The sequence below is a fragment of the Larus michahellis genome, chromosome 6, assembly GCF_964199755.1.
Source record: "Larus michahellis chromosome 6, bLarMic1.1, whole genome shotgun sequence".
In the NCBI taxonomy this organism is placed as follows: Eukaryota; Metazoa; Chordata; class Aves; order Charadriiformes; family Laridae; genus Larus; species Larus michahellis.
This window is the reverse complement of record NC_133901.1, coordinates 69,546,766-69,827,018: the sequence shown is the minus strand read 5'-3', so window position 1 is coordinate 69,827,018 and position 280,253 is coordinate 69,546,766. Positions and strand designations below refer to the sequence as shown.

Sequence of the window (280,253 nt, the reverse complement as noted above, 5' to 3'; positions counted from 1 at the left end):
AAGCTCCCTGTGGAAATAATCCCTCATAAACCCCCTCTTGCACATGGCCAGACAGCAGCCGTCGAAAGTACCGCTTCTGTGGCAACTGATCCTCCCAGTGTCCTGATGGGAAATGTCTCCTGCATATAATAAATAAAGAGAAAATGGCAGTGGAGGATCTTGTGCCCAGGCTGTACAGCCCCAGCCTGTGGTGGATCCCCAGTTATTCCTTCAGTTCTCCCATAGCAAAATATTTCCCTGAGCACTGCTAAGAAATAAACTATGACGATTTCCTCCACGTGTCGCTTCCGGACATTCCTGACTCAGCGGGAAGAGTGTGTGTGGGGTTGGAGTTGAGGGTGTTCATAGAATCATAGAATGGCTTAGGTCGGAAGGGATCTTAAAGACCATCTGGTTCCACCCCCCTGCCCTGGGCAGGGACACCTCTCACCAGACCAGGCTGCTCAAAGCCCCGTCCAACCTGGCCTTGAACCCCTCCAGGGATGGGGCAGCCACAGCTTCTCTAGGCAGCCATTTCCAGTGTGTCACCACCCTCAGAGTAAAGAATTTCTTCCTAATATCTAATCTACATCTCCCCTCTTTCAGTTTAAAACCATTCCCCCCAGTCCTACGGCTCCCCTCCCTGATCCAGAGTCCCTCCCCAGCTTTCCTGGAGCCCGTTTAGGGATTGGAAGGGGCTGGAAGGTCTCTCTGGAGCCTTCTCTTCTCCAGGCTGAACCCCCCCGGCTCTCTCAGCCTGTCCTCACAGCTGGGGGACTCCAGCCCTCTCAGCATCTCCGTGGCCTCCTCTGGACCCGCTCCAACAGGTCTATGTTAACCCTGGCCTGAAGGTCTCCAGCCAAGTAGTGGTCGTGTGGTGCAAAGCCCGTTCCTCTTCTGGGGGGAAAAGGCCAGCAACAACTGCTCCACCAGCCCTTGGGTTCAGTCCTTGTGCTGGCTATGCAATCAGTTCTTTTGCTTTCTACTCCAAAATTACCAGTCTGCATCTTCCTTATGCTGCTCCTGTAGGTTCACTGACAGAAAAAAAGCATATTTTCCCACATCCTCGCTCTTGCCTCATAGGCTTTACGTCACTTGATCACTGGCTTCTTTTTTTCCACCTCAGTTCCTTTTTATTTCAGGCTTTCTCAGACGTTCTATCACTTTTTATTTATGGGGTTTCATTCCCCATTCCTTGCCGAGGCAATAGAGGGGGCTCGGTTAGCTAATGCCTCGGGCTGGGTCTTGCATTGGGAAACTCTTCCATCCCTTCTTGTTCAATCAGCATAAAAGAAAAGCACCTGAGATGTTTGAGCAGTGATGCCTTGTGCTAGAGAAAACCCCTTTGTCCAGCAGACAAACAACTAGAACTGGAGCCAGGACAAGTAAAATGTAATTACCTGTGGAGACTGAAAGAGAAATTTGTCTCCATTTGCAATTAAATTAGTTCCCTATAAGCATCAAAAACTGTCGGGTGGGAGCGTAACGTGATTTGTCTCTCCCAAATTTATTTACTAAATTCTCTTTCTGACTCCACTGAACAAGTTGGGCCCCAGTCTGTGTTTTGGGAAAGATACCAACAATTCCATATATTTAGCTATAGAAAAAATGGGGACAACTGTATTTTCTTTCACACACCCACATGTAAGACCCAGATGAACTCGGTTAAGTCATGTAAAAGAAATATTCCTTATCTTAAGGAATCGTGCCACCTCTGTGCTTAGAAATAATTCAGGAAATGTATCCCTTGCTCATGGCATCTAGGCGAGATGATGGAAGAGCTGTCATGTAGGCCAACAACAAGCAGCGGGGTAAATCCTAGATGCTGCCACAGCTGTACAATAATGGGAAATTTCCAGAAATAACTGTTATAGATTAGGCTGCATGAAAAGATATGAAAATAAAAGGAATATGTCATTTTGGGGGGAAAAAATAACTTCAAATTTTTCCAGAATATTTCCTAAACCTGTCAGAAAAGCATTTGGTGATCATGGAAGCATATTTTAAACAAAATACAGTGTACTGCAGCACATTGGGAGCCTGTAGTGTACTTTCACAACACAGCAAAGAGCTTTAAGGAAGCTAGACTCCTATCATTTCAAAGACTTCTGTTGCACAGGTCAGAAAAAAATATGACCAACTGAAAAAAAAAAGATTTTCGAAGAATTTTAGAGGCAAGTTTAGGTTTTCATATCTGCATAGTTGTTCTGCACAACAGAAGCGCTTCCAAGTAATGAAAGAGGTACCTGTACAAGTAGATGAAGGCGAACGCATGTGTTAACATTGAATTTGCCAGAGCTGTTAGTTTCAAGAGCGAATCCTGGCTGCATCTCTGAATTACCGTATGTTTTTGATGTTGGCGACATCATTCCGAAGGCCATGGCTTTGGCTTCATCTCAAAAAACGGCTGGCATCTCCCTCCAGGTTTACCTTGCAGGAGTTTGCCGTTTGTTCTAGACTTAAACAATAAAATACAATAGGAATGACCTTTCAAGTGGCTTAGAACATTGATATTTACACGTGTATTTTATCCAGTAATAGCTTTCAGACTTCCAATTTGGAGAGAAATCAAAATCTACATGACTTGATAACCCAGTTCTCCATAGATTTGGTATTTGATCATTTTCTTTTCTAAATGTCAGAAAGATAATTCTATTTTTGTGAGAGGCAGCAGAAGTTGTATGCAAGTACTAATTTCCTATATTCCACCACAAATTTTAATTTTATTCCACCAGTTTAAGGACAAATTTTAACTCGCTAGTAAGGAATTTGGAACAGTCATACTCGTTTGACAGCTTAATATGTTATTTTGGGAACTTTGCATTGCGGAGCTGAATTCACTCCTGCCTGGGAGATGAAGTGCCTCCACTAACTGGGTGTGCAACTGCCCTCTGTAACTCAGAATAAACCCATAGCAAAACTGGGTACCTTCATCCACATCTAAAAATGTAATTTGCACATACATGTCTTCCAGCTTTCTTTTTTTCCCCACTTCTCAAAACTTCATCTTAATTCCCTGTTCCTCTAACACCCACTGCTTTCTCCCTGCCTTCCTCAGCCATGGGTCTCTCCAATCTCCTTTCTTTCCTTCCAGTTCCTCTAGAACAAGAAAGAGCTGCTCAGGAAAGAACCGATAGTAAATTTTGTGAGAGCTCGCAGATTTGATGAAATCTGAACGGCGCACACAAGTTTCGGAATTTTCACAGAAATATCGGTGGAACCCAGCTAAGAAACCCACCTGGTTCCTGCCCCTTCGCAGCCTAAAGCTGCACCCCCGGCACTCTGGAGGCAGGAAGCCTTTGTGCCTCCAAGGTGCCAGCCTTGCTGGCAGCCAGCAAGGCAGATGGCTGGGAAGTTCCCTTCCTTTCCTGCAACGAATTTATAAATTTAGGATGTTTTTCAGAATCACCCAGAATTGCAAATTGCCGCTCTCTCCTATTAAAGAAGAGCGCTTTGCACCACCCTGCCTTACAAGCCACCCTGGCTCTGTTGTCCTGGTACTCACTGTTAGGAAAGTAATTTTTTAGTAAATTACTAAATTTACTAAATTTAGTTAGTAAAAGATTTCTTCCCTCAGCCCTCCCTGACGTTTCTGTTCTGATTCACCCTGCTTAGAACTGAGCGAATGATACCAAAAGCTATAATTAGAAAGAAAGCATCGAAACATTTCACAGTAGCGCATTTCTAGATGTTGCGTAGAGTAGCTGGGGGACTCAGGGAAGCAAAACTGTGCTTCAGGTGAGCAAAAAGACAAATACCACATTATTTTACGCTGGCGTGGAGTGTTTTTGTGCTGCAGCAGAATTGCCTCAGCCCGAATGCAAAGATTACATCTCGTTAGTGATGTGTAAGTGCAGATCTTGCTCTTAGGTAATTCTCTTTACCCTGGTAACTACTCGCTCTCAGGCAGAGCGCTGGCTCCCATTAGGCGATTCATCCTCGGCTTACCCAGGAGCAGAGACGTACGTGCTCACCAGATGGTTATTTCTCACCAGCTGAACTTTGAATACTCAGAACTCCCTGCTCACACCGGCTCCTCGAATCCTGCTCTTGCCGTTGCTTTATTCACTATTTTCAGGCTTTTTGTGACCAAGGAAAATGTGCAGCTTAACTGAAACACTTCGATAAAGGGTGAGGAATAGAAATGCCCAATAATCCAAAGGAAGCCGAGTTTTTGAAGCTATCGAGAACACGATATTTTAAATGGTTGACTGATTCGTTACCATCCTCTCTCTGAGTCAGCCTCAGCCTTCACACCCAGTACATCTCATACTTGTGGCTCTTTTTCCCATTTTAGTTTGAAATATAAAAATACTCAACTATAGCTAGATCTCTATTCCACCTATCCAGACGGGGATGAAGTCAGAGAAGGCACAATGTCCTGACCGAATCCATTCTTCCCTGCCGCAGCTGCTGGAGGTTGTTCCAGGCTGCCACCCTGAGACATGTAAATGAGCTTCAATTATTTGCAGCTGAGCTCTGGGCAGGGAAGGAAGGCAGGGTCATAGAATCATAGAATGGTTTAGGTTGGAAGGGACCTGAAAGACCATCTCATTCCAACCCCCTGCCCTGGGCAGGGACACCTCTCACCAGACCAGGCTGCTCAAAGCCCCGTCCAACCTGGCCTTGAACCCCTCCAGGGATGGGGCAGCCACAGCTTCTCTGGGCAACCTGGGCCAGTGTCGCACCACCCTCACAGTAAAGAATATCTTCCTAATATCTAATCTAAATCTCCCCTCTTTCAGTTCAAAACCGTTCCCCCTCGTCCTATCGCTCCACTCCCTCATAAAGAGTCTCTCCCCATCCATCCTGTAGGCCCCCATCATGTTCTGGAAGGCCATTATAAGGTCTCCCCAGAGCCTCCTCTTCTCCAGACTCCTGTTTTGTCTTTTTTACTACAAGAAAAGTGAGAGTTTATCCCACACCCTGAGCCACCCAACACATTGGCACAAGTGACAGGGAAAGAAGAGGAAAGTGGTCCTTTCTGCCTAGCTGTCTGTACCCTGGGAAGAGGGAGCCACCTTCTCCCAGAGGGCAGTCAGAGGTAGAAGCAGCTTATGTCGCACGGCACAACATTCACCCACACCTTCCTCCTCTCCTTCAGCTGTGGGGCTGCCCGTCATGGTTTGAGAAACCCACAGCAATTTATTGTCGTTTAGACAATTATTCTCTCACCCGATGACCCCTCCCCACCCAGGAAGGGGAATTGGGAAAAAACAAGGAAACTGGAGGGCTGAAATAGAAACAGATTTAATATATAAGACAAAATAATTAACATAATAATACTAAAGAACCAGTATTGATCCCGATACCAATATAGAATACACAAGGACTATACTCAGCCCATTCTATCACAGAAAGCCGTGCACTCCCAGCAGGGGACAGCCAATGTGGGACACTGCGAGCGCTGCGGCTTCGGGAGGAAGGGAAGAGCTCAGGGCTCCGGCACCGGGGCAAGGAGTGCTCAGGATGGCAGCCATCATAGAAGAGACAAGACTCCTCAGTAAACTTTCTAATGTATATTGAATGTGACATTCATGGTATGAAATAATCCTGTTGGCAGCTTGGGTCAAGTGCCCGGGTCTCGCTGCTTCTCATCCCTGCATCTGGCAAGGCTCAAAAACACCGGGACCTTGAAACCCCCATCCCATAGCTGGCTATGAAGTAAATATTTTCACAAATTCAGACACTAGAATCTTCTAAAAGTGCAGTTTTCCCAAGCATTAGAAGAGAAATTAGTCCTGTGTCGCTCAAACCAGCACAAGCACCGTCGCTCGCTGTGGGGCCAGCGATGGGCACCTCGCACCACAGAGGTGCCCAGCAGAGGTGGTGGAGGTGTGTGTGATTGTTTTAGGGACAAAACAGCTAGGAAAGAGAGAGAATAAACTAGTAGAGCTAGGAAAAACTAGCTCTATGTCAAATGTCTATGACAAAAGTACGTACTGTTATCTCCTCAATCACTTAGAAATGTATTTCAATAGCAAAAAGGTTAAAAGTAGAGAGCACCTGGATTGGAAGCTTCAATGTGCACCATATTTTTCTTGCTTTCTCTCTGGTTCCACAGGGAGCAGAGAAAGAGGGTAAAGAAGTAAATCCATCGTGGTGGGTCTTTCCATCTGAAGGGTTTGAGCCACACGATCGGGGGGGAATCTTAGGAACTTTCCTCGGTTAGGCAAATGCTCAGTCGGTGAAGGAGTCTGTACTGGATGGCCAGCAGAAAAACAGCACACACGGAGGAGAATGGGAAACTGGGAGGCGGTGGGATGGCTGTGGTCCAGTGTGCTCGTGGTCCTGGAGCCTCCAGGAGGCTGCAGGATCTGCCCGTCCCAGATGGTGAGCACAGCGTGGCTGCTGCTGCTGCTCTAAGCATGCATCAGCAGGTTTGTCACAGCGAAAGAATGCAGGGGGAGGACAAAGAGGAGAGGAGAGGAAAAAACAAGGGAGAGAATGAAGGGGAATGTGAAACAGCATATTAAAAACAAAGGGAAAAGAAAAATAAAACATGAAAACGCAAAGAGCTCTTTAAATGCACTCTTAAAGAAAGTCGTGAGGGAGGGCAATGACAAGTAACAATGCAACTATAAAAGGAAGCAGCAGCCCGGGTCCCTTTAGGGGAATGTAAGACATTTGTGAGGACTTGAGACAAAAATCCATGAGAAAAATGGACTAAAATCCATAAACTAATTGCTGTATAGAAATGTCAGGCCACAAGAGGAGGGATTCCTCTGTGCAATGGCCAGCATCTCTCTAATCCTCAACAATGGCACATTTAACCACTACCAAACGCCGCGACCCCCACAAAATGCTTCTACCAGCAGAAAAAGAATTGTGGGGTGAATCGTGAATTCTCCGACACTGCTAACTGAGGCTAGATAAAAATACCACCTTATACGATCCCTGGGTTTGATGCCTATGTTGGGTACCTCCCTCCTCCGAGGACAGGCCTTTGCGAGCCCCACCAGCAGCATCACCCCTCCCCAAGCACCGTACAAAAGTCATAGGTGCTAAACTCAGTGGCCGTAGGTTTGGCTGTGAAGCTGAGAAACAAGAACTCATGCATTTTTCTGCTTTATGTGAGCACACCGATTTTCCCATGCGGCAAGCCAAAGGTGGCATTAATATGCCCCCAATCCAAGCCACAGTTTGCAGCCATTAGCGGTTGGGGAAAGGGAATTTATTGTAAAAGGCTATCCAGGAGCATGCGAGGCAACAGAGAAGGGACGTTCTGTGTTCAGTTTGCAGAACAGAGTACATCATGCTGAGCATAATCAGTGCCAGCTAATCAGATTATTTGATGAGCCAGAGGAAGCAAAATCTGTCTTTGAGTTGACATAATCCACCTGCTTAAGGATTCTGGATATGTTCATTGCGTGTCTGAGAAGCCTTCCCCTTACCTATTCATTGAGACAGCCTTTTTTTATGAGCAAATCTAGGATTAAACATATACGGTTCACATAAAAACCAGAAAACAAAACAGGTAAGAGTGGGGCTTCACGGGAGCGGAGCTAACGGAGCGGTGCCCGTTGCCACACTACCAGTTTGGCAAGATAGTGAAAAAATATCAGTGACACCAGGGATAGTTTAATGCTATTAGTGGAGACCTTATAAGGATGGTAACTGATGAAGCTAAGGAACACACAAGTCTGGAATTAAAATGTGGAAAGGATGATTTTCTGGAAAGTCTTGAATTTGGACAGATTTTTATTTTAATTCAGGCCTAGCCTGAATTAGTAATAAGTAAATTCTTATTACTTTAATACCGTTGCCTTATTTTAGAGATATGTTCTGCAAAAAACCCTGTACCTTCTCCCAGCATTTCTCATCCCAAATAGGCAGCTTCAACAATGGGATAAAAAGTAGCTTTCAGTCTTATTCCTGCTTTTAATCTTACAGAAAGCCATTTAGCAGATACCTCATAATGCTGTGCCTTATTTACAGATACAACCAGGGGAAAACAAATCAGAGAAACAGAAAAATAAATCATTTTCTAACCAGATCACTTTCCTGGAAGGACAGTTCTTTGATTGCTTTTATTCCTAACTTTAAAATAAAAGAATTTAGTAATTATACATTGAGCAACTATTGTTTACTTGTATCAGGCATCGCAGAAGCTGCTGTGCCTCCCCTCCTTGTATGTTACGCTGAAATGATAGGTAGAAACAGAATGAAATAATTGCACTAGAACATTGTCTAGGATCACTGTCTGCCTCCCACTGCACAAAGAAATGCTGAAGCAAAGCTGAGACATTTAACGAGCAGCAGGAGCTCATTAGCTTGTTGTCAGTACTCTCTCCCATTGATAGCTCTTACGTGGATATCTAGGAGGTAAGCAGCGTTATAAATAGTCTTGTTGTAGCACACGTTTCTGCTTTTATATAAAAAATATGTTTGTCGTCTCCCAAATAATCCTTCCCACCCTGAGAAATACAGATTTTGTGGATGTGTTGCTTCAGTATTCCAACCACAAGTCACAACTGTAGGCGAATTTGCCTTGCCTAAGCTCTTTCAAAAAAGTTTAAGCTTCAACAGCCTCCACTTCCATAAGATAAACAGCTCTGGAACTGCCCATGTCCAGGGACAGTTTTAAATTTACAGAGCTTTAACACAAAAGGACAATTTAGAGTATATATTGGGATTGTATACAGCTGAAATTGCTTAATTATTACAGGAAGTTAGACCTTCCGTGGAGGTCAGAGTAAGGACTGAGCATTAGAGAATTCAGAAGTATATTTAACTAAGGAGCAAACTCCTGTCTTGACTATTGATGTCATAAGCCAGCCAGATCCATGTATAATTATTTGTCTGTACACCTCATTACTGGCCAAGCAAAACAGAAGCAGAGAGGACGAGCCATTGACTTACATTTGCCCAATGCAATTCAGGTTAATCAATAAAACCAATTTTACAAAATTATGCAAAATGTTGAGCTCCCGCTGAAATAATTGGAAATTGGTGAAGCTGCTCAGTCTCACAAATCTCTGCTGGAGATTGAACCTTTACAAACATTGAAATCCTTGACCGGGGGGATTTACACGCTTCTCTTCTTGGCCATTGCACTGCGCTTCTCGCAACACCAGGGTTTTCAGGCAGCCCCCTTTCCCAAGACTTCCCACCATGCATCTCTCTGTCAAGTCAACTGCTACAGTCAAGGGGCCTGGGCACGCACCCAAGGCCCAGTGAGAAGGTTCAGATTTGGACCTTTGCCCACACGCCATATTTGATCAGTATAGAAAAAAATCACATTAAATTGAGTACATTAGCAATACTCATTACACAACTGATATAGATAGAATCCAGGCTCCCCATGTCAGAAGCAGAAGGCGGCTGTTCAGATGGGCTGATTACTTGCATCAAATTGGAAGCCTGTTTCTCAAAATGGAGCAAAAATCTGTTTGGATTGGTGTTTTCCTACCACTCCGCGGAAGAAACAGAAATTCTGGCATTTCATTTTGGTGCTGTTTCCATTATCATGCCATCCTGGCCTTAAATTTGCCACTCTCTTATTCCGAGTATACTTCTTGCCTGGAGAGCTTAGTCTTCAAGAGGTTTTACGTTGTTCTCAGGCACTGAGTGAAGGGGTCAAGTGGGGCTGCTCTTCCCTCAGAGCACACATCTCTGAAGCTGAACGGTATTCATTTCTTGCCTGCCTTCCTCTCACATCAGAGAATATTCCAAATAAGGTCTCACTGGCTTGTTGCTCAAAATCAAAATAGCTTCATCTTATTTAAGTTTGATAACCCCTTGAGAAAACTCCCTTGGACTTTGACTTCCCTTTAGAGCTGTTGACTGCCCCGGCGTATGATCCTCTTAGATCTTCTCGGTTAAACACTGTTAAATCACAGTTCTGTCAGCTCTCAGTATTTTAATGTTTTTCTTGGAATATTTGCTTTCTGCCCTAGACCTCCTGCCTCTAGAGTCAAGTGATTAAGTTAGACTCTGAGGTTTTATTTTCAAAGTAGATTTCTAATCCTCAAGGCAGTGAAGAAAAGCATAAAATATGGACTAAATATAACCCCAGTGCAATCTGAAGGTTCGGAAACTAGAAGTGAAGAAAAAAAAGAACCACAAATATTAGTTCTTAAAACTCTTTATTTAAAAATAAAGTTCAGATTTTTTTTGCAAATGACAAATTGGGTTTTTCCCCAATGTTTTTGACTGCCGGTTCCACAATGCAGAAGACATTTATTTTTGTGCCAGAGCTGGGCCGATATCCCAGCTTAGTACAGAAGAAGGAGTAGATTTGCTCTCACCAAGACATCATTCTGGCTGAGGTCCTTACATCTAGTAGCAAGCACGGTCTTCCTAAAACATGCCAGGAGAAATAAGAGATATTACCGTCTACATTCTAGGTTACATTTTGGGTAGACACACTATGTTTAGCTAATTTTCTCATATCGCAGAATACCTCCATATTCCTTTTCTTTCAGTACCATCAGTCATTGGATTTGGACTGCATGGCTGCAGGAGTCCATCCCAGAGATGACTGTGCCGTAGCTCTGGCTACAAGAATTTCTTTGTACTTGCAGGTATCATCTACAGTTTTACACAGCTTTGGTGTTAAACGTGTACCAGATAATGTCATGGAATCATAGAATGATTTGGTAGAAAGGGACTTCCAGAGGTTTTCTGCTTCATCCTCTGCTCAAAGCATGGACAACTTTAAAATTTGATCCAGCTTGAAAGTCAGGTCATGTTGCTCAGGGCCTTGTACAGATGAGTCTGAATCCCTCCAAGGATGGAGATCCCAAACCTTCTCTGAGCCCTGTTCCAGGATCTGTCTGACACTGAGTATTTTTTTTTCTAATATGTAGTCTAAATTTGCACTAGTTGTCTCCAAAACATATACACTCCGTCTCTTTTCAGTGTTGTACGCCTATATGAAGTTTGATTTAGCTTTCTTCATTGAGAGATAATGTGACTAGAGATCATGAAGCCCCAAGTTTGCTGAGGCTGCATGAAATAGAAGAGACTCTAAGGTTAGAAACACAAGCCATTAACTTAGAGCACCAAGAAAAGCTTTGGCTTCTTTTCCTTCTAGTCTAATACTGGAGGGGCCATGACAAAAATAATAATTTATATTTATCATACAAGTTTATAACTAGAACTGGTTAAAGGCCATTATTTCTTTTCTGCTTGAATTTTCAAAGTTCTCAAATCATAGAATCATAGAATCATAGAATCATAGGGTTGGAAGGGACCTCTGGAGATCATCTAGTCCAACCCCCCTGCCAGAGCAGGGTCACCTAGAGCAGGTTACACAGGAACATGTCCAGGCGGGTTTTGAATGTCTCCAGAGTTGGAGACTCCACCACCTCTCTGGGCAGCCTGTTCCAGTGCTCTGTCACCCTCAGGGTAAAGAAGTTCCTCCTCATGTTTAGGTGGAACTTCCTATGTTCAAGTTTGTGCCCATTGCCTCTTGTCCTGTCCCCGGGCACCACTGAAAAGAGCCTGTCCCCATCCTCCTGACACCCACCCTTTAAGTATTTATAAGCGTTGATAAGGTCACCCCTCAGCCGTCTTTTTTCCAGACTGAAGAGACCCAAATCCCTCAGCCTTTCCTCATAAGAGAGGTGTTCCAGTCCCCCAATCATCTTTGTAGCCCTCTGCTGCACCCTTTCCAGCAGTTCCCTGTCCCTCTTGAACCGGGGAGCCCAGAACTGGACACAGTACTCCAGGTGCGGCCTCACCAAGGCAGAGTAGAGGGGGAGGATGACCTCCCTCGACCTGCTGGCCACACTCTTCTTGATGCACCCCAGGATGCCATTGGCCTTCTTGGCCACAAGGGCACATTGCTGACTCATGGTCATCCTGTTGTCCACCAGGACTCCCAGGTCTCTTTCAGCTGAGCTGCTCTCCAGCAGGTCTGCCCCCAACCTGTACTGGTGCATGGGGTTGTTCCTTCCCAGGTGCAGCACCCTACACTTGCCCTTGTTGAACTTCATAAGGTTCCTCTCTGCCCAACTCTCCAACCTGTCCAGGTCTCTCTGTATGGCGGCACAGCCTTCCGGTGTGTCAGCCACCCCACCCAGGTTGGTGTCATCAGCAAACTTGCTGAGGGCGCACTCTATCCCCTCATCCAGGTCATTGATGAATATGTTGAAGAGGACTGGACCCAGTACTGACCCCTGGGGAACACCACTCGTCACTGGTCTCCAACTAGACTCTGTGCCCCTAATCACAACCCTCTGAGCTCTATCTTTCAACCAGTTTTCTATCCACCCCACTGTCCATTCATCTAACCCACACTTCCTAAGCTTCCCTATGAGGATGCTGTGGGAGACCGTGTCAAACGCCTTGCTTAAGTCAAGGTAGGCCACATCTACCGCCCTCCCCTCATCTATCCATCCAGTCACGCCATCATAGAAGGCTATCAGATTAGTCAGACATGATTTCCCCTTGGTGAATCCATGCTGAGTACTTCTGATAGCTTTCCTTTCCTCCACGTGCCTTGAGATGACACCCAGAACGAGCTGTTCCATCATCTTTCCAGGGATGGAGGTGAGGCTGACCGGCCTGTAGTTCCCCGGCTCCTCCTTCTTGCCTTTCTTGAAGACTGGAGTGACATTGGCTTTCCTCCAGTCCCCAGGCACCTCGCCTGTTCTCCAGGACTTTTCAAAGATACTTAATACTATGTAAGAAAAAATATCAAAAACTTGCCAACAAAAAGAGAACAAAGTTATTTAAAGCAAAAAAAAGAAACGATCACAGCTTTTTGTAATTTATCCAGGAATTCTGGGACTTGCTCTCCAAAGCTCTCTGTGATCTCTTAAGGTCTCCAGTGCCCAAGCCCAGGAGCTCAGCGTGGCCGGTCCAGAGATGGACTCTGAAGTGATGGGGACACCTCGTCACAACACGGGGTTCCTCAGAGATGGACTCCGTCAGGTCCAGGCTGCCTCCTGGTCCTCCTGGCACACTGGCAGGGAGTTGACTGGAGCGCTCATTAGTGTAGCTCAGAAATGTGCTGAAACTCATCAGCTCGTGCAAAACAGTCTGGTTTCAACAAACTGCCATTTACCACAACATCTGCATTTTTTGGAAACTGTCTAGCAAGCAATATTTCCCATCTAAAAGGAAGTATTTTGCTTATCATCTAGCGGCCGTCTCTTCAACAGCCGCTTACCCACGAGCTGTTCTGAGATGTCCTATCTTCTAGATGCAAGGGGAAAGCAACATACACGGCTCACCGTGCTTGCAAATGTCTCTGTGCATGTCACCGCATCTAAACTAGGCTAAACAAGTTATGTCCTGGGCACACTGACCCCTCAGGGGAATACGAACAGTCTAGTTCAGACTACAGTCACATTACGAAGACCTAATTTAGTCCTGATGTTTTGAGAGACACATGCAAGCTGGTTTTTAGAAGGTCACCCCCAGCAGAGACAAGAAATTTTTTTACTATTAGCGTAGAGACTTTGAGTTTTGAAAAATGCCTTTCATCATCATCATCTGCATGCTATTTTTTTCCATCTAACTTACATTAAGTGGTCGGTAGGAGAGGCTGTAATTTATGCAGCTCTCCAGCCAGCCATCTCGGGGGTTACATGTAACGCAACCACCTTCACTTTAAATGCTGTTTTGAAATAAAGGGTCTCAAAAACACCATATAGTTTTAAAACCGAAAAGGCGATGGAGGCTACCTGGTATGGATGAAAAACTGAACTGCATTTGGTGGCAAATTAAAGCATTCAGCCACAAAAATGGTGACTAAGAGGAGATGAAGAAAAAAAATGGTAAACGAATGTTAAAGACAGACATTTTGATATTTAGGCATATTTTCTCCCTCTCCTTACATAGAATATTTTTAAAAGGTGAGTCCTGTTCATATGCAATTGTCCTTAAGAGTTAGTACCAAACACACAGGAAAATGATTTGGCTCCGCCAGTCACTAATTACCCTGCCTCATGGTACCCATTTCCTTGGGTGCTCTGTTTTTCTCCATTGCCGTGACAACGCTTCCCACACCAGAGGAAATATTTAGCTCCATCTTCCTGTGGAGTAGCAATTTCCCCATTTTCATAACTCAGGCCTTCCTCACCCGCCAGCTGCAGTATCTGCTTGAATTGTTGAGTATTTATTTTGTGGTTTGGTTTGTTTTTTTTTTTTTCCTAAGTCCTGATCAAATTAGTTTGAGGGAAAGATACCTACATCATCTCAAAGAACAGCTGTTCTTTACAAATCAACCCCAGGAAATATTTCGCCTGTTTATAGTATGAATTGGCAGAACATAGGCTTCTGTATCCTGAAATGTTCTATCATCTCCCATTAAACAAATAGGGAACTGAACCTCCGTTCCGAGCTACAGATCACAAACATAAGCAGGAGGAAAATAAATACCCAGTTTAGCTTTCACCTCACTCTGTTTGCCGAGATCCATATCGCATTATCTGGGTCTTGTTCATCTGAAGTTTCTCAGCGATATCCTTAGTAAAATAAACGAGTACCTTGTGGGGTTTTTTTTCTTTTATGGGGCATCAGTTTCTCCGCAGTGCTCACATCGTTCTTGGCTAAACTGATACATGCTAGGTGGATAAAGATGTCTATAAAAAAGGAATTATTTTCTAACCTTTGCCTGGCCGGGAGCCAAGGAAAGCTGCGCGATGTTTAATCTCACATTTGCACAGCGTAGCGTGAAAAAGAAATGTATGGTAGAACACTGAGGGGCTCGGTCAGCCACTCCTCAGCCTGCTTTTCAGTGCAAGTTACATGGAAATCTTCCCCTTCAGCTAAAAAAAAAATTAAAAATTTATATATATATATATATATATATGTATGTTTTATTTTGGCCCAGTGACATTGGTGGTTGTGGGGTTTGGGTTTGGAGTATTTTTTCCTACAGGATTTCTAATGGCAGCAAGGGTTCCCGAATCCTGCATTCATCACGCTCCTGCTAGCTGCAGGCAGAGCTGTAAGGACGAGCCCTGCCGTCCTGTCTCAATCCGGTAATATGTGGTAATAACAGACTCCGAGCTGTCCTAAGAGGATATGACCAAGCCTTGTCTGGGCGATGGAGAATTCAGCCACGTCTGATGACTGGCAGCTGAGGTGATCTCAGAGCGAAGAGAATCTGCCCACAATAAATAGCTTGTTGCCCACCCACAAATACGATTTACCCCTCCATGGGATGGTCCTGGATTCTCCGCTCCAGCATCCTTTCTCCGCTCTACTCCTTGCAGGGGCAAACCCGGCTCTCTCCTGTGCCGGACCAGGTGGTCAGAACCGGATGAATTTTATTTTACCCTAAACGTGATGTAAGCTCTGTGTTCTTGCTCTACCACAGTTTGTGGGTGGGGGGTGCATTTTACCCCCTGCGAGATTTCCCACCCGTAGGGATGCCCCGCACCCCCGAGCAGACCGCAGCCTTCGTACAAGCGATGGACCTTCTGCAAGACTGCATTTTGGGGGAGCAGTGGTGTCCTCGGACCAGGCGGAGCTCTTTCCCTGAGTAGCAGGGCACGCAGCTTCCCTGTTTTTGTTTAGGAAGTCACACTAATTACGGAGCTATTGTCTTCTTCATTTAAGCAGACAGAATTAATCCCAGTGCTATTAAAATCTCAGCGTTTCCGGCTTTCCTCAGGAGCAGTGAGTGAAGGATGGCTATGCGTGGAGCCAGCTCACACCCATGCTGCTCTTCTGTGGTGACACTGGCCAAGTGGCAAACACTGCGCGGTCACTGCAAATTCCTATTTTGCCGGCCTCCTTACCTAGGAGCCAGGCCGGAGCAGCCTGGAACAGGATCTGTGCTCCTGCTTCCTACTGTGACAAAGAAGATGCCACAGGAGGGCACAAGGAAAGTGAGTCATTCCTGTGATCATTAATTAATTAGTGCCCTGCTGCTCCTCCAGGCGGGCCAAGCAGATTACACATGGCAAAATTGACATAAACAAGTAGAAAATTCTGCTCGTAAAGGAACTTGGGAAGGCGTTCAGTCCCCAGTCTGCCAGAGCCCCAAACAACGATCCATTCTGCTCCCTTTTCAGGATGCTCTTAGGTGCTTGGATCAATTAGGCTTCTCCCTAACTAAGGTGGGTTTCCCAGATGAGGTGGTGCTCAGAAATTACTCTCCCTGGTGAGACAAACACCTCTCTCTCCAGCCTGGACGGGTGAAGCCTTAGGGTCTGACTATACCACAGCCAGGGCCACCACTTCCCAGCTCTGTGCTGGTGTGGGTGCTCCGTGTCTCCTGGCAAAAGGCCGACACCTCCACCCCCAGCACTGACATGAGCAATTAATGCCAATCACTTCATTGCCACCTCCAGGTTTCTGAGGTGCCGACCCCCACGTCCCGTGCCAGCAGAGAACTGGGTGAATCGGGAGGACGGCATCACCGCCATCGTGGTCGGGAGCCTTCAAGTTTGCTGAGACCACCCTGAATGGGGCAACCAGGAGCCCCCGCTCCATCTCACCTCCCTGCACTCAGAGAGCTGTGTATCTTTAAAACTATTCGCAGGTGCACTTTGGAAGAAAGCCAGTAGTAAAAGCCAAATCTCATCTAGATTTGTGCTTTCCCTTATCTCTTAGCGTTCCTTGCCTTGGACAGCAAAAGCAGCTGCCTGCCAGAATACAGCCTTCCCTGGTGTCCCCTCTGCTCCAGAGCCACCCCTGAGGAAAAAGCTCACCAGAAAAGGCAGTATTACTACAAAAAAAGGGATCTTCCAGCCCCCAGCTGCTCAGAGAAGACCAGCGTGGGTGCAGTGGGCTCAGCAGGAGGGTCCCTGCTGCCCTCGCAGTCCCTCTCAGCTTCTGTCCCACTCCCCGAAGCTGCTGGCCGAGGGGAGGCAGGGGCTGGGCAGTAAATGGGAATGATGCTCCCAAGAGCGTGGACTGCCTGCCAAAGAGCACTGCCAGGTGCTCGCTGTTTAAATTGCTTAATATATTATATTAAACAAAGATCAATACCAGATACACGGTCTCCATCCCCATCTTAGAGCATGAGCTTGTCCAGAGCACGCAGCATCCCACCGTGGCTGCGCCAAGGTGCGTGGACGCATCTCCTGAAGGCAGAGCTCGCTGTACCACATCGATCCTACTCTGCCTTACCCCAACCAAAGGAATGGGGATGTTGGGAGAGTGCCCCTCTGCAAATTCTGGGTGCTGAAGTGCAAAAACAACCTTGGCAGGGAAACTACGGTAGGGTAACCCTCTGACGTCCATCTGCAAACATCTGCCTGATGATAGAAAAGACCTCAAACATCAGAGGAGGGTGCATAGCCCCCAGCTCACCTTTACCAAGGCTGTAGGAGGGTAAGTCATTTTGAGACCGGTGGATAAAACTGCAAAAGAACAAAAACAGAACCAAACCTTGCTGTTAGTCCCCATAAAGGCAAAGTCCATCATGGCCCAAACTCTAATTGCTTTATTGTTGTTGAGTTACAATGGTCTGTGATAAAATCTCCACCTCCACGGTGCATTTCCCTGGCACGGATTCAGAGCAGCAGATGCACCTCGATGCCTGAACCGTAGCAGAGCTCTCCATGGCCATCCACTGCCTTGGCATGCAGGCAGCAGCCACCAAATCCCTGCAGCATCCCTGGAGCCCCTGCTCCAGCAGGTAGCATCCTGCTTGGCAGTAGCCACATAGCACCGAGGATGGCAGAATGTATTCATTAACAACTTTTTCTGGACCTCTGTGTTAAGGATGATGTACTGTACCTTGGTAAGTAAAGTGTATGAGGTCTCACGGCTACAATAGTTTATTAATTTGCCTCGTTAATCTAATTCCCTAGACTCTTCTGGGAAATATTAAATGAATCATATGTAGATATGAAAAGTCAGCACAAGGGGAAGAAACATGGCAGTCTGGCACAGAAAAGTCAAAATTTGTTTTAAAATATTGGCTAAGTGTTTGTGGTGACCCAGAAGCTAAAATGATGAATATTTGTTACTAGGAGGAAAATTCCCCTCTCTTCTGTATAGAGGTGGGGAACCTTGTGGAAACCCCACGTAAGACTATAAATGAGCACAGTTTATAAAGACTTCTGCTCTGCGTGAAGCTGGGAACCATGGCTTGCTGAGGGGGTTTCCACGATACGTTTGCGTTTGTGGATGGCTGCCTCTGTGCTTCTCTTTTCTTAAGTGCAGTTACGGCTTTGCAAGAATTGCAGCATGTGAAAAGCCAGATGCTAAAACAAACCTCGTGGTAGGTCACCGCAACCCCTGGTAAGTCAGATGAGAGATAATCTTCTCTTGCTTGCCCCGTCGGTTACACGTGTAGTCAAGGCCACAATTAATGCTTTGATACTTTCTGTAGATCAACCTGGGGAAAAGATTTTCTTTCAGATTTTCAGTAATAGTTTCCCAAGCCATGTACTTTAGCAGAAATTCTCAGAAATGGGCTGGAAGCTGTCCTCTGCTGAGGAGCTTAAAGGCAGGTTCCCAAATCCAATCTACCTGATTTTAAGGGCAGTGGAGACACTTGACTAAGAGATGGGTTTCAGGGTTTAACCCTTAACCTCACAGAGGCACTGGGGAGACCTGGAGCGGAGTAGGGCTTTAGGGATTCTTCCAACCAGGGGGTTAACCTTTGCTTTCTGTACATAGGTATTTCCAAAAACCTCATGCAGAATGTGCAGAGAACAACTTTATAGGGCCAGCCTCCCTATTTTCTTCCACAAAACAGTCTCTCTTTTAGCAGCTGTTATGTTTAGCTGTTTTGCATGACTGAATTTCCATTCCCCAACGGCACGTGATGTCCCAGCTTGGAACCACAATCACTTTGATACTTTAAAAGGATGGCTCTCCCCTAGACTTCAGCGATTCCAGATTCTAGCTTGTCAGACAACTCCCACCCCTGGTCCAAACTGCAGCTCAGTAGTTTTTCTCCCTTTGCTCTAGTAAAATAACATTCGAACAACTCTGAAAAGCACTGTGTCCTGTGTACTGTCTCCACAGGAGACAATTAACCCAAGAGAAGGGTCAAGACTTGGACCCATCTCTTCATGATTTATTAATCCTTTCAACATTATTACACTTTAAAAGCCATCAGCTGTTTAGCTCACCTCATTTTCAGAAGGTTTCCACCCAGCTGCCAATATCTGCCGTGTCTAAATTGAACATCCCTGTCGTTTCTTACTCAGATGTCTTGGAGGGTATTGATCATGGACCATCCCAACTTCTGCTGCAAGGTATGTAGTACCTGAAAACAATTCAAAGGGACCTTTTTGAGATAGATCCTTCTTTCATTGGGAAGCCTGTGGATGGGATGAAGCATTCATCAGCCCCATATTCAAAATGATCCCAGGGTGGCGAGGGGGACCAGTAAATTTAAAGCAGATTATCCCAGCATTAAATGGCTCAGGCCACCAACAGCAGGAACAGAGTGGGGAGGATGGAGGACAATAGAATAGAATCATTATGGTTGGAACAGACTTTTATGATCATCAAATTCAACCTAACACTGCCAGGTTACCACTAAACCGTGTCCCTCAGCACTACATCTACCCGTCTTCTAAATACCTTCAGGGATGGTGACTCAACCACTTCCCCAGGCAGCCTGTTCCAATGCTTGGTAACCCTTTCAGGGAAGAAATTTCCCTGCCCATCATCCACCTGAAGTGGGCAGCCTGTCCAGAAGCCTCCTGAGGCAAGCAGTGAGCCCAACAACCAGCAGGCAGTGGGATTTCCTTGGGAAACCAGGCTAGAAAATAACCTGGCTCTCAAATAAACTCCCTACGAGCAGATGAAGGCTGTAGCTCCATGTTCTCCCGTCCGGCAGCCTGAATGACTGTCAGCATCACCCGTGCTACCTGCTAGACTCATCAGCAAAGCCTTCCTACCACCCCAGCATCCTTCTGCTCTGCTCTCCATCAGCTGTCCCGCTGAGAAACTCCTACAAATGAAACACAGGTATTTCCTGGAACATTTTTAAGGCTTATGCTCTGCAGAGATCAACTTTTTCCCTGCATGAAGCCAGCCACGTTTTAAGAGGTTGGCCATTCCGTGCAGGAGTATTTATTTCCACACAGAACTGATGGGATCCACCATCACCTGCCTCGTGCTCGGTGTTTCCCTGCAGCTGCAGTTCGAAACCGTGCATCTACTTGATTCTCCCGTCCTTCTGGGAGGGATTTTAGTATTTTTCTTCCCTGTTTCTGTGCTGAAGCAGCAGTGGGCTGGATGGATGTCTGATCGACCCAGTGAAGGGCAGGCAAGGTGCAAGGACTGTTTGGGTGGCTGCCCGTGGCATTGGGGAGACTCAGCCCATAGGGAGAGGGTCAGGGCAGGGTCTCAGAGAGGCGCCATGCCGTGTCTATCAGACACCTGGGGACATTTAATACTGCCAAGACCCCCAAAAAGGAGCACTTGGCGGGGGAGAGGTGCGCATCGGCTGCCAAATAGTAATCCCTGACATGGCAGCAACTCAGTGATGAGTTTTAGGGTAATTTATTTCTCTCTCTGTTCTTACCCACATCAAGGGGAGATGAGGTTCACCATCAGAGGTCCCAAACTGGAGTTTAATGGCTTCAGCAGAAAAATCAGCCTGAAGTTTGTGTCTATCACATACACAGCAGTGGTCAGAAACGTCATTTAATTGCATGTCCCAACGTGCATGGGGAGCCACGCGTCCCGCTGCATCCATGTCTCCCTCACTCAGCTCCCTGCTCCCTCCCGCTGCATTAATCAGACCTTTTCCAGAGACATTTACTAGCTCTTTCCCTGTTCAAAATCCCCAAAATAATTGTCAGTAGTTATTTAAAGCCCTTCACAGCCTGGCGCACCACGGGTACAAACAAAACCCTTCTGGGTCAGCCCAGCCTGGCTGTTTATAAACAGGACACAAAAAAGGACGGTCACATTGCCCAGATAAGCAGAGACTCCTGCTCGTCAAGAACATCCCCGGAGGTTTGCGTGGCCAAGCCCCTGGGTCACGCAACTGCACTTTATTGACCTGCCGAGGTCATAGCCCGAACAGGCGTCGCAGGTTTGGGTAATGCTTGGTGTCCAAGGAGGTGTTTGCAGTTTACTTAGTGAAAATACTTCTTCAAACACACCTGGGGAGCAGAACAAAGGAAGAGGACCTCTATGTTTTTCTGGGGGTTGTGGGATGCTGTGGAGCTGCTGCAGGGATGCAGGAAAACACAGCGATCCTGCTTGGTGCAGTGGCTCAGCAGAGCTGGGCTTCATATGCGGAGAGGGAACGTGAAAACATGGGCATGGAAAACAAACAAGCCCTCTGAGTGAGGCACAGAGGCATGCGAGCTGTAACTCTGGCCAACAGTTTACTCCAGAGTTTAACAAGCCATAAAACAGATTGCAAAAAAAACTTTTTGTGCAAATTGAAAGGGGAATTAGAAATGCAGAGAATTTCTTGCCGCAAATACTGTGCAGCACACAAATGTCAGCAGAAAAATCTTCAAAGTGGCAGTAAGGTCATTCCTATAAATAAATCATCCTGGCTCCAAGGAGCCCTACGGAGCTTCCCGGGAAATATGCATCCTGGCAAATTGGATCTACCCTGAAGGAGGAGACAGGTAATGACCGCTCCTTTCAATGCCGCAGGAACTGAGAGTTTAAATGGGACCAACAATAGCTACTCCATTTTTTTTAATCTCTCTGATGAATAATGCAGTGCTTTCAATAAGATGATGGGCAACGTGTTCCGACACACTGATATCGAACACCAGCAGCGCTCGCTGTCCCAGCACTGCCTCTTCATCCAGAGGGTAGAAAGCAGAGATGGAGCCACGCAAGAGGAGTGGGATTTGCAACACTCGGGGCACATTTACCTCGGTAGGCATCTCGTGCCCACGTGGAACTGCGTGACTTGGCCTGGATACTGAACTTTACGGTCATGCAAATACCTGCTATACAGCAAGACGCAGAAGAAAGTGCATTAAATTACTTCCACCCAACCTTCTGGCACAGCGTACAGGCGTCAGCCCCTCAAAGAGGCAGTCTCTCTGCACGGTTTAAGGACCAACAAAGAGGCAGCTGCTTTGGTGGGTCTGCGTCAGAGAACTTACCTGAAAACAAAACTAATCAGCTGTCAGAGCGGGTACCACGCAGGGGGTGATGCCCACAGAGGCACGTTAGATGGGTTAACGTGGGACAAATCGCCCAGGTCTACGTGGTGTGGGTTTGGCTGCCTGGCATGCTGTGCCCTGCTGCGAGTGAAAATCAACCGTGGGCGAAAGGAAAAAGGAATGTGCGGGGAATCACCTGATGATACGTTTTAATATTTATGCATTGCAGAGCTTGCTGTAAACTATTTTGCAAGCAGAAATTTAAACGCTGAAGAGAGAAAGCATCAGGGCTAGTGCAAGCGTTGTGAGTCACGCAGGGTCTGCTTGTCTTGTGATCGACTTCCACGGCCATTACGCTAAAACGACTTGCTGTTCTTCCGGAAAATAATTGGATTTGTAAAGAATAAACCATAATTATTTTTTAAAGTATTACTACTCCATCCTCATCCTACAGCTTCTGCTGACCTTCAACAGCACAGATCAGATCCATGCAAGGCCTTTTAACTTTAACCCGTTTTAAAATATTAATGTTTATGTACGGCACAGCGTTATTATCCCCTTTCTGGGGCTGGGAAAGCGTGGTAGGGAGATGGGCTGAGCTGCTGGAGCTGCAGCAAGCAGGGGGTGATGCACTAAAACCCCCCTTACCTCCAACCGAGCGCCTGTTCTTACTCATGCTGAGCAGAGAAATCAGGGTGGAGGCAACGATGTGCTGGGCAGAGCAAGCTCAGTGCTCGGCTCCGGAGGCAAATTATCCATCCCAGTGCACAGAAAGCTGACCAAATCCGTTACGGGGGAAAAGCAGCTTTTACTGCAATGTCTATCATGTTTGGGGGCGGGTGAAGTGTGTTACAATATTCTCGTGGTAAAATTATCTGTGCCATTTTTTCAGTTTACATTAAAAAAAAAAAATCTGCATTGGGATGCAAAATGAACCTCTGATCTTCATTTTTTTTAAAAAATATATATTTTAATCATTTTGCTTTGGAAAAGAGAAGGAATGGGGAAGGTTTGCCAGTGAGAGAGAACTGCACTAAAAGAGGGAATGTGTGCTTTATGATTATTTTTCGTAAAGGATGAGAATTGTTGATTAACCTGAAAATACGGCAGGAAAGGTTCACTTTGGGCTGAAAAGGCTTTTCTCTCAAAAATGGTTTAAATAGAAAATTTATGATCAATAGCTAGTTTAGTTCTATAATGAGCTCAGCTGAAAATGGGTGGTAGACACGTTCATATCCTACGGCAGCGTCAGATGGATGAAGCAACCTCCTCCTCAACTTCCCACGTCTTATCAAACGCTGTGCAATCAAGAGATGTTGCTAGTAGCAACGATGAGCGTTTCACCTGTTTGAAGGTCTCTCTCTGTCTCTCTCTCCTTTGCTTTAGCTGCTTCCTGGGCCCTGATCCTGCTACACGTGGCATATCCCCAAAGGCTCCACACTCCACAGTCTGTCCTCCCTGTTCCACCGGGCATAGAACTGGAGCCCATGGGGCTGATACAGACCTTTACAAGACGCCTGGGCTCTCCATTTCATGCTGTGCTCATTTGGCAGCTCAGTAAAGCCAGGTCATAGAATCACAAAATGGTTTGGGTTGGAAGGGACCTTTAAAGATCACCTAGTCCAAACCTTCTGCCATGAGCAGGGACATCTTCAACTAGATGAGCCCCTAACTTTGGAATGGAATAGAATGGAATATTTCATTTGGAAGGGACAGTGTGGTACGGGGCAGGACATTAAAGATAAGGAGCTCCACGAAGAGACCGAGTGAAGCTGCCCAAGGTCTCCATAGCTCATGGAGAGCATAGTGCCCTTCTAGTTATGAAATTAGAAATGGCCAGGTCACATTCTAGAAACAAATGTAATGAGGGAGTGAATATATTTTTCATCAGACATAAGCAAAGTGACACGGGGACCTTACCTTCTCCCAGCTGTGGCCAGCAGCTGACCTTCCATCTTCCTGTCTTCAAATTGATCCCATACCCCGGTGTTCAAAATACTCATCTACTCACCCCAGTCGATTTCACCCAGTGAAATGTTTTATGAACATTTTATTAAAAATGTAGAAAACCAAATGAAAACATCAGCTGGGATTTTTAGTGAATAAACGATGTTAATAGTATTAAAAAAATTTGAAAACTTAAGCTGTTCTATTTTTAAAAAAATCCCTCCTCCACTTTTACCAATGAGTCTTCTCCACGAATGCTCTTCGCGCTCCTCCAGCCTCCCCCCAAGGGAAGAGAGCCAAAGCCCCGCTGCAGACAGCAGTTGTCGAGACAGTCTCCGATTTCCATAGGGGCTGGGTCATTTCATGCTTTACAGACGGCAAACAGCACCTTACGTTTCACCGGGAGAGAAGCTGGCAGATGCTGCCGGCGGCTGCCACGTCACCCCACGGCCACGCTCGGCTCTGTGCTCCCTCCGGAGTCACCACCCGGCGAGGACCCAACCTGCTTCTCCTTGGGGACCTCTCCCGCCCATCCCAGCTCTCCGTCTTTGCAGTCATTCCAATATGGATCAACTGCTCCGTTCGTCTGGCCAGACTGCGATACAGGCTGTCAGCACCAGCTCCTCCCAAACACTTCCGTTTTCCTCAAAGATCTTATCTACGAATAAAACATCCTGAGAAACGGAGACCAAAGGGATGATGAAAGTACTGATCTGCTCTTCTGGTATCTGCTCAAAAGTTGCTCTCAACTTTATTCAATTTAGTACTTTTTTGGGTTCTCTCGTCTTCCCCTGAAAACATTTTTTTTTTGGTTGTTCTTCTGAATCCATTTCTGAAATGACAACTCTGAAAGACTTCAGTCAGTGCCTTTTGTAACTGTAACTAAAAAAAGAGTAGATGAAATATCTGCAGAGAAGCTTGATGGAGCAAAAAGAGCATCAGCACAATAGCAGGTGTCAGTCTGCGAAAGTATTTCTGGAAAAGGGAAAAATCACAGAGTGTTCGTATTAGAGACCTTTTGATTATAATTCCCCCCCACAATGACTGTGCAGTTACAGCTAAGAGTTATTCAAAGGTATTAAAAATGATTGTTGCCAAAAAAAATAGAAGTAGAGAAAATGTAAGGTAGGCCAGCACCTTCTCTCAGATGAGGTACTGGGCCACCAGTTGTCCACCTGCGTAAGATAATCACATCATATTCATGAAATGGTGTATCTAAGGAGCATACAAATGTGGCTGGAGTTTGCCGCTGTTGGACGTTCTTTTTAAAGCTTTTATGTGCTTTTTTTCCAGACGACGTGCAAGGGTTCTCTGTCTTTGGGCTCCTCCCTCAGACACTAAATCCCCTTTTTTCACTTGGCAGCGCCCTACCAAAACGCAGTCCTCTGATTGCTGCTGGTCAGCGTGTCACGGGAAAGCTCCCCCTTTCTTTGCACAGGATTTCTTTTAAAGATGCTATTTTAAAGGAAAAAAGGCACAATTACAAACAGAAGCCGGTGGAACAAAAGCAGGGTTACATATGCAGAGGATATCCTTGAAGATCTGCTCGGTCCGTCCCTCCTGAGGCATCTGTGATGATGAACCTTCCCTGGGTGCTCTTCAAGTTTGGGAGCACTTCAGAGGAATGGTTCACGAGGAGCAGGTCGCACAGGGTTTTCCCAGGGGTGAGCAAAGCCCAGCTGGCCCAGAGGGGTGAGCAGAGCCCATTTTTGGCTGCTTCCCCGCACTGGAATTGAATCATCGGTGGAGAAAATTAGAAAAGAGCCAGCTGCATCCTGCTCTCTGCCTGGCTCGCAAGATGTGGCTAACTTAATTTCGCCCAGCCACGCTCGGAGCTGCAGGTCAGCTTCCCACGTCCAGATCTGCGCCTTCGCCCCCAGCCCACACCGGTGTAACCCATCGCTGCCATGTGGGAGATGGGGCTTCTCAGCAGACTCCAAAGGGTGCTACTGCATCTCTGCGTCCCACACAAGGACCTAAACCCGCAAGCGTAAGAGGCTGCATGGTCTGTGTTGCTCTGAAAAACTGAAAAGTTTATCTTTTTTTTGCCCATTGGATAGGCTTCGAGGCCTCCAAGTGAAGCCATTTTGTTTCTCCCCAGCTCTTTTATGAGTTTTCCATCCAACACAGTCCCAAGCTGTGATCCAGGCAGTGGAAAAGAAACCTGGGCACAGATCAAAACCAAAAACCAACTGACCAAAAACAACAAATAAAAAAATCCCACCACCCCCCCAAAAAACTGTAGCCATTTTAGGCTTTCTAGTAAATGAAGACAAATAAGTATAAAGAGGATGACTACAAACCCTTGTGGAGAGAAGCTCTTTAACAGATGGGTGAAATCTCTCTGAGGTACCTTTGCTTCCCCAGAGAGCTTCAAGTGAGCACCCTCACTGTCCGATGGGTCCAGTGAAGTGGTGTCCAACACAGTCTCTTCTATTGCCTCCAAACCCATAAATGACTTTCTCCTGAACGCTCCCAGTCCACCACCGATAATCCTGAAACCTGCTGGAAACTTTGGGCAAATTATTAAACAGCAGAACAAACCTGTCACCTCATGCTTTGCAGCTGGCAAATGCAACTTCAAAATGGTATTCGTAAAGAAAATCAATTTTTCAGCATTTCTGTTCTCAGCTAGAGCTAAAAGCTGGCACTTCGGACCGGAGCAGAGGATTTTAACACTTGAGTCTTTCACTCACATCACATTAAAATTGCAACACCCTGCAGCCACAACGTATGCTGTAACCTGTTCTGGAGATAGATAAAAACCTAAACGATATTCTCAGAGATCAGGTCCATCTACAAAAGCTATCCATCGAAGTAATTACATGGACCCAAAGTCCTATAAACTCATTGCATCATCAGCTGGTGACATACAAAATTCCACCTCCTTGATAGAAACTGGCTTGAAAGCAGTTTGGCAGCTCTGAGCCCCCTCTAGATCACTCCTTAGTCCAAAAAAACCCCAAAGTTAAAATAAATCAACTTTCCTCTCATGGATTCCTGAGGGTCATCCAATTTGGTGGATTTAAAACTTCACCAAAAAGCAGTTTGAGAACTGCCAGTGAGTCCTGAGTTGGCTTTAAAGCTTATTTGCTCCCACAATCTCATACCCCAGAGCCCTGTTGACACCATCAGAGTGATCCATAAATAGAAATAAATGACAAATCCTCAAGCTCAAAAATTCAGAAACAAAATTTGTGACACTACTTTCAATGGGATGCTGGGAAAAAAAAAAGTACAGTCCCATCCATTTGGAGAAAATTCAGGTTTTGAATCACAGAATCATGGGGTTAGAAGGGACCTCTGGAGATCATCCAGTCCAACCCCCTGCCAGAGCAGGGTCACCCAGAGCAGGTGGCACAGGAACACGTCCAGGCGGGTTTGGAATGTCTCCAGAGACGGAGACTCCACCACCTCTCTGGGCAGCCTGTGCCAGGGCTCTGCCACCCTCAAAGTCAAGAAGTTCCTCCTCATGTTTAGGTGGAACTTCCTATGTTCAAGTTTGTGCCCGTTACCTCTTGTCCTGTTACTGGGCACCACTGAAAAGAGCCTGGCCCCATCCTCCTGACACCCCCCCTTTCAGTATTTATAAGTGTTGATAAGATCCCCCCTCAGTCATCTTTTTTCCAGACTGGAGAGACCCAAGTCCCTCAGCCTTTCTTCATCAGAGAGGTGTTCCAGTCTGCTCATCATCTTGGTAGCCCTTTGGTGTCCCCTCTCCAGCAGTTCCCTGTCGTTCTTGAACCGGGGAGCCCAAAACTGGACACATCACTCCAGGTGTGGCCTCACCAGGGCAGAGCAGCGGGGGAGGATGACCTCCCTCCACCTGCTGGCCACACTCTTCTTGATGCACCCCAGGGTGCCATTGGCCTTCTTGGCTACAAGGGCACATTGCTGGCTCATGGTCATCCTGTTGTCCACCAGCGGGAGAATGCCACTTGTCACTGACCTCCAATTAGACTCTGTGCCCCTGAATGCATTGTTTGACTGGATTATGGTGGTTACCAAACCCAACTGGAGCCTGCAGCTGAAAGGCATGACCAGGGTAGGCTGCTCTTTATGAATTAACTCACTTTCTCTCTCAAAAACATGCTGGCAACCAACATCCACTGCCCTGCAAGATTTCTTCCTGCTCCTTGAGCACGTCGGTCTGCTGTCGTAGCAGAGGTTGGCACAGACTTTGTTTTGGAAAAAGAGATCTTCCTTGAACATCTACCAGCAGACAGGAGTTGCGAGACAGATCAGCGCCGGAGTCACCCGAGGCGAGGAGCGCCTGATCCCAAGCCCATGTTCAAAGCATGCGAACTATTTGCAGCCTCCTGCCATTGATCTCCAAATATAGGCCCCGATTCCATGAGACTCTCCGGCACATGCCTCCCCTCAAGTACACAAACTGTCCCATGGCAGCGCGCGGGGCGAGGTGAAGCTCGTGATTCAGTGTTGGACCGGAGATGCCAGCCCTGCTTCTGCTCTCCTTTCGGCCAGGAAAATCCCTCGGAAGCGGGATGGAACTGACCTGGGATTTTTTGCAAGCATCCCTGGCTCAGGCAGCCTCAGTGGGAGGATAAAGCTCCGCTTGCTGCAGTTTTCCAGGTGGGAAGGTCACATTTGCCAGGACGATTATTCTCCTCCCATCCCGGACGTACGCACTGTTCAATTTGCTTCGGAAGCACATACCAGCCCGATGAGGAACTGGGATAGCACAGCTGATGCTGGGAAGGCAAAACTAAATACAGCCCCATCGGTAAGAATACACTGTAGGGATGGCCGGAGGCCACCTCTCAGACTCGGAAGCGGAGAGCTTCCTTACTTTTAGAGCGTTTTACACAAATGGGACCCTGGCTGGGAGAGAGGGGCGGATGGAGGAACCGGGCTCCATCACGGCAGCAGCCCTGACCCCGCCTCGCTGGTTTAACAGATGAGCATGTGGCGAGAGACTTTTCTTACTTTATACCTCAACTACCTCTTCCCCTTCTCCAGGGGCATTTCCTCAGGGACGTGGCTGAGTCAGTGCCAGGACGGCCCTGGAAAACCAGGGGCCATCCCGGCAGAAGTGCCTGGGGGCCTCCGAACGCCCTCTAAGAGCTCTTTCAGGGGCCAACTAAGTATGAGCACATTTTTAAAAATTTATTTAATGAAGGCGAGTATTGCTGTGTGCACTTAAAAAGGATTTTTTTTAAAAAAATCACCTTCTGTCAAACGCACTGATCGCCCATCATCAGGAGCTGGCCATTTGGAGAACAGGTTTCTTGGAAAAATCAGGGTCTGCTCTACTTCCATACAGCTGCTCTCACAAATCCCGCAGGAGGAATTTTAAAGGAAATAATCTTTTTTCCTTGTTTTTTTTTCTTCTTCTCTTAAATGACTGAGTTCTGGTGTTTTAGGATGACTCCATGCCATCAGCAACATCCTATTCCCCCCTGAGGTATTTTGACAATCCTACTTAAGTCTCCTGCTTCAGTAAAAGGAAGATACCGATATTTGCAAAGCATTAAAGCATTGTAGAAACAAAACAAAATAAAAAAACACCCCCAAACTACAAACCAACCCAACTCAGGATCCTCACAGCATCCCTGTAAGCAGGTCAGAACTGTTAGCAGATAAACAGAAAAAAAAATGAGATTCGGCCACGGCCTGAGACTGCCGGGGGTGAGATGGAAATGCAAACTCCCGGCTGTGATTCCTGCGCTTGCGGAAAAAGCAGCGGAGCACACGCTGGGCTGGAGCCCGGCTTCGGTCTGCTCCATGATTGATCTCATCTGGAAAACACGCACAGGGCTGTCCTGCAAGGAGAAACATGCCTAGAAACACCCAGCCATCACGCAGAGGACAGCAAGGCATCTTTTGAACCAACAGCAGAGCACTTGCGCTGCTGCCCGCCCGCCTGTGAGGGGGCTCAGGCACCCAGGGCCGGGCAGACAAGAGCGTGGGCAGAGGATGGTGTCACGGTACCAACGGCGGGATGTTCCCTCAGTGCTCGGCATCCCCGTGCCACCACGGGGAATCACCCTTTCGTGGCTTCGCTCCCCAAACCTGCCTCTTGCCGCTGCGGCAGGAATATAAGATTGTGGCGAGGCTGCGTGTGGCCAGGAGAGACCCAGGTGGGACGACCGTGCTTGGAAGCAGGAGGTGAGACACGATTAGCAGGACAACGTGCACGGGAGACGCTAATCCCACCACAGGAATCCTTGCAGCCCAGCCAGGGGGCTGCTCCTGCCCAGCACTTGCAGCATGACCAAAGACAGTGTTGATGTCCAAGTCCTCAGCAGACCTGGTGCGACCCCTCCACAGGGATGGAGGTAGAAGGCTAAATTGCTGTGGTCAACACTGGAAAAGGGGACACTTTTTGCCTTTGAGCCTCTTACGCTGAATATCACACACGCATTGGGGTTAAGAGCTCGGGAAGGAGTAGCCTGATGCACTGCTGCTGCAAGCAGTGCTGCCTCCCCTCCTCGCGGCGTGGGACCAGTGAGGTTGTTGATGGGTTTTTTTGTGCAGAAAACTGGCTTGAGAACATCTTTTGGTGGCCTCAGCCAGCCTCGCCATGGGAGAAGGCTCCAAAAACCTCGGTCACCCGGAACGCATCCCACCGCATCCCCTTGGGCATCTCCCTGGCACCTCCCAGGATTAGGAAGCAATTAGCTAACACTGAAGTTGGAGACACACCGGACAAGGACGCTGGATTCTCAGAGCTTGGCTCAGGGCACAGGACCAGGGCTCCCAGGTTAAAGAGGAAACCTCTGTCTTTCCAGCTCCTGCACACCAAGTAGATGTTGGCACCGTGAGGCTCTTGCCCAACAGGTCCCCACTGTCACCTGTGCTGCAAGCAGGAGAAAATCTGCGTGTGCATCCCGGTGCTGGTGGGCTCAGCCTCGAGGAGCAGCAGGGTTGGGGAGTGAAGGTTGCTCTGGGGAGATCTGGAGGACGCCATTACTCATAGAGCAGCGTCTGCCTCCTGCAAAAATAGCGGGCACCCTCCCATTCCCTGCAAGTGTGACATAAAAAAAAATTAAAACAGTAAAAATAAATAAATCAAGTTTTGGAGCAGATACAAGTCAGACTATGTGAGGCTAGAAAACATGGCACGTGTGACAGTTTTCAGAAGAAAACTAAAAGGAAAGCCCTTCTTACTGCCACCATAATCTCAGGCTGTTGCCATCAGATGGCAGGCGTTTCAGTTCATGAGCGAGTTGCTACGGCACCAGCATCCTCCTGAGCTCCTGCTTGGTCCACCTGGTTGGGAGCATCTTTATATCCCTGAAGGCTCAGCTGCCGCTCCAACAGCCGCTTCATAAAAGTGCGTCTATCTGCAAATAAAGCACAGTCTCCGTGCTGTGAAAGCCATCTGGTAGAGGTGCACCTGGTAGAAGAAAAACCACCACTTTGTGAGCAGGAATCCCTCTCTGAATTCCACACAGTGTATTTCTTTCCATCTGGAAATGCTATTGGGTTTTGCTACCCAAAATTTAAAGTGAAATTGTGAAAGCATTTTAAATGAAAAAGGGAATGAAAAATCATGGGTTTGCAGGTGATTCAAAACACTAGATTTGCTCCTTTCTAAAAGGGAACCAAGGTATCAGCAAGTCCAAAAAGACTCACTCGTTCTCTCAAACAAATAAGGAATAAAGCCTAAGAGGAAGTAAAAATAAACAGACAGGCTTGAATTTAACTTGGCATTACTAAAGCTTTAGAAAGGATTAGGTTAAGCTTGAAAAACACATAAAATCTTCCCCATTTCCATGGCCTCACGTTACAGCCATGAGCTGCCCTTATTCTTGCTGCTGCCACCCCATTACAAACTGGAAGAGGGGATGTTTAGATGAGATAGTAGGAAGAAATTTTTCACTCTGAGGGCGGTGAGCCCCTGGCCCAGGTTGCCCAGAGAAGCTGTGGCTGCCCCATCCCTGGAGGGGTTCAAGGCCAGGCTGGACGGGGCTTGGAGCAACCTGGGCTGGTGGGAGGTGTCCCTGCCCAGGGCAGGGGGTGGCACTGGGTGGGCTTTAAGGTCCCTTCCAACCCAAACCATTCTGTGATTCTACGATTACAGTTTGCATTATCATTGAAAATGAAACCTAACGCTTATTATATGCATTACAATAGAGATGCCCAATTCAAAGTCTCATAAAGACAGATTTTAAGCTCTTCAAAGCAAGGACCAGGCAAACAAAGCAGGGATGAAGGGACAGCAGAGAAAGCCTCTTGCACATAGAGCGGGGCAGGGGTGGAGGGAAGAACAACACTTGTCCTGCAGATACTCAGCATCTCCTCCCTCTAACTTTGTAGTGTCCTCAAATCAAATCCAACCCTGAAATGGTAAAATAAAATCAAAACAGTTGTACTTAATGACAAAGACATGAACAATAAAGCAGAGAAAATAACATTTGAGCCATGCAGAGAAGCCACGTGCTGTGAAATCATGGTTATGAGGGACTATACCGACCCATTTCTCTTGCTGAGGAGGGACTTCTCAGATGCGATTCCCAAGAGCAAAGGATGAACCAAGCTACGGTGGAGTTTCTAGGACAACCAGACAAGGGGAACCACTTGGCTTTCCATGCAATGCTGGGTTTACAAACCTGGATTTCTGATGATACAGGCAATAACCTGCACCAGCTTAAGCTGAAGATCAAAGCAATCCTACTGCTCTGCCTCCTCCGCCGTGGCTGCTCCGGTGTTACAAAGGGACCTACCGCAGGATTGGGTCTGGCACCGGGAGCTCCCGGTGTCTGCAAATCATTGATTTGAAGGGGGCAAGCCCGTCGAAAACCTGGGGGTTAATTCAACACCAGGTGTTTCTCAAATGACCCTTCTCACAACGCTGAAGGCCGAGGCCATTTTTTAAACCTCGCCAAATCAATTGCCTTCCTCGGGAACGTCAGCACAGAAGTAATGCCCGAGATAAGCCCCGTCCCCTGTCCCCATCGATTGTATGCGAAGCATCCACATGCACCGTAGAAATGATCTCTCACTGCTCGACTTTTTTTTTTTTTTTTTTTTGGTGCTTCACCTGCTTTGAATCACAAGCGCTTTGATAAATGAACTGAGAAGTTCCCTGGCTCCTCCGCTGCGTGGGTAAGTAGCTCGGTAGGAACAACCAAAATCACGGACTGATTTTTCACAGCAAAGCTCACTGAAGCGTCTATGCCTTTTCCCGCACCACAGCACAGAACCCGCTCATTTATTCTTGCAGGCTTACTAACTCTCCAGCACTGAGGCACGGGCACATCCCAGGGGATGGGCTCAAGAGGCAGAGTTTGAATTTGGGTACAAAAGCTTGATTTAAGGATTTTAGTCCAAAATCCTCAGCTCAGCAGGATGCAAGCAAACATTTCCCTCCTAGCAACCTGTGGGAGAAGGGTTGAAAATGGGGATAGCAGTTCTAGGCTTCATGCATCCATCATAACGTGCCCGTTTTTCTTTCCTCGGGAAAGGCACCGTGCTTGGTCTTGTGGGGTGAAGATCCCTTAAATGTACCAAAGCCAACAACTCATTTGGACAATTAGCAACCACATGTAAATGGCAGAGTGAGAACCACCCCGCTCCTCAGGCACCTTCGCCAAGCAGCCAAGAGACCAGGAACTGGAGTCGGTGACAAACCTGCTCCTAAAATAACAGCCTTAATCCCACCAAAGTGCCTGGTTTAGGCATTTATGAGGATAACCAGCACATCCCTCGTCCCACTCTACCGGTGCTTCTCCAATGGGATAAGGTGTGTGAGTGCTGCACAGGTCCAGGAGGTGGGCACCCCACGCAAGCTCAGTCCCCGAATCCCTCTGGTCTCCTCGTTTTCTGTTCAGGGATTTATTGCATGGCACTCTGAAATTTGAATCATGGAATACCAGGTTGGAAGGGACCTCAAGGATCATCTGGTCCAACATTTCTTAGCAAAAGCACAGTCTAAACAAGATGCCCAGCACTTTTTCCAGCTGAATCTTAAGAGTGACCAATGTTGGGGAATCCACCACTTCCCCTGGGGAGATTATTCCAAGGGCTAATTGTTCTTGTTGTGAAACATTTTCCTCTTGTGTCCAATCGGAATCTCACCAGGAGTAACTTGTACCCATTACCCCTCATCTTTTCCATGTGATCCTCATAAAAAGGGAGCCTCCGTCTCCTTTGTTGCCCCCTTTTGAGGCAGGATCTAGGATTAAAAAAGCTAGAGGTCTTCCTTGCTGCAGTGAGTTGGAGTGGTGTTCTCCATCCTTTCTTTAAATCCTGATAATCCTGCACAGGGGACACAGTTCCCGTTTTGCAGCTGTGACACGGTATTGGTGCAACTCTCTTCTACGTCTACACCGTGGTCTTTGTTAAAATAACTCCCCGTGGTTTCCCTGGGCTCCTTGCATTACCCAGCCATCCTTGGCAGCAGGGATATTGCATTTCTCATGCTTTCTGAGAGTGTACGAGGTCCATCACGGGTGCAACGTGCAACCAAGCATTTCCAATATTAGAGGAAAATGAGCGACCTGCACAAGCAGCGCTTACGGAAACAAAAGCCTGAGAAGTCCAGACTTATAAAGAAAAACAAGGAAAATTTCTTAAATTCAGGCAACGATTATAGTCCTTACGCAAAGGAGAGGTACAGGTGGTTAAGTTGGGAGGCATGGGCAGGTTCATCGCCATCCTGCTGCGTAGGACAAGAGACAGCCACCACCTCTGGCACCGCAGCAATAATGCACCACGGGCGGACGTCAAAGCTTTCTCTGAATTCTTATATGGCATTTGAGACTTTTCGGCAGAAGGGCAACATTGGAAACGATGTCCCCAGCACGTTGGGGAGTGCAATGCAAGAGACAGACTAAGGAGAGACCGTGGGAGGACTCATCCCGCGTTCAATTAGCGGCTCGGGAATCAAAACTCCCACCTTCAGCTCCGCGGCTGATGCAAACCGGTACTCGTCAAAAGCTCATCTTTCCGTTCTTTCAAGTGTTCAGGGTGTATTAAATTTACCATCACTACATTAAGAGTTATTATTAGCAAGTGCCAGCTAGTTTAATATACTCAAAGTCAGCAAAGCATTAATCTTTCTGCACACCAAAGCCTTGTGTTATTTCTCCAGCGTGACAGCCAGCAAATGAATGGTCCAGATCTCCAAGGGCTCGGAGAAACAGAGGGGGGAGAGGTTTGATTGCCAGCTGGAATCTGGTCCAAAAGAAAAGCTTATCGTGTCAGTTTACTGCTGGTCAAAGCTAGGGGGGTCATGGTCCTGCTCACGCTCCCCTTTCTGGGTGCTCAACAAGCAGTTGGGCTTGGGTTCCCATCTCACATTCCCACTTCTCTGAGGTCTCCCCAAGACTGGGCTGCCTTCTCTCTAACTGCACATCTCCCACTGGGTTCTTAGATGACTCTTGACACTTCTAGGTTTCCAAACAGCAAAACCTTAACAGCGTTCAGTAAATCAGTGTATACAATTTATTTATCCCCTTCTCTATCTTCACTGACTCCTGTGAACTTTTTGGGTCCAACTGGTGCCCTAAGCTCCTTTCTCCTCCCCGCCTGCATAGTCTCACCTTTGCGCTTTGGCAGGCTCTTCAAACTGATAGTGAGGGGGAAAAAAAAAATATTATTATTTCCTAATCTAGCCTTCCAGCCTACTCTAGACAGATCTCCCTGGTAGGTGAGGAAAGATCTAAGTTAGCCACTGCTGGCTTAATCCACAGCATGATTAGGGAAACACGTTTGGGTTGGAAGCTTTCTGTCAAAAATAGTCAGTTAGATCATCAAAATTGAATAACTTTATATTCTGTGCAGGAATCTTGACTTTCAACCGAGCAGCTACATAGCATCCAAGGGCCATGACAACCACACGAGCAGGTTCACGGCAACGCTGGTTGCTTGGAGACTCCAGGACGAAGACACCGGTAATAACTAACCTGCCAAAATCCTACGGTAAATGAGAAAATGGTGCCCACGGAAGACAAATCCACAACAGATACCTGTTTCCTAATTCGTGGGCAGCTCCAGGGCAAAGCTGCGCTTGGCAAGTTACCTGTGGTCATACCTCGAGGTGTCACCGCTGGAAGACGCTGGTTTTGCCTTTCCCAGGTAGTAGAGCAGAGTCTGGGAAGAGTCACTCTGTGTTCGTTTGCTCAGCACCGGGAGATAATCCAGAACTGCCCAGGAGCAACTCCAACATCACCAGTCCTGATGCTTTCACCAGCCATTTATATGGATTTTAACGAAATTAAAGTCCGAAAACACTCAAAGCCAACTATAGCTAACACCAAACGTCAGAGTTATCCTCAGTTCTGACAGATTTATGAAACAATTGCTTCAGAGGTAAATGTATGTTTTCTCTAAGGTTTGTGCTTAAGGTCTAAGGTTTGTGCTTCACAATAACAGAGTACGAGGTGTCCAGAGAACCTGACAGACAACCTGACAGTGCCTCACCACCCGTCACAGGGGTAAATTCAAACCTCTCTACAGGCTTATTTCAGACAAAAACTAGCAAAACTAGCAAAAAATAGCCAGCAGTGCCTTCGGTGCCGCCTTTCAACCAGGAACTCTTGCTGCTCAGGCTAGAAAGTTACAGCCACGGCATTTTAGCGATATAATTCTGCTTAATTAACTTTTTCCATGAGTCTTGAATAAGGCTCCATTTATGATTAAAATCAGCTATTCCATACGCGTACTACAGACCACCAACGATCCCTGCTCACAGCTTCGAGACGGCAGCTAGAGCAGCCTCTTGCTCTTGAAAACGTGTTAGAAATCAATCACGAACTGGCCCACAAGATTTGCTGGAACAATCCCCATAGCAGAAATAGGCCTTCTAATGGGAAAAACCTTAGCAGGATTATTTTCCCTCCTTTGGAAAAAAAAAAAAACATTTGCCCAAAGAAAAATGCTGAGCAGGAAAATAACCCTGGTAAAAGTTTAAAAAAAAATAAATTGCTTATAATGGAAGAATTTCAAAACACCTGTTTATTCTATTACTGACTTGCCTCTTGAGGATTTTCAGATTTTTCTCTCCTAACGCCTTCTCCAATAAAGTCAGAGGGAATAGGTATCTGGTACACAAAGCCATATGAGGGAAATGGCCAACTATTCTCTTTGTCATCCCGGGAATAGCAAGAGTTGCAGTGGGGGCAGAGCCTCCCAGCACACCTCGTACACTGTGGGGCCTCAGGAGAGCCGGAGACCAAAAAAAAACCCCACAAAAAGACACAAAACCCCACAGCAACCTGCAAGTGCTGCAGAAGCAGCAGCCTTCCCGACCTCCGTGGCCTTCAGCTCCTCCTGCAGAGCTCGGTGGGCATCCTTTCCCTAATAAACCTGGAAAAGGCAATGAGGTATTTTCTTTTTCATCGAATCATAGAATGTGTTGGGTTGGAAGGGACCTTTAAAGGCCATCTAGTCCAACCCCCTGCAGTCAGCAGGGACATCTTCAACTAGATCAGGTTGCTCAGAGCCTCATCCAACCTGGCCTTGAATGTCTCCAGGGATGGGGCCTCCACCGCCTCTCTGGGCAACCTGGGCCAGTGTCTCACCACCCTCGGTGTAAAGAACTTCCTAACGTCTAATCTAAACCTGCCCTGCTCTAGTTTAAATCATTGCCCCTCGTCCTGTCGCTACATGCCCTTGCAAACAGCCCCTCCCCGGCTTTCCTGGAGCCCCTTCAGGTACTGGAAGGGGCTCTAAGGTCTCCCCGGAGCCTTCTCTTCTCCAGGCTGAACAACGCCTAGGGAAGAGACAAGGAGCTGCAAGTTAAGGGGAAAACCCAACCTTCCTGGGTTTCCACTGGTACACAGCTACTGCAGGATTTAATCCTAACCCACCTGTGTCTAGTTGTAGGCACCAAGGGATGCTGATGCAGTTGAGATCCCAGTCCCCTCTTCCATGAAACTGTTCCACTGCTCCATTGTCATCTGCAGGACTTGCCCCGCGAAGCTGAACCTGCCAAGTCTCGTAAAACACGGAGAAGGTTGAGCCCCTAATGCTCGCTTTCCCGAGGCTGAAGCAGCAGGAGCTGCTGCTCCCTTCCCTCTGCCTCGCCAGCCTGCGGAGCGCAGGATTTGCTCCCTCTGGCATCGTGTTGGGAGCAGCAGGTTTACCCCCGCCAACCTGCCTCCAGGGTATTTTTCTTTCCAAGGGGAATGTAGTCCTCCTGCTCATTCCAGGCAATCTGGAAGGATACAGAGCCTTTGGATGTCATGAAGGTAAAATCACCATCAGATTTATGGGAAAGGGGAGAAGCGCATCTTTAAAAAAAAAAAAAAAAAGCTCGGAAAGCGATTTCATCTGTAACCAATCGTACAAGAAGGACAGCAGGAAAGGGCTTGCAAATTTAGCAAGACAACTCTGTCCCCCCTGCTGTGACAGGGCTGAAGCATGATGATTAGCAGCCACTCCCAGTGGGAAGATACAATGACCTGCAGGAACGGGGACCTAAGAGGTTAAAAACGCTGGTGTCCGCTTATCTCTTGTGAGAACCTTGTGGCTGGAGATCCTCGAGGTCTTCAGGACAAGCAGCCGAAGGAGAGCGTCTTGCGGCGGCAGGACAGGCCTGTTTTGGCTAAAGATTGCAGGAATGAGCAGATAAATGCTTTCAGCACAGACTCTGAAGGCCGTGGTGCCTGGAGCGAGACCTTTCACTTGATTATCCGTGAAATGGATATTTAAAGTTGACATCCCTGAATATGACAATGCGCTGAAAGAAGGACATGCTAAACATGTATGACCATAGCACTCGACTCTCCACCGAAATCATGTTCAAACGTCATCCCGGGAGGGGCGCAGATAAGGTTAGGATATAAAGGACATTGAGAAAGTATCTCTCGGGGAGAGAAGAGACTGGAGACCTAGAAGAGACGGTCGACGGGCTGTGCTCCTCTTCCCCCACTAAGACAGGGACACCTTCTTGGTAAGGATTGCACCTTCACCTTTTGGTGAAGAACACCCAGGATGGCATTTATTCATTTATTTCGCTAGCACTCCTATAATATATTAGCACTAGAGTATTTATCAACGGCAGTTCCAAATCTGTTGTACCTGTCGCTTCAGTATATCGTTTATCCTTTCAACTTAGTGAAACTGTCTCAGTGAAAGTCCCTCGGAGGGGCTCTGAAACAGGCTAAAGTCAAAACTATACTCACATCGTGACTGGACCATCCTTAGGTTGCTCTAGATCCAGGTAGGAAGCAAAGGTCTGTGAAAACGCACGGTCACCTTCAAGCACTGCCCTTGACCGGCCGGACCTTGGGCAGGAGCTGCTCGCCAAGCCCAGCTGCGGGGCCAGGCAGGACACACGTCCCGGTTGCTCGTTTATTATAGGGAAAGGAGTAAAACCAACGTGGCCGAGCCTCCGGGGCTCCATCATTCCCCCCCTCCCACCCCCCCGACTCCCGGCTGCCACTCTCAACTCAGGAAAACCCGAGCGTCGCAGCCTGGTTTCCCAATCAGTCAAAATAACACTTTTTTTTCTTCACCTGTTCTAGCCCCTCTGTCCCCCATGAACAGCGATCAGCCCCCCGCTTCCCCAATTTGGTTCAAAGCTGGTAAGTACAAGAGACAGCCCTCTCCACTTCCACCAGCGGGAATAACACAAGCCATTCCCGGGGAGGAATCTGCAGGTATTTTTGTTCACAGCAAGGGAATCTCTCCTTTTTTCTGCTATTAGCTGAGATGCTGCTATGCCAGGAGAGGCGCTGAGATGCCGCTGTGCAGCAGAAGGTTATTTACAGGTAAGTGAGAGCGAAGGGTAAGAAAACCCAGGAGCGAATGATTTGAAGCAACGTCCTTACCCCTTGTTAGAGGCGGCGTGGAACGTGCAGCGGGTGGGAGCTTTGCAGGAGTCCTTCGGAGGGGGGAAATGCAAGTTTGAGCAATGCAATATCAGGGACACTGTTCTGACCATGGGCTAGGACAGGCGTCCAGCTATTCACCAATTGACTAATGGAAACTCTAATTAAGCTTCCGTTTTCCTCCTAAATCTACAAGCTATAGAAGCGAGGGGCGTAAAGGGCTATGTACATGCAAATACACACACTCGACCGCACGTGACAAAGAAACGTGAATGTGAAACCACCACAATTTCACACGGCAAGAGAAAGGAAAGAAAAATTGCAGGACTATGCAGAGCATTTAATCCCACGACCGTGCACCCCCTGCGCCCAGAGGATTTCTCCTCCGCAGTCATTACACACGGGGGACGGTGGATACGGCAGAAGATGCTGCCATCAGTTTGATCTGGAATAATATTGATTTCTTTAAATGCTGTCTGCTGCTACAATCAAAGCAATTAAGTCCAAATAAAAGGGGCCAAACAACAGAATACAAAGCGCACTGATCCGATCCTAGTTACCTTAAGTATGATCTGAAGCATCTTTCCATTTAACAGGGAACCGAATCAACCTTCACTTGTTTATCCTATTTTGCTGCTACACGAAGCGGTAACAACTTCCCTTTAAATTTTAATTTGGGACAGGTCAGAGTGAGCGAAATTAGTTAGGAGATGCTAGACAAGAACTCCAAACCTGCCCGGTCACCAATATGCCACAAAATTAACGACGCTCACGCTTTTTTCTGCCAACACACGCCATTCCATGAGCAAATCGAGGATTTGGAGACTCCCATGGTGTCAATCCCAGCTAATCTCAGAAATATTTGGTGATGCTTTCCTTTGTAAGCATATGTGATAGCTCCAGCTTACTGAGACTTGCCATATGGTACGTTCCTGTTCTAGCTATAAACAATCGGGGGGTGGGCAGAATCAAAGTAAATTTGGAAATAAAGGAAACGGCAATTCAAGGTTCCTCACAACAGAGTAAAATACTTCATTGTACCACAGAAACTACAAGATTGTGAACTACAAGGCACAGAGACCAGTTTTTAGTAGCTTTTTTCAATGCCGCCTACCTGTTGGCGAGTGGTTTTGTACATTGCTACCAGGCTTGGTGCTCCCGAGAATCGCCAAAGGAACTCTTCACGAGTCAGACGCGGAAACCTGGTACTTCGTGGGTACAAAGCTCCGGTTTTCTTTATGATTAAAGCTGCTCCCTAATACCTTCAGGAAGATCACAAACCAACACCATCATTTCTAACAGGACTGTGATGAAAACTGCCAAGTCTGTTCATGAGTATTTTTACCAGAATATTATCTGAATTTTAAAAAAAACTTAAATAAAAGCACATCCTTTGTTCTTATGAATAAGCAATTAGAGTAAAAGGAAGTACCTGCAGACAGGCACTGGCTAGAGCACAATTACATACTGGTTCCGCCTCCAATCCCCTACATGTTGTATGTAAAACCATGTCGAACGTAACACATTTTTTGTTATTAAAAGATTCCAGTACTCAAGGTTGCATCACCCTGACATCGTGGCACGTATGCAACACGCGCGGGACAGCGCCACCCTCTCTCCCTTCCATCAAACCCCCTCTTACTCCATCAGACAGACTGGCTTTAACAAATCCCCGATTTTGAGCTGCACTTCTGTGTTCTGGCGAGTTATTTCACCGACGTGGAACCTGAGAGATATTAAAAATGTAACTTACAGGATTAAATAAGATTTTATTGTCACATTTAACTGCTTTGTCAGAGATGTACATTTTGCAGGTTTCTGTGCGGAAGGAAAAAAAAAAAAACCAAAAAAAACCCCAGAAGACGGTAGTTGCCATCTCGTCAATTCTGATTTTGACACACACACGTCTCGAGCACCTGGACCGCCGGCACCTGGCGACAGCCAGCGGTGACACCAGGGCAAGTCCTCGCTTGAATGGGTTGCGACGCTCGAAGACAAAATGCATCAAGTTAAGGCTAATGAGAAGAATGTAAAATAGTTAAAACAGACCGCTAGATGTTGAAAGGTGGAAATGCTCGATAGGAGAGTGGCGATTTTAACACCTCGGTTTTTTTCCAAAGTAATTTTGCTTAATTTAGTACAGGTAAGGAGAGGCTAACGAACAGACTTTTGCCTACATATACGACACAGACCGAAACGGTAGTCTTTTCTAAATCCGATGTATTTAAACTTTTAAGCGACTGCTTTGTTCTTCTGGGTGTAAACCAAAGAATTGGTTATTCACACCTCAAAGTGATAAATGCTTAAGATTACCTCATCTTAAAATGTGGATTTTTCTCATTCACAGATCAGGGATTAAGTCCAATAATACAAACTTCTTAGTGGCACAATTTCACATATTTTGGGCAACGTTAGCATACAAGCAGTATTTAAATAAAAGTAAGTGCATCCAAACATGAAATTCTCTAAATATACCACACTTCATTTATCCCAAACAGCAATTTTCTGACAAGAGCTGTAATTCAAATTAAAATAATCATTTACACATTTCACCCAGAGGAAAAGAGGTAATAAACCCAGGGGACTCTCCAAACAATCTTCTCCTACCCTATCCCCTATTTATTACATAAAATAACTCATCTAGAAGCGTAAATCCAATATTCAGATGCAAATAAAATGCAAGAAGCAGTCTCTGATGTTTGTAATTTGCAGACTCCGAAGTCCAATCATGATGGAATTTACTACTTCTGTCAGTCATTTACTCCTGTACGTGCACTTCGTACGTACGCTAAAATAACAAATGAGACAATAAATGAGGCTAGTGTGGCATAAAGTCATTGTAAACCCAGCGAAACCAGAATAATTATATTTATGACATTCATTTGGATGATTTACCAGTCGTCCCACCCCCCCCCCACCCTTTACAGAAAAAAAGGCAACCATCATTGTAAGTGATACACACATTCTGCTAGTAAAAAAATCGAAACAAACCCCTTCTCTGTTAAAAGAGCATGCCGATAGAAGGTGGTGGACCACATCGGTTCCAATCAGGCTTCTCAGAATTATCAAAATTTCTTTGCTTGCAAAGGCCAATCTGGCTTACCATAGAAAGCTATTTTGAAGGCGGCTGATATATCTATTCCCTTTCAAAAATTAAAATTCAAGGCATGATAGTGCAAGAGGTAAGTTTTTGATTTGAGAACATTATTTGTAGACTAACTGTGCTTAGTTACTACATCCCAATTTATTGTCTTAAAGAAAATACGGCAACAAAAGCTATAAGATCTCTATAAATTTTGTTCTGCCTAAATTCACCAGTACATCCATGAACCTCATCAGTATTAGTACAACTTGATTATCCTAATGATTCCATTATAAAACTTGCAAAATGTATCACAACGTGAATAAACCATCTAGTGCAAGTCTTCTACATTTTGTGTGCACAGTAATCCTGTGTAGTTCATTTCCTCCAGGTTCAATCCCCAAAATCTCTCTGTAACAATGATGAAAAAACAGTGTCACGTGGATTTCTTTTTCCCCTCCCTATCAAATCTGAGAAGTTTGAGCGTTCCTGGAATCGCCATCAGGATGTGCTGAAGGTCGTGAATCCCTTGTCTGTGAGTATTCACTGTCAGAGGACTCTGTAGGTTCAAGCAAATTTTCATAATCACTGTCTTCTGATTCGTCAACATTGTCACCAACCGCTCTTTGGGAAGATGGCATGGATGCTCCATTACCAGAATATTTCAATCCTGCATTTGTGGAAACATAACTGGAAGAACCTACTGCTTGAGGTCGAGGCATAAAAACATTGCCTTCTAGGAGAGCGTGACCAACAGTACTTTCTTGATTGGTCGCATTGAAATCGGAATACGGAGGGGGAGGATCGGAGACATCGGAATCTTCAAGTGTGCAGCCTTCCACAGCAAATCCAGTGTAGGACATTCGTGGAACAAACATAGGTTCCAAGTTATCTGTTGGCATTTGCCTGCTTAAAATTGCCTGCTGCATTCCTACAAAAGCAAAGAACGTTACGGTACTTAATGCTTGCTTTGCAATAGACTTTCCACCACCCAGCCGTTGTGCACCACACCCATCCGGCCCCCAGCTCTTCTCTCTTCTTTCCTTCTGCTTGTTATTATTAAATGGTCAGCCCTGGCCTTGCTTTCAAACTCCAGCACTGGCTCTTTTCCTCTCCGTCTCCCCTACTCATCTTTGGCAATTCTGATTTTTGTATTGCTGACTACGTGAGACACTATCCCTAACCATCATCCTGTCAGATCTTGCTTACTACCCCCATCCCACTCTCTGAGCTCCGATTTGAGAACATTATTTATAGACTAACTGTGCTTAGTTACTACAACCCAATTTATTGTCTTAAAGAAAACACGGCAACAAAAGCTAAAAGATCTCTATAAATTTCATTTTGCCTCAATTTAGCATTACATCCCTGAAACTCATCAGTATTAGCACAACTTGCTTATCCTAATGATCCCATTTCAAAAACAAAACGTGTCAGAAAGCAAATAAACTATCGAAGTGCAAGTGTGCTCCATTTTTATGTGCACGGTCATCCTGTACAGTTCATCTCCTCCAGTTTAAGTCCCCTAAAAACCAAAGCTACAGGAAGTTTCCATTCCATAACCTGTTGCTCTTTCCACCTCATCTTCTCTCTGTATTTCTCTGCTCCTTCTCACATCAAAAAGCAGCTCTGAAAGGGCTCATCGTGCCTGCTCCTCTCCACCTATGTCAAGTACAAAGCTTGACTCAGTTTTGATCAGACCATAATCAGCTCTTACTGTTGATAATACATTTTAAAAAAAATCACACTTCTGTACTTCCTCTTACAATGCCCCTTGTGCTAGGGAAAAATTTCATGAACGCCAGCAAAGAAGTTACCTTGTCTTCTTCTCTCAAATTATTGTTTTAAAAACTTTCCGTCCCTATGCCTGTGATTAGCCTAGTGGGCCGCTGAGACCACCGTGCATCATACTCACATTCTGCTAGCCAAAACGTCTGTCCTCACAGGGTATCTCATATTCAGACTGCTAACTAGCTAGCTGAGCAAGAACCATCCTTTGAACCCGTGTTCCCAGATCCCCAGCCCAGTGACCCACAAACAAGGCTCTCGCACTGGTACACCACTGGTAAGGTATGTCATTCGCTGTGCCTGGAAAAGTCGGACACAATCACGGAAATCTGTTCCCTACAAGAAGCCACACTAACGGGTAAACCCACCACTTCCATGTCCTGACGTTTATTCAGGTAATTGTACAGTTAGAGAGTCGCTATAAATAAATCTGTCCGCTAAGGACAGGCTCTCTTTCCAGTCCACATGGTTTTAAAAATCAAAGCAAGACCAACAGCCACAGACGTGTCTCGCCTTTAAGGATTTCACAGACTCTCCATGTTTCATAATGAGCGGACAGTAATTTAAGCACTATGAGGACTGAAAAAAACCCCAACAGCTGAAGAACTGGTTAAAGAACTATTGCAATGGTTAAGAGTCACATTGGAAAGACGCATCAAGATGAAGCTCCCACAGCTCTGCACCGGAACCATGCTCGCATTAACAACCTAAATGATGGAATTTAATCAGCACATCCTTATTAAAATTACAGATAGTGCTATGCTAGTAATAATTCAAAAGTGATCTTAAATGAGATGATTTGAAAAATAATTTAAGAATAAATAAGACAGGCACAGGAATAACGAACTGCAAAATGAGGAACAGTTACATCCTTCTGCAGAAAAGAAACACAGGTTTACTGTTGATTTATGTAGATATAAATATCCTCATGCATTAAGTGTGCTCAGCTGTTGAGAAACAGATAAGTATTATTTTAGTACGTGCTGTAGTGGTTAAGACTACAACTGGAATACTCTCTCCAATTTTGAACACCACAGTTTAAGAAAGAGGGGAAAAACTGGCGAAACTCTACAAAAGAAAAGGACTCATTAGAGGTCTAGATATGACTTAAGAGCAAAGATTGCAATAACAGGGATAATTAGGGAAGACTGAGGAAATAGTTTAAGTCTTCAAATGTACATAAGAGGCTGCTGTGGAAAGGTAAGCAGAAGGCAGCTTAAATTAGAGTATGATACATTAGACACAAGGAAAAACTTCCTTGCAGAAAGGTTTGTTAAGCACTGGGATAGACTTAAGTTTTTAACTGGTTTCTAACCAATTATTAACCTCCAAAAATCTGTCAGAATTGACACCCGGTGTACGTAAAGCTGCCTTGCAGCTAAGCGACAGACAAAATGGTATCAGCTCTACTTACTGTAACACCACACTTCTGGAAAAAGCAAAAATCAAGGCTGAAGGGTTGCTTTAATCAAGTCAATGGAGGTATCTCTTCAGCAATAAAAAGAGCGTATTCCCTCAAGTGGCTACGTAACAGCACTCCAGTTTCGGTCCACAACACGAGAACTGCCATGGGAGATTTCCTGGCACCCAGGAAGCGCACCGCACTCGCTATACCCTAGGACGTGCTACTACGCGTACAAAATTAATCCAGTGATCTGGCAAGTAAAGTCTCAACAGACTTTTATGCTAGAGTGTTAAAGTCTTAACCTGTTAACCAAAAATTTGTAAGAATAACAAACTTTCATACAACGCTACCGCAGGAATTTGAATCAAATGCGCCCTTTTCCTCCAGCTCAGAGAGTGATTAACTGGAACATTTAACTCACTAAAACCAAGGAAATTCTCTCAATATTGAGTAAGCGAGAGAACAGAAGGCCAGCTTCAGTATTTAGCTACTCACGCCTAAAAATATTGCAGAGATACAAGCTGCGTGTTTTCTTGTTTCAGCCCTCTCACACGACTATCTGCTCTGGCATAAATTTTCAGTCCGGCATTCGCATCCCACTGGTAGTATCTAGGGGCTAGCACCGACTGCTCTTCCTCTTCCTCCTCCTCCTCCCCTGTCTTCTGCCATATGGGCTGGGATCAGCTCCAGCCACGCTAAACACCCATCTCCGCTTCTCACTAGCTCGCGTAGTAGCAGTTCCCCGGCTGTTTCATCCGCAGCCAAGCAGGAAACAGCAGCGACTCACACCGCTTCCACCCTCCAAACGCTCTGTGGCTGATGCTGCTCTTTACCTTAGCTTTGAGGTTCAGGGAAGGAAGGACCTTAGAGAAGTGGGCTGACAGATCAGACTTTCGCTCTAAAAATGGGATAACAGGATCTTGCTGCCAGGAGAAAGTAAAAGTATCCGGTCGTAACAGCAGAGGGGCCTATTGCACGCTTTAGGGAGTGAACTCATCTAAACCACCTGTTAGCCTCAGACACAGCTTTAGATAACAAGATACACAAATACTAAAAAACATCTTGTAGCTAAAAGTACAAAATTTGGTTATTTTCTTATCATTTCAAAACATGGAAAAAGAGAGGCAGTGTTTGCTGAAATATATCATTTTTTTATGATTTTTTTTTTTTTTTTAAATATTACTTCCTGTTTGCCTATTCTCTGCTCTTACTCTCTACCTTCAGTCTTCCCTTACACTCACAAATTAAATTAGATCAGCAATGTCTCCTTGGTAATGTCCAGGCTCTTCACAAAACCTATCTACCACTAAGCAAAAGCCTCCTGAAGCCATATTCAATTTTTAGGAAGGAGGGAAAATGTGGCAACCAGCCAAGCATGCTCGCACAACAGGTCTCACTGATTCAGAAAATTATGGAGCAGCAAAAGGGGGAAAAAAAAAAAAAATAAAAAAATGAATACAATATGAATATCCCTACCAGTCCGAAATGCATACTATGAGAACTCGTATTATTAATACAGAATGCAGAACGAACTCTAATAAAACCATGGATTTTTAATGGCACCTATTTGCAACATGCAAACTTAAACCAAATCAACTCGATACTAATATAGGCCTTCAAAACCCAGAAGTATAATTTCTGCATTTAGAGCTTCGCTAGAAAGAGAAGACCATGATGCCCCTATTGCCTTGAATAAACCAAAGAACTACCTGATTTGGCTTCCCCCCAAATTAATCCCCCCAACACACTGCAAGAAGGACAATATTTCTGTAGCTTCAAGGAATTAAAAGTAATACAGATTGAAATCCCTATCAGTGATGATATGGTACTTAAAACAGGTAAGCGAATTCCAACAATATTCTGCATTTAAATAGTTTCTTCCACTTCCTAGCAGGTACTCCTGAATATAGGAGTGACTTCAAAATGGACTTTTTGGAAGATTTAGTTCAACATTGAAAAGTGATATTTCAACGCTAATCATGTTCACCACAAAGTCAGCAAATAATGAAAAAATGCTGACAAAAATAGAATTCAGTAACTATGAAGTGGGAGCGGAGCATAAAAACGTAGATGGTCTCCACTAAATCAGTGGTGAAAAAACTGATTCATCCACTAAAAGCTGCAAGGTCAAAAATCACCTAGACAACACTTCAGATGATCTACACCAATATTCATCACTTACGCACTCGTCTTCATTCACCCGGTTTGTCTGGTGTCCAGTAACAGAACTGAACTCTCACTTAATTAGCACTGGGCTTGTATTTGGGGATAGGGTCGGGGAGTGGGGAAGGGAATAAAGATTTCAAAAAAACATTGACAACTACTGGTCTGTAAACACAGTACCCTCTTTCTACGTAGTACTGCAAAAAGGAATCTCTCCAGTGTTTAGATTTGCTTTTTCCATTCCTGGCTTTGCTCCACTTTTCCTACCCTACAACTGGTCTTTTCCTGTGTTATTTCCAAAACTGACTTTCTCGTTCTTTAGCTTTGTCTCTCTCCTATGTTTTAAGTTTGCTAACATCGCATGACTCCTATAAAAATATCCGCAGTACGTATACTTTCACAGTTCAGGTATCATTAAACATAAAGCCACCATATGCCCTTCCCAGTGTGGTTTTTTTTTCTTTTGCTATGAGCTATCAGGAAAATAACTCAAAATAATTCTACGAAGTGTTCTGTCCTCACAGCGTCTGCTTCTGAAAAAAAATAAATTAAAAGGAAACTTACTTATTTCTTGTTCTTTTTCATTTTTCTTTTGTGCGATTTGCCTTTTTAACTTGTTTACATCAGCTTGAAAGGATTCAACAACACGTTCGCTTTTTTCTACATCTATACATACTGCCTAGGAGGAAAACATAAGATATGCTAAAATTTTGCAAAAATACAGGAAAGACTTCCATGACAACATTAATAAAGCTACGACCAAACACGAAGCCATTAAAAGCACAAAACGAAGAGCAGGAGTTAACTGTATCAGAGCACAATATCCAACCTGAGGATTGTTTTCTTCACTGGCTGCTGCCAATTTCCAACTGCTGCATGATAGGAAAAGCATTTCCAAATAGTTTATCAGCACAGGAAGATTTGTAATAAGATCCAAAGTTAGTTACTCCTACTTGGTGGAAAAGACTTGACCTTTTTGGCTGTGGGTTGTTTTGTTTTGTTTTTTAATTTTAACTGCACTGTTGTTAGCACACCAATGATACTATAGCAGCATGGTTTTAAAACGTAGCATGAAGGTGCATGCTTTTTGTACTAGGCCAAATTTGACTCGGGGTATGAAACACTCGACTCGAGAGACAACTGTCCCAAGCTGATCGCCTAACTGATACCTCTATTAAATAAACAAGACTTTTTCAACACGATTTTCCTATACCGGTTAGGAAATGAAGATTAAATTTTCACAGAAGTATCCAAGTTTAAAAACAGTTCTGGATAATATTGATTTCTTTTTTAATCTAACCATGTTATACTGGATATCGTTTACTTCTTCAGAAATTAAGTATTGGTCATTATCATTAAACACGAGTGACTCTAAAAAGCACCGATGAGTCTTACACAGTAAGTCACCAGCCATTTACTGCTTCTTCTCCAAAAGGTTACTGTTTGTGATCTTACCTACAGAGCTGAAAAACATTAACTATGCTTTCAGTTCTATATCTAATTTTTAGGAGCTTATAAAGTTTAAATCCTCCCCTCCCAACTAACTGGTGAATACTGCAAATACATGTGTCTCAGCTGCTTTACCAGAAAACTTATTTCCAGTCCTGTAATATTCTCTGTGAAACATTCACTTTAAAGATAGAAGTTTCTCAAGTTAGCTAACACCTAAGTTACTCTTAAGCTCTGTAAACAACATACAACAGCATGATTTACATGGTGAAATACAACAAAGTCATACTTTTAACAGGTAGGAAGACAACTCCCTGATGATGTTATATTTTCCATTTAACCAGACACTAATTCAAACAACAGCAAGAGCATGAAAGGATATAAGCACTCTCAGCAAAAACAGCATTACAGGAGTAATACCATTAGCTAATGGGATAGACCTCTGAAAACAAATTTTCATATCTCCTGAAGCTGGCATGAAAGCTGTCTGCGTTCTCGATGTAAGTTATCCATCTTACAAGGCAGGTTAGAAAGTTGTTCTAACAGAGAAATAGTCGTTCTCCCATGGAAGCAGGGTCAGGGGATGGTTGGAGCGATGACTGCCTTGTTCTCTCTCTGCTGTACGTGCCAACCAGCAAAACTGAGCTGGAGCAGAGACACAAATCCCTCCAGGGCAGATGTAAGGGGAAAGCCTAGAAATAATCTGTGACTACAGCACAATTAGCAGATGTGTGTGTGCTCCCGAGGCAGCACGGCGCCGCGGCTCTTCACATAGGACAAGCTGTGAATTGACAAGCTTACATTTAGTAGATTTGACACTCAAGGCGCTTTCAGATGCTTTGCCACATTTGGAGCAGAATTCACTCATGCTCCACACAAAACATTCACAAGTTTTAACTAACAGATGGAGCTCTTTGCTGCATGCTACATACCAAGAGCCAGGAGTCATTTTTAGACTCACGCAGGCAAGCCTTTAAACCTGTGCAAATTCCTACAGCCTTCAGCAAGGCTTTTCTTTAATGCGTACTCTTAAAAATAGCTAGCATTTCCCAGCAATCACTAAGCATTAAGTCATTCTTACTTGCAAAAGAGAAAGAATTGAGATCAGTTTCAACCACTTTTACAGCAGCCACTGCAAATGCACACATTAAATAGAAACTGACACATTTCATTATTCAAGTCAAACTTATTTTCCTACAGTTCCTAATAAATTGTTTACGAGCTCTAAAAATCTCCATCTCCCCCACTCCTGGTTTAACCCACGGACAAACAAAAGATGCCACACACATACAAACCAATATTAAGTAAAGGAAATTACCTGTACTTTTTCCTGAAGTGCATTATAAACCTGATATATAGCCCTGATGTCCTTCATCACTCCATCTTTGTCAAAAAAATCAGTACTAAAAAAAAAAAAAAAAAAGCAGAAATCATTAGTTAGAAAAGACAAAAGAAGTTGCTAAGTTGCTAGCTCATGCTGTCTTTGAATTGCTGTTAAGCAGTCTAGCACTATATTTCTAAAATGTATTTTATTTTATATTGCTAAAAATGTACCATACTCCCAAGAACCAAAATTTGAACAGCAGCATATTCAATATCAAAATTCCTTTTGGAACAGTAAAGTCCCATTTGAACGAGACTAAACGTGCAGAAATCTTTAAGCTTGTATCATTTCACTGTTAATAGTCAGAAGAGCTACTTTGCATTTACAGCCTTTAATTTAAATTACTTACGAAAAACAACAGGACTTCAACACTTTCAAGTCAGAGTTCAAGTTTTAAATCAAGCTTGCACACAGAATTCTTTGAGGGGTGGGTGGAAATCAAGTAAGAAACTTCCAGCCAAAGGGCCCACAGCACGACTGGCCATACCAACTCTGCTTTTCTGATTAGCGAGTCCCCTTTGTTCTTCTAAAAGATTCAATTCTAAGCAGGACAAAAGCCACCAGGAACTGACCATTCTCCTTCACAACTATTTTTTTCCTGCTTGAAATGCATATTTGTAGTATTCTTTGGAAGGTACAGAAGGTAGAGCTTGATGACTGTACTGCATTTGCAAATGAAAAATCCTTACCCGTGTTCCTTAATAACTTTGGCATAATTCTGAGAAGTATTTGGCACTGAAGAAACTTTGTATTCCTGTTGACTAGTGTTGCCTAGATTAGGAATAGTAAGTGACACCCTTTGATTATACCTGTAGAGAAAGTTCAGAAAGACTTCTTAATTCATATTCAGAAGATTCTTTACAATAGCCTTGCTATCATCCCACCTCCCTGATGATCACAACTCATCTAATTTCAAAGCTTCTGCATTAGGTTTGTTATAAAAGCTGCAAAATATTAGAAGTTGTGTTCAAAATGAATGCATGATCAAAAACTGCCTTGAGATGGACCTACCTCTGTACCTCTTCGAAGCTTCTAACTGTGCATTCAAACTACCGCAGATACAAGAAGGGGGAAGCTACATGCATGTCTATTATAAGAAACATGGTACTGACATCTGATTTCTCTTAAAATATTTAAAAAATATTAAAGAAGCTGTCAGCACTAACAATCGTACACCAAGACATCACTTCACAGTCACAAAGCTTTCTTTATGTGCAATTGTACAAATTTCAAAATAGTTTAAAGAAAAGCAATAGGAAGCAGAACAAAAAAGGAGGATTGGTTCAGACACAGAGATTGCTTACCTTCGGTTTGGTCTAAAAAGCACGTATTCTAAAGCATGTGTGGAGTTATTTGCAGTGGAAATGAAGCTGAAGAGAAGGAAGACAAGATCAGGCACTCCAAGAATGTGTGTCAGCTGTTTGTGAATGATGTGCTCTCTATATGACATTTGCTGCTGAGTGTTTCTCCTAAATCTGTACCATCCAATAACGTTCTGTAATCAAAGTACATCAGAAAAAAAACCCAACAAAGTATTAGCTGAAAAATACAGCTTTACCTTCCAAGAATAAAGTTGCTAAAACCATGGTATCACGTGAATTAGCCAATAGCTTTATTGCAACAAAATCAGACTGAATTACTAGAGGCTTGCACCTATTAAATAACCCGAAACAAGTGACAACCTGTTACAACACGATTATTAATTGCTCCACCTTATTACGCTACAAACACCTGTGCAACCTCAGTGGCATTCAGGATCCCACTTCCGATATACTTCAATTGCTTAATTTTAGCAACAAACCTTGGAGCATCTTCCAATTATTAGACTTGAGCTGTTTTCAAACACAGTAAATGTGGGTTTTCTTTAGCCTAAATATTCCAACTGCCTATTCGCTTCTATCGCTTTGTAAGACACTTTCAGCGCTTCACAAACATATTTGCAAATTCATGTCTCTTCATGAGACACACGGGACTAATCTGCTGTGTACAACAACAAAACTATCTCGTTGTGTATCAAATTGTGAAAGAGTCGTACGCACATCAGATAAGAGCCATTCCAATTCAATGATTATTTTGAACACAATAAGCATTTAACTCCTTTACTTCATGTAAACTAACATTTAATTTAAGAGATTAATGAAAAAGGACACATCATGAACAATTTGGTTTAGGAAGAGTCCCAGGAATAGACACTATCATGTAGTGATGCATTAAGACTGCATGTATATATTCAGTGGAATAAAGCAGATTCTATATATTAAACAACATAACTCCTATGTTAAATAAAAAAGTTAGAAGCATTGATTTTAACTTTTTATAGTAAATCTGTACAATTACTTAGTCTGAACACAATAAAATGTGTTTAGTTTGCTAACAAAAGAGAATACAAGACTGCCTGGGTTCCCAGACAGCAATATTTCTTTCTTTTTTGACATTATAACAATTAATGTCATTAAATCTGTGGTGCTTGAGTCACATGACACTTGCAAGTTTAAATTTCCTCAGTTTTGCTTGCTTTCTCAGCAGATAACACATCTTGGTAGAGTCTCCCTGCAAGGCAGGTCCCTAACAAAACAAAATTCAACTGAAAACTAGTGGGAGGCAAACATTTTTTAATTATGTTTTTTGTCTCCTGAAGAGGAACTTAATATGCTCTGTAGAGTTACAGGGTAACAGAATTCAGGATCTGAGACTGGAAACTCACTCCTTTATCAGCATAAAGGTGTACCTGTCTATACGCATGAATATACAGACAAAGCACCTACGTATTAAGCGTAAATACATTAGTATACAAAGAGGAGTTTATTCTGAGAGCATTTGCTGGAAGAAACAGATAAGAAAAAAACATCACAATGATCAGTGTTGCAGAAGTTGCACAGATTTAGGACTTGCTTCCCTAAAGATCCTTCCTCAGCTTAAGACTTGTCTGTAAGCCAAAGTCCACAATTCAGGTGGGCAAGATGAACAGAAAGTCAAGACTGCAAATTCAATTAGCAACCGAGCCACTGCCATCACATGCTTTGCATAATGAAGATCAATTCACACAGCAGGCATCCTTACTCAGAGCAGTGAAAGTTACACTTGAGTCACCTGTAGAGGAAGAAATCCCAAAAGCCCAACAGCTCTTGCCTCGACAGTTAGCTCTGCTACTACTGAAATGCAATCGGCAGCTCTACAAGCAGCTGTAATGACATTGGTTTGCTTTGTAAAATAAATAAAACAAGAAAAAGGTTCTTGTTTTAACCACCCCTACTTGGTACTAGCTCTGGCACTAACCAGAGCTCAAGAGCCAAATTCATATACTAGTGATGCTTTCCTGCTAGGTCTAAAAACATCCACAGCTGCCACAAATTGCACCATGCAAGTCAGTCATCCGTCCTTTCGCCAGAGCAAGCTGACTGGTGGATTCTCTTCACTACATAAGGAACCACACCTGCAGCTCTGCTCTTTGACGAGTCACTTCATGAGAACTTCAGAATCAGTTATTCAATAATTAGAAAGACCATGCACAAGTATGGAATGAGATGAAACACTGAAAAAAGGTTTGACTCTTCTCCAAACAACTCCTAAAACTTCACCTTCTTAATACTAGTTGTGCTACTAACAACATATGCATGACATAAAGCTACAACATCTGACATAACTGAGTGAACAGTTTTTCCAGTTGAAAACTGACAGTGCAAAAATTGCAATTACAAGCCTGTAATACATCCTTACAACTCTTTTAAATGAACTCTTTAGAACAGATTTTCAGATGAGCTACATTTTTGTTAGTTTCAGCAGCAGAGTACACAATCATAACGCTACATGTTTAGCTCAGAAATTTGAGTGAGTTAATACCAGTCCTTCACTTTTGGAGATCTAAACTTAAATCCTTTGCATTTCTTCAGGGAATTTAGACATTGCCCCCAATTTAACCTAAGTACCACAAATCCACCAACTTCCGTACAGGAGAAAGACAAACCTTGGGTCAAAACCAAACTATCAGATTAATGAACAAAAATATTTCTTCCAGTTAACTACCTTTTTTTTGTTTGTTTTCCAAAACTGCTCATTCTATTTATAGGCTGTAATGACTAGAACAGGAGGGAAAAGATAGAAAACTTACTTTTCTTCGGTCTTTAAGAATCCTGTCCAAACTCTCCTCATTAACTTTGCCTGCATAGTCATAAAAGCTTGAACAAAAAAGGAAGAGAGAACGGTAGGTACACAGTTTACACACACAGTATACATAAAGTAAATAATTTATACTTTGAGTGTTCTTTGAATAGATGGCATTCGATACATTACAAAGCAACTTCTAGAGTATTACCTTTATCAACAGAGGCCAGTATTTACACCACCTACTTGAGATATCCCATTCGGGTGCTATACGGAGAGCAGTTAGAAGCCCAGGTTGGCTGCACAGCGAATAGATAGATGCAGTTGCTCACAGAGGAAGGTGCAGAGCATTTAGATCAGATGCCTAAGACTAGCTGGTGTGAAACCCCCCCTTTTAAACCACTAGTAATAAATACAAGAAGTCTGTAATGATTAGTTTTAGAATGCCTTCATTGCACACATTAGTTTGATGCCTAGCCAGCCCCTACAAGGCGGCGTACCTACATAAATGGACTGTGTAATTTTATTTTGACCAGTGTTCTGTAAAACCCTGCTTTGATAATAAGAGGCCTACCTGCCAAAGAAGAAAGGAAAGCAGGGCCCTTTTACATGCAACTACAAACCAATTTCTTGAGCTTCAGCCCCGCAATTAGACTCACATGACTGGACCCTTGAAGCCAAAACAGTTATATCGAGGTCAGCAAGAATCCAAAGTATCACAGTCTTTCCATACAGCTCTGCTTACAGAACTGAGGCCCAAACCCTGGCATGTTGTTATTTTGTGGACACGACAGGTTCAAGAATTTACAAACCTATTACACGGACAGGTTTATAAATTCAAGTAGATCACACTCCATGATAAAAGGAAAAACATTTGAAAATAGATTCCTCCTTGACTTACCTGCCAAGTCCTTAGTCTCTTTCAAGAGCTGATATCACTAACACCTAACGTTGCGCAGGAAAACACTCTCTTTTAGAGGTCTATGATCGCAACTCTTGTGTGTGGGGGTAAAAAACACACAACAGAAAATCCTGAGCTCAGTACTTGGCTGGTAAATAAGGGTGGAAATAAAATTTGTTTCAAGATGCAAGTTACTGCGAATATTAAGAGTGCAAGTAATTACTAATTTGAGATACTACATAATATTTGCATAATCTTTTCAATTCATGTTCACAGTATTTGTACGTTCTTGTAAGTAGCAGATATCCAATTATTTCTCTTTCTGTGCTTCATGCAAATAATTTTCCTATGGGATGAGCAACTAGTACGTAACGAAACACATTCATTTGAAAACTGCAGAGAGAGAAATCAGTCTTTTTAAAATCCTTGCTTCTTATTCAGCTCCCACGTGTTGGTAAAAGCACTGGAACCAAGCCTGTTACACTCAACAGCGGCAGTGCCAGCTTACAAGAATACAGAGTGGATGAGTGACAGGGCTCCTCTGACTGGCTACATTTAAGGCAAAAGGATAAGGCAGAATGCCCCAAAATCAGCATCCGCTACAACTAACGGAACAGAGAAACCAGCATCACGCTCCGGTATTGATAAAGGCTGTATGAGCAGTGAGAGTTTCCCCTGTGCTCTGATGTAAATAAATTCATCCGTTTTCTTGTGCAGAAAGCTCGCGGTGAAATACAGACTTCCTCCCCTTCCTCCATCAGCTCAGTTACTAACAACCAATTTCTTGACTGGGGAGAAGCAGTAAACGTGATCGGTTTTGATATGCGCTGCACAAAGCATCACTAGGAATCAGACGGAGTCTACTAGACACTGAGATATTATCTTGATGTGTGGAGTCTCTAGCATTTAAATCACTGGGTTAAGAGTACCCTCTCTGTAATTATCAGATAGCAAATGATAGACTGCAGCTTTTCTCTCTAATGTAACTAATGTCAATCATTACATCTAAGGTACTGTCTCTTCTTAATTGGCTGGAAATCTCTAAATAAAGACAAGAGGAGATTAATTGGGAATTCCTTCTAAAAAGAATTTCTAGACAGCAATTTAGAAGCCGTCACAGTGTAACAAACGAAGACTATAGAGAAAAGCCACATATAAATAGATGGAAGCTGTTAAGCAGAATACATTAGACCTATATTTAATTTATGTTCTGGAGTACCGGAGATCAGAAGGCAAAAATAAATAGTAAGCTGGAAGTTTCAGAATAATTAGTTGCTGCAAGTCAAAGTCAGTACAGCTAACTACAACACAACTTGTTAACCCAGCAAGTTACAAAGATTAGTGCACACAAAGTGTTCAGGCTCAAGCAGAGCTAACTTAAGACCAAAATAATTTAAATTGGTTTTGACATTCATTCTAATTACCAGAGTGATATGATCTGACCTGACTGCTATCCTACCTCCACTACCTACGTGTGAATTTCTACATAAGGTGGAAATTCAAGGAGATAGAGAAATAAGCCTGGACTAGTCACCTCAGCACCCTTTCGAACCTAAGCTAAGTGCTCAGGTAAACTCATTACTAAAACCGTAAACTCATACTTTCATTATCACGGTTGGTGCCATTTACATGTATTTCGGTAAATATCATCAGATAACAATGCAAACATTGGTAGGTACATTTGAAATGCTAATATATTTCAGTGAGCTGCCTATTTTTATATTCTGCAGCCAACACAGGAAGATAAGAGAAAGTGCTTACCTAAAGAGTTTTGAACAAGGCTCATGGTTATGAATTTCTGCAACAACAAACAGAAAGAGAGAGACATATGTCCAACTGCTCAAGGTAAAGAGAAATTACAGTGGCATATCTTGCATGAACTTTCCACATCACAGCTACTGAACAAATAAACATTTGTGTCAGACCACACGCTGCCCTTAATGTCTCAACAACACTTGATGACACAGCACCATACCCAGAAAAGTAGCTGCTCTTCCTAACCCGCCATTTCACAGAGGAAAATATTTTAACAATAAGCAAGACATACACTTGCTCAGATACACCTCGATATACCTGAGCCTCAAATACACACTTCTGATACCATTTTATAGCTGTAATCTCCTCACAAAGGTATTGATGATTTCTTTTTTCTTTTTGATGCACCTTTCCACAACAGTTTACTTGCATTTATATACACTGTTTATTACAGCAGCAATGAATAAAAAAAGGGATGAAGGGAATCACTGAAACACTAAACACTGGAGTATTTAACCAGGCAAGGAAAACAGAACCTATGACGAGAATGTCCGTGGCACGGGGCTTGGAACTAGATGATCTTTAAGGTTCCTTCCAACCCAAACCATTCTATGATTCTATAAAAGCCCATCCGAAATGGTTAATTACAATACATAATTCTGCTATAGAAAGTAGTAAAAGGTCTCAGCAGTATTTTTTTTTTGCTGAAGAGGTTCTAATAAATGCTAAGATGCTTATTTAAGCAGCAAAGGTTGTAACACGTCAGTAACCATGGAGAAGAGCGAGAAAAGAGCAAAAATCCAATTCACATTATCTCTGTAACACCAAGCGTGACTTACAGTTTTGTGGCATTTAGTACTTCTTTAAAGTTCTCCTCTACCCCAACTTTTTACCAAATACGGCTTAACAATTATTCATATTATTATCCCTTGACCACATAACTTTTCTCTGAAGCTGTATTTGCTCAGACTGAACAGCACTTACGTAGCAATAATATTTCAAGCTCCTACTGGAGTTGTTTAGCAACAACTTTGTTTAGACTCTTCCTTCCTGGAGAGTGACTCATCACCTGCTGTTCCGAAAGTCACAGGCTGCTCATGACTGCAATCTCAGCAGAGTCAGATCACAATCCCCAAGAACAACAGACTACACACATTAGCATCTCAGCATATTTAGCCACTATCAAAACACAGCCCTGATCCATGGCAGGCGGACTGCCTGAGAGACCATACATTTTCACTGGCAAGAACTCCTCGTGATGCTGCTGCTACAGCTCATTTATTTGGAATATATTTGGACTTGTTTATAAGTGTATCAACACCATATTTTTACACTGGCACACAGGAATTTGTGGCTACGATTTGCTAAACAAAGCCAGTTAGGTTTAATTATTCCAGTTCAGACCAACTCCCTCCAGCAAATATACTGACTGCAACTCCTGAGAATACACACTTAATTCGTGGGTTATGACGTTGCTACACAGGCCTTGTCTTTTGAAAAACAGGAAGCAACACGCCTACTGCTCAGAATGCACGGACAGCCATCACTCTAAATTTGAGTTTTACACATTGACTTATTTTATATAGAGATATATATAGCACATATATATCCAAACGACGCCACTAAGCTTTGAGACAGCAGACACCTAAGAATTTTAAGACTCATCTGTGGCAACAATGCCACAAAATTGTCAATATCAGTTCATGAGCTGAACTGGGAGTTCAAGAGTTATTGTTGATGAATAAAATACTGAAGTAAAAGTATGGCAAATAAAAAATACCCAGATCATTTGGGGAGGACTGGGGGTATGTGTTTGTGTGCATGTGTAATTTCTCAGAAAATAACTGTAACCAGGAATGTGACAGAAGAGTTATCTAAAAATGGAATAATTTTTAACGCCACAAACACTTGGTTTATGAAACCACACCGAGGCTGCAGTTGTTGACATTACCGTGTTACACTGTCAACAATAACCAAGATCAGTTACCACTGAATAGTCATGTCTAGTTTTGTCCGAACAGATGCAGCTATCAGTTGCCTTCCTTTATACCATACTTTGATGCTGATTATATACGCACACACAAAATCCTATCTTGAGATGTAACATAATATAGAATGTACTTTCAGAGACCTTTAGTTCTCTGTTGGAAATAACATTTGAGAGTCAATCGCAAGATGTTTGTGTATTAGCTAAGTTTTATTCAGATGCTGCTATGTTATCTAGTATCAGATCCATAAAGCCAGGCACATATGCATTTGGGTTTTTTAAGAAGGTTTATATGCATTTTAACATTGGGGTTATATATATGTATACCAAAAAAAGGCATTTACTTTCAGGGGTTTTCTACTTTCTATAAACCATAGAGCTAAAACCATGCAACAGCATCTCACTCATGTAAAAAATATCTACTTCAACCAACAGCAGTTAACAGCAAGATCTTAGATCTTCTTTCACTTTTCACAACAGCAAATCAGCTGTACAGTAAGTACGTGTGCTTATCAATAAAGTAAATTGATAAATATTCCCTGGTCAATCTTGCTGTGACACCTTACAATGTCATCAACTACCAGCCATTCATCCAAACTCCCCACTGGAATTTGCCCCCTTTTCAGTATTAGTAAATCAAGCAATGCATTTATTTGAACACGTGCCTGTATTTAGACAGCCACATCAAGCAGGAAACTCCCTGCAGGACCACAACCCAAATTAATAATTTCTCCCTCATGAAATGCATTTAACTGCCTTCAATGAACAATCTTTTCTCCACAAAAGGAGATGCATAAAGCCCCCGTATCTAGCAAAGGGCTGTTTCCTTTCCTCACACCTCAACCACAAACACACAAATATTGTAACAAATGTGGTTTTGAGAGACTGGAACATTTTGTGCTGGTGTCACAAGTGAAGTAATTCTTACTGAATTATTGAAAATTGAAAAACTGAGCAGTGCTTCTTTCAGAATTTGTCAAAGTTCTACTACTTACCAATCACTTGTAGAAATTCAGTGTTGCTGATCTGTGAATCGCTAATGCTAAAAGTTTCTTCTTGTCTCACCTCTCCTAGCAGAAATCCTTCCTACAGTTTCAAGGGGGGGAAAGAAAAGAAACACTAAAAATGGATAAAAACCCCCCAACCATTATATACAGTAATTTACTGTAACTTTCTTAGCATTAAATGGAAGAATTAAAACAAAGATTTAATCTGAAATACATATCTGAGTTACAGTAGGTATAACCTGTCCTTAGGTTTACGAGCATTGATTTCGTGATTTACCAACATCCTGTCACAACACTATAGGAACAGGTCATCCAAAAATAACATGCCACTGAAAGCTTCTGTAGGTAATACACAACTTATACACGGCAAACCCAGATTACATAAAGATGCAGCCCCAGCTACACAGGATGCGGTGGGCGGAGAGGCCTGAGCACAGTGCAGCGCACCACTGCTGCTCTGTTCCTCCAAAGCTAAGGGGAAGGAGAGTTTACACCTGCAGAGACTTACTCAAATTTAAAAATGGAGATTGGGCTGGAACCCGAACAAAACCAGAGATCATAAAACTCAGGAGGTAACTTTAAGTCATCGTTTATTCTCCATCCCTGCCCAAAACGAGGAAGGAAAATAAGCGGGAATCAGGTGCTTTTGGCATAAGCACTGAAACAGCAGTGCAGCGCTTACTGGTGAACGGATAAGGGAACAGGCTCAGACTAGAAGTTTGTCAACAGAACAGCAGGATTTGGAAACACCCCGGTTCTGCATTGTAACCGGGGTTAGTTACCGGGGCGGAAAAGCGAAATCTACTGCAAGGTGCAGGCAAACCCCCGCAACTTTATCACCGGCGTTTGCCGCCTGCAGCCGATTCCCCGCACGCCGGGGCAGCCCCGCGTCCAGACCCGCCGTGCCCCGGAGGCGCAGGGCGGCCGGCGGCCCCGCCAGCGGCGGGACCGGGCGGGTCTGCAAGCCACCCCCGCACCGGTGACCGGCACCGAGCGACACCACGCAGCCACCTCCGCCTGCGAGGGCCACCTCCGCGTCACCGGCAGGAGCCCAGCAGGGGGGCTGCCCCCGGCCGGGGCCCGACCGGCGTTGGCCGGGCCCAGTGGCTGCTCGGGGAGGGAGGGGAGCCCCGCAGGCCGAGGGAGGCCCCCCCCCGGGCCGCGTCGGGAGGCAGCGGCGGCCGCGGGCACCTACGTGGTCGGCGCTGCTGTTGGCGCTGTAGTAGCAGACGGAACTGAACGTGTAGCCCGAGATGGAAGCCGCCATGATGGAGACCACCGCCGCCGCCGCCGATCCCACAAGCCCCCGCGCGAGCTCGCGGCCCGCCGACTTCCGGCGGCGGCGCGGGGACTGATGGGAAGTGTAGTCCGGTCCCACGGGGAGCCGCGCTCTCGTTCCCCGCCGGGCAGCGAGTGAGAGTCCTCCAAGCTGCCAGAGCGGCGGCCGCGGGTCCTCTCGCTGCTGCTCTCTATGGTGCCGAGGTGCTTCCGGGCATGGCGGTGGCGGGGGAGCGGGCCGGGCGCCCCGCGGGGCCGGGGTGCCGGGAGGAGCCCTTCAGCCCCTCGGTGCTGGGCACCAGAGAGCAGTGAGTGGTGGCGGCGGGAGGAGGGGACATTGGGGGCGATGAGCCGCGGCGTGGCGGGCATGGGGCGGCCCGGGGAGCGGCCCGGGGAGCAGGAGGCCCGTGCTGTGCCCCTCGTCTGGTCATCCGCGGCCTTCCCGCTCCGGGCATCGCCAGCTCGGTGTCTGACAGACAACGTGCGCCCGAGAAATGTATCTGTCTAGGTAATACTTGATCCTTCCAGTTGTCTGAAGGGGGCCTACAAGAAGGCTGGAGAGGGACTTTTTGCAAGGGCATGTAGTGATAGGACAAGGGGTAACGGCTTCAAACTGGAAGAGGGGAGATTTAGATTAGATATTAGGAAGAAATTCTTTACTCTGAGGGTGGTGAGCCCCTGGCCCAGGTTGCCCAGAGAAGCTGTGGCTGCCCCATCCCTGGAGGGGTTCAAGGCCAGGCTGGACGGGGCTTGGAGCAACCTGGGCTGGTGGGAGGTGTCCCTGCCCAAGGCAGGGGGGTGGAACTGGATGATCTTTAAGATCCCTTCCAACTCTTAACCATTCTATGGACATAAAGTGGCACTGCTACATAGATACAGCCTTCCCACCCTTTCTTCCCCTCACCCTTAAATCTTGATCTTTTCCAGTATTAATTGCAATATCCTGTCCTTTCCCCCCAACTCTAGCTGGGATGCTGCATATGAAAGAGAACTGCAGACTTTTGAAGACATTGGAGATGCAGGGGAAATTTGGTAAATAAAATACTTCTACCGGAGTGATTCTCTTATTTCGTTTTTAAAACAGGCATTGCAGAAACACAGCCAGCAATTTGGTGGGACACTGAATAGTTCTGGATGTTGGCAAAATGGTGGGGAATTTTAATCTTGAAGCCACTGGTTCTTCTCTTGCCCAGTTTTGCGATGCCGATTTCTAAGTTGCACTTGGGAAACTGTCATTACACAGAAAGTGTGCTGGTTGTTGGGGTGGATGTTATTAACAAAGGTGCTTTTTAACCCTGAGCCCCGGTTTATTTATGCAAGTTGCGGGTACTGCTGCCTTTTTCAATATATGGAGGGCTTAATCTTCCAGAGTTGGTGTTTCAGTGAATTTTAAGGCCATGTGATTAATTTTAATTCAAACAAAGTGAAAATGGAATATGAACTGTGTCAGTTGTTACTGATGTGCTTCAGTAAGAGACACTTTGCAAAAGCTGGAGGGAGGGCCAGGTGAAATAAATTTGCTGTGCCTTTTGTACATTTTTGCTCTCTGGATTACTTGAGCCCTTGTTTTTCATAGGTTTGGAGAAGAAAGCATGGTTCGCATAATCAGATGGTTGGAAAAACAAAAGATTCCCCTTGACAGCTCTGTGCTTGACATTGGAACTGGAAACGGTGTTTTGCTGATTGAATTGGTTGGTATATTGTGAAGTTTGTGCTTTTGGTATAGAGTCAGTGCTCCAAACACAGTAGCTTAAATACAGTTCTCACAAGCAACAATAGTAACCATGGCAAGCTATAACTTACATGAAAGACAAAAAGCCAGCAACCTAAATTAAGACTGATTTTGTGGGTTTTTTTCCCATCAACAGAACACTGGTTACTGTGCGTCAGGTTTTGTATTTTCATTGGGTTTAAGAGTATAAGTGAAATGAACTCGGTGCTGTTGATATGCCTTAAAGAACATCCTGTCACAAAGACAAGGTATCATTGCAAGTGGCCGCCAGGCAGCCCGTGGGACTTGGGTATGTCACTCCTTGCACCAGCAATGCTGGTAGGGGTTTTAAAAAGTGCAGACCTAGCAACAGAATGTGTGTTGTTCTACCAGATGGAAATACCTATGTTTTTGCTAGACACGCTCAAACTTCTAGTTTCTTGGTACTTCCCAGATAGTCAGTACTTCAGATTTTGGAATTTATGGTATTTCTTTAAATCAGTCAGCCTGAATATCCCTTATTTTAACTTTACCTTTCTGTTTTCCTATATTTGAAAATGCTTTTCTTCCCATTGTTGTGTAAAACGCTCACAGGTAAGGAAATTAAGTTGAGTAATACACAAAGTACTCTCTTATGCAAAACCAGACCCTTTCTCCATACTCAGTTGTGATAATAATACTCATTATCAATGTAAAAAGTGGTTAAACCCAGTTTCTTTTGTAAACAACTGAAGAAGTTTTAACATTTCTTTTCAAGAAGTACACATTTCTGCCAGTGTGGAAACCCCTTACCAGATGTGTTCTGAACTGCTACAGTTGTTGCTACGCAGTGATACAAGATGTTTAGGAGCTGTGGTGTTTTTTTCCTGGTTTTGATTGAATATAGGAGAGTTGGTAAAGAAAGGAGCTATCATACTCGAGCGGTTTCTATTGTTCTACATTCTCTGTTGGCTCCATTAATTGCTGGAGAAACTGAAAGGGGTGAAAGTTGAAGTCGGGCTGATAATGGGATTTTTTTTTAATATGGACTTTGATTTTAGCAGAGTTTAAAGCCTTTATGGTGATTGGCTGCTATGCTGCAGAACAGGAGAAATCATATCAAAAGTAGAAATTGCTCATGTCATTAAGATAAATTAATTTTGAAGCTTAATAATGATGATTGTTAAATGCAATGCTAGCTAAATGCAATGCTAGCTAGCTTTCTCATTGTTGAAACATGCAACAGAAAAACCTTATTTATAAAACTTCAATTTTATCCTGGCACCACTTACAAATCTGAAATTACTTTTCATTCTGTAATGGGAAAATGACAGCCTGTTAGCTTTTAAAAACTATTAAACTACCATAAGAGCACCCTCCCCCCTTACATTAAGCACCTCAAAGTACTGTGGTTGCTTTAAAAGGAAATTTTCAGTCCGGCTCCCGTTTGAAAAGTGACTTCAAAATACACTGTGTTTGTTGTTTCTAAATAATTCAGGATCTCACTTGCTTAGTTGATGTGAAAGAAATTTTTTTGTGTTAGCTGCTAGGCTTTGAAAATCAAGTTAGGATTCTTTTGTCAAGCACGTGGGCTGCCGTAGAACAGTTCTGCTGCTGGAGTTGGGCTCGATAACGTGATAGGAATGGCAATACTGAAAAAGGCAGTCAGGCTTTGGTCATGTGGGACGTTAGTAGCTACTTGAGGGTATGTATCAGACCGTCATCAGGACAGGAAGAGGTGCCGTAGAGTACAGTTCTTTGGGGAATACGGGACCTTAGTACGTTGTTAACAGTAAGGAATAGTAAATGGGAGTATAGTAAGAAAATTACTCTTAAATGCAGCTGGGTCTAGGTGAGACATTGTCAGTTCCAGCAGGGAATATTGCACAAAAAGGAGGCAGACTAGCCATCTGGCAAAGAGGTAATAAATGAAGTGAAACCAAGAGAGACTGCTGTATCCTGTGTGAACTGGCCCCACTACCCAGCTAGAGGCAAAACATCCAGCCAGATGTCTTCTACATGCACACTGCAGGGATCTGCCCATCTGTAAGCTCCAAGAGAAATGCTGCTTGGAGGCTTCTTCTCTTCTTTCTGCCTCCTTTGAGGATCTCGGAGACGTAAGTGGGACCCCATGCTGGTTTTATATGTGCAGTAGACCATGGTCCTACCGCTGCTAACTTGAGGAAGCTGGTAGGCTGCAGTGATGACCTAATTCTTCTGCCTTCCAAAAATTCCTGCTCTTCTAAGGAAACGTTGTTACCACATGGAGCTCTGTCCTTGTCTTTTTTTTTTTTGATTCTTATGAGTATTGTGGGACTCAACAGTATTGAAAAACTTCTCTGAAGTGAAGGGTATTCACTACCCAAGTGTGGGTGTCTGCTTGGCAGTACCAGAAGCCCAAACATGGGGCCATGCTGATTATGTTGCAAACTCCCCTCTGCTATTTAATCTGCTTTTTCAAGAAGCAGCAGAAGAGTGCTTACAAATACCACCCATAGGACATGAGTCCAGTTGCAGGATGCAGCGTGGTCATGTTTGGCACTTGAGTGAATGATCCTTTCCTGTCCATAGGGAGTCAGGCCATACAGGTTTAGCAGCATTTAATGTTGTTTATCCTTAAACTTTCCTCCTCTGCTCGGGAGACTATAGGAGTGAATGGGAACTCCCTCAAGTGACTCAAGCTCTTCCTTTCCAAACAGAGGAGCTGTTGTGGGAATTGCTCTTCCACCCCCAAGTCTTCAGCACAGGCATCTCAGGAAGCTTGGTTTGCTCTGGGGAGGAACGTGGGCAGAAGCCTGAGCAATACGCTGTTCTTCATCAAAAGCAAACAACATGGTCTTTGTGTTTAGCTGAAATTAGTCCTCAATTAAGAACAGCTGGCTAGTGCTGAGCTCACACGGGCTGAAGAGCTGCTGGAAGGACTGTTTTAAAAAATTCTCATAGTTTTCCTCACTGTTGAGGTATTGGCCTTTGGAACAAGTAGATATGCAGCTGATTGCTTAATGCTAATTAAAGTCCATGTATTGTTCAAAACCAAAACAAACCTAAGCCTCCTCTCCCTGTCTGCTTGCAGCTGGCCTTAAGGTCGTAGCTCTTCCTGTTAGGTTTGGATGTGGCCAGACCAACTGAGGCAGGCGATACCCAGATCTGGTCACCACAGCTTCTGCCTCGGATTGAAAATGTCACTGCCACCTCCTACGTGCCCAGCTCCCGGTGTTGCAAAGCCCACCTGCTTTGGAAAAGGCTCGCTAGGATCTCACTGCCTGAGTTCCCTAAAATGGGTTATCGTTATCTGCCCCAAAGTTAGATTAGCGGAAAGTCTTCTGTATGCTCTTTTACGTGGTGCATAACCTGCCTGAAAATTGGTGATACAAAGACCTCGTAGCGTGCAAATAATTGCATTCAACTAGACACTGGCATGAATAATTGGAAAAATGTAAGGTTTTGCAGTGGATTTCTGTACTAATAAAATGCATTACGTATTTTGGCTCTTACCATTTGGGTTACAAACCAAATAATTGCTCAATCTCAAATGTTATATAAGTGTCAGAGAGGTTTTCTTCTTATTTTGAAGCATCTGGCATTGGCCCATGTTTTCATCACTGAAAATTTTCGTCACTGAAAATTCCTGGTTTCTAGGTTACTTTTGGTGCAGATAAGAGAGCCTGTTCCCCTCCAGGGTATTACTTTTCACAGTTCTGCTCAGTTTTCCACTTGTTGACATAAACCAGCTTTTAGTAAACAGTTCTTTTGATGAGCTATTACACGAAAGGGAATTATTTCAGCTCATTCCCCCAGCTGTTTAGCTCTTGTAATGGTAACAGGAATAAAAACGAGTAAAAGGTTGGGGTTTTTTTTCTGTCATTAAGAGGAGGAGAGATGAGATGGATTATAGATAAGGAATACATTTGCTGGATAAAAAAATTGCTAGCACACTGATTAAGATTCTCTGCTTCTGTCTAGGCAAAGTCTGGCTACACCGATCTCACTGGGATTGATTACTCTCCTTCTGCAATACAACTTTCAGAAAAAGTAAGAGAGAAAGAAGGGATGTCTAACATTAAATTCAAGGTAAGTTTGGAGAGAAAGTTTACTGAGGAGATAAAAGCAGTTGAACCAAGATGAAGTGACCTAATTGATGTTCAGATGTGCTCTGTGTACTATATGAACGATGCCTTTTGACATTTGTGAGAGAATTCTAACCAAATAAATCTGTATTTACAAGAAGATTTTTGTCTTCTTTTTTTTTTTTTTTTTTTCCCCCCCCTCTTTGTAACAGTCATTAGGGCTGAAAAGATTTCCCTGCTTCTAGCAGGGAGCAGGGTAGTGGTTCGCCATTTGGCAGGTTCTGTATTTTAGCCGCTACATTCTGAATTTCAGATTTGACATAGGGGATGAGATCCTTAAGTGATCGAATCCCTACCAGTAGCTGTGCAGCAGGAGGTTTTTGAGAGGCCCTGCTGGAGCAGGGGGCAGGACCAGATGACCTCCAGAGGTCCCTTCCAGCCTCAGCCATGCTGTGATTCTGTGGCTGCCTTTCATTCTGAGCGCTCTCTCTGGTCTGCTGTTGTCTCCTCCAGCTCTGTACCTCTATGATGTCTCTGCTCTTGTACGTCGATTGTAATCTCTTTGTGGCAGGCACTGTCTATTCTGTATTTGTACAGCGCCTAGCACGCAGCACCTAGGAAACCAGGGATCAAAGTACAAATAATGATTTAAAGAATGAACTTCAAGTGTGTTTGAGCTTTAGACGGATGGGTATATACACGGGCTTTACAGCAAATAGATCATCACATAATACGCAGAGAAGAAAGAAGCTGACATGGCACTGTAAGCGTGAAAAGCCTGTGAGTTACCTTTTCCTAAGCATGCCCATTGTCAGGTTTGAGGCTTCTTATTTTAAAGTATTGGTTTGCATTAAAGATTCAGGAGCTCCTGAGTAGAAGAATGTTTTCACATTTGTAGACTTCTGGTTTAGGTAGAAGACTTCCTGGCTCCATCAGCTGAGCTGTCAGGATTTGAGATTTGTATTGACAAGGGGACTTTTGATGCCATAAGCCTTAATCCTGATAACGCGGTGGGAAAGAGGAAGCAGTACGCGAGATCTCTCTCCAGCGTATTGAAACCAGAGGGCTTTTTCCTCATAACATCTTGCAACTGGACTAAGGAAGAGCTGTTGAACGAGTTCAGAGAAGGTAAGCAGAACCATCTAACTGCAAGGATGCAATGAATAAATTTTAATATCTGTGTTATCACATTGACTTTCTCAAAGCAGGATTAGACAAGGTAAAGCGATTAGTAAGTGCTTCCCTCTCTTTTCGTCAGGAGTTACAGCTTCTGTGTTTGCCAGTGCCAACGAGCCAAGGGAGGAAAGGTTTTGTTATAGTTCGGGGGACAAGGATTTTGGTCTAGTTACACTGGAAAAGGAGGGGGTTCTATACCAGGGTGATGCATTTTCTCTTTTCATCCTTCATTATCAGATCCAGTTCACCCATCTGATTGCTTTGAAATTGGGGTAACGTTGTTACCTGTATTTAGGGGAACTGGCAGGTCTGTGACCTTCAATGTCACCTCCTCAACAACCTCTCTGATCCACGGGAAAGGGTGTTTTTTACATGCCGGTTAGTTCTTGAATCTCATGCCTGAGGCTTGAAACTCAGTGTGGATCTGAAACAACCATCCCTTCTGGAGAACTAAACTTACTGGCAGGTTATTATCTTTTCTGCCATTAATTTGTGTGAGTCGGCCAGCTAAGATTTTTATTATCCGTGGAAGGGTTTCAGCTGTATAAAGCCGCGGTGCAGCGTAACAATACAGTCCTATAAACTCACAGAGTAACTGACTTGCAAGTTTTCCAGACAAATAAAGAATGGTTTGCAAAGGGTTATCCAAGAGGAGAATAAAATGACTTCCTTCTAATAAAAGCGTTTTAATTTCTGTCTGGCAGGATTTGAAATTCTGGAGGAGCTGCCAACACCCAAGTTTTGCTTTGGAGGAAGAATTGGAAACAGTGTAACGGCATTGGTTTTCCAAAGGAAAAAATTGAGGCCATCCATCTCGGACAAATTAGATTAGTTGAGAAAAGTCTGAACTTTAAACCTGACAGAAAACCCCAGACACGTGTGTAAATAAATGCTCTTTGAGTGCACAGTAAAATACTATGTATGGAACTCTAAGGGACTATAAAACATTGCCCTAGAAACATTTTGGCGTTGCATAACTTGCCCGTAAATTTTGTCCTTGCTGCAACCTCACTTGTTCTAGCAAAGCTGCAAGTTTGTGAGAGAGAGAGAGAAATAAGGCGTTCTGAATGCGGAGACTGGTGTTTGTGTTTGGAACGTGAGGATTATCTGGTATTTAATTTCTGTATTGATAATGAGTGAGCAACAGAGGTGAAGGTATTCTACAAAGCAAAAATCTCATTTCTCTGTGGGGTGGTATAATGGGGAACAAGCTTTTGCGACGTAGGTGCTGGAGCTTTTATTTTTTTCTTAGGTGATCATGAGTGTAGCTGTTAAGGAGGGAAACGGATAAAAAAGTTGTAGCACTTGCAAAAAAAGGACCGGTTAGTGCTTTAAATTCAGGCTTTCAGAGGTTCTCAGACAACGGAGTTCTGTCTCCGCTGCAATAGCTCAACTCTTTTCCCACAGAGGGAGGCTACCGAGTGTTTTTGAAAATCTCACTTGCCTGACTGCGTGCGTGCTCCGTCAGTTATTTCCACTGATCCCATAAATCTATAAAGGTGTGATGTTACAATCTCACTAGCGTGTCACATATGCCTCTTTCATTATTGATTTCCTATACAGTAATGTCTTAAGAGCCAACAATGACTGTATGTTTTCCGGTGAATTTCTCAGGACAGGTTTTTAGCTGCATAAATCCATAAGAATTTAAACCATAAATATAAATTTTATTTTTTTTTTAATTAAACTTCTGTGTGGGATCCATTTTCTTAATTTCTTTGCCTTTATTTCTTCTGTTGTTTTGTGTTTTCAGAATGCAACTATTGCTTGAAAGGTAGGAAAGTAAGATTTCTTTATGCCTTGACAATAAAATGCAGGTGACAATAAACTTGTTCTTTCAAACATCAAGCAGGCCCTATTAGGCAGTTGGGTTTTGTTTCACAGGCAAGGTCATGTTTGCTTATCAGAGAATTGCTTCTCCTAGTTTCCAGACTTCTCCTAGTTCCCAGGGTTCAGGAGATCTTTAAGGGTCAAGAAATACTTCTAGTCCTTTCCCAGGATAGGAAATAAGGCATTATTTGCACAGTGGTGGGTGTGATCCATCTGGTGACGTCTTCGAGGCAGGAATCCCGAAGTCTTCGATTTTCTTTATAAAATGGGATATACTGGTTCCATTGGAAGAATGGTCTGTCAGCGGTGGTGAGAAAGCTTAGTTCCAGTGAATAGCTCTTTGCATATTTGGCTAGGCTTGGGTTCCAAAGTGCCAAAACCTGAATGTCTTGTTACCGCTTGGGTCACTATTGTAGTACGATGTACTGCATCCGCCCAGCAGGCTCCCCGCAGCCAAGAGGAGTGCTACGAAATGTAAGTGGTAGTTCAGACAGAGGATTTTTTTTGATGGAGTAATACAAAGGAGTCAAAGTACACTACTGATAACAGCCTCAATAAAAAGACTATGACGTTTTTGTTGCCAATTTGGCATCAGGTAGAGTTAATGCAAGCAAATTTTAATTGGCAAGTACTCTGGCAGGATGTGTTTAGGGCATCTGCCTTATTCCCATCTGTAAGTTTTGCTAATGAAGGCATGATACATATTTAATCATGGAATGAAAATCAAGTCATGGCTGTCGTGGATTTTCTTTTAATCAATTAGGAGGAATTTAACTATAGATTCACATTCCATAAGATATGTAAGGCTCAGAGCAAGTGTTGTTTTCTCCTCTTCATAGGATTGATTATTATGAGATTTTGTTCTCTAGGTAATATTTTAATATAATTTGTAAAGCTAAAAATAAGCTTCCTAAAATGGTTACACAGAAATTTTACCATCAGAAATCATGTGTGTCATGCAAGTTGTATGATCAACCGCTTTCAATTAGTATTTTTAGCAAGGCATTTGGAAGCAATGATAGTAATTCACTGTTTTCTCTTACAATCATGTTGCTGTTTTTCAAACGTTCTGGACAACTATTGTATTTCTTTTTGGAATTATTTCCTCCCGTATGAATAAATTTTTGATGGGGGAGGCTTCTTAGTGGTGGGGAAAGGCTGAGAACCAGTATCCTCTTCCAGCCTACCTCATTATTTGCCCAAGGTCATGGATTATTGAGGGCTTCAAGCATTTCCCTACCACTTCTGGGAAGTCCATAGGCAGCGAGCCTTCAGAGGTAGCAGGTGGTTCTTCTGCTTTACCTTTGGCATTACAGGATCCAGTCATAAGGTGGTGACACACAAACTAACATCGACACTAAAATGTCATCCTGCTGCCTGAAGGTGTCACGGGCCTGTTGTTAGGAGCCTTAAATGCTGGTGGTCTGAAGGAGTTTGGGACAGGAGTGCGTTTTTCCCATGGACAAGGGTCTGGCCTTTATCCATAGGCATTCATCTTCATATCTCTGTGTTGTTCTGGGGCAGAGTTCACGTGCCTGTCTGCTTCTCAGGTCTATATAAAAGTTTTCTGGTAACATGCTCAAGAAAGGTGAAAAGAAAGAGCCTGCAGATAGGTGTCTTTACAGGGAGGAAGGTTGGGGAGTGGAAAAACGGAGGGGCCCTCACAAGTGGAGGGGTTTTGATTCCTAAATTTGTAGTGGCCCCATTTTAGTCTCAAACGAGCACACAAGCTGTTGCTTGGAAGCTAATTTCTGCATCTGATCTGGAGTTCGCATATTCTTCGACAGGCCCAAGCACTTTCAAGTATCACTGGAGAGTAGAAAAATGCTTGTAAAACATGCTTTAGGAGATTTATTTTATGGCAATAATAACCAAAGGCTTACTATTTAAAATCTGCTCTGTTGGAAACCTGGTGTTTTTTGAATAATGGGGTCTAGGTAGCAGCTCTAACACTGACTGAAACAATGCCTTTTTACTGCTGAGTAGGATTTGGAAATGACATGTCAAAGAAATGTCCTTGATTTGGGGCAGTTCATCTTGCTAGATGATTCTTCCTGAAGGTATGATCTCTAAAGGTTGATGCTTTTCAGTGAAAAACTTCTTAAAAAAAGAAGAGGCAGGGCAATAAGCGGTGAGTTAGGAGGAGCGCGTCTTTGCTTGGTAGTTTGGGGAGTGTTTCCTGGCAGTTCATGAAGGCTGGTGTCTTCCTGACTACGTGGTTGTGTGACTCTTGGTGTCAGCTGTAACGCCAGACTATAGGAGAATAAATGCAGCGCTTTAAATACATTCTACTCTTACTGTTTTGCTATCCGAGCACCGTATACATGATTTTACTGTCAAATTTGAGGTTTGTGGGTAGTAAAACTAACATCTTCCACGGATCTCAGCAGCAGTTGAGCCCACAGACCTTTCCTGCAGTGCCAGAGATTAGGCTGGATGATGCTGCAGAGCTGGCATAACTTTCCGGATCTGGGTATAGTTTTGCATAAAATGTAAGCAAGCGTTTTATGTTCCCTTGTTGATCAACAACGTGCCAAAGGATGAAATTCTCTCAGTGACAGTGGGTTTTGTGTCTGGCTTCGTGAGCCAGGTGCCAAACTCAATGAGATGCCTGGAAAGACTGGAAAGGGAATGGAGGGGATAGCCAGTGTCCTCCAGAGGGATCCAGAGCCTTGAAATGAAGTCTGTCCATTTCTCCCTAAGCCATTAAAACTCAAGACCAGGATGCAAGCTAGACCTCATTTTTTAAGTCAGGTGTTTTCAGTGGTCGTATGTGGAACTCCAGTGATACATGAGCTACTTGGAACTGGTAGTTGGGAGCTGGGCGGTGTGGATCGTGGTGGGCTCTCTCGCTGTCCTGACCTCTTCTTCCAGGAAGACGGGGGATGACTTTTAGTACGTAAGCCCTGACAAGCAGCACCTCCACCAGCATCTGTGTTTGGCGCAGCTCAGACATCCGATACCTGACTCCTGATACCTGCTATTGCCAAGCAAACTGCATTTAGGGATTCTCTTTTGATTTACTGGGAGAGGCCGTTGTATTTGTTGTGGGGCTTGTACTACGGAAAGAGCTGGGAGCGTTTTACCCTGGGGTTTTTGGGGTGTATCGGGGAAGTGAACTGTCAGGATGAAACATCTGAAAGAGGAGAACAAGAATTGATTAAATAAAAAGTGATTTGAGATGTCAAATCTAAGGGAGTTTCTACAGATGGGACTCAGCTAGAGTGTAGGGTAAGTAGGTTCTCAAGACAAAAAACCAAAAAGCTGACTCTTCCAGCATCACAGTACTTTCTTGAAGTAAATACTTCTATATTCATGTTTATATAAATGAAAAAGTGAGAAATACCAGACGTGAAAATCATGACACAACTGAATGAACACACAGAAAATTCAGAGGGAAGGATCATGTTCCCTTTTGGTGACCAACTTGTTATTTATAAGAAAGGATATTCATTTAATGGTCCTTAAGGAACAGAAAGAGTCAACTGCATTGCTGTCTGTAGGCTGTTTTTTAAATGTTGAAATTTTTTTGAAGGCTTAGACGATATGGAATTAATATTCTGTTCTTGAACTTCAGTATAATTCTGCGGTCTAAAACAAAGAATTTCTGGGAGCTACAATTTTTTTGAAGAGCTGTTGGGTTATATCAGAAACACTAAGAGAATTATGGCAGCTACTTTTCCAGACAGGGCCAGCAACGATGAAGCACGTAATTACAGGCTTTCTATCCTGTCAGGAGAATTATTTCTTCAAGTCATTATTGAGAGCATCAGGTTGAAATAACTGTTTGCGTTATGGGCTCACCCTCTTGGTTTCAAAACCAATGTTGCAGCACCATTTCTGAAAACCAGGAACGGCCAGCTGCCTTGACCGTATCATAGGATTTGGGGTACTTGACACCTGTAGCGATGGGAGACTCTCAGCTTTTTTTACTTTTTATTTTTCAAACAGTTTTAAAAAGGAGCTTTCAGATGTTTGGGTTTTTAATCCTGCCATCGCTGCCTACAGGACAGCTGGTCATACCCGAGTTCAGAAGCGCGTGTCCCACCACACAGGTCTCAGGTGCGAGTCTCAGGAGAGCGAATAAAATGTGCGATAAATAGTGGCGTGAGCAGACTGCCCCACAGCTTCAGTGTAATAATAACGTGTTTCAAAGACTGACCACAGGGTGCCGATATGGAAGCTGTGCCTGCGGTTTGGGATTTGCTGTACAGATCCAGAGTGCTCTCAGAGGCTGGGCTGACGTCTTCAGAGGGTTTGTGTTACTCTTGTCTTTAAGCAATGAAAAAGATTCTTGTCTGAGGGAAGGTGTCTGTGTCTAGAAATGGAGATGTTGTCTCGTGTAATTATTTCGGTTCTGCATGGGGTTCTGGTGCAGGCCGTGACGTCTGCGGGGCCGAAGGGTCAAAGGCCCGAATGGGCAAGTGAGGCGATGAGCTGAAACCGCTCACTTAGAACAACCGGGCTCTGCGTCCAGGGGTACGAGGTGAACCCACGTGTGGCTTAGACAGAGAACTGGGAAACTACGAAGCCGAGCTGACGCTGATCTTGGCAGCTTTTTTGGAGTTATTTTTATGTAAGGATGAGTTCTTGAATAGCTTTTCTGGTACATTAGGCACAGCAAGCTCTTCTTCGTCGTTGACACTGGCTTCCATATATTTCCACGTTCCAGGAATGCACTGGCAGCACTGTAGCCATTGTAAGGAAAATCTGCGTACATATACTCTGCTATGTCCGTTCTACTGTGTTCCAGGGTGCCTGGTAAAAGACTGCCAAAATTTATGTTATTTCATACCAGACAAAATCTTTAAGTATGGTATTTAGCAACATACAGCAGAATTTTCAGTGTTTTGGCACTCGGGTTTCTTTCCCAATCTTGGCATGCCGAAAAGTAAAGAACACGACTTGCTACAACAATAACTGCTTTATTTTATAGGCCCTCTAAGCACTTTAACATATCAAATCGTCTCCTGTAAAATATGTGGAGAGCGCAGAATAAATAATCGGGCCAGGGCTTTGCGTTGCCGTAAGGAGACCTGCCTTTATGTTCCAGTTGCTCGCTGCCTTTTTTGGGGGGTAAAAGCCTTTCTGGGGAAGGCTGCGATGCAGAGCGTTACCTGTCCCTTGGCTGAGTGGGGGGCACGGGCACCTGCGGAGGGGACGGATCCACCCTACGCCTTGGCTGGAAGTACGTTGAGCATGACCTAACCCTTGCAGGGAGCAGCTAAATTGAGGAACAATTAATGGATACCCAGGGCTTTCAGTGAAAGGGGATGAGGTGTTATAGCCTGAAGACAAAGGCGGAAAAGGAACGCTGGCGCGTTTCGTTTGACACAAATAAGGGAAAAGCCAACCTGTGGCGTAATTTCCATTTGTTAAGTAGCAGTATAGCTTGAAATGAGCCCATTTCTAGGTTACTGGCAATTAAACGGAGTGCTGTCAGGCAAACAAATGATGTAGCCGCCAGGTAGCATATAAATTCTGGATAATCGCAAGCGCATAAGCCCACGCTGGAAAGGCAGAGCTAATAGACACTAGTGAGGGAACAGAAACGAACCTCAGCACAGTCACTCCAGCGGCCAAGTCTTCATGGGCAGTGTCACATGTCAAGCAGAGGTGGGAAGAATGTGCATTTATTGAGTAATTTGAAATGTTGATAGGGTCGTGAACTGAAACCCCTCATTAGCAGCACAGAAGACATGCAGGCACGGGGTGATAAGCCTGAGTCCAGCCGGAAACAAGAAAAGGCAGGCTGAACGTTCGTCAGTTAGATTTGCTCTAATGCTTCCCCTAAAAAACGAGTTGGTGTTTCAAGCAGAAGGATGTAGGCTCTTTCACTCCAATTTGCGGTAGAAATTAGCCTCGCTGACTGCTGCCCTACCCTAGGGCACCAGGGGTGCTGCATTTCTGCTTATCCAGCGTGGCGTGGGGCTGTGGGGCATGTCCACAGCCACCTCGGGTTTTGGGAATGATGGACAACTAACTCTTGGCTTGTCTTAAGCCGATTCGGACGCAAACGTGACTGACAAAGTGATTAGCGCGTTCAAGTGAGAGGAGACTTTGCGTATGTACTTCATGGTCTATTTATTTTATCCGTCAACTGTTTCCATTGCACCTAGTCTGGGGCAGCCCGTAGCTCCGCGGTCGTGCCCTCTGCCAAGGCAGGGAGGGAGGCAGCCAGCGAAGCAGGGAGCCGAAACACAAAGCTGTTGCATGTGTGCAGCAAATAACCTGTGAAATAAAAGAAGGATTTTTAGGTTTGGTGCAAATCCTGTAAGCCAAATGTACTAAGAACTGCGCTCCTCGTTACAACCCTCTTGCACAGCAGCGCTTCACTGGTTCAGGGTATCAGGTCTCCTTGACTCAGATGCTTTCTGACCTAGAACACACCGATTGTATGACAGAGACGTGCTTGTTCCCTGGGCATGAAAAACGTGTTAAATATATTCTGCTCGCTGTTATTTAGAATTCTGTGAATTTCAGGATTTCCCCTGAAACTGGAGTGTGGCTTCTGAAACTGGTCTTCGATGGAGCCAGGATGTCCCGGTGTGTACGTAGTACCCAGCACAGCTGGGTGGCTGGGACGTCAGCCCGCCACTGGGACACTCTGCTTGGCCTTGAGAGAGTGCCTTACCTGTGTCGCTTGCCCGGCAGGAGACGCAGAAGGATAAAACCACAAATACCTGGGAACGCTCAGGTGCTCAGAACAGCGCAGAGTTGTAGGTCATCATGAAAAGGACGCTTCTGAAATTATTAGCCACCCTGGTGCGTATGACTTGAATAACAACACACCGGAGTAGGCAGCGAAGCGTTGGAAAGGCTCCACAGAAAGCAGATTGTAACTGAGCAGCCCACTCCTGTGCACTGGAAGTGAAGGACATTGTGTCTATCCACAGGGCTTAGCACTGGTACATTTAAATGTTTTAATGACTTGGACCCCAGTATCGTTTCAGAAGGATGATGGGGATCGTTAGTTTTTTTCCTACCCACAGTTTCCATCTCCGTAAGGAAGGCTCCTAGTCAGTGGGTAGCAAAGGCGCTGACATCCGAGACAAAAACACAAATTAAATCAGCTCAGAATTCAACTAAATGAATTTTCTGTCCATGATGACCGAACTCGCATGCCCAGTTCTTTAAAGCTTGAAAGTGATTTCCATGTTTCCCCCTTCTGCACCGTCACCAGAGCAGGGACCTATGGCCAACCTTTACATTTAAACAACATTACTGAAAATACTATCTGTGGAAAACAGGTTTATGGTTTGGCAACAGGCTTTCGCGCACGCTGGTACCTCTCCACAGCCAGCTCATCCGTCGGAAAGCACAGAGGGTGAGAAGCAGAAAATGCTGGGTTTGGACCGAGATGCAGCAGCAGACAAAAAGGAACCTTCTGCTTGGTGCTCAGAGACCGAGCCTGCACGGCGCGAGGCCGCCACGGGAATGGATTCAATTACGCTGCAAGCTTTATTACTGAAATATTCAGCTGGGAAACCATAAGAAAACATTTTCAAACTTGATTCCCAAAGTTCTGGAAAAGGAGTTTGCAAGTGGTTTATCGCTACCCGTCTCAATACACGGATAAGAAAAGCAAACGCGGAATGCAATGGTGGGGCGCGATGCGAAAACCCCTTCGCATCATCGACTCATTCATCCTGTTCATAGCCCACTCACACCGGCCGCTCCTGCCTAATTTAATATGTACCTAATTTTATATATGCCATTCCATGCACACATGCCCGTACTCGTTCCTACTTGCCATCCCCAGCAGCGTGCCCGGCCATCCAGCCGGGTGGAGGAAATTCAGCCCCAGATTCATTCCTGATGACATCTGTGTTGTCTGCTCGCATATGCTCCAGATTAATGTTTAGGCTCTATTTTGTAATGGGTTCTAAATCTTCCTTTTAGCTGTCATGTAGTTTCCTTGTTCACTAATTACGCTCGCTCTCGGAAGAAGCCTACGTGCTGTGCGTGGTTCGGCTTGGATGGATGGAAAATGTTATTGTTAGAGCAGATTGCTCTGAAGGCCCTCTCCCAAGTGAAGCCAAGCAGACGGGGACCCGTGGCCACCTTCGGTCGGGCAGTATTTTGCGGAGAGTCCCAGCCTCGTCCCGAAAGAAACGCTGGAAAAAATGGAGGAACACGAAGGAATGGGATTTTTTGCCGGATCCCACCCGCGGCCGCAGTGATGTATTAAAACTTCAGGGCTGCTTTTTGCCGGGGGGACCCCGCAGGACTGCGCTGGAGCCGTCTCTCCCGGCCCCGGCCGTGCCACCAGGAGTCACTCTCGGCCTCGGGACGGGTGGCGGAGCCCCAGGCGTGTCGCGGGGCTGCCAGCCCGCCCGGGGGCTGCTGTCACAGCGGTGCCGGCCACCAGCCGCGGGCTCCCCATCAGCGAACACCGGGGCGCTGCCCGGACTCGCTTCTTTTTATTATTTTTTTGGGGTTTTTTTTTCCTTCCCCCCCGCCCCACGACGCTCTTTCAGGGCGATGTCAACCCCGGGGATGCCCGTTCAGGCCGGCGGCCGGGGGGCTCTTTCCTCCCCCCTTACCTCGCCCCCGACCCCTCCGGTGCGGGGCTCCGGGCCCCGCTGCGGGATGGGGGGCTGTCCGCAGGTGCGGGCCGGGCCCTGCCTCCGCCCGGGCCCCGCTCAGGAAGTGACAAGCGCATTTCCTCCTCCTTTCCTCCCTCCCTTCCCTCCCTCCCTTCCCTTCCCTCCCTCGCTCCCTCCCTCCGCCCCGCCCGCAGCACGGCGGCGGCGGCGGCAGAGGCAGCGCGGCTCGGAGCGGTGCCCGCAGCCGGCCCGGCCGGGCCGCCCCGCCGCCACCACGGTAAGAGCCCGGGTCGCGCTGTCACTCGCGGCGTGGGGGTCCCGCCGTGTCGTCCCGGGGATGGCTGGCGGCGGGGGGAAGGAGGGGAGGGCGGACAAAGGGCGGCGGTGCGCCCGCCTGCCCTGCCCGGGGTACGGCGGGGATGGGGGGGCGGAGGGGAACGGTGCCTCCCCTCCCTTACCCACCCCCCCCCCTCCCCCAAAGGGCATCCTCGCCCCGGGGAGCGGCGGGGATGCTCCGCTGCGGGGGTGGCCGCCGGGTCGGCGCTCCCCCGGCTCTCGGCACCCCGGTCCTGCGCCGTTCGGCCGCCGAGGAGCCGCTAGGAGCGGCCGGAGGGAGCGAGGTGCGGGCGGAGGGCGGCGGGGGCTGGGTGCGGGGATGCTGGGCGGGGGATGCTGAGCCCTCGTCGCAGGAGAAAACCGGGTCCCCTGGCCGGCCAGCCGGGGGGAAGGTCGCCTCTCCAAAGTTTAACGTGCGGGGGGAGCAAGCGTTCCTCCCCTCCAGTTACTCTGCCTTTCCCTCTGTAATTTCTTCCTCCGAATGGATCAACACGTGCTTTCCTCTCTCCGGGCCGCGAATGATGTTTAACGGGGCTGAAACTTGGATGTCGGTAGGAAACTCCCCAGGCTGGGGGTCTAACGGGGGGCTGCAGGCCGGGGGAGCGGTGGACGTGGTTGAGCATCACCGCAGAGATGCTCTCCAACCCGTGCGGGGCCGTCGCCACGCTTCCCACGGTGCCCTGCCATGGTTTTCACGCCTGGCACATGCGAGGTAGCTCCCGGTGGCTCCCAGGGGGTCTCCAGCGGCGAAGGCCAGCAGCGAGCGATGGTGGCTCCTTGCTCTGCAAAGTGCCCTGGCAGCAGAGCGGTCCCGGAAAGTCTGAGTCTTGTTTCTCCATCCAGTGTGTCAGGTTGTTCAGATTATACGGCACGTGAGGATTTCACATATGGATGTACATGAAGATTTCATGAATAAGGGTTTTCTTTCTCCTCAATAATTTTAAGATTTAGTTTACTTGACAGGGAGAGTGAGTTTGTGACAGCACGGTGCCTGTCACCGGGTAGTGCCGCCGGCTCACTCCGGGCCGTGCGGTCTGCACAGATGCTGGTGTACCTTGGCAGCACACCCCCTCCTTAGGAAATCCTCCGGAGTAAAAAGTAAGCATAATTTGTTATGAAATAGGCTGATAGACCAAACTTCAGTTTGCGATTGAAACCAGATGTGCATATTTTCCTTTTGAATCCTCGAACAATAATAAAAGTCTATTTTGACAGATTAAAAACTACTTGCAAATTGCCGAGGTAGCAGCGTCTTGCGATAATACTGGAAGACCGCGGAGGGCCGTGAGCGTCTCTGCCCGTCTCCCACCAATATCGGGGCTCTCCGAGCGTGGGGGGGGGGGGGCTGCTGCTGTGTTCCCTCCGATGGCAAGGCTCACGCGAGGCACACATTCCCTCAGCCCGCCTCCGACGCGGGCAGAAATATTTACCAGGGCTTGGCTGAGGGCTGGAAAAAAGAAATAAAGAAACACCAAAACAATGCCGATAATGTTTCTAGAGAAAATATTTGGGGTGGGTCACAAAACAGATTAATTAGAGTGATAGTAAAAAAACCTGAATTTCAGAGCGGTTTGCTCTGTCCCTCCCTGTCGTGGCTCAGTGTAGGTTTGAAAAGAGTTTCTGATTCATTTCTTCATTTTTCAAAGTCCTGAGGATGCTGCTGGGACGGGTGTTAGACCCGGCTTCGTCGCGGCCGGGCTCAGGGGGGCAGGATTAGGGCTGCTCGCCCCATGGCAATTCTCTTGGAGAAGGACGCAGCCTCTTTGCTTTCAAAAGCTGGGGAGAAAAACCCAAGTGAAACAACCTGCCGAGGAATTGTTTCCTTCTCTCCACTTCAAAGGAGAGAAGGACGCCCTGGACCGTGGAGCACGGCCACGCGTGCCGGCGGTTTTGCAGCCGAATCCCTGGATCCGGACTTTCTCATTTCCAGGTTAAACCCAGAGGAGGGAGGGGAAACTTTTGCGACTTCCAGCTCTGCTCGGGGCCAAGGTCTCCAAGAACCGCTTCGGTTATAGAAAGCAGATGGCCTTTGGGAGGAAGATCAGTGAGAGCTCAGGCTGTCGAATGCAAAACTTTGCCTGTAAAATCAGGGCAAATCAATTCAGTAGGTAATTGATTTCTGTGAGTGAGATCCAAATTTTTACCTAAGGAGATCAAGCAGACTGTGGGACAGAGCCAGCACTGATGTAGGCTAATTTTCGGGTATGGATACTTGCATAAATAAATACATGGGCATAAATATGCACACAGGCAAATAAGTAAACATGTACCAATATAAATCCCCAAATCCACTTTTGTTAATTATATGTAATTAATTTTTTTCGGTATCAAAGGCTTGCTTCACTTTCAGCAAAGGTATAGGTAGAACAAGATACACAACTTCTTGCCGAAACACCTGCATTTCTGCGCCGAACAGGCACGATGGACTGGGTTCTGAAGGGGGTGAAGGGGGACGAGGTTTATCCTATTTGTCCGGTTTATTATTACTGATCGGCTTCTGATTTCTTGAGTGACAGCTGCGTGGTTTGAGGCTGTTTTTCCTTTTTCTTTATTTCTTGGAATGTTGTAGAGAGTTTCTTTTCTTGATCTTCATGGGGATGGAGGTAGTTTGTGCTTTCCTTGGAAAATCTCGGGTAGAAAAGAGGACACCCCGGACAAAAAGGCTGGTTTTGTTCCCTTCCCCCTCCCGTATCACATGGTTTGTAGAATGATTTTGCTGGGAATAGTCCTAATGAACATTAATCTGGGGCAGCGCAGACTTTGGACCCACGGGCTGGGGCAGGGCGAGGTGCCAGAGATGCTCAGAGCTCTTTGGAGAGCTCAGCCCCGAGGGGTCGGGTCTCCTTCCCACGGCCCAGGGGAGGGAGAGGAGATGCAGAGCCTTTGCATCAGGTCTGCCCTCGCCAAAACTGGGGTTGAAACAGTTGAAAATACCTCCAGAAAGGCAACCCCACCTTTTATTCCCGTGGCCATGGGGGACCAGGCCAGCAGAGGAGCTGGGGAAGTTGCTCCTCTGTAGCTCCTCGAGCAAGCTCTCTTCGTGGCTGACTTTTTTTTGCTCCTTTTTCTCCCAAAATGGGGAGGAGGAGGAAGAGGAAGCCAGCCTGCTGACTTGGGGAAACAGAACAGAAAGAAAAAAAAAAAAAAAAAAAAAAGCCTGATGGGTAGCAGAGGGCTGTGACTGTCGGAGGTCTCACGTGCCTGGTCCGACGCGGCGGTGGAGCCTCCCCCGGCACGCCACGCTTCGCTTTGCAGGGTTCCCCACGGGGCCCTGCAAAAATACCACCAAAACAACAGCTCCTCCGGCGCGTCTGCTCCCTGGAGGGCTAAATATAAACTAATCGGGCGAAGAGAGGGGAATTTTCCACCATGCTACTCATCTGCGCCTGCGAGCCTCCTGGGCTGAGCCCTCCCTGCCCCAACCCGCTGCCCGCCGACCCCGGCACGGCACCAGTGCCGCCGCTCTCTTCAGAGATGAGACTTTCCACAAATTCCTCGAAAGCGGTCGGGGCAGCGGCAGACCTGAGCCCTGGAGCTCTGGTTTTGCACTGGAGTTTCCCTATGAGCGGTGGCCGGGTTGTCATTACGAAAAAGGACTTTTCCAAGGTCACACCACGCGGCCGCAGTGGCAGCACAGCTGCCCATGAAACAGCAATGCAGAACGTGGCTCCGGTACAGTGAACCGGAGAGCAGATCCTTGGGCTCTTTTGTTTTTCCAAACTTTTACGAGTTGGCCACCTTTAGAGAGAGGAAAATTGCCAAACGAGAGCTTATTTCTGAAGCCCCGCCAGGCTGGTGCGAGCTCCGATAGCGCAGGCTGGGGGTGCATGAGCCTTCAGTCATCAACAGGTGAAGGGGGGGGTATCGAAAATGAAAGAAGTGTCATCACGCAGCTCATTTACACCTGGGATTTCTCCTGGCTTCAGGTGGTTGATCCGTGAGTTATGGAGCCTGTGTGTTAGTTATGTCGGATAGCACATCTTGTGCGTCTCACGGACGCTGTGGAAGATAAATCAGATTTGACATGTCAGAAGTTTCTGTTGAAACGCGCGGAAGGAGGAAACTGCGTTCGACTGACCGGGAGGAACAGGGACGCCTGTGCGAAGTGGGGGTCCCTGCGCCTGTACGGAGTTTGGCTCCATAATCGCTGTATTTAAGTAATAGTTTAAGGACTGGTTGAGTGAGCGCAAAAAATCTGTTCTGGTGCACTGAGTTTCTATACCCCCCCCTAAAAAACCTACTCGTGGGAGACTTGGTCATGGTTTTTGCTTTTAGAGGATTAAATATAGCAGCATCATCAGCGTCGCTTCTCTGTAGTCCATTCAAAGCATCCCTTGGGCTGTATTATTCCCTGTATTTGTGGATCCTGGCTGTAGATTTTGCTTTCGGCAGCCAAAGTCCAGGGCTTGCGCTGTGCGGTAGGTACGGGACCGGAGTGAAAGAAGAGTTTTACTTTGTGGCCGCTTTGTGCTTATATATCATTACGTCTCCTAAGGTTTTAAAAAAAAAAAAAAAAAAAAAATAGAAACCTGGCAAACTTTGATCCGGCAGCTGGAAAACCTGCTCTCCCTCTCTCTGCTCACAACCAGCCCTGGGAAGGAAGGACCAAAACTCCTTTCGATGGCAGAGGCGAAGCGGGGGCTGGCGGTGCAGGACGATGCTGCTGCTGAGGCGCACCAGCAGCTCGCTCTGGGCTCGGGTTAGGACAGCCTGCTACAAAATTACTCCACGTATATATATTATTAACCCCGTTATCACATGCTTTTTTCGTCACAACCGCTACAAATGAATATTGTGTAGTATTTTTGAAAAGACAAGTTTTAATACTATTAAATAGATGCCAAAAGCTACAATAGTGTGCCGAAGCTGAAGATCTGTTACAATTACGAAGATGCAGCAAGCATTAAAAATACCCACGTTTGCTTTTGTAGCCTCTCTGTTAATTCAGCAAAAAGATTATCTCTTTCTTGGGCTATCAGTTGTCGTCTACCTGAAATACAGCGCGATGGATGGTACCGCTCAGAGCGCAAGCATCGTGGTTAATGAAGATTTACAGTTACCGGTAGCTTCATTTAGGAACTTATCACTCGCATTTTCGGTTATGCGTGGTTATTGTTGTTGGTAGAAGATTACTTTTCCCATGGAGGTTTCGGGTGAATTGTTAAATTTTGTTTTAAAAAAAAAAAAATTCAACTCTTCAGTGTGATGGGTCACGCTGTCGATGCCCTCCCTGCGCCTGTCCCCTGCTTGTCCCCCCGATACGCTGTGAGGGTGGCAGGGTGAAAAGGAGCCGTGTCAGAGTTGGGACAGGAGCCCGCTCAGCCTGCGGAGGGGCTGGTTTGTCACCCCTCCCTTCCTGGTCCGTCACCCCCTGCTCCTGGTCCTTGCACCAGCCACCCTGGGGACCGCGCTGGGACACGGGGGCTGCTGGTCAGGGGGTGCAGCGAGCCAGGAGAGCGACTGCTCCATGTATCACCCCTTTTGGTAATTTTCCCAATTAATTCTTGCTGGAGCATGTCTTTTGGAAAAGCCATCCACCGCAGGGAGAAAAACGTAGGGAGGGCTGAGGACCCGCCGCAGTCGCGTTATCACGCTGGTAATTTATGGCACTGATTGTTGGCTGTGCTGTTCAGGAAAAAATTGCACTTTGCCTTTCCTCTGAACCTGTGTGGTTTGGAGTTCCCGCAGTGCTGGGTGGTGTGACACAGCCGGTCCGGTCCCTCTGACGGACCGGCTCAGTGTCTCCTTCCCTCTCTGAAGGTGCCCAGGTTTCTCCTGAGCAGTTACCGCTCCACATTCCCCCCGTCTTACACCGTACTCGTGTCTTCAAGTCCCTCAGTTACTCCTGGCGTCTTCTCCTGACCTTACTTAGATGTGGCAGACGGCTCCAGATCCCTGTGGGGCTCATGGAGTGCAGAGCACAGAGGCGACACTGTCTCTTCTCCTCCCGGAGATCCCCAATTTATCCAGCCCAGGTGCCCTGATAACCCCCTGCGCCATGGAGGAGCCGGGGGATGTGCCCCTGATGTCGAGGTGAGTGTCTTTTAAGCAATTTTTAAGGCGTATCTTAACATCTCAGTTAAAAACAGGGCTGGTTGCTTCTCTCCATTCTCCATCGTCAAGTTGTTCTCCTCCATTTTTAGCGCTCTGCCTGTTTTGAGTCACTTACGCAGCGCTGATTTTCCCGTTTCCTTCCCAATTACTGCCAGAAATATTACACGGCGTAAGGTGAGAGCCTGGTTTCTGCTGAGGCCAGTGTTGCCCATGGATTTGCAGGTCTGCCCGAGACGGGTCAGTTAAATAGTTACCCATTTCCCTGCGCTTCCGTCAAGTGTGCGTGACCAGCGCTCCCTTTTACCGGCACAAAGACATCGAGGGAGGCGAGAGAGCTCTTTTCTCCCTGGAGTTAATTGTGGTTCCTGACTCTCCATCCTCGGACTGAAACCTGCTCGTTTTGTCGGGGCCATCACATTTACGGCTTCTGCCTGTCCTCCGGGAGCGTCGGCGGTGATGGCATGGAAGACTTTTTTGGCACGACCTTACAAAATTTGAAGGTGTAAATTATTTGGAGCTGTTGTTTAAGAAAGATCTATATTTAGCGCCAGCTGCTTAATATCATCCCAGATTACTCTTGACAACAAACTTGACCGTATCATTTTACTTTCTCCTTAGGGCAGCGTTAAAGTATGTATTGACCATTTCTGCCTTTTCTGCATCATTACTGCCGTTCTCTCCCACTGCAGTGTTGTCAGGGGGACTTTTTGTTGTCCTTAATGTCTATAAAACCCCCCTGTATCCTGTTTTCTAACAGAGCCTGGTGTTTAAGTTGCGGTCTCATGCATTTTTAAGGTGGTGCTGTGATTTTTGGGGACTTCACCATGGTTTACAAATTCGAGGATTCGTTAATTCCTTCACTCATTAGTGTAGCAAGTTGATACGCGTTTTTCCACATGACGAAGGTGGACGTTTTTGGTGCCCTGTTTGTTCTGGGAAATCGTTCAGCTTTGGGCACTGACAGAATACCTGGCGCGACAGCCTTCCCCATAGCCTGCTGGCAGCTGCGGAGCCGGGATGGGATGCGGCATTTTGGTCAGTTCTCCTTGGGATGCCATTTTGGGAGGGGGCTCCATGGTTCATCGGTGCCAGGCCTGACCCCCCTGTCCTTTGGGCTTCCCATTGCCACAGCACTGAGGAATCCGTTTCTCCTCCTGATTTTCACCTGTGGGGCAGGAGGGATATATGGAGGGTATCCAGAGATGGAGACTCTTGGGGTGGAAAAAGCAGATTTTTAAAAATTTATTTATTTTTTCCCCTTTACTGCATGTTCACACTGTCATAAATGAGCTCGAGGAAGGCTGGGCAGGACGGTGTTTCTGCCAGCCCAAATAAACGCGGGGACTGTTTTCATTTCCACTTACTGCTGGATGGTTTTTTTTTTTTTCCTCTCATCTCTGAGACGGGCTGCAAAATCCGGGCTTTTATGGGTGCCAAGCCATAGTGGGACTCATCTCGCTGCGTGGGAATTGGGCACCTCCAAGGGAGCGAAGCATCCCAACGTTGAGAAAATTGTCCTCTGTGGGCATTACATCTCCGGGTGGGTGATCGCCTGGGGGGGGTACCTTGCTTTGGTTCAGCCAGAGCCAGCTCGCTGGAGCTGTACCCCAGGCTCGCAGCAGCGCGGGGGGAAAATGTTTCACTTCCCCCCCCTCCCCCCCGCCGCCCCAAAGGAGCCAAACCTGCAGAAGTTTTTGGCTTTACGTGCTGCTGACACCTCGCAGGAGCAGAGAGTGTGTTATAGCAACAGATTCTGTATTATTCCAGCCTTGCAAGCGTCTCCCTGTGATATTAAAAACACCGGGTGAAACTCAAATCCAAACTCTGAATGAATGACTCCGTGGAAATGCTGTCGGGCGCCTTTCGGTGGTGCTTTGGCTTTGATTTAAATGGGTAAACACGGTGAGTGGGTGTTTGCTTTGACTCCTTCCTCTTAGCGAGAGACTTCCTTTGAGGGAAGGTGAAGCCTCCAGTACTGTTCCCCATCGCAGCGTTGGATCGTTCTGCCCGTGGCTTGGTGTTGGCGATGCCTCCCCTGCCTGCCCGGGCCCCGTGCCGCCAGGTTTGCCCAGCACCAGTGGGAAACCCCCGATTTCCCCAAATATCGGGGTTGCCTTTTGCCCAGGGCTCTGCTCGCGGGTACGAATATCCCTCGCAGAGCCTGGTTTCTCCATCTGGATGTGGCGTGGTCATCCCACCCTGCTGGGATGATGCTGCAGGACACCCTTGGCTTTTGGAGGCATCTCCCCCTGCTTGCCCCAAACTCTTACGTTCTGTTCCCCTCAAAGCTTCCCAAAATCACCTCCAGCTTTGACTGCACCAGGTTTATGTGTTGGAAAGAGCCTTGCCGTGTGGCGGATGGTTGCTGGAGGAGGCAGGGTGGTTGCACCCCATCCTCTCCTTGCCCTGCTGCGTTAGGAAGAGCCTCCTTATCCTCCCCACACATTCCCCCATCTCCACCGGAGCTATCAACACCAGCTCCTTGGCAGCCCGTGCACGTAGGAGCCGTCTTCTGGTAACAGATTGTTATGTATTTAATGAACCCGAGGAAAACAAGAAATTTGAAGGCTGCGGGGCGATACAAGTTTGCTGTTCAGTCTGCCAAATTCACGCTAATTCAGACAACTCGCAGATGTTTGGCTCCTCGTTCTTTAAAGAGATTTATGTGAGATGCAGGACTCGGAAATTTGTTCCCGGTGTGTGTGGGAGACGGAGGTGGCAGCGTGAGCAAAGGTTTCCCGGCCCCAGAGGACTCCGTCCCTGTCTCCGTGGATGTGCCACTGCTGTCCCTTCCTCTTGCCAGTGCAATGTTGATGGCAACGAATGGACAAACAGCAGGGAAACATGCCTTTCAGTCGCTAGGAGGATTAATAAAGGCTCTGGGTTCATCTTTCAGGAGCCAAGGAGCTCTTTGAAAGCTATTTCTCAGCTGAGGAATGAAACCCCAGAGATTGCCCAAGAGCAGAAGTACTTTGGTCTAATGCAAACAGTGGTCTCGTAGGGTTTGCAGGTGACAGCGGGCACGTGTGGTCCCCTGTGTGGGCACAGAGAGTGCCCGCTGGAAGCATTTGAAATTCTTAAATTGTTGCCTGCCTAGTTCGGGTAGATGATTTCAAACTTTGGAAGGTCCTAAGTGATCATTTTGCTGGACTTCACCTGAGGTTCTGCGGTTTCGGGGTATTTATCCGTCAAGGGGAAGCGGTAGGAGATGATGTGAAGCCTGACAGTCGATGCACACATCCAGTCTTTCCCTCCTTTAAATTCCGGTATTTCTTTAGGGGCTCTCAGCCTCTACCCATTCTCCAGCTCAGCCTTGAAAAAGGGAGAAATGTGACTTGCAAACAGTATCCAGATCCGTTCTGAGAACGGCGATGGTGCTCTCCTGGCGCTTGGCAAGCTTCCCTCAATTACGCTCCGAGACGTCCCAGCTCTTGCTCCTGCTTGGTCCCTGTGGTGGTTTTTTGGTAGTCACCGATGAGTAGAAGGCGTTCCGGTCAGCTTTTGCAGCTGCAAGACGTGCTTCTCGCAGAGACCTCAAGAGCTCTGGAGCAAGGAAGCCCGGGCTGGCCAAGAAGCCCCCCCATAACCCTCAGAGCTTTAGTATCCGGCTGTAAGTAGGTGGACGTTGTGTTACAGAGGTAGGTATTAAGATGGGTTTATTGTGCTGTTTGAAATTGTTTATGGCTCGAGAAGCGAGTCTGTAAAAATGGCACGGTGGGGCTGTGTTTACTCTCTCCGCCTCAGACGTTTCAGGCTGTTATATGGGAAAAGAATATAAGGAAGAAACAAGAATTGGGTTTTGTGTCTGTTTACTAGAGCAGCACGCTCCAAGCGGTAATTAAAAGTAAACCTGGACTCTGCTGGCTTGTTCAGCATCCCTCGTTGTTGAGATTAAGCAGCCAGAGCAATTCTCAATTCAGCAATTCCTCAGCTTTTGGGAGCGTGGCCAACACTCACAGTGTCTCACAGACCATTGCAAATTCTTGTAATAAATCTCACAATTGGGGAAAAAGAAAAAAAAAAAAGGCAGAAAGGTGAGATGGCTCGTTGGAGCAGCAGGCTGGAGTGCTGCGGCTGCTTCAGCGGCCCTTCTCCAGAGACATCCCTTGGTCCAGCATTTCCAATATTCCTTGGAAATATTGCTCAAAATTAGAAGCAGTCCCCTAATGAGTGGATTAGGCAATGATCTGAGGTTTGCTCAAAGAGAACGTGCCATTTCTGCAGTTGTTGGGACTAAGAGTGTCCCGTAGGATAAGCCGATATGGCCGACACAGGGCCGTGCATCGGCAGCATCTCTCCCCGAGGGCAGCATTCCTGTGGGAATCCCCCCAGGACCGGTCCTACTGGGAGAGGAGGATGCTGGGCTCACTGGGGCTGAGCTTTGCTGCGGCGGGTCTGGGCTAAACTGGTCCTGGCATTGCTCCGTGGCAGAGCGATGTGCTGGGGATGCCCCTTCAGACTGGAGCAGCTCCTCAGCCTGTGCAGGTGGCCAGCCAAGGGGTGACCCCTTTGAAGGTCTGATGCTGGCCCTCCACGGAAGTTTACGTGTAGGCTGAAAGTGCAATCGAGAGATACTGAAGACCCCACATTAGTGCTCTAAATATATACGCTCTTTAACTACTGGGCATGAGTTTTCGTGGGGCGAGTTGGGCCCCGTGTGGTCACTTTGCACGTCTAATGGGAGACCAGCAGTCTCCTCGTTCGCGCCTCTCGCCAGTTGCTCTTTTGCGATGACTAATTTTGCTCTCTTCTTTTCCTTTTCAGTTGCCAGGGAGGAAAAGGCAAAGTCACTGCCAGCACCGTTTTCTTCATGCTAAGATGTTGAGACAAAGCCCCTCTGCCCCGTCCCTTCACTCCCTTTCTGCCGCTGGCGTGTAAGGGAGTCTGTCCCCTGCCACTCCTCTTCCCTGAGAGCACAGGGCCAATGAACCTGATGTTTTACTCAACTAGATGGTGTGTAATTTTCCTTAATTGCTCTTATTTCTTTACAGTGAGAGCTTGCAAGCAGATGAGGTCCAACCCGAGCACGCAGGTCTGTGCGTGAGCTTGGACTTTGGGCTCTCCCCAGAGGCTGGGGTGGTTGGACATGTGCTTTGGGGCTCAGGGTGCTGGGCACCCGCTGCCTTGTGTGACTTTGTTGGGTTGAGGCGGCAACCAGGCACTTGGAGTCAGGCTTTGGACTGAAATAATAGATTTTTATTTGCTTAGTAAGTAATTTATGGTTGTGGGCAGGACCCCAGTACGTCTGTTGTTGTGAGGGTTAACCTCAGACCTCCCGAAGCCACGTTGCACGTGGCCATCCGCAGTGGCTGCACATCATATTTTCCATTCCTAATGTGGCCCCTCGAGATGGGTGCTGTTGCAGTAAACCTCGGGCTCCTTCTGGCTGTGGATTTCATTAGCGTGTCTGTAGAGGTCGGCTCCATCTGGGCTGTCCTGCGCGGGCAGCTCTGTGGCACACACGAGTGCTGGGCTGCGTCGGTGAGAACCTCCGTTCCTGCGTGAAGCTGTTGGTCGTAAGCAACGAGGTGATGCGGTTCACAGAATCACAGACTGGCAGGGGTGGGAAGGGACCTCTGGAGATCATCTAGTCCAACCCCCTGCCAAAGCAGGGTCACCCAGAGCAGGTGGCACAGGAACCGTGCAGACCTATGGAGCGATGCTCACCATAAACACAACCCGTTACCGCTTTCCCCTTTGCTGTGCCGGCCGTTAAAAATGTTAAGCGTCGGCAAGTCTTTTACTTATTAATTAATGCTGAAAGTGTGTCTTTAACTTGTTAGCCCTGGAAAAGTCTAGCCTAGCTGCAAGCAGGAGGCGGGGGAGGACGTTTCTTTATTCCTTATCTTTGGCTGGTAATTTCTGAGTACCTGGAGCACGTGGTGAGCCCAAGTTGTTGGACAGGAGGGGTGTGCCTTGCAGGATGCGTGGTCTCCTGGCCCGGAGCCCTTCTCCTGCTGCTCGGCAGGGCCATACTTGGCCCTCCAGGAGCTGGGGAAGCCCCTGTGGAGCAGGAGGACGTGACTGCAGGCTCCGGGCGAGACGGGACAGTGCTGCAGCCTTTCTGCTCCGAAGGCTGGGCCAGCTCTTTCCTCTAGACAGAGTCCCAGGGGATGATGCCGACGCGGCTGCATCCGTGGAAATTTTGTCCTTTGAAGTCACGTGCGCTGACTCATGATCCTGTTTACTCAGGACTAGTCCACGGGGCGTTTTCACAGCGTAAAGACTTCTTCTCAGGCTCTGAATGGCATCTTTCACATTTATTGTGGTAAATCGCTACTCGCTGATGACGTGGAAGGGTGAGATGCTGAGCAAGGCTTCTTGAGAAAGGGGTGCAGGAGGCAAATGATTGCCTGAGTGAGGAAATGAGCTTACACGGAGCTACATGCAAATGATAGGCTTCAAAGATTCTCCCAAATTAGTCACGCAATAAATCAACACATTGATGATGTACCTCTTGGCATTGTCCAAAGCACTGATGCTGAGACAGGCTGTGCAATGGGGAGAGTCAATGTAGCCCCAAAACCCTCCTAAGAAGCAGAAGGATGGGGGGGGCACGATTTTTAGTTCGGATAACAATTGCAACGTGATGCTCTGTAAGAAGCCTTACACCCCACAATTTGCGATTGCTGTAACCAGTTTGGGCTATTTCCCCAAATTCCTTGGAAGCCACCTGTAGCTTGGTTTGGAGGGTTTGGAGGGAGGCTGGCTGGCCACAGTGTGCCCGGGCTCTGCAGTGATCTGTCTGTCTGCATGGAGAAATTGGGATCTGCGTGGCGGGGGGTGGAATTTCTGTTTCATTGGTGAGAGGCGGAGGATGATTAAGTCTTAGAAATGTGCTCAGAGTTTGGCCTGGAGGGATTAGGTTTGGTTCTTCAGATGTGTGGGTCTAAACTGTGTTAAATAAACTCCATGGTCTCTTCGCTCAGTCCGTTGTTTTCTGCTCAGAGAAGGCCAAGTTGGCATTTTCCATGCCCAAGCTGTATTTATTGCTTTTTTTTTTCTCGGAGACGCATTTATATCAAGCTGCTGCCTCTGTCCTTGCTCGTGTTTGTTGCTCGTTTGGTGGCGTTTGCAACTTCTGAACCCTCCTGCCCTGGGATCAGCCTCGGGGCAGCGGCTGCCAGAAAATGCGCTGAGCCAGGAGCCTTGGCTTGCTCCAGCCTTGCCTCCCGAGGCACCCTCGTGCCTTCCTGTACCATTGGCCTTGGCTCTCCGGAACGACACGGATGGAGTTTGTGGTGTGGCGATGACAGGAATATTTTTCGCTGAGCCAAAGCGTGCTCTGGGTTGTACCATAGTGTTTTGGAATGATGCTGCTGGTGGCCATGGAGCCAAGTCCGCAGCTATGGCGAGGACGGAGCCTGCGCTTGGGTGTTTGTCCTTCCTCTGCTTTCAGAGCTTGGGAGGGATTTGGAAGTGTCTGGAAATCCTCCGCCTGTAGAGGGACGGGCAGCTCTCGCTTTCATTCCGAAAGTAAAGGTCAGGAATGCTTCCCTTTTCCTCCTGCAGGGATTTAAACAAACTTTCTGGGCAGTCTAAAGGGCGCCTGAGCACTTCTCCGGGCAGAGCGGAGGGAGCGGTGCTGGGGCACGGGGTAGGAAGCAGGGTCCTGCGCGGCTCCTTGTTTTTTCACTGAAGGCTTCGGGCAGCAGAGTTTAAAAATTCAGCAAGGGCAGGTGATTTGTATTCCGAGAGCGATCCCGCCGTGCTGCTTGCAAGGTGTATCGGTGTGCAAAAAACAGCTCCGGCTTCTCGTTCCGGTGTGCCCTTTCTGCCTGTAAAGAGGTTTTACGCCAGCGCGTGTGTCTGGAGATGGAGTATTGGAGCTGGACGGGGGTTGAATGTGTTCTGTACGGGGGGCAATGGTCCCACAGCAAGTGTGATGCTGGTCCTCCGTCGTCTTCACGAAGAGCACTGCTGGGGTTGGGTATATGGGTGTGCGATACTGGTTGCTGTTCAGGCTCCCTTCAGCTGTGGCAGAGCATCCAACAGCTTGCTAAATTCCGAGGTCTTTTCCATACATTTCAGCGTGGGAAGTGAGCGGGGAACAGCTGTGACTCGGCCTCTGGACGGTGCCTGCATGGAGCCTGCAGTGGTAGCACCAGTCGTAGTGGGGAGTGGGACCTCCCTCGGGGAAGGGCTGTTTGCCCGCGGTGAGCAGCTCTAGGTCCCTTGCTGGGACCTTCCAAGGAGCTCATTTTTTCACAAGCGATGCCTTTCAAGCCCGTGGGTGAAAGCTGGATCATCTGACTTACCCTTTGTGCAGTGTAATTTTTTTCCAAGCCCAAGAGGGGCTTGGATCTCAGGAGATCGTGTCCATCCCCGTGGCCATGGCCCAAGGCTGAGCTTAACCTTGATGGTGGGATGGAGATAGTTCCTTTATCTGATTGCAGATGAGGAAATACCTTTCTTCAAATAATTAATGGTCCCCGAAAAGTATCTTTTTATTAGCACGCGTGTGTGTGTGAAAGCCTCCAGTCTATAAATACACCATAGTTTCCTCCTCAAAGTCAATAGGGAGGACATCCCAGCTCTGCAGAAGCCTTTCTGTCCCACAGCACTCGTTTGCAGGGAGAGGACGTGACGGGGCAGGACCGCGCCAGGTCACGCCGTGCGTCAGGAGCCCGCTGGAGCAGGATGGGGAGACAAAGATCACATTTCACCGGAAGGTTTTTCCTTTTTATTGCAGTTTCTCGGTGGGGATGGTTTCAAAACCTAACCAAGAGGTAGATAAAAAAGCCCGGAGGACGTAAAAATACGCCTCGGACCTGACGTTAGGTGGTGTTAACTGCCAGTTTGATGGTGTTTTGTGGCGTTATCGTTAGGGTTGTGTTGATGGCAGGGGATGCAGTGGAGCAGGGAGAGGGGAGGCGTGAAGCGGTGTGTGCTGCAGCGTGTCCAGCTTAGGCAAGGAGCCTCTGCCTGTACTTGCCACCGGTCCTGCCTGCTGGCTGCCGCACGCCTGGGTGTGGGTAGGCGCCTGCTGCAGCAGCGTTAATCATTACCTTAGGGAAAGATAATTATTCGTGGAGAAATCGTACCCTGTTAACAAGGAACCGTGCTTAACCGCTTTCATGCTGCTCTGAACACTTGTTTGATCTCCGCTCTCGGTGCTGCTGCCGCGCCAGCGATGGCCCCAGAGTCCAGCCCCATGGCAAGCGTTGCGCTTTCAGTGTTGGGAGCAGGGACAACTGAGGCTGTGGCAGATAAAAATATAAACCTTGGGTGTTTTTAGTCCTTGTCCTGTGTTTTAGCCATCTAGGGTGTGGAGCAGGAGGGCACTGCCAGGGGTTTCTCCAGTACTGAGGGAAGGCTGGAGCCTCCCAAAAAACCTCCTGTGCCGCATCCTTGGGGTGGCTTTAAACCTGGCTCAGCTCCCCCCAGCTTGGAGGCACACACTGGGATCTAAGCACCTCTTGTCCTGCTCACGAGAAAGAAAAGGAGGTGAGCCGGCAAGGATGGGATGTTGTGTGGCTGCCATGGGTACCACGTGTGTGCTGCCGGGGTACCGTACCAGCATTGGGGATCTTGCTGTGAAACACTGGAGGCTTTGGCAGCAAACATACCACCGGCATTGCTTCTTTTCTCCGGTATGGCTGTTTCCATATTATTTGGTCCTGATTTCCATGCATCTTTCTTTTGTCCCCATCTGTTCCCTGTTCCGCGCAGCCCTTTATGGGGAGCATCCCCTCGCCTGGTTGTTGTTCAGAGCCCGAGGTAAGCAGCCATCCCACTTGAACAGGACCTCTGTGTTTTCCTGCATGTGAATATATTTGATGCAAAGACCATCAAAATGCAGAAATTTAAAACTCCCATGGAGCTTATTAACAACTGTACAGCGACTCTTTCTGCTTGCTCCTGGAAAAGAGCTCGTTGGCCCCGGCAAGGGCTTGGGGGAGGCTCCTGAGCATCCCCTTGTGGGGGTCCATGTGTTATAACAGAGGTGTCTGAGCTGCCTCCAGGATCACCAGGGGGTTTGCAGCCCCATGGTGATGGTCATGTTCTTGTGTTAGTCATAGAATCATAGAATGGTTCAGGTTGGAAGGGACCTTAAAGATCATCTAGTTCCAACCCCCTGCCCCGGGCAGGGACACCTCCCACTAGACCAGGCTGCTCAAAGCCCCGTCCAGCCTGACCTTGAACACCTCCAGGGATGGAACTGGTCCTCCAACCATCCCATCCTCCCCTGCATCGTGCTCTCCTCGCATGAACCCAGGCTATCCACAGTATAAATATATGATCCAGGCTCGCAAATGATATGTCATTTTGGTGGTCTGAAATGCTTTACTTTTCTATTTGACGGTTCCCATTTGGTCATTGGGTTGCCCAGAGGTTTGTGATGAAGCTACCAGTAAATTGTGTATAAGCCCACTGATGTCCCATAAGAAGCTGGAGACTGTACCATGTGGCCTTGGGAACAGTAAATCTTTGGAAAATGTATTGATTCCCAATCCTGGCTTTGCACTCTGGATGAACTTTGTCCTCACAAAGTAATAGAAGGTGATTTTTTTCTTTACCAGCCAGCTGGCCATCAAATGAGCTACTCATAACACCATTGCGAGTGCTAATCCACATAAACGTGGAAAAGATGATTTACGAGCTGGGAAGAGAAGCCGTATCAGTTTGTAATGAGGTTTAATACTTAGCGGCATAGTCTCAAATATTGTCGTTAAATGTTGCAATGGGGTTTTGACTGCGTGTTACAAGATCAGTGTTTTGTGCTCTTCGGATCATGCAATGGTGGTTTTGTTTGTTGGCATTAACTGCAAGGCAACAAAACAGCGAAACAGGATTAAGGGAATGATTTGGGAAAAACACTGATTTCTATAATCAGATTTGAATTGCAAGCTGTCTGCTTTTACACGGGAGTAAGTTTACCGGAGAGGATGCCAGGAGGTGATGCAGGGCTGGTCAACTGCTCGTGGCCAGGTCTGCGTGGTGCTCTATGAGTCCGGTTGGCAGCTTGTTTTTTTAATATGTGCTTCTCATTGTGCGGTTTTTAGTTTTTCCTACCTAAAACTACCTATGAAATAGGTAAGGATCAAGATCTGTAGGGTGTCCCTTAGGATTTCAGGGCAGGGAGCACTCTTCTTCCTTGCAGGCAGCTCTTGGCCTTGTTTTTTCCCCAAAGAACTCTTCATGGGAACAGGGGAGTGGCTGGGGCGGGACGGGGGCATCCAGGGGATTTCATGGCCTTAATGATGCCGGAAAGGCTTTTTTCTGCTGGACATCTGCTCCCAGTTGGTCTGGGGGCAAAGGCTTCTGTGAGATCAACCCCGGGGGCTTTAACGAACCCTTCTTTCAAAGCCTCAGTATCTTCGATACAGGGGATATGAGTTCCCTTCTTCAAAGGGAGAATTCAGAGAGAACTTTATTTATTTATTTATTTATTTGGATGAAATACTTCTGTCCCTCTGGACCGCCTTGTGTACCTAACGTGCTCCCAACAGCTCCTGTGAGTTTCCCCTGTCCCTTGAAATGCCTCTGCGCTGATGGGGTGCAGAGGAACACCAACAATATTATAGAGTCTAAAATAAATAACTTGCCTGGAGTAACCGCCGTCGGGGTGTTTCTTGGGCAGCGCTCACCTCCCGCCATCCCCCCAGGCCAGTCCCTTAAAGCTGTTCCTCTCTCTCTCTGTGTGCAGGGCGTTTTCCACGCTCAGAGGTTGTTCCTGCGCATCCCCCGAGGAGCCGGTGGGACCGATCCTGTCCCGGGGGAACATGCACTGAAAAAGGAGCTTGGCCAGACCCCGGCTGATGGCGCCTTTGGCCTGGACCCTGATGGACTCCGAGGCAGGACTGCATTACCATGGTGATGATCTTAACCAAAACTCGGGAAAACAAAGGTGCTGACTCTGTAACATGCAGGACTGAGCTGGTAAGCTTTGTGAAATCTTCCTTCAAAACTCTCTTGCTGCCAAGAGCTTTGCCAGAATTTAATAATATGGGGGTTTTTCATGCTTGCAGGGCCAGGTCTTTAGATGGTTTATGTCACTGGTTTCTACCAAGCTGCATTAATATCCAAGGAGCAGGCGATTAACAGATGATTGGAGTGCTGTGGCTTTTGCGTATGTGAATTTCAGTAAGCACGCAATGGAATAAACAGCAGAAAAAAATAAAATCAACATCGGGAATAACACGGGCGAGAAGTTGCTTCACCAACAGCGAACAGATGCTCATCATTAATAGGAGGATGAGCAAGTGGGGAGCGGGATTAAGTGGGAGGCGGCGAAGGGCATTGCTGTGGTGCTTAACAGCCTCGCTGGCAGCCTGGAGAGATGCAAATCCAACCATGCCGACTGAGCAGGCAACAAAAATAAGTAAAGCAGGGGCAACAGACAGACTAAATGATGCTACAAAGGGCGAGCGGGGCTGGGAGTGGGAAATGAGGGGCAATGTGTTGTCTGGGGGCAATGTTGGAGCAAGCGAGGGTGGGGAGCAGGGTGGGGATGCGGGATGCCGGAGAGCCGTCTGAGGAAGCCCAGAGCAAGGCTGGCTGGGGACATTTGAGCCTCTGCCCTCCAGGAGAGGTGGTCATAGTCCGAGAAGAAGTTAGACCAAAAGGCTATTCCTCGCGGGTTGCGCTGAGAGCTTCAGATAAGGGCGTGCGGGAACCCGGCAGGAAGCATCTGGCAGGGTTAGAGCCATAAACGGGCATTTTGAGCATAACAGAGAGATAAATGCCGAAGTTTGCTGAAGATGACAAACTGTCCAGCCGGGCTTCCTGGGCAGATAGCGCAGTGTGCCTGGTCAAAGGCAGGCTGCCCTGCCAGTGCCCGGTGGAGAAGAAGGCGAGGCAGCCTTAAACCCTGCCTTAAAAGGGTGGTATTCGTGGAGGAAGGATATTGATATATTAGAAAAAACATCCTTGCTTTAGTGTTGGCAGCTGCTGCTTGGGGCGGCTCAGAGGGAGCCTGAGCATCCGATGCCGGCTGTGCCCCAGGAGGTGTGCGGGGCCGGGGGGGGAACTTACTGCGGAGAGGTGGATGAGAATTAGTTTCTTCTACTACTACGGGAAGGGATGGGCACTCGGGTTGTCCGATGGCGGAGCTGTAATGCAAAACTTTGCCCTCGCGTGTTTGCCAAGTGCCTCCCGCGGCTCTGGGGCTGGGTCAGCAGTGGAATGATAGTCCCAGTTACACAGGCTGAACAGCCGGGCTGGTAAATTGGGGCAGATGTTCACAAGAAGCCTGATCCACCAAAGAAAGCAAGAATTTTTCCGTTGACTTCATGGGAAAGGCCAAAAAAGCAAAACCTAAAGGAAATAAACATCCGAGCCGTGGGACAGTATCACCCACCGACGCCCGACAGGCTCATTTGGTTCAGTTCCCAATTTGGTGTTAGACGCAACTCTTACGAAATGGTAATTACACTCAATATGAGACATATGTCATCTAAAGACGTTCCTCTTCCTCCCGCCTTTGCAGGCCGTGGCTGGTCGCTGGGGCTGGCACGCAGATGGGTGCTGGCACAACCCCTGCCTTCTCCGGGGATTGTCCCACTTCCATTGCTTTGGCCGCTCTTTGGAGACAGCTGCCTGCCCTCACTCTCTCCTCATTAATTCTACCTTCTGCTTCATAAGCTGGGGACAGTAATTCTACCTGCTGCTTCATAAAGGTGGGGACAGTAATTCTACACGCTGCTTCATAATGTGACAGATAGAAATAGCCTGACTTCACCTCGAAAAGTGGCAACATGCTCCAAAGGTGACCAGCCCTGATTTATCTTCTCCCCATCTGCACCCCATTGTTGTTTTCTGCCTCCACATCCCTCTATATTACAATATTCTGTGCACAAAGTGGGATCCTTCGGTTGGATTGCTCCGTACAGGCAGGTGCCAGCATTTTGGTACGTTATTATTATTGTCCTGTAAGCAGGCAACGTGTAAAACATGGATCAGGAGAGAAGATGTGACCCTGGTGGCCTAACGCCAGATGAAACGCAGCTATGGCAGCGCAGACAAACGGGGAGGTTGTGCTGGTGCTTCCCCCACATGATGTAAAACCTTGGTCAGAGGGGATGGTGTTGCCAGGAAAGGCACTTCAGAAGCAGAATATGGGTATTTTGGGGGATAATAGAAGAACAATTAGCATGAAAACGTGTTTTTGCAGACATAGCTGAAATGGCATGTAGCTGCCGATGACATATTGATTTATTGTGTATAAAACTGTCCATGGCCATTTTTAGAAGTCTGATGATGTCTCTTACACTGTCAAGAGGAAAATTCTTGGGGGGAAAAAAAGAGCGCAAAAAGCATGCAGGATTATTTTGTACCCATATAGTGGTGTTTTTCCCTATTTTTGGTGCAAATCAGCACAGTCCAAATGCAGACTCCCCAGGAGCGCTGGGGTGAGGACACTTTGCCTTAGACACACAATATATGTTTAAAAAAACCCCAACCAAATAGCTGTTTTGTACCTAAACAGGAGGCCTTAACAGGCTTGGTTGGGGTTCAGATACCACTGCTGCTGCTTTCTTGTCCAATCCAGAATTACGGCGGAATTGCAGCTCCCGGTTTAGTTTTTCCGGTGTTTTGGGTCCCAGTGGTGGGGACCTCACTGCAGCTATTCCCGTGGGTGAGGACTAGGCACAGGAGCCATGATCTCCAAGCTTAGGCCTCGACACTGACTCTCTGCAGCACTTAATTAAATTTGATTTCATTGAGGGAACATGATTGAGTCTGTCCCCTGGTCCATGCCAAAAGGGGACCGTGGTGGGTGACCGGGGCTTTCCCCCGGGCCGGGTGCCACGTGTCTTCGCTGAGGCTGGAGGCAGGGTGGTTTCTGGTGCCCCGGTTGAGTCTGCGAGAAGTGAATAGTTTTTCTGGTTGTTTGCAGCACACTCCAAAGATGAGTCAAGGACCTACCCTCTTCTCTTGTGGCGTGATGGGTAAGTAACAGAAACTTCTGTCCCTATTTACTTCACCTCTGCTCCCGCTTCCTTATAGCCGTGGGCGGGAAGATGTCCTGGATAGCTGGATCTCTCCAAAAAATGCTCCCCTGCAGACCCCGGGGTGGGCATCCACCCACCTGCCCTGCATCGTGGAGACGGAGGAGCACCCACCCCACCACCCACTAGGGGTGGCCATCACGCCTGTGCCACCCTCCTTCCCAGAGGCGGTTGTCCTGCCCTGTTGCCATTGCTGAGTCATTTGCTTATCTCCTTCCCCTCCTCAGTGCTTTGATATGTCTGCTTATTTTTAGAGTAACTCGTACAGTTGAGATGATAAGCATTTTGGGGCTGAGATTAAGTTTGAGTATCCATCCCATGACTGTGGCTCTTGACTGTTTGTATGGTGCAAGTAATATATATCAGTATTATCACTAAAATGTTCTACCACCTGGCACAAAGTGTTTGGACAGGCCTCAAACAATAAGGAAAATGTCTTTTTTTTTGGCCTATGACAATAACCATGGTATAGGATGTTTAATATCTTTCGTGTCAGAGTTTGCTATCAATTTTTATGACAGCCACCAGAATTGATGGGGGATTGGTGCCTTGGTTGGTGATTCTGAAAAACTGATAGTGCTGGAGGATGTGCCGTTATTCTGTGTTCTTTGGGTTTCGTGGGGGGGAGCCAGTCACTAGGCGAAGTCTCAAAACCCAATTAAAATTGTAGGTCAAGTTTGAGCCAAGCTACTTGGTATGAAAGCCAGTACTTTACAGACAAAGAGGCTGCCCCTTTTCTTCATGGACACAACTCTCATTAGCGTTAATGGGAGCCGAGCACACGCATTGAGGGGAGATATTTCTCAAGCTCTCCGATAACTCCAGTCATGGCAGGGGGTGGGGGAAGATGGAAAGCATTTGGATTTTTTCAGAGGAAAGTCCCAAGCTTCAAAGTCAAGAAGGGATAGAGACAACCCGTTCCCTTTCTCCTGCCTGTCAAACATGAGCGAGGAACAAAGAAACCCAATCAGCTGGTTTTGTCTTGCGCTGTGGCACTGGCGGGCTCTTCAGCAGATATGAGGAGTCTGTGCCTAATTGAAAAGCAGCTTGTCGTTAACAGCCTTTACAAAGCCTTCTGAGTCTTCCTTGGCTGCCAAATTATCCTCTTTCTAAGGGAACTGAAGCCCACCTCGTTGACCACAGCTTGCCATGTAACCGTCTTTGTCATGCCTAGTCAAGAGGAGCCAGGCTTTCCAGCACGCAAGGCCATTGGTTGGCTTGGGTTTAATTTTAGGCATATTTCAAAAATGTTCTTCTCGATGTCTCCAAATGTGGGCCAGGATCACAGACCAATCCAGCGTCAAAACTTGCTTGACATTTTAAATAAGTGCCATGGCTATAATGGCACCGAATGTGAAACTGGGAGGATATTTCAGGTCAAAGGGCCAAGTCTCTGTTGGTGGAGAGCACTGAGATAAATAAACACGGTGAAGTTTGAACTGGCAGCACGGCCAACGGGAGGCAAAGAGCCATAGTCCCATGAACAGTGTCAGGGGGGCGGAGGGAAGTTGACTGAATTTTCTGTGTTTTTTAGCCAGAAGAGGCTGAGGGTCTCAGCACAGGGTCTTCCTGGTTGCCCTTGGGGGCAAGGGCACCTTTGGGCAGGAAGGCAGCTCAGAGCTGGTCCCAGTGGCCGTGGGACAGCAGGGCAGAGGGAAGCCCAGCCTCTGCCAGCCAGCCGGGGAGACCATCATCCAAACCTGGAGCTTCATCCAAACTTGGATGGACCATCATGCAAACTTGGAGCTTCCCACAGGCATTGGCTTGTGACCATTTATCTGCAGGAAGGAGAAGGAAGAAGTTGGGTCAAAGCTCCAAGGGGTGCGTAACGCACCATGACCAAGAAACCCAGCTGACCCAAGATGGCAAAGTTGGGCTCCTGCTTACCCATGACACAACGTCGGGGAAAAGAGTAAACTGAAGTCCACGCATTTTAGATGTAGGTGCCTCGTAAGGTACTAAACACCACGAGAATCTGAAAATGGATTACAGATTGTCATATAACTCCATATATGAGTAAACATTATTGAATACTTGATACGTTGGGTGATGCAATGTTGGATCAGCTTCTCAAGGTGACCTAAATAATCTTTTGATTTTTCGATTTATAAGAAATACTCCTGCCAGTGCGATGATGATAATATTACTAAAAAGATTGGTTTTATCTTTATATAGCCCTTCACTGGGAGGAAGATTAAAGACGAAATGCCTAAAACTATAAATTTAACAATTTCTTTTTTCCCTTCTCCTTGATGGGCCCTTGAAACATCTGGGAGTTTAAGAACTGTCCTGTTGTTGGATAGGGGCTTTTTCCTCCCCCTTTTTTCCCTTTTCTTCCCCTGCAGTCTCCATCACATCCCCCAGTGAAAATATCAGTGAATGTGCTAGAGAAAGAAGGCGATGTATTAGAAAGTCGAGGCATTACTTTTGACTTCCTGTGTTGAAATTTTTCTGTCTTGGGGTGGATGGCAGAAGAAACTTTACAGTATTTTATTGCTTAACCATTGCCTCGCGGGTATATAAGCAGCGCTCAACCTCTAAATCAGTAGCACCAGGGCTGCCCTAGTCCAGCCTTCTAAGAGAAAGTCAGCGGGTGTGTGCCGGCAGCCGTGGCCTCCCAGTTTTTGTGTAAGCAAAAAATAAATTACCTTTGAGGCAAGCTGTGGGCAGGGTTTTATTGAGGCTGTGCCAAGGTGCTTGCAAGTGCAGTCGCCCTGGCCACAGGATCGGAGTCCCGGCGCGGTGGGCCTTGCATGCATAGCCCGGCTTGTGAAAGGGAAGGGGAGGATGGGCTTGAGCCCATCAGGGACGGAGCCTGCATACATCGTCTGTGAAATGCTCTTTGAAAAGTCACCGTCATTTGCTTTTCACCTTGGAAGCACCCCCAGAATTTGTCCTTGTAGAGCACTGCAGTAGAGCGGGGTGATGGACGGAACATGAAGGTCAACTCCTGCCTTCTTCAGCACACTCCTCTGCCGGCATGGTTTGGCAACGCCAGTGGTCCAAGAGGTGAGTGTGCCGGGGCATGGCAGCCTTGGGTCTTGTCTTGCACGCCTCTTCCCTGGAAATTACTTTTCATGCCGTGTGGGTGATGGAGGACAGCCAAGGAGCCAGGAGGAAACCCAGCTCATGGGGCGTGATGCCCCTCGATCGCATCCCAAAAGCTCCCAGTGCAGGGCTTGCAGGTCTCCTCTTTCTGAATTTCCTGGGATTCCGGCATTATTTCGGAAAGCCATCAGTGCAGAACAACATCTCGGTGCATGGTCAAGCACAGTCGAGCCGCAAGAAGAAAAAGCGGCGCAGGGGAAGCCAAGGAGGCGCAGCTGGAGCGGGGAGACCTCGCCAGGGGATCGCGTTGAAGAGCAGGGCACGTTTCGCCGTCGAGGTGGGGAATTTCCCTCCCCCGTGCAGGCTGTTGGCACGAGGAGCCCGCAGCGTTTTTCCTGAGTGTTTATTCTCCAGCGGTGGGTTTGGGGGCTGTTGTTTTCCTTTCCCGATGAAGCACGGCTCCGCGCATCGTATTTTAATCTTATTTGTGTGATGGGAAGGCTCTGTGGCACTGCCGTCAGCTAATTACCACCATTAAATTTGTTCCACATTTAGAAATCATCTCTCGAACATAAAGAGGGGGCAGTGGAAAATGCCGGCTGCCTCTTCCCCCATGCACGGAGGCCAGGAGACCGAAATTTGACTTGGACGACATGGGGAAAAAAGGGAATTGTATGCTCACCCGCGTGAAGAGAAATGTTTGGGTTAGGATCCAAACAGAATTTATCTGCCAAAAAGGAGAAGAAAAATTGATTGAGATCCCTAATTGCTTTACAAGTTGCCGTAATAAATTATGTATTAATGTAAATTATTTCACGGGAAAAGAACGTAGAGGAAACTTGAGCAGAAGGATCATGCATTATGCATAAAAAGGAACTGTAAAAATATTATAGCAGCACATTTGTGTCGCTGTAGTTAAAGTTGTGTCAGCGTTTTGGTTTTACACCCTTCTCTGTGGTTATGAATGTGGTCATTAAAATTTACTCTGTGTCACCAGAGGAACACAGCAGTCGTTTTACAAAGGCTGTGACCATCCCAAAGCTGCGAGGTGCTTGGCGTGTCCATGCACTGCTCCTGCAACACCTGGAGCTCAGCGTTTGGAAACCTGGCTGCGATGCTTTCAGGGTGGATCCCGTTCTCCGGGAACCTGTGCAAAGCTCTCGGGGATAGCTGGAGGATATAACGCCCCTCTCCTTGATTTTGGGACGTGATTTCAGCCCGCGAGGGCCTCGTGCCCTGGACCACGGGGCTTGTTTCATGCGGTGAAGGTTGCTCGGGAGAACAGATGGATGTTGTAAGGGTTCATCTTCACGCTTAAAAGTGAAGGTCTGGGTTTTGCCTGAAAGGAAATGTAGGAATAGATAGCGGTGCTGGTGGTGTTTGAGCAGGTTATCGATGGTCCCAGGGTGGGTTGAGCCCTGCTTGCGTGCAGGTGGCTTCCGGATTTTCTCTGAAAACAGGAGACGGGGAGAAATAAACCAGGTGAGGATGGCTGGGCAGGCAGAGCCTGGGACATGCTGGGGCTTGTTGCCGCTTGCCCAGCCTGGCGAGTCCTGCTCATGGAGAGCAGATGCAGTGACGGCCACTCTTCACCCGTACCCTGAGCGCTCCGGCTCTTTGACACCCAGCATCTCCCTCCCGGAGCATGCCTGCCAGGGCTGCTCCCCCCGGTTTCCCCCACCCCAGGGTGAATGGCTGCCATCAAACTGTGCCGGGCACGGGCAGGGCGGTGGGAAGATGTGCAGGCTGGGGGTCAACGCAGGAGCCGGGACTCTGGTCACTCTCTCCGGGGCTGAATCGGAGCTAACTATCTCAGCCCTGCTTTGGAAAGCAGAAATAGTTCAGGTTTGGGTGCCCCTGATGCGGGGCAGCCTGGAGGCTTGCAGCTGGAACCTGAATTTCTTGCTGCTTTGTGCATGGTTTGTAAGAGGGTTCAGGCTCCTGCTGCCGTGGCCAGAGAGGGCAGGACGAGAAATTCAGTCCTCCCCAGGCTGCCGATAACACCCCTCTGTGTCTTGGGAGCCGGAAAGCTATTTCACAACCAAAGAGATGCCAGAAAATTCACTGCGTGTCGCCTCACCCTGGAAATGCGGATTTGCAGATCAAAATGTCTCGGAAGAAGTTTGCTGGATGTGCTCATCAAGTGGCTTGAAGTGTTTATTTTTGCAGCTCCAAGTTAAAATCCAAAAGGAAGATGCTATTTCATCCAAGGACGCTAACAGCCAAGAAGGACCTGTTTAAGCCGGGGAAGAGCCCCTCATTCCACACTTACATCATGCTCTGGTTGTAAATGTTGTCCTATCGTTTTTCCAATAGGAAAAGGAGAGTTTTCCAGCGAAGCAAACCGAGGGGTTCTCATGGTGGGTTTTATCCTGGAACAAATTACTGCCTTGGGGTAAATGAAGCTGAGGTTTGCAATGTAAGAAAATTAATACACGCTTAACTGCTGCCGTATTAATGGCTCCGCTGCAATTATCGTTATCAGCCTGCTCAGGATGTGAATCTCAGTCTTAAAAAATTGAACAGAAAACCAGCTGTTTTTCCTCAATAAGGCTTTCCCAAGTCCTTTAATTACACCCTCAGCCCTTAGACTACCCCATTTTCAATTTGTTTCAGGGCAAACAGTTTTCTATTTGCACTGAAAAAACTATTTTCTGGGTTATCCGGGTAATTTTGGACCGATCCGGAGGGTTTGGGGGGCCCAGGCTCTGCCAGGGTCCTGCCCAAAAAAACCAGCTTTCACGGTGCAAGGGGAAAAGCAAAGAACCCTGAGCTGGTGCTGGGGAGAACGCTGCGATTACCGGTCTCTTGGTGAGGTTTGGAAGATTTATAGCTGTTTGTGCCGAAGCAGGGGTGAAAGAGGAAGGTGTCCCGTATCCTCCTCACCGAGGCCTTTTGTACAGTGGGACGTCTCCGGCCGGAGGATGGTGGCAGCTTGCCATGAAAAATCAGCTTCTATTTCTGTTTCTTTTGTCTGCTGACTTGACCTAAGGAATCTCTCTGCTGGCAGCATGATACGGGAGGGGGGGAAATAATAAAGATCTAAACATAGATGTATCCGTTCAGCACAGGTTTCTCGCTTTTCATTGTGTTTATTAAAATGAGGACGGCGGGAGTTGAAATGCCGGGCGGTAATTGAGGGCAGAGCCAGGCTGTTTGTGGCTGGAGCTGTTACGGCAGCAGCTGGAAGCAGGGAGAAATGGGAAAACTGGCCACGAGTGGTGCAGGGGCTCCCAAATCTGACCTTCCTGACTTCAAACCGAGCCTTGGTCGGAAGTGTTCTGCGCTGCTGCATCTTCCCTGTCAGGCTGGTACCTACAGCTGAGGGCTGGGTACGGCTTCTAATTCATCCACAGCTGCCCCAGTAGAAAAACCCCAAACCCCCTAAAAAAAAAATTGCATGATTTAGATACCATCACCTGAAACTTTGCAGCGACGGTTAGTGAGCACGGTTTGCCTCCGTTCGCAGCAGCCGACGACAAAAACAGTCACCAGAGGAGGTCTGTCGGGTGATTACTTTTTTCCATTGCCGCAGACGATGGGGTTGTCCTACCATGGTTTTCCTGTTGAGCGTCAACGGCGTATCTGCAGAGAGCCCCGTTCGCCTGCGCCGGGGAGCCAGACCTTGGTGCTGCTTTGCTTTCTTCTTCTTTTATCATCAGCGGGACCCTGTGCGGGAATGAGATCGTCACCCTTAATCCTCTCCTTTGACACCGTCATCAGTGGGATTCCGGGCTGCAGCTGGGTTTGCAGCCTTCCACAGCCATATACATTTCAGCCCGCAGACTTCGGAGGTGCAGGTTTCTCGGAGTTTTACCCAGGTGCTGCAAAACCCATCTGATAAAAGGAATTTTTTTTACGGCGACCGCAAAACCATGCAACAGGTCTCCCCCCCTCTTCTGCTGTGCTGTGTTGGAAGGCTGTTAATGCCAGCCGGATTTACAGGGGGAACAGTTTCCCATGTAAACAAGCTAAATGAAAGAGAGAGGCAGAAATGTTAAAAAAATGTTTGTTTTTTTTTTAAAAAAAAGCCAACCTATTAAGCAATTTGTTCCTTTAAATAAATGCTTCGACGTTATGTTTATTGCAGAAATGCAAACAATTGGCTGTGCAAGGTACAACTGGGATTTTCAAGGCAGAAGAGATGCTAAGCCGGGGTTGCTGCGGAAGAGCAGGGGTGTGGGTACCCTGTTCCCATAGCACCTTCCCGCTCCAAGTGGGGAACCGGGCAGGGGGGCACCTGGCCACAGCACCCAACTGGCCCTGGACTTGGGGGACAGAGGGGAGATGGGCAATGGGCCTCACAACAGGGACATAAGAACAGCATCTCGCAAAGAACCGCTGGAGGTTTATCATGGGGGTTGGACCTAGATGATCTTCAGGGTCCCTTCCCACCTAAACCATTCTGTGATTGTATCCCCTTAGAGCTTACGGGGTGCACCAGCTTTCGTTAGATGCAGTATCTTTGGGTTGATTTGGGAGAGATGCTTGGAGCCTTAGTGGGGATACAGTTTTATTGGCTTCATTGGAGCAATACTGTTTTAGCTTTGGGACGGCTGAGAGCAAGACAGCCCGATGGGTGTCAGGATGGCTTTTGGTTTCCTGTAGACTCTGATGACCTTGTTGGTATTTCCGTGCCATGACAGGCAGCTCGATGCCTGGGGTGTGCTCCCTTTTCTGGCAGGACCGTCCCAACCGCTCTCTCTGACCTCCTTTCTGGTGTTTTGTCCACCTCAGCCCAGCAGTGCGACAGCTTTGTGCTCTTCACTTCCAGTTAGTGTGAACCCCTCGGGCCATTATTGATTGTGGAGCGCAGGACAAACCGCACGCATCTGAGACACGATTCAGCACAAGAGATAAGGCAATGGCCATGTCAGTTTATAATGCTCAATGTCCCTTAGCTAGTGCAATCTGGATATTCAAAGGCATGTTTTTATCTCCTTCTAGCAGTTTTGCTGCTGCTGCGATTATCATTTTGTCTCTCTCTCCATCTATATGCTGCAGCAGCCGCTCTGCTGGCAGTTCGGAAAACCATATTCCAAGAGTTAATTAATTTGTACTGGAAAACATCCCATATGCTACTCTTTTTGTTTATGGATGTAGAAAGCAAATTGCAGAATTAATTAATGCTAATGCCTGTGCATGTGTGTTTTGTTTTGTTTTGTTTTGTTTCTTTCCCTCCTTTCTGAACCAGAAAATGACAGATGGAGAGATCTCAGCAGGAAATGTCCACTTCAGCTGGAGCAGCCGGGCGCCAGCATCTGGGACTGCTTGTCGGACAAGGGCGAGGAGGGCTCGCGCTGGCCCAGGGAGACGGCCAGCACCTGCTCCGTCACCAACCTCATCAAAGACCTCAGCCTCAGCGACCCCCACGGCAACCCCGCGGCCCCCCCCAGCAAGCGCCAGTGCCGCTCGCTCTCGTTTTCCGATGAAATGTCCGGCTGCGGCACCTCGTGGAGACCCTTAGGCTCGAAGGTTTGGACGCCGGTTGAGAAGCGGCGGTGTTACAGCGGGGGGAGCGTGCAACGCTACTCCAACGGCTTTGCCACCATGCAGAGGAGCTCCAGCTTCAGCCTGCCGTCGCGGTCCAACCCGCTCTCCGGCGACCATCCCGCCCTCAGCAGCCGGCTGGGATGCCAGCCCAGGAAATCCGCCGCTGGCGGGCGCGGAGGAGACCGGGTGGACATGCAGAGGTCCCTCTCCTGCTCGCACGACCGCTTCTCCTCCTCGGAGTACTGCCCGCCCTCGGCCAGCAGCACCCCCGCCTCCACACCGGAGCTGGGCCGACGGTCCGGTGGGCTCTCCCGAAGCCGCTCCCAGCCCTGCGTCCTCAACGACAAAAAAGTCGGGGTCAAGCGACGGAGACCGGAGGAGGTCCAGGAGCAACGGCCCTCGTTGGACCTTGCCAAGATGACGCAGGTAAGAGGCGGCGGTGCCATCCCTGCAGCCGGCGATGCTGCTCTCCGCTTCTCTAAAAAATCCTTTAGCATCCTCCCGAGGTGGGTCTGCGGTGTGCAGAGTAACGGGGGTGCTACGGGGAAGCGCGTCCTTCTGTCCGAGCAGAAAACCCCTTCCCCTCCAAACAGATTTCTTTAATAAATTCCCGCATTTCTGCTCTGCGCCGATTTTTGAACGCTAAGTCCGTCGTTGTCGTTGTTTCGTCCTGGCAGGCATTTCAAGCAGGAATATGTTAAAGCCCATGTTTTTGAGTTCAGGAGAGGAGCCCCGGGCCTGCGGTGGCGAGGTGAAGGCCGCAGCCCGAGGCGCTGAGCCCTGGCTCCATCAGGAGCCGGATTCGTACCACCACGGGCTTTGCTTGCTCTTAGCCTCTGTAATTTTCCACTCTGGAGATGTTATCATGTTTCATTTTCAGTTGCAAACGCAGAGCACAACCTCCCTCTTCAGTCTGCCGCGCAAAGCCAGATAACAGATCTGAAGTGCGGCCCGGGGAGGATTTTGCCCCCCCGGTTCCTCTCCCTGCGAGACCGAGTGACGGGACTTTAGCGAGAGCCGAAGCCAGAGGCCGCACCGAAGGACAGTGCGAGCAGCGTTTCCATTTCGCACTCATAACACTGCTTTTTCTGCACTTCTATGATTTGACATTTCAGTAGATATCAGGAAGAAATTTTTCACTTTGAGGGTGGTGAGCCCCTGGCCCAGGTTGCCCAGAGAAGCTGTGGCTGCCCCATCCCTGGAGGGGTTCAAGGCCAGGTTGGACGGGGCTTGGAGCAACCTGGTCTGGTGGGAGGTGTCCCTGCCCAGGGCAGGGGTGTGGAACGAGATATCTTCAAGGTCCCTTCCCACCCAAACCATTCTGTGAATCTATGACATTTTCCACATCAGTAATTTATAGCCATAAAGTCAACGACACCACCAGCTCTGTGCAGGATGGGGATAGTGGGGAATCTGAAGATCCCAGGGGGTTCTCCCTCACCAGGGTGGGCTGTCACCTTTGACAGCCAGAAAACTTCCCCCATGGTTTCGGTTCGATGTGATCGTCTTCTGCGCTTTCTGCTACGTTTCATCCCAGAGGTGACCGTGTCAGGAGCATCAGCCCTGATTTCCCTTACGCTCTTTGTACAGCCGTGGCCAGCAAAGCCCGCCCAGCGCGAGGTGTCCTCGTGTGCTCCATTTTGTTTCTCGCAGGGGAACTGCTGGCAGCAATTCGTCAGGTGGGAAGGAGAAGCTGGCGTGGCGTTTCTCCCCTTGCGGTTCCCCAGCTGGGTGACATCCGATGTTGTCCGTGTGTTTTCTCTTTCTTATAAGAACGTGATATTTTATGGCGTTTCATGCTTGGCAGCGCAGCGGGAGTTTGAAGGCGTGCGGTGGGGTTGGAGGAAGAGATTGGCTTGTCCTCCTCCAGAGGAGCTTAGAGGATAAAAAGGGTGAGGGAATCACATATTTGTGTGAATGCAGGGGAAAAACGCGAGGCATTGCCCTTGCCTTTTGATAAACCATGCCAGCAACGTTTAATAAGCTATGCTTATTTTATTAGCTAATAAGTAGGACAGGCAGTAAAAACCACTTACATGTGTTATTATATTTTACTGGCCGCAGGTTGGAATAGCACAAGTGCCCCCTCCTAATTCTCTCTGTACGGGGCAGCTGCTCGTTGCTTCAACTCTGTGTGTGGTGCAGGATGTCCTGCAAGCCCGTGCAGGAGTTTCCCGTCAAACCAAAGCCTGGAAAAGACCCAAATTGCCTCAAAACCAGCGGCAGGGAGGCCAAGGCTGCCCCTTCAATGCCCGCCTTCCCACCCTTCCTGGAGCCCACAGGCACAGAGCCCATGAGCTGCTGGGGCGGGCAGGGGACAAAGGTGACTGTCCCCAAACTGGGAGCAATGCGGAGTGATGGCCACGTCCCCCAACTTGCTCAGAAAGTGGCTTCACGGCTTGTTCCCAGGTGGTGCCTCACTTTAAAACCAGCATGTGAAAACTGCCTTTGCCACCACACGCTGATGACCACAGTGTTCCTCGAGGCTCCGTTAATAACCCGCCGGCGTGAGAGGAGGTCATGGACAGGCTGTGGAAATGGGCTGACCAGGTAGAAAGCCCACGGCACAGAGTGCTTGGGAGAAAGAGGGGGAAGAAAGACATTTTTTACGCTGAGGGTGATGAAACACTGGCCCAGGTTGCCCAGAAAGGTGGGAGATGCCCCATCCCTGGAAACATTCAAAGTCAGGGTGGATGGGGCTCTGAGCAACCAGATCTGGTTGAAGATGTCCCTACTTATTGCAAGGGGCTTGGGCTAGATGGCCTTTAAAGGTCCCTTCCGACCCAAACCATTCTATGATGCAACCCCGAGCACAGGCACTGGGGCTGGGGAATGGGCTGCTCCTTTCTGCGTGCCCAGCAGCGCCCAGAATAATCCTCCACATTCATCCCTGGAGCGGTTCAAGGCCAGGCTGGACGGGGCTTGGAGCAGCCTGGTCTGGTGGGAGGTGTCCCTGCCCAGGGCAAGGGGTTGGAACTAGATGATCTTCAAGGTCCCTTCTGACTCTAACCATTCTATGATTTTCTCCTCCGATGGCACTTTCTGGGGCTGTATTTGGAAATCCAAAGCGTAACTTGCATTTATATTTCCCATGGGGGTTTACATGCACACACAGACACGTGTGCAAAGGGCGATGAAGAGCCATGCAAAGGGTCACGTTTGCATATCACAGGGGTTTTGTAGCTTCTGGGCAATTTGGCATGGAAACACGTTAGTAGCACATGTGGTTGCGTGGGTGAACAGGTAACAATATCCCACGCAGAACCCATTGTGCACGGGCAAGCGAGCACCTTCGTTTGGTTGCCCACTGGGATGTCTGCTTGCCGTGACCAGTGGTTTGGTCTTGCTGAACGTGCCCATTGTATCCCCCTGGACACACTGCTCAGCACCTTGGGAGGAGGTGGAGGTGATGAAGACCTTTCAGGATGGGACCAAAATGTTAAATGAGTTGCAAGGCCTCAGTGTGATGGGTGCACGTGTGCCCCAGCTGCATCTGCTGGAGTGCTCACTGCTGAACAAAGGGAGGAGATCAAAGGGATGGGACTGTTTTTATTCCTCTGGCTATTCTGAGAGCCTGTGCCATGGTTACCGTGGTAAGATGAACGTTTTGGAAGTGCTGGGGGAGCAGAGCAGAAGTCACCTGCTCTTTGCTCATCACTTTGTGCTGGGCCACCTCACAGGGGCACCAGAGGAGAGCATGGAGTAGTGGGGAGCAATATTCCCAAGGTAACGGCCATGGCAGACTCAGAGGCTTTGATCCCTCATTAACAGAATTAATGAGTTTATCTTTGCAAATGCCAATGAAGCCTTTTTTTCCCTTTTTTTCCAAAGGCTTCTTGCAATTTTCTGCTCTTTAATTGCCAGCCTTTGCAAATGAAGGGCACGCAGACGGTGTGGCAGGTAGAGCAGACCCCTAAATGGACTCCACTGGTGGAGATGCTGCCTCAGCACAGCACTGAGTGGATGGGGAATCACGTCCAGATGATTTTGCTGCCATTGCTTCACTCTGCAGACTTTGGGGAATAAAAGCTTGCTCCAGGGCCTGGAAAGCCTCTTTGTGTAGCTGTTCTTCCAGCCTTGTGAGCCCATGGATTCTCCTTCCCAGCTCCCTTGGTGCCCATAGGGAGTTTGGCACTAGCTGTAGCTCATCTTGAGCCCTTCCAAGTCCATGCCAAGGTCTACACAAGGCTTCACAGGCATGGTATGGCTGTGTGCTTGGCTCAGTCCCTTCTCCAAGGAGCTGAACTGCAGGCTGGGATCGCATCCTGCACCTCTTAACCCATCTCTTTGGGTTGGCCTTGGCCCCAGCAAAACACAGAGTCTAAACAAGAGCAACCCAGATGGCCGAGTCCCCACATTGGCTCCTGTGCTGTAAGGCTCTCCATCCCATGTCCCCACGGCGGGGACCCTGCGGGGGACAGGGCTGCCCTCAGCACAGGTGGAGGATCTAACAGATCTTGACATTTGTCTGTCAGACTTGTGTATTAGGGGCTAATACACGGGTAAAGAAGGACCAACACAAACCCATCTATGACCCAGGTTCAGGAGGATGAAGGCACAGTGAGACCCAGCAGGTTGCCCTCCTCGAGCATCCTCAGGGGGCCCAAAAGCCTTGAATCCTGCTTGGAAACTGCTCTGGACCATCAGGATCTGGGCCGTCAGCTCCCACAGACCATGTACTCCGCTGGGGGTCTTGCTTTCTGTCCCACTCAGCAGCCTTGGGGTGTCATCTCTTCCCCAAATCCCTAACCACTTGCAAGCCATTCTTAAATCCTGCTCAGCAGGTTAATCCCAAGTGAGCTTCATGATTTTCAGCTGTCAGTGGAAACGTGGAAGAGAAGCAGTAAAGAGAAATGGGCTGAGAATGGGGATGGCATGAACAAATGCTTGCGGTTACGAAAAAGCCAGGATGCTAAAAGCAGCAGCGTGTCACCGGGGCAGATGTGTTCGGTAATGGAATTTCAGGAGAAGGGCTGGGGGCTGTGCGGCAGGAGCTGTTTGGCAGGAGAGAGGTGCAGACCCTGCTCTCCACGCAGTGTCCTGGTGCTGCGCGGGGACTCTGCCAGAGGTCACCACCTCCGGGAAGGGTGCCTGCAGGTGCTTTTTGTGCTGATGTAGAATGTTCATGTGATGGATAGGGAAGGAGGACAGCGTACGCGCTCTGGTTTCCATTTTTTGGGAGGTCGGATGGGTGGTGCAGTGCAGTCCTTGACTCCCTCCTCGGTCCCTCCTCAGTCTTGCACCCTGGCTACCCGTGGGACAGGGGACACAATGAGGAGACAGTGGGACCTTGAGGCCTGAAGCAGAGCTCACAGCTGGGCTGGATCAGTGTTTTCCAGCATCCCTGTCCTTCAGCTGCTCCCTCAAGGCTCCAGTGAGGCTCTTGAAGGACACGAATGGACACCCTCACCCAGAGACATGAGACACACACATGCATTTCCCCTGCAGTAGATGCACCTGAAATTGCTGGATTACAACCGCAGAGTTAACATTGAATTATCCCAGTGGGAACAACCGAGTGCTTCAGCAGTTAGGCTAAGCCTGTCCAGTAAGTTTTACAAACCCCGACTGTATCGGATGGCAAATCTGACCAAAATATTTCGGCAGGTGGGATCCCTGGGGCAGCTACGAGCTGCTGGCCCTGCCCGCAGGGCACCAAAGCCCGGCAACGGCAACAGCGCTCCAGGCACAGCATCCTTGCCCTCCAAGGATGCTGTGGGGCAAAGCCAGCTTCTCCATCATGTCAGACCAAGGGGGAAAGTTTGTCGTCTGGGAAATAGAGGCCGGGGAGATGCTGGGGTGTCAGCAGGTGCTTCCCTATCCCTCTGGTGGATGCTGAGCCCAGACGTGCATTTATAATTTGGATAGCTGTGGCTTTGTCCCAGGTGACCCAAGGGTGACAAAAATCTAATCACTCACGTGTCCAAAAGCAGATCAGTCTCTGTGGAAAACCTTAAGGAATAGTTGTATTTTCTCTGGCTACTGTCCACCACACCAAAAAAAAAATCTCCCAAAGTGAGAAAGCGACGCCTGAGCATCCTGAGTTTAGACAAAAAGCATAAGTTTAGACAAAAATAGTTGTCGGGGTGGTTCATCCTCCACAAGAACTGATACAATAAGGGAAGGATCCCAAAGCCCCGTGCTGTGAGCCACGAGCCCTGTAGGAACGGGGAAGGGATTGCCTGGGTGCAGCATCTTCCCCGGTGCTGGTGGCAGCCAGAGCGATGGGCACCCCTCTGTTCCATCCCCTCCTTGCCCACCAGACCAGCCTGGGTGGCCCAACACCCAGCAGTTGCCAGTACAACCATCCAGCAAGGAACTCCACAACCAGGATCCGGCCCAAGGAGCTTGTGGAGCATCCCCAGTTTCCAGGGAGGAAACCCAGCCGGGTCTGGGCACCCACGCCAGCGGGTGGATTCCCGAGGCAGGGATGCGCTGCTGGTGGCGGGGCAGCAGGGCTGTGGCAGAGTGGGATTAAAGCAAAGCCGTACAAGGGCCAGGGTTTTCATAGCTCTTCGGTTATGAGAAGCAGTTCTGGCAGGCTGCTCGCCGCGTGGGAGGACTGGCACAGAGGGATGAGCAGGATTAGGCAAGTTATGGGGAGCATTCTTGCCTTTGGTGGGGCGGGCTGTCGGGGCGTGGGACACGGTCAGAGCCCTCCCTGGCACGGGAACGCCATGAAAACCAGCTAACTCCTCGTGGGCAGTAGGAGACGGTGGGGGGGGGATAAGCATGATGGAGAAAACCCCGCAGGTTTGGGCATTCCCTCAGTCTGCTTTTAATGCCTCTCTAGGAAAAAGACTGGAAAGTTAGAATCATCATAGAATGTTTTGGGTTGGAAGGGAGGATGTCGGGTTGGAATGTGTTAGGTGATTTCAGACAAAGAGCTGAAATAATGGCAAGGTCTCCACGTGGCCGCACGTGTCCTCTCATCTGGCTTTATATGGGGTAGAAATGGCTTGTGTGTGATGGTCTTTGTGATTCAAAGCAACGGAAAACCAGGCTTTTCAGTAGACTTCAAAGCATTCACTTTACAGATGGGGAAACTGAGGCATGGGGCACTCTGGGAGCCCCTGGGCACTAACAGCAGAGCTGGGGACCGAGCCTGGGGTGCCGGATCGACATCTAGCTCTGGCACCGCATGGGTTAATTTTTTGCTTGCGCTGGTAACCAGATGTGTTTATAGGCCTGAAACCTGGTACTATGATAAAAATAAAAATAATTTGACCTGAAATAAATGTTTTCTTCATACCAGGAGAGATATTTAGGCCAGGCAGGAGGGGAGGGAGCTGCTCCTGGAAGCAATTACATGGCCACATAACTGTGCTAATTAAGAAAGAGATCTAAATGTTAAAGTTCTGCTGGGAAGGAAAATACTTGGGAAAACATTGCCTTTAATTCCTCAGAATCCTGTTTTTGTCTCTTCTCTCTGCAATTCCCAGAGCTCAGAGAGGGGACATGAGCCTGTATTATCGTTCCCCTTCTTATTTACTCATACGGCATCGAACTAGGGAGGCTTCAACTTTGGGCAGAAACCAAACCACGAACATGGTTATCATTGAAACAGCAACAAATTTTAAAAGCCACGTTAGGTGAGAAAAATGGATTTTCTATAAAAACCCAGAGTCTGCCAGAGAAGCTGTGTGGTGGAGAGACACCTGCTTGGTTTTCCTCTCCCGTGGTCTGCTGCAATCCTTCTCCAAAGGGCGCCTTGCTGCGGTGGTGACCTGGGGACTTGCCATCTCCCACATCCACCACTTGCCGACATCTTTGTCGGAATTTGCAGGATTTGGGGTGTTGTGTGCTGAAACAACCTCGCGGCAGGAAGAACGCTGGGTTCGGTGGCTTGTCTGAGTCATCTACGGGAAGCCGAGCCGTGGGCCAGCCCTGGTGCCGGCGTGTGTGTGCTGGCTGAGCAGATTGCTTTCCTTCGCACAGGCTCTGGGGAGCTGCAAGGGAGACACAACACGTCTGTCACACCAGCGACGGCCGCCCCGAATGAGAATTTGAAATCATCCCCGGCGATGGCAAAACGAGCCCTTGCTATCTCTTGCCCGTTCTGTTTCCTGCCTTGGAAAATGTTGATGTGGTTGTTACTAGGGAGATTTTAATTTGTGTTCACACATTTCCAAACACAGCTATCCTTTTTACAGATTATATTTTAGTGAATGATTTTTTTATATATAGATTAAAAAAAAATTTATATATGTATCTATATTTTCACAGAATCACAGAATGACAGGGGTTGGAAGGGATCTCTGGAGATCATCCAGTCCAACCCCCTGCCAGAGCAGGGTCACCCAGAGCAGGTGGCACAGGAACGCGTCCAGACGGGTTTGGAATGTCTCCAGAGACGGAGACTCCACCACCTCTCTGGGCAGCCTGTGCCAGGGCTCTGCCACCCTCAAAGTCAAGAAGTTCCTCCTCATGTTTATGTGGAACTTCCTATGCTCAAGTTTGTGCCCATTGCCTCTTGTCCTGTCCCCGGGCACCACTGAAAAGAGCCTGGCCCCATCCTCCTGACACCCACCCTTTCAGTATTTATAAGCATTGATAAGATCCCCCCTCAGGCGTCTTTTTTCCAGACTGAAGAGACCCAAGTCCCTCAGCCTTTCTTCATCAGAGAGGTGTTCCAGACCCCTAATCATCTTGGTAGCCCTTTGCTGTCCCCTCTCCAGCAGTTCCCTGTTGTTCTTGAACCGGGGAGCCCAGAACTGGACACGGTACTCCAGATGCAGCCTCACCAGGGCAGAGCAGTGGGGGAGGATGACCTCCATCCCAGCTGTGTTCCCAGCACTAACACGAAGGAGGGGTAGCCCAGGCTGGAAATGGAGGGTGGTCTTGTAGTGTTTGGAAATACAACTTGCCATGGAGAGAAAGCAACAAACATCTTTGTGGTGTGTAAGCCATAGCACCGCTGACAATAATTGTCAGATGTGATGGGAGATATTGGTTCCTGCCAGTTCTAAGTGCCCTGGTAATAAATGAAGACTTGAGGGTGGCACCTGTACCCCGTTTCTGATATCTCCATGAGGTTTTGGCTTCTCTGTGAGCCTTCAGAGCATTTGCAGTTTGAAGAGCTCCATGTCTCCTAACAGACACTGTACTACTGATGTCTTCTCCTCCTGAGTTTTCTCTACCATCTGTTTACTTTGCTGCAAGAGTCGTACCCATAAACACTGAGGAGTCCCAAAGAGCCGGCAAACTACTCCTCCTCCGTGAAGCTCCTTATTATATAGTATGACATATAGCGTATGGGACAGATAGTTGTTGCTATAGAACAAGTGAGGCGATTGAAATACAGATTGCATCTCCCCAGGGTTATGGAGAGCTTCCCATGGGTATGAATCCACCATAAATAGCTGTCTGCCCTGCGGGCGGGCTGTGACGGGTGGGCGAGAGGGCACTGGCAGCAGTGGGCACCAGCTTAGAAGGTGGTGAGGATGAAGGCCTGGATGTGCTTGATAAGGAAGGGTGATAGCGAAGACTTTGTGCCTGAAAGATGCCTGTTATGGGAAGGGTGCTGAGATGTTGGAGCCGGGTACAACGGGACTATTCATGTTGCTCGCTGGCCGCTGTAGACAGACAGCACTATTCATGGGGTGACTTCACTATCTTCTGAGGAGCATGTGCCGTCGCAGGATGGGGTCGTCTGCACCAGGAATCACAAGAGCATCCTCCTGAAATGTGGATGGGTGTTTCTTGTGTTTTTCAGGATTAAAATCAGCTTCAGCCTGGGCTGGAGATCTGGAGGAGTGGGGTGGGTAATGGGGCTCTCCTGATGGCTGGTAACCAACCTGTCCCCTGCCTTGTTTTCTGTTTCAAACTAAGGAATAATGGCAGTTCCCATGCATGAAGGAGCTCGTACACTCCCAAAGTTGAAGTAAACAGCCCACCAGCTTGGAATTGTTTCAGGCTGGTCTTGACGCTGAATGGGGAGAAGTTTCAAACTGTGGGATGGGAGAAGTGACCTCTCCTCTCTGACCACCCAGCTCTTTCCTCAAGGGCTAAAATTGTCTACATTTTCACGCAAGAAGATTTTTCTATTTAAATTTTGGCAGCTTTCAGGCTTGCTGGCGAGGGCAGGAGGGGCGGCAGTGATCTCGGTCGGCGTCAGCACCCACTCGAGCCGGTGGCAAATATTGCCAAAAGGTAGCGACAGGCGAAAAACCGGAGTTTTTAAATTCCAGACGTATCCCAGGAAATAGTTTGCTATTGATGTAACTTCTGAGACAGATTCCAGCTTCCAAGCCCCAATGTTTTTTAAATAAACACGAACGCGAGCCTGCGAAGGTCACTTTGTGGCTTGGTGGGAAAAAGCCTTCGGTTCAGGATCAAAAGAAAATGACTCGGTTCGGAGGGCACAGAGGACCTCGGAGGCCGGCTGGTTTTAACTTTGGTCAGACTATTACACATGCTGCCATCGTTATTCCTTGCCCTGGTATTTTTTTTAATTTAAAAGCACAAGTAGTTGAAAGAAATTCAAGTCAATATTGGAAATTAGGTTCATAATGATGTTTACTCCTGGCACGAACCGTTAATGGTGTTTTTTCTGTCCCTGCTCCTTTGACAAACAAGTCTCCGTATTCGTTGAAGTATAGCAAACCTCGTCTCAGCTGGTCTCCACCAAGGCAGGGTAGACCAAGTGAGGTTGCCCGCTGGCACAAGCCCACGTAGCCAACATCCTCCTGCCCACGACGCCAGGGAGGATGCTCGTATGCTGCGAGGAGCTTCACCCCTGAAATAATTCCATTGCTTTCAGAGTTGTTTTGCATCAGTTTTTCCCTATGCTGTGCTAAAAATAAAAGCTTTTGTTGGGCATCATAGATGGGCCTGGTCCAAGAGTTCTCTCAGGTCCAAGTGCATATATTTTTAATGTATAGAGGGCAATATGTTGAGAGGAATGGATGCTTTTGAAGTTATGGCACTGGACTGGACCTCATATGCATCAGCTCCTTTCCTGCCTCCTCTGCAAATGTCCTTCAAGCAGAGTTTCCCTGCCTCAGTTTCCCAAATGGAAGAATGAAGGCAATCCTTCCTGAGGCCGGGCTGGCTCGGGTGGGGTGTAATTTGGGTGCTCCCCACGGCAATAAAACCTTGCTTTTCGGTAGTGGGTCATATCGCTGCCAGAAGTAGCACGCAGAAAAGATCCATCTCCCTATAAAAGGCTGATTTGTTGGTGCAGCTCTGGAGTGACCATTTCGGGCATGGTGCTGCAGTATAGTCAGAGGAAGCTTGTAGGAGGTGATTTATTGTAGCAGGCTCTATTTTAGTTACCCGACAGGGCTTTTAATAGCAATAATGTGTAATGCAATGACATCCATTGTTTTGATTTTACAGTCGAAACGGTCCCATCTGCCCCAGTTATAAATTTGTGACTCATCAGACACAATGGGCTGAAAATAAATTCAGCCGTGGAAGCAGAAAGGGGGCCGTGCCCAGGAACGTGAGCATTTCTGCCACGAAATCACTTTTCCAGCGTCAGCTGGGACTTTTGTGCGTAGATACGCTCCTCCGGCAGCATCCCTCACCCGTGCTAGGGGGATCCGAGTGCCAAAGGGACCCCTGGTACCCGGGGACCATGGCCCACCACCCCCTGCTCCGGCTCCATCCCCTGCTCCCAGCTCCATCCCCTGCTCCGGCTCCATCCCCTGCTCTGGGCTCCATCCTCTGCTCCCAGCTTCATCCTCTGCTCCTGGCTCTGTCCCCTGCTCCGGCTCTGTCCCCTGCTCCCGCTCCATCCCCTGCTTCTAGCTCCATTCTCTGCTTCCAGCTCCATCCTCTGCTCCTGACTCTGTCCCCTGCTCCGGCTCTGTCCCCTGCTCCGGCTCCATCCCCTGCTTCTAGCTCCATCCTCTGCTCCCAGCTCCATCCTCTGCTCCTGGCTCTGTCCCCTGCTCCGGCTCTGTCCCCTGCTCCGGGCTCCATCCTCTGCTCCCAGCTCCATCCTCTGCTCCTGACTCTGTCCCCTGCTCTGGCTCTGTCCCCTGCTCCGGGCTCCATCCCCTGCTCCTGACTCTGTCCCCTGCTCTGGCTCTGTCCCCTGCTCCGGCTCCATCCCCTGCTTCTAGCTCCATCCTCTGCTCCCAGCTCCATCCTCTGCTCCTGGCTCCATTCCCTGCTCTGTCTCCATCCCATGCTCCTAGCTCCATCTCCTGCTCCCGGCTCCATCCCCTGCTCCATCTCCATCCCCCTGTGGGGTCCAGGGCTGCGGGGTCGGGTGTTGCACCCTTGTCCGCGCTCACACGTGAGGACAGGGCTGGAAACACAAACAAAGCTTGGCAGTGTCTGTCCCAAACACACACAAAATCCGATTGTATCCCCAAGACACGCAACTGATTCACCACGCGCTCTTTAACTGTCTGGTGCCTGAGCTCGTACGCTACGTGGACCCAAAGCATAGCTTTTATAAAGCACAGAGATTCACCCTCGAATGAATCAATGTGCTCAAAAGTGGTGGCCAAAAGTGGTTGTTCACGCGGTTTTTTTAAAAACCACCCAAACCCCAGTGTTCCAGGAGATTTCCAGGCTTGCTGCTCCCGCCCTTGGTTCAGGTGGATGTGGTGGTGGCAGGATTTACAGACGGTGGTTGGGTTTTTCTCCCCCTGAAGGTGCTTCATCGATCACATCTTCTGCCAGAGGGTGTTGGAGGCATTCGAAGGCTGGAGCCGGGTGCAGGTTTGGGATCTGCGGCTAAGCCCAGCATGGTGGTGGGAACAGCTCCTTTGGGCATGAGGCAACGTGGCCATGACCTCCCGGGCAGCCGGTGGTGTTGTAGAAAATATTTTTTCAACGCAAAATTTTAGTAGTGATGGCCAAAAGTTGCGTGAGAGTCTCTTGCCTTGAAAAACTCTCCCAAAGCACGTCAGAAAGCAGCGGTAAATAAACCAGGAGGGCAGCTCAGTTTCCTTTTCAAGAGAAAGATGCTCAGGGTTATCCCGAAATGGAGACCGTGTCACGAAGTGATGTGTCCTTCCAGTCTGCGTTTAATTTGCAGGAAGCCGCGGTGCTGGGTGCGACGGTGGGTGCAGGTGCCCTGAGAGGTGTTAGGGGTACGTGACTCCACATTACTTACTCCACTCGCATTTTTGATTCAACCCAACGTTAATTTAATGACTGGGGACAAGCAGGCTGCCATTATCACCTTAAATTATCACTGTGTGCTAATGTTTGATGTCCCAGGTTTACACACGGCAGCGCTGCCTTTCCATAAATTCTGAATTTATGCTCATCCACGGTATGGTTTTATCCCTTTAGTTTCTTTAACGGTGCTGCTGAAGCTCTGAGATGCTCCACACCTGCAGCCATCCCAGTTCTTCACCGCTGTGGTCCGTCCTGCTCCGCACCTCCCCGGCGGGGAGGACGCGATGTCCGGCTGCATTTATGTTATCCCAGTGGGGAATCACCTATTTTTCTCAAGCACGTTTGGGCGTATTTTAGTCAAAGTGTTGGTGCAAAGAAAGGCTTCAGGTCACTGCCAGGGAGGTGTCGTCAATGATGTGACACTGTCCCCGTGCTGGTGACAAGATTGGTGTGGGACGTAATGCCGGGTGCCCGCTGGTGCCGCTACGTGAATTATACCCGGAGAAATGAGGTGGAAGTGTTCAGCTGGAGCAGGTTTCCATGGACAGAGGCTGATTCAGGGAGATGAGAGAGTTTCACGGAAAGCATTTTATCACAGATACTGAATGAGAGATTTTTGGGGTTTTAATTTCTATAAGCTCTTGCCTTAGGCCATGAAGTGAGAGCACAATAGCATAATAGAGATATTACTTTTATGGTGAGAATGATGCAAATAGTGTGAAAATTGAATAGGGCTGAGATTCTCCAAAAAGGATGTGGCTTAAAAAAAATTTTAAAACTCTGTGTTAGTGATGTTTCATCCTAACTGGAGACAAGTGAAAATGCCAACATCGCTGAATTTCCCCAAAGATGAGCCCCTCCAAACCCTGAAGTTTTGCCAACTCCGGGGACCAGCCGGGTTCAGGCTCGCCGGTTCTCATGCCGGAACCGCTCCACTGAAATCCGTGGCATTGCAGTAGCGTCGTTGGGAGAGCAGCCCGGGCCTGAGCGCCCTGCGGTGCTCCAGGGATGCTCTGCCGCAGCCTCTGGGGATGCAGAGGAGGAGCTGGGAGGGGAGGCTGCAGGGGAGGCTGCGGAAGGCTGGGCACAGGAGGGACAGACGACCTGGAAATACATCAATAAATACACAGTAATCGCTGGCGGGGCTGCCTAATGACCCGTCTGAGCAAAAGGATTTCTCCAGCTCATAGTGAAGGGTTTGGTGTCTGGTAGGGAAAAATATGTGCTCTTGGCAGGAAAGGAGGATTTCCTCCAATTATTGCTGGGAATGGGAATGGGCCGGGAGGCTGCGCTGGGACCGAGTCCCCACGTGCGGGATGCTGCGGGATGCTGTGCACGGGTGGGACGGTCGAGCCCTGGGGAGCATCACTGCTCTCTGATTCCTGTATTTCTCCATGGTTTCTGGGATTTCTCCAGCATCTCCCTGGGGCTCTGTAGCACCAGAGGGATTCCCGACGGTGGGTCGTATAACAGCTTTTTCTTTTGCATTCGGGGAAACCCACTAAACATCCTCACTGTCATCGGGGCAGCTACAAAACTCCAAAGATATGAGCAAAACTACAAGCAAAACCAAATTAACTCTACAGCCTCCAAAGGCAGCATTAATACTAATGACTTAAAGCCTCCTTCTTGCTTTTTTTTGGTTTGTTTGTTTAATATTGTGGTGTGAAGCAACTTGGTAGGATAATAGATATTTCTGAGCCTGCTCGTGAAAGCTGTTTTTCACACCAAATAGAATAAAAGCAAAATTATCTGCTAAAGCTGTAGATTTTTCAATGCACCATCTAAGTGCTGGTGCCTGTTATTGCAAAATTAGGATTGGGGCTATGTAAATATTATTCTTCATTAGCTGGGAAAGCAGACCCTGAAAAGAAGGGCAGCATCGTGGTACCTGCCGGGGAGCCGTCCCCTCCGTACCAGGGATGCTGCTGCAGGCACGCTCTGCAGCACCTCGGCCTGCACCTCTGCACCACCATTACTCAATGCCTCCATAGATAAAATTAAAAAAAAAAAATAAAATAGTGGATGAGCTTGAGCTCCCTGACATAGCAACAGTGCGTATAACCCAGCGCTGGCTCCGCACCAGGCGCACGAGCTCCGTTTGCATTTCATATACCCCATAACTGCCTCCTGTGTTTTCCCTCCTCAGGTATTTCAGTCTTTTCATTCCTGACACTTCATTCATCGCTCAGAGGCTCTTTCAGCGGGAGGACAGGGTCGGTGTAAGACCCGTGGCCTCCTCCCGATGGTAATGTTGATCTTGGAAGCCAGTGCTGCCAAGCCGCAGCGGTCGCCAGCGCTGCTCGGGGCGAGACGGCCACGTCTCCCACGTTTTGGGGAGGCCAAACAGCAGCCAGCGAGGTGCTGGTGAGACCTGTCTGGGGTCTCAGTCCTGTGCTGCAGCCTGGGCCCGTTGGCAAAACTCCTGAGATGCGGTTATAAAGAGGAGAGGTTGGTTATTCCAGCCTCAGGGCTGAGCTTCTCCAGCTCCCTCCCCATCTCCCTTCCTCCCCTTCTCACTCACCAGGAAACCAGCCTCGGGGACACCAGCCTGGGGATGGAGCTGGAGAAGACTGTGGGTGCCTTATCATCATGCGGCAGATAACGACCCAGGTTGAAGGTGTATTACACGAGATCATAGAATCATAGAATGGTTAGAGTTGGAAGGGACCTTAAAGATTATCTAGTTCCACCACCCCCACTATGGGCAGGGACACCTCCCACCAGACCAGGCTGCTCAAAGCCCCGTCCAACCTGGCCTTGAACCCCTCCAGGGATGGGGCAGCCACAGCTTCTCTGGGCAACCTGGGCCAGGGGCTCACCACCCTCACAGCAAACAATTTCTGCCTCACATCTCATCTCAATCTCCCCTCTTTCAGTTTGAAGCCATTCCCCCTCATCCTATGGCTCCCCTCCCTGCTCCAGAGTCCCTCCCCAGCTTTCCTGGAGCCCCTTTAGGGACTGGCAGGGGCTGGAAGGTCTCCCCGGAGCCTTCTCTTCTCCAGGCTGAACCCCCCCAGCTCTCTCAGCCTGTCCTCACAGCAGAGGGGCTCCAGCCCTCCCAGCATCTCCATGGCCTCCTCTGGCCCCGCTCCAACAGCTCCGTGTCCTTCTGCTGTTGGTGCCCCAGCGCTGGAGGCAGCGCTGCAGGGGGGTCTCCCCAGAGCGGAGCAGAGGGGCAGAATCCCCCCCTGGCCCTGCTGCCCACGCTGCTGGGGATGAGCCCGGGCTGCGGGGGGTTCTGGGCTGCCAGCGCACATTGCCGGCTCGTGTTGAGCTTCTCATCCACCAACACCCCCAGCTCCTTCTCCTCAGGGCTGCTCTCCATCCAATCTCTGCCCAGCCTGGATTTGTGCGTGGGATTGCCTGAATGTTTGCCTCAGAGAGTGATTTAAACCCGAGCCGGGCAGAGAAGCCCCCAGCGGAGGTGACTTTGCTGGCTGGTGCTGGCTGGGCAGGGCTGGCAGAGCTGCATCGTCCCCGCACGGAGCAGCACCGCTCGCCGCCCGCTTCCCCCTTTCCTTCTGGCACTGGGTTATTTTCAACTTTTTATAAAGCAACTGTAGCCCAGTGTGCTAACGGGAGGTGATGACAGCTCGGTAGGTAGGGCCGGTGGTGCTGACAGCTCGTAGCGTTACACCTTCCCCAGGAAAATTGCGGCAATCACCTGGCAGGGTGGAAAAAAAAAAAAAAAAAGAGGTGTTTGCGCAAAAGCTGTGATCACCGCGGGGATCGCGGTCCTGCTAATATTTATTCTAGCAGATCCACCGTGTTTGCAGGGCCGCGTTTCAGGGAAAAGCTCACAGCTGGGTATTTTACGAGGGGAAGAGTTAGGCGAAGAAATGTTGCTGCGGGATTTCTCCAGCGTGCGTGCTGGCGGGGCTGCCAGTCTCCAGCCCCCGTCCCCCACGGGGACACATGCTCAAGGGGAGGAAAACCTGCGGAAAAGGATGGATGTGGCCTTCCCGGCTTTTAGCCTTGGTCCCCGCAGGGTGCGGAGCATCACAAGGTGTAGCCTGAGCTTGGTCACCACCACGCAAAAGGGCTTTGCTCTGGAGGTCGGCTGCTAGCCCTGCGGCTCGTTCCGAGTGGCCAAGGGTTTCTTATTTGTGTTTTTAGGTGATTTTTCAGGGGCTTGCTTTAGCAACGTCTCATTTTCTCCCTCTCCCTGAGGGATTGCCTGGAATGCTGGATTGCTGCAGCTTCGGGGAGAGTTGGGGGAAGAAAAACCAGCACCGCAAATGGTCAGAAACAGGTTATTGTGGTTGTGAGTAAAGGTGTTGCGGGTGGGAGGTACGTTACAGATGCTCGCTGGGTGAAGTCAGGATGGCCAGAAGCATCTCCCAAAAGCCACTTGTGTCAGATCTGGCAGGGTATCTGGATTCCCATGGTTTCCTTGAGACCAACAGCATTCGAGATGCCTGATACCCCTTTGGGTCTGGCGCTGAAGGACAAGGTCATGGAGAGCCTCGGAGGGGACCCAGGGCTGCCTGGTCATGGGGAACAAGCGCCGCATTGTCCCACCAAAACTGCTCTTTGGCCGATATCAATAGAGGACTTGACTGCCCAGTTTTGCCAGCTCAGCACTTCAGCACGCGCTAAATTCACCCAATAAATAAAAAAATGAGAAAAAAACTCCCGATGGGTTGAGAACAGACGCTGCATTGACGGTGGTGGCTGATCCACTGCAGCTCCGCAGCCAGCACAGGCGATGCTGGCTTGGTTATCACCATCTTAGGGGGGACCCTTCCCCAAAACATCCATCCCCACACCCTTGAAGTGCTGTCCCCACTGCTAAGAAGGTGAGGTGTGGTATTTTGGGGCAGCCGGTGCCTGTGAAAACTTGCTTTCCAAGCCGAATGCCGGCAAACCTGCGTCAGAGGGAGTCCCTCCACCCAGCACCCACACATGGCCTTCCTCCATGAGCAGCTGCTGCAGCGCTGGAAGCTGTGGGACCATCGGAAGGATTTTTCCATCCTCTTGCAGGGAAGGTACAAATATCACCTGGAACGACTCAAGTGGAAAATGTTGGGTTGCAGCATGTGTGTATTTGAGCAGGAAAAATGAGGCTGTTGGCTTAATCATCTTGCCAAAGTCCAATAAAATGCAAATTTTCCCTGAAAGTCAAGTACGTTCATGGCTGTTCTCCGAGATGTGTCCAAGCTTGGAAACACTTTTCGTTTGGATGGGAAGAGTGTGCCATGGACCTGTTTAGTCGCTCTCCAGGTTGCCTCCTCCTTCATTCATCATCACAGGCGTCGCCCACCTCCTTCTCTGAAGCGCTGTAGAGCATCTTCCGTCCTCGAAGGATGCTCCAGCCCACCCACAGCAGCCCGGCACACCCGCCTGTGGGTACCGAGCCCAGGGAAGGGCTGGAGCCAGGAGATGAGCTTGATTAGCAGGAGAAAAATTAACGTTCTCAGAAGTGCCAGAGTTCTGTTTGTAGAAGGGATTTGCACTTCTGAGAGGGCTGTTGACTTTCAGGAGACTTAGGCTTTTCAAGTGCCTAAATCACTGTTGGAAATACACTTGCAAATTTTTTTAAGTGCTTAGAAAATACTTCTCCTGTGTCCTCAGGCCTTCTCCGAGTGCAGTGGTAATTACAAGTTGTCCATTAACCACAATGCGCAGATTTCTGCTTGAAGCTGTTAATGCATCCAGCACCTAGCAGACAGACCGCATGAGAGGCACGGCTTGTATTTAAAAAAATGTGAGAAGGATGATGTGGGCACTGGGTGCGGTTGGGTTTTTTAAAGGACAAACGGCTGCTTTTTCACATGGGCTTGGGGCTTGTGGGTTTTGGGGAGGTTTCAGAGGCTGAAGGCCAGGTGAAATGCAGCCCCACCAGCTTGGGCAGCAGCCAGCTTCTCCTTGGGCAGCAGGAACTTCTCTTTCCAGATACGACAGCCTCTGCGTCATCTCCTGCGATGATTCGTTTTACCGTGGTGCGTCAGCCCAAAGCCTCTCAGCGGCGTGTGGTCAGTGGGTACGAAGGCAGCACAAGCACTTTGGAATTCCTAAGAAATGATTGGAGTGGGAAGTAGGTGGGGCTTTGACCTGCATCCCTCAGCGGGGACGTAAAGGGATGATTTTGCTTCAGTTACAGCCTGGGGTGAGATATTTTAGTGGAGTTACTTCCGGCTTACCTGGATTTGAAAGGAAAAAAAACCTCAAGTAAATGTGCACAAATTCCCTGGGAGCGTCGGTGGGGATGTTTGGATCAAGGCTGTGTCTCCAGGCTGTGGGTTTGGTCCTGAATTGTGCCGCAGCAGCCGCCGGCATCAGCCCCGTCCCTCTGTGTCACCGATGCTCTGTCGGGTACCGACGCTCTCCTGGTTATTCCGGCTTCATTCTGGCCATGGCTCTTGGAGAGAGGGTGGAGAGAGGGAGAGAGAGCACCAGGGTTTGCCTTCCCCTGGATAAACCAGTGCAAGAGATCCCAAGAGCTCTCCTACACCCTCCTGCCGTTCCAGGCAACCCAACAGCCGCATTAGTTCAATGACATTTGTCTAACCTCTATCAATGGATTCTGGTGAGGTTTTACAGCTTTCAGAAGTCTTACGCAGTGCTCCGTGATCTTTATTGCTGGAAGCACAATACACCCTCCTGCACCCCCCGTTTCCCGTCTCCAGCCTAAACCCCACTTTTCCTAAACTGTTTCTCAGAGGCCACCTCATCCGGACTTGCCACCTTCTTGCTGCTCCAAGCTCGCAAAGAGCTGCCGGTGCCTGTGTTTGCAGATTTAACCCCACCAGACAGCTGGTTCAGGAAAATACTGATGCCAGGTGCCGGTGAAGCCTCTGGGGAATCCCACCTGATCCATATTTCCACCGAGATGTGAGCTTACACCCATGACTTACCACGGAGTGCCGTTTTTCTCCTTTAGTTTTTCTCCTATAGACAAAATATAAGCCGTGTACCCGAGCTGTGGTCTTCTTATGACAAGAGGTTTCAGTTGACACTAAAAAAAGGCCTCTCCTGAGATAGGGATCTTTAAAAGCGAGGAATCACCTAACGCGGAGCCCTGGCTCACTGCAAACATGCTTCAGGTTTCCTGCTGCACATAAATCCCACGTCAGGAAAGGCAACCATAAAGGGGGAAGGGGAACGCTGATGCTTGTGTGCTCGTGCCTATTTATCGGTGTGGTTTCTGGGGATTTGGGGGCCACAGATGAGATGAGAACCTTCAGCTAGCGAGGGGGCTGCCTTCCCCCGGGTATTTATCGGATGGACATTGAGGCCCATCAGGTGGGACATGGCTGGGCCAGGTGTCTGTGAAGCGACGACACCATCGCATGTGGCTCTTGTAAGAGGCTTGCACAAGCTGCTGAGATGCTCCCTGGTCTTCTCCTGCTCTGAGCAGGCGCTCTGCCCTGCAGCCAGCGGGATGGCCACGTTATTTCCATTGGCATTCACTAATTAGGATTTAGTTTGCTCCTTTAAAAACCAGCCTGGGTAAAAGGCATGCCCTGTCAGGTAAGCACGTTTGTGGTCAGACGGCATCTCCGAGAGGTTGTGTCTGCTCGGCTCTGAAGGGTTTGGAATGCCTGTGAGCTCCTCGTCATTGTCGGAGTTTGAAACCGTTTTGAAGATGTGACAGTACATAAACTAAATCAAGTTTTTCTGGCCAAGACAACCAGCCATGGAGCCTCTTCGCTAGAGAGACAAGGGACCAGGAACTGACCTTGCATGGTCTTTAATAAGGGAGGACAGCCATGAGCCATCACAGCGGAGGGTTTAGCAGCACACGAGCTCTGGCTGCTTAAAGAAGGGGCTGACGTTTCTGTTAGCTGGTTTAATAAATGGAGTTGTTGGAAACATTCATTTATTTTTGGCAGAACAGCTCTGTACTGCCTTAGACATGTGACTGGGAGGTGGTGATGGGGCCGATCCGGACCAGGCTGGGGGTGTTTTTGGTGCCATCGCCTGTGGCAGGGGCAGGAGAGGCACAGGAGCTGCTGTGGATGGGGAGGTCGGGCTTTGCAGAGGCTGCCCAGCTCCCAGGGACCAGGCGGCCAAGGGCTGGGTGCTTCTGCTGCTCCACTTGCTTTCTGCTGGAATGGGGGGGGCTCGCAGGTTTGGGGGTCAGGGGACTCTGAGCTCGTCTTGTAGCCCATCACAGCTTCAGTGTTCACTCCAGTCCATGTCACGGACTCATAGAATTGCCCAGGTTGGAAGGGACCTTTCAGATCGAGTCCAACCGTCAACCTCATGCTGACAAAAACCACCACTAAACCACGTCCCTCAGCACCACGTCTGCCCGGCTTTTAAATCCCTCCAGGGATGGTGATTCCACCACTTCCCTGGGCAGCCTGTTCCAGTGCTTGAAAACCCTTTCGGTGAAGAAATTTTTCCCAATATCCATCCTAAACCTTCCCTGGCACAACTTGAGGCCATTTCCTCTTGTCCCGTCGCCTGTTCCTTGGGAGAGGAGACCGACCCCCCCCGGCTACCCCCTCCTTTCAGGGAGCTGTAGAGAGCGAGAAGGTCTCCCCTCAGCCCCCTTTTCTCCAGGCTGAACACCCCCAGCTCCCTCAGCCGCTCCTCACCAGACTTGTGCTCCAGACCCCTCGCCAGCTCCGTTGCCCTTCTCTGGACACATTCCAGGACCTTCATGTCTTTTGGTGAGGGCCCCAAACTAGACACAGTGTTTGAGGTGGGGCCTCACCAGTGCCGAGCACAGGGGGACGATCACTGCCCCGGTCCTGCTGGCCACACTGTTCCTGATCCAGGCTGTTGGCCTTGGCCACCCGGGCACACTGCTGGCTCGTATTTGTCCAGCTGTTGACCAACACCCCCAGGTCCTTTTCCACCAGCAGCTCTCCAGCCGCTCTGCCCCAGCCTGTAGCATCCGCGGGCTTGGTGTGACCCAAGTGCAGGATCCGGCACTTGGCCTTGTTGAACCTCGCGCCATCGGCCTCGGCCCATCGGTCCAGCCTGTCCCCATCCTCTCTCAGCTGCCTTTTTCCCTTTGCCTTCGCAGAACCGCCAGACTTTCAACAGCCTCACCTGCCTTAGCGCCGGGCCCGAGGAGGGCTCCCAGCGGCTCCCCGGCCACCAGCCATGGACCGCGGCACCCGGCTCCCCGGAGGTGATGCCGGGCAGGACCCCCGCCTGCACCCCGGTACCGGAGCCGCCGCGCTCGCGGGCCCACGAGCGCCAGGCCAGCAGGGACGACCTCTCCTGCGAGGAGGAGGAGGAGGGCGGCGGGAAGGAGGAAGACGGGGCGGCCTGGCGGAGCGGGGGGATGGGCGCCGAGAGCCTCTTCCAGCTGGACGGCGAGATCGATATCGAGCAGATAGAAAACAACTGAGGAGGGAGCGGGTCCGCTTGCCCCCGGGGTCGGGGGGTCGCCAGCAGAGCCATGGAGGGCTCCCCGCCGCCGGGCCCGTGGGGTCCTGCCATGGCTCCCCTCCTGCCAGCTGGAGGCGGGGCTGGGGGACGAAGCAGCTTTGCCAAAATTTCATCAGGTATTTAGAGCAATTCGTGCACGCGCGTGTGTAAATCTTGAATTTCTTCGTAACTACTGTAGCCCGAGATCAGCTCGGCGGAGGAAACTGCCTGCCCGCCGGGGGAAGCCAGGCGCAGGGATGGCCAAAAACCCGCGTTTTGGGAGTAAATGGCTTCTGCAAACATGGAGTCGCGGCTGACGGGGCCAGCCACGCTCCCCGCTCCCCGCCTGCACTTGGTTGTAAGGGGGTGCACAAGGAGAAACCACCAGCCCCGGGGACTGGAAAAAGTGGGGGGAAAAACCAGAATATTGGGATTTGCAAAGCCAGCGCTGGCTGGGGGCTGCGGGGGCGGCTGCGGCTCCTCTGCTCCTGCAGTGTCCCGCGTGGCCCCGCACCCCCCTCGCTCCCCACGTCCCCACGTCAGAAGGAGATCACAAGTGAAGCATTTTGCTTAAACTTAATAATGGTAAGAGCTGGATTGCTACTTTTTTTTTTTTTTTAATTTTCCTTTTCCTGGTGAGGAATTAAAGGGACCCCCAGCCCGCACGGCTCCAGCGCGGGGCGGCATCCGCAGCAGACCTCGGCGGGCTCTGCCGGAGGATGCTCCAATGCCTTTCTTCCCTGTTTTGTTTTTTTTTTTTTCCTTCCCAGTCCCCTCTCTCAAACCCATCCGGAAAAAGCCCCGATCAGGCTCGGTGCCACCCTCTCTCGGGTTCCCAACACCCAGTTTTGAGCGGGGCCAGGCCATTTACCTGTTTACCAGTGGCCGTGCCCTCTTTGCTACCCGAGGCCCGGCCGCCATCCTCTTTTTTTTCTCTCTGTCTTACTGTGAAGGGGCTGTGCGCCCGGGGCACGCCGCGGGGTTACTTGACAAAATCAGCTGGCGAAAGGCTGAAAATCCAGGTAGCAGCACTGAAAACTTTTCCTGTGCCTTTTTTTAAGCACGGATAAAGTGGTGACCATGACGTTTGTACAATAGGAACACTCTTCCCTAAAAATAAGCTGTCCACTTGCTAACAGGTTTAGAAGGACGCATATATTATTTTTTTTCTCCCTCTTTTTTCCTTTTTTTTTGTTTGTTTTTGGTTTGTGGAAAAACTGTACGAGTGGCTTCCAGCATCTTCTGCAGGTTCCCTCGAGCTCGGGGTTTACTCCCTGAGCTCTGCAAAAGCGAGAAAGGAAAAAAAGTCATTGATACCAACAGCAATTGAAGAACACGACAGTTTGAACGGGGTTTGCCCCCCCCCCCCCTGCCCCGTATTGAGTCCGTAACTCAGAAAGGGCTGAGAGCCGCTGGTACAGGTTTTATTCATCATTTCTGGTTATGTTAGTGCACTTTTTTCTGCGGTGGTTCGGGATGCGTGTGGCATCTCCCATCACGGTGGAACCCGTCAGCTGTTATATAGCTTTATCCCTGTCCTGGCAGGGGTTTTGCTGGTGGCAGGGCCAGCCCCAAATATTTGGGGAAGGGGAACCAACAGGGATGTCTTTTCATTTTGGAGAACCTTCCGGCTCTTTTAAAGTGTCGCTTGCTGCATCGTTGAAAAGAAAATACATCCGGGCTTCATTTTTAGCCCTCCTGTAGCGGAAGGCGCTGCTCATCTCGGCCCTTTTGGAAGGGTCCAGCGTCGCCGGTGTTGTCCCGGGCTGTGGCCGCCCCTCGGGTCCGTGTCCCCCCAGCCACAGCACGGCTCTCAGCTTTGAGTCTTCCTGATGCTCGATACCCCCTACCGCCAACGGCTCCCCGGTCCCGGGGCACATAGCTCCTGCTGGCCACGGGCACCTCCTCAGCTGCCGGCTACTCGCTCACCGAAAAAGGGCAAATTCACCCAAATCCATGTCCGGCTGCTGCCACAGAGCTCTGGGTGGGCTCTGGCATGGGCATCACCGGGGCTGTAATTCCTAAGGGCTTCTCTTTTCCTTCCAAGGGCTGCTACCGGTGCCATGCTCACCCCCCCGGTAGGAAGGTGACCAGTGGACCACTTGCCCAGCTGTACTGGCCGTAGCCGTAGCATTCAGTTTACATACAGCACAACCCGTTTGCCTTACTAAAGACGCTTCTCCAATGAGTCATGGCCTTACACTGGGCGCGTTAGCGTAGGCACAGACTACAGTTAGCCACGGTTTTGAGGCCACGGTGGGGTTCTGTTGGGTGTCTGGTTGTTGGGTTTGTATGATTTCATGTACTTATCCTCAGTTTAAGAAAGCCTTACTTTTTAAAGTTTTTTTTTTGTCCTCTCTCTCTCTCTCTCTCTCTGTAGAGGTAAAAACAGTTGTGGATTTATATATATATAAATATATATATAAATAAAAGAATTAAAAATATTAAATATAATATAGTATGTGCCTCAGATTCAGGGGACATCCTGTTGATTGTAAAGGCAGAAGTGGCGTTGGTCCCCGTACCCTGTGCCCGCAGCGGGAGAGCAGGGCATCCCCCCCGGGGGGGGTCTCGCTCTTGGTTTGTAAAGGACTTCACCTGTGACACAGACGCTTTGGTGACCCCCCCCACCCCCGGCAAATCCCTGCCGGCTGCCAGAATGTGATATTAAAGTAATATGCAGACAAGGGATGTTTTTCCTTGCGAGGTAGCTAAAACAGGCTCATTATTGTGAAGAGACTCGGTGGCTCGTGCGGGGCATGACCCAGTCGGGTGAGCAGCCGTTTCGGGATGACGGCGAGCTGCGTCAGCAGCAACAAGGGTTCATCATCCTGAGAAAAAAAAAAAGAAAAGGATTTTAATAGGAAAAGTCTTAGCACGCACGTGGGGAAGTTTGCTCTGTGTGTGCAGGTGCAGCTCTTCGAGCCTGGTCTATGAAAGATTGCATTAAAAAAAAAAAAAAAAAAAAAGACAAAAAGAAGCATTTGTAAAATAGATTGTAATTTTTCCACGTGATAGCGTAGCCTCTTTGGCTGATAAAGTTGTGTTTCAAGTGCATTGTTTAAAAGCTCCTGGCTGAACAGGCTGACAGACGTACGTAGGATGTCAGAGGATTGTCGCGGTGCTTTACAGCGTTCGTGGGTCTGATGGGCGAGAAAGAAAAGGATGGCCAAAAAGAAAAAGAATTTAAAAAACCAACAAAAAAGAAGAAGAAGAAGAAGAAGAAAAAATAAAAAGCCTTCTGAAGCTATGACCTGTAGTAGCCAAGTCTCGCTGGCAATTGCACAATGGCAGCGGGACGCGCGTGTCCCCGGGGAGGGGCTGCCCGAGGTGCCCCCGCCGGTGCAGGCTGCCCGCCCCTACCCCCTCCATGACTTGATTGCACTAGAGCAGCTCAGTCTCAGGAAATTGCTTGTTACTTTTACTGTGTAAATAAAGCTTCCTGGTTCAATAACCAGCCCCCGCCCCGGGCTCGGCGTCTCGCCTCTCTCTGCTGTCCCCGTGGCCGGGGTCGGGGACGTTGGGGACATGGCTGCCCCTCGGGGGGGTGTTAACAGCCGGGTGGTGGCACGGGTTGGGGTTTGATGGGGCAGAGCTGGGCGTGGGTGCAGGAGCCCCACGTGCCTCTCCCTGAGGCATCTCCTCTCCTTGGCATCTCCATGGATGCTGGGGGGCGGGTGGGTGGAATTGGGTCCCAAAAAATGGGTGTGGGTTGGGAATGCCCCCGGCTGGGACCCTCCATCGGGGTGTCTGTGTTAGAAATAGCGAGGGTGTCCAGGTGTCCCAGCCTTGGGTTACACCAGAAAAATGGGCATTTTGTGACATTCACGTGCAGGCAGACATCATGCATCCCCCCCCCAAAAGTGGGGGGACATCTCCCATGGCCCCCCCCAGCCTGATACTGGCTGTTTCTTAGCTGTCTTTAGCTGTTATTCAGCTGTAATGCAGCCCAAAAGGGTACCAGCAAAACGCAAATCAACATTTGCAAATTAAGGCCAGGCTGGACGGGGCTTGGAGCAACCTGGGCTGGTGGGAGGTGTCCCTGCCCAGGGCAGGGGGGTGGAACCGGATGGTCTTTAAGGTCCCTTCCAACCCAAACCATTCTGTGATTCTCTGATTTAAGTGCCTTATGCTTTGTGTTAAGGACAGAGAGAATGTCCCACCCCTTAAAATAAAATCTAAACCCAAGGAAGGCAAGAGCCCAGGGCAGGGCACGGCCACACGGGGCTGTTAAATAAATTCTTGGGGAAACGGGGCAATATCTCCCTACAGCCTTTCTACACCAGAAAGGGAAACGGCCGCGTTTCCTCGAGTGAGCAAACAGTTTAAAAAGTTTCATGACAGATGGCAGGATGTTTATCTGCCTGAACTTAATCAGATTGAAGTGATAGGCTTAGCACACCAGAGCAAAAAGGAAGACTTATAGGATGAAAAAGAAATTCTCAGTGATGTGTCACAGCCTCAACGTTCGACCAGGGTTTGTGGCATCCTTCGCGTGCGCGCGGATGCACGCAGCGCCGTACACTTTGGCTGAACCGCTACCCAGAGGATAAAAAGATACAAAAACAGACCCAAAAAAATTGCACTAAGGTCATTTTCCCAGATGTGGCTTATTTTATTATAATTTAATTCCTAGCCCACTTTCCCCCGCTGTCCCCAAGGGGTGTCGTGCAGCTCAGCGGCCAGCTGGGAGCTCTGAAAAACACGGGTTTCCAGCACTCGCAGGGGGCTACGGGAACACGGAGCGTCACTTCGGCGTCCTCCAGTGACCAGGGTCGTCTTCAGCTGTTGGGACTGCTGGAAACATCGCGGGAATTGTCATTTACCTCCCGCTTGCAAATGCAAAAACCAGTAATTGAATGCAGGCTGGCCAGAACACGCCGCCTGATCATATGTATATATAAATATATATGACACGTACATAATTGCATACCCTTCCACGGTCCCATGGGAGGTCTGCAGCAGGTTAAAGCCCAAATAGTTTTATTCCACTCCAATCTAATGCGCAAAGTCTTGCCCAAACCCCAAGGGGGTGCAGAGCTGCTGACACTGATTAAAAGGGGACTTTTGCCTATAAAAGGGTGTCCCTTGTGAAGGTGACCCTTGCCAAGATGACTCTTGCAAACGCTGGCAAGCGCCGGTGAAGGTGGGCAATCCCCTGCTTCCCTGGGGCAGAGGACGTGATGGAGTGACCCCCAATCTCTAATTCTGCTCCCTGGTTTGAGCCCCTGGCCCTGCCACGCTCTTGCCACGTGCAGCGTGGCCGGATGTCACCACGCTGCCATAGCTGCGCTGCAAAACTGTCGGGTGAGAGGAACTTAAAAACCCCGGGAACGCGCGGGAGTACTGCAATGCCCGGCGGCAGGGAGCAGCTCAGCCTGATTTTACAAAAAAGGACAAATCTTAGGCCCATCCCTGCTCAATGGAGCATCGCTTTCCAGCCCCGCACGTGCTGAGCGCTCCCTGGCAGCAGGATGGGGCCAAACTGATGCGGTGGGTGCTGGGCGGGCACACGGCGCTGGCGCAGGATCAGTCCCGGGGGATGTCCAGCGAGCAGACGGGGCCTGTCCCATTCAGGCAGCTACAGCCCTCAGGGAGTGGGGTTTGCCTGTGGGGTTTGGGTACCCAGGACTGGAGGACAGTCTAGCAACGACTACCGAGAAGGAAAGAAAGCGGCTGAACATTTCCACATAATATTTATAAAGCAGAATTTGTAGTTGTGGCAGGAGGACTGACGGAGCTGGTGCTTTACAGAGACTGGTTCCCAGTTGGGACTGGCAACTTAAAGCTGGGCGCAGCAGAACGTGGCAGAGCCGAGCTGCCCGCGCTGGCTTTCATGGCAGGACCGACCATCCCTGTCGTGCTGCTCCCGATGGAGCACCCGCTGCCGGGTGAGCTGGAGCCGCGTAGGGCACGGCTGGGATTTTAACGGGAACAGGTAGAAAACCTGCGTGTCCCCCCCAGCCACGTCTGCCTGCGAGACCCCCACGGAGGGGAGGAAGAGCCCATCGGTCCCACGGCTCTCGCCGCTTGGTCCAGGTAGGGAAAACCATTTCAGATCCTCTAAACATCCCTGCCAGCGCTCATCCGACTGAACACAATAACAAACAGACCAGATCTACCGGATGGGGTTTATTCCTGACATGATGGCGTGGTTATTCCGTCACGTGCCGCAACGTTACCAGATTCCCGAGCCCTGACCCGGACAGGGACTAATCATGGCAGAAACACGGTTACTGGCTTGCCAAGGGCACAGGGGCTGTCCTCCTCCCCAGGGTTTTCCTTCCGCCCACGGCCAGAGGCACAGAGGGGACCCCACAGAGCTGGGACCCAGGGCTTGGTGGCCTCCATCACCCCTCAAGGACATCTCCCACCCCCTCTCAGGCACTCAAAAAGGCACAGAAAGGGCGAGTTAAAAAGCAAAGCTGGTCCGTGAAGGGGTGCTGGGTCCCCCGTTTCCCACCCAGGGCTGGGTCCCCGGGGTGAGCAAAGAGTTAAAGGGGGCAGTGACCCCCCCAGCATCGCTCGGGGGTGGCAGAGGGCCCTCAGCACCCTCCGGGCTCCGATGCGGGGAAGAGCCTGGCAATCCTGGGAGAGCCGGTTTCAGCTGTGCTGGCAGGGGCACGGCACCGAGGGGAAAACGTTCAAGACATGCCGGAGGAGAGCAGGTTCCGTCTTCCCTTTGACGAGGTCAGTAGATCATTTTAGTACCGTTACGTGAAACATTTAGGAACGGGCGCTGACCCCCCCAGGCAAGGCCGGGTCTGGGTGCGTCGGCGCCAGATGGAGGTGGGCGAGGATGGAGGGGCTGCACGTGAGGCCTCCTCCTCCTTCCTCCCCATCGCCCACGGCGCCGTCGGTCTTACAGCTGCTGGAGGATAACGTCAACCGCCTCGGCGAGGTTGTTCACGTACGCGTCAGGCTTCACGTGGGGGTGGTTTTCATCGCAAGGCCTGCAAAGGAGACAGAAAGGCACGGCTGAGCAAGGACGGGCTCCCAACCAGGTCCCATGTCCCCGGCCATCCTGCTGCTGCCCTCACAGGGCCCAGGGTGGCACCGAGGTGTCCCCAGACGGAGCACCCTCGGGTGAGCCTGGGTCTCACATTCCTCCCTTTTCTGTTGTGGTTTTTTTTCTTTTTCTCCTTTTCCTTCTCCTGTCCCTACCTCCCCCACACCCAGGTCCTTCCTGGGTGCTACGGTAGATCCCATGTCCGTGTGCAACTGGGCTGGGCAAAACGTTGCAAAGCCTCGTATGAAGACAATCTACATCGTTATCTAACCCAAATTAATGCACACCATTTCACACGGCCCTTCTTCATGCAGGCAATAGCAGCAGATGACAGGGATCTCTGGGGAGAGACTTCACTGCGAGCCTCGGATCCCATGAAACCGTGCAAATGATTACTCTCCCATGGTTTTTCTCTAGAAATAGGTAAGAAATAGGATGATGTAAGTAAAGAAAAGAAGAACCCCCTTCCGACCTAGAAACACTGAAGGTCTGTCACGGCTTCAGTGACTGGGAAAGCTCTGTCAGGGCTTAATTTTGCAGATAACCATCTTCTCGTAAATCTAACAGTGGTGTTTTCAGAGGCGACCACGAAAAGGGTCAGGCTCACCCTCCACAAGGCACCACCCCAAAGGAGAGCGGCTTGGAGCCATTTTTTGCCAATGATTTAATTAGAGGTACTGGCCTAACGAGGCGCAGATGCACAACCCTGTTTTACTGACTCAGCAGCATTGCTGGCGGGGAGGGGGGCAGAAATTTTCCAAACCTCGTGGTGCTGTTACGGCTCTTGGGCTGAGAAACCCAACAGCTGCTGAAGAGAAAACATATGTATTTTATACGCTTAATGGCTTTCCTTTGGGAAAGGGATGAAAGCCCGAATGTCCACCTCCCAGTTCTCTCGCTGCCTGTAAAGGGCAAACTTTTATTTAGCACGGGGCGTCTTCTCAGCGAGGAAGATGCGTTTCCCATCGGATGCATGGGAGGCAGAGAGATTATTATTATTATTTATGACGTGCAGAATTCGGTGAGCGCTTGTCTGTACAAGTACCAAGCGATTTCTTCAGTTCCAGCACTGAAGCCCCCCAGGGCTATTTCCTTTCTGTTCATTTTTCAGCCGCGCTCCCTCCGGCCGAGTACACCAGCTCCTCGCAAAGGCCTCTCTCGGGAGCCCACACTGCTCGGGATTTTACGTGCGGCAAAGTTACAGTATCCAACTAGGGAAAATAAAAGACACCGATATTGCGCTTTCCATCACCCGCAAAGCCACGTCTGGCACGAGGATGACGGCTCCGTCAAACAGATTCCACGTTGGTGCTGACTGTCATCAAAGCATCTTATTTAAAAGGTGGGAGGTTATTCCATGGGCCTTTATTTAATTACACAAGTTCTACCTTGTTACAGGGCTAGGGTGCAATAAGAACAGTAATTATGATGGTTTTTAGGTTTTCCTCAACTGAAGAAGAATTTAGATTGCCGAAGGTAAAGCAAGGTATAATATACGATGGAGAAAAAACCTTCAAATATAAAGCAAGTAAAAATCCAGTATGTATCCATCCCTTAGGTGGCGATTATTGTTGCCCCCCCCCGATTTAACCAAGAGGCTGTTATGAATACAGAAATACCTTTGGGGAGCATGGTAACGCTCATGTCTTGTCAATAATCCGTAATTTGAGCGGAGATCTAAACAAAGTAATGAACAAAATCTTCCTTCCACATTATGCCCAGTTTTAAGACCAGCTTGAAACGAATGCTTCTCCAACAAACTTTCAATTACACAGCCCTCTTTGATCTATTAAAAGGATTTTGTGATTGAGATCTGTGCTGACTATACAGAAATCCACCTGTAACTCAGCTGCTAACTGCCAGTCATCAAGGAAATGCCCTGTAGACACCAAACGTGTGCTGCGGAAGCGAGGGGGGGGCGGTATATATAAAAAAAAAAATAAAAAAAAATATAAATGTGTGTATATATATACTGCAGTAAAGCAAATTAAGAAATAAGGTATTTTTACCCATTCATCCAAACAACGTGTGATGACAGCACCCAGACTGGCCCGTCACCATCTCCTGGCTCCAGCTTGGTTGATGTTAAAACCCACCTTAGCTCGCGGGGAGCTTCAAGTTCACCCCCGCGTGTTGCCCAACCGCCCCTCCGGACCGCTGGTGTGGACCTGGGCTTCATTTTTATCTGCTGCACCCCTAATATTCATCCGAACCCGACTATTTGTCTTCTGCTTAGCAGTCTGATACCCTACAGGGTTACAGCTGGGAACCCTATGATGTTCTGCTGTGCCCGTGTTGCAGACAGACGGCCTCGCTCACAAGGGTTTCAATCACTTTACTAATACTTTACCGGCGTTATCCATAAGAAAGTGAGAGGAATATGCTGCCTTTAAGCAGCAGATGTCTCCCATTAGAGCAGACGGGGTGCAGCAGAGCCCAGGGGTCCAGCAGTGCCTGCCCTGCCTCCAGCCAGGACCCCGCTTCCCTCCCGCGGTGGGGTCCAGCCCCGTGTCACCGCGCTGTCCCCGCACCGTCCATCCCCACCCCTGGGCTGGAAAGTGTTCTTCATTTCAGCCCACGGCACATTTTGGAGTTGTACTTTTGAGACATGCCACATGTCTTAGATTACCTATATGCCCATCGCTGCTAACTGCGCGGAAATGCAATAAATAAGATTGTCCGAACTCTGTAGGAAAGCAGAGAACTGGAATAAAACACACTTCCCTGCTCTCCCGCCTTCTCCTAGGGCCATTCTGAGGAGCTTTTTTCCTGTCAGTGCCGCCCCAAGAGCTGTTTCATGTGGCCTCCGCCTTTGTCTCGCAGAACGCTTTGTAGCTCACACAACTGCGCACAAACAGCCAAGCGATGCTTTTCCCCTCCCTCAGCTCAGTATTGCTCTTTTAAGCATCTGTCAAAAGGAAACTGCAAGCACCAATCCCCAAACATACTAATGCCAAGAAGCAACGCTCCAAATGTAGCGAAACAATTCAGGAGCCCAAGCCCGGGTGCCAGGAGCGAGGCAGAAGCGAGAGCTGTGCCATAAAACCTCCGGGCAAACCCAAGATGCTGGAGGATGAGCCCTTCGTCTGCCGTCCGAAGGGAGCGGAGACCGTGGCTCTACGCCAGCCTCCTCCCTGGAGGATTCAGGCTGTTTCCCAGGAGAAACCCCCGGTTACTGAGAGTTTTAAGAGAGCCTTCAGTGGAACACTGCTCTGGAGCTCGGCCCCGATGTCCTGGGTGTTGCTTTGGTGCATCAGAGCCTCCCTGGACGGGGCCACCAGGTGCAGGTAGGAAACCTCAACCAAGGGCAGATCTTGGTCTCACGGTTTCAGCTTGGCTTCTCTTCCAGGGATGATGACCCTTTTTGCATTGCCACCACAACAGCAGGTCCCAAAACTGACAGTAGAGCCTACATGTTGTAACTTTTCTTTTTCATATTCCAGAAATAAATAATAAAAAAAAAAAAACTAAAAATATCTTTAATTTGCTGGGTCAGTTGAAGAATGAACTTGCACTGAGCTAACTTTAAGACAAACTCCTTCCGATTTCTTTTTTTTTTACGTGGGACTCCGGTTGCAGAGAAGAACATAAATCAAAATGACAGAAAATTATATTCTGCAGCTGAATATTGAGCTGTCAGCAGTCTTGGCCAGCGCACAAACTCGCTTGTGAAAAATCAACTACAGCCTTGGGAAACACTCTCTTCAGCAAAGCAGGACTCCTTGGAGCGGGTGAGCACCACCACAGCTCGGATGCGTACGCAAGGTACATTTGCCAGCCCAAGTTGGCCATGACAGCCTCCTGCTCCCTCCGGGAAATGTGGCACTTCATTTCTGCATTGCCTTTTGGTGGCCACCTTGCTGGTATATGAAGTGGTCAGGGAAAGAAGTGGCTTAGCACAGGGAACCTCTGAAACTCAGGGTGGTCCTTCTTGGTCCCTACTGCGTTGTGAGGGCTCAGGGACAGATGATCTGTGCCTCCGCGCACAGGGCGATGTTAGCAGAGTACGTCCTTCAAAAGAAAAAGCCACCCCAAATGATCCGTACGTTACAACACATTAAAGATATGAAGTATCTTTAGCATGATGCAACACCAACAGAGGTCTTGAGGCTCGGTAGTTACTCACGTCCATCAAATCATCCTCAGGAGATGACTAAACATCCTCCTCTCCCAGGGACCATTTATCACTGTCAGTCCTGCAGGAGCTGAGCGGCTATCTATAGCCCCATGTGCTCTGAGCCAGATCCTCCGCCCATACTAAACTGGTTAGTTCAGATCAATGCTTCAGTCTGAGACATCAAGAAAGCAGCAGGGTGCTGCAGAAAACCGGCTCTGCAATTTTAACTCTTCACTCGGTCACTTGGTAAGAGAAGCTCCGGCGTGGTACCAGGGCTACTGACTAGTAGAAAGTAACGTCTTCCTCCTGGTGAAGCATAAAACCCAATCCTAGATCATAACGGGCAGTGAAAAATCAGCTTCTGCAAGAATAAGACAGTTCACTTACTGTCTGGGTCAGATTTCCACTTGGATAGGTCTGTTCTGACAAGCTCAATTCCCTACCCATGCTCAGCTATCAGGAATGGTCTTGAATTGCCCCGACCTGCTACGTCATTTTCTGCAATTGTTCACTCAGATGCAGTTGAGTATCTGTGAGGGATGAAGGGATCTACACTGGTTTGTGTAGTCCTTTGCAGGAACTACTAGTTGTCTTTAAAGTGAATAAGAAAATATTCTGCATCAAAAGGAGGGTGTAGAGAGGTGGGGGTTTGGCCTTTTCTCCCAGGTGAATAATGACAGGACCAGAGGAAATGGTCTGAAGTTGCAGCAGGGGAGGTTTAGATTAGATATTAGGAAGAATGACTTTACTGAAAGAGTGGTCAGGCACTGGAACAGCCTGCCCACGGAGGGGGTTGAGTCACCATCCCTAGAAGTATTTAAGAAACGTCTAGATTTGGCACTTCAGGGCATGCTCTAGTGGCAGAGATTGTAGGTTGTTTGGTTGGACTCGATGATCTTAAGGGTCCTTTCCAACCATGAAGATTCTGTGATTCTGTGAAAAGGACTGTGGCCAGCAGGGCAAGGGAGAGAATTCTGCCCCTCTACTCTGACCTGGTGAGACCCCACCTGCAGTCCTGCCTCCAGCTCTGGGGCCACCAACAGCAAAAGGACACGGACCTGTTGGAGCAGGTCCAGAGGAGGCCACGAAGATGATCAAAGGGCTGGAGCCCCTCTGCTGTGAGGACAGGCTGAGAGAGTTGGAGGGGTTCAGCCTGGAGAAGAGAAGGCTCCGGGGAGACCTTAGAGCAGCTTTCCAGTATCTGAAGGGGCCTACAAGAAATCTGGAGAGGGACTTTTTACAAGGGCAGGTAGTGATAGGAAGAGGAGTAATGGCTTCAAACCGGAAGAGGGGAGATTTAGATTAGATATCAGGAAGAAATTTTTCACTCTGAGGGTGGTGAGCCCTTGGCCCAAGTTGCCCAGAGAAGCTGTGGCTGCCCCATCCCTGGAGGGGTTCAAGGCCAGGCTGGACGGGGCTTGGAGCAACCTGGTCTGGTGGGAGGTGTCTCTGCCCAGGGCAGGGGGGTTGGAACTGGATGATCTTTAAGGTCCCTTCCAACTCTAACCATTCTATGATTCTATGAAATAGATGCAGAAGGGAGCAGTGCCAGGGACAATGTAAAAGGATGTCCCTAAAAACACAGACTTTAACTCTTTTCTTTCCCATAGCAGTTGGGATTCAGGGATGGCATGGGACGCTGCTCACAGCCAGCTCCGATCAGTGCTCTCATACGGGACATGTTCTGCAAAGGGAGTTGGAGCTGCAGAAGACGAACAGGCGGCAGGTGTCCTGCTGAGCTGGGAGCCAAACGTCCCACCAGGAACAAGGAGGGGATGTCTGAGCCCCAAACCCTCACGTCATACTGTCCTAGGAAACTTCTTCACGTACTGGTTGGAATGACTTTCTCAGCGCCTTGCTTGCGCTCATTTCCAACAAAACATATGGAGAACAAAAAGGAAACAGATGGATTACTGCGCGGACAGACTATTTAGCAGATAAAAGTCTGCGTGGAGGTAGCCGACATGGATAGTCATGGCCACAGGGATGGAAACAGCCCCAGAATCCAGCTCAATCCGAGACCTGTCTAAACTTGACTTCAGAGAACAGGAGCAGGTGGGGATTGATCAACACATGATTAGTATCCCAGGTTAAAATTAGCTTTTGCATAGTTCTTTAAAAATACGGGTGGGGAGGAAAAACACCACGCAGGGCCAAAGCAAGGCACAGAAGTTAATTTGAAAAAGACAAATGATCTCACATTCCAGCGTACAGAGCTGCAGTCATTTGGCAAACCTGATCTGTAACACAGCGTGTCCCACGATCGCTGACCTTTCCAGCAGCACGGCGTTCCATGAGCCAGCAAACCCCACCCCACCACCTCTCCCTCTGTTTCCACAAGGGACCTCTCTGTGCCACCACACAGGCTTCCCGCTGCCTCCCCAGTTAAACAGCATATACTCCTGCTGCATAAAATGAGATAAAAACCCTTGAAACCATTTCTCCCGACAGTGTATTCTTCAGGGGCTCTTACCATCGCTGTAAAATATGTGAGACAGAGTTTAACAAGATTTTCTTTATGAGGAATGTAAACAGACACTGTAACCTTTGCTAGTTTCTTTGGACAGATGCAATAATTTTCCTTGGTGCCACAAGTGAAACTCTCTTTTTTTTTTTTTTTTTTTGTGAAACGTGCAATTTAATCAGTTTGGCACTGAAAACCTAAATAAATCTCAGTGACCGACAGCACACTGATGGGCAGCTGATGAACGGCTGTAGAGCACGTTTCCTGACGTTACAATGAGAGACAAACCTGCATCAAAGCCAATAAACGCACCCAATGTTGGAGCAGGTCCCAGAACTTCAGGGAACCCCGTCTCTGGACCCCATAGCTCATGTCACACCCAGATCTTCCCCGGAATAGAAAGAGAGACTTTTGAGGTTAAAATACGAGATTTTGGAGAGCCGCTGTGCATGACCTGGGGCAGAAGGTTTGTCCTCACGAAGCAGCTAGCACCTTCCTTTGCTTTTCTGCCATTATTTCGGAAGATGTTTTTCCTCGGAGAGGTGGGCACCATCAACAGAAGCTCCTAACCACAAGCCATGTGGCCAAGGATGCCTTCTACATTGCTGCAGAAGTCGGTGGCCTCTGGAGATGACCTTGCCATGCCATCTCCTCCTGGCCAACACGCCTGCGAGAGCTCCAGGAAAGCAAACCCACGTCAGAGCAAACCAGAGAAATCCTCCACTGCTCTTCCCTTGCCTCCCAGAACTGCGCGCACAGCTAATTGTGTTTAATTGCGACTCATTTAAATTCAAGCATCCACAAACAGGTAAAAATTAACAGCCAAATTGTTTGCTAACATCTGAAGGAAGTCTGTGGGCTTTCCTCTTAATCGTTCCCACTTATGTTAAACTGCTACAGTTTTAACTGAGCAGAATAAACCGGCTTAGGTACAACACTTTTCCAGGCAACAGAGAGGAAAATGCTGAGATTGAGGGGACAGGGAGTTATCTTCCTGCATAAATTACCTTAAAAAAAAAAAAAAAAAAAAAAAAAGCTTGGCAAATGCTAGTAAACGTTCCCAAGATCTCCGTTTTTCTGAATTTCAAGGCACTTCCTGGGGTGAACACTTGTACTTTTCAAATGTACGCGTGCTGAAAATTTAATTTGGAGTGTTGTGGTAATTTGCTTGTTTCTAATCAGTTGGCTGCATGGTGATGCTCTAACTAATGAGCTCAGATGCACAATTCCAGAAACAACTGCTTAGAAGAGGATGCCGAGAGTACTGGAAGGGCTAAAATAGATGCACGGGGGAGCATGTGGTGTGGATGCCATGGTTTGCTCTACCAGGTCTTCCACCAGGTCTTCTACTGGGTCTTTTTAAACTGGCACTTGTAGCGCTGAGATCCAATGCAGGACAACACATCAGGGAGCAAGGAGGAGATCAGAAATGGCGATCACAAGTGCAGGTCCATGGAGAGCAAGTGGGGCTTCAGCAAAATAAAGCAGTAAAAGGAGCAGAGGTGACCAGGACAGATCACAAGCTGGAGGCTGGCAGTGGCAAACTGCTGTGGATTTTACACATAAAGCTTGGGAGAGGGTCAACACAAATATTTCCAGTACTTCTCTTCACAGGCATGACCTTTACTTGTGCCAGTTGTAAATTATCCCTTGAATAATCCCCATTCCTGACATTTCTGCAGGATACACCGCACCAACCAGCCGTTGAACATACAACGTTGAGGAAGCGGATGACGCAGGCAGCTGTTTTCCTCCACCCATCCCTATTTATTTTCTATCTCAGGAAATACAGCACATGTGAACGCACCAGATTAAGAGCTTTGGAGATTAAAAGTCCTAAAAGTCTTTGTCCAGGCTGTGGATAGGACATTTACAGATTCATCCACATACGTGCTTAGCAAGTAAGAAACAGGCATGAAGAAAGGCAGGACGGCGATGGGGAGATGTGATGCGAAGTGCTGCCGTCGGGACAGAGGGTACTATTGACTAAATGCTCTCATGTGATTACACCAGAGCATGAGATTTTATTAGAACTGACTTGTTTCCACCACCTCCAAAACGCCTCATGCAAAAATGCACTGGAAAGTCAAGCTGGTTTGAACAAATATTTAAACAAGCAGAACGCTGGTGTGAAGGCATCTGGGCAGCAATTTTCCTTGTCAAAACTGCAGAGCTCACTCATCTTGTAAAGCAAAAGCAGTTCAGCAGGGGCCAGGCATTAAAAGTGGGCATGCCAGCGCTAGAGTGGAGCAGAGGGAGCAGCACACATACCTGTCCTGGTTTTGGACTGGTTCCCAGCCTGTCCCTGAACACACACGGCTTGGGGACAGCCAGTGTTGCAGGCAGAGATGAAACCTGGTGGCCATCAGGATGGTGGAACACTCAACCATCCTCTTCGGCCGCGCAGGGCTCTGGTTCCTTCTCTGCCCATACTGAAGGCATCGTGTGGGCTCTGAGCAGGACCTGCTGCGGTCCCATCCAACCTTGAATCCGAAGGTCAGGCCATCATGGCTCAAAAGTCAGTCTTGCTCTGTGCTTGGGATGACGGATACTTGATGGGACTCCTCCGAGAAGACTCAGGTGGAAGGAGGTTCCTGACTGCCATTGTTAGCCTCATGGAAACAGTTTTAATCTTTCAATCCATCTCATGCAGTGAGGGCACACTGTGAAGGAATTGTTGGTAATATATGGGCAACAAATTCTGTTAGGCCAAGTGACACAGCTAGAAGAAACAGATAAACTTTTGAGAACCCAAAATGTCTCACTATGGGGAAAGGGAAGCCTCCACAGAGGTGCACATTCACCCCTCCGTCACCCGGGTTTCCCTCGTCATGCTGGTCCAGACCCATTTCACCCAGCGTTGACTGTCTAAAAGCAAGATGCTGTGCCCAGGCTGGTCATCTAAGCCTCTTCAGGAGCCCCCTCCTCAGTGCTGAGAGGTCCTCTTGAGCAGAAGGGGAATGGTATTCATCCCATGTCCATCCCATCTTCTTAGATAGCAAGTCCAGACAGGAAATATCCTCTGGAAGAGATGATTTTTTTCCTACTGACTCTATTTACAACAGATGACAAGCTCGTATCCCAGAAGCAGTTCTTTGACAGTGAGGGTTAGGTGCAAAGAATCTGGTCTAGCTTTTAGATCAAGTTTCGATACAGTTAATGGAGATAAACCCCATCTCTTGTGTTACCGCAGTCTGCGAGCACATGGTGGAAATGATCCATGTATGCCAGGCGTGTTTGTGTGAGTGCGACGGCCCCTGGGTTGGGATGAGGGTGGACGGGGGCATCAGAAGCTCCGCACCGTACATGTGGATGCACCTCGTGCTGCAACCCAAGTACAGCACAGCTGTTTTCAATAAAAAAAAAAAGTCTCCCTCTCCCCCTCCAAAGTTAAACGCACATTTGCTGCTTGCTGAGAAAATCTGAGAACTGCCCTCGCCTTGCCAAACTATCCACTCTAACAAGCACCGTGAGACTCAGCTCTGCCTGCTTGGATTAATTATTGATGACTTGCATGGCTCTGCCAAATGACCTTACTCAATTCAGTAGAAAATAATTTTTAAATGCCCCCGAGAAAGAAATTGGACATAAATATTTTCTTTGTCCATATATGCAAACAGATGTGCATCTTAAATGCAATCAATGCCTTAGCTATTACAGGGGCTTAATACTGCAGAAGAATGGGAAAGATTAATTCCAAGGGCTGAATTTGAAGCTCAGCGGCACTCAGGCATCTTACTCTGTTAGGTGCTTTTAAAGACCTTAACCTGAGAGAATATTTCATTGCTTTCCTTTAATATGTTGCTTACAAAATCCATATGAAACGTGTAAAATGAATGCTGCCTTCCGCATTCGCAAAGCGTTGCATGGAGATTTAAGTTACAGAACTGTGGTAGATCCAGATACCAGCAAGAAAGGAGCTTTGCAGATTATAAAAGAAAGAAGCCTTAATTTCAGATTTCGAGTGCTGTTTGAAGTTTAATTTTAAATGTATCAGGCCAAAGTTGCACTGATAATGTAACCCTATAAACAAGACACTCAAAGATACAGCAATAAAAGACTATTTCTCACCGAACAAGAATCTGAGCTACCCTAAGGAGCATAATATTTGTCTTCAGATGGTGCTCACTAAATCGGTCTTAATTTTAAATGAGAATGAAACTATGAGACTATCTGTGCCACTCCCAGGAAACCCAAGCAGACAGAGGCACATGGAGCCAGCTCTCCTTCCAAAGGGCAGGAACAGCCAACTCACGCACGTGTTGGGAACCAGTCCCTCCCTGCTCCAAAACCTTTCTCATACGAGAAGCCAAAAAAGCACCTACGTTGGAAAATAAAGGCACGCTCTGCATCTTTGGCTGCGAAGTTTCTCAGCCTGGGCAAGGCAATGGCATGGTGACGCAGCAACCCCGGCACCGCAGGATGTCTCCAGGGGTCTCTGTCTGGCTTCTCCTCCTGCCAGACCAGATGGGAATATTACAGCCAACCTCACTACGCTCAAGGGTGCCAGGAACTCACCTGTTTCTAAACATGCTCATGACATATAAATATATAAATATATAAATATATATATAATATTATACAGATATACACACACACATATCTAAAATGATATATAACTGATATAACAAAAGGGAATACACATTTGGACTAACGGGCAAGAGTTCAGCCTCAGCTTTGAGTCAGTGCCCTATTTATGCCTTCTGAAAGGGCTCGGAGCCACCTGAGCATGCAGAGCCCACCCAAATAACTCAGACGTACCACTCAGAAACTTCTGCCCCTTCTAAAGAAAAAACTTTGGAACAGTTATTCCAAATTATGGCTCACTTGCTTAAGCCACCCTGTAAATGAGATCTTCATAATCTTCTCTTTGGAAGTTTGCATGCTGTGTATGTCTGCCTACTTTTGCTTCCACGACCACAGTGCCAAGGAGACGAGACTTCATTTGCCTAGGGAATATTTTAACCAACATCCTTTTACCAATATTTTACCTGTGGATGTATCCATACAGCACCGTTTGCATTAAAGGCAAGGAGCTTTTGGACAAGAGAGTGTCCTTTTCTATCTGCATCGCACCTACAGCAATGCAGCCTTCGCTTGCTGATGCTGGACTTCTATTACAATATAATTTCCTTCTTTTAAATAGCACATTTCCACGGAGTAGTCTGAACTCTTTCCAGCCTCTGCCAGCGGCAGTTAGAGAAGCAGGGATTGCAGGAGGAAGGAAAACGCCTCTGTGCACATCACCCAGACGGCAGCTCCTTCTGGTCCTCGGGCACACGACTCCCCAAAGGGGGCAGCCCACAGAGCTATTTATTTTTCAGAGCCTGCATCGGCTGCCCAAAGTGAGGGAGCCGATCAGCAGCTTTGCTTTTTGCTTTGTTTCAGCAATGAGAAAACCAGGTCTGCCTGGCAGCTGAGCGGGTACTGAAGTCAGCCTTGTGCCACGTGCCTGCAGCCTCTGGGCTACTGTACGGGGCAACTGGGGAGCGAGCTCCTAAATCCAACAGAAAACAATACAATCCTGTACAGACCAGCAATAGGAAGTCCACATTGGACCCTCTTTCTTTTTTATTTGGCAATGACCACCTTAGGCTAGGCTGCCTCCCTCCAGAGAAACGCAGGATGTCCTCTGCTGATTACGTTCACAAAGACGGGATGCTGTTCAAAGAATGATGACATGCTGCGTTTATGGACCGTGTGTTGTCCAAGTATCTCAAGCTCTTCGGAAGCGTAGCAGGAAACGTGCAGCACGGCTGCCCTGGAAAGACGCTCACTGCAGCCGCGCAGGGAGCCAGCAGGGACGGCCGCGGCCTCTTCCTTCTCCTCCTGGCTCTCCTCCACCCAGTCCCGGCATCGGGCAGGACGCGGGAGGGAGCGCCGGGCTGAGGAAAGCCAGCTAGCGCATTTTTCAAGGTGTCAAACCACATCTACGTTTGTGCTTAAGAATGGATTACGGAAAGTATGCTAAACTAACATTGTTAGTGTAAGGATTAAATCCCCAGCACTCCTGGCGCTCAGCCCTCTGCTCGGACCACGAGAATATTCCCAGGTTTATACCCACTTCCTTCCAGCTTTGCGTTACAGCTCCGCGGATGAAGGTTGCTGGTGTGTCCGACCTGCTGTGTGCCACGGCACACGCCTAGTGCAGACTCAGCGCGCAGTCCCGGCCCCGCTGAAGTCTTCCAAGAGTTTTGTTAAATACTAAGTCCCAGTCGAGTCAGTGGCGATTTTGCTCTACGCTGTCAAATAAATAATCCCAGATCTGAACCAAGTGACTGATGATATATTTAAAAGACGGGCAGACGTGGTGCTGAGGGACGTGGTTTAGCGGTGGTTTCGTCAGAGTTAGGTTGATGGTTGGACTCGATGATCTGAAAGGTCCCTTCCAACCCGGGCAATTCTATGATTCTCTGATGAATACTCGGGTTTGAGCAGTAAAGCACACCACCACATCCGCGTCCTGCGCTGAACTTGCACAGCCTCCAGCACTGTCTTCTCCATTGGTCCCTGGCTGCCGCTTTCATAAACATAATGGCTAATAAATACTGTGGCCACCTCCAAATAGCTTCTTTAAATTAGGTTGTGCGGGACTGACTAGATGCTTCCCATGGCAGTTTATTGCTGGCTGTTACTCACACGTGCAAACCACAGCCCGAAACCACTAAATCATCAGGACTCTGACGTTACTATTTTCACACCGCACCAAGCACACTCAGGGCAATGTCACCGGGCCACCACCGCAGCCGTCACTTTGTTTTCAGACCCTGCCACATTCATCCTCGTAAGGCTAAAATTGTTTTTGAGTCAGTTCTTCATGAGCTCCAAGACCTAGAAGCCACCGATCACGCTGTGCGAGGTGCCCAGGAGAGCTGAGAATGACAGGGGGGTCCAGGGCCAATGACACCTCCACCTCCAGTGCAGTGCAGGATGCAAGATTTTTCCATTACAGGTGTTTGACCTCTCCCAGGGGAAAATTGGAAGAGTCTTGCAAGACATGGGAGAGCACTATAAATGGCTTCAAAGCACCAGGAAGGCTATTGCGGCAGCTCCGTTTGTACTACCTGCTCAGGGACAGTACTTAGTATTTTTTAGGATCAGACTGAACTTGGCACATTTCTTCAATATCAAATCAATAAAAAAGACTTACTGTTTTAAAACAGAGGAGGAGAAAACCCAAATAAACAAGAACAGTGGCATGGAAATGGCTTTACCTTCTTGGTATCTGTTGAGACTAGTTTCCTCCCTTTGCATCAGCTTCAAGTGAAGAGCAATCCTTTAGAGAATGAAAGGCCCATAACACTGGTTTTAGCTGTGGACCAGCTGCTTCTGTAACCCAGCCTGGTTTGCAATGCAGTTTATTTACATAGCACGCTTGATACCTTTGAGGAAATCTACTACTTAAAATACTTCAAAGGATCGCTTTGTACTGGAGGTGGAACAGCCAAGAAGACCGTGTTCTCTGCACATATTGCTAAATTCTTACAAGGCATCTTAGGGTGGAGATACCTGTCTCTGAAGTGAAAAACAACCCAACAAACCCAATCCCTTCCCAATTGCACTCAAGACAGCACAGAGAAATCTGCGGAGGGCTAATCAACCCTTGCTGCTGGTTTTCCCCAGTGTATGATGAAGCAATAGCTTTAAACGCAGGCTTGGTGTTTGTGTGCTACGTGGGTATATAAGCATAAAAAAGAAATTCTTCAAACAAACCAGTCAAGCCCTTGTGTGCAAAGGACTTTATTAGATCGTGAAGAGGGAGACTTAATCTTCATTAAGTAAAACATTAAAGGAAATGTTCTAACTTACAGCACTATACATTAATGCTCAGCAATGTAAGGGGTTTAATTGCCTGTTACTTTCCCACCCTAAATTACCACCTGTAGCTAATGGGAAACCTTCCTCCAGACCTGCTCATGCACCTCACCCGCATTTCATACATTCACGCTGGATGGAAAGAGCAGGGCGGCCTGGAGTTGTCCAAATTCCATACAAATGGGCATGTCTCGAGAAAGCAATAAACATTTAAGAATATGGCACGTGTTTGGTATAAGCTGTTCAAGTAGCTGACTGCACACGCAATACTCTGCAGGCTTTATGACTCCATATATCTGAATTTAATAATTAGCTACGTACAGGCTGAAGATGTCCTGTAGTGACCTAATACAACAGTGGGACAGGATGTCTCCATTAACCCTCTTTGTTTGCAGCTGGACAATATCCACATCCAAATACAGGCACAAAACATTTTCACTCCCAAACACAAGGGCTTTCCTCCAACCTTCAAGTCCCATCTGTGTCCCCCTTCTACATCCTCTTGCATTTTACAACATCACTTAAAAATAAATGCCCGAGAAGACGCGCACGTCGTGCCCAAGAACAGCTAGAACCTGGTGCCCGTGAGGAGGCACGGGTGGGACCATGCCTTCCTCCACATCCTCTCGAAGTCCAAGCCCTGCCTCGTAACAAAGTCCACCGGCCAGCTTCGTTTCTCTGTAAAGTCATGTGTGAAATCCTCTTATGGGTCACAAGAGCGGGTAAATCCTGAGGAAGAGTGCTAAACCCCAACGCGGGCTCAAGAAGCTCAGTGTGAAGAAAAAGCACTGAAAAAAAACCCCTACTTAGGTGTCCTTCTGCTGCAAAATCTAACAAGATATTGATGCAGCGTCCAAAGAGGAGGCTAAAACCCATAGGCGGCGCAAATCCTAAAACCCACGGGTCTGGCAGCTGCCGCCCACATGACCCTCCACTTGGGTTACGCTTCAAGAAGTCGTTTTCCAACCTTCCCTTGTGGAGATCTACAACACTGAGGTGAAAATAAAGTATACACTGCTACATCTTAAAATAGCCCTCTGAAGTCACCAGGAGGATAAGCTGAGTTTTCTCCAACATTTAGGAGATTTCTCGGTTACTTTGGGTATTCTGGCGCAGGAATTTTTTCCTGTGCTCCACACTTGCCTTCATTCTTTTGCTACCAATCCCCCTTTTTTCTACTTCTACTTTTTGCCCAATTTAGCGTCACTAAAACCAACTCTAGGCTGATGTGGACTTGAGGCTTCCACAACTACGCTGCTCTCAGCGTGGAGACGATATTTGCTTGACTCTTCTCCCTTGGGCAGCACTGCGTCACCGTTCCTGGGTGCCCCATGCGTGTGTATTTCCTGCGTGCCTGTTCCCAGAGCCCTGGATTTCTGGATAACGTGCTTTTGATATGGATTCTGATAAAATCTGGTTGGTAGTTACCTATACTTGATTAGTCATTAAGTCAGATCAGACAAGCCCCCGAGGCACCGCGGGCAAGGACGCCGGGGCAGGCTGTTTCCCACCTGATGGAACCCATGGAAAATAACACCCTCAAGGTGAAGTTATTCACAGGAGAAAAATTTGGATGGACGGATGGCAAGCAGGTAAGCATGAGCCTGCTTTAAAATCTTATACAACAAACAAGCAAACAGAAAAAAAAAAAAAAAAAGGCAAAAACCAGGTGTGTGGCTTGGGAGAGCAGCTGTCTCTGCTGCGCCACTGGTCTTAAGTCCGGTTATACACAGTGTGGGACATTCTGCTGAATTAAAATTACAAAACATAACTACAGATAATTGCTAGAGACAATCCACAAACTCTGACTTTGAATGGCATCAGCCCGAGTCCTGGCTCCAGGGACTTCTGTATCATTTCCTAATGCTGGAAGTCACTTCTCCAGCCTTTAGAAGGAAAATGATGTGTTGGTGATGCTCCGGCCAGGTTTGCTGCGAGGCTTTTATCTTCTGCCTAGGACTAAGCGCTTCGGAAAAGCTTTCCATCCAACCTGTCAACACTTACAGTTTCTGAAACTAACTCTGCCCGCATCACCATAATCTGATTTTAACTCATTAGTCTCTATGGCTTATGGTAGCATGTATCCTACAGCAGTCTTTCACACGTCAGCATACTGACTCCGGACAAAGCCTTTTGGGGCCTTCACAGCTAACCCAGCAAATTCTGAAAGAATATACAGAAGCTCTGTAAATTCCAAGAAACCAGACAATAAGAAAAAGGACCTGAAAATATGTTTCATTAACACTTCGGCAGAGGAAAGGCAGGGACCTGTTGGAGCGGGGCCAGAGGAGGCCACAAAGATGCTGGGAGGGCTGGAGCCCCTCTGCTGGGAGGACAGGCTGAGAGAGCTGGGGGGGGTTCAGCCTGGAGAAGAGAAGGCTCTGGGGAGACCTTAGAGCCCCTGCCAGTCCCTAAAGGGGGCCTACAGAAAAGATGGGGACAGACTTTTTAGCAGGCCCTGTTGCAATGGGACAAGGGGTCATGGCTTTAAATAAAAAGAGGGAAGATTTAGATTAGACATAAGGAAGACATTTTTTACGCTGAGGGTGGTGAAACACTGGCCCAGGTTGCCCAGAGAGGTGGGAGACGCCCCATCGCTGGGAACGTTCAAGGTTAGGTTGGACGGGGCTCTGAGCAATCTGATCTAGTTGAAAATGTCCCTGCTCATGGCAGGGGAGTTGGACTAGATGGCCTGTAAAGGTCCCTTCCAGCCCAAACTATTCTATGATTCTATAGAATCATAGAATCATAGAATTGCTGAGGTTGGAAGGGACCTTTAAGATCATCAAGTCCAACCTTTAACCTACCCTGACAAAAGCCACTTCTAAACCATGTCCCTAAGTGCCCCATCTACCCTTTTTTTAAACACCTCCAGGGATGGTGAATCCACCACCTCCCTGGGCAGCCTATTCCATTTTTTCAGTGAAAAAATGTTTCCTAATATCCAATCTAAACCTCCCCTGACATAACTTGAACCCGTTTCCTCTCGTCCTATCACTTGTCACCAGGGAGAAGAGGTCAGCCCCCATCTCTCTACAACCTCCTTTCAGGCAGTTGTAGAGGGTGATAAGGTCTCCCCTCAGCCTCCTCTTCTCCAGGCTAAACAACCCCAGCTCCCTCAGTCGTTCTTCATAAGGTTTGTCCTCCAGACCCCTCACCAGCTTTGTAGCCCTTCTCTGGACACGCTCCAACACCTCAATGTCCCTCTTGTAGCGAAGGGCCCAAAACTGAACGCAGTACTCGAGGTGGGGCCTCACCAGTGCTGAGTACAGGGGGATGATCACTTCCCTAGTCCGGCTCACCACACTATTCCTGATACAGGCCAGGATGCTGTTGGCCTTCTTGGCCACCTGGGCACACTGCTGGCTCATATTCAGCCGGCTGTCCACCAACACCCCCAGGTCCTTTTCTGCCGGGCTGCTTTCTATAACATTTATGCAGAGTAAATTGGGGTTCTCAGGTAATTATGAGCAGATCCTAGTGAATACTATGGTGAAATCATGCTCCACTGAAAATTATATGCTGACAAAGACAAGCCTTAAGTCAATGCTAAACCATGCCGCCATTCACACACGTGATTTTAATAACAGCTGTTTTCTCCCCAAGAAAGGGCACCACCTTCTTGGGGTGGGGGGGAATCAATAGAGTGATGTCTCCATTGCCGCCTAGCTAAAGCAACCCAGCTCATTTGCTCTCCAAGCCTGGTGGGCTTCCAGAAGACAACGCAAGGCAAACCCACCCACACCATAAGCTCCAACGAGGCTGTAAAACACAAGCACAGCCGGGAGCTGGAACTGACGGTGAGCCAGCCCCGAGGCCATGCTCCAGCACTGCTGTCACCGGGATCCCCCCGGAGCCGGGCAGCAGCAGGGCTGAGCACCGCAGAGCTACTGGATCATGCACTAGCCAGCCCCAGCCTTGCCGCAGCCCACCTGTACCCACAGCCTGTGGGGACTGTGCTATGCAGGGACCATCTCGCCTTCCTGAAGGCTGTCCTCCACAGAATCGCAGACTGGCAGGGGTTGGCAGGGACCTCTGGAGATCATCTAGTCCAGCCCCCTGCCAGAGCAGGGTCACCCAGAGCAGGTGGCACAGGAACGCGTCCAGGCGGGTTTGGAATGTCTCCAGAGACGGAGACTCCACCACCTCTCTGGGCAGCCTGTGCCAGGGCTCTGCCACCCTCAAAGTCAAGAAGTTCCTCCTCATGTTGTGATGGAACTTCCTACATTCAAGCTTGTGCCCGTTACCTCTTGTCCTCCATAGGGCTGCTCCATAGGGCTGCTGTAGCTAGATTGTCAGCACGATTAAAAAACAGGTAGAAAAATGAACGTTTGGTACCTTCCTGAGCTAAATTCAACAGCCCCTGCCAAACACAGGCAATAGATGTACAGAGAGCTTCTCTTTTCAGTTGACCATAGTCTGATGAGGCATTTATACTACCTACCCAGTAGCCCTCACCATGCATTACTGCACAGGAAGAATAAAACACAATTTAAGCTGTCCCACAGATATCTGCAGAGTGCTGATGCCCTGGCATACTGGCAGAGGTGAGCTTCAGAGGGTGGAAACAGCAACTTCACTTGGGAGAATGGGGCAGGTCGCTTGAAGAAGAAAGAAAAATTACCCGTCAAGAGAGATGCAGAAATGCAAGGCAACATTTGGACCCGAGTTTCCCTACCCTGAGTCTGGGAGATACTATTTAGACATAAACCTGAAACAACAAGCCAGAATCCCAACCACTTTCCCAAAGGATTCATTAAGGCGTCCTCCTCCCAGCCCCCATTCAGAAAGTCTGGCTGGAAACTAAGTAACAGCAACTGTTTACCCCATTAAAGCCACGCAGTAGGAAACAACAGCCTCCTAGAGCTTCCCATAAATTCGGGCAAGATAAACATCTTTGTTACAAAGCGTGAGCCTCTCCACTTTTATTGACAAAGACAGAAAAGTGGCAGAGAGCGGGAGCTGCTCAACCCAGCCTCTGATTAGCAATTAAACACGTCGAGAGGGACAAGCCTCTGGGCAGCAATGCCCTTCCCATTGATTCATAGAAAACCCTCCCACATAAATTAGCCGTCCCCGTGATTTTAATGCTGGGGTACGCCCTTGACGAAGGGCTTGGCAATCTGGCGGGGGTCCAGAGGGCTGTAGGTAGATCTGTGCCCCCCCCCCTCGCCGCACGCGTGCCCTCCCATGGGGACGGGGTCACCCCCGCTGTCCTGGAGGTCCAGGGAGCCTCCGGGATGCCACGCTGTATGGGATCCGTCCCTTTGGCTGGAACTCGCTCACACAAACAGCAAACGAACGGGAGAAGCGTGGGGCCCGTGAGTGCATGCCTCGGAGCTCCCCGGCTTCCTCCTGCGCCGCGGGCTGGGGTCCAGCGACACCCACCTCCGGTGGCCGGCGACGCTGTGATTTACGCTGGCGGATGGAGGCGAGATCAGAATCGGGTATTTTCTCCATGACAGGTATTACATAAAACCAAAGGGCTATTCGCGTCACCGGCCCATCTCCCTAATTAAAAGCCGCGAGACTCCGAGCTCAGTCTGAGCCAGCGATCAATCCTCCCGACACAATGTGCCCGCAGAGACGTTGGCAGAACACGTCTGACGCTGCCGAGGGCTTTGTTTCCCCCCCCACCTCCTTCCCCCAGCAGAAAGAGCTGCGATTGAGAAGTCCTGGTCCTTGGAGGGACCGCTGGCTTTTATCAGATGGTTACGATGAGTACATCATGAAATCATTTAATAGTTCTCATTAAATGCATTGCTGGAGAGCAGCCCTGCTTTATGAACGGTGTGCCGTGGGTATAAATAAGCTGCACTTTGCTTGTAACACAGCTGGTCAAGAAAATTAATGTTTTGTTTTCCATAACCTTTGTACCCTCCCTTCCTCTGCTACTATGGCAAAGCTCGAGGCGCGTAACCTGATCGTTCTCGGGAAAAGGACACGTGTCCGAAAGCCTCGCACGGGCTCAGCCCACAGCGGAGAGGCAGGCTCCCCGGCGCTCCAGCTGGCCATATAGATATATTTATATATATATACACCTCCCCATTGCAAAACAAACCCCCAACCAAAGCGCTTACACGCAGACTCGCCTCTTTGGCATTAGTGCTGGAAGTCTTGCTGGAACAGCGTATCCTAGCAAGTTCAGGTCCAAGAAATACTGATATATTTAGCACTGCTGCTTAACTTTCCATCTTTAAAAGCCCTTTTTCTTTTGTGCCCAGGGAATAGGACAAAAGCCACTCAAACCAGATGAACATCCGTCCTCAGAAGAGAGGAAATATGAGGCCATTGTGACACCAGACAGTGGCCAGGGACACTTTTTCATGCTTATATTAACCATGGCACCTAATCCTGAGCAAACACTTCATCAGTTGCATCATGTTTTTTTCAAAAGACCTTTTAGTCCCAGCACAAGGTGTACACTGTGCATGTGATTGAGCACAGGGAAAACTGAACTTTCAGGGTAGGCAGATGTTGAGGAGGCTTAGGAGAGAGCTGATTTACACAAGGACAGAGGGAAGGGCTTTGCAATCATATGGTTCACAGCTGGAATTTACAGGCATGATAATTTTATAACCCTCTCCTTACAGTTTTGAAGCGATGCAATATTCTCCTTCACTTTCCAGCCGAAGCCACGCTCCGTCGCTGCTGCAGGGCCAGGGCTGCAAGAAGCATCCTCGTGCGTCTGACAACTTTATGTGACTCCGAGACTGCACACCCTCTCGTAAAAAAGCTCTGGAAGCTTGCAGAGCCAGCGAGGTGCATACGGGCGCTTGTATTTTGCAGTATTAAAACACGAAGTCTTAAAATCAAAGAGGAAGACCCCATTTCAGTTCACTTCTGCTCACAGCGAGTCCCTTTATGTCTCACTCAGAGACCCTTCTGGTTGCTTTTATGGCATATACGAGCTTTTATTCATAAAAGCCACTTTCTAACGACTTTATACATTTCTTTTCTGGTTGAAACTAAGAAACCTCTTACTCAACCAACCATTTTTTTTATGTGTACATAATACAGGAGGCTGTAAACTCGCTGCAAGGAGAGATTCTCAGGCAGGACTCAAAGCACTGAGACAGCCAAGAACAAAACAATGTGGAAATCACCTCCAACCATCGCAGGAAATGTGGAAAAGATTAATCTCTTTTAAGACTAATATTTTTACATTTCCACAGCCCCGGCTCCAGCACGGTCCCAGCTGTGTGCATATTCCAGGCGCTAACTTTTGTGCGTGGACTCACAATCTGCCTAAAACCAAACCACCAAGCTCAGTTTAGCCACATAGCTGGAATCTAAACCCAAAGAAATTAAGAGCATTTCCTTGGGAGGCAACACGGATTTTGGCAACTGCTCTGGAGTGTTAAACATTTGAAAGTAATTGCTAATACACGAAGAAACTGGAATTGAGGAGAATTTTCCCCAGGTCGGAGAGCAGTACCGGTCTCCAACAGCTATTAAAAAGCCGGTCTCAGTCGAACATGCCCTACACAGATGTCAGCATCCCCAAAACACAGATACACACAGACACACAGATGCATTAGCATCTGTGGTCCTCATTTTGCATGTCTGTTCCTCTGCAGATGAAGAAAATTCCTATTCAATTATCTCCCTTTAAAATGCTACATAAAGCAGGAAGACAACTTATTTCAATAGGAAAAAATTATTGGACTAATTTATAGGGCATATTTATTCATAAGACAAATTTCTGCTAGGCCTGGTGATGAATTGAGATGAATCTGACCTAATGACTCCGGCTCTTCTCTCCTACTAGTTCCTGTCTTGATAATTAAGAGGGATTTAATTATTTCTTGGAATTTAGTTATGCAAAAATGTATCAATTTTGCAGAGGTCATTAACTCCAGGGTTTCCACAGAGCCGCACTGACTCCAAGGTTGATCCCGAGTTGATGCAGCTCTAAATCTCATTTTTCCTGTTTCCGGTGTTTCATTTGGGTTATATTTCATTTTATTTCCACTTGGGTTTATAAGAGAGGCTGGGAAGGAACGGAGGATGTGGTGAGATGACTCCTGCCTCTGACGCTGACCTGGTGTGTGACCTCGGGTATGTCACTTTGCCTTTCCGTGTACTGGTTTCCCCAGATGAAACATGAGAATAACGAGAATAACAATACTTAGCTCACTATAAAATTCAGTATGAAAAAGCCACATATAGAAGAGTGAGGTGTTTCCAGTCCCTTCAAGAGTAAGTGGGGATAAGATTCAGTGATGGATGAATCTGTGGCCAAGCCCTAAAGCAGGGGCCAGAGGACGGATCTGTCACAAACTGTTTGGGAAGACACTCTGGCCAGCTGGGAGTCATAAAAGGGTTTTGGCATCGACTTCAAGAGCATCAGGGCTTCACCTTCTACGACGCAGAGCCTCATCTGTAAACCAGAAATTGTGGGACTTGTGCCTTTCCACTCCCTCGCCCCAATAACCATTACACCCAGTTTTGGTTGGAAACTGGAGGAATTACTGAAAGGCAATGAGATAATGCTATCTGGGTACTTACGGAGACTAGCAACGAGAGGAAGCAGAGTGGGAGAAGAGGAGGGAGAAGCCGTTTGCGAATCAGCACTGAGCCCTTTTGGGTTGGAGCAGCCATCTGTGGGGCACGCACTGCGGGCACAGCAATTCCAGTGAGAAACCTGTCCATAAAGCATGGACCAAACTCTGGTCTCTACCACCCGTGAGCACCTTCTCTTGACTTGAGTGGGACTTGAGCCGAGAGCAGGATTTGTCTCTCTATCCCAGTGTCTTGTACAAAAACAAAAGAGGGAGGAAGAGACCTCTTAGATCTCATCTAGAGATCTAGAAGAGACCTCATCACAGAAATGATCTTGGCCTTTCTAACACTGAATATAACTGATAAAAAAACACCCTAGAGCTGATCTCTGCCTCATGATTGGACTTCTGCCAGCATAAATTTGGAAATTTGGGTCATTCGCTTGTCTGCAAGGATGGCCCCTGCACAAAGTTTCCACTAAATGTATACGAGAAAGTAATGGCCCTGCTTTCCTTCCAGTGCACCAAGTCCTGGGGCCGCAAAGCCACAACCCATGAGTGACTGCACAGCGCTGTGTAGCCGTCATGGCAGCCCCATCATAGACACTGGAGTCAAACCCCAAACTTGTGTTTGGCTCCCACGTTTAACGATATCGTTATGACCTTGCACAAATCAATTAATCTATACTGTAATTTCGACAGAGCAAAAATACCCAGCCTTCAACCACCGGAGCCCTGGGAATGAGAAGCGGTGCACTGATGAAAGCATGCTCTGAGTATCACCTAAGCATACTCCAAGTCCCCTTTTCCCACCTAGACACCATTTGCCTGTCCCCTCAAAGCTCCAACCTGCTTTTGAGATGTCTGAAGCGTTAAGATGAACCACTCTCCTTCCTTCTGGTTCACCTACTCCTGGGCAAACCTCTGGACCAGCAACAAATCGGTTACTTCTCCCCAGACAGGGGGATGGGAGCAGCTACTCCTGAGAGCCAGTACTTACCGTCCTTGCCCCCAAGGAACTCTGCCGCTGCCAGGAATTAAAGGTAGCCGGCCGTTCCTTGCTTACTGTAAATATTTTGCAGCCAGTAATTACAGCCTATTTCGAACCTCCACCCTGGAAAAAGCTTGCTGTTCCTAAAGCAGGGGCAACCAAACTGTTAGTGACTGCTTCTTCCAACACCTCCAGCTTCCCTTTGGAGTCCTTCTGGAGATCCCCTTCCTCCAGCCTCCAAAGGAGCATGACCAAGTTTGAGAATCCCTACGGGAAGTGGTGGCTTTGGCTGACAAGAGATGTCCAGCCCCTGCCGGAACAGGCCAAGCCTCTTCTTGCCCAAACAAGTGAATCACAACAAGCAGGGGCCTCATAAAGAGTTAAAATGACGAGTTCTGCTAACACTTAAGCGTTACAAATCTTTTCAGTTATAATAAATTATTCAGGAGATGTCATCCTCCCATCAGCACCATCTGAGCTACATTTTTAATAGTTCGGTGCACTGAACATGTTCTGTCATAATATCAGTGACACCAAGGCTGCGAGACGAAGAAGAGGGAAACGCAAGCACACTACAGAACATGAAAGACTGAACTGCTTTCTCTTAATGGCCATGAAACATGTGCTGCCCAAGGCAGGGGAGAGATCAGTGGTGCCAGTTATGTTGCAGAGGAATAAAATAAATCAGGAATCACAGCAGCTTCCTTATTTTCCTTCAGAACCACTGTCCTGCCCGACGGATATTCACCCACCATCCTCCTCTGACTTAGTGCTCATTTACAGCGTGAAGGAAACCACACTGTGGCTCCACCAGCTTTTTCCAGACATAAGTTGGAATCAGGATCTACCCTCAAGGTTGCATGGATGTATAACTAAACAATGAAGTTTGTTGCTCCATGTCTCTAGGAATAAGAATAAAAGTAGGGAGCATTATACTAAAATAACCCCATATCTGCCCACTGCCCCATGTATTCATTTGTTTGTCCAAATCACATACCGCATGCAGAAAACAAGTGTAACCGAACACAAGCAACTAGAGGGAATTAGATCTGAGCCTAATATGCAGGAGAACATTGCATCGGTTCAGTGCCTGCGATGCCCAAGTTGCCCGTGTGCCTACAGCATGGGCAATGACTCTGGTGATACTCCAGGACACGATGATGAACGTCTTGCTTGCACTTGTGAATACACCGTATTCTTTGAGAGACATGCCGTACCCAGGGATGGGACTGCTCCGTCCCCATGACTCCAATTGTCTTTCATGGTCAAACCTCTCTCCACTCTCAGTGCGGGTGGAGAACAAGAGTAAAGGATGCCTGATGGAGACAACTCCTGATCTTTCATTCTGACTCCACAGAGCTCTTACACACCCCCGTCATGTCCACATCCCCAAACCCTCCTCCCTCCCGTCCCTGTTTCTGACCCAGAACATGGAGGAGAGGAAGAGGACCAGGTTTCCCACAGAGAAGCTGTTTGGGGCAAGGTAACCCAAATACAAGGGGCTGTTGTCTTACCAGTCAGGGGAGACCGGCTGTTGTGGAGTGACCCCAGATTTCCACACTTCTTGCTTCTGAGCAGGAAAACAATTTTGCCCCTAGTGTTTTCTGCCAGCAGCTTCACCTGGTTCAGGTTTGAACCAAGTGAGAAGGAGACACAATGAGTAATTGCAAGGCTCTTGCAAATCAAAGGATAGAAAAGGGATGGGGACTCGGGAGGTCGTCAGCCTCCTCCAGCAGCATCGGTGTCAGACTTAACACAGGGGCACATCAAACCCCGGCTTCTGAGGAGCAAACACCACCTGTGTCCTCTCTCGTCTCACAGATGGGAACAGCCACCGACACAAGGGTAGCAGCAGCTCAGCGGGTCTGTTTTGCTCTTAGGCATAACTTGATAAGGTTAATCGAGGGCGTTTTGCTAACTGGTGGTTCTCCTAAAACAGACTAAGAAGAGATGGCTGTTCAGGCCAAGAAGGCAGCATATGGAGAATGGAAGAATGGACCAAGATTTGGCAGGGGTTATGGAAAGAATGCAGATTCTTGTTCATTGCTCAGAGGTAAAGATGACCACGAGGCGTGAAAGTGCTCTGGATGCCCACAAACACTCCCACTATTCACCCCGGCATCTCCTCAGGACTTGAAAGAATTCTGCAGAGCAAAAAAATGCTGCGGTCACTTATGAGTGGGCTCAATGACTGAACAGCTAGCAAAGAAAACCCATACGTGCCCAGGCTGGAATGAAGAAAATTCAAATGCAAATATGCTAAAGTATTGCTTGAGTTCCCCGGGGAGCGGCAGAATGAACGTTTGCCAACACGGTGATTTCTGGGAGTCAAGCATGTCCCCGAAGGAGAACCAAGTGACGCCACCAACCCGAGGGAATGCAGTAAGGGCACCGAAGCCTGAATGTACAATTGAACTACAAGCTCAGAGACGACACCGCTCTCTACCACGTAAAAAAGAGAATAGCAGCACCCTGCGATAAAGCCAGAAGTCCATCACTTTTTCCATTTTGATTTATGCCTCCTTCCTCAGCTGTAAAATAGCTTACCTCCTCTCACCTATGGCGATAGGTTTCACCTACCAGGGCTTTGTATCTCATAAACTTGGGTGCAAGGAGGAGGAGCTGGCCCCATGGTCAGCAACAGCACACTTTGTAAAGGACGATCCACATCCCGGGGAGACGCCGTCCAACAGCAATCAATCATCCGGACCCAAGCGCGGAGGATACAAGTGTAGGCTGAAAGTCAGCTATTGTGTGGATGCATCTACAGAGCAACATTTGGTGGAATAAGGGTAACGAGGAAAACAGGAAGCCTGAGCCTGTTTGCCCAAGGACAGAGTTTATAATAGCACCTATCTTTGTAGCATACAATGGACATTCCTGTAAGACTATCACGTGCCATGAGGAGGAACATCTGGAGAAATATCTTTCTTGGGATACCTGAGAGAGTGGGGAACCCTCATCCTGTCGTGTGTGAGGTGAGCGGAGCACCGGGGTGGAGAAGCAGAGCAAGGGTGAGGACGGGAGGGAGTGGGCAGAGCCAGCTGCTGGTTTTGGCAGTGCTATCGGGGTCACTTCCATGCCGTGCCTCCCGCTCACCCCGTGGAAAAACAGTTTGTCATCTGACATTCAGGAAATAACCACTGATCACAGAAGTACCGAATGGTGGATCAGTACTGAGATCTACCACAAAGAACTAATCCTGTGCAGGATACCAATCCTGGTATTGGTTACGGTACCTCCAACAGCAGGAGCTGTGCTCTTTAAAATGAAATTTTTGCCAAGGATAGAACTAGGCCCCTGCACGATTGGTCTCCTTTTCTGGGTGCCCTCCAGAAAGTGGCTCCTTTGCCTTGTCGCGTTACCACCCATCCGCTCCAGCGGTACCACTTGCGCCCTGAGAGGCCGAAGACAGTTCTAGGTATTTCCAGACCTGCTCTGTGTTAACTCGGGCACTGGAGGAAAAAAGAAACCCAACCACAGCACAGCAGCCAGAGGTCCAAAAATGCAGTGACCTTGTGAATATTGAAGGCGGGCCCAACCCAGAGCAAATTGTTTTGTCTGAAGACACCTTGGCAATGGCGGCATTAAGAATGCATGGCCTCTAATGTGGAACATGTGTTGGGTGAGAATAATAAAGCACCTGAGCAGGAAAGTTGGGGCCGTTGAAACCCCTTCCCTCTCTCGGCAGCCTCGAAATTGCTTTCTGGGTTATGACTTCGAGGGCGAGAGCACGATCAAACAGGTGGCCTGGGAGGTGCGGGGGTTTTATCCTGCCATCTGTCCCCAGAAAACAGGCATCAGAAATAAAAAGGATGGGTGGGAAAATGACTGAAAGCGATGGAAGCAGCAGGATTCGGAAACATCAGCAAAGCTGGGACCAGGTCCAAGCTGGTGCCCGTTTTGGCCGAGCCCTGTTTTTGATTTAAACCCCTAAAATCAGACACTGCTAACCCCTTGGGTACTCTCTCAGGGCAGCTTTTTTGGATAATATGAACCACTCTGATCCACTTCAAGCATCCCGCATGATGGCTGCAGCCGTGGCTGCGAGGGGGGGCCACCGAAGGTCCCCAGGGGAGAGGGGTCCCCCTGCTCTGCCTCTGCCCAGGGACACCCAGACGTGGGTGATCCCTCTGCAATCCCGGGAGATTTTGGGTTAAAGCCAGCCTGGCTATAGCCCCCTCCCATGGAAAGGTAACCCCGCGCAAAGCCCTCCTGCTGGGGAGCAGGAAAAGCGATGCTCGGGCGCAGGTGCCTGCCCAGCGCGTGAAGCTACCGAGGCGGGAAGGGTTAAGGTAACGGCAGGCACACGCTTGTTTACCCTGCGCATTAGAGAGGGATAGTTTGCTGTGAACACGCTGATCAATATCTCCCAGCTGCCAGTTTAATCAGGATTAAGTGAGCGGCTATTAATTTCGCTCTTTTCCAACAACATTTAGCCACCGTGTGAAAACGTTTCCTCCATCACAAACAAATTAACCTCGATATCATCTACCCAGACATTTTAAAGGGACTGAAAAAAAGAAAACCCCAAACCAAAACACCAACAGGAAGGGCCAAGATCAATAATCTGGCTTTAATTAGAAGTTTTACAGCGAGCAGCTCGCGGGAGAAGGATGATGCAGCAGCGGGGGTGTCTGCTCAGAGCCAAGTGCACGGAGCCAGGTGTTGAGACAAAGGCTGGACGGACACCTGCAAAGCCACCTTTGAATCCTTCAGGTGTGGAAACACGGTGCAGTGCGGGGAGCTGGCACCAGCAACCAGCTCCTCAAAGCCCCTTCCCAGCCCGCGGGGGCTCCAAGGCCAATGTCAGAGCAGCGCCCGAGGGCAGAGACACCTCCTCGGTCTGCAGGGATGTGGCCAGACGCAGAGGTGTCACCACGGCAGGAGAGGTTCCACACTTCAGGCACACTGTTTGACTGCTAACGAGGCAAACCCTGCAGCCCTCAAGTGTCCACCCCTCCCAGCCGATTTCAGGAAATACTTTAACATGCCGACTGGCCCGGTTTGCCGCTCGCGTACAGGCACTGAACATTTTTATACGTGCAAACTGCTTCACTTTTGAAACGCGTCCACCTCTGGCAAGGGGTGGCAGGCAGCCCCCCGGGCAGACAGACACGCTGAAGTCAGTCAGTTGGGACTATGCTGGAGCTCTTTGGGATTCAACTCCCCGGCCTAGAGATGACAGATGCTTGCAGATCGACGAACAAACGACCACAGCACAACAGCTCTGAAGAGCCAGCTTCTGCTGCTTTGTCCTCTTTGCCCTAAAAAGTCTCTTATTCTCATCCATGGGGTGACTCATGGAGGAAGAGGACACGTCCAAGGAAGAAGGGAAGCAGGACACACAGAAGCCCAGCTCCGAGCTTTGTAAAAGCCCTTTCTCTCAGCTGTTCTGTTCACCGCAAAGGCACCAGAAGTTCTCCAGAGAAAGGACAACAGACAGGGCTGGACTTTCTTTCCAAGCTTCCTCTGAAATCACACTTGGCAGAGCTGCCCCAGCCTGCTGAAAGAGCATGGGAACGTGCGTGGCAAGAGCTGCTCTCAGGTTGGAGCTCTCTTGGTTTTTCTAAGCCATCTGGGCTCTGATTTAGCTTGCAGAATAAGGCCCAAAATGAAAAGTCAGCTCCTAACCCAAGGGTTCAGCCTGGGGTCAATGGCAGGGGAGCGGCTGAAGAACTCCCTCTTAAATCGTCCTGGTTAACAGCAATGGGCTTTTGCCACCAGAAAGAAAAACCCACCCGACCCTTTCCCCTTCCCCAGACCCCTCGACTCCACTGCCTCATCCAGCTGGAAAACTTCTGATACTATTTCCCATGTGCTGGAAAAGGACCGAGAGACCCAGTGCAGGCAGAGCTCAGGCAGCTGATGAGTTTCCCAGGCCTGGGTTATACAACCCATCTTCTAGCCAGCAGAGTGAGGCGGTGTTTGAAACGCTGGTGCCCTCCATCCATCCCTGAACCTGAAGTTCCACCTGGATTAAGTTTCCCACCACCATGCCCAAGTGAAAACCACCATACCCACCACCATGTCCAACTGGCGATGGTGAGCAGCCATAAACCAAACACGTGTGCAAACGTCATCTGCTGCAAATCTCTCATCCTTTATGTAGCTCCAAAGCTTCGTGAGATGCATGGACATCTCTCTCTCTCCTTTCTCCATATGGACGCAGAGAGGTCCTTGAAGAAGGGAAAAATTTTGACCACAACTTGCCAGCTGGGGTGAATTCTGTCCTCTTGGACGCTACATAAGCCACAAAGACACAGCCATAGGGTGGGGAAGCATGCCATGCTTGGTGACAAGTCTTTTGAGAGCAAACCTCAAAAGTCTTTCACTCCAGAGCTCTGCTTCCTTCCACTCCAGTCCCCGCAAACTATCTATGAATTGCAAAGTGACATCCAGCTCTGATTAACAGATGTGTGGCACTGGGCCTCCACCCTCCCCACTTATGTCAGGAACTCTCTAGATATAAATTAAACTGAAGAGCTATTGTTCAAATCGGGCCAAATCAAGCCATATTTAGGCCAGAAGAGCGGTGATTCGAGGGAGGCTGCCATGTAGCAGAGCAGGGTCAGATCGCGCCAAAGGCCAAGCCAACTCCACCACGGAGGGCTAAAAGCTCTCGGTGCCAGGTAGGATCGCGGATAAAACTATGCTCTCCCAAGACTGGATAGAATCCAGGTGACAGCCGTTACCCAGTGCTGCCTCTGGGAATGTTAAAATAAGACTTTGCACTCTTTCTTTAAAGATCTTAGAGGGTTTTACAAACATTAGGGAACTAAATCTCTCGGCGCTCCCAGGGTGCAATACAGACCTGCTGGGATATCCAGTGAGGCAGGTTTAAAAGTCCCAGCGACTCTTCCATTTGTTTTACTGAAAGAGAAACTGAGGCCCCGAGGGAGCCGAGGCAACGTTTCCTAATTTGAATGCCTGATGTTAGGCAACTCATCCGCATGAAGAAATCATTTACAATTTTTACCTTTTTTTTTTTCTTCATCAGATTAAAGCATTACAAGGTTGATCCCCTTCCAGACAGCTTGCTTGCCTGCATTATGTTTCAACACTTGGATTTTTCCCACAAAAAACACCACCGGTATATTGCAGAAACTCGACCGTATGCCTGCGTGTGCTTACACACACACAGAGCCTCGGAAACGGCAACACCAAATCAGTATTTCCCGCAAAACCAAAAATTCCCTTTGAATCATTAAAGCTGTTATATACACACTTACTACAGCATAATTAAAAAAGCCTCTGTGACTTTAACGCACATTGCCCTTGATCATGTGGAAGCAAGGAAGAACAAAATCATTAGGAGCTAAATTATTCTAGTAGCCTATTATCATAGTGTAATCTTATTAAAGAAAATTCACGCTGGTAGAGCCTCTTATCTTCTCCACTTACAGAAGAGCCATGTGGTGTATTTCTGAGTGCACAGAGATAATAAAATTATAGTGAATTACGCAGCCCGCATATGGAAAAAGGAGCATAATTCTGTCCCTTCGAGGAGGGATGCTGATTTTTCTCAGGGAGGCGAAACCAGCACTACCCAGTTACTGAGTATAAAGGGACCATTCATTATTATCTGCAGACAAGCAATTTTGGAGAAGATGTAGGGGCTGCCAGGGGAAAAAGGCACAGCTTGCTGCCACGGCTGGGCCAACAGCCAGTGCTGCTTGCTGGCCTCAATGGCTTCCATCGTGTCGCTCGGTGTGGGTGTCCCTACCTGCCCACCCAACAAGGCGTGGAGCCCTGTGACACCAACCTTGGGCACCACCAATGCGTCCCCCAACACAGCAGCACTGGCTGGCACTCGCGCTGTTCTCCCTCCGGTCATCCCTTCCCCACGTGGGTGGTCCCAAGCTGATGAAACATTTCGGTGCATCGCTCAGAGATGGACGCCCCAAGAGCCAAGGCACACCAAAAGGCCAAAGCAAGGTGTCACCAGATGGCGGGGAGCAGAGCTGGCCCTACAGCTCCACCTTCCACCAGAAAACCACTGTGCACATCTGGACAGGGCTGACCAGGCCGTTGTGGTCTGGACCAGCCCACTCACCTCGAGTGCTATGTCCAGTTTTGGGCCCCTCACTACAAAAAGGACATTGAGGTGCTGGAGCAACTCCAGAGAAGGGCAACGGGGGGTCTGGAGCACAAGTCTTGTGAGGAGCGGCTGAGGGAGCTGGGGGTGTTCAGCCTGGAGAAAAGGAGGCTGAGGGGAGACCTTCTCGCTCTCTACAGCTCCCTGAAAGGAGGGGGCAGCCGGGGGCGGGGTCAGGCTCTTCTCCCAAGGAACAGGCCATGGGACAAGAGGAAACGGCCTCCAGTTGCGCCAGGGGAGGTTTAGGATGGATATTAGGAAAATTTTTTACACTGAAAGGGTTATCAAGCATTGGCACAGGCTGCCCAGGGAAGTGGTGGAATCACCGTTCCTGGAGTTATTTAAAAAATGGGTAGACGTGGTGCTGAGGGACATGGTTTAGGGGTGGTTTTTGTCAGAGTTAGGTTGATGGTTGAGACTCGATGATCTAAAAGGTCCGTTCCAACCTGGGCAATTCCATGATTCTGCGATTCTCATACAGTCCCCTCCAGCTCAGCCAGCTGTTTGGGGACAAGATGGGCCACTCCGTGAAGGCCTCTGGGTTTTGATGTCTTTTGACCAGCCTTTCCTAACCAGCCTCTACAAACAGAGTTTAGCTGGTCACGAGTTAGGGACACACAATATAGAGCTTCTAACCTGATTTAAACATCAGCAGCATAAGGGAGAAAGGCCTCGCTTCCCTCATCACCTGCTGTGAAGGACAAGCACACAATTAAAAGTTTTCTGTAAATGTTAATTACAGTGGACTTACTTAGCTAATGACCAATTGATCTTTTGATTGCACTAAGTTTATAAGTGTAATGAACTTAACTGAAGTATGGATTACAATCTTGTTCTAATTAAAGCAAAAACGTGTAACGTATATTACCATCAGAAAGTTTTAATGGCTGTTTGGGGTTAAAATGTTGAAAATATTAATGTGTTGTCTAAAGCCTGCAGCACTTAATTAGATTCTTCATCCAAGTGGAATTCATGATACTTTAAATGATGCGCCCAGATAAGATTTTCTTGTGCACTCAGAAATAGCTGGAATATAGATCTGGACACCCCTCCTCTGCCCCCCAGTTACAAATCCTGACTTCCTCAGTCCCCTCCGATCCAGTGGCGTGGGGAAGAGCCGAGGAAAACTCGTATTTCTGAACCACTCGGTGCAAACGCATTTTGCACATCACTGCAGTAAGAGCTGTACCATTTGCTACCCGGCTCTTGGGCACAAGGTGTAGAGCGGGGAGGTCATCGTTATCTTGCAATAGATTGATAAGAGAGCAAACACCAGATATGGCTACCAGCAGCCATGGGGAAAAGGCGTTCAGTGTTCGTACATCAGTAGTAGCCAAGCAAAGCTCCGATCACAAAAGTAAAGCAGAGCTCAAGAGACCACAGGGTTGAAGTGCCAGGAGTCCTGGAGGACAGGACTGAGAGGGGAAGGGCTCGCATCTCATGTCTGCACCGTGCTACAGCTCCAGCTCTTGCCTGTGCAGCCCCGGGAGGAACTGACCTACTTAAATCCCACTTCTTAATGCCAAATGAAGAGGGGATTGGAAACAGGACATTCTTCCTGGAAAGCAATGGACTTAATTTCTTCCACTCCTTTGGCAGCACCTGTTTCTGCACTTCTTTAAGACAAAACACACACAGCCCTTTCCTTTTCTCTGGATGCTGCCCAAGGCAGGAGAATGCTGTTTGCTGTAGGTGATGTCTCCACCCAGTTCCTACCAGAAGCGACACATTTGCAGAGTCAAAAAGTCACTCAGAAAGGCTCCTGAGGCCTCTCCAACCACCAAGAAACTATTTTAAAACAACTGTGATCCCTTTTCTCCCAGCCATGACCTTTGTCTGTCTTCACTAACCCTTCCTGCTACAGCGTTGTTTCTAAACCACCTGGAGATGCTTGAAAGGGCACGGGGGAAATGCAAACTTACTTCTGAAGGGGAGCAAGGTCCCAAAACCACTGGGCAGACTCGGGCAGTTAAAGCACTGACAGGCTGGTGCATCATTTTTATTTAAATTCAGTGCCAGGGCTTGCTTTTTGAGAAACAGCCCAGCCTGTGTCATTGCTCCAGGTGTCCCCAGCATCATCAGGCCAGATGCGCTGCTGGACATCCAACCACCGGCTCCGGCAGTGCCAGCTGGTGGAAGGAATCCATTCTCTAACCTGGCTTCCCCTGGACAGACAGACGGAGCTGCAGGGAGAACTCGAAATGCGGAATTGTGAGGAGCGGTGGAGAGGCTCTGCAAGAGCAGCAGTTGCTCAAAGACAGGGCTGGGGAGGAGAACGTGTGAGCTCAGGAAGAGCTTGTGGTTATGAGTCAAGGTGTCACAAAGCAGCATGTGAGGTGACACTTAGACCAGTCTGAACTAAAGGCTTCCTGCCATCAAAATATCTCATTTGGGTCACACTTGAAGTAAAACTGTGCTCAGCACAGCCACGCAGCAACACCTCGCCTCCAACACATGACGGAGATGTGCGACCTGTTGCAACAAGCCTGATGGTGCAAACCCTTCTGGTCTTGGTGTCACAGCACCTACCACACCACACCCACAACCATGCCCATACATCTTCCCCCAGGCCGTGATACAGCAGTTTATTAGTATTTTTATGACAACTCTGGTCGCCTCCCTCAACCCAAATCACTGCCTGAACGGGGAGCCTGGGATCAGCAGACCTTCTCATCCCACCATGCCACCACCCCACTGCTGCTGAGCCCTGCCATGGCAGCGGTACATCTGACAGCTTTTCAGTTCCAGGATAATCTCATTTTAGACAGCCTTAACTGGCCATGTTAACCCAGTCAGTAACTGGTATTTACCCAGTATATCGAGTCCTCGATTGTGCACACCTGGGTGTGCCCTGCATTACTAGAGGGAGGAGAGTTTACACGAGAATTTGGAAGTTGATTTAAAAATCCTGCTTGCCTGAGGCACAAGTCCATGGTACGAGTTTAGGAGCAAGGCCGAGAGAAGCCCAGTGAGGGCTGCGTTGCAACCATCACCTCTGAGAAGAGAGATACCCACTCGACTGAGCAGAGAGGAGACAGTGCCAGGGGGAAGTGTTCAAGGTCATGTTGGATGGGACTTGGAGCAACCTGGTCTAGTGAGAGTTGTCTCTGCCCAGGGCAGGGGGTTGGAACTAGATGATCTTTAAGGTCCCTTCCAACCCAAACCATTCTATGATTCTATGAATATGGCAGCGAGCAAACCTAATTACGTGCCTATTAAGTTGCCAGGAGCTGGAGGGACAGAAGATGCTATGAAGTGAACACATTAGCATGAGACAACATCACTCAGGCTGGCAGCCCCAGAACGGAGAGAGCCTGCAGCCAGAAGCCGCCATGTCCAAACAACTAAACACCCTGCAAATTCGCTGTGAAATAAAGACCAGGTTAAGGAGAAGATGACTCAATCTAATTCAAGGACAAAGATAGGATTTCAGGACAGAAGCGGTCAGAAGTGCCTAGCAACTCTTCGGAAGAACAGACAAAAAAACCCCAGTTGCTCCATCAGAGGGGCACAGGTCCATAGCACCCCCTGCAGAGGTCCCCTCCCCACTGGGGCTTTGCCTTCAAAACGCAGTCGCCAGGAGCAGAGGGAGAGGCAACGGTGGGGAGAAAGCTGTGCTGGGATGGACACCTGGGGACAGGCTGGGAACACCATCGCCGCAGGGATGTGTCCTGGCTTGAGCGACACGGGATTAATTTCTCTTTCAGTAATTTTACTTTTCAGTAAGGTCTCTTCTAATGCTTGGGAAAATTGCATTTTTAGAAGACTCTACTGTTTGAATTTGTGAAAATATTTACTTTATAGCCAGTTATGGGATGGGGGTTTCAAGGTCTTGGTGTTTTCAAGCCTTGCCAGCTGTGGGGACGAGGAGGAGCGAGACCCGGGCACTTGACCCAAGCTGCCAACAGGATTATTTCGTGCCATGAATGTCACATTCAATATACATTCGAAAGTTTGCTGAAGAGTTTTTCTCTTCCATGATGGCTGCCATCCCGAGCACTCCTTGCCCCGGTGCCGGAGCCCTGAGCCCTTCCCTTCCTCCTGAAGCCGCAGCGCTCGCAGTGTCCCACATTGGCTGTCCCCTGCTGGGAGTGCACGCCTTCCTGCTGATGGAATGGGCTGTATATAATCCTCATATATTTTCTATTGGTATCAGGATCAATATCAATTCTTTAGTATTATTAATGTTAATTATTTAGTCTTATTCTATTGAATCTGTTTCTATTTCAACCCTTGGGTTTCCTTCTTTTTCCCAATTCCCCTTCCCAGGTGATGAGGGGTCATGGGGTGAGGGAATAATTGTCTAAATGACAATAAATTGTTGTGGGTCCTTCAAACCATGACCAGATGGGAGGAAAGCTGTGAGCGAGGGTCCAAAGCAGTCACCACTCTGCCTTCTAACATAGAAAATAAACACACCAAAGACTCGAAGTGAGAGAAAGCTGCCGGGAGTTTCTATGCTGCATCCAGCCCTGCCGCCACTGAAATCGGCCAAACCCCAGCACGGCAGCCCCAAAGCCAGAGGTTCTGGTTGAGAGGAGAAGTTGTACTCCAGCATACACACACCAGGGCACAGGCAAACAACACCAAGAAGAAAGGAAACGTCAACTTAACAACGGAGCTACCTTCAATATCTCCCCTTGCTGGGCTCCTCTGCTTCTGGGATGTAAAAGGAGAAGCCTCACATGCACGTGAGTCCATATTTCCATATATCCAAATAGTGTCAAATAACTCTGGCGAGAGCTAGAAAAGTCAGCTGGCACACGATCGCGGGAGCACACTGCAGCTAAACAACCTGAATAGAAGAGATAGGATTTACTGAGAAAACTAAGCTGTACGTTCCTCCAAAAGCCACAGATTTTGCTCCTGAGGTTTCTATGCAAGAAATCCCATTAGCGATAGGATTTACATGTTGAGATGGTAAAGCGGGGTTAAGAAAAAGATAACACAGATGCTACTTCCCCTGCCCCAGCTAATTTTCATGCAATTCTGGTTTTAGGTCAAGAGCCTTCCATGGGTTTTTGTATGAGAATGGTAACGCAGGGCATTCAAAAGGGCTGTAATACTCCACTCTCCTGGGTAAAGCTGCCTGCTTTTGGAACACGCATCCTCCAGGAGCGCAGCTGGGAGTGGGGATGTGCGTTCAACATCTCCGCTGCCAGAGCCAGTCTCTTCCCCGAGACCTTTCTCGCCTCCAGCTTTGGGGCTGCGGATGGGACAAAATGATTACGAGTGGAGCCCTTGCTAATTGCATATTGTACTAAATGGATTATGGTGAGAACCAAGTGGGAGCAGACAAATTTATTCCGTACTATGGCTACTTCAGGGAGTTACGGTCAACACTGAACCCCACACAGATTCAGCAAATCTTCCCTTTTTCAACAAGATACTTGAACTTGCCCTTATCTTAAGGGGCAAGATTAAGGCTTTGTTAAAGCTGAGAACATGCTTAAGTGCTTCACTGAAAACAGATGAGCTGAAAAATATCTTAAAGTGTTTAACAGAACTGCAGCAACCACGGAGGGCTGTTTTCACAGACCCATAACTAGGTATTAGAAAAAAAAAGAAAAGAAAAGCCAAAAAAAAAAGAAAAAAGAAAAGGAAATCCACTTCAGCTGAGATAAACTGAACCTGGGCACACCTACTTACCCCAAAAAGCAAACACAGCCGTCTCACAAGCTAAAACGAGCTCCTCCTTCTCAAGAGTGTCAAGTATTTGTGAAACAGGAATGTGAGCTGATGTTTCTTTTATTTAAATGATGAAATGAAATGTTATTTTTGAAAAGCTGATAAGAAGCTAAGTGAGCAGGATTATCCCAGCCCCTTACAAGAAACCTCTGACACTCTACAACACACACAAGAAGGGAGGTGTAACCTCTCTGGGCACAGCTGGGGCTTAGCTCTGTCCTCACGCGTCCTTGTGCTCTCGATTCCCCCTCAGGAACCGCCGGGCTCTGAACCACCAACTTCCCTGGCACAACCACAGAGGAAACTTTTGTCTAAATCTCTGCAAAATCTGAAACGCGAGTAGTTAAGTTGCGCGAATTAGGTTGTAAAGCAGCATCCTCTCAGGGCCCAGCGCTCCAGCCAGGTATTGCGCTGCCTTCACTGAAACAAGCAGGTGAATTTTCCAGACTTCCCCGAAATCAACGGGCAAACCTACGAAACATGAGGTGAGCCCCGTCAGCCCGTGCGACAGCTGCTGGATTATTTTGTGAGCCAAATAACAGACTCCCTTCCTGCTCCTACGTAGCCTCAGAACAAAAACAAGCCCTTCTGTTCATCTATATATGAGCGATATGGAAACCGGGCAAGGATAACTCAAAATGGAGCTGCTCTTGGACGGCTTCCCTGGGGCTTTGGCAGAGCACGGGCTCCTTTTAGCTGTTCCCACCACACAGACCTTGCCCCGTGCCTGGGACAAGGCTTCCCCCCTCCAAGCGACGGAGAGTTTTCCTCTCTCCCTGCCCCCAGCTCTCCGAAAACCAGAATGCAGGATTTTGTTGCATGACTATAAATGGTGAACTGCATTGGCCAGCAAGGATTATTTATTTATTCGTTCATTCCTCAGCGCGTGCAAAGCCAAATTCTGCCCGTCTCCTGGGACTGCACGCGAGAGCTAAGGGCTGCGGACCGGTCACCGGGTGAAGTCCCCAGGTATGGTCGAGTGGGTTGTTTTATTGTGCAAATAAACCTTCCTGGAGCTACAAATGAGGAATATGTTTGGGACAGAGGTTTTACCATTGCACAGCAGCGTTCTGAAAGCATGCCCCCCCGTCCCTTCTCAACAAAAAATACTAATAGTGAGACTTCAGGTGCCTGCCAAATCTTTATGCATCATGGTATAAAGTGCCATGTGGAGACGTTCCTCTTGTCTCCCATTTCAAGCACTCTTCTCAGCTTTTCAGCTCTTGTAACCAAGGATAACACCTGAATGGTCCCAGGCACTCTGATATGTTCTTGGAAAGCATCAGGTTGGTTTTCTTTCAACTTCATTCTTCTATTCCCCCTTCTTCCTATAATGCCTGTTCCTCAAGCTCTGCTCACCGCATTCCCAAGGAACAGGATAACCATGACCGTCACCTTCCATCATTTCCCCTGGGAAGGAAACCCTTCCCTGACGCTGCAGCACTGTGTGACACTGGGCAGCACCGCCGTACCATCGCACCTGGAGAACACAGTCCAGCTTCTATCTTGTTAAAGGGTTTAGTCGCTGGTGTCGGCAGATTTGCACCCACTTACACCCTGGGCTAAGGTTGTGCCTTAAAAGTCACATGCTAAATTTGTAACGATTCCCTCCCTCACCCCTCTGCAGCCTGGAAGTTTAAGAGGAGCATCCCTGGACTGCTCGTCCTGGAGAATGCTGTTTGCTTCCCACCCGAGGCGGAGGCCAAGGGCACATCTGGGGCCGCCCAGGTTGTCCTGGCCCTGGTGGGCATCAGCCTGACAGACCCTTGCAGCCTCAAAAGTCCCCCAGGGCACCAGCACCCACCGAGAGGTTACACCAGTGCCAAGACCACTTCTAGCTGCGCAATGTGACCACGTCACCAGAGCGCTCTCTGGCCCACCTGAGTCTTCCATTTGCCATCTCGAAGCCCTCAGGAGGGCTTAATCCTGTTTTCAGATCTAATTCATTAAACAAACGCATTATCCCTCTGCAGATTTGCTTTTTTTCTGAGCTCCAGCAAAGCTTTGTGTCACTTTCTTTCTGTTAGACAAGACCGTGGCAGTGGCCTTGCTCTGAGCACAGATCCTGGCAAAAAACTGCCTGAGCCAGAAGAAGCCCTCCGTCCTCCAGCACGCCTGCACGTAGGCTTGGCAACTCGCCCCAGGAAATACACCAAAAAACGACATTTTGTGCTTCTCCGGCACCACATGACCGTGCTCTCCAAGCCCTGAATGGTGCAGGAGACACCATGAGCTGCCGTGGCGCAGCAGCCTGCTCTCCTGCACAGCCACCAGACCTTCTCGAGGTAGGCAGAACCACCACTTGTCTTTGCATCTTGGAGTGCCTTGTTACCTCCCCAGGGTGAGAAACTCCAGCAGCACTTGTGGCTCTGCAATAGCCTGCTCTTTATCCATGGTCTGATCAAAACAAAAAGGGAACACAGTTCATGGACAGTCTTTTTCTATTTTCTGAAAGCAGAAGTCTCCAGGACTCTTGCAAACTAAGAGTCACCCCAGTCCCTTCCCCGTGTGCTCCCAGCTCAGGTTCAGCCCTGGGGCACACGAGGTGCGGGCAGAGGTGGCCAGACCCCTGCCCACCACCTTTCGTGCGTGCTGAACCGCCCTGCTATAACTCTCCCTGCTCTCATTGCATCTTTCTTGGGAGAAACAACCAAACCCCTGCACCCTTCCCTGGCAGGCAACGCCTTTAGCCAAACTGTAACCCATTAAGTATTTCTTTGCCTTCACCTTGGTGCAGGTTCAAATCAGTTTTGAAAATACTGAAGGTTCAGTTCCAGTCGCAGGACAGAAGCCCCAAAGGCACTGCTTTCCAGCCTGAGCTCTGGACCATTCTGCCGTTGTTCCAAGACAAAGTCCGGCAGGAATCTGCGTGTTGCCCTCACCAGCAGCCCACCAGCACTCCCACTCACAAGGATTTTTAACAACCTGGGAAAACTGAGATAACACGGAGATGGAGCGATTCTGTACTCAGCAGGATGACAACGCAACGCTGCTTGCACAAAAGCCCTCAAGTTAGAAAAGCGTCCTGCAATTTCACAGCCTTTTACAGCAAGACCTCCAGCCACAGAGGAGAATCCCCAGTTTGACCCAGTGACCAGACGCAGGGAGGGACAGAGCCCTTCTCCCACTCGGTGCTACTCACTTGAACGGTGCTTCAAAGGCAGCAGGTCTGCAGAGAAGAAAAGAACGCTTTCTTTTGACTGTCTGTTAACATACATGAAAGTCCTTTCACAAGATACGAACTCCAGAAGCTGCCGTACGCTTTTCACAAATTGTCTGCTGTTGAAAACCAGTGGAGGCAGAGGAGTCCTGCCTCCAAGCCAGCAGCAGGAGGTGGTCAGTGAGCTGGGCAGAGCTGAGCTCGAGCTGGGAGCAGCAGCAGCCCGCACCTAGACCTTGCCAAGTGCAAATGAGCCCTTTGCTTGCGCACACTCCTCACATCAACAGTGCGGGGACAAAAGTCATTGCAGTCAGAGCAATAAAAGCGCAGGTTTTAAGCGCTTTGAGGGTGTAAATCAGCATCAGCCCAGCAGCTTCAGCAGAGCCCGTGCAACTCACCTGTCTGAGGACTTGGCTGGACATTTACCTCAACCACCTACCTGCCACCGGCTCTGTAAATGAAATTTCAGCAAAGCCCACTGGGCACGGGCTTTCTGCATAAGAGGCAAGGGCATCTAAGGTACAGAAAAAAACCCCAAATCTGCATTTTTTCCTATCTTTTTCACATCATGACCTCAGCTGGGTATACACCAACTTCGTGTTAATGGCAATAACCGAACAGCAGCCTGCCAGTGTGCTGAACTGCCAGTGTCCCATTCAGTGCACTCAAATCCAAGAGCTCCAGCGCTGGATTCAAGGAGCCGGTTCCCAGCCTCTCCACACCTGAGCATCTGAGTGACCAACACGGAGGGTCCAGGCAGTGATCTGCAGGTAACAGCTACCCTAAATCAGCTCGTCTGCTGGCCCAGGGCATCTGGCAAAGGAGAACAGAGCCCCTCTGCCTTTCCCCTACTCTCCCACCACATTTTCAGGTCCCCCAAGCCCCTTCGACATTAAAGACCAAGCTGCACTCTTCTTCCATCCATACTAAACAACTACCTGTGTGACACGGGGACAGCCCACCAGGCCTCAAGGCTGTTCAACGATCCGTTTCTACTTTGCAGCTTTATTATATATATTACATCTTTGTTACAATCACGTTCACGATCCTCCCTCTCTGTACAGGCAGGCTCCTGCTGTGAAAGGCAGGCAGGACCTCTGCCACCTCCGCACTCGCTCACCGGGCGTTCAGGACTGATTCTGACATTCACTTCTAAAGTAATCGGAACAAAATAATTATAAGAAAGGTTTCTTTTGGGGCTATGCCATTCTTCAAAGCCAGGAGCATATGAACGGTCAAGCTGAAATGGAGCATGCAACTGTGTTAAACCATCTGAAAGTTAATTTTTCCATATGGCATCAAAAGAAACTTGCTCTCCCTCTCCAATCTCGTCTCCTTTTGCAAGGGAATTTCTTGTCTGGGTAAAGCAAGTAGCCCTGGCCTGGGCTGTGCAGCACAGGAGCTGTGCACTGCCTGCCACACTGCAGGGACAGCCCAGCTCCTGCTCGGCCAGGGACTGGAATGTCACACAACGGGACAAATCCTGCCTGCCACCGCTGAAGCCAAGCTTACCTTGAGCCGGCGAGGACTGAAGAGTTAAACCCAAGGTAAATATGGTATCCATGGCCCAGCAAAGAAGGGAAGGCAATTTTTTTTTTCCTTTGAACTTACAAATAGAGCAGAGGAGAAACCAGCAGGAAGAAACTCCAGCTCCTTCCTTTTAATTGAAAATAGATCCATAAAATCCTGCTAAGTCTATTGGCTAATACAGGCAGCTTAAATACACTTCCCAAGGGCAGGGTATGTTACAAGCATTACATTTAAAAGTCACTGAGGTCTAAGTTTAAAAATAAAAACTACACTTATGTTCCCTCCTCCCAAACTCCACCGCGGAGCCACCCACTCCTCCTCACCTCCTTCTGCTAACATAGGGAACCCAATTTGGGAAATGCTCCCAAAGAGAAGAGAAATAACGGTGAGTCAGTGATCAGATTTTCAAATGCGATGTGGCGACTCCAGCACGGTGGAGTCTCCTGGTGTGCTAAACCTGCTGATCGTGGGAATTCCTACAGGCGGGAGCCGAGAAGGAAGATTTCTTCATGTCCAGTAGATCAATGAGCTCCAACAACTATGAGGTCTATTAATGGTTTATAAAGAAAGAAAGAAAAAGCAGATGAAATGTCTTTAAACTTCATACTGCGCAAAAACCCTCCCCCAAAAATGCAAAAATATATATATGCAAAAAAAACCCAACCATATATAAAAAGTAAACTAATTCCAGACATCAAAAACTGCACCTGAAGGTCTATGATGATTTTTCATCAATGCATTTTCAATATATTTTTCAGGTGAGATTATGGAATAATCAAATGCGAGCGAAAGACAGGGAGCAGCACTTGGTCCCCACTGCTGGGTCGAAAACCAGGCCCCACACTGGCGTATGACATGGGTCACGGCACTTAATGCTGAAGCAAAAGAAAAGCAACATGCAGCTTGGGTTTTTTTAAGGTTCAGCTGCTTTAAGGAGCTTCTGTTTTTTAAGGAACTGCCACTCCAGCCCTGTTGGGAAATGGGACTGCAGGGAAACAGCCCTCCCCAACGGGAGATGGGGAGCCAGGCTGGGCAAAGGAACTCGCTGTCTTTGATGCCATCTACTGGAAATGGCTCCACGACCTGGGACCTGCTGCTCTGCTGGAGACCAAAAAATTGTGGCTTGTTCTGATGGACGGTTGGATGCTGCAAGTGGGATGCAGGCTCGGAAATGCTTCCTGGCTGAAGTGACGCTCCGCAGGACCCACTGATGCTGCTGGGCTTCCAGAAGTGCAGCTGAGGTTTTCAGAAATGTGATGTGCTGGTCCTGTGAGCCCACAGATGTCCAGGAAAACCAGGCGGGAAGGCAGAGCCCAAGGAATGAGTGCTGCCATGGGAAAGGAGAGCAAAGAAGAGGGAGTTCCCAGCTCTAAAGTTCAATCCACAGGATATTACGGCCCTCCTAGGAGGGGAGAGGAGGGACAGAGCAGCCGTTTAAGGGAGGAAGGGCTTCCTTCACTTCCAGCTACAGCCCAGTGCGGGCACCAGTCTGAAACCAGACAAAGCTGGGCTGTTGCCTGTGAATGCAAAAGAAGCAAGATTTGGATGGTATGTTTGAAATCCCTGCGATTTTCCCATGAGGATGGACCAAACTTTATCAAGTCACTCCACAGCGCTAACTAGGTTTTCCTTCCCACCCGTGTGCTTTTCAGTGCACCAGACAGGCTTATTATAGGAAAAGCAAGGCTGATTTATCTGCTTATTTCACACTTCAAGTTTTCTGATGCAGATGCTGTTTCCCCCCTAACACGCAGGTCAGATTCCACACTCTGCAACAGCCCCTGCACTGTCTGCAGTACCCAAACTACTGGAAGATGCTTTACGCAAACACTCTGCAAGACACAGAAACAACACTAGGGTGCTTTTTTGAGTCCTGGCTATTTTAGGAAGGCATTAAATACCATATTTAATCTCCTGGGGGGATTATTTGTGGAGTTTTGTGCCTTTTCTTTAAGAATCCCAGTAGATAAGACCAAGACTGGCCCAGGGCTGGGTTTTTTTCCTGTCCCAGTAATTACGATTTGCAGATAGGAAATCCCTGCCAAGTGTCCCAACTACACAGCAAGTGCTGGCTCTGGATGTGGAGCCAGCACTGACTTGGGAAGCAGGCCCAGCAACCTCAGGATAAAGGACACTTCTCCCACACTGTCTTCTGAAACGAGCTTGACAACACAGCGACAGCCACATGGCTTTCCGGAGACAGTGGCCTGTCTTCTCTGTAAAAGCCTGGCCACTCTATGGGGTACAGACCCTGCCCCGAGTCCTCCCACGGTTTTACAGTCACGTAGTGCTGTGCCTTTGGAAAGGTCCTCTTTCCTCTTGCTGTACAAAAGATCCAGAAAATAAAGAGCGAAAAGGAACTAGCTACCCAGGGGAAGCGGTAAAAGTGATGGCAAACGACACGCGGTTGGTATGCAAACTGCAAACTCAGAACAGATAAACCAAAAGAACAAACTTTTCTCAACTCTCCTGTAATTACACAAAAGCTCCCTGTTATTTCTAAGGGCAGCAGGCCCAACAAGACAGAGGAGCAGCCTAAGCTGCCAGCAGATCTTCATATTTCCATGTTGCCTGTATCTCCAGTCCAATAAACACACATTCCAACCAGCTGGCCTGTGCACTGCCGTGCCAATAGGTTGTTCTTTATCGCTGTTTGTTGCTTGTGCACAGCTTGGACATACAGCAGAACCGAGAGTTTCCAAAGAGAATAATAAACATGCCTGAGAAAATCACTTATTTGGAAATAAAAACCCTTAAAACAACACGGAACATTAGGAAACCCGTTTGGGATTTGCGTGACTGGTGTAGCTCCAAAGCCAGGACCCACCTCCATGGAGGACAGCTATTGCCGGTGGGGGCTCATTCTGCAGCCTGCAGGGCAGGTCTCCTCTGTGTGCTCCCGAAGGGACATTGCAGGGGACAGTGCCCCTGGCGCAGCAGTAGGAGCCCACCAGAACCCCCAGCACCTTCCCGCTCCTGCCCAGTCCGTGGCTTCGGCAGGAAGCCGCAGCGAGAACAGCCCCATCACATGCAATTGCCTCTTCTTGCCTCCAGCACAAAATGAAGCATAAGAAGAAAGCAAGGCAGAAAGAGAAATAAAAAAAAAAAAACAAATAAATAAAGACAGGGGTGGTCCATGCCCCATCCCTGGAAACATCCAAGGTCAGGTTGGACGGGGCTCTGAGCAACCTGATCTAGGTGAAGATGTCCCTGCTCATGGCAGGGGGTTGGACTAGATGATCTTTAAAGGTCCCTTCCAACCCAAACCATTCTGTGATTCTATGAACCTGGGGCAAAGAGACAGAAGGAAAAAAGTGAGGACAATGAGCAAAGACTGCATGTGTCTGAGATGCAGTAAGGGGAGGGGTCGACTGAGTGAAAAAAAGGCAAATTTGGTGTATTCTGTTCATGGGGCCACATGTATCTTGGTTTAACAGGTTACGGCTGCCTCCAGCATTTCCTGGGCGTCTGCCACAGATCTGGGCTGACTCTCCACACAAACAAATGGGATTGATTAAATTCTGTCGCACTCTCAAGGATTTCTATAGGCATATGTCCTATACATTTGCAAGGCAGAGATCTGGCCAAATTCCCCGCAGAGTAATTGCTATAGAAAACTGTTGTTTTACTGCCCAGTCAATCTTCTAGGAGTTTCCTATAAAGATAGCAGCTCCTGGATTTGCTTGGCAATCAGCCGCTTTCCAGATGACGGCCACCTGGGACCAAGTTAGTTTGCTAACCGGCCGAGACAGCACTGAACAGGGATGCAGCTTGCGCTCGATCCGGTCCCAGCCAAACACCGTATCGCAGCCCTCACATCCGATACAGAAATGCTTTACCAAGACAGTAACGTTCTCGGTTGCATTTCGTTTCTTGCCACCTCCTGCCATTTTAATGGCTGGTCCCGTCAACGCCGCCTGTCAGGCTGAGAGATGGGGTTTCTCTCCAGACGCTCTCACAAGACCATGGACTTTTCCATTCAGAAAACGCGGGCGCACGTGAGCTGGAAGAAGCACCGCAGCTTTTCCATACGTTTTTCCTTGAGCACTGCTCTCTTGGATAAAACCCACCTGGCCATGTGTGTGGGTTTTGCTGGGAGCGTTGCAGGGCCCTGGAGCACAGGCTGGGCTGGTCCGGCACTCCGTTTTCAGCCCCAGTTCTCTCTCCATGGGAAGTGGTGGAATTGTCAACCCTGGAAGTATTTAAAAGACGGGTAGACGCAGTGCTTAGAGACACGGTTTAGTGATGTTGTTTGTCAGCGTTAAGTCGATGGCTGGACTTGATGATCTGAAAGGTCCCTTCCAACCTGGGCAATTCTATGATTCCATGATTCCATCTGCAGAACCCAGTGATGGTTTGGTGTGCTTTTCCCCCAGACCTCTCCCTACACCTTTCCCTCAAGCTTGTAACAAAGTCAGGGGGGCAGTACAGCTTGTTACGGAGGCACCACGGGGTTGCAGCATCCTGCTCAGGCTTTTCCCGGGAAGATGTGAGATGTCCCCCCACCATCCGACAGGGACTGTGCAGCAGCAGGGAAGTCCCTGCTCAGCAACTTCAACCTGTGCAGCAGACGATCTGGGAAGGCGGGCAGAAGAAGCGCATGGGTGGGAGCGATGCCAACATCAGACAGGGGACTGAGGGAAGTTTTTGATTGCCCTGGTTTGCCCAGAGATGATTTCTGCCCCCAGGACATGGGTGTACGATGTTGGGCACTGCTGAAGAGCGGGCAGCCAGGAGCACGCCAGTGTCAGGAGGCAGCTGGAGCTGGTGGCACTCGTGACATGCTTGTGCGTACCCTCACCAAACCTGGCAGGAGGAGCACCCAGGCTGGGGCCGGGCCAGAGATCTCCATCTAGACCCCTCAACAACCAGGATTTGGGCTGCTCACAAAGCCTCTGGCTTGAGCCCGCACGACAGCGCAGTGACCCACGGCCAGGCGGGGACGGGCACTGGGACCACACCAGGGAGCTGAGCTGCAGGAACCAGGAGCAGCAAAGCTGTTTATCCATTCCCATCAGATCCAGTCGCTCCTTTTGATCCAGGAAGCATCTGTCTGGATGAAACGGCGCTCTGCATTATTATTCAGCGTGGGTAAGTTTTAAACGTTTATATGGCAAACTCCACTGCTTCCTCTTAATTGTCTTTTTCTTTTGGCTTTGGCAGGGACAAAGCCCTTGAGAATGGCCATATTAGTACACAAGTGTGTGGGAGGAGGGTGCCAGAAGAAACAATTTTAAGCTAAATAATGTACACTGCAGCTGGAACGGAGGGTCCAAGGCACTGACGGAAGGCACGGAGGTTACTTCATCCCCCACTCTGCGACCATCCTTTTTAACGTCTCCTGTAACACGCTTCCCAAAACTTTCACAGAACCTCACAGAGCAACTTCGGAGAAACCCTGTGTTTACGCGACGTGGTGACACTCTCCTGCGACGCGGTGCAGAGAATACTGACGCAGCTTTTCTTGTCGCTGAAAGCGATCCCAGGTTGGTATTTCAAGATTGTCTCTTTCTTCCTCTTGTAACTGGGGTGTGCAATCTTTCAAAAGTAATAAAAAAACAGGATGAAAGCAATACATGTGGGAGTTGCGAGACCTTTTTCAGCTCTTCGGGAGTGATGCGAAAAGCTCCCACTGGCTTCAGCCAGAGAGAGACCAGACCCACATGCGACTCTCCAGCCTGACGAGGCTGCCACATATGGATGGCTCCCTCGTCCACAGCTGCACTGGAGCTGCTGCAGTTGGCAGCACAAGCCAGAAGCCACTCCTAAACCTGCCTCTCGCTGCCAGATACCCAGCTTCTCTAATTTTTGCCCATGCTGCAGCAGGAAACCAGCAAGATACAAAGACCTCAGGAAGCCACTTTGATTTCCTAACACCTGGAGCGGCTGTCGGCTCTCAGGTTCAAGGAGCTGCCTACAAAAGGCTTGAATGTGGAGTGGAGCTGGCACTAAGGGTACTCTCTCTCTTCAGGACACGTGGCGGGGTGTACATTTTGTGTTGCTATCCCACCGTTTTCCTAAGAACATGCAAAGATTCCTTCCTTCACTTGGCGCAGGCCAAAAAGCACTGACATTCCCTAATAAACCATCAACACTGCATCGTTTGACACTTTACCCGACCTCTTCAGGACTTGGGCATATGCAAAAAAGTGAGTCAGCCACCAAGGCGATGGGCAGGCAGGGATGGCAGCATGGGAGCTGGGAGCACAGAGCCAACCAGGTCACCCAGGCTTCCTGATACACCCCCAAACACGCGTTCAATCCCCTCTTCCCCACCTGCATTCCCAATTACCCGACCCATCTGGAGCTTGTGGCCTTCCCGGTGACAACACAGCAGTGCCGGTGACAACGCTGTCACCGGCAACGCTTCCAGCAGGCGAGAGCCACCACGCCAGTCCAGACAGGCAGCCTGATCCCATTGTGAATTCCACTTCCAACAGGGGCCAGCTTCTGACAGTGGTTTAGGAAAATGGAGGAGATTTTATATTAGAATTTGTGCCCTGAAGGAAAACTACCTTTTAAATTTTATTATTGAGAATTTGGCTTGTGTCTTGAAGCACAAAGGCTGACAGTGCTACCGAACCCCTTGGACTGAAACCCTGAGTCGGAAGGAGTCAAAGGAAATTTTCCTTCTGTCTTCTTTGGATCGACATCTTCTTCTTTCAAGGTTTATTGTTCAGGTTTTGTGTGCGCTTATAACAACTCTAAAATCCCACAGTGCTTTAGAGTTGAACGGGAAATTAAGGCTATGTGTTTCAACTGCTGCAAAGTATGCGGGATTGGAAAGGACAGTTACTTTCGTGGTAAGAAAAGAGTAAACATTCAGCCAAAAGGCAGCACAGCTCATAAACCCACAAATGCAGACAGGCCCAGCATTTACGAACTTGCTTCAAAAAAGACCAGCAACAATTATTAAACCCCAGCCCAGGCATTTTCTCCTAATATCAACTGATGGCAGCAAAAGGGCTTCCAGGCCCACAGCTCTGCTCCTTTGCCTGCCTTCGTTTTTATGGGTTCTGCATAACCTCTTCTTTTTTTTAACAAACCCTCTATTGTCCCAAAGGGATTTTCCTTCCTCTGCTGCTATTTCAGCTTTTAGCAGAAGTTTTCGGTTTCGGTAAGACTTCAGGACGGAGAGCTGATAACCGTGGTCTGTCATAGGGAAACTGCCATCAGCTTTCCAATTCAAACACGCACTTGCTGCTATAACCTGAATATATACTGCCTCTGCTTACATGCTGAAAAAAACCCACAGATATGCTGGAAAAATTAAAAATAGGCAGTTCTTACAGAAGGCACGGAAGGAGCTTTGTTCTTTTCCCAAAAGCACTGACAGCTAAAGCTGCCTACAAAGGCCAGGTACTTCTCGCCTGCAAAGCAAATGGAAGAAGAGCCTTTGGACTGACTCCGGCTGATTTTCGGCCGGAGCCTCCCTGCGCTCCCGTCTGCATTCCCGGTTCCCATGGCCTCCGAGTGGTGACAGTGAAAATAACCAGAGCAGCCCACGGGCCGCGCAGATGAACTCCTAACTGTTTAGATTACTAAATCTCCATAAATCTAACCGATCCTCTGCCGCAGGAAAGGGTCTGAGGTGTTAAATAAATAGGTAGTAAATTTCAGAGGATTTGGTAAAATGAGGATTGTCATTACTTTTCCATTCCAAGAAGACTAATCTTGGGTTATAATTATCCCAGCTACATCCAGTCTTTTCAATAGCTCGTACACTGATAAATGAAGCGTTCGCTCTCACAAGTGCCCCTCCTTCCCCTGATGTATTCAATGTGTTCCAGATGGACGGAGAAACCATTTTTTTTCTTTCACACTTGCTAAGCTATTTCCAGGCACGCAGCGGGCCAAAGTACCAGCAGGTGTAAATCAGCAGAGCTCCGCCGATTTACTCCACTCCTTACAGCCGCTAAGAACCCGGCCCCCTCCACTTCTAAACTTAAAATAACGTTATTGCACATAGGTGATCTTCCCTGAGCGACGTCCCATAAACGAGTGCGGTAAGAAAAAACCCCACCAGACAAACACAAAAGACGGTAATTGCACAAATCACTTTGGGCAGGCAACACAGCCTGCCAGCTCCTGGGAAATGCCACTTTAATTAGGCTGATTTAAATGCAGACAGGTTTGGGTTTTGTGTTGCTTTTTTTTTTTTCTTTCAACTGAGGTCTTTGTACTCGCTTTGTACGAACAGGAGTTGGCCTCAGAGCCCTCCTCAGCCAAAACCTGTCATAGAATCATAGAATCACAGAATTGCCTAGGTTGGAAGGGACCTTTCAGATTATCGAGTCCAACCATCAGCCTCACGCTGACAATGAACTATATCTCTAAGCACTGTGTCTACCCGTCTTTTAAATGCCATCAGGGATGGTAAGTCCACCACTTCCCCGGGCAGCCTGTTCCAATGCTTGATAACCCTTTCAGTGAAGAAATTTTTCCTAACATCCATCCTAAACCTCCCCTGGCGCAACTTGAGGCCGTTTCCTTATCTTGTCGCCTGTTCCTTGGGAGACGAGACTGACCCCCCCTGGCTGCCCCCTCCTTTCAGGGAGCTGTAGAGAGCGAGAAGGTCTCCCCTCAGCCCCTTTTTCTCCAGGCTGAACACCCCCAGCTCCCTCAGCCGCTCCTCACCAGACTTGTGCTCCAGACCCCTCGCCAGCTCCGTTGCCCTTCTCTGGAGTTGCTCCAGCACCTCAGTGTCCTTGTGGTGAGGGGCTCAAAACTGGACACAGTCCTTTCCAAAACTAGACACTGTCCTTTTGTTCCGCTAAGGGGAGCCAGGACAGAGGGAAGGGCAACTTCAGCAGAGCCTGCGCGAGCCCAGCCCAAAGGAGCCCAGCACCTCCAGTGCCTGGGATGCTTTTGTGCTGAAGAAGGTCAGTGCTGCTCTGTGGTGGAGCGTATTCTCCCTCTGCCCAGCCGTGCCGTTCCTCTGTGATGCCCAGGCTTTCCTCTGGGCACTGTGATTTTCCCAGCGCCTGCCCGGGGCCAACTGGGAGCCCATCTGCAGCAGATGTCCCGCACGGATGTCCCCACGGCGGTGTTTCCAACATATGTTTACATGTAATGCTCAAGCACTTTCAAACTAAGCACGTGAGCAATTTTCCACTGTGGCCAGCATTAGTTTTAACCTCTGTGCCTCTTCATGCACAATTAAGGCAGGATCTCAAAGCTCCGCCCTGGGAATAAATGCGTTAATGCTTGTATTTAACTGCCAGAAAGACACAGTAGAGAAATTCACATGGAAATCAGTGAGTGGCGAGGGGAAAAAGTTGCTCTGGGAAAAGTAAGTCCTGGCACATTTGAGACCGTGTCTGCTCTGTGCAATGGGGAGATGAGGATTCGGCGTGAGGAAGGGGACGTAGCGTTTCAGTAAGGACTGCTCCTCAGAGCGAATGCACAATATGGTTGAATTCATGCTGTAACGGTGTTTTAACATGCAGTATTTTTATCTGGACTTTATCTGACAGCTTGTGCTATGTGCAGCACTGCCGGTCATCACCATGTGTCCGCCAGCGCCTCTGGCCACCGTCTCACAGCCCCTGAGTCCGCTCCCTCTTCCCGGGTAAGTCCCCTGCATCCATCTCCAACTCTGCCTGCGAAACCACAGGGTGACTATCTAGGGATGCGTTTTCAGAGAGACGCAGCTTTAAAAGCTTGTATGCATAAAATACAGCTTTGTATAAAACTACTGTATCATGAAGACTGTTGAGAGCAGGGTGGTCAGTCATGCCAAAAACTGCAGGAAAGGACTTTTCAAAGCAAAAGTCCACTTGCCTCGGTAAAAGCCAACTCCCCACCTCTCTACATAGTTTAAAGATGACAAGGAAGTCGAGTGTTTGCTAGAGCATTTCATCTAGCAAGAAAAAATAAAAAGCTCCGCCTGCAAGAATAAAAGGCAGCTTTTCTAGCGTGCGCCCCGCTTTCGTTTATGTCAGCTCCACTAACGTCCCGTGAAACGACGGGTCTGCGACGGAGCAGCTGACTGACAGCGGGACTGGTGTACACGAGATTTATTCCAGGTGCTTCGGTTTAGGTGCCTGCCTTTCACACGGTTACTCCAGTCAAGTTGTACTTAATAAAAAGTACTTAACGAAAAGTATCAGGGATCAAAAGCTAAAAAGTTTCACAGTCTAGCTGCAAATAGAGATTTGTCTCCCTGCCAGAGAAGCTCCAAGCTTTTGCATAAAAAATGGATAAGACATGTCAAAACTGTCGAAGCCCTTCTCTGGGGCACATACTTAACCCTAGTATGGGAAGTCAGTTCCTGACCCTACCTGGGCTGTCATCTGCCTTCCGTGGGCTCAGTTGATGCCAATGAAATACCTTTGCAACCGCAGCCTGGTCATTTCCCAGCAGACAACCAGAAATATCATAGAATCATAGAACTGTTTGCGTTGGAAGGGACCTTGAAGATCATCCAGTTCCACCCCCTGCCCTGGGCAGGGACACCTCCCACCAGACCAGGTTGCTCCAAGCCCCGTCCAGCCTGGCCTTGAACCCCTCCAGGGATGGGGCAGCCACAGCTTCTCTGGGCAACCTGGGCCAGGGGCTCACCACCCTCACAGTAAACAATTTCTTCCTGAGATCTCATCTAAATCTCCCCTCTTCCAGTTTGAATATCCTCATGCTTAGTTAGGCAAATCCTACCCAAAGGCTGATGCAGTGAAAAGCAGCTCGTCTGCGCCTGGTGCTGCGGCAGATGTCTATAAACCAGCTTGTCTGTAGGAAGAGCTTCACTGCTGTGATGATCTAAGAGCATGAAAACCCGAAGAAGGGCTGGCATGCCTGAACGCTTTTCTCAGTCTCTAACCAAATCGATTGGTTTCATATTATGTTAGACACTGATATGGTAAAATTCTTCCCTTCTTTTCATTATTATTGGTTAAAAATGCTCGGCAGTATGCATGAAATCAGCTCTTGACACAGTGTTTACACAACAACAGCAGTTTTTTCAGCTTCATTTGGGACCCAGAGACCAAACAATGCCCACGGTTGTGCTTTAGGCATCTTTGCTATAACAGCATTATAAATACGTAATGAGAATTTAAAAGGCAGAAGGAAAATAGATAATGGAGACACCCTGTCTACATCTTACACTTCGCTCTCACCATCTGAAAAGAGCTATGAACTCCAGCGTGCACTCATCAACACCGAGGTGAAGGTGTCCTCGTTAGAGGATGAGCACAGGAGGCGCCTGGCAGCATCCAGAGGGAAAAAGACGTCAAGTTTCAGAGGAAAACCGCCTACCACATTTTTTACACACTGTCTTATCTAAAGAAGACAAAGAAGCTTAGCACAGAAATATGAGGAACTGGGTTCAAGCAATTTGGATTTAGAACAACAATAGCAAGGTCACCTGTGCTACTTGAGCACAGATTTGAATCAAACCCCTGCAGGTTAGCCCGGGCAAAGCTGCTTTCAAATACCAGAGAGATGAAACCAAGGGAGGTGATTCAGTACCTGGCCATCTCGGACGCCTCCATGGCCACCGTGCGCAGTTATCCACGCACTTGCAAGTCTAAATCACGCAGACTCAAACCACAACCATGACTAATATCACCAGGTATCACCGGGTGGGCTGACGGTCAGAACCTTGACTGTAGCTCAATACCTTTTCGCACACCCAAAAGGAAGCAAAACCAAGATATTTATGGGACAACATCTGCCTGAATGGGACTTTTTTTGCTCCTCCCCTCGAGTTATACAGAGACAATGCTCCCAAAACCCTTTTCCGACATGCAGCTCTGATCCTGTTCCTACATCTTCAGGTCTTTTCTTTCCCGCTCCCTCCTTCCCCCAGTTCACGGCCACAGCGAACGTGCCGCCTGATTACCCGTTGACACACGCATTTAGCACTCCTGCGCGGGAAGCAACGAATTTGGAAGCTTTTCCAACTTCCCCTCCAGATGATGTCACCCTGGGCGGGCGCCAGGCTGGGTTACGAGTGAAAATCCTTCAGTTCAGGGTCAGACATCCTCCTATTTTTAGGCCTGATTTCAGTGTCGTGCAGCCAACAGCCAAGCTGAACAGTTCACGTTATTCAGCCGCAAATGCCCGCTGGGGTTCAAACAAAGCTCGGCTTTGTGGCAGGTGAAGGGGCGCTGCAGCACAGGAGCCCCTTTTAAAGCAGGCGGCAGCTGCTTTGCTCGGCATGGAGCTCCGGCCGCTCACGCCAAGATGAAAACAACGTCAAGCTCCCTCCCACCCTCCACAAACTGTAAATCCAAAACCAGGGTCTGAATTCGATCTGGCACCGCAGAGCGCTGCTGGCTGTGTCCCACTCCATGTAGCCCTCTGGAAATATGTACAGTGAGAAACACGTCCCCTCCAGTACAAACTGGGAACTGGCAGCATCTCAGGGGATGGGGCAGAAGGGCCCTGTAAGCTAGAGCGTGGTGAGCCCCTGGCCCAGGTTGCCCAGAGAAGCTGTGGCTGCCCCATCCCTGGAGGGGTTCAAGGCCAGGTTGGACGGGGCTTGGAGCAACCTGGGCTGGTGGGAGGTGTCCCTGCCCAGGGCAGGGAGGTTGGAACTAGATGGTTCCAACCATCAGGAAGGATGGCTGGTTCCTTCCTTGAAGGAACTTCAAGGTCCCTTCCAAGATGGTTCTATGAGATTCTCGTTAGTGGCGAAATAACTCTTTGCGTTAATTTCCCTACTTGCAACACACTGATCGGCCAATGCCCAGGTTGTGCTTTGGTCATTTAAGCAAGCGATGTGTTGCTGCGGCTAAAGCTGGTCCCCACCAAGCCCAGCCTGGACAGGGGGCAGAGGAGGTTCCCCGGAGCACATCCAGCCCCCATGCCCCAGCCCACTGTCCTTAGTGCAATGCAAAGCAAGAGACGCTGCTGGCACATGATCTGCCTGACTTGGTTCAGGACCTACAGGTGCCCATCTCTCTCTGCAAAGGCAACGCAGGGACCAGCTCGGGTGTTTGCTGCTGTCAGAATCGTGGCAGGATGACTCACAGCCCTTCCTTCTGCAGGAACACAGCCACCGTCTGCAGCACCACAGCGACGTGCTCTGCATGGCCAAGCTTCCCACCGAGGGACAGACTCTACAACTCTGCCCACGTGCAGACTGACAGCAGGTACAAGGGGTTGGGAGCGAGTGGAAGCTGGAAGGGCAAACCTGGCACCCCCTTCTCCCTGTACACCTGGGACTGGGAACGGAAAAGCAACTGGAGCTGTGAAATGAAAGCACCTGCTGGCATAAGCAACATGCACGCAGCATGACCAAGATCACCCTCCAAAATGACTGCAGTCAGTCCCCAAAGGTGCCACAGAAATTATACTCCCACAGGGAACGGTCCTATGGACCAGGAGCAGCATTTAGCAGAGTGTTAGACCCAGCTGATTATGTGGGCCCATTTTAGACTCAGAGCGGAGTTAAGAAGAGAAGGCAAAAGCTTCTGTGTCGAGCTGCAGGTCAATGGGAAGAGCGATGGTGTGTGCAGCAGCTGCAGCCGGCGCTCCCCAGCCCTGCTCCCCATCGTCCCGAGGCCCATCAGCGTTTTTATGGCTTGAGTTTGAAGACCTGACACAGGACTCAGACCCCCTGCAACAACACCAGCCCCACACACTGAATGGGCTCATCTTTCGGCAACCTGCGAGTGCACAGGGCTGAGGTGTAACCGTATACGCTGTTGACAATGACTGAAAACCACAAACAAGTAAGAATTGTCAGGGTTTCAGAGCAAAGCGTAAACATGAGTCACGTCCCAGCTGCAAGCTGTCTTCATCCCCAGCAAAGCGCACTGCCCGGGGAATGCAGCTCCTCACCCCAACCCCTTTTCTCACATTACGCCCTTACTCCCGCCACAGTCACGTATGGACCCATCAGAGTTTCCCAACGCTTGCAGAAGACCTGAAGCTGGCACTGCTGGGTGCTTTGTTTTCAACACTGGGCGAGTCACATCATGCCTCCTGAAGGGGATGAAAACCAGCCACCAGCCCATGCCCAGCAGAAGCAGCCGGAGGGGCAGCAGTCACAGAACCACAGAATGGCAGGGATCGGAAGAGACCTGTGGAGATCATCTAGTCCAACCCCCTGCCAGAGCAGGGTCACCCAGAGCAGGCTGGACAGGAACGCGTACAGGTGGGTTTTGTGTATCTCCAGACAAGGAGACTCCACAACCTCTCTGGGCAGCCTGTTCCAGGGCTCTGGCACCCTCAAAGTAAAGAAGTTTTTCCTCACGTTGAGATGGAACTTCCCGTGTTCCAGTTTGTGCCTGTTGCCCCTTGTCCTGTTGCTGGGCACCACTGAGAAAAGTCTGGCCCCAGCCTCTTGCCCCCCGCCCTTTAGATATTGATGAGCATTGATGAGATCCCCTCTCAGTCTTCTCCAGGCTGAACAGACTCAGGTCTCTCAGCCTTTCCTCATAACAGGAAAAGTCCACATCTCTCACGGTGACTCCCTTGGCCTGAGCAGGCTGGCAGCCACGCTCTTATGCACCTCAACAACCACCCATCTCCATCACCTCTGTGGCTGCTGGAGAAGCCACACGCCTGCAGCAGGGCCTCCAGCGTGGCTCTGGGACCAGTGGTGATGGCTAGTGGTCCTCTGAGCTCATAACACCTCTGAGCACCCAGCTCCCCGACAACTGCACGGCCGCTTCCCCAACCATTCGGCCATACAAACCCAGGGCCCCTCAAGAGCAGAAAACGCACTGGGAACTAACCAGCCACTCTGGGTTTAGAAGGAAAAAATGAATGTTACTAGATAAGCCTGTCGGTGGCCCTCCAGCATCCGTGGGCCACACAGCACAGCATCAAAGCATGAATACTCGGCTGTTTTGTGCTTGCAGGGTGCCAGCACAAGGTATTGCTCCAGCACCGCCGCTCCTGAGCATGTTTAGAGCGTGAGCAAGAGCCCAGGCCAGAAGATTAAATTTCAGATACTGAACCATTTGCTCCGAGGGAGTTACATCAGCGGCTGACTTGGCCTGCCTCTCTCGTGTTTGCTTCTCTCTCCCTTTGGAAACAACGCTTTGGTTTCATCAATCAGAGCAGTCGCCCCTTCTGCCGCACTCCCCATGCTGCTCGCTGAGGGCACTCCACGCACCAACCGAGCTGGGATGACATTTAACTACGGGGGGAAAAAAAACAGGCAGAGAAGAGGAACCTGCGTTTTAAAAAAAGAAAACCTCTAGTGAAACCACAATGGTGCAGCTGTCCCAGCTCTGCCACTGCTGCAACACATTTCAACACGCTCATTAGCATTTTTACGGAAATAAAGTAGTTAGCGATTGGTATGGTATTCATCATTGCTGTCAAATGTTGAACAAGCTAATGCAGCTCGGCATTCTGCAAGTGACAAGTGTTGAGAAACACCACTGCGCTCGGCCGGCTCCCAGGACAGCTTCACTCTGGAATTCTCCTACTGCAGCCTTATGCTGGCACTGAGAAAAGCCCCCTAAAGATAAAAATAAGCAAGGACCTGCTCCCCATCCCACCTTGTAGACTGCTCGGGCTCGTAGCAGGGGGGGAGGCTGGGGGTCTAGCAGGAGCCAGAGGGGGCCCTGCCCGACCAGGAGCCCCCCGTCCCCTCGGACAGGCAATTCGGGTGCCTGCAGTGACAGCGGGTGCTGTGCAGGAGGTGAGCACATGCCGGAGAAACCCTGGAAAGCCCCTGAGCTGCTTCCTCTCAGGCAGTCCAGCCACCACCATCTCAGATCATAAATGATGTATCTGCGGGGAGGAGAGACACACAAACGCATGGGACAAGCAGCCACCAAGGGCTCTGGTGTCACTCACACTGATGTGCATGGCCACGTCTGGTGGAGGAAGGCTGCCAGCCCAGGCTGGCATCTGCTACCAAGACACCGAGACACCAGGGCAAAAGAGACAAAAAACAAAACGGCCATTAGCTTTGGATGCTTTTTCAGAGAGGGTCGGGAAGTGGTTTAGTCCACATATCAAGCCCACCTGAGCCACGTGCCCTCCCAGGTCCCACTGCTTCTTGCAGTAGCTGGCACTGGTACCACCTCCCTCCTCTTTCAGCCCTTTACTTATCAACTTCAGGGGAGGAGAAATGGAAACCTCTCCAGCAGCTGTCTCTGCTCCTGCATTGGTGTGTGGACGTGAAGCAAGAGGGGAAGCAAAACTGCAGCACAGGCTGATGCGGTCACTGCCATCTTGATTTGCAAAATGCAAATTGCTTCCTTTCCAAAGCGCCTGAGATGTGACAGCTGATGACAGCAGGGCTGCTAAGGAAAAGCCGGTTGTCAGACAGGTAGAGAGCAGACCTGGCGAGACTGCTGGGTCACACCGCATTTCCTCGCTGACCTGACACACTCCTCCCTTATTTCTCCTTGCCCCTACTCCCCATCACAGGCTGATCTCTTTTCTGATATTCAGACTAATTTTTTCAGAACAGCAGATGAGCATACACACAGCACCCACCATGGCTATGTTTGGAACACACTCTGCTTCCTCGAGGTTTATTCTAGTACCAACAAATAAATTAACCGCTAATCTAAAAAAAAAAAAACCAAAACAAAAAAACCCTCCCATTTCTCTTTTAGACTGAAGATAATTACATTTACACATTAGCCACAACGTAGCCAAGCTTTCTATTCCCTCTTGCTCCTTTCAGGTGTGTTTTAGCTAAGGTATCATCTGCATTTAGAATAGAATAGAATAGAATAGAATAGAATAGAATAGAATAGAATAGAATAGTTCGGTTGGAAGGGACCTACAACAACCATCTAGTCCCATTGGTATTTCTAATATAAAACAGTAACTTTACTGGAAAGTAAACACTTGGCTATGTTCAGTTAAGGAGATAAAAATCCTCAAGACACACAAAAGATGATTCTTTAGAGTCAGAAGGTAAAATCTTCTGCTTCATAAGTTCACCACTTGTAGTTCAACAATAACACATTTCCAATGCAATTCACTATTTTGCATTGCAATTGGCTATATTCTATGCTGAGAAGTGGATGTTTGGATACTAAGAGCATACTACAGCAGCGAGAACTTAAACCTTCTCACAGGCCACTCATTCCTAAAGCACCAGATCCTAAAACTATAATTTCTGTGTCTTGACAATTGCACGTACTGGGAAAATTTAAGGCTGTCACCAGATGAGTATGCGTGTGCTAAAGTACTGCTGTATTTACTCTGAACTTCCTCTACAAAGCCAATTCAAAGATTACAGTAACCAAATTGTGGTCAAGAAATTGATAAACACATGTGAAGATCCTCACGTGGCCAGAGCAAACTGTGATTCTGGCGTGCAATAAATGGTGAATAAGACTGTGCCTTGGGATTGACTGCAATCAGCTACCGTGCTACAATGAAAAACAACTTGCTGACACTAGATTTTAATGAACATTGCTTATGACATTAACGTGAATTACAATACAGCTTTTTACAGTGCAAATACGGGCTGTAAGTCTTTCCATTTAATACTTGAAACAGGCTTAATTATCAGGACTGTGAGGCCATCGGAATGCCTCTGGTTCTGTTTCAGCACAAAGGCAGTGCCTCTGCCTGCTCGTTCTCATTCCGCACGTCTGGTATGCTCCACCAGGACCCGGGAGATGTGAACAAACTAATAAAACCGTTCATCTTGGCTGGGGCTGGTAACGCAGTGAGCAAGAAAGCGAGGGTGGAGGGATGCTGCAGAGCAGTAAGATGGGACTCTTCCTTTGCAAAATGTGTCATGAGCTTCATGTACTAACGCCGTGACAGCTGCAAATTTATCTATGGGTGGAAATATTTCTTCTTAAGAATAATTCTATAACTTCATTTAGGAGGTTATTATAAAGACCCACCCTGTTTTCCTCAATCCTTCATCAGCAGACGATGGCAGCCTAAAAGACCTTTCCTCTGTCACAACTTTTGTCTCGATCACGTCTTGATTTTTCTCTTGGCAAGCCGATTTCCTACAAATCTGTACAAATTCTGTATGTTATCTTCAATCAGATAAGAGGAACAGATCACAAGCCACGTTATTAAGAAAGTCAGAATAATTATTCTCAGAGGATAATTATAAAGTGGGGAAACTGAAGAGCAGCAACATGAAATAACTTGATAGAGTTCTCCGGGAGAACAGTGGCAGAGCTGGAGAGAGACGGCAGCTCTTGCGGGCCTCCATCTTTTTATCCTCCATCCCTGGGATATCCTTTATGTCCACAACGACGGAGCTCAGGGATGCTGCAGTATCAGCCATGGCCGCGAGATAAATCCCTAATCAAACAAAGAAAACCTCACATGAGCACTGAGAGGGGATGAAGCCATACTGCCAGCCTCTGAAACCATTTCGGAGCCCGCAGGTGAGCAGGGGTAGCGGGTACCACTGCCACGAATACTCCTGGCTACCGGCCGCTCACTAGCGATGGAGAGTTCTTCGCTTACAAATCAAGACCTGTAAATAACAAGGAGAGCACGGTAGGTAATTGTCCTGCCCTGCCAAGAACCACCTGCAATTTGACGCACTGACGCACCTGAAAGCTGTTTCCAATTTTACGGGGAGAGAGTTGGAAAAGTCTCAAAGTAATTTTTCTCTGCTTTAACTTGCACACTACAAGGAGGAACAAGGATATTACGCAGCATTGCAGAATCAATAGTTATTGTGGAAATTATTGGTTTGATGTCAAGGCCAATTAGCTGCAAGTGGAATTAGCACATACCCTGTGCGGGAAGACAAGTACATGTTCTTCCCTAGATGGGAAAGATGTTGGCTGTGAAGGGCCTCCATGCAGGTGTGCACAGAAACTTCGTAATTAGCATCCCATTTCCCAATGCTGAAAAACCTAACACCAGCTTCTTCTCTTGGCACACAAGAGTCTGCAGCAATGACCTGACCTGTCCTGTAGAAAGGAGAAATAGAGCAGGCAAACCTGCAGACCAGGCTGACCCTCTGCATTTGGATTTTACACCAAAGAAAGGCTATACTTGTCCAGCTGAATCTCTCACCCCATACTGGAGAACCATGCCAGCTGAGATCAACTCAAAAAACCATCTTACCCCTACACCTTTCCATTACTGCCCTGACTTGCGCCAACAGAAATTTTATTCCATGTTGCAGCTAGGATTTATTGCATTTCACGGACTAATCTACGTCATGCCTCGTTTGGCTACTGAGAAAGAGCTCAACACTTGAGATTCAGTCCTGCTTGAGGATTAAGGGCTTTAGTGGAGGAGATAAGTAAAGATGCAGGCGTGAGGAACACGCAAAGCTTGTCATACTGAAGGAAATCTGCTGCATAAATTTTACTAAACTTCAAAGATCCAAAAGAAGTGAGACAAAGGAGTTAATTTTCAGGACTTCCATGCAAGGTGATGTAAAACTGAATGGTTTTGCAGCAGCTTAATCCACACTTTGCATCTCACCCTGGGAGCAGCCGACACTGAAGAAGACCTTGCAGAGGTCAGGAGGGTGAGAGCCCAGAGAGGGAGGCAGCCAGCCCCGGGGGCTCCACGCACAGCCCTTCTGCTTCTCCTCTGGACCTTCTCGACTTGTCTGCAAAGCCAACCGCCCCCACCCTGCATTCACAAAACCAGTTCCTCAGTTCAGCAGGGAGCTGGCACCCGTCACCGCCGTCACTGAGCAACCCGGCACAAACACCACCACGGAGAAAGGCTCCTGCAATGCTGCAGGCTGAAGTCAGCTTCCTGCACCCAGCTGGAGCCTGCCCACCCCGCAGACCTGTCCACCCCTATCTACTACATAAACCTCCATATTAGCAGATTGATCGATTCCTCCCATAAAAGGCTTTCAGGGCCAAAGGGGATTTTTTCTTCTAGCTTATTAAAGCAAGTAAGATGCACCGAGTTACTCTGCAGGCTGCAATCGCCATGCGATCACTGAAGTCCCTTTGAAATACAATAAACAGTACAGTAAGACTTGGCTCATGTGTCACCTTTTATGCACAACCCTTGCTGGCACTTGGTGGGCAGAAGACCTCAAAGGTGTTCATAGAAACCGCACTGACCCCTGAAATAAGGAGAGCTGCCCCGATGCACGCTCGTGCACTGGAGGTGACAACGTTTGCCAGCTGGGGACAGCATTTAGCTGAGGATGGAGGGGTACAGCAGGGTCCTTTGGACCTTCAGAACTACATGCAAAATGCCTTCACTGGGATAACTTGTACAAAAAATGTAATTTCCGTGTATCCAGTGGTATTCTGTGAAATGCACCTGCAACAAATCCTTGGGATAGTTCCTCTGTTATTTTTTACTTTACTCTGAAATCAGCTCTGCATCCATTTGGCTGAAGTGAGGCACCATCGTTGTGGTGGAACTGAAAAAACTACTCACTGTTGTAGAAACGCAGAGACAACTCAACTGGGGTGATCACCCATGTCCTGAGCTTCGACATCTCATAACTGAAATCAGTGGAAATCCCGCTGCACCAACACTCAGTGTCTGCAACAAAACCCTGATGCCTTTGTGCTTTACGGTTACTTTACAAAAATCGCCTTAGCTTTCAGGGGAGGTCCCGAAGCTGTGGCTGATGCTGAAGTCAATGTACCAACGGTGCCATCCAGAGGTACTTGGGTGTAGCACACAGCCCTGTGTCAGCAAAAACCACCGCATAAGTGGTGGTTGTGGACCTATGCACAAGAGAGGACCTGTGCACAATCTTATATATCAGACTTTAAACCAAAGCCACCAGGAAATAACTACGTTTTCTGTTATTTTTAATTTATCTTGCCCATCAGCTTTCATTCACTTGTGGGTTTTTTTTCCATCTCTCTCAATACTTCACTGTGTGTTTTGATTTTCCATGAATACTAAACCAGCCATTCTCGAAAATACCTACATCTCTGTCCTCTCTTGGCAAACAGAAGCTATTTCATTTTACTCACAATTGCTAACAACAGGACTGGCACCACACGCTCAATTTAGAGAGACACTCATCTGTGTTTCACTGCCATACAATAGTCTATGATCTCAGGTAAGAGGAACCACACACTGAAACAGGAAACATAACAGTAGAAAACAATCCTTTTTCCCCATCTAGAACAGCTGATGACTCCCTTTCAGCTGAGAAATCATGACTCAAACTTGATACAAGACGACGTTTTTCCAGCATACAATTATACATATTTATGTGTGTGTGTATATAGTTGATGTCACTTGCCTGAACAGTTTGGATGCAGCATCACCTGTGGCATATTTTGATGGGCAAAGTATGTCACAGGAGGTAGTTGTTCAGTAGCAAAGGTCTAATTCACCTCTCTGTGCAGGTACTGCCTCCACTGACACCTGTATCACTGTGGCATTAAGATGTGGACTCACAAAGTGATCCTGTTAATATCAGGGTAAAATCAACTGCTGAATTCTTATTTTCTCCTTTAGGAAATTAATGGGATCACACAGATTACAGACAAATAATCCCAACAGCACAAACTTTACACTTACTTTAATCTTTGGGATTTTTAGAGCTTTATTCAGATAGATAACTGATTTTGAGATGTACTATGTTAAAGATGCAAAAATAGTTAATTACAATACACTTGTATCTGTCTTTTTCTCAGAAATCATCACTTAGTGGACATTAGAATTAAGGCACTACGTATTATTTTATCATCTTACACAAACTAAAAGGAACATTGAGAAACAGATTGACTGGAAAACAAACAGAATAACTTTTCAGATAGCCTATGGCAAGTGCCATTCTCACTTGCTGCAGCCCTTCCCAAAAGAGCATCCTTCTTTTACAGTCTCAGTATTTGAAAATCAAGAAAAGCTGTAAAAATATAAGTTATGTCAAATGACAGATGGTGTTGCTGAACCATGCCTACTACAAAAAAGCAGGGTTACGGTTAAGAGGCGATACTGAGTGTTATGGGATCCAAATGTTGAATGTAGGGACCAATGGCTGTACCGCATTTGGAGAGTCACCTCGAGCCGACTTCAAACCTAACCTGGCCTGAGCATCAGCTGATGGCTTCATTTTCCACCAGGCAACCCTGCACCATGCCCTGTTTATAACTGCACTCAGGTCTGCTGTCGGCAGCTGCAGGGACAGCTCTTAGGCCAATGAAAACACAAAATCATGGAGGCACCTGCATGGAGAAGGGTTTGAAGGATCCTTTGAAAGAGGTGAGGGAGCCTGCGGAAGCCCGTACTCTGCTAAGATGGGGAGCGGAGAAACAGCTCACGCGTTCCAGACATCTCAGAGCTGAATTCGTGTCTGGAGGAAATAGCAGACATATGGAGTCCTTCCTAAAGCTGTGAGATATGACCCACAGAGATCACTGAGTTGACAGTCTAATTTTAGAGTATCAGCCCTGCTAGAAGTTTCAGCAGACACGTCTTGCATCGAGTGTACAACGCTTTCACGCAGCAGCAAGAAAAAAAAAAAAAAAGAAAAAAGCAAAACCCAAGAAACACACCAGTTCTATGCACCAAGATGAAAAAAATACAGCAGTAATTTAACAGAAAATATTTCTTTAAAAGATCTAAGACAATACGTCTTCCCCTTCATGCCACTTTCATACACACAGTGTTTTCCTAAAATGCATTTTGCAAATGAAAATGTCATCATCCACCCAAGCCTAACTACTGCACAAGGAGGTGTGTGTTCACACAAGCATACCTTGATGGCAAATTTGTGCCACCAACGGGAAAAGACCTGGAAAAGACATGAAAAAAAATCTGCTCTTGCACTTTCGCTTTGAACGTGTACCATGTTCCAAACCACAACTCCTTTTCTTTCAGAAATTAATGCGTTGCAAGGAAATTAGAGCCCAGTGTCGTTTGGCAGTGAGGTAAACACAAAGATCATTACATTTATTCCCCCTCTTTCCACGCGTGCCCCTGTGGAGTGCAGGGTGTGCACTGACCTGTACTTCCCGGTCCGCACTTGCAGAGCTCTCATCCCGCACCGCTGGGCACCTCCGACATCATTCACAATATCGTCTCCAATCATGATGGCCTGTCAAAGCAATGAAATACAGAAAAACTGGCGTCGAGTGCAGTTTATTTCTGCCATACGTCACACTCCTTTGACATAACAAACAGCTTGATTTGATGTTTAATACTGCCATCAGACAAATTAAACAAGATAATATTGTCATCGTATTGATTAAAAGTCATCCTACCTTGAATATAATTCATGCTATAGCTCCTCGAGCAATGTGCTAGCGCAGTACGCATCGCACAATTTGTAATCAATCACAAAATTCAAAGTGATTTGGCACAGTTCAAAGCAAACGTTGAATTTTATGAAGGTAGTCCTATTCTGTTCCTAATGATGCATTTATGTTATGCTCCACGCAGTTTAAATTACGCTTAACTTCTTACACATTTCCTTAAAATTGGTATTCTAAAAGCCGGCCAAAAGCTTAAGCTTGTGATCACTAAAATGTGTAACTTCGCAGAGCTTAATCCCAACCCACACTCAGCTTGATACAGAAATTTGGAAAAATCACTGTAAAATCTTCCTCATTTATTTTTGCAGAATGTGATATGATATGCACAGGCCTAGCAAGGTTTGCATTACAGTCAGCTTAAATCTGTGCAAACATTAAACTCAACTGAGTAATTACCAAAAAAAAATGTACCTGAGAAAAGACCTTCTGGCTACGCTAAGATTTGTCTGAGTGTCTGATGAAAACACGGAGCACGCACACTCACTTTGGAGTTCCTGTCTTTGTTAAAGGTCTTCGTTCAACTGAAGCGTGTCAACCAAAGGGTCTTTCTCATTAACAACTGCAGCTTCAAAATCCCAAGTGCTTATTATCATCCTGCATTACATTTATTACATTTATTTTATTCTTCAAATTTTAAAATGGTTGGAGGGGCCTCACACTTTACAGTTTCAACAAAACCCAGCATATACACAAAACAATAATCTCCAATTGATAATCAAAAAATGAAGTTTCAACCTTCCAAAGGCATTCTGGATTACTGAAGAGAACGGAAGCAGCACCTAAAACTGGGGAAATGCACCAGCTCTGAAAATACGCAATCTAGTTTATCTATCTGATTTTAAAGTGTGCTTTTGCACCTTCTGCATCAAAGGTGAATTTTATCTAAAATACATTCATTAGTTGCATCGTTAGCCACTTGACCTTCATCTTGTTGACTTAGCCTCCTGCTTCACAAACACAACTGCCAGGCTTGCACAGCGATGGCACCTTGCAGCTCTAGAAATTCCTGCCTGAATTCCCCTCCCTTCCAAGTACTTGTGGTTATTTTCATCCCTGCACATCGGATACACGGAATCACTGTGCAAAGCGTCTCTTTTCTTACTAAAGAAATTGCCCTTATATTATTACTGAAGTAAATGCCCTTATATTTTGTGTGGTTTGAGCTTTTTCTAGGGTCGGTCACGACGGTCCTTGTCCCACAGATGGGACTGGGGAGGCTAAAAGGCACATTGCCAAAGGGCACCAGGGTTGCCTTAGATGGTGCAGTGTTTTCATACAGCTGGCTGCAGAGTTTTAAGGACAAAACCATATAGAAAGTCTGTGTTGCAGGTGCCATGCCAGTTACCAGTTCTACCTAATATAAAATCCTCTTCTTCCTCTGCTTTCACATGGAAGCACCTCTTTTTTATACAGCGTGCAACCACACAAGAGTCAGTTCATCTTCTGTGTCACCCACGCTTCAGTTCCCACTCCGAAAGCAGTCTGCTGGGCAGGACTAAATCATGCATATTGAAGAATTCTGAAAGTCCTAAAGCTCCAGAGCTATTTTTATTCATCATCTAATTACAACAAAATCTTCTCCCACTTATTACATAGCATGTAAAGGAAATCTCAGGATATCCCTAAAGCCCCAGCCGAACAGAAGATTTTCTGAGAGCATTCATAAACGAAACTGAGCTACGAACATGTGTACCTGGAACAGCTTCAGCTGATAAAAACTAAATCCTCTTTTGAGTAACGCATCAGGTGGGGTATGCAAGATTATATACGGTAGGTACCAGCCCAGTCTATCTTCCTTGTTGTCTTAAAATACCGTTCGCATGAGGGATGATCATTGCCCCACACAGGTGATGGGGTGCAATGGGATTCCCCCTCAAGTCAAGACTCATTTGTCTGTGTCTAAGTTGAAATTGTTTATTTTGAAATAGTTATAAATGCCCATCATTGCTTCATTCTGTCTAGGAGAGTCACGGCTGTGGCCAGGCTTTGAGAGCCCCTTTAAGGAGCAGAGAGCCGTAAGAACTTGTGGCTTATGGCCACGGGGCTGGGGAAACCATGCCCATGGGGAAGGAGCAGCAGCAGGCTTTGGGACAGGGGACATTTCCAGCTCTCTGCTCACAAACTGCTTCAAAGCCACCAGACGATGGAGGGCTCAGTCTTTTCCATCCTTTCATTAATCGGCCCATTTTCCTTATCTGCTTTGCTCACAGAAATGTGTGTATTCCTAATAAGATGCCTTTCCCCGTAGACAGTTCATCTTTCCTTACCACTTCTCCAAACAAGCAATGAAACGGGGAGAAAATGATGGGTTAATTTTAAGTGATTAGTAAATACAGCACGCATACACAGACAAGGAAAACCAAATAATCCCACTGTTTGATGCAGAGCTGCAAAGAACGTGGCGACACCGCTGCCAGCCAACCACCACTACCAATTCCCCCCCAAGCTGCTTTGAGATATTTAATCATTCTCAACCACTGTCCTCAACAGCTTCTAATCCCTCCTTCTTATAAAATTCCTTCCAACGCCTCCCCAGGGGAGACTGGGAAGGGTTACGGGGGGACCCGGAGAGTCAGCAGGGGGGACCCCAGGAACCTCCTGCCCTCCGCCACCCGCACGCCCTTTGTGAGCCTGAACCCAGACGTTCGGGATGAGATTTCCGAAGTAAAGAATCTCAGTCCTGGCTTCTCAAAACCTTAAAAATGAATTTCCTCTGAAAAATGGGAAAGGGCAGAGCGGGGCAGCCCACCAAGCCCTCATTCGCTTGCTGGGGCTGTATTTCACCCCGTCCAGGCAAGTTTTCCTGCAAGACGCCCGGCAGCTCTGCAAGTGCGGCTGCGGATGAGCGGCGATGCCTGTCCAGGCCAGCTTGTGGCATACGCATACAAAAATGTACTCCAGCCCCCAGGGATTTCACAGATTTACTATCGGTGAAGGGCAATAATCACTAAAGGAGGAGCAATTATTCCCAAATCATTTAGGATTTAAAAAAATCATTGGCAAGAAGATAGAGGTCAAAAGGTGTGCTGTCAAGGGAAATAAAAAAACTCTACCTGTCAAACCTGGGTTTAACTTCCTCTCTGACTGCAATATGGTAAGAAGAGAGAGAAGGATATAAAACTGAAAGGTCACATACCCACTGAAAGCAAGAATTAAAAGATCCCCGTTCATGTTCACGTTTTACACAGGGATCACACCATTAATCTGCTCAATTATTCTGTGGAAGTTGCTTTTTTTCGATCAGTTAAAAATTTACTAAAAAGAAGGGTAAAACGCAGTGAGACAGTCTCTCTGGTTTTAAGACAAATCATCAAAGAATTAAAATGGGTGTAATTTATATTTTCCTAATCCATACAGCTGATGAGAGATGGTGCATGCGGTTGTACATGTGCAGTAAATAAAGCACACGTGCACCAAAGCTGAGTGAAGCCACCGCTCTCAAGGAGTTCCCATCAAACCCAACACAGATCAGCAGGGAGAATGGAGGAGATGAACATGACCTCCAGGAATTTCGGGGTGGGAAGGCGTAATATAATCCCCACTGGACAAATGCCTGTGGCACAGGAGTCACCAACACGGTAGTGGTGTCCGAGCCCCAGACCCAGAGCTGAAGAGAGGTGGGGATTGACTCCTCTTACCCACAGAAGTAGCCAACACTACCAAGCCTTCAGAGATGCCGGTAGGGTGGTGAATGGGAACCTTAGGTACTTTTGTATGCAAACAGAGTTTTAATATTCACTACAGTCACAGAAAAATTTTGATCAGAAAAGGAATTATGGAGTAAGAAAATCATAGAATCACAGAATGGTTAGAGTTGGGACCTTGAAGATCATCTCATTCCAACCCCCCTGCCCTGGGCAGGAACACCTCCCAACAGCCCAGGTTGCTCCAAGCCCCGTCCAGCCTGGCCTTGAACCCCTCCAGGGATGGGGCAGCCACAGCTGCTCTGGGCAACCTGGGCCAGGGGCTCACCACCCTCACAGCAAACAATTTCTTCCTGAGATCTAATCTAAATCTCCCCTCACTCAGTTTAAAGCTGTTACCCCTTTCCTGTCTCTACGGTCCCTGAAAATGTCCCTTCCCATCCCTCCTGTAGCCCCTTTAGGTACCGGAAGGCAGAGGCAGAAAGACAGGATGATAAAATGAACAAGGCTTTCAGAAAGACACTGATTCCTGTAGTACCCAGCCATGCTCCTGTTGCAATGCCGTGTTTGCTAGGACAAGCTCGTACTGTGCTTTGGAGGCTGACATCTATGGAGGATGCAAATAAAGAGACGTACAGAAGGAAGTGTGCAAACTTCAAGAGAACATTCAACCCAGTGAACACTTCTAGAGTCAAACATATTTATGCCTAAGCAGATTTTTGCTATAGGCTTAATAACCTTAATCAAGTTAAACATGCCAGGGACATAAGGAAATAAAGCTTATACACAAAACCCTGAATAATGTATTAAATCCATTTACACAAGAAATACGATACATTTACTTTCTCCCTATTCTCCTTGGCCCAACCGGTAATCTCCAAGGCTTCAGGATCCCATATTACTATTAATTATTTTTCTATCTTGGAAATACTAGCTGCGCAAACATCAAACACACAAAGGGCATCGCACGTGGCCTCTGACCTGGGAGAAGCTGTACAACAAGGCAGGTGAAACAAAGAAATCCATCAAACCTCCAGGTCCTTCCTAAGACTTCCCAAGCCTGCAGGGCCAGCCAGGTTTGAATAAGCTTTCAGCAGGACTCGAAGCTTGAAACTTCACTCAGCCACTTCACTCCTTTCACAGATGGAAAATGTTCCCCCTGTCGTGGCCGGTGAGCCCTGAGGGGATGCCAGCATGGCAGCCGGTCCTCCGTGCCACTCTCCGGGTGACCTCCCCGGTGGTCCCTCACGCGCCACTAACTCCCCCCTGAGACTTGCAGGTGGCAGAAATGGGAATTGGTTAACTACCGAGAGTTTATGCACTCCAGTACGACCTGCCATAACTCCCGTTAAAGCAGGACAATTTGCTACAGAGAGAACTTTTTATGATTATATAAAACTACCGGAACCTTAACATTATTTAGGCTTTATTGTAAAGCTGTAAAAATCGTCCACTGTTACAGCTGCCTTAAAACATATGAATTAGGCATTTCAGTAACCTTTAAGATGTGTTATTCTTTGTCATATTACTGAATCATAAGATAGGTCTGGTTACCTCTAAGAGGTTTAAATTTCCAATCTATTAAAGTAATACCGGCAATCTGTTATTTCTAGGCCATTGAGGAAAGGTTAAAATGAAAATTGGACTTTGGGGAGTTCCTCCTATTCTAAGTGCAGGTTGAAAACATCTCAGCAGCAGAAGGCAAAGTCAGGGTCTCGGTAAGAAGCAGTTATCAAGGGAAACGACTGGTGATAACTTTATTGATTAAAGCAGCTTGAGAAATTTAAGATTCGCCCCTGTCTAGCATTACTGTGGTGAGACAGCTTTATTAAAAAGGTATTTTTCATTAAAAGTCAGGTGAAAGAAAACTGTAATATGTTTTCAAAAGCACAGCTCATCTAAAATGGTTTAATGATGGTATGGATTAAACGCATTCCACAGGTGGAATAAATTATTGGCAAACATTTTACAAAAGTAAAGGCAAGTAAAACCAGTCCTTGTCATGTCGTTACTAATGCAGAGAAGTATAGCTCATTCAGGAGACAGATGAAAATGTAATACAGTGCATCACTAAGGAACCTATTGAACTGAATATACTGAGTTTTTGTTATTACGTATGACAAACTAAAACAAGCTGCAAATCCTTCTCAAAAGAACATTAAAGTTGCAAGGTCAAGCACTCAGAAGTTAGGAAAAGATGTTAGAATTACGGTAGTTTGCTCTGCTGTAATTTGTTCCTCCTACACATGTGCATCATGATCCAGGTTTTAACTCCAGCAGCATGGACTATTTTTTCCATAGTTGAAAGCACGCAGTGACTGGTACCATGATGCAATGGCGTCTACTGTGCTCCTCCGTAGCTAGGCACATGCTCCCTTCATCTGGAATCTCTCTGAATACGAAATATTACACCTACAGACTAGACTTATTACTACAACAAAATGATGTCATTTAACGCTAGAAACTATGCGGGGGGAAAAAAAACAAACCCTCTGTCAAAATACACAGTTAGTCACTGGAGGCACTATGGCCAACAGCAGGGAATGAATAAATAACCTCTGCTGGGGACTATTACTGCTTTTCTGTACCCAAAACAAATCCTCCTGAAGTCGATGGGAACCACTCGCCAAGGCTCACCCTATGGACCATCTTTGCCAGCTTAGTGATGCATTAAATCCAATTTGTTTCCTGGGGCAAAGTTTCTGAGACAGGAGTTCTGGTGTCCTGTTGCATCCCTGTAATGACACTCTCCCTCAGTCCCACGGGCCGACAGGGTCCCAGCACACCGCCAGCTGGGCAAAACAGTGCCTGAGGACAACCGCACTGTCCTGCCTATGGAAAAGAGCAAGCAATGCCACTACACAGGGACACAAGGATAAAAAAACCCCAAACTCCCTCTTTTCCTCCTACTCCTATATCATTTCTGATATAAGCAGAAAGGAAACACAAACCTTCATGCATCTGATTTAGGCAAATAGTATTCAAGGGCTGAGCTCTAGAGGTTTTGGTTTTGTTTTTTTTTTCCCCTTTGTTCCTTTTTTCCAGCTGCTTTTTCTTCTGCGTCTGAAATGGATTTTTTAGTTTGTTGGTTGGACGAATAGATTGAATACTTGCCGGGGCTGTACCTGCCATATTATGTTCAGGCTGAGCTATCTTGTTACTGGGAGGATATCGACAAAGTGAAGGGAATACAGAAAAGAACACGGCAGCGGGTTGGGGTGCAGAGGGACCGAACCACAAGGGAAGCTGCTGAGAGCTAAACACACAGTTTTAGTACGAGACCACTACTGTGATGATAACAAGTCTAGAAGTAATTGGAGAGAGAAAATATCCAGGAAGGCAAGCAGTCATTTTGGTTGTTACCTAGAGTAAAACTAGAAATAAGGAGATGCTGTTTAAAAAAAAGGAGATGAAGCATCCCGATGAATTCAGAAAAAGCTGCCTGCCCACGAGACCTCCTTGGCTGTGAACACTGTCGCTAGCGTACTTACAGATGCCCAGTTGTTTGGCCCACTGAAAACTACTCTGGACAAAACATTAATAAACGTGGAGCAGGGAACGCTCCTGCACAGGGAAGGAGATGGATTAGATGGCCTACTAGGTCTTTTCCATCTCCCCACTCTATAATAAAGTAAAACCCAAGCACATACTGAATTACAGGGCCATAATTTCATCTCCAGGCTCTAGGGACCTACAAGCCACCCAAACTTCACTCCTGTTGTTTATAATGTCACCAAAAACCCCTGATGGAATTATTACCTTGTAATTCACTGCTGTCTGTGAGTCATCTCATACTCATCCTTATGTCCTGTGTGACATAACAAATCAATAAAGAGGATCTGGGCACAACTACAGAGAGGGGAAAAAATGGGCTGTATTAAGCAAGCAGGGAGCATCACACATTCAGCGTGTTTCTGGAAAGCGTGATGAATCCAATAACACAGGAGAAGTTTTGGAGTCAGTCAGTGCTTCTTTGTTCAACTAAATTAGAAAATGCTTTACTTCTGCCTTTCCCTTTTACTAAAAAAAGGTAGCCAGTGTGACACCAAAGGGAAAAAAATAACATTTCGGCTGCAATTCCACCACACTGCAGCCTCCAGTCACCAAGTGGACTGCCAGGCATTGGGGCACCTCTCATCTTGTGAGGCATAAGTCTTCCATAATTCCTTGGGAAAACTAACTTCTATTCTTCCATATTGTTTTCTTTAGCCTCCAAATAAAGGAATTTCACAACAGAAGTGCATTTTCTTTTGAACTATATGGCTAGGGAGGAAGGTGAATGAGAAAGCACAACACAACAGTACAAGCAGAAGGAGAAACTGCAGTAGAGAATGGCGGGATGTATGGAAGATTCTAAATTGGGTAGAGGTACGGATGGCACAAGTCAGAGCACAGACAGACAGGAATGAAAAGGGAAATGGCAGGTAGTAAAAAAGAATCCTCAAAAGAGCAGAGAAAATAATGTCATGCCTTTCAGGAGGGTAACAAGAAGGGCAGAAGAAATTCAACAGGTCCCCACTTGCTCCCCATTTACTCTCTTGGCTTTCAGTCCTCTTTTGTCTGCTTCGCATTATTTGATGGACTGGGCAAACACTGGAGTCTCCCTCTGAAACATTTTTCATATCGACCCAGAGTTTACCATGTTGTCCTGCCCGCATTCCCTTCAACCTCCTCTGTAACTTTCCATGAAAACAGCAAACCAAAAAAAAAAAAACGCATCAGTGGGCATAACTACATGGCACAACCAGTAGTCACAGCATCAGAAACCTTACCTCCTGTGGTGGAACTCCCATTTCTGCTAAGGCTGACTCAAAAAACGCTTTTGCTGGTTTTCCCACCACCTCAGCTTGGACATCACAAGCGTACTGCAAAAAAAAAAAAAAAAAAAAGAGACACAAAAATGTTGATCAGAAAAGGATTTGTTCAACTCCATACTCCAGTCAATTGTATTAGAAGTATGTGATTAATGATTTTTGCTCTTAAATGCCACAATGGATTTGTGGGTGAAGGTGAATATCGGAGAATTTGCATAACAGAAGCGTTTAATGTTCTCTGGCAGAAGAGAAAGTCCTCCTGAAACATCTCAAGTTGCAAACCTTTTACATTCTCCATCATGAGAACAGTCTTCAGAGTCAGTTCCAGTATCACTCATTGTTGTAAGAGCACCACTCTTACAGAAATAGCAAATATCCTTCATATGAAACGATACTGGAGGGCCTTAAAAGATGTAGAGGGTTTCTTCAACCACCTGGCATATTTTTAATGATTCAAGTGACCAGTTTTATTTTCCTGCAACTAAATATCAGTACTATGCCGAAAAAAGGTGTTTTAGCTTGTTCTTAGACAACTAGAAGCCTGAACATATGGGGGAGGCAAAAACTCTCCCCAAAACTCACGTAGATACAAATGAATGTGCTGCAAGCACATATTACATCCATGATCTTCTGTGCTTGTATACTACCCTACTTTGCTTTATTCTCTGCATTCACTATGTATTTTTTTTATCTCTCTGCAAGCCTATAAAAGCGAGAATAATGATTCTCTCCTCCTCTCACCCTTAGGTTCGCTTATCTATTGGGTTCCAGTTCTGCACAGACTTAATCAGGCTTAAAAACAGGATTGCACTTAAGTTTCTTGCTGAAGAAGGGCCTTTTGCAGTACCCTGTTAAGGCCAAGGGCTGCGTTAACGCTACACCAAACATAAAACGGACCTTCAGTTTTTCTTGGGTATCTTGCAGACAATATTCCATGTTTTTCTTTTCTGACTCCTTCTTTCAAGGGCCTCCCTACCAATAAAGGTACCGCAATAGTAAAAGTTCACATTTTAAATAAAATAAAAATCATGAACAAAGCCAGAAAACAAATGAATCCACCCGTCTTTAGGATGCAGCAAATGAGTTTCAACCTGTGGAAACTTCCTCTACCAAGGTGAGTAATTACAGAAGATGACCCGTATTTATACCAGTTACTCTTTTAACAAGGTGCACAGAGCGAGTAAGCATAATGCAAGCTATAAAATACCTCTAATGCCTTCATATATGCTCCAACATCAAGTTTCAGACCATCGGTTTCTTTATAGTAGCGTCTGGAAATGAAAGTGATAAAGTTTCAATGAAATGAAAATGTTGGCAGTTAAATACAAAGAAACCACATTTTATTATTTCTGTGCCTATACAGATGTCCATATGGCCGCAACAAAAAGTCAAGTCATCAGAAACTCCGGAGCTTTAATTTAACACCAGGAATTAAGTAAAGGACAGGCTCAATACCATGCAATGCTGGGGAAAAGATCTCAGACCGGATGCCCACCTGGCATCTGGGACACAACTCCACCAGTTCAAAGGGATTTCAACTAGCTAATATCATGGATGAACTTGGCCTGGATTTTATTGCACAGAGTACTAGCTGCTCGCAAAGGACAGCGGTTACATTGCTCTTCCTTTAATCAGCGATGGAGACCCCTTGGCAGATACAAGATGAAGGCTGGCACCAACCAGCAGCTCTAACACCTTCTTTAGTATATCTGGAAGGGGGCCCCAAACACTTGACCATCACTGCTTGTCACCAGCCTCCCACATGAGGAAAGCCAGGACACTGTTTATTGGGACTACGAGAGCCCTCCAAGCTAAATTTTCTTCCTCCTGAAACTGTTCCTATTGCCATGGAGCTCATAAAATTAGTTAGCATCTTTACAGTGTTTTTCTGGAATAGCAAGTCGCATTAACGCAGGTCATCCAAGCTCTCCTGATCAGAGCAAAGACAGGTCTCTATATGACAGGAAAAAAAGGCAGGATGAGCAGTCAGTTAAGATTTTATGCCTTATCCTTCTGCCATTTTCGATTATTCAGCACAGCCTCTTTTTAAAATGACCACTTGACCTTTGCTAGAACAGCCATTAACCTTCTATAGTCTAGCGTAAACAGCTTAATTTTCTGACAGTGGCATGACAGAAGAAATTACAAAGCCAATTCCCACTCTCAGCCCAAAACAGATGCTAAATGTAAATCACTCCATTTTCAGGAGGAGGGCATTCTGCTTCAGTGACTCTGACACTTTCGTTTTCTATGGAATGAACTAAAACTTCAACCAAAATCAACCTACTTGCCCAAGGCAGGCACCTTGTTAAGGTCCACCCAATTACACTGGTTCTGCACGTTAAAAACGAAGCTGGCTTGTGGCTGGTTTTTGTACGTGGCCCTTTGCATCAACGAGGCTTCTCTAGTTAGGCGAACAATTCATCCAATTTATAATCTCCCTTTTTCGAGTCAGAGAACTTACCTACCAGAAAAACTCATTCAGAACTCACGTTCACATTACCTAAATGATCAATCGTTGAAAAAAATAAGCTCACGGTGAAAACTTAGCTCAGAATATCAAAAAAAAAAAAAAAAAAAATCTGTATTTTAAAATGAAAAATAACATTTCAAAAAAAATAACAGTGGGTCTGTTTTAGAGCTGTCTACATCAATGAACGAACAAATAAATAAATACTTTTATATGCACAGGGTACGAAGGCATTTTTGTATTGGTCATGTTGCAAATCTTAAACAAAGATTGATTCTGTATTTCGTTTTGAAAGACAGTATCACATACGACAAAACTTGGTTATTTTATGCACATTAGCAATTCTGCTGTTGGCTCAACGTTTTCTCCTTATCCTTCTAACTGAGAAACAGTAAAGATTTTTTGCCCGTGTTGTAGGATCAGAGCGCGAGTGTCAGGTAAGGCAACACAATGGATTTAACTGCTCCTTCCCGCTGATAAATTCTACCCGGCTGGATCAATAACCCACAAACTAAGAAGGCTTTTCATGCCCATTACGGTCCAGTGAAAAAAGTTGTCACTACGGCTTCCTCAAGCTAAATGTGCAGAGTCTTTTTTAAACCTATACATTGCACCACAGATAAGAATAACTCCTTCAAGGCCGTTGGGATTTGTCATTATTAAGCACTAGCATTAATAACCTCCTGTTTAAAATCTCAGAACACAGCTAACTGAATTGTTTTCAGGAAAACATTCAAATTCCCTGACTGGATTTTTCCTGCATGTGAAAGCTGGAGGTCAAAACTTACCTTTGATGTTCAGAGAATAATTAAAAATGTCTTTTGATATTCAAACTATCAAAATAATTTATCTGTCACTTCAAAAGCACCGTTGTTTTTGCAGGTCTTCACCATACACACCAGCCCAGCCATTTCTCAATATATCCTTGAGTTCTCCCCTTTGGTCTTCTTGGCCACCACACTTTACTCACAGCCAGGGGAACATCTACCCCCACCTCCGACACGGTTCAGGTGGAGTTTGCGCATTGCAGCTACTTTCATAAGTTGGTAGGGTTTCTATATTAGCAAATAAAAACTCTCTTGGCTTCTTATTCCTCCTGTATAGCAATCCTCAAGCCACCAGCACGAAATGCTCCCTGATGTACGACATTTTCATACATATGAATCAATCTGCAGAGGTGCTAACGCTAACTTTCAGAGACGGCATCTTTAAGTATCCCTCAAATAGCAAGGAGTCATGTACGTCACACAGATCATTAGCCACCTCCAGCATCACACCTCAGCCACGACAAACGCGGGCAGGATTCGAACCTGGCAGCAGAAACCTCGCTGACTGTTGGCTGAAACAGAATTTTGGACCGCCTGATCCTTCTCACCACTAGTAACTTCAGGATGCTGGAAGATCAAACTGCATCACAAATCCACACTAACAGCCCTTTATCCAAGCATGGCCTGTTGGATATTTTTGTTTGGTTTGGGTTTCTTTCACTATTAAAAACCATTTATTTTCAGTTCAGACAGGAATGCATGGCTACAGGCAGCAGTTAAATCAAGAGTTCTTATCTCTAAGATCTTGCAGAGGCAAAGACGAATTCACAAGCAGTGTCTATCATCCTACTGGCCTCTTGCAATACTCATTCACTTGGGTGTCACAAACATCAAAATACAAACTCTCCATGATTTCTATGGGGTTTTGAAGAGGCTCTCAGACTTGCTCTTAAAGCAACAAATGTCCTTTTGCTAGTGGCTTACAAAACTACAGCTATTTAACCCTCCCACCGCCACCTGCCCTGACGTGGATTGTTTCATCAAGGTCTATCTCATTCTTGAACGCTGACTTTGAAGAGTGGGAGGCTGGCATTTGCTGCGCTTATACACCAGGACGTCTCCAGGCTCTTTAAAGGCTGCTACAATTCCTCCTCAGAGGAGCAGCTACATTTCTCACCCTCTAGCACTTGATGAAACACACCCACACAACTGCTTACTCTGCACTGTCTACAGCAAAAAGACCACCAACAGCTGAAATTAAAAGCATGCTTCACCCAGCACTGTAGCACCACAGAGACCCTTCTGATGAGTGTTTTCAAAGTCAACTGGAGGATTCGGCGTGGCAAGTTCAGTTACTTCCAGTGCCCTCTGCAATCCTGCATCAGCACAGGGCTGAACGGCTCCTGGGGAGCACCCGTACCACCTCCTTTTAGAGACTTATTTCAGTGTAATCACTTCAGTTTTCCCTCACACCCCTGGAAAGACTACAAGTAAGTGACTCAGGACAGGACGCCAAGTTAGGCAACTGAACTGAGGATCCTTCATTAACAGATACCTAAGCAGCCTGCTAATGCAGACACAGAGATTAATTGCCTAAAAATTGGTAGTGTGAATGCCCACACCGGTATCTGGCCTCCATTAAGAACAAAGACACTGGGGGAAATCAAAAAATGTAGAGACTTGAGGAAGAAACAGTGCTTAACTCACCCTCTTCCAAGGGAGATCAAAACAGGCTTCTCCATCCCAATCAGAACTCGGAAAGCTTCATTAAGGTTTGCATAGGTGAAGTTTTCTGCTGCATCTCCGATAACCACGCAGTTTGGGTTTGCTTTATCAATCTCAGCAAATTCAGGGACAAGATCTACAGAAGGAGGGGGGAAAAAAAAAAAAAATTCACAAATGCCTTACCATTTCAGAGCCTATAGGAACTGATGGTTTTCCCCCAGATTTGTGTTTCCCTTCATTCATTACACAACACATTAAAAAAAAAATAAAATCCAAGTCCAAATAAACTGTTCTTCAGACCGCTCTATTCCTGACTGGATTCTGCTATTCATCTGTCCTACAACAATGAGCAAAATAAACCATTTCCTACCCTTGCCTTAGCTCCCGCCACCCACGTCTCAGTGGCTCATTATACCCAAGCACCTAAACCCCAGCTGGGAGCTCTGCCCCACACGAGCTATGGGAATTCATTGCTCTATCCCAATCTCCCACATCTCTCTGGGCTGTCCCCCTACGTGTCCCCGCCAACTGCTGCAGCGTTGTCCCACCATTGTGCACGAGCAAGTGTGGCCTCAGGCTGCGTTCCTTCAAAATGCGGCAGGCTGCTGGGGCTGGCGCAGTCACTTCGGCCACAGAGATGTCAAAGCCCATGCCCTGGAGCTTCTTTACAAACTTCTCCCGGGTCGCTTGAGTTTCATTAGTGCAGAACCGCAGCTTCAGACCAGATGCTTTGATCCTGTTGAGTAAAAGCAGCAGAGGGGTTAACCAGACATAGAAAATGAGCTAAGAGTATCAGTTTTGCTGTCCCATCCCTAACTTGGATAATTACAATAAAAATGCAAAGAGGAAATGCCAGAACAGGAGCAGGATCCCTTACTGTGACCAAGACACACCTAAAATATTGATTCTGGGAACTACAGCTGCAGTTTTCACCTGCAGAGCCCCTGCCATAGCATGTCACTGCTCTTCTGAAACAGAGAGCTAAGCTGGACACGGCAGCATGGGTGATGCCCACCATCCCCAGGATACCACAGCACCAAAACCTCCAAAATCAAATTCCTTTTCTTTAAACTGGTCCGTGGATGTAGACACACATGACCTGAAGGCACTGCACAGCCGTGAGTACGGTACCTGGTATGGTGCCACTGGCTATTAGCATTTTAACCTGGATTTTCACCTTTCCACTGACCACCTGCTGCAGTGATGTGCTGGAGGTAAGAGCAAGGCTTTGCACTTCTGCAGACTCCATGCAAGAGGCCAGCTAGTTGCAGTGACACTTATACCAATACTGGGGTGGCTTCAGTTACATTTTTCACTTAATTTCTCATAAAACACCTGTGCTGTTACTTGGTGGGTAATCCTGAAAAATATGGTATTCAGCTTATTCTTTAACAAATGTTTACAGGTGAATGGCTTCTGAAGGAAAGAAAACAGGGGCCCAAGCGCCCAGAGCCAAGGATGTGGTTCCTGTGGATCGGTTCTCTGCAATCTCATGCAAGTCCTCCGCCTCTCAGCAGCTTTTTTTCCCCACCCAAGCTCTGGTGACCTGCCAGGGATGTCACGAAAACACCTCTTGTCCAAGGATGAGTTGTCAGCTATTTGGAGAACCAATGTATTTCAAAGCCTCCTTGGAAAATTAGAAGCACTGAAAACATAACAAAATTTAAAAAAAAAAAATATTTGCCAGAAGGACTGTCACTCAGCTCCTCAACTATATTAAAATGCCTAATTTTGGTCGGTTTTAGTGTGAATTTGTACATAGTTATCTTTGAGGATCTAAGCTAATATAGGTTTAGACACCCAGGTAAGTTTGGGGCTAGGTTTATAAATTCATATTAAAATATTATTACATTTCTTTGCGTTAAGATGAAAAACGACTTTTCTATTAGGAAAGCCTCTGCATTGATTCTCAAGACAACAAAACGTGGTGGGTTCCTTTCCTAGGGAAGATGATCCCAATTGGTCGGGGTAAACACCGAAACCACCTCGAGGTAACGCATTCGATGACAAACTTTCCACCAAAGGATTCTTAGAAATCCGGCCTGACCCAGAGAGCCCCTTCTGCTCATTAAAACTGCACGCCAGTGTCTTCTTCAATAATGCGGGTGATTCATTTCTTTCTTATTATTTGTCTTTCCTAATCATAGGTATGTGAATTATCAATTACACTTAGTGGTTAATTGCCCTTCATAAAGATAGCTTTTCTATTTTAAATTAGGCAGTTAATATATTGTAACTAATAGCATCCACTTGTACATTACAAATATATCTTCATTGATTGGAGCAGTGAATGTGAGATTCACTCACAAGTTAATGAAGCAATTGAGTGAAGAAGTGCAGGGTGTACCCAGGGAATAATTATTGTTAATGAATTATGATGTGACCTTCTCAGAACAATGAACAATTGGTGTGACAGTGGGATGACAGTATTCCACATCTGTTATTCGAAACACGGTTTCAGCTGTAGTTAAAAAGCAAAGCAGTGTAATTTGGATACATAACAAACTTTAATAGAGTGTGCCGCGATTAAAAAAAGTCTTATTCTAAACGCAAAGCCTATCTGCACACTCAGGAAAAAATCCCGTGACTCATGACTGCCTGGAAGCAGACATTTGTTGAATAAGAATCTATTCTTTCTCTTCCTAAAGGTCAATGAAATGAATCCAGGAACAACACTAACCACCGACTTGCACCGACAAACAAGTACCCTCACAGGAGAGCTTGGTGGGAGCAAAAAGTTTTCCTATACTACAAATTTAACTCCTTTCTCAGAATTTGAGACGAAAAAACAGCGTTACACTTCTGAAAGGTTTGACCAAAGCAGAAGGAGCCCCAACACATCCTGGACTGCTTCACGCCTTTGTGGCCACCAGCAATTACCACCTCAACAAATGAGCTCAGTAACTGCTTTGGATCAGGTGAGGTCTACAAAGAGTTAGACCAAGCTGGTCAGAGTCCTGTGGTGAAACACGGAAAGGACGCTCAAAAACATCCTGCAACACTAAACAAAAGAAAACCCACCAAGAACTCCAGAGAAGGCTTATTTCTACAAAAATACCTTCTCAATTGAAAGCCAGCTTTTCCTTCAAAGTTAGCATCTCTGAAAAGACCCTCTGCTAGCTCTCTGCCAAATCCTTGTACAACAGTCACACTCACTGGTACGAGCATGATCATACACACACCGGGACGAATCCATCCCTCGATGCTCAGCACAGGCACTGTGAGAGGAGCCTGCAGGCCAGCACACATCAGCAAACAACTATTAACCCAGAGCTTAAATAATTAGGGAGAGCTTTTAACAACAGCTCTACATGGGGGGAAAACCTGCCTCCACTCGTGTTTACAGCAAAACTCTCCTCCAGTTTTCATGGCCAGGTTTTGCACCAGGAGGAACTAAGAGATGCCTTGAAAGTCCAAGTGAGGGGAGATGCTTTGCACAGCGAGTCAATACTGTACTGGAGGCACCGCTGCTGAACTGGCCGGCTTAACAGGAAACCTCGAGCTGCGGAGCTGACCCAGCCACCAGTATTCACATTTTAAGAAGCACGTGCAGAGCAACTTACTGCAATTTCTCGACCCAGCAAGTGTGGCGACGTTAGGAGAAGAATAAGGAACAAAATTTGTAACATGATGCCTCAGAAAATAAAGAGCAAGGGATTAGATACCTGCAGGTACAGAAGAATGAGGCAACAGCAGATGAAACACACAACACACATTTTATCAAGATCTCCAGCGTATTACAGATTTATCAGCATGTCTACTACAGAAGCACCGGCATGCCCAGGAAGCCCAGGCAATCAGGACTTCAGCCAACCCCCATACATCGCGGCCGTGATAAAGATCCCAGTCAGACTCCAGAAGCACCAGCGATCGATCCCGATTAGAGTGCAAGCCGAGCACGGGGACAGGCAGCACTGTGCTCCTCGCTGCGGGGACTCTGCACGGTCCAGGGAGCTGGGGACACCCCGAGGCTGCCTCTTGCTCCCCGTTTGGGGCTGTCAGCAGGCTCACCATCAGACAAATCCGCTCCATTTCCAACATGACGGCTCACACCACTCCTGATGCCCACGAGAGGAACAGGGGAACTTGAACCTCACCTGCATGTGGGCAGCTGGGCGTGAAGGGAGAGCAGCTTCTGCCCTTTCGGGGTGTCACAAATGGCAAGCTCGGCTATGAGCACCTCTGCGGCAAAAGAAATGTGTCAGAGCCCCTCTCAGAGGGGGCAGCAGGGAGCAGAGGACAAGTCCAACTGCACCCCTCCAGCTGGGTCCCACACAGGCTCTGCAGAGCAGGCACTGAAGCAAAGGAACAAGTCACAGAAAAAACTTCCAAGCCCAAAATTGTAAGTGGACAGACGGGCACTGAACTAATACACCAACAGGTGGGTAAGGAGACTTTCTAAGCCTTTCCAGAGGAGGGATTTAAACCCACTCCAGTCAGAAACAACCGCTTGGTTGCCTAAACAATCCCTAAATCTAGAACTGGGCACGCCATGGGCACCCGTATAGGGGAGAGATGGAAATGAGGTTTTTAATTTCAGCCCCGAGCTGCCCCGCACGCTACGGCAGCTCTTTGAACTGACCTTTACCTCGTTCTGCCGGAGCAGGACACGACGCTGAGTGACAATGTCCCACAATGCAATTACCGTGCGTCAGATGAGCCGGTCCCTTACAAATCACCTCGAACTTTACACATCTGCTGGCTGTCAGCATCTGCCAGGTTCACTCACCCGAAAATAATGAAAAAACTCTCATTATTGTTCCATAACAGGTAAAGTGTTAGGACAATTATTAGACATCCTGACTGACCTTGTGCAGACTTAACCAACTGCCCTTGCCAACCTTTATGGGCAGCCTTTGGGCATATAAAATACAAAATCTGTTTTTAGATGATGTAAAGGTTGCAACACCAGTAGGAAAAGAAATGGCCATGGGATCTAGACTGGAAGCCATCACTCCTTAAATTCACGTTGTCCCGCACGTGGCAGAAGCAACTAAGGACACGGTATAAGGCTAAAGTTCAGACTTTGGCCACTCTCTTTTGCAGGGAAGGTTTTTCCTAGCACGGGAGCAGGAGGAGAGCTCTGCCAGCGGCCGGCAGGTCCTGTGCAGCCGGGCAGGGGGGCAGACAGCGAAACCCTGGAAAAGGCAACAAGCCTGAGCCTGGCGACTATCCAACACCACTTCGATGGGGTTTGGAAGAGCGCTGGTTATGAGATTTCCAGAACTGGCTTTTTATCTTGCTTTTGGTTTTTCAGAGTGGTATGTTTTTGTTTTTATTTAAAAGCAAAGAAAGCGTGCTATTCATTTATGCTATTTGACTCTTTTGCATCAGCCAATTAATATCAGTGTAAACTTGACAGCATTTAATACTGTCTCAGAAACACGTGGAAATAACAATACCAGAGAGTTATCTGCCTACACCCAAACAATAAAGTAAAACCAGGACTCGTGCAGGAATGCCTTCCTCCCACCCCGGCAGGGCTAACGGTTGCTTATTGCCCTCTGCAAGGGCCAGGGTGCTGGTGCTACAGGTAAAACGTTGCCTGTCAAAAGGGGATGAAACTGAGCCAAGAAGAAACAGAGCATAATGGTCAAAAATAGAAATTACTTGCCTAGTTTTGAGGTCAATACAGAAGAAAGGGTTTGAAAAGAGCAGAAATGTATATCACTTCTTCAGCCTGCCTGGCGGACGGAGAACCACAGTGCACGATATGCAGCAGCCAGCACCTAAAAATCACACTCAAAATAGAATGATAGAATGGTTTGGGTTGGAAGGAACCTTAAAGTATCATCTAGTTCCAACCCCCTGCATGGGCAGGGACACCTCCCACTAGACCAGGTTGCTCGAAGCCCCAAAATGACGAATTAAAACGGGGTTTGCAACAAGAGATCATGACTAGTCCTCAACGGTCTGTGTAACGGTGAGTAAAAGCTCATCCAGATCACAAAATGGTGAGTGATTAGGGCAAAGGGACGTATCAAAGTCTTTCGTGCCCTCAAACACTGCTGACTCGCAGGCGATGGGATGTTTTTCCATTGCCCACGAAAGCCTCCCTGGCTGGCCCTGCCACTGCGGGAGTGAATCACCCAGCAAGTTATAGACTGCTCTACGTAGAAAGTAAAACCCCTCTTCTAGCCCCTGCAATGAACAGGTTACATCTCGAAGTGTCAGATTATGTTACATTTATGAATTAAAGCAAATCCCGAGACTGATGTTGCAGGCTTTTCCCAGGAGAACCTCCTGCTGCCAGAGCAGGACACACACCTGAGAAGAGGATGCAAAAGGGATTTCTGGCTCAGCACTGGATGAAAGTGATAAACCCTTTTGGGGTCCAGCTGTGGAAACGCCTGTGCAGGGGGAGAGTACATTCGCTCTGCTTAAAAAGTGTATTTGTGGCAATTGCGTATTAAACTTTCTCCATGAATCTGCATTCATGCTATTTCAGCGGCTACTTCAGCAGAAAGCATTTTTCATCTTTACTTTCAGCTTCCGAAATAACACCAAGCAAAATCATTCTTTCCGAAGGGGGCCAGCCAAAAAAGCTTTCGTCCATCCTTAGTTCACTTGGCCATTTTTTACAGCACAAGTCTCTCCCAGTTCCACAGAAACACTGGACTTCCCGGTGTTTTGCTCGGTGGGTGTGATGAGATCAGAGGAGTGTGGATGAAACCCCACACGCTCCTGTGACAGAGTGACCTTACCCTGCTTTCTGGTCATTCCTTCTCTATCCTGGTGTTCAAACCTTTCTGTCCCTCTGATTTCTTCCATCCTCACAGTATGTCCAAACTGCTTGAATCTCGCTGTCGCATCTCTGATGCTACTTTTGTCCCCTGATCTCCTGTCATTCACTGATGTCCTGTCATTGGTCCTGAGTACAGCTGAGCTCATTAAAGCTCCCGTTCTCTGGTGGTCCAGCTTTCTGCTCCGTATAGCAAGGCTGGCCTGACAAATCCTTACATGCCGCACTTTTTGGCCCCGCTCCCCCTTGGATTCTTGTGTCTGAAACTCATCTCTACATCTGCTATCTCACGAGCACAATTTCCTCTCCAGACCCATATGGCTCACCTCACTCTATATATAGAAGTGGATAATTTGGAGGGAATCCAAAGGAGGGATTGCAAAAGGGATTAAAAAAATAGGAGGGCATTGCCTTTGAACACAAATGAAGGCAGATTAATAGGCACATATGAAGGATCCACAAGGAAAAAGGCCAATGTTATTTAAGGGTGGGCAAGGGTGAAATAAGAAAGGGTACCGTTATAAAACTAAAGACTCTGGAAACACCACTTTGAGACACTGTTTGACAGCAAGGACTGAAAATCACGAAACTGTAGTTCAAAGTAAACTTTAAAAACCTACCAACACCGTTATTTAGGTACTTCAATAATCCGGAATTTTTCAGAGGTAGGAAGTACTGGAAGCTGTACATCAAAACAAACACGAAATCCGTTTTGTCCTGAATTCTCTACTAAGAGTTGCTTTCTCTGATGCACTGATTACAGCTGGATACCAGAAATATGGAACAAATTACCTGATACCATAAATCATATTCCACCTGCCTGAACAGAAGGGTAGACAACAGATTTGTCTACAGATTTGTAGACAACCATACACCACAACAATGAAATCTAGAATTAAGCATTTAATAAGAATAATACATGCTTTTCAAGTGAATTTGCAGAAAGGAAGCACAAAGCAGAATATCAGAAAAATCTTTCTCGTCTATTATGTTCGGTAACAAGATGTGTTTAATCACTGCAGATTACCAAATTACCTTAAAGTATTACACCTAGCAGTCCCAGACTTTAACCACGCCGCGGGAACTGAATCAGGGTTTCTCACCTCATCTTGTAGGGGCTGGCTGATTATAGCACCGCAGCAACACAGTACCACGTACGGTTCAAACATATGGGTGTATTTTGTGACAGAAGTAAACTCTGGCAGACTTTAAAAACTTGGTAACTCTCCACTTTGGAGCTCTCAAGAAAAAAATCTGAACTTCAGGGATTCAGTTAGCATGAAGAGGTCTGGAATATATTTATTTGCATTAAGCAAAACGTTTTTATGGATAATATAATGAATCATATTCCAATAGCTTTCATTCTGTGATAAAAACAGTCGGGGTTTTTCTGCCTCTGAAGCTACTAATTACGCCATATAAATTTCAGTCAAACCCAAGTTATCTTTGTCACTGTCAAATTCTTATTATGTATACAAACAGCACCTGTTTGTAAATAATTAATTCTATTTCTCAGAAGAAGAAAGTAAATTACCTAAAGGTTTCATTTAGCCTATTTTATAGAGAAAGAATTCACTCTTGCATGCTCTGCTTACCTACTTTAGAAAGTACCATACTATTTCATTGCAATAGCTCAAAGACCAAGCTACGTTCCAAGAAATTTGATTGGATTTTAACCTGGAAGCAATCGACAGCTACTACCAGTGCATCACTTGCAAAGACAGCATGGAATCTGAATGGGAATACTGCTGAGGAGATGCAGAGAATCAGGGTCAATTCTGAGATTCCAGGCTGACTTCACCAAATATGAAAGATGGGGGAGGAAAAAAAAAAAAAATACTACTGTAGTGGTAAACTGAGACAAGTCTCAAGTTCTAAGGCAGAGAACGAGGCAGTGTGCTGCTCATCCACTTCAGGGCTTTATCAGTCTTCATACAAGGTAGTGGACAAACAAGTACCGTTAGGTAGCAGGCATCACTGTAGCATCTTCTATTATTCTTTACTGGTAAACATTTGTATGGCACATAATCGTGGTGAGAGACAATAAGTAGCTCAAGACCCTAAAGGTTAACGATGTTTAAATTCCTAAAGTGTAAGCACTTACTCATGCAATTTGTGTAGAGAGCGGAGTACCCACAACTTCAGGGACACAGGTATTTTTAAAATAATAGTGAACACTGCTAATTAGGAAAGCAAATATGAGTTAGGAAGGTCCACTGCTCTCAGAAAACTGAGGCTATAGCTAATGTTACAGACTAGAGTAGAGCTGTGACAACTCCACATACGCTGAGGATCAATTCCTGGATTTCTTTCTGGCTCTGCCAGTGAATGGCCACATGATTACACAGAACTGCTCCATCTTTTTGTGCCTCTGCTGCTCCAGAAAGGGCAGGTGACACCTTCCCTTCTTTGAAATCCATGGATAGAAAGTGCAAAGAGAGTCAAATGGGAAGACAAATGAATGGATATTTACACAAGAGTAGTTTAAAGTCTCTTTCTGGGAGGAACAGCTCCTTTGAAATTACATGTCCTGAAGGCATAGCAAGCCTTGAAACTTTGAACATCTGCACAGACTGTGCTAAGCCATGCTTCGGTTACCATCTCTAACAAAGATTTCCTATTCCTTGTTGCACACACACTTTCAGGTGGCTCTTTGTAAACTCACAACTGTCCCACATGAACCCCCGCATGCTGAATTGCTTTACAGTTCCAGTTCCGCTTACTCCCCTCACAATCTTCGCCTTGTTAGACTCTCCAGGTATTTTATTTTAACACGACTGCCCAGCTGCTCCACAGCCTCCCTGCTCCCCAGATTTCCGTTGCTCTTTTAAAGAACTCTGTAGAAAGTTGTGCTAACAGATGCACTATACTGGCCAAACAACAGGATGTTGTAAACGTCCAACTACTGTGTGCTTTTCATATGGATGTGCTAATGGGCACACTATCAGCACACAGCTGTAAATGCAAATAACAGAGCACAGGCTGAGCATCTTTTATGGATGTTTAACCACCTTCTGTCTTGTAAGACACCAGCTCCCTGCTATTTGTAAGATAAAAAGCGAATAGCTCACCTCGTGTCAATGCTGTGTAAATCAATTAAGACAATAACAGCACGGTACAGAGGCACTGTTAAGGCTGGCTCCAGAAGAAGCCTTTAAGTCACCGATGGGCTTTCTGATCTGTTCCACAGCCAGTTAATCACACACACTCGGAAGAAATGTGCTTTACTTGACTCTGTTATAAGAATTTTTTAAAAACAACAACAAACGTATGCCACAGTAAACTAAACAATCAAGAAATGTCACGGGTTAAATGTTTTAAAAGGCCGAATTATCTAATCAATCTGCTTTTGGATTTTCTAGTCATCCACCACTCCAAAACACGCACCTGAAGTTAACAATAACAGTCACCAGTGGATTTAATGGCATTCCTGGCACCTTGGCTCTGGGTTAATCCAGGGGTGCCAGTGCCCTTAGGCACAGAGGTGCCTGTCTGCCATAGCTTGGCCGAGTAACAAGAAGGATCCAGATTCGCCTTCATATTACTTGAGCACAGGAGGTGGTCTGCTTTGCACAACACATACTTCTGCGGCTCATCCTTTCGGCCTCCAATTCACCAGTTCTCTTTCAGTGCACACTGAATGCTAAGATACTTCACAGGTAAGATTTGTCCGAGATGCAGGTACACTAGCAATAAATAATGCATTCCCAGTTGTAACACTTAGTGCTTTATCACAAGTTATAACAACTTGGACAGTGACTACCGATGCTTTCCTCAGGAGGGTCTCTACAGCACCGGGAAGTGTGTAACTGCATGTCACCTTGGTGAGTATCCATTTGGATACTGACCAATGGTCAGTATCCACTCAGTATCCATCAGCTTCTTTGGCCGTTTTGCCACTCCATATGATTGTACTGCTAGCTAAAAACAAACAAACAAGAGAGAACCACCCCCCGCACCCACCATAAATACAAAACGGACCAGATTCTGCTGGCAGGAATTACATTGCTACTCTCTCAAATACTAACTGAAATAACTGCATCACAGAATTTGGCTGAAAACAAGAAAAATAACGCAACAAATATAGTCTTAGAGGAGTCAAAATGGCTCCAGTCATATGAAACCAACAGCAAATTAAAATGTTTACTTACAATTTTTATTGGTGTGTACTATGTGTTGTTACACAAAGTTAATTGCTTTAATGGTGTGGGAGATGATGTAGCAGGACAATCTGAAGAGAACAGGTCAGCTGTCATATTATGAGAGTTCATATCTGTAGTATGGTATTTAAGATTCCTATTGGACATATAACAAGCACTAAAAGATTTTAGACATCTCTTTCAGCAAAAGATCATATCAATTTGAATTAGTTATAAAGTTCCCAGCTATCTGCAATTATGATTCTTTAATTGAAACAAAAATGAATTAATTAAGAAAAGGAGCCGCTTTTAGCTTTAATCCATCTGCTTGAAACCACCGGGCTGTACTATGATGCAGACACAAATATTAATGACCAACTGGCAATAGGATAATGAGTCAATAAAGATTTTAAATGGTGTGAGCTAGAACAATTACCACCCTAATAGGCAGATAAATAAGGCTACTTGACTTTACGCAAGGAAAATGATTATTCTTAACCACTTATATTGAATGACCTGAACAAAATGTTTTGGGTTTTTTTCCTTCCTCGCGCTTTTCCATACTCACTTCTGCTGTCCCCAATTTCCACAGCTGTGATCACTGCTTCTCTATTGCTTATTGACATGAAACTCCTTGGAGCCCACATACGCTAAAAACAACCATCCTGTTCCTAGCACACTCCCTAGGAAACAAGCTTCACGTCTGTCGGGCTTCTCTGAAGCTCTGTGCATTTCCGGTATTTCAAGAGAAAGCCTGTAGCATCTTACATTTAGCCCAAGGCCAGAGTGTCACTGTTGCTTCATCAGCATATTTCTGACATTGCCGTAAGTTAAATTGTAGTTTACATTGCCTCCATATAGGAGTTTTCAGCAAATGCACTGACAAAAGTTATTTAATAACAGCCTGCAACCCAATGGAAAATAAAGTTTAAAAACCCAGGAGAAAAAAAAAACAAACATGTCAAAAGCATCTGGGGAACCATGATGCAGATACTATTGAATACATCCTGGCTTTTAAAGGAATTATCTGATCTCCAACAGTCATTATGTAGTAGTTGTTACTTACATTTGGTTTGGCCATGCCTGGAGGCCTCACCTATGATCTGGGCTGCCCTGTGCTATGCACTGCACAAACTCAGCGTATGCGATGGTCTCAGCAGAAAGTGCCAGCCAGCAAGAAATGAGAGGATGGGAGTAAGACATGTTCTCCTGGAAGATGGAGAGCAGAAGACCCTCCTTCACTGACAGACCAGCTGGCACAGGCATCAGCTCCAGCCTCAGTGGGAAGCAATATTACCAGGAGGATCTGAGTGAGACAAGAAGGGAAACCTAAGGAAGTTTAATCCTGGCAGAGGCTGCCCTGGCACTGCCTGCCCCTTTGCAGGCAGAAAACAGGCTGTTCTGTGCACCCAGGGGAACACAAATGCTTTCATTTTGCTACAAGCCTTTTCTCTTAGGGTCTCTCTTGAGTCCTGAGCCTGGAGCATCGCTACTGAAAGGCGCAACAACAGAAACTGCACTGAAATATTGCGTAAAGAGGACACGGAGGAACAGGAACAGAAGTCACACACGATCCCATGGAAAAGCCACGTGCCACAGGATTTCAATACAATGTTTTTATAAAAGCAACTTTTCCCTCTGCCTAATTTCACTGAATTCCCTTGGAGCACTGCTCTCCTGTCAGCCATCCTGGCATCTGTGGCTCCTCTTGCTGGCTGGGGCCAGCTGAGCACCACAAACAGGCCAAGAGCCTCAATAACCTTAAACTCACTTCAAACACTGCTGACAGCACTGGAAGCTCTGATCCTATAGATGAAAACAGAAGATTCATCCAATGACACTTTATGTGCTCGCTACATGTATTTCAAGAAACACGAACAAAGATATCATTAAAAAAAAAACAACACAAAAAAGCAGCAAAGACTTCTTTTATTACCAGCGCACCTGTTCTCCAGTTCTGCCTTTTCCATGGCGGCTCCACCAACATACAGGCATGTATTTAACTACACTCATATGATTAGTTTTAGCAATTTCAATATTTCCTCCTGTATATTTCCCTGCTCAATAACGCACTCGCCACAAGCGTGTCCGTGCTGGGTGGCCCCAGAGGAGAGAAGCCTCAGAGACGCTGGCAAAGCAGGCTGTCAATACTTCACACTAGCTCAGTATTTTGACATATAAAACGTTTCAAGTGGGGTACACGCAGCAGCACTTGCCACATGGAGCAGATTTGTATTTTCTGCAGCGGGTAAGTGAAACATCACATAGAGCCAAAAGGCTCTTCTGGAAACCCACGACCTCCTCCAGCGGGGCAGGGCCACAAATCAATACGCGACTTTAAACAAAGATGGCCCTGCGGCCATTGCTCTCCCCCAGCCTCATCCTGCTCCTCTCGTCAAGCAGGGCCAATACAGACACATTAGCAAGTTAACCTAATGAATTAAAGTTAGTTAAGTTAAATAAATGAAATCACTGTCTGTTTAGCAGCGGTTACTTAGCTTGTGTTAACTGAATTACATTACCATTACATTGTCCAGTTCTGGGCACCTCGAGACAGATATTGAGGTGCTGGAGCGAGTGCAGAGGAGGGCAACGAAGCTGGTGAAGGGCCTGGAGAATAAATCTCATGAGGAGCGATTGAAGGAGCTGGGACTGTTTAGTTTGAGGAAGAGGAGGCTGAGGGGAGACCTCATCACTCTCTACAAAAACTTGAAAGGACATTGTAGAGAGGTTGGTGCTGGTCTCTTCTCACAGGTAACAGGCTGCAGCAGGGTAGGTTTAGGCTGGACATTAGGAAAAAATTCTTCACAGAAAGAGTGGTCAGACACTGGAATAGGCTGCCCAGGGAGGCGGTGGAGTCACCATCCCTGGATGTGTTTAAGAGTCGTTTAGATGTGGTGTTAAGGGATATGGTGTAAGGGTGAACTTTGTAGAGTGGGGCTGATGGTTGGACTCGATGATCCCAAGGGCCTTTTCCAACCTAAATGATTCTATGATTCTACCCAGCAAAAAGAGTTCACTCCCTGTGGGCACTGGCGAGTAACTTGCCGCAATACTTTGCTTTTAAGTCACTTACAAGCCGGGCAATCATTAACTGCAGCGCTGAAATTCTCTGTTTCTGCTGGGTTGCAAGTTCTCTGCAAGAATTCACAGCTAATTTGACACCAAAGCCAACCAATTTACAGAATCACCTTGCCAGTGCAAGCCATATTTTAAAAATTATTACTTGGGGAATGTACCAGGCCTCCTATACACCTCCTGCTCTTGCTACAGGTGCGACAACAGCAGTAAATACAAAATCAAGCGGCATGGGATCTGTCTGCAGTGCTCTAGGCTCCTTTCCCCGTCAGCCCCGGGACAGCAGATGCGCGTGACTCCCTCACAACTTAAATACGCCTAAAAAAAATACCAAAGCGACCGAAACATTCACATTTGCGTTCCTGTCCCACTCAACTTCACGCAGCGAACCAGGAGGCTGCGCAGTCAGGGTGGTTTCAACCCCCGACCGCCTTTGGGTGTCGCTCCAAAGCCCAGCGCCAGGCCCACACTGCAGGATTTGGGGCGCCCCCCCTCCCCTCACGCCGCCGGCCCCGCCTCGGCCTCCTCCTCCCCCCACGGCGGGGTGGGCCCGGGCCGGGCCCCGCCGAGCCGCCGGCACCCACCTGCGCACCGCCTCCACCGAGCCGGCGATGGGCACCCCGCCATCGCCGCCGCTGTCGTAGAGGACCCCGCTGACATCCAGCAGCAGCCCCCGCACCGCCCGCGCCCAGGCCGCCATCTCCCGCCCGCCCTCCTGCCGGGCCGGGCCGGGCCGCGGGCGCTGATGGGAAATGTAGTCCGGGGAGGAGGGGGGGCCAGATTCGTCTGCCCGCCTCCCATTTAAGTTATTAATTTTTTTAAAAAACACCTGAGGCGGGTGGCTGAGTGAACGCAGTTTGGTTTTCCCAGCGGATCGCAAGAGCTTCAGAAGGGTGGAGCCCCTCTGCTGTGAGGACTGACTGGGAGAGCTGGGGGGGGTTCAGCCTGGAGAAGAGAAGGCTCCGGGGAGACCTTCCAGCCCCTTCCAGTCCCTAAAGGGGCTCCAGGAAAGCTGGGGAGGGACTCTGGAGCAGGGAGGGGAGCCGTGGGACGAGGGGGAAGGGTTTTAAAGTGCAAGAGGGGAGATTGAGATGAGATCTGAGGCAGAAATTCTTTGCTGTGAGGGCGGTGAGCCCCTGGCCCAGGTTGCCCAGAGAAGCTGTGGCTGCCCCATCCCTGGAGGGGTTCAAGGCCAGGCTGGATGGGGCTTGGAGCAACCTGGGCTGGTGGGAGGTGTCCCTGCCCAGGGCAGGGGATTGGAACTAGATGATCTTCAAGGTTCCTTCCAACCCAAACCATTCTATGATCTTCTACAGCACGGCAAGTGCCCGGCATCTCCATCCACCGGCCAAATTGACTGCTCCTCACAGGCACTGCAAGCGGCATTGGCATCTGGGCTGCCCGCTGCCAACAGCCCAGTGCATGGGCTGGCAAACAGCATCAGCAATAAAAAAGCAGCCCAGCAAGTCAATGAGTGCCGGGGCTTGTTCCCTGTTTCACAATAAACTCCTTCGGACATCATGTCCCTGGGAAAAAAGAAATCCATCCTCTGAAATACACAGGTCACCTGAGTCAGACGCTGTCAAAAATAAAGACAACGTATGTGTTTCCTTAAAAATTTATACTGCTTTTGTCACTCCTGGAAGGGCTCCAGACCCTCAGCGATACCTTTGCAAGAGCACCTCGGGTCTTGATTTGGGTCAGACTTTTCCAAAGCGATGAGAAGCTTGGTGTGCTTCCACCCATCCCACAGTCTCCCTTGGGACTGAGAGCGTGGTGGGACACTGTGGTGGTGCACCCCACCCCACATTCCCCCTTTAGTCCACTCGGTGCTCGGTGTGATTTCCACCCACATTTGGACCACAACACAATGGACCAGAATGTTATGTCAACCCATTAACACCTCAGACACATAATGGTCCAACATAAAAGAAAGAAAAAAAGTGGAGGGTGACAGACCAGAACTCTAAGGCAACCCCTTAGCACACCTGGCTCCTGTGACTCCTATCACTTGGAAACAATAATGGTCATTGATCACTGCTGACAACATATGGATCATGGCCCAAAGTTACGAGTGGATACCAGAACTTCAAGATCTATCAAGTTCTGGCCTTCTGGAACTGGTGGAAAGTACCAGAATATCCCATTGTCCAAGCTGTACCGCAGCGGAGAAGCACCAGAATATCCCATTGCCTGAGTTGGGCTGGAGTGGAAAAGTATCTGATGAAAGTCTTGGACCCTGTAAGTAGCAGTTCAAGCGAGACCGTTTGAGCTCTCCTGGATGGCAGTGGCAGCATCTCCCAAGTCGGGACGCCGCTCAGGCAAACACCTTGAGGATTGAAAGGCCAGGGCGAGTCAACCCCCCTCGAGTCTCAGTTATTGCCCACTGAGGAATAGCTGCCGATGCAGTGTGGGTATTTACTCCAAACTCAAAGAGGGAAATAGTAACCACGGGCTGGTCTCTCTCTCATCCACCTCTCTAAATACACGTTAGTTCTTACGCGTGTGGGTGTTCTTATGCTTTACTGGATCCAAACACTTTCTGTCCGTTTTTCTGTGAGCACACAGGGAGTCAAAAGGGGCACCCGTCGGCTCACTGGAGTCGCCCGCTGAGAAGGGACCTTTGGTCCAAGCAGTTAAAGACTGGGGGGGGGGGTGTGCGACCCCTCGAGCGGTGCGTGGTTGTATGTTTGTGCTCATATGCATATATATCAATTTGGGATACCTTATAGTAAGTTAGTGTGAATCTTGCCATTTTTGAATCTGTAATTAAGTCGCTGTTCAATTATTTCGTTAAATCATCTTGTAAATCCTTAAATCGGTTAATGATTAAGTGCTGCTAAAATTCAACCTCTTGATCTGCCTAAAATTATTAATAAATTTTGAATTGCTGCTAAATCATAACCGTGTCAAATATTTCCATCCACAACAGACGGCCACCGGCGTAAGGGCAGATTCCTGCAGAGCTCGGGTTTGCCATGCACCCCATATCAGGGTAGATTCAGGCTAGATGTAAGGAAGAAATTTTTTACGCTGAGGTTGGTGAAACACTGGCCCAGGTTGCCCAGAGAGGTGGGAGATGCCCCATCCCTGGCAACATTCAAGGTTAGGTTGGACGGGGCTTTGAGCAACATGATCTAGGTGAAGATGTCCCTGCTCATGGCAGGGGGGTTGGACTAGATGATCTTTAAAGGTCCCTTCTAACTCAAACTATTCTATTCTATTCTATTCTATTCTATTCTATTCTATTCTATTCTATGCCATTCCGTGCCATTCCGTGCCATTCCATCACACCCTGTACCACCCTGGGTGCCTCTGTGGGTCTGCAGGAACTGAAGCGGGACCAGATTCGTCCCTTGGGGACCAAGGCGCTGATCCACACAGCAGCAGAAGCCTGAGGAGACCTGCATCAGCTCAGCTGAAACGCTGACAGGGCCGTGCCCTGCCTCGATGGTATCTTCTCATACATGCCCAGCGTTTCATAAAGACAACCAAATAAAAAACACTGGCTTGTCATATAAAGAACTGAACTGATCCCCTGCGTTTTACAATCACGGATAAGATTTTATCAACTGTGTTCCAGCTTTACAGATAATATTGTTTTCTCCCTCGATAAAGTCAGAATACTTTCGTATTGCTAATACTATCAATAGCATGCCATGACTCCCAGAATATTTAAGGAGCTGTGGTGGAATTATAGTCCACTTTGTTTTAAGAAAAGCAGAGGAGCCCTGGCAGCATTGATTTGCATCACCGTTTCTGGAATAGCCTCTGGCTTCTCCTTAAAGATAGTATCTAAACTGTGAAATTCATTAAATAGACCCAGAAATGGATCAGGTTATTTAAAAAAACATCACTAATGGCACAATATCTCAGCTGTCTCCACCGATAGTGAACATTGTCTTGGATAGTGTTATCAGTCCAGGACACCCGCTATGAATATTGATCCGCAGCTTGTTACAGCCATCACTTGCCGTCAGGACAGGTCAGGGTTGAAACCCACCTAGCATCAAAGCAATTTAAAGACGGCACTCAGGCTGAATGTTAATGCTGGAGCTGGGAAACGGACCAACTTCAAACAGACTGCTAAAACTAATCCATGAGCATGTGTTTTTCCGTGTGTGCCTTCCTACATGCATGTCTGTCTGTAGGCTGGTGTGCACGCACGTGTTAAACCGGTGGTATTTGAAGATGTCTGCTAGCTCACAAATTACACTTTACCTTCTCAGCTCCTGCAGACGCGACGACTCAAACAGAAGTATTTGTAGTCTCGCATAGATCAGATTAGATTTTTTTTTCTTTCAAACATAAAAAAAATCTCTGGCACTGCCGAGGCTTGCGAGCATTCTTAAAATAGTCAACCATGCACTTATTTACCATATGACAACACCTCTGATTTCTCCATGCATTTTGAAACTAATGTGCCACAAAAAGGATCTCCCTTGAAAAAACATTAATAGGATATTCACTAAGACTTCACATCCATTTCCTTTATTCAATCTCACTTCTGAAGCATGCTGTCCAGCACCCGCAGCTGCTCCTCTCCCCTTCCATCTCCTTCTTCTGCACCTCAAGGAACTTTAAATAAATAAGCAGTACTTAACTAGCACACAGCAGTGTTTTCTAGTTCATACCGCCTTCATTTTCATGCAGGGTCCATCCCCAAAACGAAGCTTTATAGGTCTGTAACTCTAGTGTGTGAACTCCTCAGGACAGAGCTCCCTTCTACACGTGTGCGATATCCCATCCCAGAGGCTGGTGCCAAACAGGCTCTGGGATGCTGCCACCACATAATTAACACTAACAATTACTTGTAATCACATTGCCCTGCACATCTTCATCTCATCTTCTTGCTTTCCCGTTATCTTAAAGCCTGTGCCTTTGCAATGGCAAAAAGAAAGCCCAATTCTGCTGAGGCTGAGACACCTCTAAAGAGGAGGAGGGCTGTGATCTGTACACCTTCCTAGGAATAAAAGCAGGTGGAGCAGCAGATTCCCACCCAGGGCTGCCTTTCCTGGCCCCCTCTGGCTGAAGGCTGCCCCTTCATTTACATCTCAGCCTGATCTGTGGTACCAACAAACACAAAACTGCAGGTGAGGGAAAAGCATCCCCCTGAACAGGTACAGATGTGCAGAAATACATTGCTACAAGATTTTAATAAGCACGGCTGGCTGGGAGTTGTCATGGTCATGGGGCTGGTGCAGGGTGGAGAGGCTTGACCTGCTGTTCCCTACCGTGTCCCCGTTACACGTATGAACAGACAACGAGGCATTTCCACTCTGGGCAAGGATGGTTTGTCAGGGGGCTGCTCAGTGGGGCAGCTACTCCCCCAGCACAGGCATGCCTCAGTTTCCCTGCCTATTAACTGGGAACACTGCAAACGCCACGGGTGGGCTGCAGGAACTAAGACCAGCCCTTGGCCCAGAGCCTGAACCAGACTGACCCTGAGCTGCCCCAAAATGAGAAGCCGCTCATTCCTCCCTGTGGACCACTGAGTGGTTTCACATCTGAAACAGCGGCCGCTGGCAGAGGGAGCGCTTCGAGCCTGGCTGGAGCCTGCTCGGCGCAGCAGAGGGATGCAGGAGCCCTCCTCTCCTCTCTGGGTCCCTCTGAGACACCAGCTCGCCCCGGTGGGCCACCACAGACGCCGGGGGGGCAGCCGGTGGCTCTGCGGACCCCGGGGGACAGCCGCTGCCACGTGCAGTCGCATCCCTGCCCTGGCGGAGGACCCGTGTCTGAGCGCCAGGGCTCCGGACTGCCCCCGGCCCACCTCGCCGCGCACCGCCCCCCCCCCCCCCCAGCCCCGCGGCGGGTAACGGGAAAACCCCGTCGCCGGGAGGTTGGGATGGAGGGATGGAAGGATGGAGGGAGCGAGCGCGGCGGGGAGGGGGCGCGGGGGCGACGTGCCAATGGCTGCGCTGCCCCCTCCTCTGCCCCCACCCCGCCGCCGGCCCCTCCGCCCTCCCCGCCCGACCCTCCTCCCCGCCGCTCACTCCGCGCCGTGCGGGCTGGGGAGGCGGCCCGGCTCCGCGCCCGGCGCAGCCCTCCGCCGGCTCCGCGCTGGGAGCCAGCAGGTCTCCGGGAAAGCGCGGAGGGTTGGGGGGGGAATGCCGGAATGCCCGGACCGCGGGGCCAAGGCGGCCCCCATCCATCATAAAATCTCCTTCTCCATCTTAGACATCCTGGATCCCCAGAAATTCAGCAGGAGACGCGAAGCGGCCGCGGGGAGCCGGGGCAGCGCCCCCCGCTCGGGCGAGCGGGAGAAAAGTTTGGGAAGAGTTGAAGTAGGAAAAGACGCTGCTGCTCCCGGCAGCGGGAGGAATAAACTAGAGGCACATGGTAGGAACGCGCTCGAGTTTCTCCGGCCGGCGCTGGCGGGGCGAGCAGGTGGAGGAGGCGCCGGTGGAGGGGGACCCCCCGGCCCCCCGAGCCCGGCGGGGTGCGCTCCCCGTGCGGGTGTCCCGCAGGAAGATGGAACGGGCAGCGGGGGGGGAAGGGGGGGGGAGGGGAGGAAAAGAAGGGGGAGGCTGAACTGTCTCTTAAAATCTCGGTGATGCGAAGGGAAAAGTTATCCGTGTCCCGTCCCCCGCCCCGGCGTGCGGAGCATCCTCCGCGCCCGAGGAGGACGGGGCAGCCCCGGCGGCGCTGCCGCCCCATCCCGGATCCCGGCGGCTCCTGCCATGGCACCCCACGGAGGATTTTTCCCCCGGGGTGGGAGGGATCGGCTGCCCCCGGCGGGCCCTGACCGGGTAATTGCTCAGCCCGTCCCCACCGGAGGATGCCTTAGCTCCTGTTGATCGATATCCTATTACCGACTCCCGCCTATCTCCTGCCCGCAGCTTGCAGGTGCCCACTTCAAACCTCCTTCCCCCGGCCTGATCCTAATATTGTTCGATTAAAACTTACCTTTAATAGATGACATCTATCGATCTGGCCCTCGCAAATCTGAAACTCCATTAGCGCGGGGATGGGGGGGTGAGGGGGGAGGGGATTTATTTCGCTTTAGAAGGGGACTTTAATAACTTCTTTTTTAATTGGTAAGAAATCCATATCGACGCCTCCCCCCTCCCCGCCGCGGATGCGATGGCACAGCGGGGAGCGCGGAGGGGCCCTCGCACGGCGGGTCCTTTATTTTAACGATTGCCCTTATTTTATCACGTTTGGGGAAGGGGGGGTGGGTGATGGAGAAGAAGAACCGGGTTTCGAGGGTTGGCGGGCGGTGACGGAGAAGATGAGCCGGGTTTCGAAGGGTGATGGAGAAGAAGAGCCGGGTTTCGAGGGGCGGCGAGCGGTGATGGAGAAGAAGAGCCGGGTTTCGAGGGGTGGCGGGCGGCCGGGCGAGGGGCGGGAGGAGGATACGCGGCCGCCCCCCGCCGCGTCCCCCCTGACGAGCCCCGCCATCTCCCCTCAGATGCGCACTCCCCGGCGGAGAGCGGCACCGAGGCAGCGGGGCAGGAACGCGACGAGGCGGGTCCGGCCGGGGACGGCACCGGGAGCGGGTCCGGGACCCAGCCCGCCGCCCGCCCGCCCGGTCCGGAGGAGCCGGGCTCGCCGCGGGGCGCCCGGCGGCGGCGGGCGGAGGCGGGGTGCAGCAAACCGCGGCGGGCGCGGACGGCATTCACCTACGAGCAGCTGGTGGCCCTGGAGAACAAGTTCCGAGCCACCCGGTACCTGTCGGTCTGCGAGCGCCTCAGCCTGGCGCTCTCCCTCAGTCTCACCGAGACACAGGTGAAGATTTGGTTCCAGAATCGACGCACCAAGTGGAAGAAGCAGCACCCGGGCACCGACGGGGCGGCCCCCGCCGCTTCCCCTGCGGCGGCGGCGGCGGCGGGGGGTGGCGGCAGCCCCAGCCCGCCGGGTCCCGGCGCTCTCCCCTTCCAGACTTTCCCATCCTACACCGCCGCTAACCTCCTGGTCCCGCCGGCCGCCCCCTTCCCGCTGGGCGGCGGCGCCTTCGCTCCCTTCCTCGGCCCCGCGTACCTCGGCCCCTTCTACGCCCCGCACCTCTGAGCCGGGCCGGGGCGGGCCGGCAGGCGGGGGGGCGGCGGGACCGAGATCCCCCGCCCGCCCGGCCCCCGGGCACGGCCCTCGGCCCTGCCCAACGGCTTCACTTCTGGTGGTTGCATGGCGATTTGAAGTGTAAGTTGGTTTTTTTCTAGTCGTCACAGCAGCATGTTTAAGGTACGCACTTGGACAAAGAGAAAAAAAACCCCACTGGATTTTATTAGCACGTTTGAGATGTAATTACGGGCGCTGGAGATGGGAAAAGTAACCCTCTTTACACATGCTTGACACTAATTCCCTCCAGATTCTTCTCTGAGTTGCTTTTTAAAACACATGCCAGCACATGTCTCAATCCTCGAGCGCTCGGGAGCCCTGGCACTCGTTACTACTGCAGTTATCCGGATGCTGGTGCTGGTGCACGCGGCCCTTTCACATCCATCCCAGGGGTGCTCGTTGGTGAAGATGTCCCCAGGCTCTGCTCGTGCTTGTGGGACTCGGTTGTGCCCTGTTTGACCCACGTTTTATTATCATTTCTGACTTCTGACCTGAAAACTGCCAGGTACCCTACCTGGAAGGGAGTTTTTGCCTGAGAAGGTGTAGGGAACCGCAGTTCCGTTCATCAGGTGACGAGTAGAAAATCTGCCTGGTCAGTGGGAAAGTACTCAGTTGCTGCTAATGTCCACGGCCTCTCTGCGTTTCTTTTCAGTTCGTTCCCAGTGACTTCAAAGGCTTTGGATGAGACGTCTAAAGATCATTCTTTTTGCAGAGAACAGTTGTTCTTGTAATAACACGGTGTTAGTGCCAAATGAGGCAGAAAAGAAAACATAAATCAGAGAAGATGATTACATTATTCATTTCTTAAAAATGGGGCATTTGTGGTAGAAAATGAGTAAAACACCGAATTTCCAGCATGCCGAGACCTATTTTCCATAAGAGAAAAACACATGCTTTTCTTTTTTGCTTTTTGGAGCATTTGTTAGAAAGGAAAATCACATTTCATCTTCATCGTTACAAGCACCGGAATGAAAAGGAATTTTAGCTGGGGGCTTATCTGCCCCTGAACGGACGGGAAGTAATTGGTTTTAAAAAAAAAAATCTGTCTCATGCAGTTTCACAAATTATTACAACACACTGTTCAAGACTGTATCTCCTCGGTCTCTTACGATGCTTTAAAGTACACATTGGCTCTCTAACCAAAAAACTTAGCTCATAAATCCTATCTAGATCTTCTTGTGTTTGTCTAAATAAAAAGGTTTTTTAAATTATTCCGTGTTGAATTGTTTTTAATTGTATTTGGATGAAGCAGTGTTTGTTTCCTGGCTGCTTCCCCACTGGGTGCGGATCTCAGCGGTGCCCCACGTTGTGTGTCGGCGGCTGCGATGGTATCCCACCTCCTGTGGGCCGGCTGCGAGGAGGGGCTTCACGGGACACCCCCCTGGCAGAAATCACCTTCCTGACTTCCAGCTTTGCAGGGAGTGAAGGTGCAAATCCTACAAGGTCTGGCCTGGGGAACGGTGGCTGGCCGGAGGGCAGGCTAACTGAAATTGTCTGCAGGCATCTTTCAATAGCGACGAGGAGGTCTTCTGTGTCTTCTCAATTATTTGTATAGCTATTAATAAAACAGGAAGTTCTCCTCAGGTCGTGATTTTGGAAATTGTAACTATATCACATGCATGTATTTACTTGCAGGTTAATTAAAGTAACTTAACTCTAATTTGACTTAAATTAGGGTTACAAAGATGGGGGTCATTACATGCTCAGCGTACATCCAGAGCTGCCTTGTTTCTTGGCCACTGAACCAGCAGTCTCAGGTGTCTGGGCCATCAGGATGCAGCACTGCTCACAAACCGGCTCTCCATTTCTACCTGCCTGAAGTCAATTAAGGGCTCAAGCCCCACGGGAAGAGAAAGGCCTTCTAAGCAAACTCATCTAGTCCATTTTCCCTGCCTCAAGTTAGGACTAACCAGACCTAAGTCCTCTTGACCTACTTGTAGCCTTCTACTTGTGAATGTCATCACTATGCATGCAAAAAACAGTTCTTGACTTCATTTGGCTGCCATTCTAAGACGTTCTCAGAGCATGAATGATTGGTCACCTGCAGAGTACTGAAATCTCTGACAAAAAAAGCCTGTCATTTGTCATATGATTGGTCTTCTTCCTTAAGAAGTGTAAATCGTAGGAAAAAACAGGGAACATTACCAATCAAAATAACTCAAATAGTGTAAATTGTCTCCTCCTTTGAGATGTAGTTTTGCTGTTCATAAACCTTTTCAAGGCTCTGTGGTTTACCAGCAATTTTGCCTTTGGCAAAACTACGTGAGTTTTATAGGAAATCCAAATACTTGATTCTTATGCAAGAAACGCCAGCCCCCTTTCCACCACTCTGTTTGGTCACTTCTATAGTCCTGGATTCACGAAAAAGATTGCCAATTAATTCCAGAGAACATAACAAGCACAGTTACCACTTTGCACGACTCGCATCTTGTGCAGCACTGGAAGGGTGGTGCATAGCAATGGGACTGCAGATTTTGCGGCACTGATCCCACACCACCAAAGCTTTTCTGGCTAAACCCTTCCAATGCCCATTGGACAGACCCTTCCCCTCCTGCTTTCTTGCAGGAGTGGCTGCTTGGGCGGGTGATCTCTTTGGCTTCTAGTTTGGGATATGGCAACTGGCCTCTTATTAGAGCTGTAATTCAAAACAGCCTTGGAAATAGCAATTGCTGTCAAACACCGCATTGTCCAGATTATGCTATTCGCACTGGTAACACTTTTGGAAATGCCCCACTGTGTATCCATTATCTCTAACAATTCTGAATAGAGATTTGTGCAGTATTTTCAAGCGTAGACAAAAATTGACTTTACTCACAGCTGAATATAGATGTTAAAGGGAATCACAAGTAAGTCCCATGTTTAAAAAGCAAAAAATGCGTCTATATTAAATTAAAAGAGTTTTGAATTCAAATGCTCTAGAGGGAAGAGGAAAGCTAGTAGCCTCTCTCATTCCCACTGTATCATCCATAATAACAGTGTCTGCAGTGAGCGGCATCAATGGCTGGGTTTCAGCCTGCCCAAACTAGTGGTGACTGCTGGGTCATGCAAGCCTAGGTAAAGCTTTGCTTACACTCTCTGTGTTTCTATTCCAGAACATAACATGAGCCTGAAATCTCACCCTCAGCAATAGCAAGTACTTGGAACTTCACAGGATGGCAAAAAAAAGCATTTGCTATGCTTAAGTTGTAGAAAGGGAAAGCTCTTGACTCATACAGTGTTCATCTCTGGGCAAAAAGCTCAATTCTTGTTTTGTACCTTCTCTCTGCACAGGCAATATTAACGGTCCAAGAACCACAACAGCACTTTGGAAAAAAACTTCATTTAACCTGATAATGAAAGAAGTACATGGGGGAGCACCATGACATTGCAGTTAGGGCAATGTTAGAAATGCCAGTTTAACTAGACTTTCAGATCTGTATTTAAAAACACCCATCAACCTCATACAGTTGGCTTTGCAAAGTCTGAAGAATACACTGAACAATTAAATACATTGAGGAACAAAAGATAAAATATATTTATTGAAATGGCAGTGACCAAGCATTTTTCATGAAGAAAACCAATATGACTTGTGTAATACATGACTAGAAAACTAAACTAAAGTCTGCTTCCTCCTTCCCTCCATCCCTCTTCCCTCCCCCCTTATTATTTGCTAGGACATCTGTAACAAGCTATGTGCTATCTACACACAGGCTCCTGAGATGAGGATAGAACCTCCTGGTTTCCACCTGTGGACTTTTTCCTTACTGAGATCAAGCAGAACCATTTAGAGAGAGGCAGGGATGGCCCAAGACATGGAGCAGGCAGATAGAGAGCTCAGAGGCTCTCTACTGCTCTACCGCTCCCTGCTTCTGTCAGAACAGTTCTTTCAGAAGAAACACTACCACTGATTTTTGTTGTCACTGTGGAACATGTAAGTCCCACCTCCTGATGGCAGCCCAGGTTGTATTTATGTTGAAACGTATGTGGCAATGTCTTTTGGCAGATATTCTCTTGGCCATCTGCACACACAAATACACACCTGTGTTGTGTGGGATGGCTGATGCAAACATGGAGATTTGCTGTGGCTATTTGCTTTACGTACTACCTAGCAGGCTCCAGATAGCTATCACTGGACTAAACTAACTCCTTGCTCTTACTACTGGGAAGATCTGACATCTCAAAATTAGTTACTGCAGGATGGATTCCAGACGGCTTTTTTTCTGTAGGTTATGCACAAAGCAGGTTGTGTCCCTTTTAAAGATGTGGATATCTAATCCTACGTCATATTACAACAACAGGTATGCGCAAACCCAGTCTTGGGATACTCAGTCGAACAGCCAGACCCTTTTTATTGTTTACCTCATTTCATAAAACACCCCAGATACTATCTTTGGTAATCTGCCAGTTCTATACCACGTTCAGAAAAGCAATGAAAGTCAAGGCACCCATTTGTTTATCAAAGGCCTCACAAAATATAACAGCTGATCTATTAAATGCCTCATCAGCCCACTAAGTGGTCAGGTGACTCAGGAATGATTGAGACGCGTTGCTTTGGTCCATATACTGGTCACAAATGAGATCAAAGTCTGATTTTCAGCAGCTTTACAACTCACAGGCAGACTAGACGTCTAGTAAAATATTTAGTGGGTGAGATCCTCCTGAAGAAAAATTGATAATAGGGGTCTTGCATCACTAGACCTGAACACATTTTTTGTTTTCCAGTATGACCCCCATATCAGCTGAAGTCACCTTGAACAACTCTTTACAGCACTTTCTTGACGTGTAAAACTCATGTTCTGGGCCCTATTTCTGCTATTTCAGTAAAAGTTTCTGGGAAGATGATGATGTGTGCAACTAATTTGCAAGCTGCTTGTTACAGGTTTGCTTTAGCCTCTTAGTGGCATCTTTGCCATTTTATTTACGGGAGCTGTTTTGCGGTTACTGTGATTCATGAAGCCTGTAGCAACACTACCTTTACTTACTACTGTACACAAATATTAAACTCAATTTTTCTTAGATTTTCCCGTTCAAACACTGAAGAGTTCCCAAGCTAGCTTCTTTCTCAAATTGATCATGTCATTTTCTAGGGTCTGTGTAATGCCACATGAAGAATGTAATTAAAAATGTGGCATTTCATGGGGCTTAGGCACATCTAACCCCGCAGAGGATTTCAGTAGTAATCAAGATTCAGGCTTTTCCACCGAGCAGCCTCTGACATACTGAAATACTTTCAGAGATACCAGATCTACGTACAAGATCAATACAAATAAAAGACTTTACTCCTTTCTACACATGCTGATTTGTTATGGTAGCTTTGATCATGGGAGTTATTTCACTGCTATTGTTTAATGAAAGAAGCCTTAAACATTAATTTTTTTAAAAAGGGAGAGATTATACAGAGATACATAAAGTTTGCAAAATGGGAAGCTTAAGAGATGTCAGGTTTTGTATCTGTGGATCTTTAAGCACCTGACATAACAAATGGAGTGTCAGCTGAGTTGAAACCTTGTCCTCTCAGGTTAGGTCAGTTCTATGATGATGTCCCAACATCCAATACCTGTGCTGACACCTCTTGTTTAGTGTTTGTGTTGTAGCCATTAGACTGACAGCTTTTCTTACCATTCAGTCCCTTCCATTGAATTACACTCAAAGCCACAGGTATCGGTGAATTTAAGAAATGCTGCATTTCACTGAAATTGCTACAGAAAAGCATTAGTTTGAAGAAATGATAAATGAGCGGCAGAGAGCAAAGAATGGATTAAATGCTTTACTAGTTTATTTGTCCCTTCTAAGGGCCAGCCATACGATAGTTTAAGAGTAGGTAATTTCTGCCAAGATCTTTCTGCTTTCTGAAGATCTTGCTTCCTCTTGGCAATATGCTCTCCATATTTCTGGCATCTCAAGTTGTGTGATTTTTGAAAACAATTATTATGAAAGAAATTGTTTTAAAACAATGGACTTTAAAGCAAAGTCTTTTGTCCTAACATGTATGAAGAAAACCTGTAATTTTTTTAATTATCTGGTATTCTAGAAAATCTAAGGCTAGTTTAAAGCCCTGAACAGGGACGTTCAGGAGCTGACATCATGTCATCCCAAGGAAATGACAAGTGGCAGATGATGCAATAGTTACACCTCTAATCTTTCACTGCAATGATGCCAAGTTAAAGTCTGACTTGGGCCAGGCATTATGTAAATTCTTCAGTTTTAGACTACAGTAACCCTGTGCAGATATGTGTTCACCATTTAGCAAGATTAGCAAGCTTTATTGCAGCAATGTCAAACACTTGAACAGCAGGGCCACTGGGGATGTGCCGTGGTAGAATTTTGAGAAGAGTTTTCCAGCTCCTGAGATAAAGTGTATCCAGATGTTCGGTGCTCAGTCCTGAGATTAACCAAATTGACAAGATATTTATTCTTATTACACAGTTAGATGTATTTATGTTCATTGCCTGTGTGCTCTCATGACAGTTATAGCTGCCATCTGGGTCAGATTTTGAAAGTCTGGAGAGCAGGTAAAGTAGTTGTCTTTTCCAGAAATCGCTGTCCAAATAAAATCCAAGAATGAAGAATGGAAGTTAGGAAGCAGAAGGTCTGCAGGATCCAAATCAAAATACATTTGTACAAGGAAGAAGCAAGCTGACATATGAAGCACTTAAAAGCCTGAAATTCAAACTGTCTTAGTATCACTCTTGGGTTTTATTTTACCATTTCTGATTTTTATGCTAGAAAATGCCATTTATCGGGGTCCTGTGGATTCTCATTCTCCTGCCCACTTTCTGCTCTCATGGATCTCACACTTGGATCACGTTGCTGCTAGAATTGCATGTCAGAACTAGAGAAAAATCTAAAACTAGTCACTAGTGAGCTGAAGATATATAGCTTCTTTAATCTCTCTTGGTAAATATGAAAGTTGTTTGTCACATACTCTTTCCAGTTTGTGTCTTCTTGGTAGTGTGATGCCCAAGGAATGTGATGCTTACCAGAAATGTATATAGAAAGGCTCTTTCATTTAATTAACTACAAGTTCAAGAAATAGAAGAGCTTATCATTTACCTTTATCTAGGTTTCACATACAAGTAAAATGTCTCATCTCATTTGGGGAAGGCTCTGGATGCAGGCATCAAAAAACTGCAAAGGAAAATAACCGAAGATAAGTTCCAACATTGGCAGCAATGTTTAACAGAAGACAGTAACTTAAACTGTTTTGATTCTATAATTCAGTTATCCACGCTGTCATCTAACAAACAGAATATCATTGAAATCTTTGTAAAATAAGCCCACATAGAGATCAGGGAGGATGAGTATTAACTATAGCTCAAGGTTTATCTTGCAATAGGAATATCAGCTCTAAGGGTTGTTTGTGGGGCTTTAAACTAGGTTAACTAACATCCATCCAATAAAACAGCACTATTTTGAGGGGGGTTGTGCTATGCTTTGCCAAACTATCTGCAAAGATATGAACTAAAAAAGAAAACTCTAACTGAACTTGAGAGGCAGATGTGCCTTGCATGCATTACAATTGGTTGCTCCTATGTTCTGACAAACAGCATCGTAAAATATTCTACCTGTGCTGCAGGAAAGACTAAAGTCTCTTGTCCTTCAAGAAATGTCTTAATGTTGAATTCTGCTGTCGGTAAATAACCAGAATAACACAAACATGGGCCACGGAAAGCCATATTTCTATATAAGGCACTATCAAGAATCAGCATGAACCTCAACTCTCATTGATGAAAATGAAAGATTGAAGTGTACAAGTAGAAAATTCCTGAAATCCCCCATCTGTCTATCTTATCACCATAGCAATAAAGCACCTTCATCATCTTCTTGGGTCTTCCAGACATGTTTTCAAATAGGAGACATCTGCCACAGAAAAGTCTTACCCCTGCGTGGGTTTGGTATTATACCAGATGCTTTCTAACAGCAAGCAAACCAAGAAATGTTACATGGCCCGTGTCCCCACGTTCACAAGTACATGTGGTGACAAGAGTCCCATCACTATGTACTGTTATCTTGTCAATCCTTGTTCAGAGATGACACAAATGTCTGCGAGGTTGGCCTGTAGAGTACAGAACACCATCACGCTCTTCTCAGAAAGCTGTGTGGTATGAAGTACCTGGCTGGTAGTCAGACTGGGTGTAGGTTGAGTTCTCCAGGGCAATATGCTAACCGCTAAGTTTTCCTTAAAATCTGCCTTTGGCACAGGGAAGCGTACTTTTTTTTGCTGAGTGGCAGCACAGTTTCAACAAGAGGAGAAAGGGTGAAGACTACCCTTGTGGCTTTCCTAGAGATTGGAAGCGAGGGTGGGACTGCCTTTCTGCCAGCACTGTAGACTTGTATTAGCTTTAGCTAATTATGAACTTGCACCTTGAGCCTCATGACTTGGATGAACTCCATACCCAACCTGCTGACTGCTCTGGCTCTCGCTCTGAGGTGAGGAACTCTTCCTCTGAGCTGAGTAAGAAATTACTGTGCCATTGAAGAACTGAACACTGGTGCTGCATGCCTAAATATTGGCTACCGAGGCACTTTGGACACTTACTGCAACAGACCTAACATGGTGTTAAACTCCAGAAAGGGTACTGCAACCCTGCACTAGTGCTGTCAGCAGCTCCCACATGCAGCACATTAATCCCTGGAGCACACTGAGCTTGTGCAGCTGTACCGACTTAGGAAGCCAAGACTGTAATTTTCTTGTATTGGCCCTACCTCTAAATAGCCACAATAACTGGGATGCAATTCCTCAGTCTCTTCACATGCTTAATTCCTGACGACTTCAATGAGCATTTCTGCCAGAGACAGAGCTGCAGAATTACTCCTAACAACTGGCATGACTTAACTTGTTCCTTCTTATAACTTTATGGTTTACTTACATGTCACACTGTATTTTCCGGATAAGCAGAATGAATATAATAGCCCTCTTTCCTCAAGTAGGTCAAGATTTTCTTCTTTTCTGCGGGGCAAATTACTGTAAAATGTGAAAATTTCATGTCTTCTTTTTTTTTTTATGTTTTGGTTCCTGTCATGTGGAGTCTTTTAGGTAGCTACAGGTAACTAAATAGTACATGTTAAGCTACTGCTTTCCTTTTTTAAATCACAGGGAATAACACATCTAGCTGAAAGCAACTGCTTCAAGATCTATGGTAATAGCTGCCACTGTGTGCAATGTGAACAATTTAAAATTCCAACTTGATAACATTTGTAGAAGAAAAGTGGGTATTTTCCGTGCTTTGATTGTAAGTGCCTAAAACAAAGGAGGAAAGAGCGTGAGTCACAACAGGACTACACCGATCCTATATAAAACTCTGTTCAAGCTTATACTAAGAAGGGGTTTGAAGTCACTCTCTCTCGTGTTGAATACCTACACTCCAGTTGACAGTTATTTCCTACTCATAATTTTTTTAATCACAAAAACAGTCCACACCAGCTTTAAGAAACACATTTAAATGTATTATCAATACGTTTCATATTAGGTATGTATTTGAGCACATAAACCTTTTTTCTTCTTCTTTCAGGCCTTGCAGAATCCAAAAGAAAGCAAACCCGTTCTTGCTTATTTGTTTGGTTTTGAAACTCTGCATTTCAGACATGAATCTACAGGGTTTACGTGGGTACGTGATGGCTGTTTCCCTGGGAGTGAGGCTGGATGCCTGGCTTCTGAAATCACCTCTTGGGGCAGTACAGCTCCAGCTCCATGTGGCAAAGCCTGAACCCAAGATTCAGCACTTCAGCAATTGATCTTGATTGCCTTTAGTTTGCATGCTTTAATGTTTCAGGTATGTATTTTCCTCATATGATATGTGCTACTTAATCTTCTGGACAAATTCTGTCCTATTTACATTTTTCTGCTTCCTCTGAAAAATGCATGGCTGGATGAATTTAAAACAATTGGAAGTGTCCTGGAGAAAAACAGCATTTAAAGGCAGGTAAAAGGCTGCTCTTGAGTTGAGTGAGAATTCAGTCTATGAAAGATGAAAAAAATGTAGCTCCCAGTATCTTATTTTTGTGGCTAAATAGGTAGAAGACATCATTAGCATTACTTCAGCAAACTGATAAACTACCATGCTACTGAAATACCAAAGTTTCAGAAAACCAGGAGGCCTAAACCTGCATTTCTTACTCAGGAAAATGACACTGATCTCACGGATAGTCTAACTAGGCTATTAATGTATGACAAAAAAAATCATATGTTTTTTCCTGACCAAGAAGAACTGGGACCAAGTACAATACTTAAAACAGATGGGTCACTGCTTATTTTAAATTTTAAAATTAAAAAGTTAGGCGTTTCACAAAAAATCATACCTTTAACTAGAAATAAAGGGGTTTCAATAGCTCCTAAGTAATAACTGCTTCTGGATTTAAGAAACTTGGCACAGTATAACCATGTGTTTGTTCAACAGACACGACTGTGAAATGTGTTTGGCAATTTAGCACCTAAGGCACAACCTTTTGGTGCTTTGTGCATTCAACTTTGGCAACAGATGTAGGGCACATTTATTGGCAGAATTAGACTAGTAAGAGACATAAATATATTAGCAAATTGAGCCTAACTGTATGTGTATTTACAAAGAGCACCGTATCATCTGTTCTACTCCCAACCCTTGCTGCATCAAGCTGACTGCACACTGGGAAAATTTTCTCTGAGGGCGTTGTTCTCCAAATGCATAAGCAATGCTGCTCCCTGACATCCAAGGTTTGAGCAATTTGGTTAGTAGATATGACAAGATTCAGGAATATTTTCAAGCGTAGGGTTGCTCTAGTGGGGGAAGATACACAAACTGTCTGTACTGTCAACCTAGGCTACCATGTTTTCTTTGTGGAAAAAAATAAACTCTTTTCCAGCATTGATAAACTTGTCAGGACAATTTATCAACAAAAAGCAAGAGGCGCTCAGAAGTCTTCGCTGCTAAGACTGCGGTTTTTGGGTTTTTTTACCACCCTAGTGAGGTGGGTAAGATAAAAAGTGAAATATTCTGTGTTTTTCTTTTGGATTAAAACTAGCACATACGTATCAAACATACCTCACAGCCCAGATTTTCTGGTTACAAAATGCTGTCCAAGTGTAATTTAGCCTGGGGAAAGGTCAGGGTTGAGCTGGCTAGTTACAGCCTGCCCCGGCTCACTTGCTAGCTCCCAGCTGAAAGCTCTGTGTGAGAGCAAGCCAGGCCCTCCTGCAGTGGACCTCACCTCCCTCCTTCCAAAGGCAGCAGGGCGTGAAGACTTGGGCTCCGTCAATGCCAGGCTACCGGCAGAGCCCATCAGCCTGTTCCTGGTGCAGCACCACACTGCAGAGGCTAGGGGGGAAGTTGGTGGATTCTACACGTAGGCAGCAAACAGTTGGCACAGCAGCTACGTAAGAAATTCATTAGCAAACTTAGTGAATCCCTATTATTTTTTGTATGCTGCAGACTATCCAATATAAAAAGGAACCAGCTCATGCACAGCTCTTGTAAAGGGAAAGAACAGCATTTGCTTCTGCTATCCTCACAGTATCACTTCTCATACAATACCAGGGGAGTCAGGGCCTTTGGACACCACTACCCGTGCAGGTGGGCCACAGGACAGCTGAGTTACCAGAAGTATCTTACAAACCTTCCATTTCCACAATTTCTTCCCGGTCCCTTCCAAAATCTGTTCCCGTGCTCGCCCTTTTCCACAGCGGCTTCCCAGACGGGAGCAAGCAGGGCCAGGGGCCGACTGCCACTACGGAGGAGCCGGCTGGGCGGTAACAGCCGGCGGGAGGGCGCTCGGCCTGGCCCACGGGCCTCGCAGGGCTGGGACCGTCAGCCCGCTGAGGGGGGGAACTTCTATGGCTGCAAAAATTGCCCCCAAGGCCCAGTTCGGTGGAGGCGCCGCAGCCTGAGGGAAGGGCTGAGGCGGCGGCCGGCGGCTCTGAGGGAACGGAGCCAACGGCCGCCTGGGCGGGACCTTGTCGCGCCGGTGTGCCGCCGTCCCATCCTGATTGGCTGAGCGCTGGGGCGTACCCGCCAATCAGGAGCAGCTCAGCCAATGGGATGCGGTGGCTGGCGGGCGGGCCTGTTCCGCCTGGCGAGGAGTGGAGGGGCGCGGGGGCGGAGGCGGCCGATCTGCGGCGGTAGCCAATCGGCGGCGGCGGCGGCGGCGGGGCGTGGGCGGGCCGTGGCGCGGAGCGAGGAGCGGTGACAGCTGCCGCGGGCCGCCTCTGCCTCTTCGCCGCGGGCTCTGGGCCGAGAAGCAGCAGCAGCAACGGCAGCGACCGGCAGGTAACAGCGCGATGGGGGCGCCTCGGCCCGCTCCGCACCGCCCCGCCCCGGCCGTCGGGGGCCATTCCTGTCTCCTCCCGCGGGATGGCCTCGCCCCGGGTTCCGGCCCGCGGTGGTGCGGGTGAGGCCGGCGGTGCGGGCAAGGCCGCAGCAGGCCCCGTCGCCAAGGCAACAGGAGGGGCCGGGCTGCCCCCCGGCGGCTGCCTCCCTGGAGCGCCGGGCCGCAGGGAGGGCTTGAGCCCCAGCGGGGCCGCCGCCTGCCCGCACCCCCCGTCCCCAGGCGGTATGGCTGTGCGGGGGGCCGGGGGTGCGACAGCCTGGCCCCGAGGGGGGCGCAGGCCAGGCCGCCAGAGTCACCTCTCTCCTCAGTGCCTCTTGTCAGCCCTACTCCTGTCCGTGGTGGTGTCCCGAGGATGCCATATTTGCCTTGGCCTTGGCCAGGGAATGGAGAGAGGCGGCTGGTATTTCACTGCGGGGTTTCGTGCTCTTTCTTGTCTGCCGGCCTAGGTCCTGAGGGTACCCTTTGAGGGTGGCAGAGCCCTGGCACAGGCTGCCCAGAGAGGTGGTGGAGTCTCCGTCTCTGGAGACATTCCAAACCCGCCTGGACGTGTTCCTGTGCCACCTGCTCTGGGTGACCCTGCTCTGGCAGGGGGTTGGACTAGAGGTCCCTGCCAACCCCTGCCAGTCTGTGATTCTGAGCTGTTTCTGATGTGGAGCTAGTCTGAAAAGGTCGTTTGGCATGTGCAGACTAATATCTCTCCTGCTGTAGCTTGTCCTCTTGAACATTCACCCCCTTTGTATTCAGTTGGTAAAGGCCGCACTATGACAGCTGTATCAACTATGAATCTGTGCTGTATCAACATGAATCTGACTGTTTTTCATGTATTTGATAATATATGCCATTTACCTTGCGGTGTATTTCAGTGTATGTCAGGAATTCGGTTCATACAACCATTCAGTTTATCTGTGAGGTCTGCAGGCGCAGTGCTCTTGTCTGGATGTTCTTGCTCAACAGTTGAGCAAAGTTGATCAAGTATGTTTTACAGCTGTGCTTTGAGTAGCTTTTCTATTCTGATGCAAGACCTTTTCCACTTGGTGAAATGCCCTGGCTTCTGAGTCCGGTACTGCATGCTGCGGGGCATGATCATATTTCTCACTTCCTCACAGTTGGTTCTCACTTCCTCACAGTTTGTTTTTTTTTCCATTTTGTTTTTTTTTCTTTTTTTTTTCTCCCGTTACTGTGCCCCTCCTCTTTCCTGAAACTTCAGTTCATCTTGTCTCGCTGATTATGAAAAGCAGATTTTTCTTCACCTTTTAACTACAGATGCATCCATAATTCTCAGCTTCACTAAGCCCTACTCTGTGTATTCTCCCACACCTTGACTAAAATCACGTGGCCTCACATAGCATAGTTTACAGGGCATTTCTCCTCATGGCGGGGAAAGCTCTTTTAAAAATTTCTGATCAATATTTTTCAACCCGAAAGAACTAAAAGAAGATCCTTCAATTGGTGGTCTGTAATTCTTCAAGCAGAAAGGTAGCTCTCTGATAGAGGGCAGATGAGAGTTTCATTTTTTTACAGCTTTCAATTCAGGAATGTCTGGAAGATCTCCAAAAACATCGAAGCTTGTGGTAGAACTAGCTGCTCTGCCATGGAGGCGTGTCAGGGGCCAGGACGTCACAGACCAATTAAATTTTAGGAATTAAGCAAGTTGTAATTTTGAGTGATGCAGCCGAGCTGAGTTTCTGTCAAAAATTATTCTTGCAAAGAGAAGTATTTGTCATTTTTATTTGCAAAATCTTTGAATAACAGCCTTGAAAAGTATTAACACAAATGGCTAATATTTAACAGCATCGATGATAGCTGGTGAAATGCCCAGAGCTGTGAAGCTGCTGTTCATCTCTTGCTGAAATGCAGACTATCGACTCTTCCGAAAGACTTGGGTTTTGGTAGATGCAGAAAGTAGTCTTCTGGCTCTGCTGAGAAGTGAGGAGCAGCAATGTAATATGTGAGGAGTCCTCCGAAAGAAATGCCTCTCTGTTTAAGGTGACGCATCCAGTGTGCAGACCTTTTCCAAAATAAATTTAGAATAAACAGGTGACTTAATAATTCTGTCTCTGCAAGCAGCTTGAAATAACAACACCCTTGTGTAAACCACCCCTCCAGTCTCTAGTTGATATATAGTAAGTATATTTTGTTTATGTTTTACAGTATTCTTTTGTTGTTAAGGTAGTGCAGCAATGTCAAGGTTACTTAGCTCTTCAGTTTGCTATGGAGTACATTACAAAGGAGGCTGCATTTGTTAGTCAGAGTACCCGTCATTGTAATCTGTGATCTTCCTTTTGGGCCAGTTTATAAGTGTGATGTTCTGCAAGATTAGAAACTCGAGCTTTGAGAACTCTTGATCTTGCTAAAGCGATCATTGTTTGCTTGTGGCTCTTGGCCGTCCCCAGTACTCGGTGCTGCGAGGAGAGCTTGCTTCAGCTGCTTTTAAAACACCAACTCGGTTTCCCTCCTCTGGGACATATCTTTACATTGACAGAGGTGAAAACAGGGAGGAAATGCAAGTGCATTTGTCTCATGAAATTCTACCCTCAGGTTATCCTTACACAGCAGTACAAGATTATATATTCAGGGAAAAATCACTGAGTTTTACTACAAAAATACAGGGTGCTACAATGATTTTTAATATCTGACATGCTATTACTTTTCGTCTATTTTTTGATGGTCTTAAAATGCCACTGAATGCTTTATGTGTAGGTGGCAACATTTTAAAATCAAGAATGCAATTTATATAAAAAGTCACAAATTTTGCTTCTTCAAGCTGACCTCAGTTAAAACTAATCAATCCTTGGTCAAATTTGATAGTAGTATCAGCTAAACATTATTTGGGTCAGGTTTGCTTCTTTCCAGTATTATATTATTTACTTTCTGATTTTGTGACAGGATTTGTCTCATGGAAATCTTTGTTAGACAAAAGGCATTTCAATAGCACAAGAAGTTTGATAAACTTAACTTTCTTATTGTAGTTTATAGTAATAAATTTAGTCACAATTTAAGGCACAATGGAAAAAGGAACACATATAGGAAAAATTATGTGACTAGTTCATAGGCTTGGTGAGTCACACATTTTAGTTTTCTTTCTTTCTGTGAGTGTATGTTAAAATAGAAAAAAAAATACTTATTTGAAGTTAGTACCGCATTCATTTATACTTCGTATAAACTTTCTTGATTGAATTGCAAAAGAGCTGAGAAACCTGTAATCCTGGCAGTAAAGACACTTCAATTGCGTCACACATTTCTTCTGAAGCGTTCTTAGTGATAATTATTAACTTATTTTTTTTTCTTTCCTTTCCCCAGATCTATAATGGCATACCTGAAGTCAATAATGTTTTCCAAGCTCACCCGCTCTCAGAGCATTGCTGTTCTCTGTCGAGGTGTTCACGCCTCACTGAGTTCTGCTACCTCAGTTGCTACCAAAAAAACCGTTCAAGGACCTCCATCCTCTGATTTCATATTTGAACGGGAGGCTAAATATGGTGCCCACAATTATCACCCACTACCTGTTGCTCTGGAAAGAGGAAAAGGTATTTCATTTAGGTCTCCCTGGGTGGCGTAGCTGGGATGTGTGTGTGTAGATGGGATGGGATCATGGCATAATGGTTTTGACCTATTTCCAAATCAGTTTCCAAACCTTTGGGGTTTTTTTTTGGGGGTGAGTGGGACTCAGATAATTAATGAAATAAAGACAGCTAATTGCTGGTTAGAGAAATGGATCATTATGCATAAGGCTGCCTGATAAAACTGTAGTCTCTCTAAAATGATTTATCTAAATAGAGGTCTAAATTCTGATAATCTGCATAATTCAGAGTAACTCAGCAGGCAAGTTTCAAGTAACTTTGTTTCTTCTGTTACCTTGTGTGGAGAGGTTTAATGTCAATGTGAACATGAAAAGGTGCATTGGAACCCTATTTAAGTCCTTGTGTACTGTTCCTGCATTATTGCTTAATTTAAATTTACTCTGGTCTTTAATTGTGTTTAAGGGGCTTTTGTGCTCTGCAGGTTAAATTCTCTGAGGTTATATTGAAATGCTATCAGTGTAGTGATCCACTAGTTTTTCTTTATCAGTACACGTTTTGACAGCTCAGAGCTGTCAGTCTCTTAAGTTTTGAGACTATTTGGGTTCTGTTGGTTTTGTTCTTTCTTCTATAACCTCCAATTCTTACTAATTCTCTTACAAAAAGTATTCTCTGCCCGCTTTTTAGTACCCAAAAGAAGGACTTGGAGGGAAAGTAATTTTCTGATATTGCTTACTAATTTAGTATAATGGCAGCTTTATATGGGAAATGCTTCTTTTCTTGATTCCTCATTAGGCATTTATTTGTACTGTAGTAGTTTGTTGCTCATGCTCTCCTTGTCAAGTGATTATTTTCTAGTTAGAGGGCATTTCAGGTATGCCCTAAGGAACAGCGAGAATACCATTTCTCTTTGACCAGGCTGTGTTGTAGCTTTGATCTTATACCGTGTAGTATTCATCTCATGTCTTTTATTTTGCGTATTGACCATACCTTTGTTTTCCCAGGTGTTTATGTGTGGGATGTTGAAGGTAGAAAGTATTTTGACTTTCTGAGTGCTTACAGTGCTGTTAATCAAGGCCACTGTCACCCAAAGATTGTGAATGCTCTGAAAGCTCAGTCTGAAAAACTCACCCTTACATCCAGAGCATTCTACAATGATGTACTTGGTGAATATGAGGAGCTTGTCACCAAGATGTTCAATTATAACAAAGTTCTTCCAATGAACACAGGTAAAAAAAAAATATATTTCCATTTTATTTTTTGGCTGTGAGATCCAGTGGTTTGGTAACATTTGGTACTGCATCAACGGCCTGTCTCATGTACAAGTGTGATAATGGTATCGCTTTATGTTTTAGGAGTGGAAGCTGGAGAAACTGCCTGTAAATTGGCTCGGAAATGGGCATACGTTGTGAAAGGAATTCCAAAATACAAAGCAAAAATTATTTTTGCAGGTATGTAAAGTACGTGTTACGAGTTGAGGTATTGAGGAGGAAGAGAACTCCAGACATTGGCTGTAGCACTCTCTTCTCTCCTATAGCTGTAGTGATCACTTTGCAGTATTCTTAATGTTTCAGAAGGTCTCTGTAGCCTTTGACATTTTAATAATATAAGCTAAGATCTCAACCTATTAACAAGTTATGTTGTACTTGCATATCTGCTGGGGGTGATTTTGATGAAAAACCTACTGTTGTGGCTACAACAGTCTTTGCAGGACCTTAAGGTTCTCTAAGTGCTTCCTTCTAAATTGTGAAGTTCAGTCTTTAAAATATTGTGTTGACAATATATTCTGCAAATGCTTCTGGCTATTTGATTTTAAACTTAAATAGTTATAATCAATTATAAACTTTTTAAAAAATGTAATGTCCTTTAAGAAAAGCATGTGATCTTAACAGAAGTGATTGTAAAAGCAAGAGATACAAATATAATTCCTATGACAAATCAATTTCAGATCCTCTCCCTTGTGGAGGTGTATGCATCAAGAGGCAGTGAGGATAGTTGAGCTGGTAATGTTTGGTTTCGCAAGGGAAATGCAACAATGACCTTAAATCCAGGAAGGAAACCATTGTTAATACGGTGGTTTATAAAGCTTTAAAACAGCAATCGAATATATAAAGTGGACGTTATTTGTACTGCTTAACCTTTTTAGTTGTCAAAAATTGATGAGTGGCTCCCTGAAGTCACATGGAGAGTACACTCTGTCCTCCATGCTCTTTTAACCGCTGCTTGGGTGTTGAAGTGCAATATCTTTATATTCCTAATTGGTTGATTTTTATATACCTTTCTCTTGAATTCATTCCTCAAATTACTGCCAGCCTCCTCATAGATTCCACATTTGGGTTAAACCTGCTTCCCTCTTAGGCTTTCCCTGCCACTGGTTTTCTTCTGCATTCTTAAGGTCTTCCAGAAGTTGGCATTAACCCAGTAAAGCCATATTGTAGCCTTGATCGTACAATGATGGTAAAAGCAGTGTTGTTAGTGTAAATATGGAGCCCTGCAACGTCCTGCTAATATATGTGGTGTGCTTCCTCCCTTCGTCTGCCTGCTCTGCTTGGCTCTGTAACAGGGAAAAGTTACCTGCCCCTGAAGAGGCTATTGTGCTTTGCTAAAAAAAATAAAACTATGTTTAATTCAAATAACTTACGTTTGGTATTCTTTGGTTATAGGTGAAGTATTTTTGTCAATTCTAATGTTGTTCAATGGTTCTGTATTTTATAAAACCTTCCAGAATAAAGGTTACTACTTAAATATTGACTTTTTTTTTTTAATTGCCACAACTACAAATACTGGTTTTGGCTTTTGGTACATATAATAGCTGAACCATAAACTGTCATTAGACAGCATTTATAAATTGAAATTCATAGTTGAATACGGCATTATTGTTTCTAGGACTCATTAGATTAGATAGTTTGGGGTTTTTTCTTCCGGGAATTCTTTGAACAAATATATTTCTCCCTCTTTCTCTTCCGTAAATATTTTGTTTTGTTCTTTAGTCAATTAACTTCTAGTAAGTGCTTTCTCATCTTGATAAACTGCGTATGCTCTCCATTTTTATGATCCCCCTTTTCCTTAACCACAATATTTAATTATGTGCCAAGTAGTTGGAACGAAATAATAATATTCCTCTTATCAGAAGCCAGCGTTTTGGCAGCAAAAAAGCTCTTTTGGGTAGATAGGGTCAGAACGCAAAATGTTTAAACATCAGTCCAGAGAACCTGAGGTAGATTCTGTGCTTGACAGTGAGCCAGGAGAGTGGAGTGGGAAGGTGGAGACAGCCTGCCATCAGCAGACAGACCGTTCTGCTTCCTGTAATTCAGTCTTCAGGGCTTTGTTTCAGGCTACAGGCGGTTGCACTAACATAACCTGGAGGTGATAAGCGTGTGAGTCAGCAAAGCCTGGCAGGGATTGTTCTAGGAGGCATTGCTATGGTGAACGGTGTAATGCTATTTACATTGGCCATTAGAAGGAAGGGATGCCTAGAGCTGGCCACATCAGTAATAATTGGCTTCAGGATTTCCTGCCGATTGAGAACATCCTCTGCCCATAGGATCACAGTTACACAAAGAAATTGGTGGTGAAAAGAAAGAAACGGCTTGTAATGCTGTGAAGGTGGTGAACCCTTAATCTTCCTTGGTCTTTTTAAACGCCTAATTAGTGATTAGCTGTGAGTATGTTGATTTAACTGAAATACTAAAATGAATATATCATAGTCTTGGTGGTAGTTGGTTCCTAGACATTTCAACTGATGTTTCTACATGAAATAGTGCAATGTCACAATATTTTTGTGGTACCAATGGATTCACCTAGAACTTTGAAATGCACAGAAATATATTTTTTATTTAGGCTTACTGGCAGCTTTAATTTTAGGACCTAAATTCTGGGTGGTGTTTACTTTTTCCCCTGCATTTAATGAGTAATATTTATGTAAAAGCCATACATCTTCCTTAAAAAGATATTATCTTCCTGAGTTATTTTCAATTTTTCAGACTATGAACAAAGCTTATGGAAATTATTTTGTATGCTTGCCAGGTCTTACAGTATAATTTTCTTTCATTTTTGACATGTGCTTTTGATATAGCAACACAATGTATTTATGGCATCAACGTAAAATGCTAACAATCAACAGAAGGATGTTAACATTCTCATGTTAGACAACTCTTAAAATGCATTACCAAATGGAAAGTATGATGTCCTATAAAGTGTTCTGGCTCTTAGTCAGTTTTGTAACAATCCCCCTCTTTTTTTTAGCTGGCAACTTCTGGGGCAGAACCATGTCTGCTATCTCTAGTTCTACCGACCCATCCAGCTACGATGGATTTGGACCCTTTATGCCAGGTTTTGAGCTGATCCCATACAATGACCTACCAGCTCTTGAGGTATTTGATGATTTTTGTTCTCTTGTAATAAGTCATTTTGCAGTGTCTCTTTGGTAAATAGCAAGGCAGGAAAATCAGAAGTTTATCCTTTCAAACATGCACTTTGACATGAAGATATATGTATCTAGACATATATGAGAAATATGTGTGTTATAATTACATATAGGAAATGTGTGTAAATTCTGCTTTGGTTTTAATTTTCAGTTTTGCTTTAGAATATAAAAAGAAAAAACACACTATCTGTTTCATTTCCCATGTCACTAAGGTGTTCAAGGTACAAAAAGAAGAACAGCAGATAAACTGTAAGGGAATTCAGATCAGTAACATACATTCCACAGTCAGGACTTGGGATTCTGAAACTGATATCTTTACCTAGCTTTCTCAGAAATACTGTGCGTTCTTCAACGACCAGATGACTGGGATTCACTGTAGTCACAAACAAGTCTTTTCAGTTTCACAGCACCCTTAAAACCATGTTAGGCTGGTGTTTTGCTTAAGCTGCTGAAACGCCAGAGATTCTGCGTTTCCCTGGGTTTTCTGAGATGCATCCTGTCAAGCTGTTGGGGAGGGTTGACCTTGATTAGTCTAAAATTTACCACACTCATAATGTGGGCTTAGGTATTAGGAGGGCCACAAAGATGCTCCGAGGGCTGGAGCACCTCCGCTATGAGGACAGGCTGAGAGAGTTGGGGATGTTCAGCCTGGAGGAGAGAAGGTTCCGGGGAAACCTTGTAGCCCCTTCCAGTCCCTAAAGGGCCTATAGAAAGCTGGGGGGGGACTCTTGTTGAGGGAGTGTAATGACAGGACTAGGGTTAATGGTTTTAAACTGAAAGAAGGGAGATGTAGATTAGATAAACTGAAAGAAGGGAGATGTAGATTAGATATCTGGAAGAAATTTTTTCCTGTGAGGGTGGTGAGCCCCTGGCCCAGGTTGCCCAGAGAAGCTGTGGCTGCCCCATCCCTGGAGGGGCTCAAGGCCAGGCTGGACGGGGCTTGGAGCAACCTGGTCTGGTGGGAGGTGTCCCTGCCCAGGGCAGGGGGTTGGAACTAGATGATCTTTCAGGTCCCTTCCAACCTAAACCATTCTGTGATTCCATGATTAAAGTGTAGATGGTGCTTGATGGCAGCCATAGGGTGCTGAACTTGGGAGGAAAGTGAGTTCCAGCCAAACACAGATAGTCCTGAAGTGCTAAGAACATTGTCATTACCACTTTTCCATCATCTGGGTACATCATCTCCATGAGTGACAAGTTAGTTAGGCCTCTGTGCCTGTTGGGTCTGTTTAGTACAAGTGAGTCAGCTGTGGAGATTGGAGGGTTCCTAGGACAGAGATGCTCGCCTCCAAGGAGTTTGGTGAGGGGAAGCAAAGGTCTCTCAGTGTATTATAGTTGCAGTGCGGAAAAGCTTGCTCAGATTTGAACCTACATAAGGCTGCCCATTGTGAAAGCTCTGTAAGCATTTAGTAGCTTTCAGCCAACTTTATGGAGGCTTTGAATGCACTCTGGGGACCTGAAACTTAGATCCACGTCCATCAGACTGATAAGTGAATTAGTTTTGTTCATGGGGCAATATTGAGAAAAGCTGCAGTAAGTTCATGCTGGGAATCATTGTATCTCTTGAGTCTTGTGGACTTCTAAACCTTTTAGAACTTGATGGTGCAAGAGCGTAGCTGTGGACTTTGCTTTAAGGTGACAAAATCGTTCTGGAGAGGCTCCATTCTTTTTTGTTTGAGACAAACTGGGGAAGCGTTGAGCAATTGTTTGTCTTGGATGGGGTAATGCAAAACTGAGTGTATTTCTGAGGCAGTTTATGAACTGATCTGATAATCTGTTTATCTGGGTTTGCAATTTTTAAGATTTGTAATTTCCCAAGCAAGCACACCCAGCTGATTTTTCAAGGCAAATAGTGACATAGGCTTCTGTGTTGGCACTGAAATGGCACTTGGGGATAACTTCCTGACATAATTACTATTATCGTCATTTGAGGTAGAACACCAGGATTAGAGCTACATGTGTTCATCTCCGTATTTTCTAAATTTCGCCTGAGTAAAAGCTTTTTCGTTTTCTTTCCTGTCCGTATGTCCATTTTTACAGCGGGCCCTTCAAGATCCCAACGTAGCAGCTTTCATGGTTGAACCAATTCAAGGTGAAGCAGGTGTGGTTGTTCCTGACAAAGGTTATCTCACAGGAGTGCGGGACCTCTGCACAAAACACAATGTAAGGAATTCGCTATAACAAGGTGGCTTAAACATTACACACTGTGTTTATATATCTCGTAAGGTCATCCTGGTATGCAAGATACAGGACTTTATATACTACTTCGTAATTTCCTTTTCTTTCAGTGGAATAGGGTAGGGATACTTCTCGTATTTCCTGGCAATACCTTACCAGGAAGTACTTGTTAGCAGTGTACATTTTTCGTTATTTCTTACTACTGTCGCCAGTTTAAGTTTCTATGAATGTTCTTGAAACTGCGTTTATTTTAAATGAATTTAAATTTTAATTTCTTTTTCGTATTCCCTTTCATACCATGTTCTTGACTCCTATTCTGAGTATTATATCCTGCCTGAATTCTGCTAAGAAACATTCAGTTTTGAAAATAGAATGTTAGAGCCATAATTTCTGTTCTCTGTTAGTGAAGACACGCTGAATTCGACTTGCATTCGGTGTCTCTGGAAGGGTGGGAAGATGTGTTTGTAGATATTTCCGTGGCCTTCAGTTGCCTTTGGGTACTGCCAGTTCTCCCAAGCAGGCTGTGGTGCTGCGGTGCCTTCCTATTCCAGGACCAATTTGCTCAGCCTCTCCCACAGACTCAGGCCACGTCCTTTGCAAGTGTAAGGAAAACAAAAAGAGGTCTGCTGATGTACAGCTTTTTGTTCCCTTGGTGTTGGCTGTCTGACTTAAAAATCAGTGGTCTCTGTTCCAATAGAATTCTGATTCTTAATTTGCAGGTGCTACCCATAAATCCTTCTATACCTTCAAAGGAAGGATTGATTAAGTTGTCTTCATGATTGCTGTGATACTTACCTCTCAGAAAAAAATAAGAGCTATTTTACAAACAGTACTACATGACAGTAGTGCAGCTTAGGAAAACAAGATGGAAAACTTGGATTTAGGTTCTCAGAGTTATTTAGACACTTGGGCATCAGACTACAAGACCTGCAGAGTTGCTAAAATGGCATTTTTTTGGAGACTTCCAAAGGTCAGTGTATGAACGATGCACTGGGAATAAAGACAGACTAATCCAAGCTTTTTAGAAATCGCACTCTATGGGGAGTTTGCCTTATGCAGAAAAGAATATGCTGAAGATGTCGGAGAGAGGGACAGTAGGTTCACTTGTTAGTAGTTTCACTTTTCATAGAATATGTAAGTCTCCAGGAGGTTTAGAGGAGGTAAAGGAAGTACCTTCAGGTACTTGGTGTAGTGTAGCTGGAAAGCCTTTTATTTGACTGTGTGCACCTCTGCTATATTGTTTGAATTGAGTTAGGAATGGGAGTGAAAGTCGTTCTGTTATGTGTGAATTTTTCTTCTTTTTGTCTCTATGAAGGTTCTGTTTATTGCTGATGAAGTACAGACTGGTTTAGCCAGAACGGGGAAAATGCTAGCTGTTGACCATGAAAATGTGAGACCTGATATAATTCTTCTTGGAAAGGCCCTTTCTGGTGGCTTATATCCTGTGAGTAACAAAGAAACATCCGTTTGTTGAATAACGAGTTTTAAGTAATTAACACTGAAAGTCTACTAGTTGGAAGGCAAACAAATCTGATGTTGGTTGTGCTTGGAAATTGGTGTTTGTAAGATTAACTATGATTTATGACGCACATAGTCCAACCTGTAAGAGACAGGTAAGAAAATAGCAGAATACATAATGTTACATTTCTAGCCGAAATGGCTAAATGGCTATATAGTATTTTGAACTTCCTGGGTTGATACTTGACTTCTTAAGGTGGCAAGTTATTCGATACCATCCTCTCAGGGGGCTGGTTTTTCGTGTGTTTTGGCCCTTGTCAATTAATTGAATAGATTTGGTATATCTGTTTTCTTCAGTTTGATATTATTTCACGTCAGGATAATAAGTGTCCAGTGGTCAGCCTTTCATTCTGGAATTACTGGTTAGTCTTTTGTACTCTCTCTGGAGAGTAGTTTATCACAGTCTTGCGGTGATGAATTTCTAGATGAATCCTGTAAAGGGAAAAAAAAATACTAATGTGTATTTAACATATATTATAAAACTCTTTCTGAACAAGTGGCATTATTTCACTTGTTTGGCATGCCCGCGTGACTGATTTCGTCCTCTTTAGAGTGACTTAAATTCCTGCTGATTAGGCTGGAAGTTACAAGCTGCCTTGAACTATTGTGGTCGATTAAAGCTATTTCTGAGTGGTTAAACAGAGTATTGAAGCTTAAACTCTTGAAATAATATTCATTTTGGAGAAGTGCCCCTCAACTGTAGTTAGATGTTACATGTTACTGGTATAGCTAAGTGTATTTAAGGGATTAAGCTGTTATGTGATTTTCAGATATGCTCTCCTCTATGCAGAGCTGGGAAAGTAAATGTAATTTATCACCATAAGCTGAATTTTATCCTTTCCTGAGCCCTGAGGAAAAGTTTGCTTCAGAGAGATTTAACTTTACTGTTTTAAATATATATGTAAAAGCACTGAACCTCGTTTAAATTTTTTTTTTTATTGGCCTTTTCCATTTTAGGTCTCAGCAGTACTATGTGATGATGAAGTTATGCTGACCATTAAGCCCGGTGAACATGGATCTACATATGGAGGAAATCCATTAGCTTGCCGCGTTGCAATGGCAGCACTGGAGGTTTGTGTGCTGTCATAGAGATTTGGATTCCAGAGAAAAAAGAATGTGACACTGACGTGATCTTTGCTTAAATCAATCATACAATTTGTTTTGCTACAAGTAGAAATATAGCTTTAAGTAACAATGGAAAATTGGTAGTCGTTAACTGTTTGCATAGATCACCAAGGAAATTCTTTTCTTTGCTGGAAATGTGTCCTAATTTCTGTGTATTTTACGGTCTTATTGTCTTAAATGACAAAATAAAATTTATCTAGGGGAAGTTTCAGGGCAATTATGTAAATTCAGTAAAATAGTTTCACTGATTTCACGAAGATGTCTTTAAATTGGCTTATTTTACTACGCTGTATTGCAGAGGCTGCTGCTCTGTGAGCTTGATAACACATACATGCTACTGGAGCTCAAAGAGAAGCTAGTAAAATGTCTTGTCCAGAGTCCACATTTTAATTATTCTGTGAGTGCATAATTGACTACACGTAATGCAAGTCACTCAGAAAGCCTCATCATTACCCAGTATGTGGACCTGGACAGATTGAGAGTCTTCAGAGGTTTACTGTTTACTTGTAAATAATGGCAAACGAAAAGCAGTTAATTTAGAATAAAATTTCAAAGAGATTATTGTTTGTTGTAAACATGAAGGAATAAAGGCTTAATACTAATCTGCTTGGATATGCAGCCTTTGCAGTGACACTTTGGATGCAAAGCATTTGTATCTCAGCGATTGTAATGTCATTAGTCATCCATTCCAGCATGGTGCATAGAACGAATGCAGTGCCCGTCGGTTGACTGTAGATCTGGCTTCCCTTAAGGTAATTGAAGAGGAAGACTTGGCTAAAAATGCAGAAATAATGGGTAACATACTAAGAAATGAGCTCATGAAGACACCGTCTGATATTGTAACTTCTGTAAGAGGAAAAGGACTCTTAAATGCAATTGTAATTCGGGAAACCAAAGGTAAGGAATAAGGTATCAAGCACAACATGAAAAAATACATTTCAGTTTGAATTCAAAGTATCTTAATGGAGTAGGGAAGTGGCTTATAGGCATCATGTTTGGGTTCTGATATTGGGTATAGTACTGTAGGTACCTACTGAAAACTTACTCAAGTGACTGTGTGCTATTAAAAATAGGGATTTTTTTTTTTGCTAAGTAAGTCTGAATGATTTTTTTTGTTGAATTATTTGAATCCTTTTATCATTTGATAATATTCAAACCTGATGGTGAATCTAGCTTGTAACAAATACCCTTTTGTCTCCTCACCTGAAGAAAACTGGCCACACCTGCAAAGCTAGTTTCTGTCGGATTATGGAAGGATTGGCTGAGGTTATTTGTTCCAGGATAGTTAGAAGAGTACAGTGAATACAGGAGGGTACCTGGAAGGAAGAAGCTAATGACTGAGAACAAGTTTCTAGGGATTAACACCCTGAATTATATCAGAAAACAGTTTATAAGCCAGAGCAGGCAATTATTTTTGTCATGAATATGCTAAGTGACAAAGTGCTGCAGGGACGTGTAATTTCCTAAAACATGCACATGATGCACTGAAATCCAGGCATAAATATAACCTTGTCTGAAGTCCTGTCCAGGTCTTCTCTTACTTCCCCTTTGCACGGTTCACTTTTTTAAATGTATTGCTACATCTAGACAAGCACTCAGCTGTGAAGGAGCAAAACTTGGTGTGCTGGAGGCCAACTTGTGAGTCCCTTCAGAGAAATTGCAGTTTTGCAGCCGTCTTGCATGTTCCCTGCAAATTCTGGGGGGTTGCTCAGGCGCTCAGAAGCGACCGCTACATTTGTGACCACGCTTCACCTTTTCACTGCCAGATGGCAAGGAGTTTGCAGTCTGGCCTCACAACTGTGTTGCAGTTGTGCCACTTTTCCTGCTGTAGTCTAAGTGTCTTTTTTTCTCTTTCCTTTAATTGTAGACTACGATGCCTGGAAGGTGTGTTTGCGGCTTCGTGATAACGGACTTCTTGCCAAACCTACGCACGGTGATATCATTCGGCTGGCACCACCGCTTGTGATTAAGGAGGATGAAATCAGAGAGTGCATCGAAATCATTCATAAGACCATTCTGTCTTTCTGAACACGTGGCTTTTAAAGTGTATCTGCTGACTGACCCAAGCCGGTGTGTTGAAATACGTGTGATGAAGGCCTGTTCTTGAAGCAAGCATCTCTCATTCTTTTTATCTAAGAGGACTTAACTCTTAAACCGTAGCTATGTCTTTAAATTATAATGGTTCTGAAGACAATAAAGAATGATTTTAAAGAGCTTCCAATCTTGGAATACTTGGAAATAAAGTGGTGAGGTTCTGTTCATCTAGTCGTGTACCTATTGAACAGTTAAGTCAAAATGTTTGAGGGGAGATATCTGTAGAAATCTGTTTAATTGTTGAAACTCTTGGCCAAAGTTTAAAGCGTAATTTATATATATATAGTTTAGTGAGGGTGGTCTTGCACTCTCATACGACTCTCCAAAATATCACATTTGGCATTTTTGCCCCTTGGTGAGATGTCTGTAGGGTGGAAGCACCCTACGCCACTGTAGGGTGGTTTAATTTCTGTTTCTCATTTATAGCTAGAAAAAGCTTCTAACGCTGGAGGTTTGACAAACTGGGTGCTATGCTGGTGAACTCGAGAAGCATCGAGTTGTGTTCTGCACGTACAGTATTTTGATTGTATGACGAGATGCTCTTTTCAAGCCTGGTCTCAGTATTTGGTTTTGCAGTCTTGTAAAACGGATCTAAGCATCTAGATCGGCTTTTACTGTTATAAAACTTCGTATAATCTGCATGTTTATATTAAAACGTGCTTTGCGTTAAAAAAAATATGTTAATGTGCAACTAAAATACACAGTGTATTCAAAAAGAGCAAGCCACGGAGAAACTTGCAGTTGCCTCTGGAGCCACTGCAGGTGCTGCCTTTGCAGCCTATGTGTTTCTGTCCATCTCTAGGTGGCAGCTTCTGTGCTTTTTTACAGGGTGAGTGCTCCTGCACGTGCCTTTGGACGCTGCCAATATAATATTCTGTCTGAAGTTGCGGAGTTGGCTGCTATTCCTCTGCTAGGGTTTTTCATATTTCTTAACTGAGCTGGTTTTAGCTGAGGCTAAACCCCGATTAATCACTGTTAATGCAAAATGTTCCCTTTGCCAAGCGTAGGGGTTACACGCAGTCACATGTTTGTATTTGGAAGTGGTAAATAATCCCGTGGTATTTAAAAGACGACTGAGTTCATGGAAATGAACCAATCTGCTGGTTGGGGGCACGGAACCGTTTACCTTGCGTTGGGTGAGGCAAAATGAGTAATCATCTGCCGTGGGTGAAGTGAGACTGATTTCAGTTTGGAAAGGCCTCATTGTTGCAAGGGGTAATGTGTCACCGTGACTGTTAGTCTTAGGAATATGAAGAAAAAAATGCAGAAAGGTGTTGCCTGGGAAGCTTGGCATTTCTGAAAGCTGTGCTTGTGTAATCTGATTGGAAAGGAGTGAAATAACTGAAAGAAACCATAATGTAAACAGCATTTCCTGGAGTCTTTTCAGAGACCAATAAAGGTAAACCCTAAAAAATCCTTACCAGCCCAGAAGTTTACTTTTGTAGAGCAAGAGGCCTGGCAAGGCCATTATTAGATCTGTTCCCCTGCCCAAGTTACAGCAATGCCATTGTTTGCCCAATTGCCTGAAAGGGCGTAGGGCAGAAGTTGTTGGCTGTATTTCAGTGCTTCCCTGTCCCGACTGTTAGCAAGTCTCCTACCGTATTCTCCATCAGTCTCTCTTGCTGCCCATTTATAGGGCCTGCCAGGCCACAGAGAACAGCTTATTTTTCTATGCCACGGCCTTCTACACGCCTAAAGTTCGTTCTCATTCCTGTTTCAGTTATTGCTCTTCCTCTAGTTAAAATCCTATTTCTTTCCCGAGAGGTAACGTTTTCTGTTGCTGTTCGGTGATTCCCTGCTCCGGCCGTGCCCTCCCTGGCGCTGAGCAGAGCCGGGCTGGTTCCCATGGTTTGCCTGCTGAGCTGGAGTTTGTGCCCCGGTGGCGTGGCTTGGGTTTTCCTGCAGTAGATAATTTTTATCTCTCAGCCTGTGCTCCCAGACTCCATTTTGCGCAAACCGTTTCGACGAACAGCTTCGAAGCTGGTTTCCTCCCATTTTTTTATTTGTGTAATAAGCAAGAATTACGTGCATGTAAAATTCTGTGGTCTGGTCTAGTGACTTTCATCCTCTCTTACTGAGGATATTTCTCTGGCTTCCGGTGATCAATTTAAGTTCTAAATTTAAGTTCTAATCTTGTCCGACCCACTTTCTGGTTGCAGATTTACTAGGCCAAGACTGTTCAGAACTGACAAATATTTTTCTGTTTTTCTACAGCAGACCATTGCTGACTGATTTGTGGGCTTTTTATTCATCTTACGGTTGCTTCATTAATCCAATTTCTTTGCAAGCTTATGAAAATCAAAGTAGGTAGAGCCTTTCTGAAGACAAGTCAAAAACCGTCATCCTAAATTACCCTTATTTAATGATGGGGTAATTGAGGAGTTTTCTGTTTTAACCTGAAAGTTCTCTGACTTGTTCTCGACCCTGCATTGTTCCCATGGCCCCAGCTACCCGCGAGAGGAAGGTAGATGTGTAGTACCTGCCGAAGCAGCTCAGAAATTCAGGGACAGGGTTGAGGATGACCAAGTCCCCAGCGATCGTAGGCGTCTTCAGAGCCTAAATACGAGTTTCAGGTGGCCAGTGAAGGCAGGAACCCAGGACTTCTCTTCCCGAAGACCGAGCCTGTCACCCGTTAACCTCTGCTTCAACAATAAAAGCCATCGTGGTGGTTGTCAGTGAGAGAGCAGGAAGAGCTGGAATGGACAAAGGAAATGTCAAAGCTTCTCTTCTAGTGTGCAAAGTTGTAAAATCATAGGCTATCGGAAAGATCATCTGCCTTTGATATCTTGTGTCTGTTTCGAGAAAGAGGGGCAAAAGAAGGGTTTGCTTTATCAGGGCAAGTGGTTTTTGTCTGTCTTCTCACAAGCATGAACTGGGATTTGGCCAGTTTTCAGTGACACCGCTTAAACCCCTCAAACTTAAATATAGCTGCTTGTGTGACTAATGTGCTCGTAAATCAGTCTCTGCTTTTGTTGTCTGGGATTTTAATTAGCCTTAGACATTTTCTTCAGGGCTTTTATTAGCAAAAAAATGTAGACAACTAAAGTGTCCTTACCCGCTTAGCGCCAGAAATGCCGTGCTTTCGGGTTTGTACTTGTTCCACTTATTGCTCAAGTGTATATAGCTCTGCCCAATGCCAGTCCTGAGCAAAGCTGTATTTGAAGGCGGCCAAAATGAAAATAATTTACAAATTAGTGTGATATAGACACTGAAATGCGCAAAGAAAATATAGAAGACATTTCATAAAACACAATGAGTTTGGTTTTTGCGTTATGACTTTATGGGAGGTGAACTGAGAAAAGCAAGCTCAGAGAATGCCCTTTCTGCACCTTCCCAATATTTCTTAAGTGCTTTTCTTACTTTGTATTAGAGATGAGAGTGTGGAAATGGCCGTTCTTTGGTGATGCTTTTTGCTGCTATAATTGAAATTTATGTTTAAAGTGGTGCTTGAAAGAGATCTGTATTGCCTGTCCAGAGGGTGTCTTTAACAAGAGCTATACAGCAATAAAATTTTCTGAAGGTAGACGTATGTATCTACAAAATCATAGAATCACAGAATTGTTGCTTTAAGCTTGGCTGCAAAGGCTTCATCTGTCTCCATTATATTGCCCGCACGTATTTTTGTGAAGTAGCTTCTGATGTTTCTTCGCGTCGGGTATATGAAATGCTTTTCTAAATGAATAGTGACTCTGCGTTCAGTGCAGACCCGCGGAGGTTAATCTCAGCCCCCCGGAGCCCTGGCAGCATTTCTCGGGCACCCGGGGCAGCCCTCGGCTTTGCCGCAAACTTTGTTTGCAGAAATAATCATCAAATCATAGAATGTGTTGGGTTGGAAGGGACCTTTAAAGGCCATCTAGTCCAACCCCCCTGCAGTCAGCAGGGACATCTTCAACTCGATCAGGTTGCTCAGAGCCTCGTCCAGCCTGGCCTTGAATGTCTCCAGGGATGGGGCCTCCACCCCCTCTCTGGGCAACCTGGGCCAGTGTCTCACCACCCTCGGTGTAAAGAACTTCTTCCTAATGTCTAATCTAAACCTGCCCTGCTCGAGTTTAAACCATTGCCCCTTGTCCTATCGCTACATGCCCTTGCAAACAGCCCCTCCCCATCTCTCCTGAAGCCCCTTCAGGTACTGGAAGGGGCTTGAAGGTCTCCTTGGAGCCTTCTCTTCTCCAGGCTGAACCCCCCCAGCTCTCTCAGCCTGTCCTCACAGCAGAGGGGCTCCAGCCCTTGGATCATCTTCGTGGCCTCCTCCGGCCCCGCTCCAACAGGTCCATGTCCTTCTTGTGCTGCGAGTTCCAGAGCTGGACGCAGTGCTCCAGTACAAATAATGCCCACTTGTGCTGGGCGCCCGTGCCCTTGGCAAGAGAAGCGTGCGTGGGTTTTGGCATGAAATCATGGAATACATATGCTGGCACAAAAAAAAAAATAAAAAAAAATTACTCTTTATGGATAAATGTAAACCAAGATTTCAAGGCACCATGCGAAACACTGAAAGGCAAGAGCAACATAGTGAACAGTGGGGACAGAGGAAAACATTCCACGTACGTTTCCCTCTTTTTTTTTTTTTTTCCTTTTCCTGCTGGCAGTCTTGGGAACCGTGCTTATGACATTGTCCTTTACCTAGGCTTCTTTTCAGCTGCAAAAACATGAATTTATGTCGTTAAACAGTATTTTCTAAAGTTAAAAATTACTGAAATTGATCCCTTACTAGGACCCAAATGCCTATAGGTCATGACCTGCTAAAGAGCTGCACGTCTTGAACCTGGTAGAAGCTTCCATGATGAAGCAATCTCGGTTTCCTTTGTCTTTTGACAGCAGTGTTAGTGGATTAGTTAAGTAGAAAAACAGGCTTTAGTTGTGTCTTTTTCCTTTTTTTGTTTTTTGGTTTTGTTTTGGCTCGAGCTGCTTCTTGTTCCCTTCCCATTTTTTCCATCTTTCCGGCAGCAGATGGAGCCAGAAGCTCAGCTTTAAGCTAAGAGCTTCTGCTAAGTGTAGAGTTTTTGGAGTTTGTGACTCCTGGGAGCTTGATTTTTGGGCTTTACTAATACAAAAGAGTGCCACAAACTTCAGGCTCGTCTCTGGGCAGTATCTCAACGCGTAACTTGCGCTGTGCGCTCTTGTGGCTAATCTTGTGTGAAGGGGATTGTGAAAAGAATTCCTGTATCATCTCTAGCGTGGCAAACACCCAGTAATTCATAGCTGGCAGCGTATGACTGATAGGGAGGTAGGGACAACTGAGAAAGGAGGAGAAAAAAAGAAAAAAAAAAAAAAAAGAGGCTTTCCTTCTCACGGCACTGAAGTAAAGCAAATCGGAAGGCGGAGGTTTGAGACAAAATTTTACGTATTTCTTTAAACTGGGGAACTGCTTTCCCTGGGCCTCCCTGCGGCGCTTCAATCCAGAGCAAGAGGCTTAACCGGCTGGAGCTGCTGTATTTGTGCAGTAAAAAGAGGTGTCTTGCTGAACGTCCACGCAGCCCTCAGCAGGAAAAGCAGACAAGAAAAAAAATGGTACCGGCACTATTAAGCAATTAAAAATCCTTAGCAGTACCCTGCTAGAAAGCTGACAAAACTACGGTGTTGACCCTCTCTCGGAAGGGGTCTTGGCATCTGCACCAAAGGCTTGAAAGTGGTAACACTTCGTACTGGTTCGTCTGGAAACGCTGGGGGAGGTGGAGGGGCTTCTCTGAGCCCCGCGCGGTCAGATTGTTCAGGGGGTCGAGGAAGAACTGCTGGTTAAAATGCTCCTTTGTTTTTTCTTTCTAACGCAAGTTATTGTGCTTTTATGTTCATCCTTGAGGCAGGCTGTTTTCACCCCGCCGCCCAGCGTGCCGCGTGCTAGCATGGCACGGATAAGACGCGACCGTAACGAATCCCGTCGGGTCGTTGTTTCCCTCCTCGATGCTCTCTGTCCGTCTGCTGGGGCTTGTTTGGAGAAATCTGAGCAGAGACTGTGCCGTCTGGAAAATCCCCGGGCTGTTATCGGCGCGAGTCCAAATAAATAAGGGTAGAAAGCAACTCCTACTCATTCCTGTATAAAATCCTATTAATCTGCAATGATGTAGGCTGTGTAGAAAGCCCCTCAAGAGTACTGACCCTTTGCACAACGCGTAAACCAAACAAAGGCCTGGACCTTGGATGAACTCCCAGCCCTTCCATGGGGTCTGACACATGGGAGACCTAATCCTCCAGCTCATACAGTCGTTTGGAATAGCTGTGACATGAGAACGGCGAAAAGCTGGCCCAATTATACACCTCGAATAGGAATAACAAAAGGAACTGTGCGTAAGAGGGGGTAATTTACCCTCTAAACACTCAGTTCCCCGCCCGCCATAGCTATTTCCAGCAGGCTCTGAGGCTGCCCTGCATTAGATGGGTTGTGCCAGAGCCTAGTTTCTGGTAAGAAATAAAACCACGGCTCGAATGGAGCATCCAGGTAGGACTGGCAGTGGCGTATCATTCCCTCCGGCCCTCCTCGTTTGCTGGAAATATGGAAATATAGCCAATGCCTGGTCAATATGTGTTAAGGTGTTTGGCAGTTTGGGCTGTGCTGGGGGAACTATCAGCTGTGGGAGTTTCCTCGACAGTCAGAAAGTCTTTGGACCATCGAGTGATATGAGGCCCAGGAGAGCTTCGCTTTCCACTGCTACCGGCAGCACCTATAGGTCTCCCTGTTGTGGCAAGAACATCTGTTTTCCAGTATTCCTCTGTAGTTTTTCATCTCTTACCTTTTAACAACAAACAAACATCATTAGATATGAATTACTTGGAATTTGGAAGCATTTTTGAATGATGTGTGGAAAGCACAGCTTCTCCAGAAAGGACCTTCATTCACTTCCACCCTGATGGAGGTAGGACAGCTGAGGAAAGCAGAAAGCACGTGAAAGCTTCGGCTGTTACCCTGTGCTCCAGCAACCACACCTTCTGCCGCCGCTTACCTGGCAGCTCCTACCTTCCCTGATGGTCACTGCTCATCTTTTGGAACAGCAAAGGCCGGGTGAGCCCTGCAGGCACCGGGCAGCTCTGTCATCCCAGGTGGGTGCAGGAGGAGCGTGTTCCCATGAAGTGCTAGATAGATGCAGGACAAAACCTCCACCTTTACGTACTGTATTTCGGTAGTTTAACACACAAATCTTAGTCGGACTAAACATCTAGCAGAAAATTATTAGTTGTATTTTATTCCAGATCCGTAACTGTATACAGACTGTCCTCATGGTGGGTCGGTGAAGCCTTGTTGGAGCAGATGAGTGTGAAAAGCAGCCTTTATTCCAGGTTACATTGTTCACACGGCCAGGACACCACTGCAGGAGTACCCAGCTCTGTTCCCATTTCCTCTTCAGAAAAGCCCCCAAAGACTCTGAATCTTGGCTGCTGACTTTGGCCCAAGGAGTGGGACAGTGTTAACCATTTGATGGTCAGTTCCTCTCGGGGAGTCCCTGGCAGTTAATGTTTCATTAGCTGCTCTGGTGAGGAAGGGGGTGACGGACAGTCCCAGGTCACTGCTGGGGAGCTGGTGGCCGAGGAACTGCGGTGTCCTGCGCATGGTGACCCAGCTCCATGCAGGATACATCCCGCAGCACCTTCCCCCTCTATAACACAAGGACAATGTGGGTGCTTTCCTTCTGCCACCACGTTGACTGACTACAAGCTCCTGAGACACCAGCAAGTGTCTCTGAAGGTGCCCTGTGCCTGGCATGACAGGACCGTGATTTCTCTTCTGGCATCTAAGCGATACCATCATGCGAGTAATCCTCACGTCCATGATGCCGATAGACACGCAGGGTTGCAAACTTGCATTGTACAAAGCAGAATCTTATAAAGGGAAAAGAAAAAAGGACAGACAAAAGAAAATGATGCTGTTGTATGAAAAGCATTGCACCGCTTCGTGTCCCTGCACCAGGCTGGCTCTGTACCTGGGGGAGGCTGTGCATGCTCAGGGACCCAAGCCACGTAATCAGGACATTTTGTATTGTCTAGATGGCAAAAAATGTCAGGCAGTTGGAGTACAAACGCAGAGCCGCGGCCTTGCTGATATTCGCCTTGATCCCTCCCTCGCTCGTCAGCGGGAACGGTTCCTTCACGTCAAGGTTAAAGGCAGTGGGAGAAAGGGACTGGTATTTGCATGCGGTACGGGCTCTCGGCAAAAGAGCTCGGGTTTGAGCTCCCAGCTCGGAAGTTAACCTTCAAGAGCACAAAAACGAAAACAAGATTAAAGCCAAATCGAGCAGGCGTTCCTGTGCAGCCGCCACACTTGTAGCGGACGATACCTGCATCATTAAAGACATTAGGTGGGTGCAGGTTGGCCTCTCTCTGCTTCTTGCTAGAGGAGGACCTAATGCACGAATATCGTTTTGAAAAGCTCTGCTCTTCATGGCACTGTGGAGATGAACTGGGACCATGTAACAGGGCTTTCTAAGCTCTGATGCCCCTACTCTGCTACCCCTACCCCACCATCCCTGGGGGTATTTAAGAGATGGGTGGACGTGGTGCTGAGGGACATGGTTTAGTGGTGGTTTTGGCAGTGTTAGGTTGATAGTTGGAGTCAATGATCTTAAAGGTCCCTTCCAACTTAGACAATTCTATGATTCTACTTATGTCCACAGGTGTGAGCCGCAGGGATGCACAGCTCATCGCTGGGCAACCTGGACTAGCTTCGTCCCTGGGAGGCAGGGCCCCTTGTGCACCCGCGGGTGCTTTCAGCTTTGTGGGTGAGGAAGCCAGTCGTCAGATTTTTCCCGGAGAGTCTCAAGGTGTTCCTGATGGTTCTCCAAACGTATGCTTGCTGCCGCCCGGATCCCTCACGGCGAGGAGGAGGCACTGCGGTGGGGGGCCGGGGAGCGCAGGGCGCTCAGGGACGGATGGGGATGTGGCTTTTTCCAAGCTGAAAGTCAACAGTTTGTAATTCGCATCACAAGAGTTTGAGCAGGAATATTTTGGTTTAATCTAGTGCTCTGACCGCACTATTCTTCTGCAGGCTAGTGGGTGGTCACATGCTAAACCAATAACAAGTAAATTAAAACCAAAAAGGAGGGCTGACAGCCACGGTGGTGCCTGGGACCTTCTTCCCCATGTGGCACAACTTCCCTTGTCTCATTATGGCTGGGCCAACTGTGTCCATGCCCGTGCTCTTTGTGACCAGAGAAACTGAGATCTCAATCCAGGAATGAAGGAAAAATTACCGAACAGAGGGGGAACGAGGTCTGGGATGAAAACCAGGGCTTTCAGAGCAGTCCTGGTGCCTGCCTCGCCTCCTGAGGGAGTCCTGAGGGTCTCCCTTCTCTTGGCAGAGCTAAAATCTTGGATCTCCGGAGCATGCACTTTCATATCGTAAGAGAAACCTGGAACGTGATCAATACTTATCTAAAGCAGAAAAAAGTAATGAGGACGTGAAAACACGGACTAGCTCGGTGGGAGGAAGCACAGCCAGCTGGGGTTGCACAAGAGCGATGGAGAAGGTTTGCGGGAATGGAAGCGAAGTGCTGGCGGTGGCAGCAGGTCACAGGGCTCCTTTCAGCCACATGTCCCGGGCTAGTGCTCTCTCTCCAAATCTGGGAAGCCTCAAAAAATGCTCCTCCTCTGCCCAAGGGGGCCATCACCTCCTGCCTCGAATCCTTGCTCGTATCACCCAGGCCTTGGAGAACACTTTATTTTCCTCTTAAAGGTTTAGCACATGCCCCCTCACTCTCCACTTGAGGGTAAACAATCCAGATGTTCAACTCTTTCTGCCAATGTTGTGTCTTCAAGCCAGGTCACCAATTCTGTGGTGCGCTCTCCCTGTGCTGTGCTCCCAAAACTGCCTGCAGCCTTCAAATGAGGATTTCCCAGGGCTTCCACGGAGCAGCAGCACACCTTCAGGAAGGCTCTTCTCCTTATTTAGACATCTAAGCAAAATATTTGCTTTCTTTTTTTTAAATTTTTTTTTTTTTTTTTACAACAGCATGACTCACATCTCACGGGTAACTTACGATAACAGCCCATGGCTGGATTTTCGTTCTCTGTCAATGGAATCGATTGTTCCTGCCCTGAGGAACCTGGTGTAGTGGGAGGTGTCCCTGCCCAGGGCAGGGTGTTGGAACGAGATGATCTTTAAGGTCCCTTCCAACTCAAACCATTCTATGGTTCTATCATAAATGCTTCATCCCATTTTGCCAGGGAGCCATCGGTAGCTGCCAAGAGATTTATTTGCATCCCATTCTAACGCAGTTTCATGCAGACCTGGTTTTTGGAGTTTAGTTTTGAGAGCAGCAGCACGAGCCTTCCCAGTGTGAGGTTTTATGACGACTGCTGCTTTTCCCCTGTTCACAAATGCTGTCAATCTGCTACGGAAGGGACTAAAATTTATTCACACAATATTTTCCTGATAAATCCGTCGTGCCTGCTAATCATAACCTCGTGCGAGTGGGTGAGATTTGTCGGAGTATCCCGCGTGAAGCGTCACGGTGGATTCGAACAGGCAATTTTGAAAAAAATAGTGAAGCAGCCAGAGACTTGGCAATGAAGTTCAGTCCATCTTGCGGATGGGAAGCTTTGAAATTAAGGAAGGAGATCTGTCACTGAGAAAGAATGAAGACTATTAATAGAACATGATCCCTGTGCATTACCAACTCCAAGCAGACAGTTAACATCAAGAACACATCGCACCAACGTGGGCAACCACTGGCCCGTGGGCTTCTATCCCCCAGCCTCCATCTCCCAGCTATCGCTGCAAGAGGGTAATGCAAAAAGCTGTTGCCAAAGGAGTAGCTTGGAAAATCAAAGCATCCTTTGATGTTAATAATTAATAGTGGCAAAGGAGGTTGTAGGTGGAGCGGGCTGCTGGATCCCTGCTGGATCCCTGCTGGATCCCCGCCGCTGCTGGGGCTCTTTATCCTGCCCAGGTTGCATTACAATATGGTTTGTTTTTTCTGGCTGAACTTACCAAAATCACCACACTACTGCCTCTGCGATGAGTCCTTCTCCTCCTCTGCCCCCTAATCTCTGCGTTGGCTGCAAACTCGATCCGGGACAAGCTTTCTGCTTTCTTCCTGCTCACCGATAAAAGTTTATAGCAGCACAAGGCTGGGTTGAAGCTGATTGCAAAGGACCCGCTGCTCATTCCCAAACGTAATTTCTGTGCTATCACCCATGGCATGGTGCTGTTATGTGAAGCACTGGCTCATCACCTGCCTTTGGGCTGCTTGAAGCCCCTTTTTGGGAGGCTGCTGTGGGGGCAGCAGGCTCAACGTGAGCCTCGTTGGCCCCTGCCCGTGCGGGCTCAGCCCTGGTCTGCGGAAAGGTGTTGGGAACCTTCACAGGGGCCGTGGCACCGCCTTCCTCCTCCACTCGTCTTCGCATGCCCTGGCAGAGGCTGGGTGGAGAATGGGGAGCACCACTCTGCCCCTGGGGTAGCACAAGTAAAGGTGTATTTATCAAGGCTCAAAAGAAAATATAATATTAAAAGGAAACATAAAACACAGGCTAGGCTAAATTTACCTAGAAGACACTTGCCTATATGTTCTTTGAAGCTGTGTGGGATAATCTATTTTTTTTTTTTTTTGCATGGTAACTTAACCCTCTGTTAGCCATCCTAGCCGTCTAAACGAGTCTCTTGTCCCCACAGACCAGAGATCTGGGCCTGTCCCTCGTCCGAGATGCCCATGGCATCGCTGGAGCACACTCAGCAGCTGACTATAGCTGCTATTTGCCGTCATTCCCCCTGCCCGGCCTCTTCTCCCCACTTCGCACCTATTTTAGGATCAGCCACTTTGTCTCTGCTCACACTACGAGCGTTTAATCCTGGGTTAGGGTTTGTAGCCCTGTTTACGGAAAGTCATTTCTGCCTGTCTGACAGCTCCAGCCTCCCATGGCTTTCTCTGGACGGACATCACTCAAGGTCTCCTTGGATGTATTATTAGAAAGATGCCTAGCACATGAAATCAGTGTTGTTCTCAACGGTTTGAGGTCAACCCTGTCCCCTGAACGCGGCATGTTCCTGCTGCTCCGAGCCCTGAGCCAAGAGGTCCCCACCACCGCCTCCAGCAGGACGAAGGTCATTAGCTACTGCTCTAATAAACATGTGCTGCTGCCACCGACCCCTCTTCCCAGGAGGATTTCTGGCTTGTGGGAGTACAGTGTATTCACATACATTAATCAGACTTTGCCTGATCTGTCTTTGATCACCCACATCTTCCACACAGTGGACACCTGGCCCCAGTCCCAGGGTATCCCAGCAGGTTCAGCTCTCCGGCGCCCATTGAATTGAGCGAAGGCTGTCCCACAGATACTGGCGCGACACCCTGAGGAGCAGAAGCCAGGTGTTAGAGGTGAAAGAGGGGCTGCCCCGGGGCTTATCACGCTTTTCTCTTTCCTTTAGAGACCTGCCATTTCCAGTTTTTATGGTCAGGTGAGGCGCAGGCTTGTTCTTGTGTCCACGAAGCAAGCAGAAAACGTGGCAAGCACTTCCCACGATGCTAAAATGTGGCGCATGCTTTTGAAAAAAAAAAGAAGCTGATAAGAAGTAGAAGCAGTGCACAGAGGAGGTGGCTACCAAAGGACGTATATTTACCGTGCTGGTAAGCGATCTTGCTAATTATTTATATCAGACAGCAACTTTCCTAAGGCAAGCTGAATTTGGACATTTTTCAGATAAGGGAAACTTCCGAGGAGCCCCTGTGTTCTTGGAGGGCAGCTCTAGCCTTAATTCTTGAGTACTTTGGCTTTTATCACAGCTTTAATGCGATTTTACGTTGAGGGGGCATATGTGTGGAGCATGCTGCCATCTTCCCCGTAGTCCCAAAAGACCTGAAGGCGGTGGCCACGTTCCCTCTTTGGGGAGCCGGGATGTACTGGGGAAGCTGCACCCGCATCCCTGGATGGCACCCACGCCCTGGCCAACGTTTTTGTTCTGATTTCGAAATCAGATTTAGTCATGTGAAGGGATAAGACCATCACACGTGCCTCTGACACAAGAGAAATACGGATGGAGACCCACAAACAGCTGCTTTTTCCCATTCCCCACCCCACTGTGAAAGTGCTTTTTCACGTAGAAGTAGGAAGATCCAAACCTTGTGTTTCTCGCAATGCCCGTAGCGTGGGGATAAGCTTCCTTTCTTTGCTCTATAATCTCATTTTTGACTCAAAGCCTGAATTCCTGACCTGTTTACTGGTGCTGACCTATTTACTGGTCTGCTGAAAGAAGGGGTTGCCCATGCAGAAAAGCCGATTTGTGTGCCGCCTTGCGACCGTGCCTTCGCGGCTCTGGCAGCGCACCCCCAGCTTCGGATGTGACAAGGATTTTTCTAGCACGAACTTATAAAAATGTGTTTTGAGTACGTCTGGCACGGTTCCAGGGCTGGAAAAAAAGCAAAGCAAAACAAAACAAAACAAAAACCAAACCGAAAGAAATACTGAGGGCTAACAAGCAGTTGGCAGGAATTCTTTTAAAATCTGCGCTCCTTAGAGAGCCCATCATCAGCCCAGACGATGTAATGGGCATGGTTAAATAGTTAAGTCATATGTAATACCAATGGGAACAGTGATCTTTCATGTTGTGTCCAATTACATCACTCCTCCCAATGAGATTCAGTGCGATTCCCAATATTTTCCTTCAGGAAATGCGGAACATAAATGAAAGGGATGTACATTTTGCTGTGCGGCAAACAGCAACAG

At 47.4% G+C, this 280,253-nt stretch overlaps 6 protein-coding genes and 1 long non-coding RNA gene across 10 annotated transcripts; 4 read left to right on the top strand and 3 right to left on the bottom strand.

Moving 5' to 3' along the window:
- Positions 1 to 41,833: 41,833 nt before the first annotated feature.
- On the bottom strand, positions 41,834 to 61,975 carry ABRAXAS2 (abraxas 2, BRISC complex subunit). The gene is made up of 9 exons (XM_074591100.1): positions 61,846 to 61,975; positions 60,639 to 60,729; positions 57,663 to 57,699; positions 55,008 to 55,074; positions 52,204 to 52,394; positions 51,589 to 51,708; positions 50,834 to 50,918; positions 48,631 to 48,745; positions 41,834 to 43,641 (listed from the first exon to the last, which is right to left on the bottom strand). Exons 1-9 carry the CDS (start codon positions 61,915 to 61,917, stop codon positions 43,175 to 43,177), a joined length of 1,245 nt encoding a protein of 414 aa, XP_074447201.1. The 5' UTR covers positions 61,918 to 61,975; the 3' UTR covers positions 41,834 to 43,174.
- Positions 61,976 to 62,005: 30 nt separating this feature from the next.
- EEF1AKMT2 (EEF1A lysine methyltransferase 2) lies at positions 62,006 to 70,711 on the top strand. 2 transcript variants are annotated; one of them, XM_074591098.1, is made up of 6 exons: positions 62,006 to 62,236; positions 62,895 to 62,960; positions 63,505 to 63,619; positions 67,582 to 67,689; positions 68,597 to 68,813; positions 69,566 to 70,711. In XM_074591098.1, the coding sequence occupies exons 1-6, from the start codon at positions 62,145 to 62,147 to the stop codon at positions 69,691 to 69,693; spliced, it is 726 nt and encodes a 241-aa protein (XP_074447199.1). In that variant the 5' UTR covers positions 62,006 to 62,144; the 3' UTR covers positions 69,694 to 70,711. The 2 variants fall into 2 exon arrangements, with proteins under 2 accessions (XP_074447199.1, XP_074447200.1); XM_074591099.1 differs by lacking the exon at positions 62,006 to 62,236 and adding an exon at positions 62,315 to 62,436 and having other exon boundaries at positions 69,566 to 70,683.
- Positions 70,712 to 79,425: 8,714 nt separating this feature from the next.
- FAM53B (family with sequence similarity 53 member B) lies at positions 79,426 to 135,006 on the top strand. 2 transcript variants are annotated; one of them, XM_074592281.1, is made up of 6 exons: positions 79,426 to 79,517; positions 97,281 to 97,513; positions 97,603 to 97,703; positions 100,473 to 100,524; positions 108,827 to 109,551; positions 131,192 to 135,006. In XM_074592281.1, the coding sequence occupies exons 4-6, from the start codon at positions 100,485 to 100,487 to the stop codon at positions 131,519 to 131,521; spliced, it is 1,095 nt and encodes a 364-aa protein (XP_074448382.1). In that variant the 5' UTR covers positions 79,426 to 79,517; positions 97,281 to 97,513; positions 97,603 to 97,703; positions 100,473 to 100,484; the 3' UTR covers positions 131,522 to 135,006. The 2 variants fall into 2 exon arrangements, with proteins under 2 accessions (XP_074448382.1, XP_074448381.1); XM_074592280.1 differs by lacking the exon at positions 97,603 to 97,703.
- A 2,652-nt stretch (positions 135,007 to 137,658) lies between these two features.
- LHPP (phospholysine phosphohistidine inorganic pyrophosphate phosphatase) lies at positions 137,659 to 232,139 on the bottom strand. Of its 2 annotated transcripts, none has more exons than XM_074592053.1 (7): positions 231,998 to 232,139; positions 218,003 to 218,190; positions 217,437 to 217,590; positions 213,700 to 213,763; positions 212,451 to 212,543; positions 203,726 to 203,817; positions 137,659 to 138,494 (listed from the first exon to the last, which is right to left on the bottom strand). In XM_074592053.1, exons 1-7 carry the CDS (start codon positions 232,111 to 232,113, stop codon positions 138,404 to 138,406), a joined length of 798 nt encoding a protein of 265 aa, XP_074448154.1. In that variant the 5' UTR covers positions 232,114 to 232,139; the 3' UTR covers positions 137,659 to 138,403. The 2 variants fall into 2 exon arrangements, with proteins under 2 accessions (XP_074448154.1, XP_074448155.1); XM_074592054.1 differs by lacking the exon at positions 137,659 to 138,494 and adding an exon at positions 198,221 to 199,118 and having other exon boundaries at positions 231,998 to 232,137.
- Positions 232,140 to 237,520: 5,381 nt separating this feature from the next.
- On the top strand, positions 237,521 to 239,423 carry NKX1-2 (NK1 homeobox 2). Its single transcript, XM_074593061.1, has 2 exons — positions 237,521 to 237,752; positions 238,825 to 239,423. Exons 1-2 carry the CDS (start codon positions 237,521 to 237,523, stop codon positions 239,421 to 239,423), a joined length of 831 nt encoding a protein of 276 aa, XP_074449162.1.
- Positions 239,424 to 239,607: 184 nt separating this feature from the next.
- Positions 239,608 to 251,370, bottom strand: LOC141745014 (uncharacterized). The gene is made up of 3 exons (XR_012587643.1): positions 251,040 to 251,370; positions 246,504 to 246,578; positions 239,608 to 241,026 (listed from the first exon to the last, which is right to left on the bottom strand). It is a non-coding gene; the product is annotated as an uncharacterized LOC141745014 (long non-coding RNA).
- Positions 251,371 to 251,518: 148 nt separating this feature from the next.
- OAT (ornithine aminotransferase) lies at positions 251,519 to 266,776 on the top strand. The gene is made up of 10 exons (XM_074593089.1): positions 251,519 to 251,689; positions 255,051 to 255,277; positions 256,273 to 256,497; positions 256,624 to 256,719; positions 259,514 to 259,641; positions 261,735 to 261,857; positions 263,188 to 263,316; positions 264,348 to 264,461; positions 265,268 to 265,412; positions 266,383 to 266,776. The coding sequence occupies exons 2-10, from the start codon at positions 255,058 to 255,060 to the stop codon at positions 266,541 to 266,543; spliced, it is 1,341 nt and encodes a 446-aa protein (XP_074449190.1). The 5' UTR covers positions 251,519 to 251,689; positions 255,051 to 255,057; the 3' UTR covers positions 266,544 to 266,776.
- Positions 266,777 to 280,253: the final 13,477 nt, after the last annotated feature.

Bases quoted from the DNA above. Each gene is read 5' to 3' on its own strand.
- ABRAXAS2 (XM_074591100.1), bottom strand. From the start codon at position 61,917: ATGGCGGCTTCCATCTCGGGCTACACGTTCAGTTCCGTCTGCTACTAC. The intron at 60,730-61,845 runs GTAGGTGCCCGC...TTGAAACTGTAG, and splicing joins CCAACAGCAGCGCCGACCAC to GAAGGATTTCTGCTAGGAGA. The intron at 50,919-51,588 runs GTAAGGATTTTT...TTTTTTTTTTAG, and splicing joins AAAGTTATTAAGGAACACGG to TACTGATTTTTTTGACAAAG.
- EEF1AKMT2 (XM_074591098.1), top strand. From the start codon at position 62,145: ATGGCGGTGGCGGGGGAGCGGGCCGGGCGCCCCGCGGGGCCGGGGTGC. The intron at 62,237-62,894 runs GTGAGTGGTGGC...CCCCAACTCTAG, and splicing joins GTGCTGGGCACCAGAGAGCA to CTGGGATGCTGCATATGAAA. The intron at 67,690-68,596 runs GTAAGTTTGGAG...CTTCTGGTTTAG, and splicing joins TGTCTAACATTAAATTCAAG to GTAGAAGACTTCCTGGCTCC.
- FAM53B (XM_074592280.1), top strand. From the start codon at position 97,445: ATGGTGATGATCTTAACCAAAACTCGGGAAAACAAAGGTGCTGACTCT. The intron at 100,525-108,826 runs GTAAGTAACAGA...TTTCTGAACCAG, and splicing joins CTTCTCTTGTGGCGTGATGG to AAAATGACAGATGGAGAGAT. The intron at 109,552-131,191 runs GTAAGAGGCGGC...TTGCCTTCGCAG, and splicing joins ACCTTGCCAAGATGACGCAG to AACCGCCAGACTTTCAACAG.
- LHPP (XM_074592053.1), bottom strand. From the start codon at position 232,113: ATGGCGGCCTGGGCGCGGGCGGTGCGGGGGCTGCTGCTGGATGTCAGC. The intron at 203,818-212,450 runs GTAAGGTTTCTG...TTGCTTTGACAG, and splicing joins TGGGAGTTCCACCACAGGAG to GCCATCATGATTGGAGACGA. The intron at 138,495-203,725 runs GTCAGTGCACAC...TCTCCTTTGCAG, and splicing joins GTGCGGACCGGGAAGTACAG to GCCTTGCGATGAAAACCACC.
- NKX1-2 (XM_074593061.1), top strand. From the start codon at position 237,521: ATGCCGGAATGCCCGGACCGCGGGGCCAAGGCGGCCCCCATCCATCAT. The intron at 237,753-238,824 runs GTAGGAACGCGC...ATCTCCCCTCAG, and splicing joins GAATAAACTAGAGGCACATG to ATGCGCACTCCCCGGCGGAG.
- OAT (XM_074593089.1), top strand. From the start codon at position 255,058: ATGGCATACCTGAAGTCAATAATGTTTTCCAAGCTCACCCGCTCTCAG. The intron at 255,278-256,272 runs GTATTTCATTTA...TTGTTTTCCCAG, and splicing joins TGCTCTGGAAAGAGGAAAAG to GTGTTTATGTGTGGGATGTT. The intron at 259,642-261,734 runs GTATTTGATGAT...CCATTTTTACAG, and splicing joins ATGACCTACCAGCTCTTGAG to CGGGCCCTTCAAGATCCCAA.